The following is a 213,116-nucleotide window of genomic DNA, read 5'->3' as shown; positions in this document are numbered from 1 at the left end:
TGAATGATCAGTTAGGAAAGGAAAACTAAAGCAAGGGTTTCCTTACAAGTCTTCTAATTTCTCTAATAATTATAGAAAACATGCTCAAGATTTTTAGAAAAACACTTTTTTCTACATGTGATATCGTATTAATAAACAAACTATGTTTACTTCAGTAAATTGGAAAGACTTCCTCAATATTAAGGATAGTCTAATAGGCTAATGCAATTATCATTTGGATATAATATAAGCATCAAAAAAATAAAGGGGTGGCATAGTTTAACATTTTCCAAAGTGTTAATACTCTTTTTTTTTTTTTTTGCGGTACACAGGCCTCTCACTGTTGCAGCCTCTCCCATTGCGGAGCACAGGCTCCGGACGCGCAGGCTCAGCGGCCATGGCTCACGGGCCCGGCCGCTCCGCGGCATGTGAGATCTTCCCGGACCAGGGCACAAACCCGTGTCCCCTGCATCGGCAGGCGGACTCTCAACCACCGTGCCACCAGGAAAGCCCCACAGTGTTAATACTCTTAATGCTGAGTTTCTAGTTCCAGAATTGTCCATTCCCCTTGGGGTGAACAATCCTCAGAGGAAAAACTAGCCATGGTGATGCTTGCTGAGGAATCATCGAATGGAGATGTTAGTTCACTCCATCTGTTTAAAGTGTCAACATGTGCTTTACCCTGAGGTTTTGAGCTGTCTCGTGCTAAAAGTAGTGTCTGATTGATTAGATACTGTGCTAAATTTAAGTCTTCAGGAATAGAATTTGTAATATTTAAGTTTGAATCCTCTTCAGAGAGCAGTTGCTTTAATAGCGTCCAATCTTGTTTTGCAAAGTGTTGCTCATCTTCAAAATCCATGTCTGTAACATGTGTTTCTGATTCCATTTTCTGCTCAAATGCTTCTGTTACATCCATCTCATATATTGGAGAGAGGGTTTTTGAAGGCCGATGGTCATACATGTAGATTTGTGTCACTGTGTCACAATCATCTATGTCTCCTGAAATAATTCATAATACTACACAATGTAAAAACTGCACATGTTGGTACCCCTCAGAGTTCTGTAGAACAATATTAACACAATATAACAGTTATTGTCCAAAAAAAAACAGAGAATGGGAAAAATAACATTTATACAAAATTGACAAGATTTCTGAGGCATTTCTTTTTCTATGTTTGAAAAAAAACCCTCAAAGGTAATGTTTAGCAGCAAAGTCAACATAGGCAACTAACAATAATTCTCCAGTTTAATTTGAAAACTTGTGATACAGAAAACAAAAATTATTTAAACATAAACAGAACGCGCACATGTATCTAATTCACTACAATAGAAACTTAAAGAGAAAATAAGAGGCCGTTATTTGATGGTGACTTTTAAGGTAAAGTCAGTTTCAAAGGGAGAATAAATACATTTTATCTAAAGACTTATATATTGTACATGCAAAGGAGGATGCAAGCAAGGACAAAAAAAAGTACAACTTTAAAGAGTTCCCTATTCTTGTGATTTTGCTGAACAGGGACTACTGGTAAGTATTTTTCTTAGTTCTGGTATACAGTAGCTACTCAGTCAGCCACTATTGCATATTTTAAATGTGGGTCATGGTTCAAATTACTATAATAAGGAAGACAAACACACAAAACAATTAGACAGGAAACCATCTATACATATGAAATAAGCCTGGGATTTGTTCACATATTATCATTGCTTCTAAATATAATCTCTTTTAGGAAATTTATCTTTTTACTTGAAAATTTTAGAATAGAATTATAGTGATCCTGAAAGTCTTAATCTCTGTAAAATGTATATAAATTTTTTTTTTTTTTTTTGTGGTACGCGGGCCTCTCACTGTTGTGGCCTCTCCCGTTGCGGAGCACAGGCTCCGGATGCGCAGGCTCAGCAGCCATGGCTCACGGGCCCAGCCGCTCCGCGGCATATGGGATCCTCCCAGACCGGGGCACGAACCCGTATCCCCTGCATCGGCAGGCGGACTCTCAACCACTGCGCCACCAGGGAGGCCCGTATAAATTTTAATAATTAATCTAGTTAAAATAGTTCAATGCTTTTAGTTACATATTACTATACTTATTGCACAGCCCTCTTAGATATATATTAGCATAGTTCATAAATCATATCCAATGTATAATAAAATTTCTAATAGTCAATAATTCCTATGTTAAATTAGACATAAATAACTAAATAATAGCAAACTAAGTTTTTCTCTTTATTCTTTCATGTAAAATCTCTTAGTAGGTTAGCTCTAATAAACCACCAAAATTTTTACTAGATATTAATTTTTCACTAAGATTTTAAGTGAACAATAAAGAGTAACTAGCTATATTCATTCTATTAAGAAATTTCAGTTTTCATTTAAAATTTGAATCTGTTGCTTAAGTAATTATTCTATCTAACTAAAATGTAACATTCAGGGCTACCTACAACTTTAAAATTCTATAAACTCATTTTCTTATGGATTTAGCATTTCTATATCTGTACATTACCTGCAGATAAAGCAATATTAGCTTTCTCGGTAGCTGCAGAATGGCTCTCTTTCACTTGACCTTCTGGAGGCAGAACTTGACTCCAATAAGAGTCCAGAGATTTTGTAGAGCTGTTCTTTGGTATGTCAGAATTGGGGTCTCTTTGATGAAGTTCCAAATGACATGGTCTTTCTTGAGATTTTATATCACTATCTGAAAGTTTGCTGTGTGGCTGAAAGTCATTAACCACATTGCTTCCACTGTTTACTTTTTTATCTTCTGGAGGAAGCTGTCTGCCTCCTCTGGACAGGACATCTGTTGTGCTCTTTTTTTCTGTGGCTGAAGCACTCTGTTTATCTTTTCTTGAAGAGTCAATGCTACTAAGACCCAAGGGAGAGCTTTTGTTTTGATATACACTATTGCCTTTCTCTTGTCTACATTCTAAAATACTACCTTTACTTCCTTGTGAGTATCTGGAGTAGCAGACCCTCCCGTGATGTTCATGAGAAAGGCCATCAAAAACATCAGAAGGTGAAGGAGAATCTACAGAAGGCTGAAAGGGAGCATGGACTTCCCCTTCATCAGATCCTAGTTCTTCACATTCATCTACCGAAAGTAAAACTGACCTTTTAAAATTTTTGGTTGCACGAAACTCGTGACTTTCATTTTCAGTTGCATCTTCAAAAGCTAAATTAATTATTCCCTGAAACTGCTGAAGAGCTCGGTTAGATGTAGAGAAATTTTCTGCAACATTTTCAGCTTCAGACCTTTCATCTTCTGTTTCATCTGCTGAGGAAGAAACCTGATCTACTTCCTGAGCAAACTGGATACTGCCTCGTGGAATATTTTCTTTTTCCCTAGAGTGGGCTCTTGTAGATCGAGACCAAATTTCTGGCCTTTTCCTAGGAATCTCATCATCACTTGTCGAATTAACTTGGAAAAGATCATTACTACTTTGTTTTTTCATTTTCACTTCAATTCTTAAGTTACTATCATATATTTTTAATTCTTCAGGAGTACTGGTGTCACTGCTACTTCTTCCAAGAAAATCATGGCACAGCATAGTGCCACATTTAGAAATACCCCTGTCATTTGACCCATCATCATCCTGAGACCCTCCAGCATCATAGTCTTCAGATCTAGGCTTTATGTCATCAGAGGATGTTGTAGCACTGCCACTGTCAGATTCAGGACTCTCTCTCTGATGCAGAACACTGGTACTCAAATTCCAGTGACTCATGAATGGAGCTTCTGGAGTTTCATGGCTCTCTGGAGTTTCTGTTTTTTCCATATCTTTAGGAGAATTTTTCCCTGGTATTTGTTCCAAAAAACACTTGGAGGAAGTATTTGAGTCTACTGTACCATGTTTGTCTCCATTCATGGCAGAGTCATCAGAAAGCTGATTGGTAATTGTCTGTTCTTCTACATGAATTCTAGATTTTCTGTCATCTTGACCAGAATTTAAGGTACCATTTGTCTGTTCAGGAACACAAGGTAAAACATCTTTCACACATTTAATGTTTAATTTTTTGTTTGTATCTTTTCTTCCTGCTTGCTTCTCCCTATCTGACACTGAATGGACTTGCTCTACATTTGTTGAGTCTAGGTCACAAACTGGATTAGAGTTCAAAGAGTTTTCATTTGGATTTGAAATCATGGATTTTAGAGCAGTGGTGCTATAAAATTTTGGATCTACATTATCACTCTCATCAGAATGACAATGTATTTTAGCTGTGTTGCGTTGATCTGTTTTTTTGTGACCAGAAAAATTTGTTTCACTTTTATCTGAACAAATCTGTTTTGATTCCAGTTCATGTTTTATTAGTTTATCCAGATTTGAAATATTTTGACATTCTAACACCAACTTTTCTTTTTCTTGATTGTTTAATGGCTTTTGTGGGTCAAGTATGCATGGTGACTGAAATGCTTCTGTATCACTGATTTTGGCTATGAGATTAATTAGAGGTTCATGAGGCTTCTGTTCAGAAACATTGCCTTTGTTGTTATTATCACATACATCACAAAGCACACTTTTTTGGACAACAGATGGTTCACTTTTTAAAGGTCTCAGAGAAGAAGGCTGAGTCTTCAATATAACCTGTCCAGGAAGTGTTTTCTGTTTTGAATCTTTATTATTCAAAGTTTCACCTTTTTTAGATTGATTTAGGTTTTTAGGCATTGCTACTATTTTTGCACTAATCTTAGGCAATGTTGTTTGTCCTTGCTTGACAATTTTTCTCTTAGGTGTTTGTTTATCTGTAGTTACACCATGGTCCAATTTTGTCACATTTTCATCAGACTGCCTTGAAGACACTGAAGATTTTACTGAATCTGGTGACTCTCCTTGGGATCCTAAGTAAAGAAAATTCAAAAATATACCTTCCAGTTTGTGAGTGAAATTCAATATTTGTTTTTAAATCCCTTTAGAAGAAATAAAATAGATAACAATGAAATGGCAACATAATGATCAAATGGACAATTACAAATTAGGCGTTAGTGATGTGATAAAATAAAACAAATTTATTACAAATATAGAGGAAGTATTCCAGCATCTTAAGTAAAATTATTAAAATATGATCTCTCCTCCTCAAGTAAACAGCATTGATCCTTATGCCAGAATTGGATTTGCATAAATATATGGGGGTAGAAAAATCTGATTTTCTTATGCCAAAAGAGCAGTAAGGGTCTTTCTTCCCTTTGAAGTTCTAGGGGGAAAAACAGACTGTTCCACATAGCTGAAAAGCAGAATCAAGCTAAAACACAAAATAGAAATGTTGAAATTGTTGCAATTTTTTTTCCTCAAACAGTAACAAAGCTAATTTATTTCTCATAACCAGATCACTATTATTGTAGCTCATTAGGGTTAACAACTTAGATCTGCAGTTGAAACTAAAGCTGGTAACTGGAAAGAAAGAGGATTAATTTTGGGAATTCATTTGTTTATAATGGTTGAAGTCCTAGAGATGATATTTTGAGCATTTAAACCTGTCAAACAGAATTATCAAATCTTTTAAAATGTTTAATTTTTAGCTGTCACTAGAACATGAATAACTTTTCTCTGGCTTACTTTTAAATTTACTTTCAGTATTAATTCATTACCTACCTCAAAATTGGTTTTAGTATTTTACAAACTGCTCTTACATATGTGAATGCTTAATGCATAAAGCAAATTAATTTTTAAAATCAGTTATTATATTAGCAAATTATGCAATCTGATCAGTATTCTTCTCTTTCTTAGAATATGGAAAAACAACAGGCATAGCACAGAGTCCAGAGGGAAAATTCTTCCTCCCTATGTATTACAGCTTTCTAGATTGTACCATTACTTTTTAAAGAGCTCTTTAGTGTTGGTTTTGCAGATGGAATTCTTATAATTATCAATGAAACTTTGAAGAAGCACAGGTATAATATACAGAAGGACCAGAAATGCAGATAACCTAGTGACTCCCTTAATTATTTTTTTCACAAAAGAAAATAAAAATTAAACTCACACCCAAAATACCAAAATACTTGTCTGAAAAGTGGAAGAATAAAATCTCATCTCTAAAATATGAAATGAATGTAAAATGAGTGAAACCACGTTATACTTTACTTATTTGCTGCTAAAGTTCCAGAATCAGAGTTCTGCTTATTCAATTTAAACAAGGAAGCAATACCTGAGAGTATTTCAACTTTACCTTGAGTTTTAGCAAGATTAACTGTGGCATTCTTTGTTCTCTGCTGAGCTGTAGCGCATCCATTGCCATTTCCTCTTTTCTTTAAAATTGCCTGTGGTACTGGATCACTGTATCCTTTGCTGGTGACCTTCTTTAGCACACTAAGGAAAATTATTTGCGTTCAGTATTACACTGAGATTCCAAAACCTAATTTTTTAAAAGACCCATACATGAAATATATTTTTCACAACACTGTAAAGCAACTATACTTCAATTAAAAAAAAAACAAAAAAAATGAAAAATACTTTTTCTCAAAGAAATAAAAAATATATCTCTTTTCTGAAAATAGAAAAAACCATAGGTTCTTAAGTGTTTAAGTTTATAAAACTGTATATCAACTATGGTAAAGCAATGCATAATAAGGTGCCACAAGTATAAATTATTCTTCTATCATTTTGTATCAATCATCATTTTGCATAATAAATAAGAAAAGTTTTAAAATATCATTATGTAAATATACTAAATTTTCTAACAAAGGAAAGATATTTTAACAATATTTAGCTAGAAGTTATTATATAATTAACTTCCAGAGAAAGCTAATGTCTAGGTAAAACAATGAATGCTTACCTGTTATTTATATTAGTTTCTTGTTTATGAATGCTTTTTTTATTGGAAGTTCCATTGGTAACTTTTGAAACAGGTCGAGATTTTACTGCTATAAATTAAGAAGAGTGAGCCATGAGATTGAGGAATAAATATGTAATAAGTATGTATAAATTCACTGGTCATACACTATATACAAAATTAAATGTTACGGTGAGAAAAACTGTTTTCTCTCAGTTTGCATGAATATATGTTACTAAAATCTTTTTGCATTTGAAACTAAATAAAAGTCCAAACATAGGTTCATTTTTTTCTAGGAACTTTAACTGTTCCTAAAAAGCTCCTCAAGAGCTATTAAAAATTAGAGTGTTAAAACCCACCTACAGTGGAAGTTTTGATACTTTCTACACTGTTTTTCACAGTCTGTCCTGGAGAGTCACAAAGGGAAAGTTTATGACCAGAAGGCTTCTCTTTTATTGACCCATTTTCTTTTGGTTCATCCAGACAGTCAGTGGAAGTCAGTAATTCCATACTTGAATTTGTAGATCTGCTGGAGGGCCCTGAAATCCCGAGGCATGGAGAATCTTTGCCTGTCACTTTCTTCGAAGGCTTTGCTTTGGCATGCACGTTTAAGTTCCCAGTGAGTACCTTGGGTCTGGCACCTGTAATTTGACCTTCCTGATTTCTCACTCTTTTTCCATTTACTGAATTTTTCTGTCCATTTGCTGCTGCTGTTGCTGATCTTTCCGCAACTTGTCTAGGTGACATGTTTCCTGACTTTGCATTATCACCGTTTTCTGTTTTGGGCTTTATTATAGGTTTGGGCTTTCCAGAAACATTTTTTCCCACAGTTTTTAATTCTTTTGTACTCTTGGATGCGGTTTTTGTACCATCCTTTTCCTTTAAATTATCATGCTTCAAAGTTTTATTTATAGAATTTCTATTAGTACTTGATGAATGTCCAGATGCTCCTAATCCATCAGATTTCATCTTTTGATTAGTAGAGGGATAACTCCAATACTCTTTCTTGTTACTTTCTCTCCAAGATTTGTTTTTTATAGCATCAGGGTCAGAAACTTGTCTCCTTTGCTACAAAGAAGAAAAAAATACTCTGTAACTTGACTGAAGTCTTGGACACATAATACTTTATGTTTCAATAGCTAGTTTTTCAAAGAGGAAAAAGCAGCAAAATTCAGATTATGATTTAGGGCCACTTAAAAGTTGAATGATCTGGGATCATTTGAATGTGTCTTTGATCACATTACCTTAATCAAATCTGAAATAAAACATACAAAATTAACAGGAAATTCTACTTTAAAAGGCATACTATTCAACTTTATGAAGTTATGGTAGAGATGAATACTTAATGGTGTCAGAACGCCTTGGGTGAATGATAGCAATATCCTACATTTTTCGAGGGCCCACTCCCAGGTTCTGTGCTAAAATGCTTTTCATGTATCATCTCACTTAATCCTCACAACAATTCTATGAGATAGCTCCTGTTGTTATCTCCATTTCTTCAACAAGAAACTGGGGATTAAAGCAGGTATGTAATTTACCCAAGGCCACATGCTGATAAGGGATTGAACTAGGACTTGAGCTCAGGATTTACTGCTTTAAGCAGGTAATAATCTGTATGTTAATGATTTTCACCAAAAAGTCTCTCTTCAATCCTATCCCAAATTCCAGAAATTTTATCACTAAATATTTAATCCTCTGGAGGCAAGGGCTGGGGGTGGGGGCGAGCCCCTGGGAAAGAACACATTACACCTGAAAAGTTTTCTTTTTTTCTTTTTTTGGCTGTGCAGTGTGGCACGTGAGATCTTATTCCCTGACCAGGGATTGACCCCATGCCCCCTACATACATGCCCCCTACACGGAGTCTTAACCACTGGACCACCAGGGAAGTCCCTGAAAAGTTTAGTTTTTGAGAAAAAAAAAAACAAAACCACAACATAGTAATACACTATTGGTTATCTGGAGAAAGGAAAAGGGGTCCTAAAAACAGGTGAAATAGATAAAAAGGGGAAAGTAGAAGGGCACTAAAGACAATGCACCTACTTTATCATTTTTCTTAGAACAACGTTGTATGGAAGGGAATAACAAAATTTTAAAAACTGGTAGGAATTACAGAATAAAATTTTAAGAATATATTGCCATTTGTTATGTAAATACTCCCTCCCTTTTGGAAGCTGTATGAGACTGTAGAGGTATGAGGCAGAGCCTGTGTTGTCTTCATCTTTGTATCCCTTAGCACCATGCCCATCACATACAGGGTACTCAAGAACATGTGATGATGGCTATCAAACCTGAGCACATATTGATATACAGTTCAAGGTCTAGTTATTTCTAAATATGAAAGCTTCTAATTACATTTAAAATTTGTCTAAGATAAAAATAACATAAATATGTGTGTCTATATTCACACATACATATGTATATACATAAATAATAAATAATAACCTAGTTAAGTTTAGCAAAAAGCAAGGTATAATAATAAAGGAATCATTAGATTCTTGTTCTAGCTTTGCTTTTAACTGAAGAATAGAATATAGGATATTTTTTTTTTTTTTTTTTTTGCGGTACGCAGGCCTCTCACTGTTGTGGCCTCTCCCGTTGCGGAGCACAGGCTCTGGATGCGCAGGCTCAGCGGCCATGGCTCACGGGCCCAGCCGCTCCGCGGCATATGGGATCCTCCCAGACCGGGGCACGAACCCGTATCCCCTGCATCAGCAGGCGGACTCTCAACCACTGCGCCACCAGGGAGGCCCGAATATAGGATATTTAAGAAATCATTACTAATATCTCTGGGCCTCAGATTATTCATGTCTAGGGGTGGAGACTGATCCCATTCAGTGCTGTGTACTAGGATTCTCTGTAATGCTTATGAAGTTCAAATAGGCTAGGTCCAAATAGGCTAGATCAAATCTTAGCTCAAAAAAATAACATTTCTTGGGCTTCCCTGGTGGCGCAGTGGTTGAGAGTCCGCCTGCCGATGCAGGGGATACGGGTTTGTGCCCTGGTCCGGGAAGATCCCACATGCCACAGAGCAGCTGGGCCCGTGAGCCATGGCCGCTGAGCCTGCACGTCCGGAGCCTGTGCTCCGCAACGGGAGAGGCCACAACAGTGAGAGGCCCACATACTGCAAAAAAAAAAAAAAAAAAAAAATTTCTCTATTTTTAATACCTAAAACCAGGAAGACTCTGATGTTAGACCTCTTTCCACCCTTAAAACTAATCCTTCTTAATTCACTCTATCCTTGAATCTATCTACTTTAAAGCATCATGCTACGGGTGAGATCTATGTAGTATATGGGGTGCTCTACCCCTCTAGAAATTTCACATTAACATAGTATACCATGGTGAGGATTCAACGTATATGCATTTTTAGGCAATCTATGACTTACAACTAAAAAGTTTATGTATGTTTCTTATATACAACTGACCAGTTGGGAACGGTCACCACATGCTATTGACAAAGATAAAGAAAAAAGAGTAACACTCTAAAGCCCTCCTCTTGGGACTTCCCTGGTGGCACAGTGGTTAAGAATCTGCCTGCTAATGTAGGGGACACGGGTTTGATCCCTGGTCCGGTAAGATCCCACATGGCGTGGAGCAACTAAGCCCGTGCACCACAGCTACTGAGCCTGTGCTCTAGAGCCCATAAGCCACAACTACTGAAGCCCGTGAGCCCTAGAGCCCACTAGCCACAGCTACTGAGTCCATGTGTTGCAACTACTGAAGCGTGTGCACCTAGAGCCCATGCTCTGCAACAAGAGAAGCCAACGCAATGAGAAGCCCGCACACCACAACAAACAGTAGCCCCTGCTCACCGCAACTAGAGAAAGCCTGTGCGCAGCAACAAAGATCCAACTCAGACAAAAATAAAAAATAAAATAAAAAAATAAAGCGTTCCTCTTAGACACACTTTCAGGTCTAGTACTATTCCTTTTTGTTGGTATTATTTTGTTTTACTTTTTATTATAGAAAAATTTAAACATAATCAAAGAAGACAGAACAGTATCATGAATCTCCACATACCTACTACCCAGTTTTAACAACTAACACCTCTTGGCCAATTCTGTTTCATATATAACTACCACCATTTTATTTTGAAGCAAATCGCAGACATTGTATAATTTTAATCTTAAGCATTTTGGTACCAGCACTGTTCTTAAACGTTTCTATTTTATCTCATCAACTTTCTCCCACCTCCAAAAGATCTCATCTCATTTTGGAAGACACACTTATTCATACCACACTTATTGAGGACTTACTACATACTAGACAATTGCACATAAATTATCTCACTTAATTTTCACAATAATCCCGGCTAGGTTTTATTACTCCATTCTACAGATAAGCAAACTAATACTCACAGATGCCAAAGATAATAAAGTCAAGATCTGAAATCTTATGATTTTATGTCCAGCACCAATTTCAGTACAATGCTGCCTTTCTGAGGAAAACATATTAGCCTGTTTCCTTCCCATTGTGGTTAACAGTATAAACCCTTGGACAACCTGAAAGTCAGGAACTGAGGAAGGGAAATGAGATTTTGTTCTGTTTTGCTGTAAGGCAAGCAAGGAGGAAAAGCCTGGTTGATAGCAGTTAGTAGATAGAACAGGGGAAAGAAAGGCAGGTAGGCTAAATCCTGTTGGCCTTAAAACACACACACACATACACACACAAAAACACATAGAGTGAAAGGGAACATAGTACATAGAAAAAATGTTCTAAGGTGCCATTTCCTAACATATGTTCTGTGGAACTGTACAACATGCTTAAAAGGGGTCAAGAGGGAGTCTAGTGGTATTCCATGGTTATAAAATTTGAGGAAATCTTGGGGAAAACAAAATTCAAAAGTGTTCTTTACTGTAGTGTTTCTCAGAGCTTTTAGGTGCTGGTGTGCATTGTTAGTGTCTAAGAGGAGCTATGGTGTGTAGCAATTCTCAACCTTAGTTGATGCTAGATGTTCTTAGGTATAACATATGATGGAGCTAGTATATTATGGAACACACTTAGAGAAATAGTCCTAGGAGGTTTACTAGCAAAAAGCTCCAGCATCTCACAGTTTCTCACCCAAGACATTTAGAGCTTGACCTCTGCCTCAAGCCATCAGAGCTCTTGGTTGTGGCTTGAAGTTGTGTGAGTTCCTATCTACTGGCTGATAAGGAAGATTCCCAATTCCACTCTTGCAAGGGCAATATATTCTTTGCATTCCAAACTGGAACTCTCAGTGTATGTCTCCATATCATTGTAATGAGTGTCTAGGTTAGTGTAATTTTATGCTTCAAATATATTATTAAGTGACCATTTGTAAGTTAGCTAGATTGGAAGTCTAACCATCATTAATAACATTTTAGGGGAAGAAAAATGTATTTGTTATAATGAATATACCAACTAACGTGTGTGTTGTGTGTGTGTGTATGCACGCTAAAAAACAAATAACATAAAATTTACCATCTTAACCATTTTTAAGTGGGCAGTACAGTCAGGTTGACTATATGCGCCTTGTTGTGCAACAGGTATCTAGAACGTCTCATCTTGCAAAACTGAAACTCTATCCCCATTGAACAATTATTCCCCTTTTCCTTATCTCCCCAGCCCCTGGCAGCCACCACTCTATTTAGTTTTTAAGAGTTTGACTATTTTTAGTTAACTCATATAAGTACACCAAGTAACTTTTAAAGTGAACACAACTGTACTCTTGGTATTAACTGCCTTTTTCACACCAAAAATATATTATGTGGATTAAAATCTTAGTATAGAGAAAACTGGGACAACTAAAATCTTCTTTAGTAAAAAGTAGGTTAATTAGAAAAACAGACATGGAACTAGATCTGGAATTCTAGACAATTTCTGATCTGGAATAGTTCCAACATGCTAGTTGCCAAAAAGGTTTTCAAGGAAATAAAAATGGTAGACAATATTTCACTTCCCATACCAGCTGGATATAAAAAGTGCATATTATTTAAAAATTTAAAAAATGTTCACCTGATTAAAAATGAGACTCAAAATTATTTCCATCCAGAAACAGCTTTAGTTAATGAAAGAATAGATTTTAAAAAATTATTCTGAAATATAAAATGATAAAATTTAAATTACATGGTATCTTGTTTCATCTGGGCCTGTAAAATTGTAAAAGTTTACCTGAGAGCTGCTGAATATAGGCTTTTTGCCAAGTCTTCGGTCATCACCTTTGTCAAATGCAGCTGTAGGAAAAAAAAAGCAATTTAATTTTACAGGAAGCACTATTATTACCATAGAAGTAGAGGGAAAATAGTATATTAGCAGAAAAAGGTTACATTTTGATGGAAATAACTTTTAAAAAGTTGAAACCAATCTAGTACACATAAATAATTCCCTATTTTAGCATTTTTCTTAAAGAACTTCATTTTGAATCTTATTTTCTTGTCCCTATGGATTTTATGCTATTAAAATTAATAAATGAGAAATGTACAGTCTCACAGAGAAGATTTATACATTTTCAAAAACCTAGAATTTTCTCAAGCTTGAAATTTTAGAGATAACTTCTTTTTAGCTAGTTTTCCAAGTTTCAAAAAATTACAGATTTTTTGAAATGAAATATTGAGATATTTTGAGATGTAATATTTTATAAACTATTCAATGTGAGAAAATTTCTATCCTAAAAAATATTAAAATACTCTGTTAAAAATTTTCTGATTTTGCAGGTATGTCCTGAGGAAGGAGTAAAGAGAAAAAAGATAAGGTTTTGTTGAAAATAAAACAAGAGACAATCCTTAAACCTATATCATTCTTTTTAGAATTACATAAAAAATTCATTCTATAGATTAGGTTTATATGGGAATTATTGGGGAACTCAGTTTATGTTCTTCAAATAAGAATTTAAATAACGTCAGGGAAATATATAGGAATAATGGTATGAGAGCCATAAATATAGTTTAGCTAATGTATTTGTTCCCTTTGAAGGTTATGTAGCTTTAAAATATATTTTGAAGAAATACATACATATATTTTCCAAAATTTATTTTATTTTTATTAAAACAGCTGATGAAAAATACATCAAATTATCTGTAACCCTACCATGCACCTTCTACTATTTCTATTCTATAGGAACTATGTTATAAGACAAAGCAGGATCCTAGAAATAGCATTACAAGGATTGGTTTGTGGTTAGCAAATGACTGCACAAAAACATACAGGTGGAAATTAATACAAGATTTCTCCCAAAGATCAGTAACTCAAACTAGAACGTAAGAAATGTTATAACAAAGACAACCTAGAATTACTCCTTTATCTGGGATTTCCCAATGCAATAATTATGCATGTCAGGACTCATTATAATTCAACATATTTAAGATTTTAAAAATTATTTTTACACTGATAGAATGTAATAGATTGAAAAGTTCTTTTTGACAATTAGTTGGATTACCAATAATATTTTGTTTTAGATATGTGTATATATATGTATGTATTTACATGTATTTTAAATTAGCACTTTGAAGAATTAAGATACAGAACATTGTTCGGGACCCAACTTAACTATGAAATCCTCTAAAAATGAAGAAAAGCAAAGTTTACTCCCAATCAGAAGAGAGCTGAATGACACCTACTCATGGAATGCTGATCTTAGTTTTTTACACTGTATAGTACAGATGAACTGTCATCTAAAAATCAGTACAGAAATAGTCACAAGGAAAAAAAATCCAATTTCTAAAGACCTTCTCATGACTTTTGTTTCATGGATTTTGTTGTTTTATTATTTTGTTGGAATTTCTTTGAAAAGTGCTCTTGAGATCACATCTGGCTACACCATCGTGTTATGCTCTTAATGCAAGACAGAGCAAATCATATTTTGATTAAATCATTAAAGAATTTAACATATCCATGTACTATCAAGAATATATTATATCACATATGGTCTCCATGTTTTATAGGACAGAAATATTTGCTTCATAAAATACAGTCTCTTAATTTAAAATGTTTTTAAAAGTATACTTACTGAATCTGTCCATATTTTTCCTAAGGTACCTGCTTTAACCCAAAAATAGTCATGAAGCCATTTTTAGTTCCACACCCTCAATTTTTTATTTTAACATTTTTGAAACAAACACACATTCTGAGCAGTATAAATCTTTTGTTTAATGCTAATACTTCAAATGGTACCTATTAAATGTCAAAGAGCACTGTGCGGCTCCTGAGGGACACTCCGCAATAGCACACATCGTTATCACTGAACCAATCGATCATGGAATAAAGCCACCTAATCTAGGCAAAACCACAAGAAAGGGTATCTTATGCAAACGATGGGAAAGCTTTATGGAAAAATATATTTTAAAAGGGAGAGAAAGTATGTTTGGTAATCTGTTCTATATGGGTTACATTTTCCTATACTTCTAAATCTCTCTAAAAGAATGCTTTTAAGCAAATTTGGCTAGAATATAAAGTTGCTAAGATAAAGTAGAATTATATATGTATATATAAGGAAATGAGTTTCATTTTCTAAGGACAGAAAAAAAGCATGATTAAAACTGCCTGAACATACCAGCACCAGTTTCAATTAGCAAGCTATTATTGAACAGAAGCAAACAAACGTTAATCCTATCACTTATTAGAATCCCTTTAAAATATCTGTCACAAATATAAAAATAAAAAAATCTCAAGGCTAATATACCTGCTTGGATTTTCTGTTGATCATCTGCGCTCATCAGCTTCCAGCTTTCTGTGTGACGAACAGCATAGAAAGACTGAACCAGGAAGATCCACAGCTTATCACGCAGAGCCTGGATCTTGCACGTAAAACCCTGTGTTCAAGCAACAAATCAGCAGCTGGTCAGAGCCACATTGTCATAGCAACCAGACATTATTCCCTTCCGAATCTACTTACTCCTAAGCTAGATCAATGATGTCATCACTTAGATTTTTAAGATCGCCGGGTACAAGTTATTTATGAAGCCTTGCTCTTTAAGAACAGAATTTTATAGTGAACATGAACCTTATCCTTTCAGCATTATCCTTTTAACCAAACACTGTTTTAAACCACCAATGGCCTTTATGTAAATACCTTCCACAGTCTTTTCAAATCAGCTATGACATTAGAAGGTCAAATACTCTATGCAGTAATAATAAATATGATGAAATTTTTTGTCATTCTTGTTGAACAAATAAAAAATGTCAATAATTTGCAATTAGCTGATTAATTACCATTGATTAATTGTATTTAAAAATAAGATTTTAATTTTGCTTTTTCTCAGTCAATCCAATTTTAAATGATTTTTTTCTTAAGACAAAAATTAAGAATATATTATAAAATTAAAAGACACTGATGATTAAAACTGTAAAACATTCTTTAAAATTCTTTAAGTTTTATACTAGGAAATTTAACTGTAGTGACTGGACGAATCTAAACTATATGCTAGTACCAATAATATTTAGAATTAGCCAACCAGTAGACTTCAGCAACTTCTAAATTTAATTTATAATAAGTCTATTTGGAGGTAAATCAAATTTTTAAAATTTTGTATTATGAAAAATTCCAAATATACACAGAAGTAGAGACTGTAACCAACCCCCAGGTATCAAACACTTAGTTTCAATGAACCATGCAACATTTAAAACGTGTATATATTTAAAAATCTTAAAACAGTTTAAATATTCTATCATTTGTGTATATATTTAAAAATCTTAAAACAGTTTAAATATTCTATCATTTTAATGAATTTTATTACATCAAATACCATTTCCTTTGTACTGTCAGAGTTCAGTAACGTGTCCAGAGCCGTAAGAAGAGAGCAACTATTCTCAGTGGTAATGTTTTCTTCAATTGCTTTTAAAATTTTGTCCAGCAGATCAGATGTGCTACTCATTGCTTGTGACTATAAAACACAGAAATTGATATTTAATAGGAATATATGTAAATGTGTAAGAAATGTGAAAGTCTGGCGTAACAGCAGACCATTCATCATAATTGGCTATATGAAGTCAATCAGAAGTCTTATTTCCTCTGTTAATAATAATAATTATTATCATTCTAATAATAAATATTATTCTAATCCCTTTCCTCTGTTAAAAATATCGGCACATACACACAGTTCTTAAGAGCCAAAATAGTCCTAAAACAGAGCCTAGAAATAAGTTATAAAAGTTCTTTATTAAGTAACTAAATTTAGAGAAAATGGGTCCCAGTAAGACAGAGAATTCTGCATGAACCATAATTGTATTACTGACCAAAACAATGTCTTTATGACTTCAATTTCTAAAATATGGCTTATGCCGATTGAGGGCTGGAGTTGCCAGAGTTACACTGTGCCTTGCCAGGGCACTCAACCTGTCCCCTCCTCCCTTCATTATTTTATGAGCCAAAAATCCTGTCCATCACTGCCCTAAATGCTATGCAAACATGCCATCTGCTATGGAATTTATTTAAGTCATACTAATTTAATCAAAGGCAACCTGAATTTGAAAACTTACATAATTATAATCAGAACACAAAGATGGGACTAAATATAGGGTATAATTTTAGATGCAGTACCTGTAAGAGGAGAGCAAAATTTTCGCTTTGAATGATCTTGGAGAAGTTTTCTATAATAAATGCAATACATTCTTCTTGGAGCTGAGATGCCATCGTCAGTGCTGCTTCTGTCCACTTCACTCTGGGTAAACTGATGATTAGCCTGTCACTTTCCATCAGAAGAAAAGCAGCATTCTTATCATTCTTATAATTTTGAAAATATTGGGGAAAAAAGTTAGATTACTGCTCATAAAAATAACTTTCCAAGCAAATTAAATACTTTTGTTTTCTTGTGACACTGCCTGCAAAAACCAAAATTCCAGGTAGCTAATATCTTTGTCATTAGCTTTACATATTTATTACTTCATTCAAAATTATCCAGAAGGGCAAACTTTGAGCTGGAAGCAAATCACCTTTAAAAGACAGCTAAAACAAACATGAGAGCAAAGTTATAACTACAAAGAAAAGCTTGACTTCCCTGAGATTTTTCACTACTGAATTAATTCTTGTGCTTATAGATATCATTCATAACTGCATGGCTACACTGACATAGCCTTAATTCTTTTCTGACTATAAAATACATGTTATTACAAATTTAGAAAGGCTAAAAATTACTTATAAACCCCAGTGACTTTTTCTTCCTTTCTAATTAGGTAAGACTCTTCTTTTTATATTATATTATTTATTTAATAACAATTCATTTTTATACCATAGGAAAAAATGTTCATGAATACTGATCTCTATAAAAAATGAAATGACAATTCACAAATACCATGTGCTCTAAGGAAAAGGAAAAAATGGCAACTTAAAATTACTATATTTTATTCATGTTTGATTTCTAATTCTTAAAACGATCCTTAGGAAATAATGATTTATTGAATAAATAGTTATCTGATCGATTGTAGTAGATTGAAAAAAATGGCCACAAATTCTGTGTAGCTCAATTCATCAAGAGGTGGACTCTATTTCCTCATCCCTTGAATCTAAACTGGCCTGTTCACTTGCTTGCACAAGCAGTGGTATTGTGCAAGTTTCAGAGCGTAGGCCTCAAGTAGCCTTGCAGCCTCTATCTTTACCCTCTTGGTTCTGGGACCATGAAGCCATGAAGAAGCCTGGTAAGAAAGACCACAGGGAGTGGGAGGCCCAGCCTCCAACTTAGCCCCCAGCTGAAAGCAGCTGCAGGACTGAGCTCAGGCAAGATAAGCAGAAAAATCACCCAGTCAATCCACAGAGAATAAATTTTAGTTTAAAGCAACTTAGTTTTGGGGTGGTTTGTTACACAGCAATAAATAACTAGTAAATCTGGAAATGACAGTGCTTGAAATCCTCAAGCAGAGTCTTCCCTGATCTCTATACCTACTTCAGATTCCTTTTACACATGCCATCAGAGAACCTGTCCCTTCTTTTTAGAGCACTTACTTCATTTGTAATTATTCAATCATGAAATAACTACTTGATTAATACCCATCTCTCTCACTAGGCTGTATGTTTACTGCATGTGAAACTATGTTTGTTTTGGCTCACCGTTGTAACCACAGGTCCTAGTACAGAACTGAGTCACAGTAGACACAAACATCTGTTGATCTCTGAGCATCAACAGAGACTGAGAGTTTGTAAGTGAATTCGTAAGCTAAATTAAGTTTAATCCTTGAACATCAAAACTTTAAAAATTTTACCCATTTACCAAGAATTCTTCTGAAATGTATTCTATACTTCCCTTGCTTTGAGTAAAAAAATCATACTTTGCTATAATTTGAGTCTTTAAAAAGTTTTTTTTACATTTTTACTATAATTTACCATTATCCTTTCCTCCTCTGGTAACTTCCTGAGTAACTGTGCAGTTACTAAGAGTTTTAGGCAATAAGCCCAATTTGCTCTACTATAGGCATTGTTCTGATATTAGAGACAAATGTAGAGTATTCAAATAAACTTGGCAGGTATCTACAAAGTGCTTACTATATACATAATGTTATGTGCTCTGACAGCAATATCTTTTTCTTTTTTGGGGATTATTAACTTTATTTAAGCTCAGGAAGAAAATCATAAAAGCAATAACTCAGTAGAATTGCCAATCAACCTGTCTCTCCTCAAACAGCAAATGGCCAGCTTACAAGCAATATCTTTTTAAAAATACAGATGTATAGTTGTCATAATTTAGCTTGAAATCTATTGGAAAACTAAAACATGGACATAAATGATAACAGATGGTATGTGATCTTATTCCATACTGATCTGAATATATGATAACATTAAATGTTAAGAGTAGCTTAAGGTTCAAAGAAGGAAGAAAATGTAATATACTTCTAGACCAAACATATAAAATTTTATTTTATTTTTTTAACATCTTTACTGGAGTATAATTGCTTTACAATGGTGTGTTAGTTTCTGCTGTATAACAAAGTGAATCAGCTATACGTATACATATATTCCCATATCTTCTCCTTCTTGCGTCTCCCTCCCACCCTCCCTATTCCACCCCTCTAGGTGGACACAAAGCACTGAGCTGATCTCCCTGTGGTATACGGCTGCTTCCCACTAGCTATCTATTTTACATTTGGTAGTGTATATATGTCCATGCCACTCTCTCACTTTGTCCCAGCTTACCCTTCCCCCTCCCCGTGTCCTCAAGTCCATTCTCTATGTCTGCGTCTTTATTCCTGTCCTGCCCCTAGGTTCTTCAGAACCATTAAAATTTTTTTCTTTTAGATTCCATATATAAAAACACATAAAATTTTAAATTCAATAGTTAACACATGGTTCAAATTTCAAAACTATATAAAAGGCATTACTAAGAAAAGTCACCCACTCCTTCCTGTCCCCGGCCACCTATTTTCCCTTGTCCCAATCAATATTATTTATTTTCTGTATTCCAGAGTTATTTTATGCATATACAAACAAAAAAAGTAATTTTTCCCTTATTTTACTCAAATGGAGGCATTAATATGCACAGTACTCTGTACTTTACCTTTTATACTTAGCATATACCTTGAATATTTTTCTTATCACAATATAAAGAGCCTTATTATTGTTTTAATAGCTATGGAATAGCCCATAATATGGATATATCAGAAGTCATACAACCAGTCCTCTACTTGTAGATATTTCTTTCCAGTTTTTGTTATTACAGTGTTGTAATGAATGACCTTGTAGATAACATTATTTCACACATATGTGAATATATCTATAGGATAAATTCCTAGAAATAAAATTGCTGGGTTAATACTACTTGTCTTATCCTGGGTTCTGCCTAATAACTGAGCCTGAGAAATAGGCCTGTACGCAAGTGATCCCAAGATGACCCAAGAGTGAAACAGGGAAGGAGGGAAAGCCAGTGGAAGGGTATGTTTTCCAGCTCCTTGCTACTCAAAGTGTTATCCACAGCAACCATTACCTAGAGCTTGTTAGAAATGTAGAATCTCAGGCTCCGCCTCTGATTTACTGAATTAGAACCCACATTCAACCAAGATCCTGAAGTGTTTTTTTTTTTTTGCCATACCACACGGCATGCGGGATCTTAGTTCCCCAACCGAGGATTGAACCCTGTGCCCCCTGCAGTGGAAGCACTGAGTCCTAACTGCTGGACCACCACCAGGGAATACCCAGTCCTGAAGTGTTGTGTATATACATTTAAGTTTGAGAAACAGTGATATAGCATTTGCTATTGTAGGCAACTGGGGATCAATCTTGTTGGGGGCCCTCTGAAGAGCCACAGAGAATACAATTTGAATTATTCATCCAAGGGATAGATCAGGGAAACATTTAATCACTGGTTAATCACTGACCAATCTCCCATTGGTCAAGGTTTGTCCCCTGGGATATTAATTCCCTTTCACTTCCAGGTTTGAAGAGCTGTAGGTACCCTGGGTAGAACAGCAGTGAAGCCTCAGGACAGAAAGTGAGAAATACGTGTGATATGGCTGAGGGAAAGTGCTGTCAGATTATACCTGTGTGCAGCTGGATGCTGCAGCAATGGTTGGAGTACATACATGGGTCAACAGGATATGAGGTGGGGCACGAGGAGGATACAAAACATTGCCAACATATATTCAACGGAGCAATGTTTTCCAAACTGTAGTTTTCTCCCCTAGCAACCTAGAGAAATATATTCAGTGGCTTTCAATCAGCATGAGAAGACAAAACAAGAAAGAAGAAAGAAAGAGATAGAAAAGAGAAAAACAGAAAATATCAGAACATCATATGGAATATGGTAAGTATTCTTTTCTGAAACTTGTTTCAGTTCCACATGTGTGAGTTAACTGGGTTATAACATAAAAAGAACTTGCTCTGGGTCAGTAAAAGAAGTTTGAAAAACACAGCAAAAGTTGTGCTAATTTATACCCTTCCCAGGAATGAATAGGAGTACTTATTCCCTACATCCTTGTTAAAAGAGTACAAATTTCCTTTTTTCCCCCATACTAAAAGGTAGAAAACAGTCTGACATGGTAATTTTAATGTCCATTTCTCTTAAATAAATGAAGTTGAAGATTTGTTCATCAAATTAAGAGGCATCTGTATTTTCTAAGTGAACTATCTAGTCTTACCCTACATTTAGCTATTTTAAAAAAATCAACTGGTAGGAACTCTCTATATTAGAAAAGTTAGAATAAGAGTATGATATGAACTGTCATTTGTTTTTTGACTGTGCTTATGGTAATTTTTACTATATAGAAAGTTTCCATTTTTATGTAACCAAATTCTTTTATGGTTTCTATATTTTGTATCCCCACTCCACTGATGAGGTTATAAACTAATTCTCCCAGGACTTAACTGTAGTGTTTTAGGTTTCATTTTCTTTACTTGTAAATCTTTGATCCATTTGGAATGTATATTGGCATACCAGGATGTAATGTATAGATCCAACTTAAATTTTTTCCAGCAAGCTTCCTGTCGTTGTCCTAACACCATATACTGAACAAACACGATATGATTCATACTATTTAATTCTTTTGATATTGTGTTAATTAAATAGGCCTTCAATTATCTTTTGGCCTTAGGACTAAAAGCATAATATATACACAACTTTAGTTTTATCCTAGTGACTATCCCCCATGCCTATTTTTGTTTCAATTTTCCTATATTTAAAAACTATTCATAATTTGCTTTTTTTAAAAAAAAGGCTTAAACAAAACTTTTTTTTAAAACATTTTTATTGGAGTATAATTGCTTTACATTATTGTGTTAGTTTCTGCTGTATAACAAAGTGAATCAGCTATACGTATACCTATATCCCCATATCCCCTTCTTCTTGCATCTCCCTCCTACCCTCCTTATCCCACCCCTCTATGCGGTCACAAAGCACCTAGCTGATCTCCCTGTGCTATGCGGCTGCTTCCATTAGCTATCAATTTTACATTTGGTAGTGTATATACATCAATGCCACTCTCTCACTTCGTCCCAGCTTACCCTTCCCCCTCCCCGTGTCCTTAAGTCCATTCTCTACGTCTGCATCTTTATTCCTGTCCTGCTCTTAGGTTCTTCAGAACCTTTTTTTTTTTTTTTTAGATTCCATATATATGTGTTAGCATACGGTATCTGTTTTTCTCTTTCTGACTTATTTCATTCTGTATGACAGATTCTAGGTCCACCTACCTCACTACAAATAACTCAATTTCATTTCTTTTTATGGCTGAGTAATATTCCACTGTATATATGTGCCACATCTTCTTTATCCATTCATCTGTTGATGGACACTTAGGTTGCTTCCATGTCCTGGCTATCGTAAATAGTGCTGCAGTGAACATTGTGGTACATGACTCTTTCTGAATTATGGTTTTCTCGGGGTATATGCCCAGTAGTGGGATTGCTGGGTCATATGGTAGTTCTATTTTTAGTTTTTAAAGGAACCTCCATACTGTTCTCCGTAATGGCTGTATCAATTTACATTCCCACCAACAGTGTAGGAGGGTTCCCTTTTCTCCACACCCTCTTCAGCATTTATTGTTTGTAGATTTTTTGATGGTGGCCATTCTGACCCGTGTGAGGCGATACCTCATTGTAGTTTTGATTTGCATTTCTCTAATGATTAGTGATGTTGAGCATCCTTTCATGTGTTTGTTGGCAATCTGTATATCTTCTTTGGAGAAATGTCTATTTAGGTCTTCTGCCCATTTCTAGATTGGGTTGTTCGTTTTTTTGATATTGAGCTGCATGAACAGTTTGTATATTTTTGGAGATTAATCCTTTGTCAGTTGCTTCATTTGCAAATATTTTCTCCCATTCTGAGGGTTGTGTTTTGGAAGTTTTAGCCACAGCAATCAGAGAAGAAAAAGAAATAAAAGGAATCCAAATTGGAAAAGAAGTAAAACTGTCACTGTTTGCAGATGACATGATACTATACACAGAGAATCCTAAAGATGCTACCAGAAAACTACTAGAGATAATCAATGAATTTGGTAAAGTAGAAGGATACAAAATTAATGCACAGAAATCTCTTGCATTCCTATACACTAATGATGAATAATCTGAAAGAGAAATTAAGGAAATACTCCCATTTACCACTGCAACAAAAAGAATAAAATACCTAGGAATAAACTTACCCAAGGAGAGAAAACACCTGTATGCAGAAAACTATAAGACACTGATGAAAGAAATTAAAGATGACACAAACAGATGGAGAGATATACCATGTTCTTGGATTGGAAGAATCAACATTGTGAAAATGACTATATTACCCGAAGCAATCTACAGATTCAATGCAGTCCCTATCAAACTACCAATGGCATTTTTCACAGAACTAGAACAAAAAATTTCACAATTTGTATGGAAACACAAAAAACCCCAAAGAGCCAAAGCAATCTTGAAAAAGAAAAATGGAGCTGGAGGAGCAGGCTCCCTGACTTCAGACTATACTGCAAAGCTACAGTAATCAAGACAGTATGGTACTGGCACAACAACAGAAATATAGATCAATGGAACAGGATAGAAAGCCCAGAGATAAACTCACGTACATATGGTCACCTTATCTTTGATAAAGGAGGCAAGGATATACAATGGAGAAAAGACAGTCTCTTCAATAAGTGGTTCTGGGAAAACTGGACAGCTACATGTAAAAGGATGAAATTAGAACACTCCCTAATACCATACACAAAAATAAACTCAAAATGGATTAAAGACCTAAATGTAAGTCTAGACACTATAAAACTCTTAGAGGAAAACATAGGCAGAACACTCTATTACATAAATCACAGCAAGATCCTTTTTGACCCACCTCCTAGAGAAATGGAAATAAAAACAAAAATAAACAAATGGGACCTAATGAAACTTAAAAGCTTTTGCACAGCAAAGGAAACCATAAACAAAACAAAACATTTTGAAACAGAAAAATTTAATCTTGTTTTGAAATAGTTCAAGTAATTAGAAGCCCTAACTTTTCTAAAAACTTTCTCTCTTCTACTAACTCCTCTACCCTGCTCTCTCTTCCTCCCAGAAGCAACGGTTTGTACTTGGTAGGAGGGAGTAGCCACTTCTTACTGAACTGCTGCATAGTGAGCAAGAAGGAGAAAAAGCTCAAAGTCCCTCATATTAAAATTAAAAAAAATTCTCCATATACAGTCCAATGCAGCACTTTCTTATCTCCCTTTGTATATGACAGTGTTAGGCATATTACTGATAGAGTAAAGTGCCTGCCATGAAACATGTGGTTTAACTGAATTAGAGCCAAAGAAGACTTAAGAAGATTGCTCAATCTTTCTTTCATTTGTTTTGGATAACATATTTCATATTTTAATTAAAAAAATTTAAAATATTGTATTTTTATTAATAAAGCAAAATATATTTTATTTCTATAGTAAAATATGAAGAATATATTAAATTAAGGTTTCCTAAAATTTGAATATCCACAAAGAAAGACAAAATTTCAAATTTTCATTATAATCACCACAATGCCAAAAGGCTTGTAAGTTTGGTTGTTCTGATGTACATCTTTATATTTGTCTTGAAAGGAAAAACCAAGCATTCACAAAGCTTACAAGGAACTGATTAGAGCTATAAAATCAAAATAAAATATTGTAGGAGAGGGAGAGGCATAGTATGAAGAGCTTATTCCTCAGTTATACTCACTTACCACTTGTTAAAAAAAAATCAAACTTCTTGAGACAGTCAGTTAAGATCCCTCCCAATCTGGCTTTAGCCTCTCCCCAGACTTACCTTCTCTCATCATTCCAGTTACAAGAGAATATTGGCACTGCCCAGACTCCAGGTCCCTGGTCACATTTAAAAGTCACTTTTTTATTTTGAAATTGTCCTCTATTTTCAGGTTCATCTCACATCACTTCTCTTATCCTTCCAATCAGAATCAATTGTTTTCACTTCTGTGAATCCACGTATAAACCTGAATTATAAATTACACTTATTCACTCCTTTATTTACCTATCAATATCTACTGAGTGCCTAATGTCTGCTAGGCACTGCCCTAAGGCTGGTGCTGCAAAGGTAAATAAGACTGACATGGAACTTAATGCTAGTATTCATCATAGTCTAACTTGTATTTTGCATAGTTGTTTAAGTGCCTATCCTTCCATCAATTTGTGAGTTCCTTGAAGTCAAGGCCCATACTTCCTAAAAATAATCTTTGCCCATGCTGAGCATCTATTATATTACCTTTAGAATGGCAGCAATTGGTTTTAAGACCTGGTTTTATAATTTATTGACATTGTGAACTTGAATAAAGCATTTACCTCTCTGATTCTTTTTTCTTATATATAAAGTGGAAATAAGAGTACCTATGATATACGTAATTTCAAAATATAAAAAGTATATTTTGAACCAAAAGGTCTTTTAAAAATCCACTAGATAATAATTCACTTCTATTGAACTGAATTACAGCTGGGCCATTTGCTTGCCTCATGAACAGAGTAACCATTCAATGACCAAAGAAACTAATGCAAAATAGTAAGCAACAAAACAACAAAGTCCTTCATTAGCATAAACACAGATTTAGATTTATTTTTTGCAGTGGTATATCACCAGCTGATGGCCTAAACTTATTTTCCCAGTTAGATTTAGATATTATCTTCTATGTAACCCAGTCTAAAATACCATTCATGGTTCAATCAGAGAAACGGGACCACTAGGAGGTATTTATATACATAAAGGAGTCTGTTAAAGGGATTTGACCTTATGCAATTATGGGAGCTGGTTAAGCACTCTTTGTATATGATGATGTATTGTAGTATGAAGTCCACAGGGAAAGCAGTTGAGAGAGGATGATGGATGTAAAGTGTGAGGGGTAAGGACAAGCTGACACTGAAGAGCACAAGCTATAACCCACAAGGATGGGCTCATTTTAGGTCTCACTGCCTCCAACATGGATGAAATGAGTGTCCTTCAGGAGATGCTAGCACCCATCATCATGGAGCTAAACACATCCCTGGCCCAGGGGTAAGAGAAACCAAAGAGGATACAGGGCAAGGTGAAGCAGTGCAAAGAAGGAAATTCTGGGAAGCATAGTTCATCCTCATCAAGCTAACACATTGCAGAGACACTACAGTCCAACCTTTGTCAACTTGGCATGCATGCACATTTCTTTAAATCATAGTTAATTCCTATGGAGACAAAGTAAAGTCATGCTAATGCCTAACATATACAACCATCCCCTATAAAACAAACATGCTAACCCTCTCCCTAAAATAGGATACAAAGTCTCTCTTCAAACTGATTCAGACTACCCCTTAGTATCCTGTAACTTAAATACAGAGATATAGTTAACATGTCTTATACTAAATGGTAGGGGAAGGAGACAGTGCGAAAAAAAATACTTGGTTAATATATACATAAACATTCATATAAAAAGGGGAAATGAATATGTTTACATCATAACTACTACAGTGCTAATTTCTATAACTGGTCACGTGGTCATACCTAGTATTTATAACTACCTTTTCCTGTAACCATTACATGTTCCCTTTGTCCTCAGCAAGTACCCCTGCTGTTTATAGTTCTTTATCTGGTAAGGTGGCCCAAACTTTCATTCCTGAAGAATCTGGGCCAGTATCAGTGCTGCTTAAATTGAGTTTTTCCATTGATTTTAACCATAGGACATGGGAGTACTGCATTCCAGATATACTTCTCCTTCCCCACATTATATAGCACCAACCCAATTTCTCCTTATAGTTAGCTGGTGGGAAGCAGCTGCATAGCACAGGGAGATCAGCTTGGTGCTTTGTGACCACGTAGAGGGGTGGGATAGGGAGGGTGGGAGGGAGACGCAAGAGGGAGGAGATATGGGGATATATATATATACATATAGCTGATTCACTTTGTTGTACAGCAGAAACTAACATAGCATTGTAAAGCAATTATACTCCAATAAAGATGTTAAAAAAAAACAGTCAGGCTCAATCTAATAATAATTCCCCTTCTCTGCCTATTGATTTACAAAGTGGCCAGAAGGAGGTGGTCCCAACTTCCAGTTCAATGGAATCACTGTGTTCATAGGTGAAAACATTCTTCTCTTTGGAACTAAGACCTCTAGATCAGCAGATCCTAAAGTTATAGGGACAAGAAGCAAAAATTTTGCTAGTGGATCGCTAGGAGTAATTATACGTGGAGCCACTCTCATTTCCACACCTTGATTTCTGTACCCATGAATCCTAGTTATGTTAAGAAATAGCATCATAAATCAAAAACTGATTTAGAGCATACACAGCCTCCTGGAGGACACTGCCCCAATCCCACAAGGCACTGCCACGTAGCTGCACTGTAAACAAGTCTTCAAAAGGCCATTCCTCCATTCTATCAAGCCAGCTGCTTCAGGATGATAGGGAGCACAGTAGGACAGGTGAAATCAGTAAGCATGGGCCCACTGCCATACTTCATTTGCTATAAAGTGAGTTCTTTAGTCAGAAGTGATGCTGTGTGGAATACTATGGTGGTGAAAAAGGCAGTAAGTCCACGGATAGTGGTTTTACTAGAAACACTGGAAGTAAGGAAGGCAAATCCATATCCAGAGCAAATGTTTATTACACTGCGAACAAAGCACTGCCTTTTCCATGATGAAGTGGTGCAATGTAATTAACCTGCCAGCAGGTAGATGGCTGGTCCTCTTAGAGAATGGTGCCACTGTTTCAGTGTTGTACCCAAATCCACCTTAATGAGTCGAGGTCCCTGCTACTGAGCCAATGCATAACCGACCCTGGCACCATGCCCCTTTTGTTCATGATCCAACGTGTACTTTCTAGTGATTGTGATTCTCTGACTGAATTCTAATGCATTTGGTACAGAGGAACAGAGTCTTAAAGACAGATTCTCTGAATTGGTTCTGGGTTATCTGGAATTGGTCCTTTCATCTTGCTTTTATAATATAATTCTACATTTGTATTTAAAACACAGAAAGTACCTATATAAAATTTAATAAATGACAAACACAAAGTATTCAGGTTATACTTACTAAAGACTGAATCAACAAATTAAGACAACTTTTCTGAATCTCAGGAGGTACATTTGCAAAGCTTCTCTCAGACCAAAACCTTGCAAAATGCTTTACAATCCACCTGTTAAAAATCAAAGAATCTCAAGTTAAAGAAATGAAAATATTTTTCATTATAATATTCAGTAACATTTTGGTTTTCAATAATATAAGTTTTACATATATTATGTTTTGACTAACCCTAACAGTTAATTTTGTGAGTGCTATAATGGACTTAACTAAGCTCCCTTTTCTGTAAACATTTATTTCAAATCCACTCTGGGTTATGTGCATGGATTTTAGTAACCATGGTTCAGCTAAAATAACATTGATTCCAAGTATCTTGAGTAATATCTACATCAATACTTCTCCTCAATTGTTGTAACCAGTTAAGCATTAAGCTATTTACATTGTGCCCAAGAAAATAGGCCAAGTCTAAAATTTCCCAGAAAATTAGGAGAATGGAAGAACAGAATCCCTAAATTAATAGTATCAGCACTACTTCAGTTCACTTACTTCATGCAGTCAGCAAAAAGACTTTCCACTCCAACTGAATGAGCAATAATCAGGCATTCTAATATAGATGCCAACCTTCTGGGAACAGGCTAAAATTGACAGAAAACACTACATTTATTCTTTTTCAACTTACAGAGGCTAAAAGTATTTGGTTCATAAAAATGATCTGATTTACATACCTAAACTGGAGAATAAATATATGTAATTCAAAAGTCTGTTATTCTTTTAAAATCAAGTATCACTGATAAACTTTAGTTTTTATAGCATAGCATTTGAGTTCTTTTAGCTGCCAGAACGCACACAGTTTATATTCTAATTTCTTTTAGCGTAAATATTTTCTAGAGTACAAGTGGTATAATAATTTCTAGCACATCACATTGCAACACAACCATATGGTCTAATCTGCTTCCTAAAGTATAAATATAACTTTAAGTACATGTGCAATGGGAGGTCCTACACTGACCTCAAACAAAATGACAGAATTTAATTAGATCATGATTATATAAACATATTTTTAAAAAGCACATATACAGAAGTAATGAACTAAAACAATAAATAAATAAAACGTAGATACAAGTAGTGAAGAACTCACTGCTCTTGGTGTTAAGCCTCAATATGTGCTACATATTACCTGTGCCATGTATTTTCAGTTTTTTAGACTATGTTCCTAAGCACATCTATTGCCCTATTAGGGTGAATAGAGTTCAGCTTCTCTTTGTACACATTCATTAGTTGTTATTTGAGTTTATACACTTAATAAAGACCAGCAATCAACCAATATGTATATATAGTCTCTAAATGTGTATCTGAAGATACCCTGCACTCAGAGAAGAGCAAAAGCTTCTTCAGAAATGCCTCCAGCATAGTCCTTCAAATAAGGTCACTGATTTCCAATTTTTTTAATAGATTTTTTTTTCCATTTCATTATTAATTTATTTATTTTTGGCTGCGTTGGGTCTTCGTTGCCATGCGCGGGCTTTCTCTAGTTGTGGCAAGCAGGGGCTACGTTTCATTGCGGTGCGTGGGCTTCTCATTACGGTGGCTTCTCTTGTTGTGGAGCACGGGCTCTAGGCGTGCAGGCTCAGTAGTTGTGGCTCACAGGCTCTAGAGCACAGGCTCAGTAGTTGTGGTGCACAGGCTTAGTTGCTCCATGGCACGTGGGATCTTCCTGGACCAGGGATCAAACCCATGTCCCCTGCATTGGCAGGCGAATTCTTAACCACTATGGAAGTCCCCCAACTTTTAAAATTACAAATTGCTATTAATTTGATTTCCTAATACCCTTCTCCTAAAGGTGTTACATACTACTTAGGAAATTAACTGTAAATACCTTTTTTTGCACATCAACAATTTAGTTATTCCCTTTGAGATAACTGAAGGTACTCTAAATTGTCCTAAAATCAGAAATGGCTATTGCTATATAAATTATACAGTAATTCTACTTAGTTAAATAATTTGGTTTTCTGACCCACTTCAGATAAGATAAAAGTAGTATGAGGGAAGAGACTACTGGTATAGACATAATTGACAACCTAAAAGCATCCAGAAGCATAAAAAATTATAAAAGTAAGCACAAGAATTAATGTCCATGTGGTGGACCCTTGGAAACATGCTCAGCAAAGGAAACTAGACAGATATGAAAAATCCAAAAAAAAAAAAAAAAGTAAGCACAAGAGTTAAGAAGTCTAGCAATCTAATTTTATTTAGGAATAACCAGCCCTCCACAACACAAAGTCCACTACTTGATGTATAACTTAAGAATAATTTCCATACAAAATATTAAAATGCAAAATAATTTGCTGCTTAAAGGCAAAGGCTAGCAAACCAGCTTGTGGGCCAAAACTAGCCCACCACTGTTTTGTGAATAAAGTTTTATTGGAACATTTCCATGCTGTTCCATCTACATATTGTCCATAGCTGTTTTTGGTCTACAACAGCAAAGCTGAGTAGTTGTGATGGAGACTGTATGGCCCACAAAGCCTAGAATATTAACTATCTAGCCTTTTATAGAAAAAGTATACTTACCCCTGGCTTAAAGGGATAACTTTAGCTTTCTAAGAATTTTACTTATATGGAAATGCTGATATCCTAAGTGTCTTTGTAATAGGATGACTGACCTTTAGTCATCTTCAAAACCTGCTTGTAAAATTTGGGAAGACATATATTTAAATTATAACCTAAGATATATTTTTAAATCAGTGGCAAAAAACATAATGTAAAACCCACTATAATCCTACAAACGAAGTTCTAAAATTTACTTTTAAAAAAGGCAAGATTGTGAAGTTAATGAAATGACTGAAGCTAGCTTGCCAAGAGTTCTGGGGCCAGTTAACCACCATATTATATCTCATCATATATTACTGTGGCATGTGCTATTATAGATTTACTATATTTAAGTCACTGCCAAGAAACTGCATAATTGAGATCTAGAAGTTAAAAATTATACATTCAAAAATATATCAAAATATATATTGTTAAAATATGTAAAGCAAATAATTTAAAGATCAAGTCAATAAAAACAAAAATTGCTCTCAAATATCTGTTACCACAGTAATACAGACTTCATCAAAATAAAGTAAAATTTTCAACAAAATGCCATATTGATAATTTAAAAGCATTTCATCTTCTGTTGTTTTAATGGCAACAAATATGCCTTTTGTATTTTTAAAATTAAGTGAATTATTGAAAGTAAAATATAAGAAGCTGCATGTAACCTGTGTATACTCATGAACATACTAAAAAGTAGAGGCAATGGTCCAAAGACAATACATATAAGAGATTATTTTTTAAATGTTTCATGCAATTGGTTTATTGAGGAGTCTCAGTTTAAAGGAGATACTAACAAAACTTTCTTTCCCCAATTAGTGCTATCAACCATGCTGTGTCAAATTCCCTCTTTTCCCATATTTTAATGATTATAGGCAAATTCCAGTACCTTCTGGTTACTTTTGGTATTGAAATTCAGTATAGTACTATTTAAACACCTATCTCATACTCGATTTAAATCTTTCACTCCCCATCACTGACTACACTTTTACTTGGGGAGATCTGGAATGGAGAATAGAACATGGTCTCTTGCTCCTCCGTTTTGTGGGTCTAACTCCTGTGGAAGAGGGTTATGGATGGCTATGGTCACCTTATGTAACTAACCAGTGACCAACATGGTAATAGGAAGATGTCCTTGACTACTACTCTAATCCAGATGTTGGTGGCCTTTGCTAATGTGGTGGCTTGTTAAGAGAGAGACTGGACTTCACCCTAACCTCTCAGTGGTAAAGGTTCTTCTAGGGTTCATGATGCTTGATGCCTCCTTATGTGGGACACTGTCATTTGACCCTGTATCAGTCTCTTCTAATCTTCATTGAACCACTAAGGTCCCTTTCCTTCCCTGCATACCATGTATAATTGGGGTGTGGAATGGACTCTCCATTATTTTTTTCTATCTATGACAATAACTATTGCTTCTAGTCACCAGGCTAGTACTGGCTTCTCCAGCAAGCCTCCTCCTCCCTTAAGAAATCTCCATATTCAAGTATATTCTCACTGGTTCCTGAGACATATTCCAGGCTCTTCCAAGAAATCTCTTAGTACTTTCTTTTCTTCTTTGATGGAAGTTCCAGAGTGGACTGGTTATACAGATATGATAGATGTCCATCTCGGGGCTGAGAAGACATTATCTCCTCACTGCAGATACCCCTAACTTTAATCTTTATTTGGAACAGGCTCTTAACTTTCTCTTGGCTGGGAAGATGGGGGGAAGATGAAAGAGAAGGAAAAGTCTTTCACCAGGATTCTCCACTTTCTGCAATGCTGAGGACACCACAGACTGTGCTCCTTCTTCTAGCTCCCTTACTTATAGAGGCTGGAATGAATGGTTGATTAAAGGTAGCTAAGGAGTTTAACTGTTTCTCTGTGAACCTTGAAGGGTTGGTAGGGGTGGTAGACCCAGTTCATGACTCTGTTTTAGCACATGGGGTAATTCCTCAGCTACAACTTATAGACAGATAAGAAAAGTCCTATCCAACAAAAAAATCTAAATTTAAATGTGATTAAAATTATTAAAATCACATAATTACAATGCATATTGTTGGCTCAAATAGCCAATAAGAGGGGACTATTGATGTAAAAAATTCTTTTAAGATTTGTTTTTTGTTGATTATAATAGTAATACATGACCATGGTAGAAAATTTAGAAAATGTAGAAAAGCGTAAATAAGAAAATTAAAAATAGCAGAGAAAATTAGAACAATGGTGAATCTAAGAATAATGTACAAAATGGCTTTGAAATGCATAGTATAGTATCTTTTTTTAGACAATAAATTTACATTTGCATAAACTAAAATTAAAAAGTCACTATTCATATAGCACCTGTGGGAGAGAAGTAGAAGAGAACTATATCACACCCCAAGTACATGCTATAAAGAGAAGTGGTAGGAAGGAGGAATGTCCTTTCAGGGAAAAGAACCAATGAAGCACTGTGTAGCCCTTTGATAAACGGAGAAAGTAGTTCCCAAACTTCCTTTCTCTTAGTTCCAAACCCTAACTGCGAGTCCCAACCATACACTCCACCTTTGAATTATATAGAATATTTCCATATCATTTCAGGAAACCCCCACCTCAACTTTATCTTACTTAAAATGATCTGAATTAATTTCTGTTTTCTGCAAGCACATCCTAAGAGTTATTTCTCAGTTAGGGTTCTCATTAGTTAAAACGACAATACTAACAGAGTTAAAAAGCTAGTAGGTAATAATGGGTGACTTTAAGCACTAGGTAAAAGATTTCTAAGACTCAATAATTACCTTCTGAAAGAAATTACAGTAATCTCTTCTTAAAATATAGATTGCTACTTCTTTTAATCCTTCTAGTCCATACATATCAGCCATATTGAGTATCTGCCTAAAATAAAAATAGATGCATTGTTAATTCTTCAATTTAAAAACCAAGGCATAATACACAATAATTTTTTGATAATATATAGTTTAGAAAAAAGAATAATCTTAATTTTTTCTTTTCGCGGTACACGGGCCTCCCACTGTTGTGGCCTCTCCCGTTGCGGAGCAAGGCTCCGGACGCGCAGGCCCAGCAGCCATGGCTCACAGGCCCAGCCGCTCCGCGGCATGTGGGATCCTCCCGGACCGGGGCACGAACCCGTGTCCCCTGCATCGGCAGTCACACTCTCAACCACTGCACCACCAGGGAAGCCCAATCTTAATTATTTTAATTCTAACTTTATACTCTACATAATAGATACTCTTTATAGATTATAAAAAGGACATAGGTCAAAAGTTGAAAGCCCATAACTTGATTTGATTTGTGGGGAATAACACGAAGTAAATTTGGAGATGTTTCAATCGAACTCCCCTCATATTCTTAGTCATATGCAACAAAGCCCAGGAAACTGCTTCAAAGGCTGTAGAAGTTACAACTCTTCACAACAAATACGAATAATAAAAATTTAGGGGGAGGGCAACTAATTGATGCTTATCATATTGAAAATGCCTACAAATGACCATAAGATTGGAGATGGCATCCAATGATTCAGAGGGTTTCCGTTGCTTCTTTCAATTGGCAAGTATTTCTGAGTACCCACACATACTTTAGGTACTTAGGAAAGCTACAAGCCTTGATACCATGATAAAATTTCTTATAGGTTTCCAGGGGCAAAACTTCAGTACTTAATCCCTTTGACTCATGATACCTTCTCCCCCAAATCATATTTATTCAGTTTATAACTAAAGGAACTAATGAATATTTAAAATTAAAAGAGCAGCCTTCATTTGTCTGATGTTAGAATAGCAATAAAAGGAGAGAACATTCAGAAAATTAGAAGAGCAAGATAGATTTCACTCTCCAGTAGGATTTCAGCAGCTTAGACGGCATTTCACCAGAGTACTAAAGAATCATACTACTTTTTTTTTTGGCCACATCACCCGGCATGCAGGATCTTAGCTCCCTGACCAGGGATCGGACCCACTCCCCCTGCAGTGGAAGTGTGGAACCTTAACCGCTGGACTGCCAGGGAAGTCCCGTTAATCTTTAGGATGCCTATATTCTCAGATTAATTTTAGGGTTTTTTTCCTTTTCTTTTGACACCCTAAAATTAAAAAATAAAGTAGTAAAAAAATTATTCCAAATTTGATAAAAGTTCAGTTAATTTTATAAAAACCTGTCATCTATTTTCCAAAACAAATATTAAGTTTTTCTAACATAATTTAAGTGTAATAGACTTTTCTTAACCTTATTACTGTGAGTTGCTAGATCATCTTTTCTTCTAAATAAGGTGACTTACTATTTTTAGATATTCCCAAAATACACATAAGATAGGCAAAATAGACAATAAAATTGAAGCTTCTACTTCATTGACACTTTTAAACAAAGCTCAACAAAGCAGAAGCCACAAAATATTAATACTTTTATATTTAAAATCATTAAAAAATCATACATACCCAACATTAGCTTTGTCTGGAAAGTCCAAAGTTCCGCCATATATAAAATGTATCAAAACATTCATTTCTACATGGTTTATCCTGAAAAGTAAAAGAAAGCTATACTCAAATCCAGAAATAATTAAGATTTAACTGATAGCAATGATACATTCTATTTTCCCATAAACTTTAGCCAAGATAAAGTTCTAATCTCATTTTTATCTGAAGAATATATTCTTCGAATAACATCCATGAGGTATGCCATTAATTTAAAAATGAAGCATAACTGCAGCTATGGGTTTTTATATGCTATAAAATGTTATTAGTATATTATAAAATAACGGATTATTTTTTGGGCATCTTCCATGATAGACAAAGTTAGAAAGGACTTTAGAGGTCATAGTTCAACCTCTGGCTCATTATGAAATCCTTCTCAGCATCTTTGACAAATGGCCTCTGGTCTTGCTTAAAGCCTGGGATGGACAACTCTACTCACTAGAAAGAGTCTTATTATGCTGTATAGATTTCTTAATTTGTAATACCTATCCAGTGGCTCTAGCTCCGCCAAGATCCTCATTTTACAGATTTAAAAGTAAAAACATGACTTAAGAAGTAGTCTGAAGTGATAATCTTTATGTCCCACTGACTACTAGATCTCAAACTCTAAATTCATGACTTCCTCTCCCAACACCCCAAATTCAGTCTTCTTTCTGTTTTTCTTATTTTGTTCATAGCACTGTTACAGGACTTCTTGCATCTTGTCCCACCCTCTATTCCTCTGTATCAAGGGAGGTTAATTATCTGGTTGGTAGACAACAACCACTGGCTGTTGATCAAGAGGAACTTGAGATGAGAGGTAATTTGATTCCTTTTCTCCTTTCTTCTCTGCTGAACCAGTGGTAAGAGGTGATGAGGAAGAAGTGCATCCGCTGTCCAGATTCAGACTTCCTCTCAGGTGGGCTGTCTTAGAGTAGACATAGCAAGCAAATCAACTTTGGCTCTTGCGTTAAAGCACATTTTACTGCTTTAACAGTTTTTATCAAAAATCAACAAAATGTTTTCTAACTTCATCTGCTGAGTCTTTTGTCTCATTTTGAGCAGGAAGAAAGTATACCATTTATTGAGGCCCCCTCAAAACTCCAACAGATAGCAAAGATGGATAGCAGATGCCCCTCTTCCCCATCACCTCTTTACACGGGTTCAGCAGAGAAGAAAGGAGAAAAGAAATCAAATTACCTCTCATCTAGAGTTCGTCCTGACCAATGCCCAATGGTTGTTGGATAATTCACTCTCCTTGGTACCGAGGAAAAGGAGGTGGGACAAGATGCAAGAAGTCCTGCAACAGTGCTATGAACAAAACAGGAATAACAAAAAGAAGACTGAACAATAACCTAAATGCCTAAGTCAGAGCTGGAGGTTCATCTTAATTCTCTCCCTCATTATATTCTGTCATTTTATACCTTGAAAATTTTCTTGAATTCAGCCTCTGCTGTCTAATTCCCCCTTTCACTGCCCTGGTTTAGCCTCTCAGTTTCTCTCCTCTGTACTATGATAATGTATCCTCTCGTGTGGGCTTCTTGCCTGAAATTATCTCCTTGCATCCCATTTCCCACATTGTTATTAGAGTGACTTTACTAAAATGTAAATCTGATATAGCCCCTGACTTTAAAAACTCTTCAACAATTCTCCATAGCACCTTGGAAAAAAGCCTAAATTCTTTAGCTTGGTGTACAATGTTCTTTATCATCTGATCTCTAGTTCTCCCTCTCTAGCAGCTGTTCCAAGATAAGTAAACTGCCATTTCTTATACCTGAACTACTTATAATTCTTTATACATCCATGCCTTAGCAGATACTGTTCACTCTGCTTAAAATTCTCTCCCTCGGGCCTCCCTGGTGGCGCAGTGGTTGAGAGTCCGCCTGCCGATGCAGGGGATACGGGTTCGTGCCCCGGTCCGGGAGGATCCCATATGCCGCGGAGCGGCTGGGCCCGTGAGCCATGGCCGCTGGGCCTGCGCGTCCGGAGCCTGTGCTCCGCAACGGGAGAGGCCACGGCAGTGAGAGGCCCACGTACTGCAAAAAAAAAAAAAAAAAAAAAATTCTCTCCCTCTCTTGGGGCTTCCCTGGTGGCACAGTGGTTAAGAGTCTGCCTGCCGATGCAGGGGACACGGGTTCGTACCCCAGTCCGGGAAGATCCCACATGCCACAGAGCAGCTGGGCCCATGAGCCATGGCTGCTGGGCCTGCACGTCTGGAGCCTGTGCTCCGCAACGGGAGAGGCCACAACAGTGAGAGGCCCGCGTACCGCAAAAAAAAAAAAAAAAAAAAAAAAAAAAAAAAAAAAAAGACTGATTCTAAAAATTAAAGGGCACCATAAGTGTGGAAGAAACCTAGAAAATATATGATGTTATTGTAAGGTATTATCACTACTGAGGACAGAATCTATTTGGAGAGAGGAACAAAGGTATATATATGTTAATAGGTATCAGATAGTAAAAATTGTCACTAAACATATAAGCAACTAAGATTTCTTCTACAAAATTAGACAAGTGTTCTCTGTAAATTACTTTCCCCTGCTGTCATGTAAGGTCCAATAATCATACACTTCTTTTGACCTTTATCTCACTACATAGAATCGCATGATTTTTAATAAATGCCAAAAAAGTTGCATTCTGAGTCAAACTAGGTTATCTCTTCATTTAAATTTTATTGAATTCAGTTCTAATGAGAGAAGATCGACAGTTTTAAAAAATGATATCTAAAACATCTGAAACACAGTCCCTGGACATGTTTCCAAAATTACACTAGAGTGAATATCCCTAGGATTGACACACTTAGAGAAATTCTGGCCTCTGTTAGCATTATCCCTCTTCCTATATTCAGCAGATATTTTAAATCCCACCATAAAGGAAGAGGACTTCTTGGTAGGATATATATATCTTTCAGGTTGTTTTTCAACAGTGAATGATAAGATTTCACCAGCTGATTCAACTACACATTCCTTTTACCCATAGGCTAATAAACTCTTTGCTTGGAGTACAAAATCTTCCATAATCAGAAACTACCTGGTGATTGCCAGATTGTGATATGTGTATCAAAACTGTGATAGGTAATATAATTAAAACACAACTCTCTAAAACCCTGGTAAAAAAGAAAGGAGGTTTAGGTTCTTCTGCATATGTGTTTCATTTCTATTAAATGAATGAAATACAAAAAATAAATAAAAACACATAATATATTCTTACAAATAATGTTTCAATTTTCCATATTTTATAGACTGAGAAATTAAAAATGAGAGCCATTTGGGGATCAATTTTAGTTAGTAAGCAAACCAGACAGCTGTAACCTAGAAGGCTCAAGATTATAGGCCAGTGTAAAAAATAGTGAGAATTTATCAATACTTTCCATGCATCCACTGTTATGGAATCACCACTACCACCATTCCACACCCAACCCTCTAGCCATGATTGACCCAGTCGAGGAAACATCAGCAGTGTAAATGATGCAGGGCTGACAGGCTCCCTCAGGACGCCCAGGCAGTTTTCCTACTGACAGAGCCCTCTCCCATATTGTACCCTCCAGATTCTCACAGTGATCATCTGTGACCAAAAAAATATTCTATTTCACCATTTAAGGAAGTAGTTCATCTCTTAATAACTGTCTCAGCAGTTTAAACTGCCACCAACTGTGTAGATTCACCATTGCACTATCACAGGTCAGTGAAATCCACACCTATCCAAATTATTCTTTAAGAAACTACCTATTACAGACTGAATATTTGTGTTCCCCCACCCACTCAAATTCATATATTGAAGCCCTAACTCCTGTGTACCTATATGGACATGGGGCTTCTAAGGAAATAATTAAGGTTAAATGAGGTAGTAAGGGTGGGGCCCAGCCCTGATGTGATAGGATTAGTGTCCTTATAAGAACATCAGAGAGTGAGCTCTCTCCTTCTACCTTCCTTTTACCTCCCTGCCCCCCAGCCCCATGCACTTAAAAAGAACATCCTTGGAGCACACAGTGGAAAAGTGCCTATCTACAACCCAAGGACCCAAGGTAAGAGCTCTCACCAGACACCAACCTTGCTGGCATCTTGATCTTGCAGAACTGTGAGAAAACAAATCTTTGCTGTTTAAACCACCCAGTTTGTGGTATCTTGTTATGGTAGTCTGAGAAGACTAACACACTATCTCTATTACTAAATGTTCCCAACTACCTCTCATTTTCAGAAAGTGTACTTTGCTGAATTGTACCACATGAGAAACATTTCATTGAACATACAGGGAAATCAGATTCATGAAAAGTGCTTTGTATTACAAGCATTATTTATAATCATTTGCAGTCAAGCTGCCTTGTAAAAATTCTGCTTACCCTTGAAGAGTAATGTACTCTTGGGAGCTTTCAGCCCAACAGCCACTCAGCATTGCAGCAAAATAACTAGATCTCGCACTTAAAATGGCCCTAAAGGGAAGAGGGGGAAAAAACACAGGCAAACATTTATGCACAATGCAAAATGTAATTTTTTATGGAACTCTTCATCTTTACCTCTTAAAACATGATAACAATTTATTCGTCTTAATTGTATTCACTGGTAGATTTTAATAATACAAATTATAAGCCTATACTTATACCAAAGAATTTTGATTGCTTGATTAAAACATTAATTCCAATGTCCTTTTCATCTTTTTAATTTTTTTTCTCTCTCTTTTTTTTTTGGCTGCACCATGCACTTGAGGGATCTCAGTTCCCTGACCTGGGACTCAATCTGGGGCACAGCAGTGAAAACCCAGAATCCTAACCACTAAGCTACCAGGGAACTCCCACTTACTTTTTTTCTCTTGAAAGCTCTTAAATTTTAGTAACAATTTCCATGAGTAAGAGAGTAATAAATCATTTACAAATGGAGAAATAAAGACCAAACGATGTCACATAACATGTTGAGGAAACATCAATAAGAGACTAGAACTCCTCTAAAGGTCCTGAGCTCCAGTTCAAAACTCACCATAATTATGCTCAAGAATAGCTACTTAGCTATCTCTTAAGTTTGAGAAAATGATAGTAAAGATATTTTCTTTTGAATGTCCATTCTATCTTCCCAGATAGAATGTTAATTCATCCATTCTTTCACTCAACAAATACCTACTGACTTCTATTCTGTGCTAGGCACTATTCTAGGGAATATAACAGTAAATGAGATACAGAGAAAATGTGAATATTCTAGTGGAGGTTGGGAGGGAAAAGTAGAGGGGGAGAGGAATAAGAGAAAGACACTTCTGGCAATGGCTTACTAGGTTGTCTCAGACCAACCCTCCTGCTGAATAGCTTGGAAATATATATACATATATAACATATATATATATATTACATTATATATGTATTATTTTTTTTTAAAAGAAAGAAAGAAATCATGATTTGAAGGCATCAGAAAGCTACCGTGGTGGTAGCTTTTGAGACAAGTTATAAGAGAGAAGACAAAAGAAGTGATCCAAGTATATTTTAGGTAACTTTTCCCATTGAGGCAACTGCCAAATATGAAAGCAAAAGCAATGGTTGAGAGGCTAAGAAGCTAAACATAGCTTCTGGCAATCTTCACAGGCTTGAAGGCACACAAATTGGAATTTGGGATCCAGCAATGAGGAGAGACATTTTTCTTTTCTTTTTTTTTTTTTTTGTGTGGTACGTGGGCCTCTCACTGTTGTGGCCTCTCCCATTGTGGAGCACAGGCTCCGGACACGCAGGCTCAGCAGCCATGGCTCACGGGCCCAGCTGCTCCACGGCACGTGGGATCTTCCCGGACCGGGGCACGAACCCGTGTCCCCTGCATCAGCAGGCGGACTCTCAACCACTGCCCCACCAGGGAAGCCCAGGAGAGACTTTGGTGGATGCCCCAGGATTCCAGTTGGACTCTGAAAGGTCTACACCTTAGGAAGAAGAATGAACAGGAAATAGACAAGCCCTTATTAGAACTGAAGTCCAGCTTTTAATGAGCTCAATCCCTTACTGGATTAAAGTGATCTCCACCTAGCCTAAATGCTTTCCAGAAGCAAAAGGAAATCTTGTCTTCATTAAAATTACATCACCCAGACTATTAAATTATATCTATAAATTTTCAATAAAATGTCCAAAGATAATCAGGCATAATAATGAATAACTAGAAAATGAAGGAAAAGAATTTCATTTACACTATTAGCGAACAAGGTCAAATACACAGGAACAAATATAACAAAACAGTACAAGACCTCTACATTAAAAGCTATAAAACATTGCTGAGATAATTTACAAATACCTAAGAGAGAGCTAAACTGTGCTCATGGATTTGCAGACCCAAAACTGTTAACATGTCCATTCTGCCTAAATTAATTTCTAGATTCAACACAGTCTTAATCAAGTTTTTTTTAGTGGTACTGGAACTGGAGGTTTGGAGGGGAAAAAATGAATGTTGACGGTTAACCTCACACCATAACACAAAAATTAACTCAAAATGGACCAAAACCTAAACATAAAAGCTAATACTATAATATCTCTAGGAAAAAAACAGGTGAAAATCTTTGCAACTCTGAGTAGGCAAAGATTTCTTGGGAACCAAAAAGCATGAACCAATTTTTTAAAAAACAAAAATTTAAATGTTAACAAAATTTAAAACTTCAGTCCTTTTAAAGCCACTTTTAAGAAAATGGAACGATGAGCAAAATGTTGGGAAAAAATATTTGCAGAACATATATCTGCCAAACAACTGAATCCGTAATATATAAAGAACTATACAACTCAATACAAGAACATAAGCAATCCTACTAAAAAATGGGCACACTCACACAAAAAATTATCAGATAAGAGCCAAATTAATTTAAACAGTTTTACTACAAAACTAATGTTTATGGCTTGTTATAAAGCATAACATCACATCAAGTTTTGAGCATTAGATTAAAATTAGAAAAAGCTATGGTCAGAACAGTACATGATTCATTTTAAGGGGGAAAAAAGGTACATGTCTGTTTCTCAATAGTTTCTGTATATTAAAATTTGTAACAAATCACTCTCTTTAAGAGTACTTTAAAAAATGGGTAAAAGATTTGAACAGAAACATCGTAAGATATGCAAATGGCCAATAAGCACATAATATGATGCTCAAAATTGCTAGTGATCAGGGTAATGCAAATTAAAACCACAATGTGATACCACTACACACCTACTAGAGTGGCAAATATTTAAAAGACCGACAACATTAAGTGGTGAGGAAAATATGGAAAAACTGGAACTCTTCACAGCATGCAGGTGGGAGTGTAAAATGGTATAACTTCTTTGGAGAAATGTTTCTCAATTTCATAAAAAGTTAACATACACTTACCATATGACCGAGCAATTCTACTCGTAGGAATTTACCCAACAGAAATGAAAATATATATTCACACAAATACTTGCACAAAAATGTTAATACCAGCTTTATTAATAATAGCTAAACACTGAAAACAACCAACATGTCCAACAGGAGAATGGTTAAATAAATTGTGGTGTATGCATACAATGCAATATTACTCAGCAATAAAAACTGAATGAAACACTGATATACATAATACCCAAGGATGAAGCTCAAAAACATTATGCTGAGCAAAACAAGCTCAATAATATGTCTGAGTTCATTTATATGAAATTCTAGGACAGGTAAAATAAACTATAATTTAGAAAGTACAGCAATAAGAAAACAAACAGCCCAATTAAAAAATGGGCAAAAGATATGAACAGAAAACTCACCAAAGAAATACAGATGACAAATAAGCATGTGAAACTCAGTTTTTGCCTGGGGCTAGAGAGAGGGAAGGTACTAATGGTAAGTGGGCACAAGGGAGCTTTTTAGGTGATGAAACTTCTCTGTATCTTGATTGTGGTGGGAGTTACCCAGGTTTATACATTAGTCAAAACTCATTAAATTGAACTTTCAAATGTGTGTATTTGATTGTATATGAATTCTAATTCAATAAATTTAACTTTAAAAAAGGATGAAAATAAAACTTAATAAAGAAAAGTGGCCTGTTATTACAGGCCAAGATGACTTCCTCAGTGAATTCAAATAAATATTTTAAAAACATATAAAATCAATCTTACTCATACACATTAAAAAATGAATAAAATAGAAAGAAATGCCTCCCAACTCATTTTATGAAGTCAACATAAATTTAAGACCTCAACCTGACAAAGACATTATAAAAAAAGGAAAGTTATAGGCCAACCTATCTCATGAATATACATAAAAAAAACTTAAACAAAATATTAGCAAACTGAATCCAGCAATAGATAGAATATATAAAACATCACAACCAAGTTGAAATTATTCCAGGAATGCAGGATTGCTTTAACATTTCAAAATCAAGCAACATAATTTACCACATTAACAAAATAAAGGAACAACACAAAAAAAGGATCATACACCATGATCAAGTTGTATTAATTCCAGGGTCACAAGGATAGTTCCACATACACAAATCAATCAATGTGATACACCACATCAACAAAAGAAAAGAAATAAACCACATAATTATCTCAATAGATGCAGAAAAAGCATCTGATAAAATTCAACATCCATTCATGATAAAAAAAAAAACTCTTGCCAAAATGGGTATAGAGGGAACATACCTCAACATAATAGAAGTCATTTATGACAAACCCACAGGCAAAATAATACTAAAGGGTGAAAAGCTGAAAGCCTTCCTGCTAAATTCTGGAACAAAACAACGATGCCCAATTCTATTCAACATAGTATTGGGAGCCCTAGTAACAGCAATCAGACAAGAAAAAGAAATAAAAGGTATCCAAATCAGAAAAGGAAGAGGTAAAATTCTCATTATATGCAAATGAATGATACTCTATATAAGAAACTGTAAAGACTCCATACAAAAACTACTAGAACTGATAAATGAATTCAGCAAGGTAGCAAGACACAATATTAATATACAGAAGTCTGCTGCATTTCTTTACACTAACAATGAAATATCAGAATGGGAAAGTAAAAAAAAAAAAATCCTGTTTAAAACCACACTAAAAAACAAAAACCCTAGGATTAAACCTAACCAAGAAGGTGAAAGTCTTACACACTGAGAACTATAGAACACTGAAAAAGGAATTTGAAGAGGATTGAAGGAAATGGAAAGATAACCATGCTCTTGGATTGGAAAAATTAATATTGTTAAAATGGCCATATTACCCAAAGAAATCTACAGATTTAATGTGATCCCTATCAAATTACCCATGACATTTTTCACAAAACTAGAACAAATAATCCTAAAATTTATATGGAACCACAAAAGACTCAGAATTGCCAAAGCAATCCTGAGGAAAAAGAACAAAGCTGGAGGCACAACCCTTTCAGACTTCAGACAATACTACAAAACTACAGTAATCGGAACAGCATGGTACTGGCACAAAAAGAAACATATAGATCAATGGAACAGAACAGAGAGCCCAGGAATAAACTCATACCTATGGTCAATTAATCTATGACAAAGGAGGCAAGAATAAACAATGGAGAAAAGACAGTCTCTTCAGCAAGTGGTGTTTGTTGGGAAAGATGGACACCCGTATGTAAATCAATGAAGTTAGAACACTCCCTCACACCATACATAAAAATAAACTCAAGATGGCATAAAGACTTAAATATAAGACATGACACCATAAAACTCCTAGAAGAGAATATAGGCAAAACATTCTCTGATATAAATCATAGCAATGTTTTCTTTGGTCAGTCTCCCCAGGCAAAAGAAATAAAAGCAAAAATAAACAAATGGGACCTAATCACACATCAGTTTTGCACAGCAAAGGAAACCATAAACAAAATGAAAAGACAACCTATGGACTGGGAGAAAATATTTGCAAATGATACAACTGACAGGGGTTTAATTTCCAAAATATATAAACAGCTCATACAACTCAGTAACAAAAAAACAAATAACCCAATCAAAAAAAAAGGGCAGAGTACCTAAATAGACATTTCTCCAAAGAAGACATACAGAAGGCCAACAGGCACATGAAAAGATGCTCAACATTGCTAATTATCAGAGAAATGAAAATCAAAACTACAATGAGGTATCACCTCACACCTGTCAGAAATGGTTATCATCAAAAAATCTACAAATAATAAATGCTGGAGAGGTTGTGGAGAAAAGAAAACCCTTCTACACTGGCAGTGGGGATGTAAATTGGTGCAGCTACTATGGAAAACAGTAGGGAGGTTCTTTAAAAAAGTAAAAATATGATCCAGCAATCTCACTCCTAGGCAACTATCTGGAAAACAAAAGTGCTAATTCAAAAAGATACATGCACCCCAATGTTCATAGTGGCACTATTTACAATAGCCAAGACATGGAAGCAACCTAAGTGTCCATCAACAGATAAACAGATAAAGAAGATGTGTTATCTATACACACACACACACACACACACACAATGGAATATTACTCAGCCATAAAAAAGAATGAAATAATGCCATTTGCAGCAACATGGATGGACCTAGAGATTATCATACTCAGTGAAGTAAGTCAGACAAAGACAAATATTATATGAGACCACTTATATGTGGAATCTAAAAAGAGTACAAATGAACTCATTTACAAAACAGAAACAGACTCACAGACATAAAAAACAAACTTATGGTTACCAAAGGGGAAAGGAGGGGGAGGTAAGCTGGGAGTATGGGATTAAAAAAATAATAAAATAAAGGAAAAAGCCATGTGATCATCAAAACAGATACAGAAAAGCATTTGCAATTCTTATGATTTATAAAATTTAGGCAATTTCAATCAAAGTCCTAGAAAGCTATTTTGTAGATATTGACAAAGTGATTCTCAAATTTATATGGAAAGGCAAAGAACCTAAAATAGCCAACACAATATTGAAAAAGAAGAACAGAGTTGGATGATTCACACCACTTGATTCCCAGAATTACTATACAGTTAAAGTACTCAAAACAGTATGCAGGGCTTCCCTGGTGGCGCAGTGGTTGAGAGTCTGCCTGCTGATGCAGGGGACACGGGTTCGTGCCCCGGTTCGAGAAGATCCCACATGCCGTGGAGCAGCTGGGCCCGTGAGCCATGGCCGCTGAGCCTGCGTGTCCGGAGCCTGTGCTCCGCAACGGGAGAGGCCACAACAGTGAGAGGCCCGCGTACAGCAAAAAAAAAAACAAAAAAAAAAAACAGTATGCACTAGTGAAAGTAGAGCCTCATCGATCGATGGAATAGAGAGGTCAGAAATAGACCTACACAAATACAATCAACTCAGTTTTGACAAAAGCACAATGGCAATTCAGTGGAGAAAGGATAATCTTCTCAACAGTGGTCCTGGAGCAACTGGACATCCACATGCAAAAAAAATAAACGTAGATACAAACCTTATACCTCACATAAAAATTAACTAATTACCTCAAAATGGATCGTAGATATAAATATAAAATATAAAACCATAAACTTCTAGAAGAAAACATAGGATCTTGGGTTTGATGATGAATTTAGATATAACATCAAACGTATGATCCAAAAAAGAAAAAACTGATAAGCTGGATTCTATTAAAATTTTAAAATTTTGCTCTATAAAAGGCACTGTTAAGAGAATGAAAATCAAGGCACCAATTGGGAGAAAGTATCTGCAAAGCACATATCATATAAAGGACTTCTATGCAAAATATCCAAAGAATTCTTAAAATTCAATAGTAAGACAACAAACAACCTAACCTGACAATAAACAAAAGATCTGAACCAAAAACTCTCAATAATATACAGATGGCAAATAAGCGTATGAAAAGATCTTCAACATCACTTGTCATTAGGTAAATAAAAAGTGAAACAACAATAAGATACCAGTACATACCTATCTGAAAGACTAAAATCCAAAAAAAAAAATAAATAAATAAGAACAGTATCAACTGCTGATGAGGATGAGGACCAGAAAGAACTCTCATTCATTGCTGGTGGAAATGCAAGTGATAGAGCCATGTTGAAAGACAGTTTCAGTAAGACCTGAAAACTCATGTCCACACAAAAACTTGTACACAAATGTTTACAGCAGCTTTATTTATAATCACCAAACTAAGGCAACCATAATGTCCTTCAATAGGTGAACAGATAAACAGTGTTATATTCATTACAACTGAATATTAGTGATTAAAAAAAGGAATTAGCTATAAAGTCACACAAAAACATGAATGGACTGTAAATGCATATTGCTAAATGAAAGAAATCAGTCCGGAAACGCTACATGTTATATGGTTCTATTTAAATGACATTCTAGAAAAGGCAAAAAAAAAAAAAAAAATTGCCAGAGGGTTGGGGAGGGGGAAAAGCTGAAGAGACTGATCAAAGGGGGTTTTTAGTTGAAACTGTCTGTATGATACTGTAATGGTAGATGTAGGGCAATATCCATTTATAAAAACCCACAGAGGTTTCTCGTGCGTCAGTGCGGCCCGCGCTTTTCACATGTCGCCTCAGGGAGTGCTAGCCTCGTTAAGAAGCTTAGGGTAAAGGCACAGCCACCAAAGCAGAAGTGAGAGTGACTTGACACCGGGAGGGAGACCCCAAAGAGGCTGCGGCCACAGGAGGCCGGAGGCCAGCGGCTGTCACCCTTCCCCGAGGGCTTTGACTGGGCCCCTCAGTCCACGCAGCAGCTGAGCGCTGCCCGCTTAATGGACCCCATCCTGCCTCGTGTGGCCAACCCAGTTGTCCTGCTGCCAGAATGAGGTGAAGTCTGAAAACTGCTCAGCAGGACCAGGCATAGCACGGGTCTCTTCCCTTGTGGTTTCACTTGCCAATGACCACTACCTTGATAATTCCCTGTGGCTGACAGGGTCTTGGTGCTCCAGCCTGGTGTCAGGACTGAGCCTCTAAGGTGAGAGAGCCGAGTTCAGGACACTGGACCACCAGAGACCTCCCGGCCCCACATAATACCAATCCGTGAGAGCTCTCCCAGAAACCTCCGTCTCAACCCTAAGACCCATCTCCACCCAACGGCCAGCAAGCTACAGTGCTGGACACCCTATGCCAAACAACTAGCAAGGCAGGAACACAACCCCACCCATTAGCAGAGAGGCTGCCTAAAATCATACTAAGTTCACAGACATCCCAAAACACACCACCGGACACGGCCCTGCCTAGCAGAAAGACAAGATCCAGCTCCACACACGAGACCACAGGCACCAGTCCCCTCCAACAGGAAGCCTACACAAGCCAATGAAACAACCTCACCCACTGGGGGCAGACACTAAAAACAATGGGAACTATGAACGTGCAGCCTGCGAAAACAAGACCCCAAACACAATAAGTTAAGCAAAATGAGAAAACAGAGAAATATACAGCAGATGAAGGAGCAAGGTAAAAACCCACCAGAAAAAACACGTGAAGAGGGAATAGGCAGTCTACCTGAAAAAGAATTCAGACTAATGACAGTAAAATGATCCAAAATCTTGGAAACAGAATGGAGAAAATACAAGAAATGTTTAAAAAGGACCTAGAAGAACTAAAGAGCAAACAAACAATGATGAACAACACAATAAATGAAATTAAAAATTCTCTAGAAGGAACCAATAGCAGAATAACTGCAAAGGAAGAACGGATAAGTGACTTGAAAGATAAAATAGTGGAAATAACTATCACAGAGCAGAATAAAGAAAAAAGAATGAAAAGAATTGAGGACAGTCTCAGAGACCTCTGGGACAACATTACGTGTAACAACATTTGAATTATAGGTGTCCCAAAATAAGAAGAGAAAAAGAAAGGGACTGAGAAGATATTTGAAGAGATTATATTTGAAAACTTCCCTAACATGGGAAAGGATAGAGTCAATCAAGTCCAGGAAACACAGACAGTCCCATACAGGATAAATCCAAGGAGAAACACGTCAAGACACATATTAATCAAACTATCAAAAATTAAATACAAAGAAAAAATATTAAAAGGGAAAAGCAACAAATAACATACAAGGGAATTCCTATAAGGTTAACAGCTGAGCTTTAAGCAGAAACGCTGCAAGCCAGAAGGGAGTGGCAGGATATATTTAAAGTGATGAAAGGGAAAAACCTCCAACCAAGATTACACTACCGAGCAAGGATCTCATTCAGATTTGATGGAGAAATTAAAACCTTTACAGACAAGCAAAAGCTAAGAGAATTCAGCACCACCAAACCACCTTTACAACAAATGCTAAAGGAACTTGTCTAGGCAGGAAACACAACAGAAGGAAAAGACCTACAAAAACAAACCCAAAACAATTAAGAAAATGGTAATAGGAACATACATATTGATAATAACTTTGAATGTAAATGGATTAAATGCCACAACCAAAAGACACAGACGGGCTGAATAGATACAAAAACAAGAGCCGTATATATGCTGTCTACAAGAGACCCACTTCAGACCTAGGGACACATACAGACTGAAAGTGAGGGGATGGAAAAAGATATTCCATGCAAATGGAAATCAAAAGAAAGCTGGAGTAGCAACTCTCATATCAGACAAAATAGACTTTAAAATAAAGACTATTAAAAGAGACAAACAAGGACACTACATAATGATCAAGGGATCAATCCAAGAAGATACATAACAATTGTAAATATTTATGCACCCAACAAAGGAGCATCTCAATACATAAGGCAAATGATAACAGCCACAAAGGGGGAAATCAACAGTAACACAATCATAGTAGGGGACTTTAACACCCCACTTTCACCAGTGGACAGATCATCCAAAATGAAAATAAATAAGGAAACACAAGCTTTAAATGATACATTAAACAAGATAGACTTGATATTTATAGGACATTCCATATGAAAACAGCAGAATACACTTTCTTCTCAAGTGCTCATGATACATTCTCCAGGATGGATCATATCTTGGGTCACAAATCAAGCCTTGGTAAATTTAAGAAAACTGAAATTGTATCATGTATCTTTTCCGGTCACAATGCTGTAATACTAGATATCAATCACAGGAAAAAAATTGTAAAAAATACAAACACATGGAGGCTAAACAATACGGTACTAAATAACCAAGAGATCAATGAAGAAGTCAAAGAGGAAATCAAAAAATACCTAGAGACAAATGACAATGAAAACATGATGACCCAAAACCTATGGGATGCAGCAAAAGCAGTTCTAAAGAGGGAAGTTTATAGCAATACAATCCTACCTCAAGAAAGAAGAAAAATCTCAAATAAACAACCTAACTTTACACATAAAGCAATTAGAGAAAGAAGAACAAAAAACCCCGAAGTTAGCAGAAGGAAAGAAATCATAAAGATCAGATGAAAAATAAATGGAAAAGAAATGAAGGAAACAATAGCAAAGATCAACAAAATTAAAAGTTGGTTCTTTAAGAAGATAAACAAAATTGGTAAACCATCAGCCAGACTCATCAAGAAAAAAAGGGAGGAGACTCAAATCAATAGAATTAGAAATGAAAAAGGAGAAGTAACAACTGACACTGCAGAAATACAAAGGATCATGAGAGATTACTACAAGCAACTATATGCCAATAAAATGGACAACCTGGAAGAAATGGACAAATTCTTAGAAAAGCACAACCTTCCAAGACTGAATCAGGAAGAAAGAAAAAATATAAACAGACCAATCAAAGCACTGAAATTGAAACTGTGATTTAAAATCTTCCAACAAATAAAAGCCCAGGACCAGATGGCTTCACAGGCAAATTCTATCAAACATTTAGAGAAGAGCTAACACCTATCCTTCAAAAACTCTTCCAAAATATAGCAGAGGGAGGAACACTCCCAAACTCATTCTATGAGGCCTCCATCACCCTGATACCAAAACTAGACATGTCACAAAGAAAGAAAACTATAGGCCAATATCAGTGATGAACATAGATGCAAAAATCCTCAACAAAATACTAGCAAACAGAATCCAACAGCACATTAAAAGGATCATACACCATGATCAGGCAGGGTTTATCTCAGGAATGCAAGGATTCTTCAGTATATGCAAATCAATGTGATACACCATATTAACAAGTTGAAGGCTAAAAACCATATGATGATCTCAATAGATGCACAAAAAGCTTTCGACAAAATTCAACACCAATTTATGATAAAAGCTCTCCAGAAAGTAGGCATAGAGGGAACTTACCTCAACATAATTAAGGCCATATATGATAAACCCACAGCCAACATCGTTCTCAATGGTGAAAAACTGAAACCATTTCCTCTAAGAACAGGAAGAAGATAAGGTTGCCCACTCTCACCACTATTATTCAACACAGTTTTGGAAGCTTCAGCCACAGCAATCAGAAAAGAAAAAGGGAATAAAAGAATAAAAAAATAAATAAAAGGAATCCAAATTGGAGAAGCAGTGAAAAGCTGTCACTGTTTGCAGATGACATGATACTACACATAGAGAATCCTAAAAATGTTACCAGAAAACTACTAGAGCTAATCAATGAATTTGGTAAAGTAGCAGGATACAAAATTAATGCACAGCATTTCTTGCATTTTTGTTGTTGCATGAACAACGTAAAATCTGAAAGAGAAATTAGGGAACACTCCCATTTACCAATGCAACAAAAAGAATAAAATACCTAGGAATAAATCTACCCAAGCAGACAAAAGACCTGTATGCAGAAGACTATAAGACAATGATGAAAGAAATTAAAGATGATACAAACAGATGGAGAGATATACCATGTTCTTGGATTGAAAAAATCAACATTGTAAAAATGACTATACTACCCAAAGCAATCTACAGGTTCAGTACAATCCCTGTCAAACTACCAATGGCATTTTTCACAGAACTAGAATAAAAAATTTCACAATTTGTATGGAAACACAAAAGACCCCAAATAGCCAAAGTAATCTTGAGAAAAAAAAAGGAATCAGGCTCCCTGACATCAGACTATATACTATAAGGCTAAAGTAATCAAGACAGTATGGTACTGGCACAAAACTAGAAATATAGGTCAGTGGAACAGGATAGAAAGCCCAGAGATAAACCCACGTACATATGGTCACCTTATCTTTGATAAAGGAGGCAAGAATATACAATGGAGAAAAGACAGCCTCTTCAACAAGTGGTGCAGGGAAAACTGGACAGCTACATGTAAAAGAATGAAATTAGAACACTTCCTAACACCATACACAAAAATAAACTCAAAATGGATTAAAGACCTAAATATAAGGCCAGACACTATAAAACTCTTAGAGGAAAACATAGGCAGAATACTCATGATCTAAATCACAGCAAGATCCTTTTTGACCCACCTCCTAGAGAAATGGAAATAAAAACAAAAATAAACAAATGGGACCTAATGAAACTTAAAAGCTTTTGCACAGCAAAGGAAATCATAAAGAAGACGAAAAGACAACCCTCAGAATGGGAGAAAATATTTGCAAATGAAGCAACTGACAAAGAATTAATCTCCAAAATATACAAGCCGCTCATGCAGCTCAATATCAAAAAAACAACCAACCCAATCCAGAAATGGGCAGAAGACCTAAATAGACATTTCTCCCAAGAAGATATACAGATTGCCAACAAACACATGAAAGGATGGTCCACATCAGTAATCATTAGAGAAATGCAAATCAAAATGACAATGAGGTATTACCTCACACCAGTCAGAATGGCCATCATCAAAAAATCTACAAACAGGGCTTCCCCGGTGGCGCAGTGGTTGAGAGTCTGCCTGCCGATGCAGGGGACACGGGTTGGTTCCCCAGTCCGGGAAGATCCCACATGCCGCAGAGTGGCTGGGCCCGTGAGCCATGGCCGCTGAGCCTGCACGTCCGGAGCCTGTGCTCCACAACGGGAGAGGCCACGACAGTGAGAGGCCCACGTACTGCAAAAAAAAAAAAAAAAAAAAAAAAAAAAAATCTACAAACAGTAGATGCTGGAGAGAGTGTGGAGAAAAGGGAACCCTCTTGCACTGTTGGTGAGAATGTAAATTGGTACAGCCACTATGGAGAACAGTGTGGAGGTTCCTTAAAAAAGTAAAAATAGAACTACCATGTGACCCAGCAATCCCACTACTGGACATATACCCTGAGAAAACCATAATTCAAAAAGAGTCATGTACCACAATGTTCACTGCAGGTCTATTTACAATAGCCAGGACATGGAAGCAGCCTCAGTGTCCACTGACAGATGAATGGAGAAAGAATATGTGGCACGTATATATAATGGAATATTACTCAGCCATAAAAGGAAACAAAATTGAGTTATTTGTAGTGAGGTGGATGGACCTAGAGTCTGTCATACAGAGTGAATAAGTCAGAAAGAAAAAACAAATTCTGTATGCTAACACATATATACGGAATCTAAAAAAAAATGGTTCTGATGAACCTAGGGGCAGGATAGGAATAAAGATGCAGAGGCAGAGAATGGACCTGAGGACACAGGGAAGGGGAAGTGCAAGCTGGGACGAAGTGACAGAGCAGCACTGACATATATACACTACCAAATGTAAAATAGATAGCTAGTAGGAAGCAGCTGCATAGCACAGGGAGATCAGCTCGGTGTTTTGTGACCACCTAGAGGGCTGGGATAGGGAGGGTGGGAGGGAAACGCAAGAGGGAGGAGATATGGGGATATATGTATACATATAGCTGATTCACTTAGTTATATAGCAGAAACTAACACAACATTGTAAAGCAATTATACTCCAATAAAGATGTTAAAAAAAAAACCCCACAGAACTTTATAGTACAAGTGAACCTTAATGTATGCTAATTAAAACAAGAATACTTAGGAGGAGGTCAGGAGATCCCAGGATGCAGACTGTGAGAAAATTACCTAACTGTATTACAAATGTATGAAATAACCTCATTGAAGTGGGAGATGAAGGTACTGACCTAAATAACTTTGGAAATGAGTATAGACTGTACAAATAAAGGCAAAGGAACTGTGTAGTACAAGCAGTGTACTCTAGTTCAGGAGTCCACAACCCTTCTGGCACCAGGGACTGGTTTCATGGAAGGCAATTTTTCCACGGACTGGGGGTCGGGGGGGATGGTTTCGGGATGATTCAAGCGCATTACATTTATTGTGTACTTTATTTCTATTATTATTACCTTGTAATATATAATGAAATAATTATAGAACTCACCATAATGCAGAATCACTGGGAGCCCTGAGCTTGTTTTCCTGCAACTGGATGGTCCCATCTGGGAGTTATGGGAGACAGTGACACCCAAAGTGCGTTGCTTATGTCCAGTCTACTCCATAAGATGCAGCTTAATTGTCACTTGCCACTCACTGATAGGGTTTTGATATGAGTCTGCAAGCAATTGATTTATTATGGTCTCTGTGCAGTCTAACCTCTCTGCTAATGATAATCTGTATTCGCAGCTGCTCCCCAGTGCTGGCATCACTGCCTCAGCTGCACCTCAGATCATCAGACATTAGATTCTCATAAGGTGTGTGCAACCTAGATCCCTCACATGTGCAGTTCACAGTAGGGTTCGTGCTCCTATGAGAATCTAATGCTGCTGCTGATCTGACAGGAGGCAGAACTCAGGCAGTAATGTGAGCGATGGGGAGCGGTTGTAAATACAGATGAAGGTTCACTCGTTCACTTGCCCCCCGCTCACCTCCTGCTGTGTGGCCCAGTTCCTAATGGGCCATGGACCAGTAACAGTCTGTGGCTCAGGGGTTGGGGACCCTTGCTCTAGTTGGTAAAGTTGTTTCCCATGCAGGTATGGATTAACAATTCTGAAACCACTATACATGAATACTGGAATTGAATGATTAAGTATTAGATGTTGGATGATGAAAGCCAGTTTCTCACTGCTATACTGGAAGATTACAGACAAGCAAGGAGGTAAGAGTAGGATGATCAGTGTGTTAGTGTGATTAGTGTTGGAGATCTCACGATGAATTCATTTTTAGCTTAATACAAATAAAGATGGATTCATACAGAAACATTTATAGATATGTGCATATCTGCAGATTTATATATACACATCTATTTCCTTGCTCTGTCAGCTGAGAGGATCTAAAAGAACTAGCAACAAGCACACCCAGTGTCCAAACAGTAGTTTCTAATACCATTAGAATAAAAGGAATCAGGGTTCATTAGAGAAATGTTTGATTCTAGGACAGATGAGTCTAGAGTATTTTTTAGTGTCAGTAAGTAAAGAAATGCTACACACACACACACACACACACACACACACACACACACACACACTGATGGGGGGGTTGTATGTCAAGAACCAATTGAAGGAGCTCCCATAACTAAAACTGGAACAATTTCAGCAAAAAATAAATAGGCCAAAATGCAAGATAAACCAAATTACAAACCAAATTACCAAAATGAGCTGAAGTACAAAATAAATATCCATGAGTACATGCTGACATATAGAAATGATTGAATAAATAAAGAGGGGAGAAAAGACAAATTTCTTGTATAGAAGAATGTCAAATAATTTAAGTAGATACTATCCCCTCAAGAAGGTGGACCATAACTCCCCATCCTTTAAGTGTAGGCTATACACGGTGACTTACTTCTAGAGAGTACAGTATAGAAATGGGAGATAGGGGAGAGGGGAGTAACTTTACAGTGAAGAAACCAGACAAAAACTAGTGTAGCCAAGTGATCAAGGTTAACATAAACAGTGATAAGTCATGCTGATTACAGGTACCCTTGAAATGATGTAATAAGAATGGCAGTTTACCTTTGTGAACTTCCTCCCCAAAATTCATAACTCATTTAATCATATGAAAAACATTAAGTAAACTACAACTGAGGGACATTCTACAAAATACTTGCCCAGGACTCCTCAAACTGTCAAGGTCATCAAAGACAAGGAAAGTTTGAGAAACTATCACAGCCAAGAGAAGCCTAAGGAAACATGACCACTACATGTAATGTGGTATCCTGGATGGGATCCTAGAATATAAAAAAGACATTAGTCAAAAACTAATGAATTCTGAATAAACTATGGACTTTAGTGGACTTTAGTGAATAACAATGTCTCAATATTGGTTCTTTCATTGTAACAAATGTACTATACTAAGATGCACACATAAGATGCTGATAATAAGGGAACTGGGTGTGGGGGCATATGGGAATTCTCTGTACTCAGTTTTTCTGTAAATTTAAAACTGTTCTAAAAATAAAGTATATTAAGAAAAAATTAGGGTTTCTGCTTCCACCCATGAAAGATAACAAGTATGGGATTTGCCTCACCTTGATTAACAAGTAGGAAAGTGAATAAAATATGACACTGAAAAAAAAGGCAGTACAAAACTCTGATCCTTAAGAGAAAGAAAACAAATGAGGCAAGCCCTACAATCATACTTTTCTTCCCGGAAACAATTAGATCATTGCACAGGGAAGGTAAACAGAAGCAGAGCCTAGTTGTCTTGCTGAGCTGAGAAGACAAATATGGGAGCTCGGGAAAATGAGTCAGCTGGAATTTATGGGGCACAGTACAACAGAAGAGGAACTTAAGAAAAAGAGCTCCAAAAATTAGAGGAGGGATCCCATTGAGCCTTCATCTGAACACAATCTGAGCACACATAGGGTAAAACTTCATGAAGTCCAGCAAAGAATAAAGGTCAGGGAGCTATAAGCCTGTTCATACAGGCCAGGCAGATCAAGTTCCTTCTGGCAAGGACTGAATACTGATCCTAAGTCCCAGAAGGGTCATACCTCAGTAGAAGAGCTATCCACCCTTCAGAGTAAAGGCTACTCTAGAGCCACCCTAAGTTTAAAAACAAATCTCAAAAAGATGAAGATGATCCACAATAACTTAATTGCCTGCTAAAACAAACTTCAACACTTTTAAAAGAGAGACAACAAAATTCAAACACTCAACAGCATACTATTCATAATGTTCCAAATCTAATAAAAAATTATCAGGTATGTGAAGAAGGAGCAAAATATGAACTATAATCAGGAGAAAAATCAGTCAATAGAAATAGACCCAGAAATGAAAGAAATGATGGAGTTAGCAGAAAAAGCATTTAAAAATGCTATTATAGGGGGCTTCCCTGGTGGCGCAGTGGTTGGGAGTCCGCCTGCTGATGCAGGGGACATGGGTTCGTGCCCTGGTCCGGGAAGATCCCACATGCCGCGGAGCAGCTGGGCCCGTGAGCCATGGCCGCTGAGCCTGCGCGTCTGGAACCTGTGCTCCGCAATAGGAGAGGCCACAACAGTGAGAGGCCCGTGTACTGCAAAATTAAAAAAAAAAAAAAGAAGCTATTATAGGGACTTCACTGGTGGCACTGTGGTTAAGAATCTGCCTGCCAATGCAGGGGACACAGGTTTGAGCCCTGGTCCGGAAGATCCCACATGCCGCAGAGCAACTAAGCCTGTGCACCACAACTACTGAGCCTGCACTCTAGAGCCCGCGAGCCACAACTACTGAGCTCGTGTGCCACAACTACAGAAGCTCGCGTGCCTAGAGCCAGTGCTCTGCCACAAAAGAAGCCTGTGCTCCACAAGGAAGAGTAGCCCCCGCTCCTGCAACTAGAGAAAGCCCACGTGTAGCAATGAAAACCCAACACAGCCCAAAATAAATAAATAAAAAATAAATAAATAAAATAAGATCTTATTATAGGTACACTCAAGGATTTTTAAATAAGGAACATAATGAAGAGATTTTTTTTTAAAACCTGACAAAACTTTTATTTATTTATTTTTTTGCGGTACGTGGGCCTCTCACTGTTGTGGCCTCTCCTGTTGCGGAGCACAGGCTCCAGATGCGCAGGCTCAGTGGCCATGGCTCACGGGCCCAGCCACTCCACGGCATGTGGGATCCTCCCGGCCCGGGGCACGAACCCGTGTCCCCTGCATTGGCAGGCGGACTCTCAACCACTGCGCCACCACAGAAGCCCCTGACAAAACTTTTAGAGTGAAATATGCAATATCTGAAATGAAAAGAAAATTCATGAATGGAGTAAAAAGATTAGATACTGAAGAAGAAAAGATCGGTGTACCTGTGTATATAGCAATACAAATTATCCAAATAAGACATAGGGAGAAAAAATAAACTGGTTAAAAAAAAAGAAGCTTAAGCGAGCTTGGGACTAACATAACATAATTGGAGTCCCATGTGGAAAGGAGAAAAAGAAGAGGATGGTAAGAAAACTTGAAAAAAATAACAGTTGTAGAATTTCCAAATTTCATAAAAACTACAAACCCACAGGTCCAAGAAGCTCAATAAATCATAAGCAGAATAAACAAAAGCACAAGATATAACCAAATTGCTAAAAACTAATTATAGAGAAAAAAAACTGTAAAGCAGCCAAAGAAAAAGGTACATCAAATACTGACATGCAAAGCTAGACATGATCACAGGCTTCTTGTTAGAGACAACACAGCCAAAAAAACAATGAAATTACATGGTTAAAGCACTGAAAGAAATACAAATCACAAATTTATAATTTTGTATTTAGCAAAAATATCTTTCAATAATGGAGGCTAAATGAAGACTTTTCTAGACAAACAAAAGCTGAGAAAAGTCATTGTCAGCTGAACTCTATTACAAGAAATTTAAAGAAAGTTCTTTAGGCTGAAGGAAAATTATAACAGATAGAAACCTGGACCTACACAAAAGATTGAAAGTGTCAGAATTGGTAATATAACTAAAGTATAACTTTTTCCCTAATTTTTAAAATTACTTAAAAGATAATTGTTTAAAAAAATAATTACAATTTATAGTGGGGTTTTGAGTATATATAGAAGTGAAATGTATGGCAGCAATAACACAAGGGACAGAAGGGGGAAAATGTCCTAACATCATACATAAAGGTGTATAATATTAATTGAAGGTAAATGGTAATAACAATGCATATTGAAAATCCTAAAGTAACTACTAAAAAAACAAAAACAACACACACACACAATATAGCCAATATGCCAATAGTGGAAATAAACTGCATTAAAAATTTTTTTTTCTCAATTAATACAAAGAAAAGAAGAAAAGAGAAAAAAGAAAACAAAGAAAAAATGAAAACAAATAGTAAATAGTAGCCTTAAATTCCAACACATTAATACCTATATTACCATAAATAATCTAGATTCTCCAATTAAAAGGAGAGATTATGAGACCAGATAATAAAAGAGCAAGACATAACTATAGCTGTCTACAAAAAATTAATTTTAAACCCATTTAAAATACAAAGACACAGAGAGGCTAAAGGTAAAAGGATGAAAAAACATATACCATCTAAATGCTAATCATAAGAAAGCTGAAGTGGGATGCTAACTAGACTTATTGTGATGATCAGTTCATTATGTTAAACACCTGAAACTAATACAATGCTATATATCAATTATACCTCAACTGTTAAAAAAGAAAGCAAGCTGGCACAGCCCTATTAACATCAGACAAAAGACTCACAACAGGAATATTACTTGGGGTAAAGACTAAAATTTCATAAGGAAAAAGGGGTCAATTCATCAAGAGAAAATAACAGTCCTAAATGTGTGTGTACCAAATAACAAACCTTCAAAATATATGAAGCAAAACTGATAGAACTGAACGGGGAAGTAGATAAATTTACAATTATATTAGAGACATCAACATTCTTCTCAGTAATTAACAGAACAAGTAGACAAAAAGTCAGTTAAGGATATGGAAGACTTGAACTAAACATGCTAAACAGCATGTTTAAACTAAGCAGCATGCTAGCCATTCCCATCTAAATAAGACCAAAAGCATCTGAGGCTTAAACAATTACCCTGCCCTTAAGACAGAAACTTAGGAAACATTCCTGTTTAATTCAGATACAAGCCTCAGTTTAAAAAATTATGCTGTAGATAGCATGGTGTATTAAAAATCTTCACCAGATTTTTCATTTTCCAACACATCAAAAATTTTTTCTCTTTTTGACTAAATTTAATCTCAGCTGACAAGGCTGCTTGACTCTGTAGAGATGCCCTAATTTCCCCCTTGCTCTTGCTTTATAGTACATTGCTATTCAATACGTCCTGATTTTAGCTGAACTGGATTCACCTCTCCAGGAAGAATAATGGCCTGGATTACTCAGAGAAACTCTAAAGAATTTTTCACTAGGACTATTTTTTTAAGTACTCTTGCTCCAAGAATATATTTTTTTCCTTTTAGTTCAACATAACTGAATAAGGGTTAAACGCAGAGCAGTGAATCCAGACTTTCTGTTGCTGTCACCATTACCCATTACACTTTGCAAATATTTTAGAGAACATAAACTTTAAAAATGGTAAGTTAGCTTTCTCCTGAGACATTCATTTTGACATACATTGACTACAGCTTTCATAGGATTAGCCTTTCCTAAATTAAAAAATGATTTGTGAAGTGTAATAGATGCCCTGTTATCCAGTACAATGAGGACTGATAGTTGTTTGGTTAATCTAAAAATTAGGAGAGAATTTTAAAAATGATTTGTCTATATCATAATCATTTTATTCTAACTTAAAAAATAAATATGTATTCATTCACAAATCTTTGACCATACAAGGCCAATCTTTATTTTTTTATTGTGGGTTTGCTGATTGGAGCCTCCTATTTCTTGCAAAAACTATATATACCCATATACCCTGTCTATGATTTTTAGTTCTAACTTCTCTGAAGTGAAGAAAGTTAAAAATTTTTATGAAGCAATCTGAAGTATAGAATAATTTTAGACTTTTATAATTTCCCCTCAAACTTTTATATTGTTTCATCTAAACTGAACTCAATAGCAGTTTTACTTTATTTTTTAATTTATCTTTTATTTTTTGGTCATGCCACGTGGCATGTGGCATCCCAGCTGCCCAACCAGGGATCGAGCCCGTGCCCCCTGCATTGGAACTGTGGAGTCTTAACCACTGGACTTCCAGGGAAGTCCCTGAATTCAACAGCAATTTTAAAAGTGCCTCTCCCCGAGAGGAGTCTGGGGGAGAATGGATACATGTATATGTATGGCTGAGTTGCTTTGTTGTGCACCTGAAACTATCACAATATTGTTTATCGGCTATACTCCAATATAAAATAAAAAGTTAAAAAAAAAATGCTCAGGGCTTCCCTAGTGGCGCAGTGGTTGAGAGTCTGCCTGCCGATGCAGGGGACACAGGTTCGTGCCCCGGTCCGGGAAGATCCCACATGCCATGGAGCGGCTGGGCCCATGAGCCATGGCCGCTGAGCCTGCGCGTCCATGAGCCATGGCCACTGAGCCTGCACGTCCGGAGCCTGTGCTCCGCAACGGGAGAGGCCACAGCAGTGAGAGGCCCGCGTACCGCAAAAAAAAAAAAAAAAAAGCTCAAAAAGAAAGTGCCCCTCCCTTATTAATATTTCTAAAACATTCACTTTGGTTTTCATTGTAACAACAAATTCTTTTCATACTTCATGTATCATTGGTTTGTATGATATGTCATTAAGTCATGCTATCAAAACAAGAAATTCAAATGGCATCAAACAGGTTTGGGAATAACCCCTAGTGACTCAGGAGACACAAACTCAATGAAAGGAATGGAAATGTTATAGGTATACTAGAGAATGACATCCTAGCCTTGAGAGTTCTGCCTAACATGTCAGCATGCTCTACAGAGAACAGCTGAAGAGTACATTTAGTCGCGTTCAGTTAAGGAGTTTCTACTCTAGGTGACTTGTTTCCTTTTAGGCGCCCAGTGCCTTTGGCTTTGGTTCCCCATTGCAACCTCCCTCAAAGGCCCATGGTACCAAAGAATCTCACCTCTTTTCTCTCTATTGTTCCCACATCTAATTTATTATTTTAAACCTTTTAAGTGGACAGGGTTGACCATCTATCATTAATAAAGTAATTAGTATTAAGACTTTCATAACCCACTTTATTGTATGGGAATCTGGAATTTTATTACAATTACTTCATAAAGCTTCTTGGCAATCCTAGTAAGATAGGGAACAGCAAACTTTTTCTGCAAAGGGCCAGATAGTAAACATCAATATAAATATAAATATAAATATATTTGGGCTTTTCAGGTTCCTGTTGCATATTGTTTTTTGTTGTTGTTGTTGTTTTATACAAAAAGAAGCCACTGACCAGCTTTGGGTTGTGTCATAGTTTGCCAACCTCCACTCTAAGATAAGGTAGAAAAGGCAACAATGTGCCTCCCTCCCAGATATCTAATATATACTTATAGCAACTAATATTTACTGAATGCTTCCAATGTGCCATAGAACCATGCTAAGTGCTTTATGTACGTTATCGGATTCAATCCTCACAGCCATCCTATGCTACAATTACTATCATTATTTCTTTTACAGATAAAGAATTTGAGACTTGGAGAGATTAAGTAACTTCTCAATAATTATTAAATGGTACAATCAGAATCTAAACCCAGAAAGACTGACTTCTGGATTACTAAACTGTATACTTCTGAAAAAGTTTTCAGCTGATGGACTCAAGAATATATAGCTAATTAGTCATATGGCACAGACTAGGACATTGATCTCCTGACTCAGTGCTGATTTACTAAATATTCAGAGAAATCTACATTTTAAAGGAAGATTTGACAGCATTTTAACCCCATGAATGAATGTCTGATGTTATAATATCAGGCACTGAAAAAAAAGGTATTCTGGAAGGGATACAGGATCTTAAGCGTTACAAAGCTAAAATTAGGAATCACTGCCCTGCTTTTTCAATAAAGCAGCACAAGAGAATCTTAATTATGGAATACTGAAGTGCAACAAATAAATTATTTTTAAAATACAGTGGATTCAATTTCACTCAGAAAACATCAGAATAATAATTAACACTATAAAATGGGAGATCAGCAGTGGAGTGGATAAGTTAGGTACTTAGAGGTATGCTAAAGATGACAGGAAGAAATAAAAGTAGAGAGAAATGCCCAATATATGGATGGTATTCATCTGGTGATTGACAGTAATTCAGGAAAGAACGTAATGTTACAGAGATCCATAACAGGAGTAATGTGTTGTAGTACTCCAGGAAGCAACACTCAGAAAAGTAGCAACATAATTAACAAATGGGATCCATGAACTCTAATGGGTCCTTTTATTATAACCTCTCTCCCGCCAAATAAAAAAAAGCTCTCTTTGTTTCTCCTTTGAGCAGAAGTATTGGAGATAAGCAAGGACAAAGATGTGGGAAGGGTGGAGAAGTTATGCTTTGGAGAGGGAAAGGCCTGTGTAGAGGCAGAACAGTGTAGTAAATGTGACTTTCCCTGGAGGCCTACTGCTATCCCTTTCCTCCTTGGACTGGGGGGAAATGCAAGTGATTCAAATCACCTTTCTCTCCTTGTCCCACGTAAGCAAAGGACATACAGACTGTTGCTACCATCTACACAAAACCTTGTATCAAAGGCCTATTACCTGGATGATGATAGCAAACACTCACATGGTACTTACTATGTGCCAGGCACGTTCAAAGTACTTTAAATGCTTTTAGTAATTTAATACTCATAATAACCCTATAAGATGAGTATTATTATAATCTCCATTGTTGATGAGGATGCTGAAACACAGAATGGTTAAATGACTTCTCCAAATTCTTACAGCTAAAGATGGTAGAGCTGGAATTCAAACCCAGGCAGACAGGCTCCATACATAGTCCACATACTCTTAACTACTCATTTATAAATGACTTCTTTGGCTTAGTTGTACCACCACAAGCAAGTGATTGTCATCAGATCGTCTTGCAGCACATAAAGGGCTCCAGGTATTGGGCTGCAGATCAAGGGAAAGGCTGGACAGAGCAACTAGCAACTGGAGACATAATCTTGGAAGAACTGGGATACCAGGGATGTTTTTGAAGAAGGAGCTTGAGCATAAGAGAAAGACAGTGACTCAATAAAAGAAACTATCTCTTTACCATACCAGTTTGGACATTAAACTAGCAAACTAAACTGTTCTAAAATTTGAGACCTAAATTGAATGTAATTCTGCCCATAAATCCTGGTCTTTGTGAGTACTTGCATTGATCATTAAATATGAGAACATATAATTAAAGCAGTCATTTTACAAACGGATTTTTAGCCATACCACTAAGATAAATGCTGACATTGATTATCTAGAACAAGAAATAATTCAGAAAGTTCTGTTGCTGGGCTTTAGGTTATATTACATGATACAAGCATACATTGGAGATATTGAGGGTTCAGTTCCAGACCACCACAATAAAGCAGGTCACACGAATCTTTTGGTTTCCTAGTGCATATAAAAGTCACGTTTACACTATACTGTAGTCTAATAAGTGTGCAACAGCATTATGTATATACCTTAATTTAAAAATATTTTATTGCTAAAAAATGTTAACCATCATCTGAACCTTCAGTGAGTTGTAGTAGTAACATCAAAGATCACTGATCACAGAACACCATAACAAATATAATAATGAAAAAGTCTGCAATATTGTGAGAACTGCTAAACTGTGACACGGAGACATGAAGTGAGCCAATGCTTTTGGGAAAAAAATGGTGTTGACAGACTTGCTCGATGCAGAATTGCCACAAACTTTCAATTTGTAAAAAATGCAATTATCTGCGAAGTGCAATAAAGGAAAACGAGGTATGCCTGTGTTTTCTGAACTACTGACATAATATTCTTTGAACTGAATAATAAAGTAAATATGTACAAACAAAGAGATGTTTAAGTTTGGAATAGGAAGGTAATCGTGGGATTTAGAATTTGCCATTTTAACTCACATAAGGGCACTAACAACAAAGCAAGAATACTTAAGCCAGATCTTCCTGAAACACATTCTCAGGAAATTGCCTTTCTAGTTAATATAAATTTATTTTTTATTGCTAGGTGAACAAAATAAGCCAGAAATGTGGGCAAGAGCTGTCCTAAAATACAAACCTAATATTCTAGATCCAGCTCTTAAACAGTCCACTGTCAGGCAGTACACAGGGAGAAGCCAAATACAGACACTGTTTGAGGACATACTGCAAATCGTCACAGCGTCCTGCTTTCCCTGTATGACAACAATAGCCTTAGGGCTCCATAGGTAGAATTTTGCTAGGATGCTCATATGGTTTCAAGAAAAATCTGGCACAAAATAAAATCAAAGTAAATTAATTCTAAAAATAAAATTGTGCTGTCCCCCTACCCCAACCAAAAAGAAAGGCACGTGCATGCACACACACACCACTTGGGAATTTGTATATTCCCAAATATGAGAAATACATATCCACGATATGGAAAATATATGAATAAATCTGTATCACACTCTGTATTTTACTATACCTAATGCAGATTTCATAAAAAATAGGAAAATGTGTATATATATATTTACAAAACATATGTTCCCAGAAAGAAAAGTTCAAATTCTGAATGGTAGTCTAATGGAAACTGGCAATCCTAGAGTTTAGCAGTGTACTACAGTCAGTTAACTGGCAAAACCAGTATGATTTCTGAGAGTACAAACATCACTACTATTTGGCTTGGTGGATTTCTGTAATCTAAACTCACTGCTAATTTCAGTAAGGGCTGTGTACCCTTGAACCTACAAGACTGCTTCTTGCATCTGCAAAAATAGTCTGGTTCTTCCTCTTCTGCAGCACCAGAATAACTTAACATTCTATTTGAAACACAAAGAGATAGGGAGGAGAACTCTGGGGTCCTCAGCTTTCTGGTTCCAATTCTAGTCTGTTATGAGGCCAGCTGTACCTCTTTCCCTTGAGTTCCAAGAAAAAAACCCTGTATTTTTATTAACATCTTTTCTTTCTTTAAGCAGATTTTAGTTACTTACCAAAAATAGAGTCTAACCAAAACAGGCAGCAGGCTTTCATTTAAACTCTAAAAGCCTGGAATGTCTAAGCAACCCAACTCTACAGCAGAAAAATGATTTTTAAAAAGTACACTGAAATATTAAACCTCCTAATCCATGCTATTCAGGAGAATCGGCTATTTTGAATCAAAGACTTTGAGCCAGAATGAATTCAGAGAAAATACATGTCATTCATGTAGAAATAATCATTTTCAATACCATAATGCCTGTGAAATTAAAAATTGCATTTAATTACATTTTCTGTGACAGTGGCTTTCAAACCTATTTTAGGCAACAGTATATTTTCTTCTAATAAAATCTTCGGTTCATGCCCAATGCACAGCACAGATCTTCTCTAGCTGAGCATGTGCACATGTCTGGGTAGGGTCACCTGTGCATGTGTGAATGTGCAGATAGAAAATCCTGCCTAATGTCCAAACTCCTCCCCTGTCAGAGACCTCCTGAGGCATCACCATGGAACCCCTGTAGCCTATGTGAATCAGCTTGAAAACCACCGTGCTAGAAAAAGACAGCTACCCTTTTACACTTTACTGTCACAACCAAGACACCAAATTAATCACATGCCTATTTACCTGTGAGCTTTAAAACTTTTTCCATCAACATAAATATCAATATCTGGGCAACACTGTTTCACATAAAGCTTCAATAAATCTTCTCCTAATTCAGATGCAGGTTCCAAGTCATAAATATCTTTAAAAGAGAAAAACAAGACTAAAAAAAGTTTCTTTAATAGTATATATATTCCAAAATTGTGTATTCTAATACTAGCAAAATGTTTTTCCACAGTTATCTCAATTAGCTACTGAAAGAGAGTAACAGTGACTGAAACATTTAAGTGGTAAATTCAAAGTAAAATGAAACTTTAAAATCATCTATCCTTTCTGCTCTGAAATATATATTTCTATTTATATTTAAATATAGATATACCTTTAAATATAGATACACATTTAAACATAGGTAATATTGTTACAAAATTATATACCAAAACTGAAGCCACTTCATGAACATCTATCTGACTTAGAAAATTTTCCAATTTTGATATTCTTTTTCACCACTTAATTTTTTCCTGTTCCTGTTCATGGACTTATGGCTAGGATAATCTGTGAACCAATAGAATTTCAACTAAAATCAATGGGATTTATAGGACACTTACTATGAGTTTAGTACTGTACATAGTATGGAGAGGTATAGAAAATAAATACTTTAAGAACTATCTCTACTTCAAAAGATTCACACTTTAGGCAATGGGAAGTGAAATATAAAACATGTACATATATATAAAAAAAGAAAAATACTAAATTATATACTATAGCTTTGTCAGTTCAGAAATTTTTGTTAGTACACCTGGTGAGGATGCATCACCAGAACATATTCCCACTAACCAATTTACAAATGTATACATTTATAAACCAGAATGCCAATACTGACTCTACTATCAAAAGAAATCCAGAATCCAACCACTACTCAATATCTCCACTGCTACCACTGTAAACAGATAAGTTAGGGGGTCCCCAGAAAGAGAACCATGAATGGCTTTCTTGACATAAGAGAACCCATTTTGGCCTAAGCCATTTTGTGATCTAGGCCTAGCTGCAATGCTTGCCCTTGAACAGGTCTCAATAATTAATGATCTTAAGGGAGGGGATGCAGAGACAAGGGCCGAGAAGCCAAGAAAAAATGGTGCAGCCTTGGAGCAGGAACAATATCTTTTGAGCTCCTTATAGAACTAAAACTCCCAATAAATGGAAGATGAAGCAATCCTCATTCCAGAGAGAAGGTCACGGTTTGATAGCCTCGAGAACCAGAGAAGCTTATATGGAGACCACCTGAAGCCAGATTAAAGGAGTGCAGGCCCTGCACACACCCTAATCTTATGAGCAACCTCACCCTTGAACCGTTGCTATAAAACTCTCATCAAATCTTCCCAGGTTGGGACACACAGTTTTCGAGGGGCAGGAGCCCGCTGTGTCCCCCTTTGCCTGGCAAAGTAATAAAGCTATTCTTTTCTACTTCACCCAAAACTCTGTCTCCAAGATTTGATTTGGCACTGGTGCAGAGAGGCCAAGTTTTCAGCATCACCATCCCAGTTCAAAACGATATGGTTCTCTCCATTTTTTTTAGAGTAAAAGCCAAAGTCTTACAATGGCTTATCAAGCCTCACGTCTGGCTCCTCACTACCTCTCTCATCTCATTGTCTACTCTTTTGCTTATTTCCATACTGAACTCTCTCTCATTCCTCCAAATGGCAAGTTATGTTCCCATGTTAGGATATTTCTACTGCCATTTCTTTTGCCTTGAACTCTCATCTCCCAGATATCCACTTGGCTAACTTCCTTACTAGATTCAAATCTTTGTTTAAACATCACCTTTTAATCAAGGCTGACTCTGACCACCCATTTAAAATTGCAACTCCCATCACTAGCACTCACAATCCTCCTTCCTCTGTGCTATTTTTTCTATAGCATGTCACCTTCTAACTTCTTTACTACATTATTGTCTATCTCCACCCCCACCATACCTTCTCCAACTGGAATCTAAGTTCCAAAAGAGCTGGAAGTCCACTTTAGTCATTGAAGTATCCCTTAGACCTAGAATAGTCCTAACACATAGATCCTCAATAAATATTTGTTGAATAAATTAATATATCAAATACTACATAAAAAGATTTTTGAAGAAAAAACATAAAACTCCAACCAGAATAAAGCAGGGGAAGGAGGCAGATCCTACCACTTCCAGATATTCCTATAGAAGACTTAAAGCACATAAATTAGTGGGAGATGTTGAAGGAATAGTTTTCATTTCGATGATTCAAAGATCAGAGTATAATTTTTGACACAAAGGGAAAATCTAGAAACTTTTCAAAAGAAAACCAAGTTAATTTGATAGATGATTACCTATCTCAACTCCCAATTATGTACTCAAATAGCCTCCTGAACCTGATATATCACAGTGTGGTATAATAAAAATATATACTTGGTCTTTCTCCCCCATTCCTGGCACAGAGCTTAAAACTCTTGAAATTTCCTAAATTATAGGAATGTCTTACTTGAGTTTATGTTAATGACGTGATTCAGGGTAGGGTTCCTAAATAGCTTCAGGATGGGGGCTGGTCACCAGAAAGGACAAATATGTGATTAAACAGTGGGAACTTTCAGTGCTCCCCCCCATCTCTAGGGAGGGAAAGGGGGCTATAGATTGAATTATAAAAATTCTTGAACAATAAGATTCAGGGAGCTACTGGGTTGGTAAACACACTGACTTGTTGGAAATATAACAGGGAAGAACCAAATCTGACTACATATTGGATGTTTCTTTTACTTTAACCCTTGCTTCCCACTGCTTTTGTTCATTAAAAGGATACTGTCTATACATAATGGCCTGCCTCAGGGAACCCTGCCCCTCTGCCAGAATGTTAAACCAAAGTGCCTTTGATCAGAGAAACATCCGGACCCTGTCCACCTGTAGATGGCTGCAAGAAAGAAGAAATTAACACATCCCCTCCCTGAGGTTGGCCATTCCAGGGGATATTTGCAAAACTTATGGGCTTTTTACTTTACTTCCTCATCTCCTCCCCCTCTCTGTGCTATAAAAGAAACTGGCATCCAAACCCCGATAAGATGGTTATTTTGAGACTTTAGTCTGCCATCTTCCCGGTCTGCCAGCTTACCAAATAAAGTCATATTCCTTGCCTCAACACCTCGTCTCTGATTTATTGGCCTGTCGTGCGGCGAGCAGAGCGAGCTTGGACTTGGTAACAGAAAGATGGCGCACCCTGAGGGGGCATGGAATTTGTTCTGTATGCTGTCCTTGCCCACCCCACCCCATACCTCGCCCTATGCATCTTTTCCATTTGGCTGTTCCTAAATTATATCTTTTATGAAAAACAGGTAAACATAAGAGAAATGTGTTCCTGAGTTCTGTGAGTCATTCTAGCAAATTATTGAACCTTGGAGGAGGATGGTCATGGGAACTCCTGAATTTGTAGTCACTGGGCACAAGCCTGGGTAGTAAAAAGCACCAGAATATGTCACCCCAAAACATGCCACTTTGGCATGAGGATTATTTTGAGCTAAAGGTACTTGAGAAGGAGCAGATGCAGGAAAAGCTATTTACATCCCCCTAACTGCCTAAAAATAAAAGTACAAATTCTCCCTTTTGTAAAGGAAATTTCCATTTGTAAAGATATCTCCTTACTATTCTCATCACTTGACTCTTATTTGCATAACAAGACAATCCTTATTCACCATACATTTTCTCTCCTCACCTTCCCATAACTTGCCTCCAACACCTAGTAGCCCAAAAGTCCTTTCTTTCGTTTAGCCTAAGATGATATATAAGCCTCAATCATCCGGCCACCTTCTTGAATCTCCTTTCTTTGTGAAACTCCTGGTACAAAAGAAAGTAATGAAAACCATTTTCCCCCTTCTGTTAATCTGTCTTATTTCAGTTTAATTCGTAGGCCAGTCACAGAACCTAAGAGGGTAGAAGGAACTCTTTTCTCCTCTACAGTAGCCTAAGCACTCCACTTGTGTTGAAGTGGGGACAATATTGTAGGACTAAGTCCTTAACCTGTGCTAACTCTGGATAGTTAACTGTCAGAATTGAACTGTTGGATGCCCATTTGGTGCTAGGAGAATTGGTTGGCGTGTGGAAAAAACCACACACATTTGGTGTCAGAAGTGGTACCCAGAAAAACAAAAACAAAAACACATTCACAGAAACCCAAAACTGTTCCACAACCTGAAGTCATCATTCCACTCTACCTTAAATTTGCTCTGTTCATACTCCTTAAGCCTGCAAAACAGTACCACCTAAACTCCTTAAAATAGCTTATGAGTAAGGTGACCACATCTTTTGGTTTGCCTGGGGCAGTCCAGTTAATGCCTCTTGCCCCAGAATAATTATCAACAGCAATAATAATTTTTCATCTTTCACTCTCTCAAAAGAATCCTAGTTTGGACCATAGACTATAAAGTCATCCTTTATAGAAGGCTTTCATTATCTGGCTTTTGCTTATATATCCAGGTTCATCCCTTACTTTGACCATTCCTGTCCCCTACTCTACCCTACACCCACAACAAACCATTTCTGGCTTTCCAAATTTGCTATGTGCCTGGTTCTCTTTGCCTCCAGGCATGTTGTTTCCTTTGCCTGGAACACTTCTCCCCTAAACTCTTTATGCCTGGTTAACTTCTGCTTTTTCCTTCAGGATTCAATTCAGATATCACTCCCTCCATGTAGCTTTCTCTGAAGGCCTAAGCCTAGGTTACATGTGCCCTATCTGTGTCCTTATCACACTTGGTACGTAACTTACCTGACTGTACTTCCTACTAAACTGCAAAATAGGAACACTATCTGTTTTGTTCACTATCAAATCTTCAAAACTAGCACAAAGTTGATACTCAACGTAATGATTAGAATAGCATTTCAGGAATAAACAGCAAGAGCAAAAGAACAGAAGTGGCAAAATATACTTCCTTAGGAGGAAATGCCAAGTAAGTCAGTAAGAATAGACTTCACGGGGTATGAGGGGTTGTGAAGACAGGAGGCAGCAGCGTTCTAGGCAGGAGTCAGTTCCCAACATCCCCTTACACCATGGGAAAGAAGCTAGGATTTATATTAAGGCTGTGTGAGACTACTGCAGGATTTTAATAAGGGAAGTGCCATGACCACACTTGCAATTGATGGACGTTGTTCAGTACAATAGAGATGGAGGGTGGTACAACGAGAGGCCTGGTGACCAGCTGGGATTCAAATTCTCAAGGAAAATAGCAAATTCCTGAAATAAAGAAATGGCAGGAGGGTAAAGAAGAGAAGTATTTAAGAATATTTAGGAGACAAATCAACAGACATGATCATGAATCAAATGAAGGGTAAAAGAGTAACTGAGGAGAAAGATGGTAATATAATTCACACTGATACAGTATTTAAGAAAAGAGCAGGTTGAGAAAGCGGATGATTAGGTCAGTTTGACACAAGTTAAATTTTGAGATATTTAAGGTATATTTAGACAGATATTTCTAGTCAGTGGTTAGATACGAAGCTAAAAAAAAAAAAAATTGGAGAATACCAATTATTTAAGGGGCAGAAAGAGGAAGTTCCAGTGAAGGAGACTAAGGAGTGGCCAAGAGGGAAGGAAAGGAAAAAGCCCCCTTATGCCCAAATTGTTCCCTAATATGTCAATTGTGTTCGATCAAACTCATGTTTTGAAAACAAGTGTTATAGTAGAATTGGATGTATTTGAAAGTATCTGTTAACTAAAGAGTTTTATTACTGGTGTTTAGTGCAACAGCAGTAAAAACAAACTGATTTAAGCTTAGTTAGATTGCTTTTATATATGTTCACCGTATCTCATTATGGTGAATGAATGAATACATGCATACATGCCTGTGCTAGGCTTGAGGTAGATCTATTCATATTTTTTAATTATCTCATTTAGTCTCAGTCCTAAAAAGTAAGGGTTACAGACTGATTTTATAGATGAGGACTCTAAGACTCAGAGAGTGTAAGGGACTTTCCCAAGGCCACATAGTTAGAGCAGTTGGCAGAGCTGGTATTTGATACCCATTTTTCCTGCCTATAGTCTAGAGCTCTGCATGGTCCCACAGCAGCCTATTAAAGTGGCCAAAGAAGTTTTGAGTATAAGTGAATAGAGCTCATTTACCCCTCAAACCCTTGCCTTCATCTACTTTCTCCATCACTCCATGGAAACCTCCGTGTTGACTGGTTTACCAGACACTTGCTTGTCCACATCTTACACTTGCTTGTCCACATCTTATTAACTCCTTTGCAGTATTGCATACTGTCAATGCCACCCTCCTTGAAATTTCCTTTGTCTTCTCTGACACTATGCTCTTGATTTTTCCCTCTTAGGTGCAAGCTAATCCACGAGAAACACTAGGTCAATGCAAAGAACTGCACCAAGCTGAACTCAGCCCTGTAAGAATACACAAAACATAACACAAACACCTAAAACATCTACCAGATACTTCAGTTCACCCACACCTACCCATTTCTGGTGTTACAAACTTCTATCTGATTTCAGATAGCAACTTCTGGGAGACCATTTTCTATGAATATTTTTGTGCTCCTGTATGGTCTGGCCTTTCTGAGCAGAGCACTGGCAAATTTGGATAAAGGATGGTTCAATAACAAACATGTCTTAGGAGTCAGAGATAATGTGATGCTCCAGAAAGATTCAGACTACCATCCCCTCAAAACCATTTCCTTACATTCTAGGGTACTGAAGCTACCTTATCCTAACCAGAGAAGATTTATTTACCTTCCAAAGTAAAGGTGTCTCTCTCTCTGCAGAGGAGGATGGGCAGACCTGCCAGCAGCCTATAAAAGTCTCATAATGTTGGTGTTCCCCTCCTATGGTGCAATCCCACTGCACGTGCAGGACAGGTAACATCAGGCCCTTACCACATAGCCTCGTGGGGACTGAGGGTTGGGAAGTTGTGCTGAGATGCTCTGTAAGTAACAAACAGTCTGTTTTCTGATCCAGGGGTCTCGAGTTTCCTGTTAGAATATCTACTATATATATATATATATATATATATATATATATATATATATCTGTATTCTTAACATCCTCCTTCCACCAATTCACAATAATTCACAAGCTGCAACCCTTCTGACACCCACTTATACAAACAAACTAGAGGTCTTTTTCAAGGTCAAATGCCACATTTATTGTAGTACTTATGCATTTCTGAACCATTTAACATGGGTAAAACTATGCTAACCATTTTTATTAGGTTCCTATCTTTTAAAAATGTGTCACGACAAAAGTTTCAGTGATTTTGTGTCATGACAAAATGTATTGGTGATTTTTGTGTTGCATGGTGTTTTTTAAGGAACGCATATATTGTGTTATAACAGAATTGATTCTATAGTCTGCTAAAGCTTTTATTGGTGTAGGTTAGAATAAGGATGACAATATATGGAGGCTTAAAAGGAGAATTATGAATTATGTGTGTATTTTTTAATAATAACTCCATCTCTAATTACTTAGGAAAACTGGGAGTTGACCATATTATTATTTCTATTTACCCATAAATTATTTACTTTCATTTATTTTTATTATATTGACTTTCATTTACTTTTATTTCATTTACTTATAAAAAGTGATCAGTAGAGCTGACTTTTGAAGTATATTTTTCTCTAATTGTATCAGAATATAATTACTTTCATGGCTATAAAATTTTATAAAAATCCACAAAAAATACCTCACCAGTGGAAATTAAATTGTTCTCTTTGTTGTTATCTTCTGGAATGTCCTCTTTGCTGTTATCTTCTGGAATTTCATACTTCAGAAAAGAATGGTCAGATGACCTTTTACCTACAGATGACCTTCCATCATTGTCAGTACACTTTCCAGCACTGAAGTCACATTTCTTTTGTGGTACTCCACTCTCCATTATCTTTTTCCTGAGAATTTCCTCTTCATCGTTTTTTATGTTTCTGTTTGATGAGTACACAAGCCTAAAAGATAAAATGTAAAATGTTAATAAAAATAATATCAGTGATTCTTAAAAGCTAGTTTTCCAGCATGCTGCTTTCATAGATAACGGCTATATAGTTTTAAAACCTTTTTAATCTGGACTAACTAGAGGAAAGATCAATCTAAAATAACAGAAAGTTTGAAAAGTAGTCTATAAAAAATTTTAATGTTAAAAAGGAATATATAATGCCAACAAATTATATAACCTAAATGAAATGGACAATTCCTAGGAAGGATACACATTACCAAACTTGATTTAAGAAGAAACAGAGTATCTGAATAGACAAATAACAAGAGATTGAATTAGTAATCTAAAACTTCTCACAAAGAAAAACGCAGGACCAGGTGGCTTCACTGCTGAACTCTACCAAATGTTTAAAGAAGAATTAATGCCAATCCTTCACAAACTTTTCCAAAAATTATAAGACGGAACACTTCCCAATTCATTATGTAAAGCCAGTATTATCCTGACACAAAAGCAGACAAAGACAAGGCTTCCCTGGTGGCGCAGTGGTTGAGAGTCCGCCTGCCGATGCAGGGGACACGGGTTCGTGCCCCGGTCCGGGAAGATCCCACATGCTGCGGAGCGGCTGGGCCCGTGAGCCATGGCCGCTGAGCCTGCGCGTCCGGAGCCTGTGCTCCGCGGCAGGAGAGGCCACAACAGTGAGAGGCCCGCGTATCGCAAAAAAAAAAGAAGACAAAGACATCACAAGAAGAGAAAACTACAGACCAATATTCCTTACTAATACAGAGAAAAAATCTTCAACAAAATCATAGCAAAGTGAATCCAGCAACATATAAAAAGAATTATACATCATGACCAACTGGGCTTTATTTCAGGAATTCTAGGGCAGTTAAACAGATGAAAATCAATATTATATACCATATGCTATAGCCTGAATGTTTGTGTCCCCTAAAATCATATGTTGAAAGCTAATTCCCAATGTGATGATATTAGCAGGTGGGGCCTTTGGGAGATGATTAGGTGGAACTCTCATGAATGGGATTAGTGCCCTTATTAAAAGCGGCTCCAAAGAGATCCCTCGCCTTCTTCCGCCATGTGAAGGAACAATGAGAAGTCAGCAGTCTGCAACCTAAAATAGGGCCTTCACCAGAACCCTACCATGCTGGCACTCTGATCTTGGATTTCCAGCATCCAGAACTACTAGAAATAGATTTCTGTGGTTTATAAGCCACCCAGTCTGCAGTGTCTTGTTATAGCAGCCCAAATGGACTAAGACACCATATCAATAGGACAAAAACTACATGATCATCTTAGTTGATGCAAAAAAAAAAAAAGCATTTGACAAAATCCAACACCCTATCATAATAAAACGGTCAGCAAACCAGCAATACAGTAGAGGGAAACATCCTCAACCTGATAAAGGAGATCTATGAAAAACTCAGAGCTAACATCAGACTTAACGGTAAAAGACTGAAAGCTTTCTTTCTAAGATCAGTAAGGATGTCTGTCTGCTCTTACCACTTCTATTCAACATTTAACTGGAGATTCTAGCCAGGGCAATTAAGCAAGAAAAAGAAATAAGCTGGATTGGAAAGGAATAAGTAAAGCTATCTTCATTTACAAATGGCAAACATGTGTATAGAAAATCCTTGGAAATTCACCCAAAAACTATTTGTTAAACAAGTTCTGCAAGGTTGCAAAGTACAAGATCCATATGCAAAAATCACTAGCAATGAACAATCCAAAATGAAATTAGAAAATAATTCAAGTTACAACAGCATCAAGAAAATAAAATACTTAGGAATGTATTTCACAAAAAGTACAAGACATATCCTGAAAGCTACAAAACAATGCTGAAAGCAATTAAATAAATGGAAACACATTCCAGATGATTTAATATTGTAAAAATGACAATACTCTCTGAATTGATCTGCAGATTCAGTGCAACACCTATCAAAATTCAGCTAGTTTCCTGCAGAAATTGACAAGCCAACCCTCAAAGTCAAATAAAAATGCCAGAATAGCCAAAACAATCTTTACACAGAACCAAGTTGGAAGATTCACACTTTCTGAATTCTAAGCTTCCTACAAAGCTATAGCCATCAATACTGTGTGGTACTGGTATAAGGATAGACATATAGATCAGTGGAATAGAACTGAGTGTCTAGAATATAGATTTATAGGCAATTGATTTTCAACAGGGGGTTGTGATATATAATATGAACTATATATTTGGTCTTTGTCCACCATTCCCAGCACGTAGCTTCTAAAACCCTTCTAATTTCCTATGTAAAAGCCACAGAACATCTTTTATTATAGTACTTAGGTTTTGTTCCCAGGTCCTGAAATAGCTCCAGAAGGATAAAGGTGAAATGAATGTCTTTTGTTATTCACAGCAAGCCCCTTTCAACCACACCAGAGTTTATATCAGTGAAGTTGGTGACTTTTAGAAAGCTCCTAAAAATGGGGGCTGGTTGCCTGGAGAACCACCAAGTGCTTTGAAGGTTGGAACTTTCAGCTCTCCCCTCCACCTCTGGAGAGGGGAGAGGTTGAATTAATCACCAACAGTCAATGATTTAAACAATCATGCCTATGTAATGAAGCCTGCATGAAAACCCTAAAGGATGGGTTTGAGTGAGCCTCTGGGTTGGTGGACACATGGAGGTGCTGGAAGAGTAGTGAACCCAGAGAGGGCTTGGAAGCTCCTTCCCACATCCCTTGCTCTATGCATCACTTCTGTCTGGCTGCTCCTGAATTTTTTCCTTTTATAATAAACCAGTAATATGGTAAGTAAAATGCTTTCCTAAGTCCTGTGAGCTGCTCTAGCAGATTAACTGAACCTGAGGAAAGGGTCATAGGAATCTACATTTATAGCCAGTTAATCAGAAGCACAACAATCTCCAGGTAAATAGTGTCAGAACTGAGTTAAATTTGTAGGACACCCAGCTGGCATCTGGAGAACCTCAGAATTGCTCGGTGTGGGGAAAAACTCCTGCGAATTTGGTGACCACAAGTGTCAGAAGTAAAGTACTCAATGAGCAGAGTGTTAAGAGTAAAGGAGACACACAGGAGGGTGTTTTTCCTTTACAGGTATTTAGACAATCCAATGGGAAGAGAAAAGTCTCTTCAAAAAACAGTGCTAGGCCTCTCGCCTTCTGAGACAGCCCACACTTTGTCTGTGGAGTGTGTTCCTCCCAGGGCCACTCTCGCCTTTTGAGACAGATCACATTCTGTATACGGAATGTATCTGTGTACCTCTCTAAATAAATCCACTTCTTACCTATCCAAAAAAAAAAAAAAAAAAATGGTACTACTGGGACAACTAGGTATCCAAATGTGAAAGAACAATGTTGGACCCTAGCCACACACTATATACAAAAATTAACTCAAAATAGGTCAAAGCTCTAAATGTAAGAACTAAAAAGGTATACACAGGATAAGTAATTGTGACCTTGGATTAGGCAATGGTTTCTTAGATATGACACTAAAAGCACAAGTTATAGAAGAAAAAATAAAATGGAAGTGATAGAGATTAAAAACTTTTGTGCTTCCAAGGATACCATCAAGAAAGTTAAAAGACACCCACAAAATGGGATAAATGTCTGCAAATCATATATCTGATAAGAGACTCGTATCTAGAATATATAAAGAATTTCCAGGGGCTTCCCTGGTGGCGCAGTGGTTGAGAATCTGCCAGCCAATGCAGGGGACACAGGTTTGAGCCCTGGTTTGGGAAGATCCCACATGCTGTGGAGCAACTAGGTCCATGAGCCACAACTACTGAGCCTGCGCGTCTGGAGCCTGTGCTCCGCAACAAGAGAGGCCGCAACAGTGAGAGGCCCATGCACCGCGATGAAGAGCGGCCCCCGCTCGCTGCAACTAGAGAAAGCCCTCGCAAGAAACGAAGACCCAACACACCCAAAAGTAAATAAATAAATTTATTTAAAAAAAAAGAATTTACAAAACTCAATAGTGTAAAGACAAATAACCCTATTTCAAAAGTGGGCAAAGAATGCGAACAGATAGTTCTCCAAAGAAGATATACAAACAACCAATATGCACATGAAAAGATATTCGACATCACTGTCCATCAGAAGAATGCAAATCAAAACCACAATGAGTTACTGCTTCACACCCACTAGGGTACCTATAATCAAAAAGACATAATAACAAGTGTTGTCAAGAACACAGAGAAACTGGAATCCTCATACATGCTGGTAGGAATGTAAAATGGTGTAGCCAGTTTGGAAGAGTCTGGCAGTTCCTCAAAACGTTTAACATATGACCCAGCAATTCGACTCCTAGGTACATAATACAAGAGAACTGAAAGCATATGTTCACACAAAAACTTGTACATGAATGTTTGTAGTAGAATTATTTATAACAGCCAAAAAGTCAGAACAACTGAAATGTATATCAACTGATGAATGCATAAACACAATTTATATCCATATGTACAGAAAAGAGTTAACACAGGTGGGACTGCTATCTTTTGAAAGACTTGATTGTAAGAGTTGTCCTTGGCTGGTATCTGGGAACATTATTTCAACAGTGTTCCTAGCATTCTCTAAATGACAAGGGTGGCTCAGCTGTTGTTAGCTTGTGCATTGTTTATACAAATAATATGGTTTATGCTGAACACATGCTTTCCTTCTAGGAGTCTGGAATATGGGTACACATCAGGCAGGAGACCAACTCCCGGTAAAAACTCTGGGCATTGAACCTGTTAATGAGCCCCCCTGGTTGGCAACATTACAGAGTTGCTGTCATAACTCACTGTAGGAAAATTAAACATGGCCTGTGTGGCTCCACTAGGAGAGGACCCTTGGAAGCTTGTGTCTTGTTTCCTGTGGATTTCACCCCATGTACCTTTTCCCTTTGTTTCCTTTGTAATAAATCAGAGGCTAGAGTATAACTATATGCCGAGTCCTATGAGTCCTCCTAGTGAATCATCAAACCTGGGAATGGTCTTGGCAACCCTTGATCCATCACACAATGAAATATTCAGCCATAAAAAGGAACGAAGTATTGATAAACAACACAACATGGATGAACCTTGAAAACATCACACCCAGTTTAAAAACCCACACATAAAAGGCCATATACTATAAAAATCCATTTACATGAAATGCCCAGAATAGGCAAAACCATAATGACAGAAAGTAGATTATTGGTTGCCAGGAAGTGGGGGGAGGAGAGAGTGGAAAGTGACTTCTAATGGGTATGGCAATTGCAATTACCAAGAATTAAGTTATTAGAGAAACTGACAATAGTCAATTTCTTTGAGGAATGAAGAGGACTGACCTGGAGGGGTCTATGGATGACTGACCAGTGGTACAGATTGGTAAGATGAGATTCAAAGATAGGGGGTTTAGGAAGAAGGGAGGGAGAAAGGTCTAGAGGCAGTAATGAAGTTCACAAGTGTGTTAAAATGTACCTGGGGGGAGTTCCCTGGTGGCCTACTGGTTAGGATTCTGGGCTTTCACTGCTGCAGCCTAGGTTCAATCCCTGGTTGGGGAACTAAGATCCTGCAAGCCACGTGGCAACAACAAAAAAGTTACCTGGGAATTTAGGTTTATTCAGGTATGGTGAGGCCAACTGATCAGGAGATGATTACCAGATGTAAACTGTAGTTTACAACTTACAGTTCACAAGAGGAACGGGGAATACCACGCCAGGTAGGGTCACATGGGGAAGCAACAGGGTCTATTTAGAGACAAAACAGGGAGGGCAAAGCATAGGCAAAAGTGGTTTTTGTGGGAAGGAATGGGTGAGGCAAGGTAAGCAGCTGAGCAAGTTTAGGATTAAATAGTTTGAGTAATTTGGGGGAGAGGGGGCTCTGGGCTATAAGGGTGGTCTTTAATTGTCTGGTACCTGGCTCTGGGATGGTTAGGGAAGAAGAGTGTTGCCTTCTAGAGTATAAGAAACAGACAGAAGAGGTGGGTGTAGGAATGGATTCAGGATTACTTGGTTTCCATATCAAAGGCATGCTCAGGGAATTAGCTAAATCTGGAAGGGGCAGTCTCTCCCCAGTTAGTGAGGCCCCAGATGCCAAGTTACAAATATATATAGTTAATATTACAAGACACCTATTCCACCCACTTCAGCTGTACTAGTGTAAGGGATGTGGGAGAGAAAATAGTCACCACCTGAGAAAGCTGTAGGGGAGACGGAATCTTTTATACTGTGCTGCTGTTCTATGTGTTTACTTGAGTAACATTTTATACTAGCAGTTCCCAGTTATTGATGTTAAATTGAAAATTTAAAGGTCTTCCCTTTTTTCTTTCCTTTACACACACATGTGCACACATACACACAAACATGCACACACAACTATAATGTGGTAAGTCTTAGGAAATCAAAGATTTTTATTGAATTTTAATCATGAGGTCATAAAGCAGGAACTACTTTCCAGTGCCAATCATTTGAGCCATATCTGAAGACACGGTACATAAAAAATTTCTTCGAAGACTGTACTTACTACGCTAACTTAAGTGCATAGCAAAGGACCCTACAATAAGTAGCAATATGACAGAATACTTCAAAATCTTTATTGGTTATTTAAAGAGAAGGATGTGTATTGAAGATACTAATAAGGACTGCATTTCACACAATAAAAATTTAAAAATCTATGTTATCAGAATTTTTACTAAAAAATGTTATCTCAATACTCCACATTATAATCCTCTCCTTATGCTTTATATTAACAGAGAAATTTCAATACAATCTGCCTTTTAAAAAAGGGGGAGGTATATCACAAGCACTTTCTATACACAAGGCACTGATGAGATACCACTGGGAATGCTCACATCGATGAGATGATCTAATCTCAAGGAGTTTACATAACCACAGACATACTTCACTAACCTAACACAAAACAGAATGTGATTAAGTGCTTAAAACAGAGGATTGTGAAGTGCTAGGAAGCACAAAGCCATTTACTCCAATGTCCTTGCTCTAAACATGAGAAAATTGAGGCTCAAAGAAATCATAAAACAAGGTAATGCACAGCCAGAAGGCATATCTCTGTCTTGTTGCCAAGTCCAGTGCTTCCTCCACTCTACCATACTGTCCCTCATTCAATCTTTTTTTCTAACACTTTTTTTTTTTTTTTTGCGGTACGCGGGCTTCTCACTGCTGTGGCCTCTCCCGTTGCGGAGCACAGGCTCCGGATGCGCAGGTTCAGCGGCCATGGCTCACGGGCCCAGCCGCTCCGCGGCATGTGGGATCTTCCCAGACCGGGGCACGAACCCACGTCCCCTGCATCGGCAGGCGGACTCGCAACCACTGCGCCACCAGGGAAGCCCTCTAACACTTTTAAAGACAACAAATAAAGGATAACATTAATGTAATTTCTCTTTCTCTAATATATAAAAATTTGACTTTTCCCAAGCATCTTTTTCTAAACATACACTCAATAGCTGGAGAAATGTATAATATCAAAGGGCTACTACTATGAATAATACTTATAATGTATTCAGTACTTACTATATCTCAGGTCACTGTGCTAAGTGCTTCATAAGCATCTAATTTAACCCTCACAACAACGCTATGAGGTAGGTATTATGTCCATTTTTCAGGTGAGGAAACTAATGTAAGTGATCAGTCCAAGTTCACTCAGTTAGAAATGGTAGACCTGGCTTGACCACAGAGCCTACTCTACAACAAAGCCACTATACCACCTACTAGAAAAACAAAAGTGTATATTTTAAAATTGATGGTTGGAACTCAGTGATGAACCTATTATGATCTATACTGGAAAATGATAATGATTTTCTAAATTGCACTTTAATTTGTTTAAATTATAGTATGTCATACTGTTCTTACAAACAGAGGAAGCCAAGGTTACCCATTTTTCTGTTTATGCTTATTGGAGCTTCATATAAGAAACTCTGAAATAATAAAAACAGATCATTCAAGCAACTGTCAGAGCATAAAATGAAGAAAAATACACCAAATCACATACATATACTTAAAGTTTAATTATCCAAAAAGAATTTTCAACATTAAAGTCAACATGATTTTGATTATAGGCAAAAAGTATGTCAGCAAATAACTAAAAGACTAGCATCTAAAAAATACCTAGGATTCAGGACATAAAAACACAAAAATCCAACTCTGATTTCTCATAAAAGTTAAAATGATAATTGGCACTGGCATTAAGGACAGACATACAGACCAATGGAAAAGAATTTAGAGACTGGAAATAAACCCTAACGTTTATGTGTGTATTAGTCAGCTTGGGCTACCACAACAAAAATCATAGACTGGTGGCTTAAACAACGGAATATTATTTCTTACAGTTCTGGAGGCTGGACGTCAAGATCAGATGCCACCATGGTGGAGTTCTGGTGAGAACTCTCTTCGTGGCTTGCAGTCAGTCACCTTCTCACTGTACCCTCACATGGCAGAGAAAGAGAGAGAACGAGCTCTCTGGTGTCTCTTCTTATAAGGGCACTATTCCTATCATGAGGTCCCATCTAAAGCTAATTTACTTCCCAAAGGCACAATCTCCAAATACCATCACATTAGGGAGCAGAGCTTCAACATATGAATTTTCAAGGGAAACAATTCAGTCCATAGCAATGGGCAACTGATTTTCAACAAGGCTGTACAGACAATCCAATGGAGAAAGAATAGTCTCTCCAAAAATAGTACTGGGACAACTAGATATTCACACACAAAAGAATAAAGTTGGTACCCTTCCTTACATTATACACAAAAACTAACTCAAAATGGATCACAGACCTAAATGTAAGAGTTAAAAGCATAAACCCAAAAAATTCATAGAAGAAAGTATAAGAATAACTCTTTGTGACCCTAGAATAGGCAATGGTTTCTTATCTACAATAGCAGGAGTACAAGTGACAAAAGAAAGTTAGATAAACTAGGCTACATTAAAAATCTAAAACTTTTGTGTTATAAGTGACACCATCAAGAAAGTGAAGACAACCCACTGATTGGGAGAAACTGTTTGCAGATCATATGTCTGATAAGAGCCTAATATCCAGAATACATAAAGATCTCCTCTAACTCAATGATATAAAGACAAATAATCCAATTGAAAAATGGACAAAGGACGTGAATAGACAGTTCTCTAAAGCAGATATATTTCTCCTCTCTCCGGATCAATCTCAAGCAGAAATTAGCCTCTCCTAATACTAAGCCTCAAAGACTCTAATACTAATACTTAGCCTCTACTAACACTAATTACTAAGATAATATGGAATTTAAGTTAGAAGGTTATAAAATAAATATGAAAATACATGAAATAAAAACACACACATATGTTTAAAAAATAAGCAATTACATATTAGATTTAAATATAAGAGAAAAAAAGATAAAGAAAGCACTTACTGTAAAAATATTCTAAATTCTGAAGCTTCAAAGTTCTCCACAGCAACAGGTTCATGATTTGTTAAGTTATTTGTATGCCCAACAGTATGAAAATAGAAATCAGGAACCCTTGCTAAAAGGACTGCTTTGTGTGCTTTGAACAAAGTACAACCTATTAAGAAAGTGACATCTGTATGGACTTCTTCTCTTAGAAGCCTATAAGGAATAAAAAGGAACCACAGTTTAATTAGTGATGCTTAGAAATATATAATATGCCCATTTTTATAAAATAAGCTTTAAAAATAACACATAGGGCTTCCCTGGTGGCACAGTGGTTGAGAGTCCGCCTGCCGATGCAGGGGACACGGGTTCGTGCCCTGGTCCGGGAAGATCCCACATGCCGCAGAGCGGTTGGGCCCGTGAGCCATGGCCACTGAGCCTGCACATCCGGAGCCTGTGCTCCGCAATGGGAGAGACCACAACAGTGAGAGGCCCGCGTACCACAAAAAATAATAATAATAATTTAAAAAACACATAAACTAAAAATACAGAGATAACAAAATAAAGTTAGTATGAAAATGAGTTTATTCTCAGTTCATCCAAAGAACCTTGTCTAACATTGGTTTAGAAGGCAATTTACTAAAATTTATAATGAAAACAAAGGTAATTACACTAAAAGAGTAAGACTATTTTTTCAAAAAATATCTTTTCCTTTTAATTCCTTCTACCAATAAAATTTATCTTCTGCTACTTATGTTGATTTTCCTTTATAATGTATGTACTTTATTTAGATTTATTTTGGAAAGAGAACACAAAGTAATGTGATTGTTGACTATTGAATCAATTTTTTAAAATCTTACTAAAACTGAAGCAAAAAAAGTAAACAGTCAACACCACCAGCAAACCACGCGCAATAATAGACAATCCAGTCTAAAAACTGGTACACTGCACTTTGACTATTGTTAAATACCAAGTCTGAAATGCAGGCTTGGCTGTCAAGAATGTGACATTTAAGCCCTTTTCCATTGCCCACCCCACAAAAAAACAGAACTATGCTCTAATCTATTATTAAAACGATGGACTCGAGGAAAGCCCATTCAAATCCCTTTACTAATGTGCAGACATAGTTATGGTAAAGCTCACATGTAAAGTGATAGAAGAACAGAAATCAGCATCATAATAGAAACTGTCACAATGTTTTTTCTGTGTGGTAACTATATATTTCTGCTGTGTAAATATTAAATAATACTTCATATAGTATAACATTATCATCAGCAAGTTATGTATTCTCAGAGGACTTCTATATTGCAGGATATAACTGGCAATCACACTAGTACACTATAGGAGGTCCAAGTATGGATAAAGATATCCATTACAGTGAAAGCTTAGAATGTTGCCACTGACACTCACTCCCCCAAGACCCAGTTAATGGCTCCTTCCTCTGATCCCTCGGTACATACCTCTATCACAGCACTTCTGTCACTGTATCATTATTATTTTTATAATAATAAAATTATATTATTTTCATATAACTAAAATATATTATACTCAGACAATGAACTCTCCAAAGGCAAAAAGTGTACCTTCATTAGATAGCAAGAGCTCAATATCTGCTTTTTTGGATTTGGCTGTATTTTACCCTAAACAAAACAAATGCTTCAGAGCACAAAGCTTTCAGAACCTTGGAAACAATGAGCAAATAGAGGCATTTTAGTCAATATTTTAATCAATAAATTATTTTCATAAGCGATTGTTAAAGTTATGCAAGAATGTATTGGTCTCCCAAACATTAATAAAAACTCAAATTGTACAATACAAATACACCATTTATTCCTCCTTCCCACCCACCTTCTACCCATCCCCCACTTCTCCCCAAGTGAATAAACAAGCATTGCAGCTGGTAGCCATACAACTGTCACTAGGGAATCTGCGTTGTTCATAATAGATGCTCATGAGTATTCGTCAAATAAAAAAAAGTTAATGTTTTAAAAAATGTTAATGTGAAAATACAGTGCTTTTTATTTTATAAAACTACCTGTATCAGTTATAAGCATATCTTGTTATCTGTTACAAGTAACAATATCTGACTCGGACCTGCTTAAACATTAAGGAGGGTTTTATTGGCTCATCTAATAATAAACTCTAGAGGAAGGATAGGCTGGAGCAAAGGCTCAGTGGTGTCAAGGCCCAGCTTCTTTCCATCTTATTTCTCTGTCACCTACAGTATTCACCTATCTAAAGCATTTTAGACTACTGATTAAACCCAATTCTCACTAAAAATTTATTGAGCATGTACCATGTACGAAGCACTGGGGACATAAAGGGGACTAAAGCATAGTATCTGCCCTCAAGGAGTTTGTAGAAGAGTATGGAGACCAGGTCTAAAAATTAAGGCGTGTGATATATTCAATAGGACAAACTAGTAAATTTTTTCAGGGACAGACATAAGAGAAGATCTTATAGAGAAAAGGAAAACCAAAAGGAATTTTAAAGATTGAGTAAGAGTTGGTCAAGGAAGCAAGGCAAGGTATGGGGGAGCTCCTGCCTCCATGCTCCTTACAGAGGTTTGTGTTGAGTGTGGAGCTACAAACTGGTCAGCAGAGTATTGAGGGGATAAGAAGTGGCAGATGAAGCTGCACGGATAAAGATGAATAAGAGACAAAGAGCTTAACTGTATCTTACAGTTGAAGGGGAATGATCAAATAGTTCAAAACATGGGCAATTTTATTTTTCAGAACATCTCCTGTTAGTTGTGTAGAAGGGGAATTACGGGAAAATGAGAATGAAGGGGAAAAAAACTACTGCGCAACACAAATGAATGATGTAGAGGGTGTGAGCCAGGAGAGAATCAATGGTGATAGAAAATAAGGGATTAACTTAAAATATATTTAGGTAATAGACTGGCAGGAGTTGGTGACTGGAAGTAGAAGGTGAAGGGAAGGGACTAACCTAGGATGTCTCTCATATTTAGCTTAGACAACTGGGTGCTGGTGATGCCACCAGCCATTGAACTACATCTGCTATGCCAACTTCCCTCTTAAACTCCAGACATATCTTCATTTCTCCTGGATATGGCTTCCTGAACATTCACTATACTCCTCCCTTTCAAATGTCCTAAGAATTAGCACCATCTTTTATGCTTCTCTTTCCCTGTGTTTCCACATGTAATCGGTCACCAAGCCTGTGAATTGCACACAGGAATCCGTTTCACCTTGTCCGTTTTCACTGCCATTATGTATCCCTTGACTATTACAAAATCTCCCAGTTGGTTTCCTTTTTTTTCCAATTTCTTTCCTCGATTCAAGATCTAATTATGTTCATCCTCTATTTAAAAAACATCAATGATTCTCCACTGCCTCCAGAATACATTCCAAATTCTTCACTGAATAGTCTCTACGGTCTAGTCTTAGTTTACCCATTCACCCTCATCTACTTTGCCTGCCATACCCACAATCCCCTTCCAAATAAACCTACCAAATTGTACCACATGTCCCTGATGCTCTTAGTCACATCTGAATGGACAACAGACTGAGGCAAGGTTAACCATTGGCCAATGTGGTAGTTAAACAAGTGAACTCTAGCAGAGATGTTCTATAATAATCAAGAGCCAACTGATCACACTCTTAAGAGACTTTCAAAGAAAATCCAAGGTAGGGTAAGAAAAAGGAATGGGTAAGGAGAGAAGCAGAAATGAAGGAACAAAGTTACTGGAAGATCATTTTGCATAACTACAGAACTTTAGAGAAGGTAGACTGACTGGGTCCATATTCTGGTCATGAGACCTTGGGCAAGTCACTTTAATGTCCCTGAAGCCAGACTGCCAAGGTTCTTACTCTGACTTCACCACCTCTTCTCTAAGGCTCAGTTTCCTTATTTGTTAAATGGGAATAACAGCAAGATTTACCTCACAGGGGAGTAAATAAAACCCTGCATGTCAGCCCAGTGTCTAGCTAATAATAGGATGGCAATAAGAATTTTTATTACAATTGTCTTGAACAATGGTCCATATCTCAATGAGGTCTTATTGTACAATTGCTGTCATATCCCAAGCAACTTTCCAATTCTACACCAGAGCTGGCTTTTTGACTATTGAAGCTGTTTCCTATTTTTTCTCACTTCTCCATATATCCTATTGCCTCAGGTAACGCAGAGGAGTCTCTGTTCCTTGCTGTTTGAAGCAATTCAATACAACTTGCTTTCCCAAAATAAATGAAGCTCTTCCAAATCTCTATGCCTTTGTAAAAGCCATTCCCCTTGTTTAGATACCCTCTGACTTCTCCCTTCCTAATCTCTATCTAATCAATTTGTAATCAATCCCCAAGAGATCACTCAAACATCACCTATAAAACCTCCCCCAAATCACCTCAGTCCCCATTATCTCTGTTTGGCTATTACCTTTCTCAGTAGAGTGCAAGCACAACACCAAAGTCATGTCTTATTAATCTTTGATTTTCAGAACCTAGTACAGTACTAGGTATATAGTGGGTGCTAGCTACTTTATTAATATTTGTAGAATAAAACAATGATATTGCTGTGCTTAAAGAAGATTACTTTGGCATAGCATTCAAGGTGGCTGGGTAAGTATATGAGATTTTTTAGTTGTTTAAAAAAAAACACACAAAAACACTTTTGCTTCTAACAAGAACTTGGGACTTCAGGATCCTATCCTTTAATTGCTGCTAGGATGAGGATAAACTGTTCACCTGCTATACTTATGACCTCATTTTCTTTATATAAATTAGATGTATTATCTTCTTTAAATTCATGACACTTCAAGGCTCACAATACAGCCAGAAGAATAGAGCCACTGAAGAGGAGTACCTCATCCTTAGAGATTCATCCTAGAAACAGAACAACTTCACTCTCATTTTTTTTAATGTTGTACATCAATTCCCCCAGTGGTGGAGACAAGGCAGAATCTCTCATAGACAGGCCCAAATTAAAAGGAAATTTATTTGCTTTATAAAGTTCAGTTTATAACTGGTGGAGCCTTAAGTGTGGGCAACAGTAAGCACTTTTTAAATGTAGAATGCTGCACAACTGTTATTAATAGTAATTATGTTTACACTAGTTCAACAGTTCTCAAAGTATGACCCAGGGCAGCAGCATCACCTGGGACCTTGCTAGAAATGAAAAAATCTCACGCTCCATCCCAGACCAACTGTATCAGAATTAAGGTCTGGGTCTCAGTAAATCTAAGCTCTCCAGGTGATTCTAATGCACACTAAAGTTCAAGAATCAATGTTTTGGTGGAAATGGAAACTAGCTAGGGAATATTTCCAAGCTTCATTTCCTTTATAAACTGAGATGGCGTTCCTGGATTCACTACAGCCTCTCCATTTGCTAGAGTCCTCATGGGAACTGGGAATTGCTGGGAGTTGCTGCGGGCTGTAGAGTATTCTAGGAGGAGAGGGGAAGCCAGGTTGCGATCAGGAAGTATTTCTACGACAGCATTTCTGCTAAATCGTTTAAAGAGAGCTCAGAAGAAAGAGACCTCCAACGCTCCAGTAATCTGATCCATTTTTACTCATTCTAAATAGATACTCAAAAAAAATTTTTTTTAATATATACTCTTCTACCTAATTGTATCATTTTTCTTAGAATTGTTTGAGCTTACAAAAAGTTGTGTAAGTTTCAGGACCACGAAACCTGTATCCACCCCGACATTAGCGAGTCTTTCAAGACTTAAGCCTACCCGTGTTATTTTGGCATAAACTGGTGCTGCACAGAACTATGATGGTAATTTTGGTTTTCTTCTTGAATCTGGTACGTGGTCTCCGAGGTGCTCTGGATTGGTTATATAGGGCGAAAGAACCCGCTTTGTAGTGAGGAGACAGGTGAGCGTCCTGCAGTGGCCTGAGGTGAGGAGGACAAAGCAGGGAGGGATGGAGAAACCGAGGAGCCAGTTTCTGGTACGGAGGTGGGCGCCTTAAGAACTGAAGCAGCCTGAGTTCCCGCCTCCTCCTACCTGAGCAGATCCTGGCTGAGCTGCTCCGACACCATCGCCTTCAGCCGGCGCCGCTCACCGGGCCCCTTCCTTTGCAAGCCCTTACTGCAAACTCCAGGGGACTCCAGAAGTACCACGGGGGCCACGCTATCCTCCCCACAGCGGGCCATGTTCCACAAAGGTACGGCGGCGCCCCGCAGGCCCAGTACAGGGTCTCACTTCCCCACCTCTGGAAGAAACGGGCGTTTCATACCGAAAGCTCTGCTCCTACCCGAATCCGCCCCCTAAAGGAAAAGGCTGACGCCTCTCGTCTGTTTGTTGACGGTCCCTTATGGCTGCCGAACCTCAGTCCCGGAGAATCTCGGAGACACGGCCCGCGCCTGCACGTGACCCAGGAGGGTGTGCGCAGGCGTAGTAGCTCTGTTTTAACTCCGCCAGCAGGCGCTCCGCGCAGCCCTGCCCGGGAAGCCAACTGTTATGCGCAGCTAACTAGGTCTGCGCTGCTAACCAGGTCTGCGCTGCTAACCAGGTCTGCGCTGCTAACCAGGTCTGCGCTTTATCCCTGTCCCTCTGCTTTCCAGTTGGTGCTAACCAGTCATTTAAATAAATGTTTTATCGAGAACTGAGTTCAAATCAACCAGTGCAGCCTTTCAGCACTTTGTCTTCCTAGGGTGTCAGCGCTTTTTTCCCCAGGAAAGACAAGTTCACTAGACCTTTACTGCGGCGAGTCACACTCCTTCACTTACTGCTTTGGGCAAGAAAAATTGGGGGTGGTGAGGGGCGCGGGAAGAACTTTGTAAAATCAGCAGGAGCTACAACACTCCAGAGCCCCCTGCAAAGGGTATGGTGTAATGTCTAGAAGACTCCTTCCCCTTCTAATCCAGGGAGTGGCTCATATAACTGCTCTTGGACTTAAGCAGAGAAATGTCAGTTATATTCCCCCACTTTGCATATAAAGCTATAAAAGTTATGAGGTGGAAGAAAGGAAGTAATGTTGTAGGGGTAGAGTCTTTAATTGAGCAAGGAATTGGGTGGATTGATGAGCTATAGAATTTTGAAAATTTGGTGTGGAGAAAAGAGCTGGAGCGAAATTACTTTAAAAATCTTTTGTTTTTTTATTTGATTACTTCTTCCAAAGGAGGAAAATTCAATCCTTCTGCATCATTTATAAGCTCTGCACAAGGTAACAAGTACATACTAATTGCTTGGAAAATATATGGATATTGTACCAGAAGATTGGCCAAGAAGTAGCCATTTCTCCAAATAACGACCTTCTCAATTGTTCAGACACCTTAATTATGAATACAGTGGATAACTGATTTTTAATCATTCTTATAGAAAAGAGGAGTGTCAAAGATAATATGATAGTTAATATTTATTAAGTGCTTTTTAGGCGAGAAAACTGCTCTACCTGCTTTCTATGTATTAACTCAGTTAATCCTCACAACCACCATTTAGGTTGGTACTGCTATGAGCCCAATTACAGGTGAGGCAGCTGAGGCATGAGAGGCTAGATAACTTGGTCAGGGTCACACAGACAGTAAGTGGTGGTCTAGGTATTAAAACCCAGACAGTTCAGTACAAGATTCTTTCCCTCCAAAGTCCTGTAATACTTCTACCATGCCCCTTTAGCAGCTGATGAAGCAAAAATTAGGCTACTCTCTGGTTGGGAATGGATGACAGATGGTTTCTGGTCCATGTAAATTTAATTCTCTTAAACTACCTTAGGCAGCTTAGTCAGCTTTGTGAAGTAATTAAAGAAAAAGTACCCTCTTAAAAAAACAAAACAAAAAAATAGTTTTAATGATGCTTCACATTCCACCATTAGAGATTTTTTACTTAAAGCATTATTTCTATTTTAATTAATTTATATCTGTAATCATTTACACCTTAATGTGAGTGAAATTATCAAAAATTTTTTCCTCAAAGGCTTTATGATCAGGAACACTAGAAAGTCCTGGGAAACTAGCAACAGGAGCTCTGAAGGTAAACACTGCTAAACCCATAATTTTATTTAGGGTTGGCCTTAACTGTGATCCTTATGTGTGAAAATTAAGTTTAAGTAAAATTGCCTTGGAAGGCAAAAAACTCATCTAAGTACTACAATTTCATGAAAAAAAGTGATTCTCTTAGATGTATTTTTTCTTTCTTTAAAAATGTTTTCAAATGAAGCATTTCAAACGTACAAAGAAATAAAGAGAGAGGTACAGTGAACCCTGATATACCCATTACCAAAATTCAACAATTATCAAGATTTGGGCATATATGTTGTATCAGTTTTTCTTTCCTTCCTCATCTTTTCTTCCTTTCTTTTTTCCCTCCTTCTTTCCTCCTTCCTTCCTCCCTTCCTCCCTCCCTCCCTCCATTCTATCTCCCTTCCTTTTTCTTTCTTTCTTTCTTTTCTTTTCTTTCTTCCCTTCCTTCTAAAAATTTTAAAAGTAAAGCCCCAGACATCATTTCATTGTCTCCTATATACTTCAGTTTGCATCACTAAAAACTGTACATTTTCTTACATAACATTACAAAACCATTAATGGTATTCCTTATAAAGCAACAATAATTCCATTTACTATGTAGCCCATTGTAAAATTTTCCCAACTGTCCTAAAAAATATGTTTTACAGTTCGTTTGTTTGAATCAGTTTTCAAACAAGATACAAGGTTACATTTGGTTCTTACATCTCCTGAGTTTCTTCTAATCTCCTGTATTTTCCCTCATGACACTGACATTGTGGCAGAAGCCTGAGCAATTTGAGCTGTAGCGTATGCCACATTTTAAATTTGACTGCCTCTTTGTAGCATCACGCACTGTGCTCATCTATCCCATATATTTTCTGTAAATGGAAGCTGTTTTTAGAGTCTTGATTATATTCAGTTTCAATTTTTTAGCAAAAAAAATTTTTATAAGTGGTATATTAGTTTTCTATTGCTCTTTAACAAATTACCACAAACTTAGTGGCTTAAAAACAACACACTTTTTTTTACTTTCAATTCTATAGGTTGGAAGTCCCACATAGATCTCACTGGGCTAAAATTCAGCTTTGGGCCAGGCTGCTTCCCCTTCTGAAGGCTTGAGGGGAGAGCTTCCTTGCCTTTTCCAGCTTCTCAAGGCTGCCCATATTCCTCAGTTCTCGCCTCCGCTTCTCCAACTTCAAAGTTAACAGGTTGAATCCTCCTCACATTGCATCATTCTGAACTCTTCTTCTCCTTCCTTCTTCCCTCTTTTAAGGACTGTTGTGATTACTGGGGACCAAGTGGATAATCCAGGATAATCTCCTTTTTTTTAAGGTCAGCTAATTAACAACCTTAATTCCATCTGCAACCTTAATTCCCCTGCCATGTAACCTAACATATTCATAGATTCTGGAATTAGGACATAGACATCTTTGGGGGCAGGGGGAGCAAGCATTATTCTGCCTCCCACAAGCAGTAATTCATTTTGAATCCTGTCAGAAGGCACATAATCTTTGGTTATCCCCATTTTAATGTTGCTAAAATGTATCACTGATTTTCATCTGATAGTTTTGTCTGTTGATGACTCTTACTTTAATCAGTTAACTAGGGATTGCAAAATGATTTTATAATGCTATCATTCTTTCTACATTTATTTGCTAGAAATTTGCTGGAAATCTTCTGTAAAGAAGAATTTTCCCTCATCAATTAGAAATACTGGATATCCAGAAATACATTTCACACTGCAAAGGCAGGATAAATGCTTAATTCTCTTATTTAAATTATCCTTTTTTCAAAGGCCCACTCATATTATGGAAGGTAATCTGCTTTACTCAAAGTCTACTCATTTAAATGTTAATCTCATCCAAAAAATACCTTCGCATCTAGAATAATGACTGACCAAATATCTGGGTACCATGCCCTAGCCAAGTTGGCGTAAGTTTAGAAAATACTTACTCTTCTCTTGTGTGTCTCCTTTACTCTCACACCACTATCACACTCACAGTATTTCTGACACCAAATGTGTGTGGGGGGTTACACACACCTAGCAATTCTGTGACACCAGCTAGATGTCAGGCAATTTAACTCAATTCTGACACTATGTATGTGGAGACAGCATCCAATCCAACAGGTTTAAGGCTCAGTCCCACAAGACTGCTCCCCTCCTTCAGTTGCCAATTGCAACGCCAGGTTGTTACTATGGTTCTAACCAATCAGCTATAAATATAAGGTTCCCACAATCCTATCCTTGGGTTCAATTAATTTGCTAGAGCAGCTCACAGAACTCAGGGGAACTGACTTACTTACTGTTTGCCTGTTTATTATAAAAGGATACGATAAAGGGTACAAGTAAACATCTAGTCGAGAGAGGAAAAGTATTGGGTGGGCCAAAAGGTTTGTTCATTTTTTCCTATAAGATGGCTCTAGTAGCACTTAGTTGTCTTTATCATTTGAAACAATTTTGTTAGATTGTATGTGACAGCTGTCATATCAGCGTGCATTTAAAAAAAGACTTATCAAAATTGGTGAATTTTTGTGTAGCCATTTTAATATTGGAGATGGAAGAAAAAAAGCAACATTTTCAGCATATTATGCTTTATTATTTCAAGAAAGGTAAAAATGCAACTGAAACACACAAAAAATTTGTGCAGTGTATGGAGAAGGTACTGTGACTGATCGAACATGTCAAAAGTGGTTTGTGGGGACTTCCCTGGTGGCACAGTGGTAAAGAATCCACCTGCCAATGCAGGGGACATGGGTATGAGCCCTGGTCTGGGAGGATCCCACATGCCGTGGAGCAACTAACCCGGTGCACCACAACTACTGAGCCTGTGCTCTAGAACCCACGAGCCACAACTACTGAGCCCCCATGCCACAACTACTGAAGCTCGTGTGCCTAGAGCCTGTGCTCCGAAACAAGAGAAGCTACTGCAATGAGAAGCCCACGCACCGCGATGAAGAGTAGCTCCCGCTGGACACAACTAGAGAAAGCCTACGCACAGCAATGAAGAACCAATGCAGCCAAAAATAAATAAATTAATTAATTTAAAAAAAAAAAGTGGTTTGTGAAGTTTTGTGCTGGAGATTTCTTGCTGGACGATGCTCCATGGTCAGATAGACCAGTTGAAGTTGATAGTGATCAAATCGAGACATTAATTGAAAACAATCAACATTATACCACGCAGGAGATAGTCAACATACTCAAAATATCCAATTCAAGCACTGAGAATCATTTGCACCACATTGGTTATGTTCACTGCTTTGATGTTTGGTTTCCACATAAGTTAAGCGAATAAACCCTTCTTGACCATATTTCCACACGTGACTCTCTACTGAAACATAACAAAAACGTTCTGTTTTTAAAACAAATTGTGATGGGCGATGAAAAGTGGATACTGTACAATAATGTGGAAAGGAAGAGATCGTGGGGCAAGTGAAATGAACCACCACCAACCACACTAAAGGCTGGTCTTCATCCAAAGAAGGTGATGTGTATATGGTGGGATTGAAAGGGAGTCCTCTATTATGAGCTCCTTCTGGAAAACCAAACGATTAATTCCAACAAGTACTGATCCCAGTTAGACCAACTGAAAGCAGCACTCGACAAAAACATCCAGAATTAGTCAACAGAAAACGCATAATCTTCCATCAGGATAACCAAGATCGCATGTTTCTCTGATGATCAGGCAAAAACTGTTACAGCTTGGCTGGGAAGTTCCGATCCATCTGCCGTATTCACCAGACATTGCACCTTCAGATTCCCATTTATTTCGGGCTTTACAAAATTCTCTTAATGGAAAAAATTTCAATTCCCTGGAAGACTGTAAAAGGCACCTGGAACAGTTCTTTGCTCAAAAAGATAAAAAGTTTTGCGAAGATGGAATTATGAAGTTGCCAGAAAACTGGCAGAAGGTAGTGGAACAAAAGGGTGAATATGTTGTTCAATAAAGTTCTTGGTAAAAATGAAAAATGTGTCTTTTATTTTTACTTAAAAACCGAAGGTACTTTTTGGCCAACCCAATATATAGGAAGGGACATGGAGTTTCCATGTCCTCTCCAGGGGTGCCACTCTCCCAGAACCTCCATGTGTTCACCAACCCAGAAGCTCTCCAAAATCCATAGTTTGAAGATTTTTATGGAGGCTTCATCCTATAAGCATGACTTGATCATTAACTCTATTTCCAGCCCCTCTAGCCCTCTAGAGAATGGAAGGGTGAAGATTCCAAGCTTCTAATCATGAGTTGGTCTTTCTGGTGACCAGCCCCAATCCAGGAGCCCACCAAGAATCATCTCATTAGAACAAAAGATGCTCCTATCACCCAGGAAATCCCAAGGGATTTAGAAACTTAGGAACGGGGATCAAAGACCAAATATTAGAACTAAGGATGATCCTAATGCTCTTATCACTTAGAAAATTACAAGGGTTTTAGGAACTCTGTGCCAGGAACTGGGGAAAAGGCCAATATATATTTTCTATTATTTCACAGCATATATAAGGAACCATCACAGTGTCAAAGTATGCATATTTAGATAACAAAAATGTAAAGAAACACAAGAAGTGAAACTATAAAATTCAGGAAAGCAGTTTAAATTTGGGAGGAAGAAAGAGGTTGTAATTATGATTGGGGGCATAGAGGAACTTATAGGGTGGCTGGAAAAGTTTTAATGTCTTGAGCTGAGTTAGTTGCAACAGTGTTTATCTTAAAACAGATTATATTCATAATATATAATATGTAATAATTATTATTAGCTACATATTTGTTTGGTATAGTTTTTAACTGTAAGTACTTTACAATAAAAAGGTTATTTTAAGTGTTACCTGTTACAGATAGAGAACTAATGGTTACCATAGGGGAGAGGGAAGGGGGTTGCAGTTAGGGGTAGGGGATTAAGAGGTACACTATTATGTATAAAATAAGCTACAAGGATATACTGTACAACACAGGGAATATAGCCAATATTTTATAATAACTGTAAATGGAGGATAACCTTTAAAAATTGTGAATCACTATATTGTACACTTGTAACTTATATAATATTGTACATCAACTATACTTCAATAAAAAAGTGTTATATATTAAAGAGGGTTTAAATAAAGCAGTGTTTAACATTTTGAGGTTAAAAGGTAGAGTATAATGAAGTAATGACCCTGACATTTTGTATAGCTCACTATCTAATTAGAGATAATTTCAAACTTCATTGAATATTTGAGTAATAGTACCCTTGTTTGAGTAAAGATATATCTTGGTAACTATTTTTAAGTGAAAATCTCTTATTTAAATGAATAATTTCCATTACCTTTAAAAGATCATTGTATTTGAATTACATATGCATGCATTATTATCATGGGACTATCAAGCTGGGGGGTTGTTACAGAATGAATTATTTGTGTCCTCCCAAAATTCATATGTGGAAACCTAATCCCCAATGTGATGGTATTTGGAGGTGGGGCCTTTAGGAGATGACCAGGTCTCAAGGGTGGAGTCCTCATAAAAGGGATTAGTGCCCTTATAAATTAGACCCCAGGGAATTCCCTGGTGGTCCAGTGGTTAGGACTCTGTGCTTTCACTGCTAAGGGCGCAGGTTCGATCCCTGGTCAGGGAACTAAGATTCCACAAGCAGCACTGAGCAGCCAAAAATAAAAAATAAAAAATACATAAATAAATAGAGACCCCAGAGAATTCCCTCTGCCCCTCCTGCAAGGTAAGCCCACAGTGAGAAGACATCTATGAATTAGGAAGCAGGGTCTCACCAGACACTGAATCTGCCAGTGCATTGATCTTAGACCTTGCAGCCTCCAGAACTGTGAGAAACAAATTTTGGTTGTTTAAGCCACCCAATCTATGGTATTTTTGTTATTGCAGCCTGAATGGACTAAAACAATGGGGATTATGAAATATCACTTATCCATCTCCTTTTCTCAGATCAGAACTGCATGGAAATTATTTCAAAATAATATTTGATTTTTTTCTTTCCCTTTCCTTAAGGTTTTTCCATCTGTTCACCTTTCTCCCACTCTTATCTCTTCTTCCTTTCTACTCTTTCAAAATACCAGGAAGCTAACTAATGACCTTTAAGCTTTAGGGGCCCCACTTGCACAAGCCCTTGCAAAGGTCTAGTAGGGTCCCTAGGAATGTGTCTACTTGGGTATGTTTTTGTAAGGTCTGCATAAGTAAGAGATTTTGACTACAAGTGATCAAGACTTTTCCCCCTTAGTCATATATCCCCTCATATCTGGTGGCATTGAGTGGCTGTAGGCATTTTGAGGATTCAGCCACAATGAAACTGAGTTGGGGATACAGTAGTTTGGGTTAGCAAGGCATATTTATTGGTTCAAAATCACTTCCACATCTAGATAAGTTGTTGCTCCCTGTCCTGGTGTAGGAATGGCTTCTAGGAATACTTCACTGATTCATCCTACAAGGTGACATGAAGGGGTAGGGCTCAAGGTCACATCACTATGTGAAGATGTCTTACAGCAAATGATGCTGGAAGTACATGGATAGTGAAGGAGGTACACAACAGTAAGCAGAAGTTTCATGGGTGCCTAGTCAGAACAAAAGAAATATTCTCAGTAATGCAAAACATTCGACTATAAATACAAACTTTTCCTTTTTGGTGAGAATCATACATAACAGAATTTATCAGAACTCCTGTATTTATAACCTATGTTTATTATATTAGCTTTTCTTTTTTCATTTCTTTTCTCATGATTTCCCATTTTAAATAATCACTTTTATACCTTAAAAATAAATAAATAAAGGGTAGCTATGCCATATATAAGTGTTTCAATGGTATTCCCAATACTAGATCTTCCTGATGTTTATTTTTATTTTGTCTTGTACAATAAGAACATTTGGGCTACTTTGAGAAAGAACAAGGAAGCATTGATGCAGCAGATCCTTTTTGGAGAGAATAATGGTAACAAAGTATTTATTTATTGCTAGTAGAGCTCTTAATGAGGTATTTTCTCTGCAAAAATGAGGGAGAGGTGGTGGGCTGTAATATTCCTCTGGCCTTAATTTAGCAAAAAGGAGGCCCTTTATTTTACTTCTTTATTTTTCTTACTTTAAGCAGAATAAAGGCACTAACTAGAACCATGCTGGGTGAACAAAGTTATAAGCAGATGTCTTATTTTTCTATCTTTAGGCCACATTGAAACAAACATACTATCTGAAGAAGAAAATTAGGTACTATAAAATCAAATTGAAATATATATTCCTTAAGCACATTTTAAATATCATAATTAAGTGCCCAGGCCACTTAGAGTAAAAACTATTGTGTCTTTCCTCAAAGGATAATTTTTATTTCAATCATAGTTTCAACTTGGATGTTAACTTTCACCATTTTCAGGGCTGACTTTAACATCTGAATACAACCATCAAACCTGTACTTGTTGTGGTAATGAATATATATAGGCTGCCTGGAGGTCTAAGTATGAACTAAATAACTTGGCATATTCTGGATGCTTCAGGGCAAAGTTCTTAAAGGTCCTGTATGAAATGTACTCTGAGTTCTGTCCAGCTATCTCCCGAAGAGTCTGGAAACATCAAGATTTGGCACTCCAAAAGCTGCCCGAAGTATAGCAGCTAACTCCTGTTCGGTTATGAAACCATCATTTTCAAGATCAAAAAGCTTAAATGACATTTGCAGAATCATTTCAGTGTTGGCAGGATTGCATAGGACAGTCAGACCTATCACATACTCTCTGAAGTCTATGCTGCCATCATTATTCCTGTCAAAGAAGGCAAAAAGTTGACTCAAGGGCTCTGAAATTGGGAGTTTCAAATAATTCGCCAACTCTGTAATTCCTATCTTCCCTCCTTTTGAGGCAACTGCAATTGCAGCATATTCATCCAAACACTGATGAATATTATCCCAATCTAACTTTAATTTCTGGCTAATTTTTGTAAATTCAACCAAACCGGCTTCCATGGGTAGTCAAAGGTTACCTGCAGAAATCATCAGTCTGCAATCTTCATAAGTGTGATCTGTCACAGGCACCCCAAGAGCATTGGCCATGATGATCCTCACTATATTGGCAAAAAGGACGGGGTCTTTTTTTTCTCGGTCATTTGGGATATAAACGGGCATAAACTCAACTTCTACCCTGGTGAAGAGTTGACTCAGGGTCAATATACAGGTCTGGAAGCCTGTAAACCCCTGCCAGGTCCAGGTCACGGTGTCCAGGGTGTTTGGGTACCTGAGCAGCACTGGCTGCACAGGAACACCTGGAGAGAAGGCCCCTAGTTTAAAGGTGACCAGACAGCTGCGGTTGGTACACACTCCTTCTAGGAAAATCAGGATCTGTGGCCACTTCCTATCAGATGTCACTCGCCTCAGGATTTCCTCCCGGGTATTCTTCCTCGAATTGGGGTCATCTCAGGTCACAAGCACCGGCTGCGTTGACAGTAAGAATTTCCCAGCCACGGGGATACGCACATTTTGACTCGCGGAGACCACCGAGGGAAACCTGCCACGACACAGGCGACTGCGTCAAAGAAACTGGAGTGCGGTGCTGCAACGAAGATGCGGGCCTCGTCTCAGGTTGCCTTTTTCCCTTTCACTTTAACCAGGAACCCTGCTGAAAAAAAAGTCACCTGAAACAAGAACTTGAGAGTGGGTTGCACCAGTCTTCTTCTCCAACTCCTGGCGGGCTTGGTTGTTCTAGCACGACGACCTATGGTGGAAAGCGCAGCCACCGGCCAGAGGAAGATGAGGAGGACGGCGATGCAGGACACGCGCACCGGCACCGGCGCAGCCCCCATGAGGACGATGTAGGCCCAGCGCCACGCGCTGATGTGCGTCTGCTGCATGAAGGGGTTGTCCACTGCTGGCGGGTACAGGAACTTGCTTGTGTCTTGGCTGAGGATGGATTCCAACACCGCAGCTTCGGAGTCCGAGGCGGGCTGTGCCATGAAGCCCACTATTCCTTAGTCTCAGGACGCCTGGATCTGGGGGCGGCCCCCGGAGTGTACCCCTGCCCCATATTTAAGTGCTCTTTCCGTTCGCACATAATTAGAACTCTTTGAGGCAATTGTGGGTTAATAGAAAATGATATATTACCTTTAAAATCAAAATTTTTAAAATCAAAAATGCTAAATGATGTAACAGGAGAATTAGAATCATATCAACAGCACAATCATTTTTGCTTTTTGTAAATGGCCTCCTTTTGAAATATATGCTTAATAAATTATTTTCACATGATTTCTGAAATTTACATTAAGCATATTTATATACCTACTAAGGATGAATTAAATAGATGAATATTTATTAATCACAATTTTTTAATTTAAATGCCATTACCAGTCAAGTTTACTTACAGTGAGATGCTTTGGCAGTTGGTAAGTCAAATTCATTTACTCTTCCTACAAATGGATCTCTTTATGCTAAGAGGTCTAACTGATGGCAACCTTGAGCCTTTATATCTGTTACAAGTACTCTTCTACATCCACTGAAAATTAGAATACATCCATTATCATAGGCCAGGATTACCCGTGGCACGTTTTGACGTGTATTGTTAATATTAGTCCAGATGAACTGGTCAGCATTCCAAACAGACATAAATAACAACAACGAGAAACCTTCACCTTTGTCAGAAACACGTTTTCTTTAAAATAAGTCAGAATTACTTCATTGCGTCACCACACACGGTCAATAAAGTCTTGTTCCTTCCTTTGTTGCTGCCCTTTGAAAATGATCAAGAGGGAAGCATAATTAAAGTTGGTGTGAATCAGGCTCTCTGCTAAACCTTGTAGCATTTGCTGTATCAAATACTCCTGTTTGCTAATTGCTAATTTAAATTCCTCCAGAATTAAAAGTCAAATTTTAAGTTTCTGAAAGATGTTTCTAATTATTGGAACACAACAGGTTACCCATAAAACAGAAAGAGCAGTGTGGATACCACAGCTGGTTAAACAGAATGTGATCTAAGTGGAAAGATTATGGGCTTTACAACCAGATGGATCTAGGTCAGATCCTGGTTCCAATCCTTGTACTGTGGGCATTGGCCAATCTCATTTTCACATCTGTAAAGTGGTGATACTCCCTACCTTGCGATGTTATAAGGCACAAGTACTCCCTACCTTGAGATGTTATGAGGCACAAGCACAATGTACATAGAAAACTGGGCTTTTATTGGTAAATACACGTTGCTAGGATACAATGATGAGAATTCTTAGGGACATTCCACTTTCTTCTGTCACTATCAGAACTATGATTAGTGAGGGAAACATTCCTTTCACCAGCTTAGTCTTATTTGGGAACACAGTTGTAGTCTCTAAGGAGCCATGATTTGGCAATGTTACTGGTTGTCTTCCATGCCATACGAGAGCAACCCAAGAGAATGAGTAGTAATCCCTTGAGTTGGTCTCATCCTCTATTCTGTAATTCTTCCTGCCATTTTTTTTTTTTTTTTTTTGGCCACGCCATGCAGCTTGTGGGATCTTAGTTCCCTGACCAGGGATTGAACCCGGGCCCAGGAGTGAAAGGGCTGAGTCCTAACCACTGGACTGCCAGGGAGTTCACTTCCCACTCTTATCTGTAAGGCTCATTAATACTTTTGAACCCTTGTTTGATTTAACTGCATTCTGTATATGGTTCTTAAGGGAAAGATCAACATTACCATGTCATCTTTCTTTCATACTTCCCGCACAGTGCCTAGCAGTGTATCAAATATATTATTTATTCATTTAGCAAATATTTGAGTTCCCACAATGAGTCAGGCTCTTACTCTAGATGCTGGATATATGTCAGTTAATAAAGCAAAAATCTCTGCCCTGTGGAGCTTAGATTCTAGTGCACATAGGAAGTACAGTATTCAATCCTTGTTGCATTAAATGGGGCAAAAGCACATTTTGATCTCTTTTCTAAATCTCTCACCAATTTAGCTGAAGAATTAAGGCAAGTAATTTAATGGATGTGCTACCCTACAATGTTTAATAAATATATATGTATATATAGAATCTTCATATCCTCTTTTGTTACTCTTCCCAGTGTAAGTAGTATTTATGGCCTATTTTAAGATGCACATTCATCTTGTCATATCTGCCTTCAAACTAATAAACATACTATAAATCCAAGAGATTTGATAATAGAGTTTTTTAACGGTTAAAAAATAGTAAAAAGAACTTTGGAACAATAAAATAAAAATTTATACCATTGCAGTTTTGCCTTTTAATATGGCACAGCTAATCTTTAATATACATTTGTAAAAGGCACCATATATTAACAGGGTAAATAACGCGAAAAACCAAAACTGAGCCACTTTCTCCAACTTCCTTTTTGCACAAGTGTGTACATTTTAAGGCAGATGCTTTTCTGTGCAAAATACAACAAGAAAAAAACCAACATTATGTTACAAGTTCACACATCCTCAGATTTTTTTCGATGTCATTTGTCAGGATATTTATTTATGATAAAGCATATTAAAACAATTTTTCCTAATGAAGCTTAAAGAAGTTGATGAACAATTTAAAAAAATTATTTAGAGATTTCATTACAGACTCGTCAGAGAAAAAGCCAGTCTTTTCGCCTTGTTTCTTCTTTTAGAAATGTCCATATCAATTTGTTCACTATGTCAGGTTGTTCTTGCTGGAGCCCGTGACTGGCTTCTGACAAAATAGTTAGCCTGAAATAGTTCTTAACGTAAATCTTTGTGCCTTCAGCCATCTCAGCCTCCATAAATGCGTCTTTCTCTCCCCACAGTAGTAGTGTTGGAGTGATCACCATGTGATGTTTTAGAGGCAGGCAGCTATAAAAACAAAACACATGGGTTTGAGACTCACTGTAAACATTAAAATAACATTCCCCCAAAATGTTTCTTCAGGCCACAAATTTTTAAGGAGGGCAATATCACCACCAAAGGGATGAAAATTTGTTCTTGGGAGAGTGAAAAAAAAATTATGCTTTTTATATATAAACCATGAATATACACACAGTACATAAACAGATACTAAAATTTCATGGGGTGGGGGGCAATTAGGAAAAAAAATGCCTACAAAGTCTCTGAAGGGAGGTGATGACGAAAAAAATGGTTGAGAAACACTGCATTAGGCAATCAATCTGTACAATAAAAAATTTAATGGTCTATTTAAGAAAGGGCCAGATAAAAGTTTTAATTGGATCAGCCCTGCAAAACTTATAATGCAGGCTATAAATTAAGTATGAAATTCATCACTATGAAGAATAATTTGCTTCAAAAAGATAACAGAATTTTTGAATACTGTGATAAAAGGGAGCTTTAAACAGTGTTACTGTTTAAATGTATTTCAGTTGTTTGTTGGATAATCTAATGCATTTTATGTGAAAATTGGAACTGAGAAGCCAGAAAATATATATGGAATGAGCCTTAATACTACATGATACTATATTTATTTTGCAAGAAGATTCTTTTTAAAATATAAAGTTTTTATTGTATATTTTTTAAATATAGAAAAGTATAAAGAATAAAATCATGCATAATTCCATCATTAAAAAATGGTCATTTTCTATGCATATCGTTGAAACCATAAGTACAATGCAGTAAATATACACAGTTTATACACAGTATACACATGCAAATTTCATATTAAATTATAATAACTTTCTTGTTTCATATAGTTTTTCAGAAATAATTGTAAAACATACTATTTTATGGCATAATAACCCATAAATGACTCTTCCTGTATAACTGAATATTTAGATTATAGCATCACTTAAAAGAAGGGGATGTTTTAAGTGATGCTACAATGAGCATTTTGTGCCCAAATCTTCATTAGCATTTCAGATAACTTCTTTGGGCTATAGCCCTGGGAGTGGAATTCCTGAGCTGAAGAGGATACATATTTTTAAAGCTTTTGACATCTTCTGCTAAGCTGTTTTTCAGAAAGGTGGGATGGTATTAATTACACCCCTGTTAACTAAGAATGAGAAGGAACATCTAACTAGATACTCTCCAGCACTGAATTACATTTTCGCTAGTTACAAAAAAGCTTGACTTGTGGCTACTTGGGGTTGATAAGATGCTGCTGGAATGTGAAGGATATCACATATGTCCACCAAGGTCTTAACTTTTGATTCCCATGCAAGTGCCCATCATTTGGTTGTAATGCTCCTAAAAATTAAGTTCTTGTTGAATGGGTAAACTGATATAAAACTATAGCTATACTTAATTATTGATACATGGATTGCTACACAAACTTGCAAGTCACTTAAATTCTGGAGCTCATAAAGTGTTCCAAAACAAAACATTTTCTAATAGTTACCTGCATATTTAACAACATGTGAGCATGTAATAGTTGAATCAGTAAGGAAAGGGGACTATTAGTCCCTATTAAAAGGACTATTAGTGAAAAAGTAAAGAGGAATATAAATTCTTCACCAGATCGAATTGTGGGTAAAAGGGAGGAGTTTTCAGAAAATTAAAAGAAAAGCATATTTTCTGGTCCTGAGGTTTCAAATTGTTAAATTTCACATGAAACCTAAGTTACAGATAAAACAAAGTATGTACAGATAGGTGACTGTAGTTAATACTGTATTACATGTTTGAAAGTTGCTAAGAGAGTAGATCTTAAAAGTTCTCATCCCAAGAAAAAAAAATATAACTATGTATGGTGACAGATGATTAACTAGACTTACTGTGGTGATTATTTTGCAATACATACAAATATCAAATCATTATGTTGTACACCTGAAACCAATATAATGTTATACGTCAATTATACTACAGTATAAATAAATAAATAAACAAAACAAAGAAAAACATTAAATGTTTTAAGAGAGTAGGTTTTAGTATATTAAGCTAAAGAACTTAATGGAAAATACTTGATAAAATAATTCTCATTAAAAAATTATCAGTAAATATAGTTCTGAAGAACCTAAGGGCAGGACAGGAATAAAGACGGAGATGTAGAGAATGGACTTGAGGACACGGGGAGGGGGAAGGGTAAGCTGGGACAAAGTGCGAGAGTGGCATGGACATATATACACTACCAAATGTAAAATAGATAGCTAGTGGGAAGCAGCCGCATAGCACAGGGAGATCAGCTCGGTGCTTTGTGAGCACCTAGAGGGGTGGGATAGGGAGGGTGGGAGGGAGACGCAAGAGGCAGGAGATATGGGGATATATGTATAGGTATAGCTGATTCACTTTGTTATAAAGCAGAAACTAACACACCATTGTAAAGCAATTATACTTCAATAAAGATGTTAAAAAAATCAAATATTGACTCGGTATGGAATGAATATTTTGTTTAGTTAAAAAGAACAAATTATACTGACCTGAAGATATTTCGGTAATGGTTAATTGGACCACTTAATGCTCCAGGCTGAGAAAAAACATAAATATAAGCTTCAAGATCTTCTGCTGTTAATCGACATCCTTTCCTTCCAATGCCAGTGCTGTGACTAGTAAACAGATGTTTCAAAGCCTGATAAGTGAGAAGAGGAATAATTAAAACTTTTCAGTTACCTAATAGTAACTAAATATTTGGCTTTTGAAAGAGAATGATGGTCAGTGTGCAGTGATAGCTCCCAGTTTCTGCTCTAGCCAAGTTGGAGACCTCATTGTTTACAAGCACATTTTATATATTTCTGCTTTCCTGGCTTTATTTTTGATATTATTCCATTTTAATCCCCCATGGACACTTCACCCTTATGAAAAGTATCCTGTCTTCTTGGTGTCTCTTCACATTCTACAAGGCTGAGCTCAAGTACTATCCGTGCTCTAAAGCCTGATATTCCAGTTAACAGTTTATCTATTTACTGACAACCAATCCACCCCCCCCTAAATTGTTTGAACTTCTTTTGATCACAACCTAGAATAATAAATACATTTTACATCATGATCCAGTTCATATCTCTACATATATATTTCTGAAACAAAAGTTTAAACAAATAGCCCTTACACTTATTACAGCATGTAATGATATTTTCAATTCTGTTCTACTTTATTTTTAAAAACTCAAATTGCAAGCCACTTTACTGAATTGCAAAACTTATTTCATGACTCACTAATGGGTCTCCACCTACAATTTGAAAAATACTGCTCTATACCAACATTTCTCAAAGTGTGTCTCTAAACAACCTGAATCAGAATTATTGGGATTCTTGTTTAAAATTAGTTCCCTCAACCCCAAAACACCCTTGCAAAAATATGAAATGACATGTGCAGGAGGTGATTCATTGAAACATTATTTGTAATAGAAAAAGAATGGAGGACTTCCCTGGCAGTCCAGTGGTTGAGACTCTGTGCTTCCACTGCAGGGAGCACAGGTTCGATACCTGGTTGGGGAACTAGGATCCCTCATGCCCCGTGGTGCAGCACAGCCAAAAAAAAATTTTTAAGAAAAAAAAAGAATGGAAACAAATGTCTATGGGGGGTTGGATGAATAAACTATGGTATAGTTACACGATGGTGAATTATGTGTTCTTAGTACTCTAAGAGAAGATGGAGATAATCTCTATGATGATGATGGAGTCATCTGCAGGGTATATTGTTAAGTAGAAAAAAAGCAAGGGTAGAAATAGTGTTTATGGTATGTTATCTTTTGTGTGAGAAGGAAAAGATAAATATATACATGTTTGCTTATATTTTTAAAAAGAAACAATAAAAAGAGGAAACAAAACTAACCAAAATGGTTTTCAATGGGAGACAGAAGAAATAGGATGGAGACAGAGAAACAGAGGAAACAGAGACAAGTGAGACTTCTCTGAATGTACCTTGTTTTAGAGTTTTGACTTAGAACCATATAATGTTTTATATAAAGTCATAGAAGTTAAGTGTAAACCTGTCGTCTTAAATTTGCTTTGGAAGTGTGAATAAGAACTCATAATTTTTTTCTAAAAAATATGTATGTCTATATTCTGTCCAATGGAAAGATCTAGAAGCAATGAAAACTCAGTAACAATGATCACCTTGACACCCAAACTGTGGTCTCTAAATACCACTTCCTACTAATAGGAGCCAGAGTTCCTTCAATAAATGACTGATTCCAGATCTGGAACAGGAAAAAAATGATGAACTTAGGACCTTAAGGAAGCAAGCTGTCACTGACTAAAGGGCTCCTGTGTCAAGAGGACATAGGAGCCAACCTGAAGGAGTTCACACTTGCAACAAGGGCATCAAAGAGAATAATGACTGTAATCAATTGATAAATATCAAATATATTTTTAAAAATCATGAGCTCATAATGATATGATTTAAAAAAACCCTCATTGGTTATCAATGGAGGTTTCTAGGGCACCAATTCATTACTCTGGAAGTTGTTTATAAACGGAAATAATGAAGCATTTGTCCTGCCATTCTTGTGGGAACTGTATTTCAGAATAACCAAATATAGATGTGGAAACTCTTCTTTATACATGAATTCCAGTTAATAAAAGCAGAAAGAATAATATTGGGTTGGCCAAAAAGTTCGTTCAGTTTTTTCCATAAGATGGCTCTAGTAGCACTTAGTTGTCTTTAACTTTATTCAAAACAATTTTGTTGTATTGTGACTGCTGTCATACTAGCATGCATTAAAAAAAAAAAACTGGTGAATTTTTGTGTAGCCATTTTAATATTGAAGATGGAGAAAAAAAGCAACATTTTCGGCATATTATGTTTTATTATTCCAAGAAAGGTAAAAACGCAACTGAAACTCAAAAAAAGATTTGTGTAGTGTATGGAGAAGGTGCTGTGACTGAGCGAATGTGTCAAAAGTGGTTTGAGAAGTTTCTTGCTGGAGATTTCTCGCTGGACGATGCTCCATGGTCGGGTAGACCAGTTGAAGTTGATAGTGATCAAATCGAGAAATTAATTGAGAACAATAAACGTTATACCACGCAGGAGATAGCCGACATACTCTAAATATCCAAATCAAGCGTTGAAAATCATTTGCACCACCTTGGTTATGTGAATCGCTTTGATGTTTGGGTTCCACATAAGTTAGGCGAAGAAAAACCTTCTTGATCGTATTGCTGCATGCGATTCTCTACAGAAACGTAACAAAAATGTTCCGTTTTTAAAACAAATTGTGACGGGCGATGAAAAGTGGATACTGTACAATAATGTGGAATGGAAGAGACCAAAGGCTGGTCTTCATCCAAAGAAGGTGATGTTGTGTATACGGTGGGATTGAAAGGGAATCCTCTATTATGAGCTCCTTCTGGAAAACCAAACGATTAATTCCAACAAGTACCGATCCCAATTAGACCAACTGAAAGTGGCACTCAACAAAAAGCATCCGGAATTACTCAACAGAAAACACATAATCTTCCATCAGGATAACCAAGGCTGCATGTTTCTTTGATGACCAGGCAAAAACTGTTACAGCTTGGCTGGGAAGTTCTGATTCATCCCCATATTCACCAGACACTGCACCTTCAGATTTCCATTTATTTCGGTCTTTACAAAGTTCTCTTAAAGGAAAAAAATTCAATACCCCGGAAGACTGTAAAAGGCACCTGGAACAGTTCTTTGCTCAAAAGGATAAAAAGTTTGGGGAAGATGGAATTTAGAAGTTGCCTGAAAAATGGCAGAAGGTGGTGGAACCAAAGGGTTCAATAAAGCTCTTGGTGAAAATGAAAAACGTGTCTTTGATTTTTACTTAAAAACTGAAGGAACTTTTTAGCCATCCCAATAGAACTAAAAAATCACTGTTTTCTAAAGAAATAATGAACGTAGGCAGTGACGATCAAGGTATGCTAAAATTATTTGGTGAAAGGTTGGTTGCTAGGCAATTTGGATAGGCTGACAATTTGTGAGCCCACTGGTTAGTGTTAGCATTACTAAAACTGGGACAACTAGGCATTATGTGCTTCCCTGATGTGATGCATTAGGAAATACACAGAACCACCTATAAAATATTCTTGTCAAATTAAACTTCAGTCTAATCAAACCTCTAGATCAGTAGCACCTATGAAGTAGGAAAGACAAGGGTTAGCAGAACTAGTTAAATAACACCATGATGAAGCCGTCAGTCAAATCCAAAATGTGGACCATTCCTCAGGGCAAATGAACAAATTTCTTCTTAAAAAAGTGATGGTAAAAAACAAAAGGAAAGAACCGTTAAAGATTTTAAAAGGCATAACAAGCAAATACAATATGTAGACCTTGTTTGGTTCCTGATTCAAACAAATAAAGTGTATAAAGACAGTTGAGACAATTAAGAGAATTTGAATGGGCATTAAATGATTTTAACAAGTTGTTCATTTTGTTAGGTTTGATAATGGCATTGGAGTTATGTTCTTTTTTTTTTTAAAAAGTCCTTATTGTCAGAGGTACATGCAGAAGTATTTCCAGGTAAAATAATATTATGTCTTTTTTTAACCTCCCTAAATATTTAACACCATGCTGGACAAACAAGAAGCAACTAATTAACTTCGAAGAAATAGATACTACATATGACTTCTGATGTCAGTGTATATGGTACACCAATACCTGAAGGCTTAATTTTGTTTTGGGGTTTTGTTTACTCCCCAGGGCTTCCACTTCTGCTGTTGTCAAATTCTCTTACCTGGCATTCATATTCTTTCATCTCCCCATGGAATGTTCTCTAGAAAGAGGCATGCCTGTAGGGGAACAGGCTCTCAGAAAAAATTGAATTAACAGCCAGGCACTCAAACATACGAATAGAGACTGTAAAAATAAGTAAGCCTATAGATGAAGCCTTAGAAACATTTATTAAGTTTTAGCATTTTTCTGTTTTTCTTTTCCCTTTTTTTTTGTTTTTGGCAGCACTGAAAGCCTTTGGGGATCTTAGTTCCCCAACCAAGGATTGAACCCGTACCCCCTGCAGTGGAAGGGTGGAGTCCTAACCACCTGGACCACCAGGGAATTCCCTGTTTTTCTTTATTAAAGATGGATTTTAATTTAAAATGTTTCTCATTAACATTATTTGTTTGACTTATATTTTTGCATAGGAGGAAATGCCTAACAGTGCATAACACATAACAGATGTACAATAAATGATTATTTAAAATAAATCAGAACAACATAGGCAGAACCGGTTTTCCTGGGTTTTTTGTTTGTTTTTAGTGTTTCAGTCCATGTTTTATTTTTTTAAATATTTTCTTTTTTTTTTTTTGACAGTTTTGCTTTATTTATTTATTTATTTATGGCTGTGTTGGGTCTTCGTTTCTGTGCGAGGGCTTTCTCTAGTTGTGGCAAGCGGGGGCCACTCTTCATCGCGGTGCGCGGGCCTCTCACTGTCGCGGCCTGTCTTGTTGCGGAGCACAGGCTCCAGACGCGCAGGCTCAGTAGCCGTGGCTCACGGGCCCAGTTGCTCTGCGGCATGTGGGATCTTCCCGGACCAGGGCTCAAACCCGTGTCCCCTGCATTGGCAGGCGGACTCTCAACCACTGCGCCACCAGGGAAGCCCTATGTTTTATTTTTGACCTCCTAATTTTGTCATCCTCTTGGGCACCAGTCTTTTTTAATTGAGGTATAATTGACATATAACGTTATATTGGTTTCAAGTATACAACATACTGATTCAATATTTGTATACACTGCAAAATGATCAGACAATAAGTCTGTAACATCCATCACCATGCTTGACTTACCTTGAAATCATTTATGGAAAACATAAATTCTGGGAACCATGGTATTTGGAAGAAATAATAATAGCTGGATTTGAACAGCTGGGCAGGGTGTCGTAAAATATATTCTGAAATTAAAATACCATGTTAGACCTTATCCAAGGGGTATGAATTACTTACTATTGAAATAACTTCTTTTTAAGGCAATTTCACCTTTGAGATGATCCCATAAAAGAATCTACAAATAAGGCTTCTGTATATTTCTCTTTGGAACAATTTCTATGTTCTTATATTTTATTTTGGATATTTTTTGGTATTTTCAATACTTAAAGCACTTTAAATAAAAAGAAAGTTCCACTTTATGAAGTGTTGACTCAGAAAGGAACAGGAAACCCAAAACAACACTCCCTTTTCTTCAAGGTCATTATCAGTGACCAAACACTTTTCCTAAGGATACATGGGGAAGTAATTTTCCCTTGTTGAAAAGATTTTCCTTACAGGCTGATTTGAATATCTTATTCATTTGGCCTCAACAGAAACTAAAGCCTTTCCTTTAAATACATTCATGTATTGAGAAAATTCATCCATTCAATGAATCTTTGAATATCTACTGTGTGTGAGGGGATTTAGCAGTGAACAAGAGAAAAGAGGTTCCCATTCATAAGGAACATACATAATAAATAAGTAATGAATACTTAAAAGATCATTTTAGTTAGCAAAAATACCATAAAGAAAATAAAACAAGGTAATCTGATTGAAAGTAATGGTTGGGTGGTGTGGAGGGTCTATCCTTTAGTAAAGGTGGTGGAACAGGTTTCTCTGGGGATGTGGGATGAGCCTTTGAACGCAAAGATCTAGGAAGAGCATCAAGAACAGAAAGTAGGTACTGGGCTTGGCACATTCAAGAAGCAGAAAGAAGGCCAGTGTGGCTGATGTGTAGTGAATGAGGAGGGGGAGATGGTATGAGATGAGTTTTAGAAAGAAAAGCAGAAACCCAGTCAGGTAAGGCCAGAATGATGAAGATTTTAAGTGTTTTGGGAAGACACAAGTTTTAAACTAGGGAGTAATGTGATCATACATATTAAATGTACATATTTGTTGTGTATTGTGTACTATACTTTTATTTTCCTTGCTATAGAGGTGTTTTTTTTTCTTATTTCTAATTGTGTAACTGTACTCAACATGGTTGGAGTTTTTAGAATTATAATTCTCAGGTAAGTGGAGCACTGTTATGCTATACTTTTTGTAAAGTCGTCATCGAATAAGATTTATTCAGCTCTGCATTAAGAGATATCAATACAGTTAAGGGAAAATATAGTCATATTACTTGAAGACTTCATATTGACCTGACCAGGGTTGAACCTATTATTGATAAGATAGTTCCAGAAATATCCAAGTATTTCCTTACTGAAATGACCAATTACAGTTTGTCAGTGTAGCAGTACCAACAAAATAACATTTACTCTAGGGTCCTGATCAATTGAACAAGCATGTAGCACAACTTCTATTGACTAATGCAACTGAGAGAAATATGATGAACCTCAGTTTGATATTTGATTCCTAAGCAACCATGCTATTGCCTCAGCTGAGATAGGACAATTGAATATGTATCTGAAATTTAACTTTTATGCTTATACAGTATTTATGTAGTCATGTTCCCTTTCTCCCTCACCTACTTTAATTCTGAGGAAGAAATAAAAATATGTTTTTCTGAATTTTTTGTTCTCTGGAGTGCTACTGTGGGTCATGACAGTACTGAACCTCAGAAAATTTGACAAGGGTAGTTAAAGAGGACAAAATTATACTTTTTGTCAAAACCAAATAAAAATGTGCCTAGCCATTGTTCACAGGTTTTTTTGTTTGTTTATTTGTTTTTAATCACTCTTAAGATTAAGGGTTCTCTTTATAGCAGAGGTTCTCAAAACATAGTCCATGTGGACCCCTGGGGATCCTTAAGACCCTCTTAAAGGATACAGATGGTCAAATTATTTCAAAACAATACAATTAGCTTTTCTCATTTTGCCGACATTTGCACAGATGGTACAAAGGCAATAGTAGATAAAGCCATTGCTGCCTGAGCACAAATCAAGGCAGTGACACTAAACAATACCAGCAGTCATTGTATTCTTCACCACCACACACTTACTGTAAACAAACAAGTACATAAATACATAAAATTAAGTGGAGGTTTCACTTAAGAATGTCTTTGATGAAATAGCAAAACTTATTAATTTTATTAAATTTCTACCTTTTTGTATACGTCTTTTTAACATTGTGATGAAATAGAAAATAAGGCAGTTCTGTTGAACACCCAAATACAATGATTGTCTTGAGGAAAAGCACCTCTGCAATCGTCTGATAAGTTGAATTAGCTGCATTTTTAATGGAACACCATTTTTACTTGAGAGAACGACTAACAAACTATCATCAGTCAGATTGGGTATTTAACAGATAGTCTCTTGAAAATGAACAAAGTGAGCCTGTCACTTGAGGGAAAACAATCAACAGTGTTTGTTGTCAATGATGAAGTTCAAGCTTTCAAATGAAAATTAGAATTTTGGAAACTTGTGTCTGCTACTGTGAGCTTGACAGCTTTGCAAAGGCTTTTTTGATGAAACTGGGGTGATATTAATGAACATGATTTGATAGCATATAATGAAAAGTGTCAACTTATGGAAGATCTACATAACTCAATGAACCAGTATCTTCCAATGCGTGATGATTGCAAAATCATGCATAGGTAGAAAAAATCCATTCAAAGTGCTAGAGAGACCAATGGATTTTAATGTGACAGAGTACAAAAAGTTCATTAATATGACATCAGATTCCACACTGTTACTAACCTTTCAGAAATAACTAATTTTTGAGTTTGGTGTAGTATTAAAGGAGAACATACACAGTTATTTGAAAAGACTATTAAAATTCTCCTTTTTCTAATTACAAATCTGTGTGAGGCCAGATTTCTTCATATACTTCAATTCAAACGTTTGCAACAGGTTGAATACAGAAGCAGATATGAGAATCCAGCTGTCTTCTATTAAGCCAAAAATTAAAGAGGTTTGCAAAAATGTAAAACAATGACACTCCTCTCACTAAAATTTTGTTTTGGAAGATATAGTTAGTTTTCAGTAAAATGTTTATGCTAATATGTACTGGATTAATTATTTTTTAAAAATGAATTAATACATAAACATTTTTTAAATTCTCATTTTTAAATTTCCAATACAGTGAATGTTTATGGATATAACCCATATAAACAAATGCTCAATGGAGTCTTCAATAATTTTTAAGAGTATAAAGGAGACCAAAAATTTGAGAACTGCTGCTTTAAAGAATGCTGCCATTCCTGACAGCCAAAGGAGTCAGGCAAGAGGAAAATTTATTTCTAGGCTGTCAAGATTCATTACTGTCAAAGTAATGTTACTGCATTTTCCCTTTAACTCTTTAACTCTCCCTAAGGTAGCAGTAAAATGTTTTCTAAAAAGAAATAAAATTATGCAAGCAAATATAAAGCAACACTTCCTGTGACTCTTCAGGAATATTTAAAGCTGAGATAGCTGACATTATCATGTGATAATATCATATTTTAGTCATTTAATTTAAAAAATATTATGTTAATCAACTTTTGCTGTTTTTAATCCGTGTCAGTGACAATAGTGAGTTGTCACGCTATCAAAGATGTCTTAAAGGAAATTTAAACTCACCTGTAAATACATTTGGATGAGGGAAGTTAATAACAATAAGCTTCATCACCATTTCAGGATAACAGATGGCAATTAGCCAAGCAATCATGCCTCCCCAGTCATGGCCAATCAGAACACATTTGCTATACCCTGTAATTGAGAAATGAATGTTGGCATCATTGGAAAGAAACCGGTGGGTGCATCATTACCGCTCATAAAATAGGTATGTTTCTAAAACTAATCTTTCTACTCTCCTACCCTAATTATGCACTTTGTGCAGACATTGAGTTTGGTGTTTCCAAAACCCTGTATGTCTGAATCACCTGGGGTAGCTTTTTAGAAAATTTAAATGCCCAGGGTCCATTATAGACCTCAGAATCTCTCTTGGGAATTTATACTTAAAAACAAATTGGAAATAGTTCAGCTCTGGTCACATAAACCTGAGTTTGGAAAACCATGGTAAAGACTACACATAATTAGGTCATAAGCAAGATTACATTATTGATTTAACTGGAAAATTTCATGATGACAAATTTAGGCCAAGTTTGACTGAATTACCACAAAATGTGAATGAAATATGGCTGTCGGAAATCAGTGTCTCTGAGTCTATTTTACTGTAATCACAGTAAATCACAACACTGCACTGATACCCCCAGACCTCATCCATTTTTTCCCCTCTAAGAACATTGACCTGATCTACATTCTCATTAGATTGTTGTAGGAAAGGGTCTTTAATTTGATTTCATGGGTTTCTCACTAACTGGCTCTGTTAACATATCGATGGTAGCAGCTGGGTTTTAGTCAAAAGGGATGTAGTGTATTAGGTTATTGTTAAAAAATATTTACTCCTCCCCTCTCCCCACTGCCATAGAGGTAGTATACTTCACTGCTCCCCCACTTTTATTAAAAAATTTATTTATTTATTTTTTATTTTTGGCTGTGTTGGGTCTTCGTTGCTGTGCGCGGGCTTTCTGTAGTTGCGGTGAGCAGAAACTACTCTTTGTTGCGGTGTGTGGGCTTCTCATTGCGGTGGCTTCTCTTGTTGCGGAGCACGGGCTCTAGGTGCTCAGGTTTCAGTAGTTGTGGCATGTGGGCTCAGTGGTTGTGGCACTCAGGCTCAGTAGTTGTGGCTCATGGGCTCTAGAGCACAGGCTCAGTAGTTGTGGTGCATGGGCTTAATTGCTCTGCAGCATGTGGGATCTTCCCGGGTCAGGGCTTGAACCCATGTCCCCTGCATTGGCAGGTGGATTCTTAACCACGGTGCCACCAGGGAGTCCCCCCACCCCACCTTTTTTCTGGCCATGCTGAAAGACAAGAGGGATCTTAGTTCCCGGATCAGGGATCAAACTGTGCCCCCTGCAGTGGAAGCACAGAGCCTTAACCACTGGACCACCAGGGAAGTTCCTTCACCACCCCTTTGATGTTTTGATGTTAGACTTGGCAGTGTGATTTGCTTTGGTTTTGTGGGGGGTGTTAGACTTGATTTGGGGCTCAGCCATATGACTTGCTTTGACCAATGAGCTGCAACCAGAAACTTGAAATATGCTTTTGCAACTGGGCTCATCCTCTTGCCACTTCAACCATAGCCAGGAGAAGAGCTTTCCGCAGAGAGCTACTCCGCTTTAGCTGGGGATCCAGCCCCATTCTCAGAGAGAGGCCAATCCCAGCTGGACCTGTAGCCTGAGGCAAAGACCCAGAGGTCTCCAGCCTACAGTTGACCTGAAGATCCAGAAGCACAGGGATGAATGCCTGTGGCTGTATGCCACTGAGTTTGGGGTGGTCTGTTACACAATATTATTGTGGCACTAGCTGATCAATACAAGAAAGATAATGCAAGTGTTTCTGCATCTTACAACATGTTTAAATAAATATTTAGGTTTTGGTTCTGAAGAAATAAGTTTTCTGAGAACAAGAATCAAATTTCTAATAATTAGTTCTGAAAATAATAGATAGTATATATTAAGTCAATTTTTAAAAACAAATTTTGAGAGTCAATTTTGGCTGGTAGACAGAATAGTTATTCTGGTTGTGTTATTTTAAATTGCCTCTATAAATATTTTGAGCTGTATGCACCAAGGTGACAGGATCTAGATAACAGCTCAGGTAGATGGAAGAAATGAGGTAATCAGTTTACAATTTGTTGAATGTTAGTCCCTTAAAAAGAATTAACACTGTTTTTTAAAACCTACCTAAAGAGTCTAAAATATCCTTTATATCTGTAATTAGACAGTCCAATTTATAATTCTCTCGATGAATGGGAGCATCTGTTTCTCCATAGCCTCTCAAGTCCAACGCTACAACTCTATATTCACTTTTAAATTCCCTTAGTTGGTGACGCCAAGAATACCTGCAGGAAATAAGAAACGTTAAAAATACCACAGTAACTAATACAAAGAATAACATTACAGATTTTCTAAGTGGAAAGCTGTAAGAAACTCCTCGTTTTTGAGAAAGGTTATATAGCTGTGTGTGGGAAGGAAAGAAAAGAACTGTTTGAGAAATAAGCACTGACGTTCATTATTAAAATTACATTATTTTTTTTTACCAGGTCCAGTGGGGTGTAACAAAGGGCCAGGGTTTATAGAAACTACAAAATATCAGATACTAAAACCTTAAGAAATATATTTAAGAAGTCAATTTTCTAAGCTTTTCTTAAATAATGCTCACCACTATCACTGAGTCTGTACCTATAAATGCTTCCACACATTGCACCATTTGATTCTCTCAAAAAATTTGTGAGATGAAAATATATTTTCCTAGAAGGGAGATTTTACTTACCTTAGTCCACTGTCAAATAGGACTCAATGTTTTTAGTAATAACAATGGGTTACTCATGGATGAAAATGTCTGACGATTTAAAAAAATATTTTCACGGAAAGAATCCAATAAAACAACTACTTAAGATAAACCTCTGGGCTTCCCTGGTGGCGCAGTGGTTAAGAATCCACCTGCCAATGCAGGGGGCACAGGTTCGATCCCTGGCCTGGGAAGATCCCACATGCCACGGAGCAGCTAAGCCCAGGCGCCACAACTACTGAGTCTGCGCTCTAGAGCCCGTGCTCCACAACAAGAGAAGCCACGACAATGAGAAGTCCGCGCACTGCAATGAAGAGTGGTCCCTGCTCGCCACAACTAGAGAAAGCCCGCACACAGCAATGAAGACCCAACACAGCCAAAAATAAAAACCAACAAAAAAGATAAACCTCCACTTGCTAAAACAAAATCTTGGGGGCAAGATCCTGAACCATCAGCATAAGCTAGTGTGATATTTAAAACATTTAACAACCAAAATGGCACAGGAACTGACTAATTAGAATGGTGACAGCCAAGTCCTAGTAGTTTCTGCTGGGCCAGGTGTTCCCCCTCTGCTTGATAATAAAACTGCAGAATTAATTGAAATACAGAGATCCATGAGATTATCTTCTTCTAATAAGCAAAATCATTATGGATAACAAACAGAAAAAGAGACATGGATTTTTCAAAGTGACTCACTATGTTATGGAACTCAAAATATGCATTTATCAAAAAGCATCTGCATGCAAATCTGTCCATGAAAACACAGTGCAAAATTATCTGACACAAGCCAAATGGGAGATTGTTGTCTGGAAAGATTTTTGGAGCACAATAGGAAAGTGAACAGAGTGATCTGAGATTATAAACCAATAGTGGAAGGGGACTGCAGTGTGAAGTGACACAAAGCTATGAGAACAACGAAGCAAATCAACCACCTTACATCAGCAGGTAGATTATCAAGAAGGGTGTCAGACACATATTTGGAATTATGAATGGATAGAGTCTTCGATCTATTACTAGGATATCTATAATTTGTAAAAATCTGCAAAAGCATTGCCAATTAATATGGATTTGAAAATGTTAACAAAAAGTGTCTTTCTTAGCAAGGCCATAGCAATATTGATAATCTTGTCTCTGGTTTGTAATAAACAAATGAAGCAGTTTTCATTCCTTAAAGATACTCATCTGTCAACACATATGATTTTATTATTTTCTCATAGCCTTACTTAACATTGTGAATTGAGTTTTTTATGTCTTCATAACTGAAGCCCAACTCTTCACTCTTTATAATCCCTCATACTCAATCAATAAAGTTCAGTAGATTTAACCTGTTAAATATTTATTTAATCACTTTTCCTGTCCATCCCTGCTATCATTACCTTCATTCAGGCCTCCATTAACACAGCAGCCTATCGACTGGTCTGTGTCCATTTCATTCCCCTTGGCTCTGTCTTCTACAAACCAGAGTGGTTTAGCAAAAACACAAACTCTCTCAGGTCATTTCCCAGCTTAACAGCTTTTCTTGACTCTCTGTTACTCATAATGTGAAGCCCAAGCATGTTATTCTGGCAGACAAAACCTCCAAGATTTGACTTGCCCGATCTTCCAGCCTGACTACTTTATACTCTGTCATTTGCTATATAATAAAAAGAACTAACATCTATATCAGTTTTACTACATGCCAGGCACAATTCTAGGTGCTTCACACATAGTGATGTTGATCTTCAAGGTAGTACTATGAAGTAGGTACTATTATTATCCCCATTTTACAGATGAAGAAACAGAGGCACAGATTGGTTCCTGGATGTGCTGAAGGTCACAGATTTAGCAAACAGCAGAGCCAGGATTCAAACCCAGGTGGTCTGGCCTGAGAGCCCATGCTATGCTGCCTCTGCGGCACTAATCTACTTGCAGTGAATAAACATGGGTATTGTCTTTGTGACTTTGTTTATATAATCTCCTTGTCTGAAACATCATCCCTCCCCATCATTCCCCTACTCCCCACAATCCCTGTTCTTCACCCCTCATTGAACTCCTCATGCTGGGCACCTCCTCTTCCAGGAGACTTCCCAGTCTCCCTCCTTCACAGGTGGGTTGGGTGGCCCCTTCCATACTCTCCCACTTGTCTGTACACTCTTCAGTGCACTGGGAAGAGTCTACAGACAAGTGTACTAGACACTAATCTGTTGGTGCCTGGCACTTCCACTTGATGGTGAGCTCCCTGAATTATCTGATAGACATGTAGGTGCTCAATAGAGATTTGTTGACTGAGTAAAACAATGAACAAATGAAAGCACTGAATTATGATAGTGCTAGAAATACCAGTTGTTCCATAAAACTCTGTCTCAGTTCAAACCTTGAGACAACCTTGAACTAAAGTTCCCATATTCCTGTTGGGGAATTTATACTCAATTTCTATTAAAATGTGCATTGTTTTAATATCTTAAATACTTGTGTCTTCACTTAGAATTCATTTAATTAGAGATTTCAAGGTAGAAATTTGACTCAAAAAACGTGTACAATCCTGTAACATTTTACATTTAATGTATTAGAGATTATGCAAACATAATACCTGCATGTCATTATCTTATTAATAATTTAAATTGCCTTCCAAATAAATTCAACTATTGCTATTGTCAATGAGTGGAGCCAAACAATATCTTAAACATTTCTAAGAATATTTAAGGATTGCAACTGCTATCTTAATAAAGTACAAAATAAATTTTAAATGCAATCTTCCTAGAGTTCATAAATAAATCATATTTGATTTACACATTAACTGTAAACTGAAGAAGAAATCACCCCAGCGATAGACTGATGGGTATGTCATTCACATGAATAGAACAAAACAACCCCCTTGATAGAGGAATGAAACATACTGCAAAATCAGTAACTCCTGACAATATTATAAATAAACAAATCTAGCTATTTTCATCCACATTGTTTTTTCCCCCTCTGGTAGCTTCAGGTAATAGCAGAGGACACTTCAAAAAAAAGCAACCTCTTTCTTAGTTATTATTCTTAACATAAGGAGGACCCCGGGTTTACCAGGCTAGCCTCTTTGAAATGTAGAATACCCTCTTCCCCTTCACAAGAGAGAAAAAGTTGCAGTCATCAGATTCTGTTCGGCTGTATGGATGACGAGACCTCACTTGCCTCAGCACTTGAGTAATGACGAATGCATCCCATACAGCTGGTGTATTGCCAGAAATTGCCTGCATCAGCTCAAAATATTTTTAAAAGCAATGCAAATTGAGGTGGAGATAGAGGGGGAGAAAAATCATCTTTGACAAACAGCCTTATTTTGGGCTAATTTAGCTAAAGTTCTCATAAATGTGTATATTGTTTGATGTTTCCTTTATATTTTAAGAAAGAAGACAGAATTTTATTGTTTCTGTGTAACACCTAATAGTATACATTAAATGTCACCAATTCTCAACAATTATTCTTAGTTAATGATGATAAATGCAAATAATACATTACATTTGTATAGTGCTTTTCTGTTTAAAAAGCACTTTTACACATGTTGCCAATTTATGATTATTTTGTTTTCACTGTACCAAATAATCTGACCTATCTGATCTACAAAGAAGCTTATAAATTCATGTGTATTTAGGCAAAACTTGATTGATAGAGGAATAATATTTATATTTATAATGTAAATTGAAATCGGTTTGAAGTGCCAGATAAAGGTTTTTTTGGCTCTTAAAAAGGGGAGAAGTGCAAGAGAAGGGGTTTTTGGAAAAAGAAAAGGGAAAGTTCAAGAGAGAGAGACTTGAAGTGGCTTAATCAAAACAGCTTTATCCTAAATTCTGATTCAAATTGACTTTTTCCTGAATGGAGCACATGAATGGAATTGACTAGACTGTATAGTGGGGAATAGTGGTAATTTGGAAGGAAAGACAGAGTAAGTGTCAACATAGAGGTCTTGGTTTAGGGTAGGACACACTCAAATAGAAGTTTTTGATTAACAGCAATCTCCATGTAGTTGCTCTAGGAATCTCCCTGAACAACCAGGTAGCTTTCAGATTAATGGCTAGCAAAGTTCAGTGAATTCAATATGGTCTATTTGAGTAACTCAGTTTTCAGGGTTTGCTGTTATTGTTGTTTTAAATTATAGCAAGCCTCTTGCTGGAGTAACAAATAGTACATTTGGTGAACAGAAGGGGACTCATTCCCATGATCTGCATATATTTCCTAACATATGCTCTTCAAAGTAAAAATATCTCTAGGAGTTTTTTCAAAACTAAACCATTCCTCTCAATAACCCTTTTGGACAAAGCCAAGACTTGATTTTGCTGGAGAAAATGGGTCTGATGTCCAGTGACTGGTGTTGGGCCCCCTCCTAGGCTGTCCTATCCACTGAAGATTCTAGGACATGGACAAGAATCACCAGACATTTCTGTTTTGCAAAAGGGGTCTCATGAAGAGTAAATAATGGGACAATGCTGTGAAAAATGTGCAAAAGTATCATTTCTTAAAATATGACACAGAGCATCTACTGTCCTATATTAAATGGGTATCACTGCTATTTTCTGGGGCTCCTCAAAACAATTACCAAGTGGCTGAAGTGGTTGCAGGTTCATCTTTATCTTCCACATATAAAGAAGTGACGTTCCAGGAGGAAAAAGAGCACGGACAAGTATCGGGGTTGGTATGAGGTACAGAAAGAGAAGAGCCTTTAAATCTTTTCTTTCTAAAAAGTTAACTCTTCCCACTCAGATCATGAATTTTATATAGAATGATGATTTAAAATGTTAAAGTAAGGTATACTTACATTGTTGGTTAACTTTTGAATTTTTCTATAAGGTGTGAAATTTGAAAGGTAAAAATCCATGTATGTTATTAGATCATTATCATTCCTATATACCAAGGATATATTAGCAGAGGTCAGCTCTGAAGTTTAAGAAGGTATACCTTACTTTCTGGCACTGCCAATTTCAGAAGGGTAGCTGTGACACTCAGAAGAGTGCCAGGCACATAGTAAATGCTCAGGAAGTATTAACTATCATCAGCAGCACCAGAATCAGGAAATTATTTTTTAAAGGTCTGGGACAATGCTCTGTCCCCAGATTTCTCCCTTACTTTCACTCTTAACAACCTGCAGTTCCATCATTACATATTCCTCACATACTTCAGAGTTTTAAAGATTTTGTGTCATCCAAAGCCCTGATTTAAAAAGCCTCTAGCTCTGAAAGAGGTATTACCTTAATACACTTTAGAAATACTTTATGAGTGAAAGGGACTTTATTAATAAATGCATTGAGGATGCTAGTGGTGGCACATGGATCTCCACACTGAGTGAATGGGAATGAAGGAAGAAAATGAACATTTAGGGCTTCCCTGGTGGCGCAGTGGTTGAGAGTCCGCCTGCCGATGCAGGGGACACGGGTTCATGCCCCGGTCTGGGAAGATCCCACATGCCGCAGGGCGGCTGGGCCCGTGAGCCATGGCCGCTGAGCCTGTGCGTCCGGAGCCTGTGCTCCGCAATGGGAGAGGCCACAACAGTGAGAGGCCCGCGTACCACAAAAAAAAAAAAAAAAAAAAAAAAAAAAAAAAAAAGAAAATGAACATTTATTGAGTATTCACTGGGGCCATGGGAACAGCCTTTCACATATTTTGACTCCCTGTATCCCCACAACTCTGCAAGATTCTTGTAGATTGTGCAGGGTCCTGCAGCAATTAAGTGGCTGAGCCAGAATTCACTGCCCGTGTTACTTTATGCAGATTTGACTAACGCTTCAGACTAACATTTTACTTGTGAGCCAGTCATGTCATAGACTTTTTGCTCTGGGAAAATGATTAGCTAGATGGGTGTTTGCCATTCTCCATTCTTTTATTCGATGCCTAATACTTCCTAGTGTGCTAGCAATCTCAATGCATTTATTAATAAAGTCCCTTTCATTTGAAAAGTATTAACTAAAGTGTATTAAGGTAATATCTCTTTCACAGTTAGATGTATTTTAAATTAGGACTTTGGATGACCCAAAATCTTTAAAACTCTAAAGGAAGTGAGGAATATGTAATGGTGGAATTCTAGGTGTTAAGAGCAAAAGTAAGGGAGACATTTAGGGACAGTGCATTGTCCCAGAGCTTTAAAAACATACCATATATTCTACATTTGAGTCAGTTCAGAGAATATGAATTTTTTTGGTCCATTTAGCCATCTCAAGATCATAGCCTTGAGCTACCAAAAATATGATTTTCTTTTTACCACATTGATATGTACCATCTTTTAAAAAGATATTCATTTTTTAAAAGTTTAATCATGTGATGTTTCATCTGTACTTACTTGGCTCTGTGGAGTTCAAAGGAGAACAGAACATTTTCTTCTAGGTAACTAGCAACTGTGTATTTTTGGCTATAGGTTTTCTTCTCAACGTGAAATATTCCAGTCCTTAATTTGTCCTGCATTCATCTGAGCCTGTTACTATGTGCATAGGAAAGAGTTCCTTTCCAGATTCCATGAGCCCTCTTCTCCCTCTGCCTTTCCCTCACCCCAGGTCTCACCAAAAGCTGCCAGGTAACAGGCACTCTAATTCTTTGGTTTCTTGCAAATCTCCTTTTCCATCCAATGTTGTATTTTGTCCACAGTAGGTACTATAAAAACTGTTTTGTAATTGACTATTCAGAAATTTGAAACATTAAATGATACTTCTTTTAATTATCAAAAAAAAATTTAGGATGATAATATGCACGTTTCTTTAAAACAGGAGGAACACCATTCCTGTGATTGAGGAACATTTAGGAATAATAACTCTAGGCCAGTACTTGATTATAGCATGGGGTCTATTAAAAGTCATTATAAGAAAATGACTCTATGATAAGCCGAGTCTTTAGTGCAAAAGAAAAAGTTAGTTGGTAAGTTTACCAGAATTCTGGAAATCCATGAAGCAGCAGCATAAGTGGTTTGCCTCTTTCTCCAGCGGCAACATAATGAAATCTTAACCCCGAATCCTGCAGTACGAAATAGAGGTCATGAAATTTCAGCGATGTTTTGTGTTGACTGTAAAAAGTAGTACATTTAGTATTTCCATGCCGTTAAAAAAATTTAACTTGCATTATTTTTAATATAAAGAAATAGAATAAGTATATTAATTTTCAAAAAGAAAAAATAACCATGATTTATTAACAGGGTAAATTGAAAGATTCACTTTTGTCAACATTCCCTTCTCCTTCTATTTACAAGGTCAATTTATATATTATGAGCTTCTGAAACAGTCACAATTTTCTTACTGATGTGTCACATTTCATCGCACTCAAATTCTGCAGGACATGTAAATAATTCTGATCTGCATTTATATTCCTGCCATATTTACCTCCTACTCATGTACTTTTGTCAGCTTGCCCATCAAGAGCTGTGCCATCAGTTACATAATTCACACCACCTTTCCTTATTTTTAGTTCTCTCCTTCCCACATTAGTATTTTCTGTTGAGGTTGCACGTACAGTTCCCCTGGCTGCCTGCTCCTCATGTCACATCAGTGTATTTCTTTTTTTAAAAAATTTATTTATTTTATTTATTTATTTTTGGCTGTGTTGGGTCTTCGTTGCTGTGCACTGGCTTCTCATTGTGGTGGCTTCTCTTGTTTCGGAGCATGAGCTCTAGGCGCACAGGCTTCAGGAGTTGCGACATGCAGGCTCAGTAGTTGTGGCGCACGGGCTTAGCTGCTCGGTGGTTGTGGGATCTTCCCGGACCAGGGATGGAACCCGTGTGCCCTGCAATGGCAGGCGGATTCTCAACCACTGCGACACCAGGGAAGCCCCCATATCAGTGTATTTCTAATAGCCGAATGATCTGAGTGCTCAAGCCTTCACTCTGCATATGGGAGACAAAACTGCCCAAGGAAAACAAAAATCATGGGAATGAGACAGGAATACAGCAAATACAAAGCAAACAGAAAAGAGGAAAGTGGAGGAAAAAGCAAGAAAGAAAAACAAAAACTCAGAAGGAAGTGAGGAAAGAAACCAAGACCCAAAACCCAGAGACTGGGTTTGTTTTATCAGATAACCCAAGCAATTGGGTTTCCAGATGTGAAAAAACTCTTAAAGGTCATATAGTTCAACCCTATCATTTTTGCAGAGTTAGAAACTGAGGTCCAAAGATGTTAGCACAGGTCGTAAAGGTGGTTGGGGGCAGGGCTATGACTAGAGCCTCCGTCTTGTCCTGCCACCCAGGGCAATGCTCTTTCCACTCCTTGGTTCTATGGTCTCTGGTGAAACTCTTTAGGTGGCCAGAGTCAGAACAAGTGCATTACGAGGAATTCCGGATGATTCTTAAACTGCTTTTCCCCTTCAGGTAGGATGAAGATAACAACTCTGACTTTGCCCGCAACTGCTTTTCCTTTTTTTTTTTTTTTTTTTTTTTTGCGGTATGCGGGCCTCTCACTGTTGTGGCCTCTCCCATTGTGGAGCACAGGCTCCGGACGCGCAGGCTCAGCGGCCGTGGCTCACGGGCCCAGCCGCTCCGCGGCATGTGGGATCCTCCCGGACCGGGGCACGAACCCGTGTCCCCTGCATCGGCAGGCGGACTCTCAACCACTGCGCCACCAGGGAAGCCCCTGCTTTTCCTTTTTTAAAAAAAATTATTTTATTTGTTTATTTATTTTTGGTTGTGTTGGGTCTTTATTGCTGCGCACGGGCTTTCTCTGGTTGCGGTAAGCAGGGGCTACTCTTCTGTGCAGTGTGTGGGCTTTCTCTGGTTGCGGTGCGCGGGCTTCCCATTGTGGTGGCTTCTCTTGTTGCGGAGCACGGGCTCTAGGTGCCGGGGCTTCAGTAGTTGTAGCTCAGGGGTTTTAGAGCGCAGGCTCAGTAGTTGTGGCGCACGGGCTTAGTTGCTCCGTGGCATGTGGGACCTTTCCAGACCAGGGATTGAACCCGTGTCCCCTGCATTGGCAGGTGGGTTCTTAACCACTGTGCTACCAGGGAAGCCCTGCTCTCCACTGCTGAATGCCTTCCCAGAAGTTCAATAACTTCTTTTATTGGTGGTGAGTCTTGGAAGCTGAAAGGCTGTGGGCGCTTGACTGGATTTAGTGAATAAATACTTCATTTCACTTACTATGTGCGAGGCACTGTTCTAAGTTTTTTGGTTTCGTTTATTTGTTTTTACACATATTAACTCATTTAAATTCTCATATCGACTCCAGGCTGAATAAGTGTAAGAAGGACATGCCCCTTGGTTTTCTGAACTTCAGCTGCTGGGCAATCTAGTTCCTAATAGGAATCCCAGACCTGGTGACAAAAATATCCTTTCACGTAGGCTATTTTTGAAAGGCCTGCAAGTCAGACTGCAGGGTGCATTTCAAGAAGCCATCTCCCTTCACCACCTGGAGCCTCAGGAACTAGAATATCCGAGGGCTGTAAGAAAGCTTGGGACAAGCACGGACAATTAGAGTCTGCATGCATAGTTGACATTTACTTTTTGTGCCATTCCTTTGGTCTCTGGCATCATAAGTCTGCCTCCTTCCCCACAAACGTACACAATTTATTTATTGTTTCATGTTGCTTAGGTCATCTGTGAATGCTCCATTCTGCTGATCTGAATAAACTCCTGATTTCCAATGACTTATTCTGTTTACTCTTTCAATCTCTAAAATTTGGACGAGGACAGCCTTCTGAGACAGTAGGGCGCCACCAGTAACAATTCCCTACAGCTTAACTGAGCTCTAAAGGGCAAAGAGGTGACAGACGACAGCTTCCCCTTACAGGAGGAGAGGGAGCAGAATTATTCTGGGTTGTTGTTGTGGAGGAGGAGGGGACAGTAATATAATAGGACCCAGATTATTAGAGAAATTCCACATAACCTTCTCTCTCTGTCTGTCTTACACACACACACACACACACGCACGCACGCACGCAACAAACAGGGACCGTAAAGACACACAATCCCGACCCTCTCCCGCGACACCTCGCCCCTCTTGCATCCCCTTGGCACCTTCCCCGTCCCCGCCGCACGCCCTGCGAGCCCCGAGAACACTAGGGGACGCTGGGCCTGGAGTCATGCAAGGATCAGCCCGGCGCCCTCTGCTCTCACAGTCGTCACGTTCCCTCGCGATAGCGCCGGGCCCGCGCCGGCCTTCACCTTGATCCGCACGTAGCAGTGGGTACCCAAAGAGGGGTCGTTCAAACACGCTGGAGGGTGTTCCCGGGCGACCCTCCGGAAGGTCTGCGTGGGTCCCTTGCCGATGCTCCACAAAAGTTTGAGCAGGTAGACGGAAGCGCAGAGCCCGCAGTAGCAGTAGACCAGGGACCAGAAGAGCAGGGACCGGATCGTGACCATCAGGCGGGGGAGGCAATCCCGCAGCCTCGCCATCGGGCGGCGGCAACGGCGGGGTCCGCTGCACTTCCGAGGCGCGGGGAGCAGCGGCGCGCACTCCGGCTACGGAGCGACACTGCAAGCGCGGCGGCGCGTCAGCCTCGCCAGCCGGTTCGCGGTCGCCGGCTCCGCGCGCGCCTCCCCGCGGGCCCGGCGCGGATCCTGTGTCACAGCCCCGGGCTCCCGCACTCACGGTGAGCTCTTGCGGCCACTGCGCCCAGCCCCGGAGCGCCGCGCCGCAGACCCACTGCGCTGCGACGTCCGCCCCGGGCTAGGTAGGCTAGGGTGGAGGCCCGGCCTTCCTCCGCAGAGTAAAATCCCATTTCAGAATTGCTAAAATGTGGGGAAAATGAAGGTGAGACTTTCCCAAATCATCCTAGGTACTGTGGACGGAAGAGCCACTCATTTTGACCAGTGTTCAAATCCTCCCATTGTCCTCAATTAGGCCTTTTTCTGGATCATGGAATTATGGGGCGCGTGGAGGAGGAGCAGTAAACGATTTTCATACTACCTGACAGACATTATTTCTTTATTCATTCCAAACAATCATCTGAAGGTGCTGATATTCTCCAACTAGATTCAGAGTCGTTATCTGCCCAGCCAGGTGTTTGGTTCTAAAGTCAAGCCTCCGGAAATCCCTGGTCTTTTTTCTGTTCCTCTGAGTTTTTCCTTTACAAGAATACTGTATAAATAGAATCATGTAGTATGCAACCTCTTGTTTCTGGCTTCTGTCGCTTAGCATAATGCATCTGAGATTCAACTACACTGTTACATATATTGTTTCTTTTTTATTGCTTATAAGTGTTTTGTTGGATGGATGTACCATAATTGTTTATGGAACGGTCCCCAGTTGAGGGACATTTCAGTTTTTTCCAGTTTTTGGTAGTTATGAATAAAGTGACTCGTAAAGTTTTTGGTTCGAACTTAAGTTTTCATTTCACTTGGGTCAACACTTAGAAGTGGGATTGCTGGGTCAGGTCATTAAGTGTGCATTTAGTTTTATAGGAAACTGCCAAACTGCTTTCCAAAATGGCTGTAATTTTAATTCACACTAGCAATGTGTGAGAGTTATGGTTAGGTCATATTCTTGAAAGCACTTAGTTTGTCAAAAAAAAAAATCCCGATTTTAGCCATTCTAAGAGTTGTGTAGTGTGGTATCTCATTGAAATTTAAATTTGCATTTCTCTAATGATAATAATGTTGGGCATCTTTATGTACTTGTGTGCCACTTGAATATATTCTTCTTTGACAAAGCAGCTGTCCAAATCTTTTACAGATTTTTTAAAAAATTGGGTTGCTTGTTTTCTTACTATTGAGTTTGAAAGTTCTTTATATATTTTGTATATGAATCCTTTATCACACACCATGTGGTTTGCAAATATTTTCCCAGTCTGTCTTTTCTTTTCATTTTTAGGGACTTCTGAAGAGCAGAATTCCTTAATTTTGATGTTATCCAATTTATCACTTTTCTTTTATATGTGGTACTTTTGGTCTTGCATGTAAGAAATCTTTACCTAACTTCAGGTCAACAAGGTTTTTTTTCCCCATATGTTTTCTTCTAGAAGTTTTATCATTTCATGTTTTATATTTAGGTCTTCGAGTTAATTTTTGCATAAGATGCAAAGTATGGGTTGACATTTATGTTTTCCATGTGGATATCCAATTATTTTGGTATCATTTGTTGAAAAGAATATTCTTCCTCTATTGAACTGCCTTTGCACCTTCACTGAAAGTCGCTTGACATGTGGGACTATTTTTGGACCCTCTAGTCTGTTTCATTGATCTATACGTCTATCTTTTCTTCAATACACACTTTTTTTTTTTTTCTGCTGCACTGTGCAGCATGCGGATCTTAGTTCCCCAACATGTGCCCCCTGCGTTGGGAGTGTGGAGTCTTTTTTTTTTTTTTAAAGGTTTTTTTTTTTTTTGGCTGGGTTGGGTCTTCCTTGCTGTGCGGGGGCTTTCTCTAGTTGCTGAGAGCAGGGGCTACTCTTTGTAGCGGTGCACGTGCTTCTCATTGCGGTGGCTTCTCTTGTTGGGGAGCTCAGGCTCCAGGTGCGCCAGCTTCAGTAGTTCTGTTACACAGGCTTAGCTGCTCAGCAGCCTGTGGGATCTTTCTGGACCAGTGATCGAACCCGTGTCCTCTGCATTGGCAGGCGGATTCTTAACCACTGAGCTGCACCACAGGGAAGTCTGAGTTCGGAGTCTTAACCACTGTGCCAGCAGGGAAGTTCTAGTACACACTTGTCATGACTGTTGAAAGTATAGTCAGTCTAGAACTCAGGTGGTATGAGTCCTTCAAATTTGTTCTTCTTTATCAAAATTGTTTTGGCTATTCTGGTTAATTTTCCATACAGATTTTAGTATTAGCTTGTCAATTTTGGCAAAAATTGTTGATTGGAATGAATTGAATCTATTAATCAGTTTTGAGAGAACTGATATTTTAACAATATTGAGTTGTTCAATCCATGAACATATCTATCTATTTATTTAGATCTTCTTTGATTTATCAGTTTTTCATACTTTTAAACATACGGATGTTGCATGTATTTTGTAAGATTTATACCTAAGTATTTCTTTTAAAAATATTATTGTAAATGCTATTTTTCAGTTTCCAGTTGCTTGCTGATTCTAGTGCTTACATGATTTTTTTGTTTTATGTCTCAAATCCTGAGACCTTGCTAAACTCACTTTTTAGTGCTGGTAGCTTTTTGAAAAATTCTTTGGGATTTTCTGTGTAGACCATCGTGGTACCTGTGAATAGAGGCAGTTTTATTTCTTCCTTTCCAATATGTTTGCCCTTTATTTCTTTTGCTTCCCTTATAGCACTGACTAGGACCTCCAGTTCAACACTGAGTAGGAGTTAGAATGGGCATCTTTACCTTGTTCCCAATCATAGGGGAAAATCATTTAGTCTTTTACTATTAAGCATAATATTAGCTGAAGATTCTTTTCTTCTGAGCCACGCAGCTTGCAGGATCTTAGTTCCCTGACCAGGGATTGAGCCTGCGTGCTCGGCAGTGAAAGCAAGGAGTCCTAACCATTGGACCACCAGGGAATTCCCTGAAGTTTTTTTTAGATGTCATTTATCTTATTGAGGAAGTTCCTTTTTATTTCTAGCTTCTGAGAGGTTTTTTTTTTTTTTTCACAAATGGGGGTTGAATTTTCTAAAAGGGCTTTCTGCTTCCCTTGAGATAATCACAGTTTTTCCTTTTTAACCTACTGATATGGTTAATTACATATAAATTTTTTGAATGTTGAACCAGCCTTTCATTCCCAGAATAAACCCCAATTGATCATGAAGTAGTGTATTTATTTATTTATTTATTTTTAATTTTTTTGCGGTACCGGGTCTCTCACTGCTGTGGCCTCTCCCGTTGTGGAGCACAGGCTCCAGACGCGCAGGCTCAGCAGCCATGGCTCACGGGCCTAGCCGCTCCACGGCATGTGGGATCTTCCCGGACCGGGGCACGACCCCGTGTCCCCTGCATCGGCAGGCAGACTCAACCACTGCGCCACCAGGGAAGCCCGTGTATTTTTAATATATTGCTGAAATCAATTTGCTAATATTTGGTTGATGATTTTTGCATTTATATTTGTTCTTCTTATATATTATGGAATAATTTATATAGAATCGGTATAATTTGTTTCTTAAATGTTAGGTAGAATTCTCAAAAAAAGCCATGTATGCCTGGGGTTTTTTTTTTGTTTTTGCTTTTGTTTTTTTTTTAAATGGTTCTAAAATACAATTCAATTTACTTAATATTTGTAGGATTATTCAGGTGATCTGTTTCCTCTTTAGCAGTTTGTATTTTTTAAGAATTTTATTCATTTCATATAAGTTGTTGAATCTATGGCCATAGAATTTTTCATAACATGCCCTTATTATCTCTTGAATGTCTGTGGATCTGTAATATTCTCCCTTTCACACTTGACATTTGTAATTTGTGTCTTCTCTTTTTTCTTGGTAGGTCTGTCTAGAGGGCTTATCAATTTTATTGTCTTTTTAAAAAAAGAAACAGGTTTTGGTTTTATTTTTTTTCTCTATTTTTAATTTTGTTTTAATGAAACGTAATTTCATTTAAATTTAAATGATATCTGTTCTTTAGTATGTCCTGTCTTCTGCTTGATTTAGATTTAATTTGCTTTTTCTACTGCTTGATTTAGATTTAATTTGCTTTTTCTAGTTTCTTAAGGTAGAAGCTTAAATGACTGATTTGAGATCTTCCTTCTGTTTTAATATAAACACTGAGTGCTAAAAATTTTCCTCTAAATATTATCACTTCACTGCATCCCACAAATTTTAATGTGTTGCATTTTCGTTTTCATACAATTCAAAATATTTTCTAATTTTTATTGTGATTTCCTCTTTTACCATGGGTTATTTAGAAGTGCTTAATTTCCAAATATTTTGCAGATATATTTTTATTATTAATTTCCACTTTAAATCTGTTATGGAATCTTATAAACTACCTATTCTTTTCAATTTGTCAAGGTTTGCTTTATGTCCCTAAATACTGTCTATTTGGTGAATGTTGCAGCTGCATTTGAAAAGTGTATTCTGCTGTTGTTAGCTAGAGTGTGGCATTAATGTCAATTAGGTAAAGATGGTTAGCAATGTTGTTCAGGACTATTAGATCTTTACTTTCTGCCGAATGATTCTATCAATTGCTGAAAGAAGAATGGTGAAATCTGTCTGTAATGGTGGATTTGCCTATTTCTCTTTTTAAATCTATCAGTGCTACTGTTTTTGCTTCAGCCAGTTATCTTTCCCCCCCCCCCCCTTTGGCCACACCGCGTGGCTTGTGGGATCTTAGTTACCCAACCAGGGATTGAACCCAGGCCCTTGGCATTGAGAGCGCAGAGTCCTAATCACTGGACTGCCAGGGAATTCCCCTTTAGCCAGTTATCTTTTGGAGCATTTATAAATAATAAAAAATGAGTTTTATAATTACCTCCATTTATGCCATATCTAGTGGTTTTTTTTTAATTATTATTATTTTTTGCTTTATAACAAATTTAATCAGTTACACATATACATAAGTTCCCATATCCCCTCCCTTTTGCGTCTCCCTCCCACCCTCCCTATCCCACCCCTCCAGGCAGTCACAAAGCACCGAGCTGATCTCCCTGTGCTATGCGGCTGCTTCCCACTAGCTATCTACCTTACGTTTGGTAGTGTATATATGTCCATGCCTCTCTTTCACTTTGTCACAGCTTACCCTTCCCCCTCCCCATATCCTCAAGTCCATTCTCTGGTAGGTCTGTGTCTTTATTCCTGTCTTACCCCTATGTTCTTCATGACATTTTTTTCCTTAAATTCCATATATATGTGTCAGCATACAGTATTTGTCTTTCTCTTTCTGACTTACTTCACTCTGTATGACAGACTCTAGGTCCATCCACCTCATTACAAATAACTCAATTTCATTTCTTTTTATGGCTGAGTAATATTCCATTGTATATATGTGCCACATCTTCTTTACCCATTCATCCGATGATGGACACATAGGTTGTTTCCATCTCCGGGCTATTGTAAATAGGGCTGCTATGAACATTTTGGTACATATCTCTTTTTGAATTATGGTTTTCTCAGGGTATATGCCCAGTAGTGGGATTGCTGGGTCATATGGTAGTTCTATTTGTAGTTTTTTAAGGAACCTCCATACCGTTCTCCATAGTGGCTGTACCAATTCACATTCCCACCAGCAGTGCAAGAGTGTTCCCTTTTTTCCACACCCTCTCCAGCATTTATTGTTTCTAGATTTTTTGATGATGGCCATTCTGACTGGTGTGAGATGATATCTCATTGTAGTTTTGATTTGCATTTCTCTAATGAGTAAAGATGTTGAGCATCCTTTCATGTGTTTGTTGGCAGTCTGTATATCTTCTGTGGAGAAATGTCTATTTAGGTCTTCTGCCCATTTTGGGATTGGGTTGTTTGTTTTTTTGTTATTGAGCTGCATGAGCTGCTTATAAATTTTGGAGATTAATCCTTTGTCAGTTGCTTCATTTGCAAATATTTTCTCCCATTCTGAGGGTTGTCTTTTGGTCTTGTTTATGGTTTCCTTTGCTGTGCAAAAGCTTTTAAGTTTCATTAGGTCCCATGTGTTTATTTTTGTCTTTATTTCCATTTCTCTAGGAGGTGGGTCAAAAAGGATCTTGCTGTGATTGATGTCATAGAGTGTTCTGCCTATGTTTTCCTCTAAGAGTTTGATAGTTTCTGGCCTTCCATTTAGGTCTTTAATCCATTTTGAGCTTATTTTTGTGTATGGTGTTAGGGAGTGATCTAATCTCATACTTTTACATGTCCCTATCCAGTTTTCCCAGCACCACTTATTGAAGAGACTGTCCTTTCTCCACTGTACATTCCTGCCTCCTTTATCAAAGATAAGGTGACCATATGTCCGTGGTTTTATCTCTGGGCTTTCTATCCTGTTCCATTGATCTATCTTTCTGTTTTTGTGCCAGTACCATACTGTCTTGATTACTGTAGCTTTGTAGTATAGTCTGAGGTCAGGGAGCCTGATTCCTCCAGCTCCATTTTTCGTTCTCAAGATTGCTTTGGCTATTTGCGGTCTTTTGTGTTTCCATACAAATTGTGAAATTTTTTGGTCTAGTTCTGTGAAAAATGCCAGTGGTAGTTTGATAGGGATTGCATTGAATCTGTAGATTGCTTTGGGTAGTAGAGTCATTTTCACAATGTTGATTCTTCCAATCCAAGGACATGGTACATCTCTCCATCTATTTGTATTATCTTTAATTTCTTTCATCAGTGTCTTATAATTTTCTGCATACAGGTCTTTTGTCTCCTTAGGTAGGTTTATTCCTAGATATTTTATTCTTTTTGTTGCAATGGTAAATGGGAGTGTTTCCTTGATTTCACTTTCAGATTTTTCATCATTAGTATATAGGAATGCCAGAGATTTCTGTGCATTAATTTTGTATCCTGCAACTTTACCAAATTCATTGATTAGCTCTAGTAGTTTTCTGGTAGCATCTTTAGGATTCTCTATGTATAGTATCATGTCATCTGCAAACACTGACAGCTTTACTTCTTCTTTTCCGATTTGGATTCCTTTTATTTCCTTTTCTTCTCTGATTGCTGTGGCTAAAACTTCCAAAACTATGTTGAATAAGAGTGGTGAGAGTGGGCAACCTTGTCTTGTTCCTGATCTTAGTGGAAATGGTTTCAGTTTTTCACCATTGAGGACGATGCTGGCTGTGGGCTTGTCATATATGGCCTTTATTATGTTGAGGAAAGTTCCCTCTATGCCTACTTTCTGCAGGGTTTTTATCATAAATGGGTGTTGAATTTTGTCGAAAGCTTTCTCTGCATCTATTGAGATGATCATATGGTTTTTCTCCTTCAATTTGTTAATATGGTGTATCACGTTGATTGATTTGCGTATATTGAAGAATCCTTGCATTCCTGGAATAAACCCCACTTGATCACGGTGTATGATCCTTTTAATGTGCTGTTGGATTCTGTTTGCTAGTATTTTGTTGAGGATTTTTGCATCTATGTTCATCAGTGATATTGGCCTGTAGTTTTCTTTCTTTGTGACATCCTTGTCTGGTTTTGGTATCAAGGTGATGGTGGCCTCGTAGAATGAGTTTGGGAGTGTTCCTCCCTCTGCTATATTTTGGAAGAGTTTGAGAAGGATAGGTATTAGCTGTTCTCTAAATGCTTGATAGAACTCGCCTGTGAAGCCATCTGGTCCTGGGCTTTTGTTTGTTGGAAGATTTTTTATCACAGTTTCAATTTCAGTGCTTGCGATTGGTCTGTTCATATTTTCTATTTCTTCCTGATTCAGTCTTGGCAGGTTGTGCATTTCTAAGAATTTGTCCATTTCTTCCAGGTTGTCCATTTTATTGGCATAGAGTTGCTTGTAGTAATCTCTCATGATCTTTTGTATTTCTGCAGTGTCAGTTGTTACTTCTCCTTTTTCATTTCTAATTCTATTGATTTGAGTCTTCTCCCTTTTTTTCTTGATGAGTCTGGCTCATGGTTTCTCAATTTTGTTTATCTTCTCAAAGAACCAGCTTTTAGTTTTATTGATCTTTGCTATCGTTTCCTGCATTTCTTTTTCATTTATTTCTGATCTGATTTTTATGATTTCTTTCCTTCTGCTAACTTTGGGATGTTTTTGTTCTTCTTTCTCTAATTGCTTTAGGTGCAAGGTTAGGTTGTTTATTCGAGATGTTTCCTGTTTCTTAAGGTGGGATTGTATTGCTATAAACTTCCCTCTTAGAACTGCTTTTGCTGCATCCCATAGGTTTTGGGTCGTCGTGTCTCCATTGTCATTTGTTTCTAGGTATTCTTTAATTTCCTCTTTGATTTCTTCAGTGATCACTTCGTTATTAAGTAGTGTATTGTTTAGCCTCCATGTGTTTGTATTTTTTACAGCTCTTTTCCTGTAATTGATATCTAGTCTCATAGCATTGTGGTCGGAAAAGATACTTGATACAATTTCAATTTTCTTAAATTTACCAAGGCTTGATTTGTGACCCAAGATATGATCTATCCTGGAGAATGTTCCATGAGCACTTGAGAAAAATGTGTATTCTGTTGTTTTTGGATGGAATGTCCTATAAATATCAATTAAGTCCATCTTGTTTAATGTATCATTTAAAGCTTGTGTTTCCTTATTTATTTTCATTTTGGATGATCTGTCCATTGGTGAAAGTGGGGTGTTAAAGTCCCCTACTATGATTGTGTTACTGTCAATTTCTCCTTTTATGGCTGTTAGTATTTGCCTTATGTATTGAGGTGCTCCTACGTTGGGTGCATAAATATTTACAATTGTTATATCTTCTTCTTGGATCAATCCCTTGATCATTATGTAGTGTCCTTCTTTGTCTCTTCTAGTAGTCTTTATTTTAAAGTCTATTTTGTCTGATATGAGAATTGCTACTCCAGCTTTCTTTTGGTTTCCATTTGCATGGAATATCTTTTTCCATCCCCTTACTTTCAGTCTGTATGTGTCTCTAGGTCTGAAGTGGGTCTCTTGTAGACAGCATATATATGGGTCTTGTTTTTGTATCCATTCAGCCACTCTGTGTCTTTTGGTGGGAGCATTTAGTCCATTTACATTTAAGGTAATTATCGATATGTATGTTCCTATTCCCATTTTCTTAATTGTTTTGGGTTCGTTATTGTAGGTCTTTTCCTTCTGTTGTGTTTCTTGCCTAGAGAAGTTCCTTTAGCATTTGTTGTAAACCTGGTTTGGTGGTGCTGAACTCTCTCAGCTTTTGCTTGTCTGTAAACGTTTTAATTTCTCCATCAAATCTGAATGAGATCCTTGCTGGGTAGAGTAATCTTGGTTGCAGGTTTTTCTCCTTCATCACTTTAATTATGTCCTGCCACTCCCTTCTGGCTTGTAGAGTTTCTGCTGAGAGATCAGCTGTTATCCTGATGGGGATTCCCTTCTGTGTTATTTGTTGTTTTTGCCTTGCTGCTTTTAATATGATTTCTTTGTGTTTAATTTTTGACAGTTTGATTAATATGTGTCTTGGCGTATTTCTCCTTGGATTTATTCTGTATGGGACTCTCTGTGCCTCCTGGACTTGATTAACTATTTCCTTTCCCATATTAGGGAAGTTTTCAACTATAATCTCTTCAAATATTTTCTCAGTCCCTTTCTTTTTCTCTTCTTCTTCTGGAACCCCTATAATTCGAATGTTGGTGCGTTTAATGTTGTCCCAGAGGTCTCTGAGACTGTCCTCTGTTCTTTTCATTCTTTTTTCTTTATTTTGCTCTGCAGCAGTTATTTCCACTATTTTATCTTCCACCTCACTTATCCGTTCTTCTGCCTCAGTTATCCTGCTATTGATCCCATCTAGAGTATTTTTTATTTCATTTATTGTGTTTTTAATCGATGCTTGATTCATCTTTAGTTCTTCTAGGTCCTTGTTAACTGTTTCTTGCATTTTGTCTATTCTATTTCCAAGATTTTGGATCTTGGAAATAGAATCTTGGATCATCTTTACCATCATTATTCTGAATTCTTTTTCAGGTAGACTGCCTATTACCTCTTCATTTGTTAGGTCTGGTGGGTTTTTATCTTGCTCCTTCTCCTGCTGTGTGTTTTTCTGTCTTCTCATTTTGCTTATGTTACTGTGTTTGGGGTCTCCTTTTTGCAGGCTGCAGGTTCGTAGTTCCTGTTGTTTTTGGTGTCTGTCCCCAGTGGCTAAGGTTGGTTTAGTGGGTTGTGTAGGCTTCCTGGTGGAGGGGACTAGTGCCTGTGTTCTGGTGGATGAGGCTGGATCTTGTCTTTCTGGTGGGCAGGTCCACGTCTGGTCGTGTGTTTTGGGGTGTCTGCGGACTTTTTATGATTTTAGGCCACCTCTCTGCTAATGGGTGGCGTTGTGTTCCTGTCTTGCTAGTTGTTTGGCATAGGGTGTCCAGCACTGTAGCTTGCTGGTCGTTGAGTGAAGCTGGGTGCTGGTGTTGAGATGGAGATCTCTGGAAGATTTTCGCCGTTTGATATTATGTGGAGCTGAGAGGTCTCTTGTGGACCAGTGTCCTGAAGTTGGCTCTCCCACCTCAGAGGCACAGCACTGACTCCTGGCTCCTTAATTTGGGATGATTTGTTGTCTATTCATGTATTCCACAGATGCAGGGTACATCAAGTTGATTGTGGAGCTTTAATCCGCTGCTTCTGAGGCTGCTGGGAGAGGTTTCCCTTTCTCTTCTTTGTTCTCACAGCTCCTGGGTCTCAGCTTTGGATTTGGCCCCGCCTCTGCGTGTAGGTCGCCGGAGGGCGTCTGTTCTTCGCTCAGACAGGACAGGGTTAAAGGAGCAGCCTCTTCGGGGACTCTGGCTCACTCAGGCCGGGCGGGAGGGAGGGGCACGGAGTGCGGGGCGAGCCTGCAGCGGCAGAGGTCGGCGTGACGTTGCACCAGCCCGAGGCGCGCCGTGCGTTCTCCCAGGGAAGCCGCCCCTGGATCCCGGGACCCTGGCAGTGGCGGGCTGCACAGGCTCCCGGAAGGGCGGTGTGGACAGTGACCTGCGCTCGCACACAGGCTTCTTGGCGGCGGCAGCAGCAGCCCCAGCGTCCCACGCCCGTCACTGGGCTCCGCGCTTTCAGTCGCGACTCGCGCCCGTCTGTGGAGCCCCTTTAAGCAGCGCTCTTAATCCCCTCTCCTCGCGCACCAGGAAACCAAGAGGGAAGAAAAAGTCTCTTGCCTCTTCGGCAGCTCCAGAGTTTTCCCGGACTCCCTCCCGGCTAGCTGTGGCACATTAGCCCCCTTCAGGCTGAGTTCTCGCCGCCAGCCCCAGTCCTCTCCCTGCGCTCTGACCGAAGCCCGAGCCTCAGCTTCCAGCGCCGCCCGCCCGGGCGGGCGAGCAGACAAGCCTCTCGGGCTGGTGAGTGCCGCTCGGCACCGATCCTCTGTGCGGGAATCTCTCCGCTTTGCCCTACCCAGGTATGTGGGGAGTTTCTTGCCTTTTGGGAGGTCTGGGGTCTTCTGCCAGCGTTCAGTAGGTGTTCTGTAGGAGTTGTTCCACGTGTAGCTGTATTTCTGGTGTATCCGTGGGGAGGAAGGTGATCTCCGCGTCTTACTCTTCCGCCATCTTACCCGGAAGTCTCTAGTGTTCTTTATTCATTTTACAGATACAAGTTTCTCACTGGAATCACATCCCTTCTACCAGAAGAACTTCCTTTAACATGTCTTGTAATACAGGTCTGCTGGCAATAAATACTTTGTTTTTGTTTGTTTGAAGAAGTATTTATTTCTCTTTCAATTTTGAAAATGTTTCCAGTGGATATAGAATTCTAGGTTGACAAGATTTTCATTTTAGAACTTTAAAGATGCCATTCCACTGTCTTATGACTTTTACAGTTTCCTATGAGAAGTTTGCCATATTCTTTTCTTTGTTCCTCTGTATTTATTGTGTCATGTTTGTCTTTGGTTTCAGCAGTTTAAATATGATATATCTAAGTGTGTGGGATTTTTTTTTTTTTTTTTTTGTATTTATCTTGCTTACCATTTTCTGAGCTTCTTGAATTTGTGGTTTTGGATCTGTCACTATGTTAGATAACAGAAAATATATATTGGTCTCTGCTCTGCTTCCTGACAGATAGATCCTGAAACCATTGTAATTTTCTAAGAGATAAGAGAACTAGGAGCATCTGTTATTCTAATATTTGGTCTCTGACCCATATCTGATACAGGGCTCTTAAAACCCTTGTAAATTCCTGGTGATAAGAGCCCCAGGAGGATCTTTTTTTTTTTTTTTTTTTTTTTTTTTTTTTTTTTTTTTTTGTGGTATGCGGGCCTCTCACTGTTGTGGCCTCTCCCGTTGCGGAGCACAGGCTCCGGATGCGCAGGCTCAGCAGCCATGGCTCACGGGCCCAGCCGCTCCGCGGCATATGGGATCCTCCCAGACCGGGGCACGAACCCGTATCCCCTGCATCGGCAGGCGGACTCTCAACCACTGCGCCACCAGGGAGGCCCAGGAGGATCTTTTGTTCTAATGAGTTCACTCTGGGTGAGCTCCTGAATGGCTCCAGATGGGGGCTGGTCACCAGGAAGACCAAGATGTGTTTAGAAGCTTGGAATCTTCAGCTCCACCTCCCTCCTCCAGAGGGGAGAGGGGCTGGAAATGGAGCTAATAATTGATCATGCCTCTGTGATGAAACCTCTGAAAAATCCCAGTAGTATGGGGTTTGGGGAGCTTCCAGGTTGGTGAACATATCCACATACAGGAGGGTGACACACTCCCAACTCCACACGGACAGAAGCTCCTGTGCTTGGGACCTTGCCAGACCTCATGCCCTATGTTCTCTCTTCATCTGGCTCTTCATCTGTATTCTTTACTACATCCTTTAATACACTGATAAACATAAGTGTGTCCTTCAGTTCTGTAAGCTGCTCTAGCAAATAATTGAATCTAAGGGGGAAAATGTCATGGGAACCTCTGATTTGTCTAAGTCAGACAGAAGTTGTGGATAATCTGGGGATCTACTACTTGTGATGGGTGTCTGAAAAGTTCATCAGTCTTGTGGGACTGAGCACTTAACCTGTGGGATCTGATACTATCTCCAGGTAGATACTTTCAGAATTGAGTTAAATTGTAGGACACCTAGATGATGTCACAGAGAATTGTTTGGTTGGGGGAAATCCCCCACACATTTGGTGACCAGAAGTGAAGCGTTCTGTGTGAATAACAAAGGAAACACACAGGAGGAAGAACTGAGGGTTTTTCCCTACTCAGGAGAGGGAAAAACTGGAGGTTTTTTTTTCTCCAATACAAATTAATTTTGGAGAATTCTTAGCTAGTGTCCCTTCAAATATTTCTCCAGTCCCATTCTCTCTCTCTTTTCTCTTTCTGAGATTCCAATTAGACATATGTTAGATTATAATGCTGCCTTACAGCTTTTGGATGTTCTGTTCTGTTGGTCCCACCACACCCCACTTTTTGTGTTCTTTGCTTTTTTGTGTGGGTAATTTCTTTTGATCTATACTTAGTTTCACTGATTCTTTCCTTGGCTGTGTTGATTCTATTGACGAGGCCATCAAAGTCATTCTTGATTTGTTACCATGTTTTTCATTTTCTAGCACTTCCATTTTATTTTTTCCTATAGTTACTATCTCTCTGTTGAAATTATCCATCTGATCACACATTGTGCATTTTTCCTTTCCAGCTTTTAATACATTAATCATAGTAATTAAAAATTCTCTGATAGCTGCAACTGTGTGTAATCTTTAAGTCCATTTTTGTTGATTGCTTTGTCTCTTGACAGTGTGATTTTTTTTTTTCCTTGCTCCTTTGTATGCCTCATAGTTTTTTTCTTAAAAGACATTTTGTGTAAGACAATAGAGACAAAAGTATATACTCTTTTTTTTTTTTTCCAGAATATTGAGAGAGTTCCCTGTGCTATACTGTAGGTCTTTGTTGGTTATCTATTTTATTTATTTATTTATTTATTTATTGGGAAGATGTTGGAGGTAGGAGTTTAGTAATTTATTTTTGCCGTGTTGGGTCTTCGTTTCTGTGTGAGGGCTTTTTCTAGTTTTGCCAAGCGGGGGCCACTCTTCATTGCAGTGCACGGGCCTCTGAGTATCGCGTCCTCTCTTGTTGCGGAGCACAGGCTCCAGACGCGCTGGCTCAGTAGTTGTGGCTCACGGGCCTAGTTGCTCCGCGGCATGTGGGATCCTCCCAGACCAGGGCTCAAACCCGTGTCCCCTGCATTGGCAGGCAGATTCTCAACCACTGCACCACGAGGGAAGCCCAAAAGTATATACTTTTTATGCCTGGAAATTGACACATTTTTTCTTTTGCTAGGCCTTTAGTCTGGAGATTGAGTCAATCTAGTCAGAAGTTGAGCTGGATTTGGATTTTATTGTTGCTACGGTTATCCTCTGTACACCACAGATTCTCAAATTTCTCTGGTGTGAATCATGAGGGTGGATCCTGGTTTGCCAGTGAATTTTTCTCAATAGTTGCTACATGCTCATCTTTAAGTCCTTCTTTATGCTTAGTGTTAGTTACAGTCTCTTTCCATGCTCTTGCACCTCTGATTGCAGTAGACTGCTTTTACTTGTCATTGACTGCATTTTACCCTGGTGGTAAGAAGGGCAGGGCAGAGAGGAGCATTCTCTGCTGTCCTAATTCAGCCTCATCAGCAGGCAGTATGTCCTTGGATATCAGAGTGGGACCTTCTCAATGATCCTTACCTGCCCCCAGTGACACGGTATCTCTAATGGTCTGGACCCACAATGTATTTCCTGACCCTCTCCCAGGATTAGAAGTTTTATTTCTATTTCCTTCCCCCAGTTGCAGTGGGTCTTCATTTATGCCCTAAAGTTGATAGATTTTGCTGTTCTTCCTCCGGAAGCTTAAGGCTTATATTTTTTAGGGAAGATGGGGGAGAAGGATCTGGGGGGCCTTTGTGCTTTTCCTGTATCTGCTGCTCTTCTCTTCTAGGCCTGCATCAAGAGGATGGCTTTCTCAGAACGCTCATGCTGCCCCACCCCCACCCCCAAATCTTTCTTTTAATTACTGATGAGGTCTGTGGAGAAGAGCCTGACAGTGATGGCAGATTTCTCTTGTGCTCCCAAGGGTTCTATATTCTCAAGCTAGCCCACACCAGCCTTTAGCAATTTGTTAGAACTTTTAGATAATTTGTTATTGTTGTTGTTGCCAGATTATATAGCATTTGGTGGTACCTACCTCAGGTAAGCCAGTGCTTATGTCATGTCTCTCCTTTGATGCATTTGTGTTTCCTTAGATTTTGGGTTACCCTGCAATGTCAGCCCTCAGATCAATCTAAGTTGTGAATTTAAAGATTTTCTGGCTTTTTAATTCATTGTAATGATGGGAGAAATGCTTCTTCCAGTTTTCTAGATCCTAAGTGGAAGCCCGATTCCCTAATTTTTAAAAATTGAGATATAATTGCCTTATAACATTGTATTAGTTTTAAGTGTACAACATAATGATTTGATATCTGTATATATTGTGAAATGATTACCACTATAAGTTTAGTACTTATTTTTTAGTTTTGAGTATTACCATTTTTAAGTTGACATTTCAAGTGACACAATCACAAAGTTATAAGAGAAATAATAGAACCTGTGTATACTTTATCCAGTGTACTTTACGCTTTCTAATTGTATCATATATGTGGCTTTGTGTACCCACCACCAAAATCAAGAATACGGAACAGTTCCATTACCACAAGTATCCCTCATGTTGCCCTGTAATAACCATACTTACACCTCACTCCTAACCTTTGGTGACTGCTAATCTGTCCTCTGTTTCCAAAATTTTGTCATTTTAAAAATGTTATATAAGTGAAATCATATAGTATATGATCTTTGGGGATTTTTTCCTACTCAGCATAATAATTCCCTATAAATTCAAGTTATTGTATATATCAATAGTTCATTCCTCTTTACTGCTGAGTAGTATTCCACAGTATGTATATATTACAAATTGTTTAACCATTTACCTATTATATGCCATCTGGATGTTTTCCAGTTTTTGACTATTATGAAAAAAGCTGCTAGGAACATTTGTGTACAGGTTTTTGTGTGATCATAAGTTATCATTTATCTTAGATAAATGCCCAAGAGTACAATTGCTGTGTCACATGGCTTTGTATGTTTTGTTTGTAAGAAACTGAAAATTGGTTTCTAGAGTGGCTCTACCGTTATGTTCCCACCAGCAATATATGAGTGACCCAGTTTTTCTCCATCCTTGCCAGCATTTTGTGTTGTCACTATTTTTATTTATTTTAACCTTTCTGATAGATGTACAGTGATATCTCATTGCAGTTCAAATTTACATGTCACTGATGGCTAATGATGGTGAACATGCTTTCATGTGTATATGCCATAGGTATATTCTCTTTGAGGAAATTTTGTTCATGTCTTTTGCCCATTTCTTAATTAATTTTTTTACAGTTGTTTTGAGAATTCTTTATTGTGTATGATATTTCTTTGTCAGGTATGTGGTTTGCAAATACTTTCTCCTAATCTGTAGTTTATCTTTTCATAGAACAAAAGTTTTAATTTGAAGAGATCCAATTTATCAATTTCTCATTTATGGATCATGCTTTTGGTATCAAGTCTAAAATCTTTTTGCTTAACACACAGAGCCTAAAGATTTTTCTTGTTTTTTTTCCTAAAATTTTATGGTTTTACATTTTACATTTAAAAGTCCAAGATGCATTTTTGAGTTAATTTTTGCATAAGATGTGAGACTTAGGTTGAGATTCTTTTTCTTTTTTTGGCTATGGATATCCAGTTGTCCCAGTACCATTTGTTGTAAAGACTATCCTTCCAGGACTTCCCTGGTGGCGCAGTGGTTAAGAATCCACCTGCCAATGCAGGGGACACAGGTTCAATCTCTGGTCCGGGAAGATCCCACATGCCACAGAGCAACTAAGCCCGTGCACCACAACTACTGAGCCTGTGCTCTAGAGCCCATGAGCCACAACTACTGAGCCCATGTGCCACAACTACTGAAGCCTGTGCGCCTAGAGCCTGTGCTCCACAACAGAAGCCACCACAATGAGAAGCATACACACCACAACGAACAGTAGCCCCCGCTCGCCGCAACTAGAGAAAGCCCTTGCACAGCAATGAAGACCCAACACAGTCAAAAATAAACTAAAAAAAACCCCACAAAGACTATCCTTCCACCCTTCCTCCACTGAATTGCACTTTTGTCAAAAATCAATTGAGCATATTTTTATGGTTCTACTTCTGGGTTCCCTATTCTGTTCTAGTCCACTGATCTCTGGGTCTACCTCTTCACTAATACATTTCTTGATTACTGTAGTTTTTAAAAGTATTTATTTTATTTTGGCTGTACAGGGACTTAGTTGTGGCAAGCAGGATCTTTGTTGCTGCATGTGGGTTTCTTAGTTGTGGCATGCGGACTCTTAGCTGCAGCATGCATACGGAATCTAGTCCCCCCACCAGGGATCAAACCTGGGTCCCCTGCATTGGGAGCTTGGAGTCATACCCACTGGACCACCAGGGAAGTCCCCACTATAGCTTTTTAGTAAGCCTTAATGTCACACAGAATGATTCCTCATGTTATTCTTTTTTGTCAATATTATTTAATTATTCTAGTGCTTTTCCCATTCCACATACATTTTAGAATAAGCTTGCTTATGTCTATGAAAAACTGCTGGGGTTTTGATAGGATGTGATTTTGAGGAGAACTGACATCTTTACTATGTTGTCTTCCAATTAATGAACACAGTATGTCTCTTCATTTATTTAGGTCTTTCTATTTTGATTTTTTCCATAAGCATTTTGTACTTTTCAGTATACAGATCCTATACACGTTTTGTTAAGTGTATACCTAAATATTCCATATTCTTTCGAGTGATTATAAACGTTACTGTGTTTAAGTTTTCACATGCTCATTAGCCTGCAGAGATCAGATTTTTGTATGTTGATTTTGTATCCTGTGACCCTACTTAAATCACTTATTAGCTGTAGTTTTTTTTAGATTTCTTGGATTTTCTGTGTAGAAAATCATGTGCAAAAATTCAGCAGCTGTTCCTTAAAGCAAGATTAATTTAGAAACTGTTTAAACATTATAGTTACCCACCCAAAATAGCCTATGGTGAAATCCTGCAGCCACTTACTTTAAAATTGGAAATATAAATGACTTCTATTGCTTCTATTATTTAACATTTTGGGAAATTATAGCTAAAGAAATTTAAAAAAAACACTAAAAACAGTTTTATTCATTTCCAATTTGTATAACTTGGGGTTTTTTTGCATAGCTCAAATAAATCACACTTGGAGTAGCATTCTTTTCATACATTATGGGATTTGGTCTGCTAGTATTTTGTTGAAGATTGTTGTTTCTAAGTTCATTAGCGATAATGGTCTGCAGCTTTTTTGTTTTGTTTTTTTTGGTACTGTCTTTGATTTTAGTATCAGGATATTACTGGCCTTATGAGTTGGGAAGTATTCCCTGTTCCTGTTGATAAAATTTGTCCTGTTGACAAAAATTACAGAATAGGCCAATTTCTGGAAGAGGCATTTTCTAGAATAGATTTTTTTCTTGCAAGAGATTGTTTTACAGTGGTATTAATCCTTCTTTAAATGTTTGGTATAATTTTTCAGTGAAATCATATGGACTTGGAGATCTTTTTCAGAAGCCATTAAATTATGAATTTAAAAAATTTTTAATGGTACAGGGCTATTTAGATTATTTCACGTTGATTGAGTTTTGATGGTTTATGTTTTTTGAGGAATTGGTCCATTTCTTCAAATTTATGAATGTAAAGTTATTTGTAGTATTTCCCTTTTATCTTTTGTTTTTTTGTTTTTTTTTTTTGCAGTATGCGGGCCTTTCACTGTTGTGGCCTCTCCCGTTGCAGAGCACAGGCTCTGGACACGCAGGCCCAGTGGCCATGGCTCACGGGCCCAGCTGCTCCGCGGCATATGGGATCTTCCCAGACCGGGGCATGAACCCGCGTCCCCCGCATCAGCAGGCAGACCCTGAACCACTGTGCCACCAGGGAAGCCCCCCTTTTATCTTTTTAATGATTATAGGATCTGTAGTGATTTGTGTCTTTTTCTTTTTGTTATTCTTGCTAGAGGTGTATGTCTTTCTCTAACCAATTTCATGGGTGCCAAGTAGGCAGTCAGATTAATAAAGACTGGAGTTTTGCCAAGTGAATTCAATAAAGAAAGAAACAATGGAGTTGAGAGTGTATGCAAGGGAGCGATTATAAATGATAATGTACTACAGACTCTGGATGAGGAGAGATGTGAGGGTGTGAGGGGAGAGGTACTGTGAAAAGGCACTAGGGTTAAAGGATCGTAGGTCCTAGTGAGGTCTAATGATTGCTGGAGTCAGGGCCTTTCCAGATTAAGCTAGAAAAAGACAGGAGTAAATAGTGGGAGACTAGGATGCTTGAAACTGAGATTAAGGAAGAGTTATAATTGTTGGCAATGACAAAGGAGTGTCTAAAGTTGATTAGATATTAAGGTCATTAGCAGAGAAGTCAAGGGACTGAGAAGCATCAATTAGAGAGTGACAGTGAAACAGAGACTAAAATCTCTGGGGAACGAGGAGGCGTGAACCAGGGATGCTAAATGACTATGGGTGGTATAGTCTGATGATCATGAAAAACTTAAAGCTGAGATATTTAGGGAAGGAGAGAATGGTCTGCAAGTAGCACTCCCAAGATAAGAAAACCATTAGTGGAAAAACAAGTACTAAATGACAGCCTGCAGGAGAGAGCCAAGGTTCAGTTAGAGCAGTGATTCTCAAACTTTAGTGTATATTAGAATCACCTGGAGGGTCAACTATAGGTTTCTGGACCCCACACCAAGAGGTTCTGATTTAGTAAGTCTGAAGTCTGAGAATCTGCATGTTCCCAGATGATGCTGATGCAGCTGGTCCATGGACCACACTTCCAGAACAACTCAAGAACAAAAAGGAAAAAAAAGCAAAAAAGGTTGATTATATAGAGAATGTTGTTAACACAAGTAAACTCCATGCAAGAAGTTAAGAGAAGCCAAACAATTTTGTACTAAAAAATAATGCGTAACATAGGAAGGATCAGTCATACATCAATATTTTCTCTGCAGAACTGCCTTCAACCAACCTACCAAAATTTTGTTGAGTATCTGCAATGTGCCAGGCCCCTTACAGACTGAGCAAAGGTTCAAGCGTTAAATTGGTTAAACTAAACACTGATCACCATAACATAGCTCTCTATAAGGACTGCTGCAAATGTTTACAGGAAAACCTCAAGTAAGCCATTTAATGTAAAAGGATATGTTAATGAAGCTGAACTTTCTTTTTAGATATAGACAAAGATCATTCATTGAGCAGTTTTATTAGTTATTGAAAGGCAGTTGTTGAAAGATTTGATGTGTATTTGACAGAAGTAAATTCTTATTTACTATTTTTATTCTCTTCAAAATGGAAAATTTCCCACAGATCATAAAAGCATTACATAATCAATATTTAAATGAACCAGAAAATACTGAAAAGTCTACAGAAAATGGAAAAAAAGCAAAAAAAATCCTGTAATCCCATCACCTAGAGGTAACCACTATGCATTTCTGAAGTATCTAAGACTATATATATAAATATAGATTAGAATATATATCTATATGATCTTTTAGGAAAAACAATGCATGCTGTTTAGTATATGCATACTAATTTCTTGGTTAAAAATATAGTTTAATAGGTATAGGTATGATTTTCACTTTAATTCTGCCTATGTTTCATGAAGGTATCATCATTTTAGCTACTAGTTAATCATGTTTTTAAAATGGTCAATAGTTTAAAGATATTTCAAAAAATTATCATATTGATTATAAAAATAAATGAAGCCAAGAAAACTTTCTCTTTCTATAATACACATACACTTTGAATTTTCACTTTAGATGATATTGGAATAATGCCTGAATGTTACACTTCAAGAGTCCAAAATTTTAAAATACATGAAGCTGATATACATGATTTATACATAATTCCAACTTGAGAATGATGAAACAAAAATATTTTACAGACTTAAATACTTAGTAAAGTAAAAATTTAGATTTCCATTGCTATCACATATGCATATTAAGAAATGTATAGATTCTTATAAAAACTTGCATACATAATTAATATCTACTGCTATTTTGCCTCAAATTCAACATCTTTCTAACCGTAGGTAATATAAATTTTGAATATAGAACCAATAGAGAATCTTATGTAACCTGACACTCAAAGAAACCAAGTATTGTTTGTTAGAGGTTCTAAATATTTTTGAAGGCAGACAAATATTTGTTTTAAAAGTTAAAAACTCATGGTGATCATTTTGTAATGTATAGACGTATTGAATCACTATGTTGTACACCTGGAACTAACAGTGTTGTAGGTTAATTATACTTCAATTTTAAAAAATAAATAAAATACTGAAACATATGCATTACAAAAGGGCCCATCACTCCATAAAATAAGGTTTGAACTCCATTAAATGACAACTCCATCTAAAAAGCAAAATTAGAAACTCAACAAGAACTATATTTTTGATACCCTTGTATAGTCTTCATTTTTTAAACAGGAAGACACCATCTCTTTTGGATTTTCATTGCTTAGACAGGGCCTATAATATATAGTAGACTATTTGTAAAATGAATAACATTTGGGAATTTATTCAATTTTTAGGGATCCAGAACTGTAAAATTTCCTGTAAATTATGTCATTAAAAAATGAACATATAGCTATTAAAAAACGTTAAGTGAAAATTGTTTAATCTTAGAGCAGTCAAAATACAGTATAAGATTGGTATCTTGGTGTCTGAAAGCAATCATTTTACCATTTGCATTTTAATCTTTTGTATTATTCATTTAAGTTGATGGTTAATTAAAAAACCTAGTTTTAATCAAAGTCGTTTTCAAACATTGTCATAATGTCACTTTGAAGAGTCATATCAATGGTACCAGCCATCTGTAGAAAAGAAGAGAAAACGTAAATGTTACTTAAAAAGTTTATGCCTTCATTATGTTACATCTATATGAAAAAATGATAATGCAACATTTGGAACATACAAAATGAATGCAATTTATTTAACATAATGAGTTTGTACATAACTTTTAATATCTGTTCAAATACTATCTGATTTTTGTTAAAATACTGTTCATGTAATAAATAAAAATAAGTTTAAAACTTACAAGAACACAAAGAACAAGTTTAACCTATCTCTCCAAGTAAGAAAGTTCTCAGTGTTAATATATAAACATGAACTGAGATTACATGGTTTCATGTATCTCTCCAGCTAACACAGTGCTGGACACATAAAATTATTTTCTGAATGAACTAGTATCTTACCTATGTGAGAGAACTATACTATGTTTAAAGCCAAGGGCTTTCCATGATTTTGCCAATTACTGTGTAACCTAAGGCAAATGATCTAACCAAGTTTATTTTATATACAGATATTTATGAAGAGCAACCAGATTGCATGTATAACACTCAGTACAATGTTGTTTATTAAATGCTAAAAAGCTAAATAAAATAAGCTAAAGTATAGGAAAAGCTAATTAAGACAAAAGAAACAAATGTTTCTTACTATACTCTGAAGCCTTCTCTAAAAGTCCTTGTGATACAAGTTAGATAGTATTTGCCACATCTGAAATGACACCAACTAGGAAAGTTCAAAAAATGTTTTGTTTTGTTTTGTTTTTTTTTAAATCAATGAAGAGTAGCAGCCCAGAGTAGTAGGTAAAAGCACCAGTTTGCAACCAGTTGGCTGACTTCCTGGATGGGAATCAGTGTTCTCTGGCTATATGGAAGAAGACTTGGAATTATGACTTAGCTACCAAAAAGATATTAAGAAGCTATGTGTGACTCTTAAAAACTATGAAAATTTCTTTAAACATGCCTTAGAGACAAAAGGGTAAATTCTTAGATCTTAGCCCAGGTGATTTTCCGAATGCCAGCTCTTAGGATACCAAATATCTAGCCCAAATAGTTCCTTAAGAGCTCTATTTTGGGCTTCCCTGGTGGCGCAGTGGTTGAGAGTCTGCCTGCTGATGCAGGGGACGCGGTTTGTGCCCCGGACCGGGAGGATCCCACATGCCGCAGAGCGGCTGGGCCCGTGAGCCATGGCCGCTGAGCCTGCGCGTCTGGAGCCTGTGCTCTGCAACAGGAGATGCCACAACAGTGAGAGGCCCGTGTACCGCAAAAAAAAAAAAAAAAAAAGTTCTATTTAACCCTCCAATGAGAGTTGGATACACTGTCCTAGTTTAAATAGCACGGATACTCCTAGAAGTATCCAGACATACTGCAAAATTCCAAAAATATGTAATGAAACTTGTTTTGTTAAAAGTACTTTGGGAAATTTGGAGTCAAGATGGCAGAGTAGGAGGACATGGAGTTCATGTCTCCCCACAACTAGGGCACCTACCAGACACTGGTGGGGGACCTTGACACCCAAGGGCCTGAGTGACCGGGTAGGACGTGGAGGAGAGTGAGTGGGGAGGAGTGGAGGCTGGATGGGACTGGTGCTCCTGAAGGGTGGCTGGGAGAGGGGAGGGGCTCCCACGCCTGGAGGGACCCTCAGGAGTTTGGAGGATCAGACTGTACTACAAAGCTACAGTAATCAAGATAATATGGTACTGGCACAAAAACAGAAATATAGATCAATGGTACAGGATAGAGAGCAGAGATAAACCCATGTTCATATGGTCACCGAATTTATGACAAAGCAGGCAAGAACATATAACGGAGAAAAGACAGCCTCTTCAATAAGTGGTGCTGGGAAAAGTGGACAGCTACATGTAAAAGAATGAAATTAGAAGACTCCCTAACACCATACACAAAAATAAACTCCAAATGGATTAAAGACCTAAATGTAAGACCAAACACTGTAAAACTCTTAGAGGAAAACACAGGAAGAACACTCTTTGACATAAACCACAGCAAGATCTTTTTTGACCAACCTCCTAGAGTAATGAAAATAAAAAAAACAAAAATAAACAAATGGGACCTAATTAAACTTAAAAGCTTTTTCACAGCAAAGGAAACCATAAACAAGATGAAAAGACAACACTCAGAATGGGAGAAAATATTTGCAAATGAAACAACAGACAAAGGATTAATCTCCAAAATACAGAAACAGCTCATGGAGCTCAATATCAAAAAAACAAACAACCCAATCAAAAAATGGGCAGAAGACCTAAATAGATAACTCTCCAAGGAGGATATACAGATGGCCAAGGGGCACATGAAAGGATGCTCAACATCACTAATTATTAGAGAAATGCAAATCAAAACTACAATGAGGTATCACCTCACACCAGTCAGAATGGCCATCATCAAAAGATCTACAAACAATAAATGCTGCAGAGGGTGTGGAGAAAAGGGAAAGTAAATTGATACAGTCACTGTGGAGAACAGTATGGAGGTTCCTTAAAACACCAAAAATAGAACTACCATATGACACATCAATCCCACTACTGGGCATATACCCTGAGAAAACCATAATTCAAAAGGTTTTGACACATGTACCCCAATGTGCATTGCAGCACTATTTACAATAGCCAGGACATGGAAGCAACCTAAATGTCCAAAAACAGATTAATGGATAAAGAAGATGTGGTGTACATATATACAATGGAGTATTGCTCAGCTGTAAAAAAGAATGAAATTGGATCATTTGTAGAGATGTGGACGGACCTAGAGACTGTCATACAGAGTGAAGTAAGCCAGAAAGAGAAAAACAAATATTGTATATTAATGCATATATGTGGAATCTAGAAAAATGGTACAGATGAACCTATCTGAGGACAGGAATAGAGACGCAGACACAGAGACTGGATTTGTGGACGTGGGGCGGGGGCCGGGGAGGGGGGACTAACTGGGAGATTAGGATTGACATATATACACTACCATGTGTAAAATAGATAGCTAGTGGGAACCTGCTATAAAGCACAGGAAGCTCAGCTCGGTGCTCTGTGACTTCCTAGATGGGTGGGATGGGGGGGGGATGGGAGAGAGGTCCAAGAGGGAGGGGATATAAGTATACATATAGCTGATTCACTTCATTGTACAGCAGAAACTAACAACACTGTAAAGCAATTGTACTCCAATAAAAAAATTTTTTTAAATAAAAAGTAAAAGTACTTTGGGAGCTCCCTGGTGGTCACTGGTTAAGACTCTATGCTCCCAATGCAGGGGGCCCAGGTTCGATCCCTGGTCAGGGAACTAAGATCCCACCTACTGCAACTAAGACTGCGAGCTGCAACTACTGAGCCCGCGTGCCGCAACAAAGAGCCCATGTGCCGCAACGAAGACCCAGCACAGCCAAAAATGCATAAATGAATTAATTTAAAAAATAAACTAACTTTAAAAAAATGAATAAATAAAAGTACTTTATTTTAGATTCTCTTCCATCTTGACTAAATCTGAACTAGTGGAATACTTATTGATATCGAACTGGTTACTGCCTATACCAATTAACCTTAGATACCACGATTTAAATACTAAGGCTCTCTGCAGCTGACACCATAACCTGGATATTCCTTTTTTCAGTGGTCCTAATATACACCTCAGCCATTCAAATTTAAGATCAAAAACTGGGTCAAAGGAACTGGCATAAGCTCTGGTAGGGAGCTTATGCTAGATGTCAAATTTTTGCAGCTGTTTACAATACGGATCTGTCAAGTAGCAGCAGCATAAGAGTTTGGGTTGTCAAGAATGATAGTAGGTAGCTCCAAAGTCAGGTTTTCAAATGTCAAGCTGCTAGAGGTGGCATTTTTAGTCACATTTCAGTGGGTTCCAGAAAAATGCTTGGGGTTTAGAAATTATATCAGGTTACCTAGTTGGGTTGGTAGGTGGCAGGGAGGTTGCTGAGATATCACTTGTGGGTGACTGAAGTCAGGCCCTTGTGAGTACCAAAAGGAAAAATTCCTAGGTCACTAGAGAAATACTTCTATTAAAATACTAATTAAACTTTAATAAAGAACTCCTAAAAAACAAACAAAAAAATAAAACAATATAAAAAATTTGCTGTTTAAATTAATTAAAATTAAATAAAATGAAAAATTTAGTTCCTTAGTTGCATTAGCCACATTTCAAGTGCTCAATGCCATATGTGACTAGCAGCTATTATATTTGATTGTATAAAGCACATTCCTATAATTGTAGAAAGTTCTATAAGACCATGTTGCTCTAAAGTAAACTCCACCATAAGTTACAACACTGCTAAATGCAATTTGTTTCTGCCTTCATACTATAGATAAGAGGCTGACAAAACTTTTGTATATTATTTCCTAGGAAATTTACTTGTATCATAATCAATACCACAGCCAAAGCCAGTGGATTTTTTCTTCTGGAACTAATGTTCTGTATGTCCTATGAATTCACATGAGTTTTCCAGGATTACAAAAATATACAGCACCCAATAAGGTAAAATTTACATCTGGCATCAATGGTTACCAGGTAAGCAAAGAAGCAGAAAAACACTATCTGTAAAGGAGATCAATCAATCAATCGAAACCAACCTGGAAGTGACATAAATGTCAGAATTAGCAGAGAACCCATTAAACAGTTATGATAACTGTATTCCATTTGTTCAAAAGTTTAATAGAGATACTAAAAACATTAAAAAGACCCAAATCAACTTCTAGATATGACAACTATAATGTCTGAGATGAGACAACTTCAAGTGGCCTAATACAAAAGTAACTGGAGTCACTAAAAGGAGAAAAGGGAGGGGGTTCCCTGGTGGTGCAGTGGTTGAGAATCTGCCTGCCAATGCAGGGGACACAGGTTCGAGCCCTGGTCTGGGAAGATCCCACATGCCGCGGAGCAACTGGGCCCGTGAGCCACAATTACTGAGCCTGCACGTCTGGAGCCTGTGCTCCGCAATAAGAGAGGCTGCGACAGTGAGATGCCCGTGCACCGCGATGAAGAGTGGCCCCCGCTTGCCACAACTAGAGAAAGCCCTCGCACAGAAATGAAGACCCAACACAGCCATAAATACATAAAAAGAAAAAAAGGAGAAAAGGGGGAAACAGAAAAAATATGAAGAAATAATGCCCCAAATTTTTCCAAGCTTGATCAAAACTATAAACACATCACTCCAATAAGTTCAACAAAGCACAAGAAACATGAAGAAAACAATTAATGAAAACCCAGTGATTAACTTGGAAGCAACCAAGATGTCTGTCAATGGATAAACTGTGGTACATTTATACAATGGGATATTACTCAGCACTAAAAAGATATGAGCTAGCAACCTACAAAGACATAGAGGAAACTTAAATGTACATAACTAAGTTAAAGAAGCCAATCTGAAAAAGGTATATATACTGTATGATTCCAACTATACAACATTGTGGAAGTGGCTAAACTATGGTAGTAAAAAGATCAGTGGTTGGCAGGGGTTCAGGAGGGAGGGGTGAACAGGAGGAGCACAGCAGACTTTCAGGAAAGGGAGAGTATTCTGATGGTACCATAATGGTTGGTGTATGTCATTATACATTTGTCAAAACCCATAAGAAGCACAACACAAAGAGTGAACCCTGATGTAAACTATGGACTTTCCTTGATAAAATAAGATTGATAATGGTGTGGCAATGTTGGTTCACAGATTGTGTAACAAATGTACTGCACTAATGTGGGATGTTAATGGTGGGGGAGGTTGTGAATTGGTGGGGGAAAGGGGAGAATATGTGGGAACTCTTTATACTTTCAATTTTGCTGTGAATCTAAAACACTTTAAAAATAAAGTCTATTAATGAAAAACAAAGGCCAAATAAAGGTATTTTCATGCACACAACAGCTGAAAGATTTCATCACCAGCTGACCCACACCACAAGAAATGTTAGAAGGAAGTCCTTTTAGGGAAAAGGAAAATCATACCATTTGGAAATCTGGATCTAGACAAATCAATAAAGAGCACTAGAAATGGTAACTACGTAGGTAAATACAAGGTTTTTTTTTTTTTTAATGTCATTTAAAACTTTTAGAGACAATTTGACTGCTTAAACAATGGCCTAATGGCTAGGAGGGGGCAAATGGAAGTACACTATTGCAAGGCTATTACACTAAATGTGAAGTGGTGTGATATAACTTAAGAGAAGACTGTGACAAGCTAAAGTATATATTGTAAACGCTAAAGCAACCACTAAAGTAACAAAACAAAGAGTTACTGATAATAAGCCAATAAAGGAAATAAAATGGAATCATAAAAAATACTATTAATCTAAAAGAATGCAGGGAAAAAAATAACAAGAACAGAGGACACACATCAAAAAATAGCAAGATGATGGACTCAAATGTAACCATATCAATAATCATATTGAATGTAATTGGTTAAACACTCCTATAAAAAACAGAGATTGGATTTTTTTTTTACATCAAGACTACACTATATATTGCCTGCAAGAAAATCAATTTAAATATAAAGCACAGATAAGTTAAAAGTAAAAGGATGGAAAAAATTTTTTCGCCATGCCAACACTAGTCATAAAAAAGGAGAAGTGGTTATATTTCACAGGAAATAATATTACCAGGAGTAAAAAAGATCATTTTGTAATGAAAAGGGGGCCAGGGCTTCCCTGGTGGCACAGTGGTTGAGAGTCCGCCTGCGGATGCAGGGGACATGGGTTCGTGCCCCGGTCCGGGAAGATGCCACATGCCACGGAGCAGCTAGGCCCGTGAGCCATGGCCGCTGAGCCTGCGCGTCCGGAGCCTGTGCTCCGCAACGGGAGAGGGCACAACAGTGAGAGGCCCACATACCACAAAAAAAAAAAAAAGAAAAGGGGGTCAATTAATCATGAGGACGTAACAATTCTAAATGTCTATGCACCTAATAACAGCTTCAAAATAACATGAAATAAAACTGATAGAATTACAAGGGTAAAAAGACAAACCTATAATTATACCATCGTAGGTGCCAATGCCCTTTCTCAGTATTTGATAGTGCAAACAGGCAGAAAATCAGCAAGAATTTAGTAGACTTGAAAACCATTACCAATCAACTTGTCCTGTTTAATAAATACTCTACCCAGTAGCAGCAGAATACACATTCTTCTCAAGTGCACACAGAGTATTTACCAAGTTAGATCATAATCTGGGCCATAAAACAAGTCTTAGTGAATTCAGAAGAATTCAAGACATTGTATGTTCTCTGACCACAATGGAGTTCAATTAGAAATCACTAACTTTCTATTATTTTCACTAGCCATAAAATTTCCAAATATTTGGAAACTAAATAACACACTTGTAAATAGTCCACAGATAAAAGAATAATCCACCTCAATAAAAAAGAAGGAATTAATTCTACTTTTTAAAACATCAGTTTTTAAATATTAAGGACTCCTTAAACACAAGTCTTTTTTTTTTTTTGGTTTCCAGTTTTGTTAAGATATAATTGACATACAACTTCTTCATCTAGTGTTCAACTAAATAAACACTGACTAGGGACAGATGGCATATCTTTTAGCCACAATTCATAGGCAGTTTATGGATTTTTCAAGAGTAATAACAGTAAGTAATTTTACCTCTGTGCCGGGCATTTTCAGATGTGCTTAATACATGTAAATTCATTTCACCTTTTACCTTTATTATCCATACTTTACAAATAAGGAAACTGAGGCACAGGGAGGTTAAATAAATAGCCCACGCTCCAACATCTAGTTAATGGAAGAACCAGGATTTGAACTCAAAGTCTAGTAGCCTCCAGGATTGAGACTCTATTATTACACTATGCTTGTGTCTTTTGACTATGAAATTTTAATTTTACTCTCTGATTTTAGAACCTGATCCTCACCAAAGAGGTAACTGTCACTGAAGAACCACCCAGAATACACCTTTGAACATGTAAAGACACTGCTCTGTTAAATCTTTCCTTTGTTCATTAGATTTAGTAAACTAAAATTCACTTACTACTTCTCTTCTCCTCCGCTCTTGCTCTTTCTCCCTTGCTAAATTACGGTCTTTGAGAAGCCAGAGGTTGCCTCCATCTTGAGCTTCCAGTGACTGCTGATGTTCTTTCTGCTCTTCTCCAAGACACTTGTTTTGCATTTTATTTGGAGAAGATTCTAGAGTGAAGCCATGGTCCCTTGAAGAAACAGTGAAGTTCAAAGTAGGTTTCAAGCCCCTTAAAAGTTTTTATTATGAAGATATGTTGTTAAATGACAAATATAAAGCAATGTTCTAGATACCCTTTTTTGTATGTCATGACATTATTTTTAGTATTTTTGATGTCAAATTTTACATCGGACAATCTATGTTAATGAAGAGAAGGTTTTAGAAAACTATGTCCAAGGTTTACCATCATCTTCTTACACATAGAATGGAAATATTAAGACATTTCTGGAAAATAATGATGTCTTTATAATTTAGCAATATTGGTATCTTTAATAGCTTTTTCAATCACTTGATTATTTGTATCCCCTTCAAAATAGATACTATTACTTACTGATTTTTTAAAAAATCAATAAAAATTTACTTTTTCTATATATAATTTGCTTTGTGGTCTACTAAATAGCTGAATTATAGCCACTTACAAAAAAGAAATTTATTTTAAATACATATCTGTATCTCTCAAAGCCTCCATTAATCTAGTAAATTACAGACCTTTGATTTTCTTGAAATAGTTTTGGTTCCTTTGTATTCTGTTCCAGATGTTTCTGTATTAGTTCCTGTGTTCGAGCTCTCACTTCCTTTTCTATCGCTGCTTTTCTAAATTGGTTGAAGAGCTCATCTGATGATTTCACTACCCCTGATGTTTTGACTGGTTTGCCTAAACTTTTCCAAGAATCTGCATTCTTGATCTTTATATCCTAAAACAAATATTTGATTCAGTATATGTCTACAGATGTCAACTAAATTTTGGAAGAAAAGCAATATTTTTTGATATGGTAATAGATTAAAAATAAAGATTCTGAAGGCTTCAGGTAACTTTGTAAACTTAAGTTAAAGGTTACTAAAGTAGAAAAAATAGGATAACAGATTAACTAAATTCAACTATTCATCTAAGACCAAATTAAAATAGCATGCTTGACAATTATTTCAATTTAATATGAAACATATATGTTAAGGGTATGACAATCTGTTAAGAATATAAAAATCCCCTGGTCACTGTAATCAAGATATTTATGAACAACAAGGTCCTACTGTATAGCAAAGAGAACTATATTCAATATCCTATGATAAACCATAATGGAAAAGAATTTTAAAAAGTGTATATATATATATGTATATGTATATGTATATGTATATATATATATATATAAAACCAAATCACTTTGCTGTGCAGAATAATTAACATTGTAAATCAACTACACCTCAATAAAAAAAATTAAGTTACAAAACTTAAAAAAAATAAGACATTTATGATCTTATGAGAAAAATAAAGCAAATATACAAGTGATTAATCAGAGGGAAAGTAAGACGATGCCAGAAGAACAGCACAGTGTTTGTTGAGAACCCTCTGACATAGCTATGTTTTCCTTTCTTCGGTATGAAGAAAAAAATTAACTGACTGTGATCACTGTTCTTAACTGTGATATGCCAAGGTCTAGATCAGTGCTGCCCAATAGAAATATATATAGTTTAAAATCTTCCAGTACCACAATTTTTTTTAAACTAAAACTTTTAATAATATATTTTATTTCACCAAATATACCCAAAGCATTATTATTTCAACATGCAGTCAATATAAAAGACTGAAGATAATTTTATTTATTTATTTATTTATTTACTTACTTATGTATGGCTGTGCTGTGCGGCTTGTGGGATCTTAGTTCCCTGCCCAGGGATTGAACCCAGGCCCTTGGCAGTGAAAGCGTGGAGTCCTAACCACTGGACCACCAAGGAATTCCCTATATTTTTGTAATGTCTTCTAAATTGGTGTTTTACATTTATAGCACATCTCAATTCAAACGCTTAACTTTGATTAGAAATCATTGATCTGTAATTAGACTTCATAAAACTTACAGTTGAAAAAGTAGATATGCATAATCAAACTGTTCCAAACATCCTTATGTTCTCCAATAACTGAACTGAGTATAAGTTTTTAAATTTAAGTTAATTGTAAGTTCTAAAACTGAGTTTCTCAGTTGCACTAGACATTTCAAGGGCTCAATAACTATATGTGGCTAGTGGCTACCATACTGGACACTGGATATTACATGTCTAGATGGCCCTTCTAATAGTTGTTATATTCTCCAGGATAGTTAATGTTATACCACAAAGCAAGTCTTATAAATTTAAGAAGACTGAAATCATATCAAGTATCTTTCCTGACCACAATGATATGAAACTAGAAATCAATTACAAGAAGAAAACTGGTAAGTTCAAAAATATGGAGATTAAACAACATGCTACTGAACAACCAATGCATCAAAGAAGAAATCAAAAGAAGTTAAAAAAAACACCTTGAGACAAATGAAAATGGAAATACAACATACCAAAAGGTATGGGATACAGCAATAGCAGTCCTAAGAGGGAAGTTCATAGTGATAAATGCGTACATCAAAAAACAAGAACTATCTCACGTAAACCTAATTTACACCTCAAGGAACTAGAAGAAGAACAAATGAAGTCCAGAATTAGAAGAAGGAAGGAAACAATAAAGATCAGAGTAGAAATAAATGAAATAGAGACTATAAAAAGACCACAGAAAAGATCAATGAAAATAAGAACTGGTGTTCTGAAAAGATAAGCAAAACAGACAAACCTTCAGCTAGACTCACCAAGAAAAAAAAAAGAGGACTCAAATCAGTAATACCAGAAATGAAAGAGAAGGGACTTCCCTGGTGGTGCAGTGGTTAAGAATCCGCCTGCCAATGCAGGGGACACGGGTTCAAGCCCTGGTCTGGGAAGATCCCACATGCCATGGAACAACTAAGCTGGTGCACCACAACTACTGAGCCTGTGCTCTAGAGCCCACGAGCTGCAACTACTGAGCCTGTGTGCCACAACTACTGAAGCCTGTGTGCCTAGAGCCCATGCTCCACAACAAGAGAAGCCACCACAATAAGAAGCCCACACACTGCAACGAAGAGTAGCCCCCACTCACCGCAACTAAGAAAGCCTGAGTGCAATGAAGACCCAACTCAGCCAAAATCAATCAATCAATCTAAGAAAAAAAGCAAAAAAATAAGAAATGAAAGAGGAGATATTACAACTGATACCGCAGAAATATAAAGGATTGTAAGAGACTACTATGAACAATTACATGGCAACAAACTGGACAACCTAGAAGAAACTGATAAATTACTAAAAACATACAACTTACTGAAAGTGACTCATGGAGAAATTGAAAATGTGGACAAATCAATTACTAGTAAGGAGACTGAATCAGTAATCAAAAAGTTTCCAAAAAGTCTAGGACCAGATGGCTTCAGTGGTAAATTCTACCAAACATTTAACGAAGAATTAATACCAATCCTTCTCAAACTCTTCCAAAAAATAGAAGAGGAGGGAACATTTCCAAACTTATTTAACTAGGCCAGCATTACCCTGATACCAAAATGAGATAAGGACATCACAAGAAAAGAAAATTACACACTAATATCCTTGATGAACACAGGTGCAAGAATCCCCAACAACATATTAGCAAACCAAATTCAACAATACAGTAAAAGGATGATACACTATGATCAAGTAGGATTTATTCCAGGGATGCAAGGATAGTTTAACACCTGCAAGTCAAACAACATGGTACACCACATTAACAAAATGAAGGATAAAAATATGATCTTAATAGATGCAGAAAAAGCATTTGACAGAATTCAACAGCCATTTATGATAAAAAACTCTCAGCAAAGTAGGTATAGAGGGACTATATCCTATCATATAAAGGCTATATATGACAAGCCCACATCTCATATCATACTCAGTGATGAAAGGCTGAAAGCTCTTCCTCTGAGATCAGGAATAAGACAAGGATGCTCACTCTCACCATTTCTAGTCAACATAGTACTGGAAGTCCCAGCCAGAGCAATCACGCAAGATAAAGAAATAAAAGCACTCAAATCAGAAAGAAGTAAAACTGTCACTATTTGCAGATGACATGATATTATATATAGAAAACCCTAAAGACTCCATCAAAAACATTAGAATATAGAAATTCAGTAAAGTTGTGGGATGCAAAATCAATATACAAAAATCCACTGTGGGGGCTTCCCTGGTGGCACAGTGGTTGAGAGTCCACCTGCCAATGCAGGGGACGCGGGTTCGTGCCCCGGTCCGGCAAGATCCCATATGCCGCGGAGCTGCTGGGCCCATGAGCCATGGCCGCTGAGCCTGCGCGTCCGGAGCCTGTGCTCCGCAACGGGAGAGGCCACAACAGTAAGAGGCCCACGTACCACAAAAAAAAAAAAGAAAAGAAAAGAAAAGAAAAAATCCACTGTGTTTCTATACACTAACAAACTATCAGAAAGACAAATTAAGAAAAAAAATCACATTTACAATTGCATCAAAAAGAATAAAATACCTAGGAATAAACTTAAGCAAGGTGAAAGTCCTGTACACTGAAAACTATAACAGTGATGAAAGTAATGGAAGAAGATACAGAGAAATGGAAAGATATTCCACGTTCATGGACTGAAAGAATTACTATTGTTAAAACATCCATATTACCCAAAGCAATCTACAGATTCAATGCAATCTCTATCAGAATTCTAATGACATTTTTCACAGAAATAGAACAAACAATCCTAGAATATGTATGGAACCACAAAAGACCCTAACTAGTCAAAGCAATTCTGAGAAAGAACAACAAAGCTGGAGGTATCATGCTCTCTGATTTCAAGCTATATTACAAACTTACAGTAATCAAAACAGTACGGTACTGGTATAAAAACAGACACACAGCACAATGGAAGAGAATAGAGAGCCCAGAAATAAACAAATGCACTTATGGTCAATTAATTTACAATAAAGGAGTGAAGGACTCATTTCATACTTGGGCATGTGTTCTGGTGAGTGAGTAGTCCCTGTGCTGCTGCAGAAGAAGATGGGGAAGGAGGAAATTAAAAGAGCAGTGAAGGAAAATAGTGTGGCTAGGCTAGCCTTCATATAATGTGGCTTGGCCTCAGAGTCTTGTGGGAGAGAGCCAGTAGCCTCATTATTATTTCATTGGAAAATTTAACTTTCTGTTACATTTAAAATAAAGGAAAATGACCTACAAAAACAAACAAACAAAAAGGAGTGAAGGATGTAAAATGGGTAATGGACAGTGTCTTTAACAAATGGTATTGGGAAAACTGACCAGCCAATTAAACTAGACTACTATCTCATACCATATGTAAAAATCAACTCAAAATGGATTAAAGACTTGAATATAAGACCTGAAACCATAATTGTAACTCCTAGAAGAAAACATAGGTGGTAAGCTGCTTGACATCCATCTTGGTGATAATTTTTTGGATCTGACACCAAAAGCAAAGGCAACAAAAGCAAAAATGAACAAGCGGAACAACATCAAACTAAAAAACCTTCTGCTTAGCAAAGGCAACCAAAAACAAAATGAAAAGGCAACCTACTGAATGGCAGGAAATATTTGAAAATCATATGTCTGATAAGAGATATATATAAAGAACTTAGAAAACTCAAGAGCAGGAAAACAAACAAGCTAAAAAAAATGGGCAGAGGACCTGAATAGGCATTTTTCCAAAGAGAACAAACAGATGGGCAACAGGTCCATGAAAAGGTACTCAGCATCACTAATCATATGGGAATATTAATCACAAGGGAAGTGCAAATCAAAACCACAATGAGATATCACCCTCACACCTATAAGAATGGCAATTATCAACTGTTGGCAAGGACATGGAGAAAAGGAAATCCTTGTACAGTGTTGGTGGGGATTTAAATTGGTATGGCCATTATGGAAAACAGCATAGAGATACCCGAAAAAAAAAAAAGTAGAACTACCATATTATGCAGCAATCCTACTTCTGAGTATATAGCCAAAGGAAATGAAATCAGGATCTTGAAGAATATCTGCACTCCCACGTTCATTGCAGCATTATTCATAATAGCCAAGATTTGGAAGTAACACCACGTGTCCATCAATGGATAAACAGAAAAAGAAAATGTGGCATATATACATGATGGAATATTATTCAGCCACAAAAAAACCAAGGAAATTGTGGATGGAACTTGAGGGCATTTATTATGCTAAGTGAAATAAGTAGACAGAGAAAGACAAATACCATATGATCTCACTTATATGTGGAATCTAAAAAACCCCCAAGAAACACCACTCCCCCAAAAGACCCCCAAATTTATAGATACAGAGAACAAAGTGGTGGCTGCCAGAGGAGGGGGAGTGGGGAGTGGGCGTAATGAGTGAAGAAGGTCAAAAGGTACAACCTTCTAGCTGTAAAATAAGTAAGTCCTGGGGATGCAATGTACAGCATGGTGACTATAGTCAATAATACTCCATTGTACATTTGAAATGTGCTTAGAGTAGATCTTAAAAATTCTCATCACAAGAAAAAAATTTTTAACTATGTTGGGAGATGGAGAGAATAGACTTCCTGTGGTGATCATTTCTCAATATATTAAGTTGTATACCTGAAACTAATAATATTATATATCAGTTATACCTCAATTTAAAAAAAAGAACTAGCCTACTTATCTGGGGTAAGGAAAGACGACAATGCAATACCTGAACATCCTCTGTTTAAATTTTTTTTGATAATTGTCTCCTTAATAATTATGCTTGATTCCTCTTTTCATATTATTTCCATGAAATATTAGGGAGAAATTTGTCCAGGGTCCCAGGTAAAGCAAAAGAAAATTTATAATAAGACTTTTCCATAAGCCTTTTAAATTTCCATCCTGAAGTAATCTCACCCCTACTGTACACAAAAGACCTTCACCATTGGTCACCCAGTTGTGTTTATGAAGTCTTTCCTGTATGTTGCCAAAAAAACCTGTTTTCGTTCTTACCCATGGAATGGGCTAAATACTAGTTCCACACTTCATTTTTCTACTGAGTTAGTTAAAAAATCTTGCCTTCAGATAGAGATTTGAAACAGAACAGGTAATACCTGGTAGTATACTTAATAGGAAATAAAGGGAGGATGAAACCCTGGTCTCTGGCTTGATCCCGGAAATGTCTATCTAATTGCAATAAAATTTTGGCAGATCCTAAAACAAGAAAGTTCATAGTTGGGTTTGGAGTACAGTACAGTTTTTCAGACATCACAGAGAAGAATAAGAAGACTTTTTTGACAGGCAGAGATGAGGATGGAAAGCATTCCTCACTGAAGAAAGAACATAATAATTAAAGATATTACTAGACACATATGGGGAGAAATGAAGAGTTCAATTTCAATGAATTACAAGGCATATAGTTAAGACTGAAAGGCTAGGTTGGAGTCATAAGGTAAAGGTGTTTAATCTTCACTCTTGAGTCAAAGTTAGAAACTACTGAAAGTTTCATACATATTAGTAATATGATCAGAGCAATACATCAGGAGGAACAGTATAAGAATGTTAAAAGCAGAATGGATTAGAACAAGGAAGGTTTCAAGTTAGTCTGACCAGATATAAATATTACAAAGAGCTCAAACTGAAAGCAATGAGGTCTGATCTCTGAGGCAGAAGTGGAAAAGGAAACATCTTGAAAGTAAAACCTGAAGAATTTAGCAATTCCTTGGCTGTAGGGGACTGAGAAATCAAAAATGATTAAAACTCACAGGATGTCAGGTCTAGAACTATATATTTGAGTCATCTGCAGAGAGACTGTAACTGAAATCACCACAGTGGGTTTTCAACCAGAGAGAGAAGTAGTAGAAGACCCTGGACTCCTTACACTATCAAGACTTTGGGAGGGATGCAGCAATTTTAGACATCATTGGTTCATCTGATAGGGCAAATTACAGGAATAGGGGAACAGCTGGATTCTAGGTAAAATTAAGGCACTGCTTCACAACTGGGGTGATTCTCCTTTGCCCAGGGAAGACCTATGGCAATGTCAGCAAAGTTTTTGGTTTTCACGTAGTGGTAGGGGAAAGGGTGTTGCTAGCATCTAGTAGATAGAGGTTAGGGTTCCTGTTAAGCAGCCTACAATGTACAGGCCTACTCCCAACAAAAACTTATCCAGCCCAAAATGTCAATAGTGCTATAGTTGAGAAAGCCTGGTTTGAAATGTAAACAGGTAGTGGAGAAATAAGACAAAAGGAATAATAGAGACTATAGAGATGGCAGGAGAGCTCCACAAAAATCTGTCAAATGAAAGAAAATGAAGAACAGAGATAGAGAAGTCTTGGCAAGAAGGGATACCTTTTCTTGAGGCAGAGGTAAGTAAGAGATGAACAGCAAAGCTAGAGCTCTGAGTAAAACAACAGAGTTTGGGAGCTTGTTGAAATGTTTTATTTTAGTATCAGCTCTTCTTTGGGCAAGATGCTTGAACTGTATGGGCCACAGTTTGTTCATAAAGACTAATTCTCAAAGATCTGTTCTAGCACCAAAATTCTGTAGCCTTTTTTTTTTTTTTTTCAGTAAGTGGTAATAACACTGCTGATAGTGAGTGAGCAACAGTAGGAAATAATGTCAAGGATGGAAACAGTTTAAAATCAAGAAAAAAAAAAAAGAATGGAAACGGTTTGTTGTGAAGAGAACAAGCCACACAATCCCATCCCTCCTCAAGCTTTCAACATTTTAGTTCCTAATATATGCTAGACATTAGAAATCAACAGAGAGTAGACTTATGTCACTTTTACCTTTAGCACAAACTTCAATGGTATGACATATACTTGATGTTTTGCTGCTTATTTTTGCTGTAATCTCTTTGCCCCTTTGAAAATTTTCTTACTGTTTTCAAACTTTATTTTGGGTCAGTCAAAATTACAGTTTTGTTAAATTAGAAACAAAGATTTTAGTACACAGTAAACCAAATATTTGAGAAACTCTGCTGCATTATTCTTTGCATCCTAAAGGGGACAGATGACACTTCCAATGCTTAAACAAAAAACAGCAACAATAAAAAATTTATGCTGGATATCAGGAGAGGCACTTTTTAAAAAATTTTTTTATTGTTTTTTTATTTTCCCCCTTGGCCACACTGCTTGCAGGATCTTAGTTCCCTGACTGGGGATTGAACCCGTGCCCTCGGCAATGAGAGCAAGGAGTCCTAACCACTGGACCAGCAGGGAATTCCCAGGAAAGGTACTTTTTAAATGGTTCTTATCAATAACAAAACACCCATATTAAACTTTGCTGATAATAATTATTAGCAGAGCAGTATGTAAGAAAGTCAAAGATTCTAAGAATAAGAAAAAACAAGGGCCAAAGCAATATGCTCCTCATGGTGAAATGTCAGATATTCCTAAGTGTGCCCAAGCAGTAAGATTTGTCCTCTGAAGTACTTACAAGGAAAAAAGAAAGGAAAGAATGGAAGGAAGGGAGGGAGAGAAAAAAGAGGGGATATGTGAATATCTCATTCATAGTCCATTTCTGACAGTTACTAGATTCAAAAGTCTAGCATAGTACCTGGTGTATCTAATGTATCCCAAACATCTAGAATACTTGTTGAAAGACTGATCAATGTGTGGTTTGAGATTAAGTGCACCAAAGACTCTATGAGGAAATCACCTACAACAGATTCTAAAAGATAGTTTTATAACATGTTTTAAAATCAGGATAGCTGGCAAATACCAGCATTATAAAATTTACAATTAAACACAAATATGGGGACTGAAGGTAGAGGGTGGGGAAGAGTGTTGCTCACAGTTTAACTTTTTTTTTTAATAAGTAGGCAAAAATTAGGCTTAGAGATCCAAAATTCATTCAAATTAGGGCTTAAAATACCTCTGTGCCATTTCTATATTCAATTTTAAATCCCTTCAATATTTGTGAGAAAAAATAACTTTACTCTTACCTTTTGTACTGGAACTTGACATTCTAACACCTCTGTGTCATTATCACCGGACTGATGCATCACAGTTAGGCTATTCAAGCGTTGTTCAGGATTATCTGGATGCACACATTTTTAGAATAGTATAGTCAAGTTATTTCATCTTGATTCTCCAGAATTTGACATTTCCACCCCCACCCAGGTCAGAAACTACGAAAATAAAATAACTGGTTTTTTTATGCTTAATTTTGGAGTATTCTTAGTTGGAGAATTGTAATACTGTAAAATAAACATTTTCACTTGAAATTTTACCTCCTTTATTTTTCTTTTTCTTCTTCTTCTTTTTTTTTTTTTTTTTTTTTTGTCAGCATAAAGTATAGTTGACATTGTGGCTCACCTACCAAGACCTATTTTAGCTTGCCCCATGGTATAAGCAGTCTTCCAGCTTGTAAACTGACCTCAGCTCCAGAGATGGGTCTTCATTGGCCAAGCTAATTATGGTAATCCTACCCCCACACCAGTGAATCATTTAGAAAAGAGGAGGCCTAAGCCACTGTAGGACTTCCAAGGAAAGGTGCTTCCTGGTAGCCAAATTGAGAACAAAGAAAATACAAAGAATGGAAGAACGAAGATACCAGACACCTAAACTACCCAGGGGGTGGCTAGGAGTAAGAAATGCAAAATGTTGTTTGACTCTGAGGTGAAGAGAACAAACCACACAATCCTGTTGACTGTAAAGCCTTCATACAAATATTTCATTTATTACAGGTGAAAATAATTTCAGAAATAGAGCTTGAGCCTTTGTCAAACATGTTTAAATGACTGACCTACTTCTGGACTACAATATGTATGATAACAAAATTCCTTGTGTAAGCCAGTTTGGAGCTGAATTTTCTGCATTTGTGACCAAAAGCATCCTGGTGTATGAAATTTAATTAGGTCATTTCTGTTTCAGTTCTCTCCAGCTCTTGTCTATAGGTCCTAACTAGTAGCAAAAGGACAGAGGAGAAAAATGAAAACTTGAGTTGCTATCTTTTTGTTAATTGGCTCAAGCTCATAAAATCCTGGCCACTTAGAGTTATAGGAACTTACATTTAAGGTTCTATGACCCATCAATTCCTTTGATTCTCTGGCTAAATCACACTAGTTGAAGAAGGGAGGAACACTAAAGGATAGGAGTGAGCACAGGAGGGTGAGACAAAACAGTCAGTGGACGGATGAATCAAAGAACAAAGTTTAAATCTGTGTGTTCCTACGTGGCCCAATGCACCTGTTTTCTCAGTTCAACAGGGAATGGAAAAATAGGGAGAAAAAGTCTAAGTACAGAACTACATCCCCTCTCTGCTTGGGATCAGATATTATTTAAGAAGTAGAAAGAGTATATATATCAAGAGAAATATATTCTAAACGACTCAGTTTGTTGACTCTAAGTTAGTAAGTGGTGACAGTACCATTATCAAGAACCAAAGAGGAAAGATTTAAATGTAGGAATTAAAAGGGGGAAATTCAGTTTTGACATGCTGTATTTGACATGCCTATGTGCTGTTTAAAGTATTCAGTAGAGTTGTATAAACACGCCTGGGGCTTGGATGCTTGAGTTGTAAAAATGAGACTAGAAGTCATAGACTCCAAGATCATCCAGGAAGGATGTATAGATTGCTGCCTTCCAACCTTTTACATGCCATAATAAGCAGAAAATGATCAATGTATGGCATACCTGGGTAAATGGGAGGTCTGCTCCAAGTCTATTGCTATGAGAGCTGAGGGGGAGGTCCTAGCTTAGTAAGCCTATGCTTTGGAATACGGCTAGAAAATCCTGGAGTAAAGTAAAAAGAGGCTTAAGGATGTAACTCAGAGTATTATCAACATTAAAGGTAGGCAGATAAAGTAGGTGTCTGTAAAGAACGTTCAGAGATGGGATGATCAAGAGAAGAGTGTTACAGAAGCCAAGGGAACTGTGTCAAGGGACTGACTCTCTGAAAAACGTTTTCATATGGATGCCCTCTGGCACCTCAAAACACTACAAAACCCATCTTCCCTCAGACATCTGTTCCTCATCTGTGTTCCAGGTCTGTCAACCTGGACCAGTATCCAGCCACTATCCTCTGAGCCACCAAAGCTTATACACCCCTTTGTTACTAAAACCCAGCATATATTCATCTTTTGCAGACCTGCTCACTCCACTCTTGTGATTTCTTTCGACTATACCTTTTTCTTTCTTTCCATCACTTAGTTTTTTTGTACTACTGCAACAGCCCAGTTGGTCTTTTCCTTCTCTGGTCTCTGTTCCCCATCTCTCCAACTGACCTACACGATATTGGCAGAGTAATTACACTGAAGCACACTCTGTTCAAAAAATCTTCATTGGCTCCCCACTGACTATACTATTACAATTAAGTCCAAAAGTCTCTAGGTATCGAGGTTCTTTATGATCTGAACCTGATCTACTTTCCCAAATTTATTTCCCTGTATTCCTATTTATCCAAGCAAAGTTTTAATCACATTGAATTACTGGTCACCTAAATACCCTCATTCGTGTTGTTCCCTCCATCCAAAATGCCTTTTGATCCTACTATACATCAATACACATCTTTCAAAGAGATCAGGTAATTCCGTCTTCCTCATCTCCTTCAATTTCATTTTTGGTTCTTTTAGGGCACTTTATTTTAATTTTTAAAAAATTTTATATACACATACACACACACACACACACACACACACACACACATATCCACATATTTATTTGGTTGCACCGGGTCTTAGTTGCAGCAGGTGGGCTCCTTAGTTGTGGCATGTGAACTCTTAGTTGTGGCATGCATGTGGGATCTAGTTCCCTGACCAGGGATCGAACCCGGGCCCCCTGCATTGGGAGCGCAGAGTCTTATCCACTGCGCCACCGGGGAAGTCCCTATCTTTACTTTATATACCAGTTGTTTACTTCTCCTACTAGATGGCAAACTCCTTGATTTACCTTCTCATTTGCCATGTTAATTCACATTGATGTGACAGCATAAGTTTTTTTTAAAAAAAATTCTTAATACAACTGAGTGAAGATTTTTTAAGAGCTGTGGAAGGATAAATTATAAAGATAAGTTTAGTAATCCTTCATGACTAAAAACTTCAACTTATTTTAAGGAAAAAAAATTAGACATCTTCCAGTTCATGTGGAGATGATGGCAGAGGTTTTGAAGAAAACTGATAACACTTAAAACTTCAACTTCTTAAATATTTATGTACTCTAACATTTTTGCCAAACTACAAGAAAACTTCAGTAAAATTTTTTTTACTTTTTTGTTTAAAGATTTAACCAAAAATTTATTTCCACCAAGATTAAACTCCAGAAAAGTAAAATTCTATACACATTTTATAGCTTATATATATTTGCAGTTTCCCTTGGGCATAGTGCCACCTACAGTTGGCGAGTGCAAACCACTTTGGTTCTGAAAAATCTGCTTAAGTGCAGTAGAACAGCCATTCGGCATCATCCAAACTTTCCCTTTACACAATATTGTTACTCACAATCACGTATAAACAGAAATTGAAGGAATACAGGAAACGGATCCCGACAGAAGATTTAGATATTTAAAGCCTGACTTTTCATAGATAGGACGTTTTCTTAAAATAGGAACGAAAGACCATCTTGACTGCATTATTTCCATTATTTTTCAGTATCTTTATTCTTCTTCAAAGCTATCCCTATCATTCTCCTAGGAACTTACTATAATGAAAACAGCAACTTTTCCTAACTCTGGTTCTTTCCGATTGACCTCCAAACACGTTCAAATCTCGCCGATTTCAAAATTCAAAACAAAACCACCTCTCTCCCAGCCTTAAAAAAACAAAAACAAAATACCTATCTTCCTGTTAAAGCCACAGCTATCTTCCCATCCTCTTCAATAAAATTCTTGAAAGACTGGTTTACATTCAGATTCCATTACTTCTCAATTTACAAGAATCTGCTTCCATCTCAATTACAGTAGCCATAAAAGAAGCTTTTGTAAAAGCAAAAAAATCTCACATTGCCAATTTTAATCTTCTCTCCTCATTCCTCATGGTACTTTAAGGCTTTGTATATAGTAGGACATGATACTCATGATGATGATTTCCTTCGAAAAACGTATCTCCTGGGCTTCTATTATACCATTTTTCCTTTTCCTCTTAGCTTTGATTACCTCTTCTTTTAACTTAATTAATTTTTTCTACTTTTACTGAGGGAGTTTGGTTACCCAGAATTTTGTCCTTGACCTTTCTCCTCCTGCTCTGTACATTTTCCTTCATTCTCCTGGCTTCAAGTAGCTTCTACATATTGGTAATTCCTAACTGTAGTTCTTGTTACACCCTATTAGTTCCAGAAACCTATTTCTAGTTATATATTTCCAATTAGATATTCTGCAGCATCTTAAACATGTCCAAAATGAACAATGTCTCTTCTTTTCAAGCCAACTGTTGGATAATACTCTGGTAAGACACTTATTATAATAAAGTTTAGTAATTCTGCCACAAAAATATCTAATTTAGCCACATCCTTTGTGTACTTACTGCCTTATTTTTTGTCCTCATAATTTCTTTCCTAGACTATAGCACTCAGCTTCCTTACTTGGTCCCAATTATATCAGAGCATCTTCATCTTAGTCCATCCCTTATACAGCAAGCAGCAATCTCTTACTAATGTAAAATCTGATTTTGTTATGCTCTTGTTTGAAGCTACTTTCTGTGTGCAAAATAAAAGATCCAAATGTAGCACTGGTATTTAAGGTAATTTATGGCCTAGAACAACTACATCTTCAGTTATTCTCCTGAGTACCTTGAAAATATTTTTCCAGAAAAGAATGGCTATAAATATTTCATACTTTGGATCTTTGTTTATACTTCTTCCTGGGATGCCCCCCAGTGTTGCCTCAGATATTTTTTTTCTTGATCTCCACTCCTTCTCTAGAGTCAAGAGCTATAACTCGAGTTAAATGCAAAATGGAATACTCAAACACAGAATAGTAGGGAGCTTTTACTGGAAGCAATAAAAGGAGGATCAAAACTTCTGTGTTCCTCCTTATCTCTGCTTCAGTAAAACAGCTTAGAAATTTCTTCTGTTTTGGAGAAACCCCTGCCATTGGAAGGCCAGGGAGCAGTCTAGACAGAAGGAGACATGGATATGGAATATTCACATCTGCTTCTGTCTAGGCCTGAATACATTTGTGTCTCAAAGCTCAGGCACTCCATAAGCTGGGCTCATCACTGTCAGAGAAGTATGCTCCTGTGCCACACATCCCCAGGAGGACCAGGCTGAGAAAGGTAATATGTTCACTTCTGATAAGACTAACAGATAAGACATTTATAAAGTCCAATGAACCTAACAATATAAAAATTTCCAGTTTTAGAAGATGTTTTTGGTAAATAGGAACCACCACTAGGCAAGTATTTCTAGCTCAAGTTTCCTTAACTGTAAACTGTTTTTAATGTTTATAACTTCATTTCTCTACCTATAGAATCTCTATCTTTTCCCTATTCTAATCTACCTTTCCAACCCATGCAGACATTATGGAAATTAGAGCAACATTTCGCAAGTCTGCTCAGAGCTTGCTATGAGCTATGGCAGTGACAGGTTTTTATGTATGGCTCACATGCCAATGTATATAATCTGTATGAAAGTAAGTTGTGTGTGAACTGCACATACAATTTTCTTTCATTCAAATGTAATGAGTACCTTGGGGTATAAAGCAATATGCTTCAGGGATTATTTCTAACCTGGAATTTACTAGTTATGATTTTCAGTATTCCAGATACATAACATTTAAGATAATCTTGGCATTTTCATTTAGAAGTCAGTTGTTCAATCACAGTCATTTACTTCTTAATTTCTTACCTGAAAGAGGCAGAATTTGTAAAGGTGAAATGTTTTCCACACTCTGTAAACGTTCTGATTCTTGATAATTAAATACTAACTGGTGGTGATTTGGTGGTGTTCCACCTGAACATGTAGTCTGATGAACCAGGCTAGTTTTCCCAGAGGTTGTATCTTGCACAGAAGATTGTATCTGCTAAGACAAAGTTAAACAAAACTATCTTTCAGAGCTTAACCACACAAGAAGTATAACTAAGAAAATAGAAACACAAGAGGATAGAATATAATTTAATACTGTCTTTGAATATGATATTAAGTCACACAAATTTATAAGGTATAAATATCACTATCTTACAAATGAGAAAACTAAGGTTTAGAACGATTAAATAACTTGGCCATCATATAGCTTATAAGCAGAGTCAAAGTCTATGATCTTAGTTGCTAGTACACATAGACTTATACATATGTTATTAAACAGTGTTGCTTATTTTCAAATGCTTCCCTGTGATCTACTGAAAATAAAAACTGAGCTTTTATACCAAATCTAGAGACTAATCCACTTTCTTTATCCCCTTTTCCTCAGTGAATTACAGATATAAAAGGAGGGGGTGTTTAAAAAAGAATAACATGATGGTTGAGCCATAGACTATCAACAAATTCTGATTCCGAACTCTGTTAACTACTTATTAAGAAAAAGTGTATTATAATAGCTAATATTTAGTTAACACTTACGATGTGCAAGGCACCAGGGTAAGCCTTTTATATAGTTCTTAATTTCTCACACTAATCCTATGAGTTTGGTATAATTATTATCCCCATTTACAGCTTACAATAGGACTTAGATATAAGGAAGGTAACTTAACCTAAAATCTCACATCTATTCAGTGGCAAGCTAAGTTGCAGTACCAAAGCCCAGGTACCTTATCTACTAAGCTCTGAGTTATAGATAGTACAGAGATGAATAAGACAATCTTCCTTCTCCATCTAATAAAGGGGTTAGAGTGAGTGAGTCTTGATAAGGCAAGTGTATGAATACCTATGCTAGTTTGAATAAAACAAAGGGCATAGGAATGTTTATCCCAACAATAATACAGACCCAAGCCCAAAGCTTAAAGGCAAATGCTGAGGTTTAAATCAGCAAAACAACACTTTCTGAAACACACAAATATGTGCATTTATTCATGATCCTATAAATATATTTCCTCTGTTGTCTTAAATGAGCATTTTGTTCTTCAGTGAGTGACACTGAAAAAAACTTGGTCACAAACAGATCATAAAGATAGCATTCTATGTGCTATGTACTGAGAATTATTCCAAAGTTTGTTCATAACTTGACATAATTTTCTGATTCCACTAATACCTATGGCAGACAGATCATCTGGATCTTCCTTCCACTCAAAAACCTTTGAGAGCTCATACCTACCTAACAAATTAAATATTAACACTTTATCTAGGTGTGCAAAGCCCTCCCTATTATATCTCCAAAGCCAACTAATCCCATACAAACACCCTACTACATACTACCTACTACCTACATACTACCATATTTCCCTGAACACACCTCCTGTGCTTTTTTTCGCTCTCTTATTGCTCTGTTTAAAAAAGTAAGTCCCTAATCAGCATGTCAATATACTAACCATTTCTTCCCTTTCCCTATAATTTAAAACCCATTTTAAGCATTCCCTCCTTCAGGTACTATATATACATTCCTCCTTCATTTTCTCAATAAATTATGAATATAGATGATTATAGCACTAATCATACAATCTCTTAACTGTATGATTATATCTCTTCTCACAACTAAGAGACCCTTCAAGACAGTATTATTTATGTTGTATTTCCTCTAACCCAGAGTTAGATGTTGTTAAATAAGTTTATGATTTAATAAAAGGTATACACCTGTAATTCTATATTTGGGATGGGTACAAAGGATTAAAAGTTTTATGAGGATTAGTAGTAAAAGATAAAATTACTGAATTAGTAGTAAAAGATAAAATTACTTTTATTCTTTTCAAAGCACATCAACTACTAATCAAACATAGATGTGCTAAAAATGAATAGTTGGTAATTATAAGCTTTATCTTTAGAACTCTCACTACCATTCCCCTACTACCTTTTTTGGAGAAATTCCACCTTACTGTGCATACCCTACTGTACGCACATGGGGACACCAAGACCTTCTCTCTGTATTTAGACTCTCCAGACTAAGCTGAAATTTCTATAATTTGTTCTACTTACCTGTTTGACTAAATCATAAAAAAGTCACATCTTGTTAGGAAAATGTAACCAAATCATTTCACTATTCAATCTTCTTTACAAAGAAATCTTTGAACATTTAGGTGACAAATTAAAATGAGTGACAACTCTTCATGTAAATAAAATCAAGAACAATTTTAAAGAAAGCTACTACTATACCAGTGAGCTATAACCTACATAATTTTAAAATTCTAAGGCAAAAATGAAGAATTAACTTACCTTTACTTTCTCTTTAGAAGGAGAATCATTCTGTTTTACTCCAGTAAATTTAGGAAACATTTCTGCAAACATATATAAATATTTTAATATTTGCCAACTTAAAAAATTATCATCATCTAAATTACAAATTTTTTCACATTAGAATGAAAGTGATGGTTTTAAGAAAATGGTCAACTTCTTAACTCAATAAATTCTTTTATTTATAAATATTTTTGCCCTCTTGGAATCAGTCAAAATTTCTAAAGGGATACTTACTTTGAAAAGGGATATTTTCTTTTCCACATAATGGACTAAATATCCCCTCACAAACTTCAATTTGGATTATTAGGCAAAAAGAACAATGTGTTACTTCAGAGTAAAGAGCTTGAATAAGCGACAGTTTAAAAAGAAACAAGTTACAACAGAGATAAGGGTTTAAACAAGCAGTACCAATTATACTAAAATCATCTATATTATTTTAAGTGTTGGGGGTTAGGTGGAAAGGGGAAGGGAAGAAGACACACTGCAAAGATTGAGGGTATACATCCAGGTAGCTCTCACATTTAGGGGAGAAATTATGATTTCAGCTTTGATCAACAGCAAAAAAAACACACTTCATTAATACGATCATATAATATATGTACATCTATACATCTATCTTAATTATCCAAATATGCACCTAAACAAATTATTCAATGATATAAACTCTTAACTACAGTAAAAATACAACATACCACATTAGTGTTCTGACGAAAAATTCAAGGGCATTATCTTAGTTCTCTGACATAAAACTAAAGCTCAGGACTATTATAAAAACTAGCACCTCAAAATCTAAAAAACACTAGCAAAAGGCATCAAAGATTTTTAATTAAAAAAAAGAATCAAAAACACCAAATACAGTATATGCCTCAAAAAAGTCTTACAGACTACAGATAGATGAATAATGGTAGTCTAAAACTCAGTATTTTGCTTCTCATTCTACTCTTATGTAGCTGACTTTCCAGGAACATAGTAAAATAAAACTGCATATTTCTGTTTATTTATGAGTTCCTGGCCTTTGGAATTAAAAGGCAAACACACATTTTCACTATCAAGCTTAAGACCACATTTCAATAAATGAAGAAGCCCTACCAGGTCTTACAAACATTAATAAAACTGAGCACTATAGTGACAACATACACGCTTGTCAACTAACTTCACCAGGGATTTGTGATAATATGTATACCTACCTTGTGAGGATCCAATTGGATAAAATATGTTAACTACTAAACAAATGAATATTTTGCACATTATATAATGTGTTTTATTTTCACAGCTCCCCAAAAACCTCAATATAAAACTTTGATTGGAAAGCTTTCATTTCAAACTAAGCAAAAATTTTAATCACAGAATCAAGAAAAAGAGAGAGATCTGGCATCAAATATTTGATTGAAAGGTTTGCTAATAACCATCACCGATCAAAGCACTGAGATCAGTGCTCCAGAGACACCAAATATTATCAGCAAGCCAGTAATGACTAAAAAATTTGATAAATTGAATATGAATATAATACCATACATAATGTAAAACCAGAATGTAATGCCATTACAGCAGAAAAAATTACTGAAGATTTTTCAATTAGAAAAACAAATCACACTTCTGTTGTATAGGACAGGGTACAGAAAAGTGATTGGAAGTTATTACCTTATTTTATAGGAAAGAAAGTATGTCCAGAGAAGTTGAATGATTTGCCCAAGCTTATCGCCTAATGTTCTATTGATAAAAATCAAGTACTTTGGGGCTTCCCTGGTGGCGCAGTGGTTGAGAGTCCGCCTGCCGATGCAGGGGATGCGGGTTCGTGCCCCGGTCCGGGAGGATCCCACGTGCCGCGGAGCGGCTGGGCCCGTGGGCCATGGCCGCTGGGCCTGCGCGTCCGGAGCCTGTGCTCCGCAGCGGGAGAGGCCGCAGCGGTGAGAGGCCCGCGTACCGCAAAAAAAAAAAAAAAAATCAAGTACTTTGAACGAAAACAATCTGCTCCCTTTAAAGAATGTTTTGGTATTTTAAGTGTGTGGTGCTTATATAATATAGAAGAACAAACCGATTATAAGCTGCCTCTTCCTTTTACCAAAGTAATTTTAACTAGAGTTTAGAAAGTGGAAACAAACAAAAAAACACCTAGACTGATGATTCTCAAACACTGCAGCACATTAGTCACATGGGATACATTGTTTTGTTTTTGTTGGGTTTTTTTGGCGATGCCCCATGGGATCATAGTTCCCGGACCAGGGATCGAATGTGGGCCTCGGGCATTGGAAGCGTGGAGTCTTAACCACTGGACTGCCAGGTAAGTCCACACATGGGATACTTTGAACACTACATTTACCTGGCCCCACTCTCCATTCAATTCAGATTTGGACACTATTTTTTAAAGTTTTACAGGTGATTCTAACGTACTGCCAAGGTTGAGAAACATTATTCTAGACAGCCTGTTTATTCAGTAAGACCCAGTTTGAACAGAAAAATTTTAAATGCACATGACAAAGTTTATCCCTACTTCTAAGACTCGTGGCTCAAGTACAGACCTCAATATATGCAAGTTTTTAATCAAGCCTGAGTTCTTGAATTTATCCTTCTGGGGCTTTAAAAACACTCTAATTGATGAGAAACTAATGAAAGTTTAAAATATTTAAATGATGAGTACTAATCATTTCTCTTAAACTTTCTAGCTTGAATGATGAAAAGTACTCCAAACTGTCATTTCATACTTCCTACATTTACTAAACCATTCTCCCCCTTAAAAGGTAGAATAAAATCTAAACTTGAACAAAGTTTGTCCTTTTTCCCTTGCATGAAAAAAAAATGCATCATTGTCACTTCTACAGAAGATGTGGGTTGTAGTACTAAAGAGAAACGGTTATTTTACTCCTTCTTTTAAGTCACCACAATTAAGAAAGTTTAAAAAAAAAAAGGAACAATTGTTACTTAAAGAATTTCATAAATTTCACTTTCAGAACATTACACTGAAGCCAATAAAAGCAAAAAGTCCAAAATATGAAGTGACAAATTCACTTTGTCTTAACCAGGTAAAGAATTGATGCCATAGCCATTCAATTTCTTTGTGTATAACTGTTGTAAGAATTGAAATGATAATCATTCCTGAAAAATATTCTATTCCACACTAATCAAGTATCTGAGCTAACATTTAGACAGTTCCTGAAGTTATTTCCTACAAGGATAGAATCAAAAAAGCACTATTACCTATGAGCTGCTCCATTTGATGGTTTCTCAGTAATATTATTAAATCTGTTAATAATATTCCTCCCTATTATATCACTCAAGATAGCCAACCTTGTTGAGCATTAGAAAACTCTCAATTGCTTGTGTGTACATTCTAGCACAGCCTAGTTAACATAGGATATATGTATCTGGAATTCATTTTATTGTCAAGCCTCATTTATATCTTTGATCTGGCATTTAATGATATTTTGGGTTATGAAAAACAGTTTAGAAAGGTTTTATATTTATACCAGTGTTTAATCATTGTTCTTTTTTTTAAGATAGGATTTTATTTTATTTATTTATCTATCTATTCATTTATTTATTTGGCTGCGCCTCACGGCTTGTGGGATTTTAGTTCCCCAACCAGGGGTCGAACCCAGGCCCTTGGCAGGGAAAGCGCAGAGGCCTAACCACTGGACTGCCAGGGAATTCCCAATCATTGTTCTTGACTTCTTGGCACATGACAATTTGCATATGCCAATGTGACTCAAGAAGATAATTTAAATGGCAAAATCGATCACATTGAAATTTGCAATTAAGTACTGCTTCTAGCCCACAGATTTCTTGCTTATAGTTTTCAAAGATTTGGGATTTCATTACAAGTCTATCTTGGAACTGATTTAGTATCTTGTTTGAAATTATAACTAAAGAAATTTTAAAATAAATCTTTCCTTGGAACTTACTCCCCTGCCATTTAATTAATCCCATTTAATGAAGCAGAATTACTCCATATTTTTCAAACATGCATAAAATAAGGTTTAAGATTACATAGAACATAATAATTAATGTGTAAACAGCTCTTACACTATTTATAACATTTAAATGTTTTTCACAGATGTCACCCTTAAAACATTGCAGCATACCTAAACAGAATAATATTGCAGTAAAGAGAGCAACTCATAATACAAGAAAACTATAGAAGAACCTTAAGAGTCAATACTATTAAAGAATTTCAAAAAGTTAATTTAGAGAGCTGTCCTTGATAACAGAAATTATAAAAGATTGTGACTTGGTTAAGAAAACTGCATACAGTCTCAAGTTGCTGTAAAAATCCAGGAAGACAGGTATTAAAAAATAGATTAAGAAAAAATTACTAAAGATCAATATCCTTCTATCAGAAAAGAATTTCTCACAGGAGCTTTCAGAAAAGATTCCACTATTAAAATTTTGGGGAAATGAAATTATATGCATATGTCCCATTTTGAATAATCAAAACTCTTATTTAACCAGAGTTCTGATAATCAAGATATTCCTATTTTAAGTTTCAGCTCTTGACAAATCATAATAAATTTTAAAGTTACAAAATCTTATTTACATTTTCAGTTAATTTTTACTTATGTAACATAAAGTTTTTGCTAATATATCTAATTTTCACAAATTATATTTTCTCCACAGCCCCATTTCCCCTCACCCTGAAACTTAGACTTGGGATTTGTCATCTGCTTCTTGATAACGTCATGTGCATAATTAAGAATGGTAGATGCTTTGCTTATTTTTACAATAGGTATAGCTATTGATATAGTCTGAATTAATTATTTTTCACAATTTGCAGTCCTTTTACTTATAGTTTTTGTTGTTCTCAGGAAAGTTAAAAAATGCTGTTAGCTTACACACTAGAAGTCAAGAGCCTTACAGTATTTTAATGGGTACAACTGAAGTTAACAGGAGAAAAGGTCCTATTGCTTCATTTACTAATTTATTTTATTAAGCAAAGAGATAATTGTTCTTTCCCCGTTAAGGTAAGCATTGCATTTGCAACTTATAACCTACATATACAGTGTTTTTCCAATGAAGTATGTAGTTGGGTCATAAAACAATGAAAATTTCAAAGATAAATAATAACTCATACTATCCTATCATATTAGTAGACAAACTGACCTTAGTGTCACAAACCTATACATTATCCATAAAGTAGACTGAAATATAAAAATTTGCTACCTTGATTTTAACAGTGTTTTTAAAAACATCCCCAGTTACTTGGAAAAGACATCAAACAAGAATAAAATAAAATAAAATAAAATAGTCATAAAATAAAAATTAAATAGTATTTTAAAATCAGAATTCTGAGGCTGAGTTATTCTTCTAGAAAGTTAAGAAAACATAATATATATTACACTATTTTAAGAACACAATAGATGAAAAACATTCTTTCCTTCAAGCAACATATTGGAAGATTCTATCAGAAACTGATAATTCATATTAAAATTAAGGTACTTCATTGAAGCACTTTGAAGTACTTTTCTGCTAATACTCAAGGTATTTATTGATCAGTAGTCAATATATAATTAGATAATTTAATAAGAGTTTTATTCTACAAATAAAAGACAAAGTGCTCTAACTTATTAGGCCATAAATTCTTTATTAGATGAAATTACAAATGCTGGTCACAATTTAAAATACTAAATGCGGGGCTTCCCTGGTGGCGTAGTCGTTGAGAATCTGCCTGCCAATGCAGGGGACGCGGGTTCGAGCCCTGGTCTGGGAAGATCCCACATGCCGCGGAGCAACTAGACCCGTGAGCCGCATTTACTGAGCCTGCGCATCTGGAGCTTGTGCTCCGCAACAAGAGAGGCTGCGATAGTGAGAGGCCCGTGCACCGCGATGAAGAGTGGCCCCCGCTTGCCACAACTAGAGAAAGCCCTCGCACAGAAACTAAGACCCAACACAGCCATAAATAAATTAATTTAAAATAAATAAATAAATAAATAAAATAAAATACTAAATGCAAGTTAGAGTTTTTTCAGTACTTTTTTATGCTTAAAAAGTCAACTATAAGTAAATAATGTATAATCTGAGTCCTAAATTAATTTAAAAATTTTCTAGTGTGACAAATTTCAAGAAAAGTAAAAATTCTGTTTATTCTAACAAAAAATGTTTACCACTATATACTTCAGAAATGTAAAAAGAAAATGCAGACATCAGCACCACAAATTAAAGAGAACCAAAAGTGAAACAATGTACTGCAACACAGCAGACCCTTACTACCGGACTGAAATAAGAGGGTTATTCTTACAAATGGTAAGAATTCCTAATGTGACAATATTCTGTGTGGGATGTTTTAAAGAGGGCTGAATTTCATGACAAACAAGAAATGTCTCATTTAAAATAAAGCAAAATTTTAGGCCCGGAAGTGCCCTGTATTTGAATATGCCTTTTGGTGAACAATGATGGAATGCCCCTGCCAAGTCTGCATCCTGGGGCAGGGATTACCTGTCAACTACACAACCATCAGAGAAAGAGTACAAAGGAAACACGAATGCCTTAAGCTTGATATAGTTGATGATAAACTATATAAGGTAACATGGTACTTTAGCATAACTGAGAATCTGAATTTAAAGTACATTTTTCTATAAATGGACGATAATCGACAGTGAAGAAAACACTGAAGTGAAAAAAATCTGCTTTACACGTTTTCTGGGATGACTGGTTTCTTAATTCAAAATGATTATTCAATTCAGAATATATTGTCACAACAGAGCACACTTTGCAACATTAGAGTGATTTGATATATCAGAGAATAAAGTGAAAGATGTCCTCAAATAATCTTTTATTAAAAAGTGAAAATCAGCATTTTATTCTGTGCTGTTTTTTGGTATTAGGATCTGATATTATATATCAGACTATCCCACCTTGAGTAAATTATTTTCAACATTACAAGCCTGTAAGTCACATACGTATAATATGAAGTTTCACTTTACACAGTATCTCTTTTAAGGAAAATAGTTCAGATTGTCAACATGCAATTAAATAATAAGTGTGGCATCCAAACCATAGACTCTGGGTAAGTAACAAACATTTCTTCAAATGATAAGTCTCAATATTACAAGAAAAATATTTTCCCACAAGCAGAGGTATACTTAAGGGGACAGCTAACCTGATTCGGAATCACTGCTGTCTGAAGAACTGGAATCACTGCTGTCTGAAGAACCTGAATCACTGCTACTACTTTCAGACTCTGATGAGCTACTGCTGCTGCTACTGCTACTGCTGCTGCTACTGCTGCTGCTTTCACTCAGTCGGGAACCACTTCCAATGGCCTTGGATGATTGAGTTTTCTCAGCTACAAAATACGAAAAGACATTAAAAATGGCAGACATTATGCACTTCCTTGCTGGTGCAGTGGTTAGGAATCCACCTGCCAGTGCAGGGGACACGGGTTTGAGCCCTGGTCCAGGAAGATCCCACATGCTGTGAAGCACCTAAGCCCATGTGCCACAACTACCGAGCCTGTGCTCTAGAGCCGGCGAGTCACAACTACTGATGCCTGCGAGCCACAACTACTGAGCCAGTGTGCCACAACTTCTGAAGCCCACGCGTCTAGAGCCCATGCTCCGCAACAAGAGAAGCCACCGCAATGAGAAGCGAACGCACCGCAACGAAGAGTAGCCCCCGCTCTCCACAACTAGAGAAAGCCTGTGTGCAGCAACAAAGACCCAATGCAGCCAAAAATAAATAAATAAATGTATATATATTTTTAAATGCCAGATATTAAATAGTTACAGGAACATTTTAAAAACAGGTACCTACGTTTTGTTTGATGTTTTCTAGAATTTAACTGATTATTGACGTCCTGTAACCGCTTTTCCAATTCTTGTTTTTTCTGTGAATAAAGTTCTTCTTTGGACTTCATTATTCTCTGTCCTGTGTGATTTAGGAGAAAAAAAAAAGAGTGAGTACAACCAAAAACTAACACAAATACCAGACTGATTTCTACTAATATAAAGAAATACATACCATGAGGTTTTAGTGGTCTTTTTCTTAGACATGCAGCAACATATTTTTCCAGTTCTCTCAGTGTTGATGCTTTCAGTGTTTCGAAGTCTATATCTATCTCATCAGGGTTGGACTTTCTCAGTGAAGGCTCTCCGGACAGTATTATATGAACGACTCGCCCAAGTTTATCTCCAGGGAGTTTGTTTATATCCAAGCTTAACTGTCTTTTCTCATGATAGTTCATGGGTTTAGCATTATCTTTATCTTCAGATTTCCCAGCAAAGACCTGTTGTTTCCCCTTCTCTGGCTGACTGTAACAAAAGTTTAATTTAATCAAATGTATTTTAGATAATGTTATTTTAATAAGGCATCATTAAAGATACTTACTTGCAGGGCTTCCCTGGTGGCGCAGTGGTTGAGAGTCCGCCTGCCAATGCAGGGGACACGGGTTCGTGCCCCGGTCTGGGAAGATCCCACATGCCGCGGAGCGGCTAGGCCCGTGAGCCATGGCCGCTGAGCCTGCGCGTCCGGAGCCTGTGCTCCGCAACGGGAGAGGCCACAGCAGTGAGAGGCCCGTATACCGCAAAAAAAAAAAAAAAAAAAAGATACTTACTTGCACTTGGACTTTTCCTTTAATTTTATTTGCTTAAACTTTTTCCTTGGATTTTCATCTCTGTTATCAATCTTTTCTTTTTTCTCTTCCCATTTAGACTTCTTATTCTTTCTCTTTAGCTTATTGAAAGGTACTTGGGACAGAACCTGTAGCTGTTGATTAACAGCTTTAAGCTAATAAAGGAAAAATTCTTTAAACATTCATGGCTCTAAATAATTAAAGACAGTAAAAAAAAAAATGAAGGCACTCAAAAGTCAACATTATCCTTTGTGAAATTCATTTCCTTCAGGTTGATATTTCATTTCACAGATTCATTATTTTGAAAGGCATATGTTAAATTTCAAAGACTACCATGTACTCAACCCATAAACTTAAATATTCATCTAAAAACAGACCAAGAATCATTAATTTTTCCAGGCAGACTTAAGTCTTAAATCATTGATTTTTCAGGATTGAGCTCAAAGCAGGTTAACATTTTATCACAAAAGGTAACAAATGTTAAATAAAGATCTCATCCATAAACTATCCAGGTAATGTCATATAAATTGTTACAATGAGAATCAACTCATTGTGATTAGGAATATAAATAACAGAATTTTAAGATGTATAGATTTTTGAGTAGGAAAAGACTATTAAACATTAAAAATGTGCCAATAAGTAAATAAAGTCACAGTTAATACGTGATCTAAATATAACAGCATTTAATCTACAAATAGGATTTTATAATAGATCAGCAGCCGCAGCAGCTCATAGAAAGAATATAAAAACTTTGTATCAATATAAACAACTACCTGCTCCTGAAGCTTTTCAAGACGCTGAGCTTGTTCATCTTCAGAATCACCAGAAGAGCTATCTGCAGAGGAAGCTTCACTACTCCTTTCTCTACCAAGGGTTTCTGTGGTATCTGTTTTGATGTAACATACAGGCATACTCTCAACAGGTTCATCTGGGATCTTTGCAAAATGCATTTCGAAAACATCCTATAATGGAAAATCAGACTGTTAAGGTCTTCTGCGTTTCTGATTTAATGCAGCAATAACACCTTTTAAGAAAAGGTACATTACAGTGTCATTTTTTAAAATTTTTCTGTCTGTACCTCGCAGCTTGCTGGATCCCAGTTACCCGACCAGGACTGAACTCGGCCCCTCGGCAGTGAAAGCACAGAGTCCTAACCACTGGACCGCCAGGGAATTCCCTCAGTGTCATTTTTTTGTTTTTTTTTTTTGCGGTACACGGGCCTCTCACTGCTGTGGCCTCTCCCATTGTGGAGCACAGGCTCCGGACGCACAGGCTCAGCAGCCATGGCTCACGGGCCCAGCCGCTCCACGGCATGTGGGATCTTCCCAGACCGGGGCACGAACCCGTGTCCCCTGCATTGGCAGGCGGACTCTCAACCACTGGGCCACCAGGGAAGCCCCTCAGTGTCATATTTTGATGAGAACTCTATTTTTCCTTGTGGTACTTATTTCACAATATATACATATATCATAATGTTGTATACCTTAAACTAATACAGTGTCAATTATACCCCTATAAAACTGGAGGAAAAAAAGATTTACCAGAAATATAATAAGACTCATGCTTCCCTGCCTACCAACCTTAGCAACTTTTCTCCATTTTTTCCAGGTAAGACAGACCTCTCAGATTATATAGGGGAAGTCCTTTTAAGATCTCCTGCCCTGTGGCTGGTGCATCATTCTACTACCTCCCAATGGCTTAGCCTCAAAAGTCCTTGAGCCTTCCCTTCAGTGGGACACTGACTCCAGTCAACCCTCTCTCAGATACCTACTGTCCTCTCTTCACTACTATTTCCCCAGTACCTTCTATATGTAGGGCAGCTTCATTAACAGATTTACTACGAATGGATGCTATGCCTCAGAAAACAAACAACCCCCACAATTTTAAGAGTATAAATTATGCTTTACTACTTGGTGGGGGTGGGGGCGTATTCTTTGTCTCTTGAGTTATGGTTCTAAAATTTTTAAACTATGTTCAGAGGAAACTCACTTTCAGAGCACAAGTAAAAACTCACCTGAAGCATTCTTGCCATTGTAACTACTTCATGATCTGGAGGACTGTATTGGTAGCAATTCATGAACATTAATCTAACATCTGCAGCAAATTCATATGCATGTTTATATTCTTGGTTATCCATTTTTGCCTAAATTAAGGAAAAATTACAGGATTCATCAACAATACAGTTCAATAATTATTTGAGCACCTATGTTAAGTGTTTATATTATGAAATAATTCAAACATACAGAGGAATAATAGATAATACCAAAACCAGATACCCACCATCCAGATTTGACAAACATTAAAATTCTGCTACGCTTGTTTTGTATTTTTAGACTTTGAAAAAATCCAGTGAATTTTGACAAGTAGAGACAAAGGAGGGTGTTTCAAGTATAGAAGAGTACAGGAACAAAACCACAAAAGCAGGAAAAAAACAGTGTTTCCAGACAATCTTGGATAGACCAGTTTGATTGTAGGAAAACAATGAATAAATAAACTCCTTAAATGAGCCTTGAACATCTACATGGAAGGTTTATACTGTATTAAAATTCTCCTGGGAATGAAAAGACATTAAAAATTGAACAGAAGAGAAATATCAGGATGGGTTACATTTTTAGGTAGCTGCATATAAAGTGGATAGAAGTGAGGATACAGAGTAGCCAGTTAGGCAGCCACTATAAAAAGAAAAATGAGCAGTCAAGAAAATCCTATAGACTGCTGGGCAAAACAAGTGTATATTAACAGACAATCCATGAATAAATACAAAAGGCCAATAAATAAATACAGTATGCCAGACATCATTTGCAATTAAAGAAACACATAACTAAAACAAGAAACATAATTTTCTACCACTCAGATCACTGGCAACTGGGAACGATTTCAGAGAACTAAATTAAATAAAGTCACTATCTTCTTATCCCTGGAATTCTATAATAGCCTCCTAAATAACCCAGTCTCCACATTGCTGCTACAGAAGTTACTGTAGGAATCAAATATGAGGACCTAATCCTCATGTTTAATGCCAGCTCTAGGCCTCTACAATGAGGGTCTTTCATGTTCAAGCCCCAGTTTCCATCCAGTCTCATTTTCCCCTACTCATTGCTTCATATTGTGTCTCATGTTGGCTTAAATATTGTATTCTGGATGCTTTTATGATCTGAGGGCCTTCCAAGTTGCTCCCCCTGCCTGGAATGTCCTATAGCTCAGGGGTCCCCAACCCCCAGTCCTGTTAGGAATAGGGCCACACAGCAGGAGGTGAATGGCGGGTGAGCAAGCGAAGCTTCATCTGCTCCTCCTCGTCGCTCGCATTACCGCCTGAACCATCCCCTCACCGACCCGTCCGTGGAAAAATTGTCTTCCACGAAACCGGTCCCTGGTGCCAAAAAGGTTGGGGACCGATGCTATAACTTACTAAGTCTTACTTATCCTTTAAGACTCAGCTCAGGTTTACCTATTTCAGGTATTGTTTCATGACCTCTCATGTAAGTATTAGGGGAAAGTAGAAAAGCATATTTTGAAGAGATAATGCTTAAAAATTTTTAAGAACTTAAAACATGAGCTTCAGATTGAAAGTGCTAATTTCCAATCAAGATGAATAAAATTAAATGCACAACGAGCAAGAGGAAAGACAGACTGCCTACAAAGGGATGACAAGTAGACTGACAGCAGACTTCCTAGCAGCAACAATAAATGCCAAAGGATATTGTCCTAGTGCTGAGGGAAAATAACTGGTCATTCTAGAATTCCATAGTCAGTTAAAGAACCATTCAAGAATAAAGACAAAATACAGATACTTTCAGAGATAAGACTATTACAAGTTTACTACCTATAAGTGCTCATGGAAGAACCACTGAAGTTGGCACTTCAGCAAAAAGAAAAACAAACTAAGAGGGGAAAGAGTAAGAAGCAAGAAATGAGGGTGAGCACAAAAATTAGTAACATGTTAATAAACAATGTTGATGATGAAATAACAAAACAAAACTGTGTTTAAAAGAACCAAACTTCTAGACAATAATAAAGAACAGGGAGTACAATGAGTAGTTATTCAGGAGGAACACTGAGATAATGCATCATTTTGAAAATGCTACAGTTCTACTCTTTTAGTAGTTTCCTTTAAAATGAATATAAATAATTAAAATTTTCCAATAATTTAAAGCTTCCAAATCAGCAATAAAGAAAATTTACCAATCTGGCAGAAGACCAAAAAATGCAGAGAGGATTAGAAACCACATAAATGCCTTGCCAAAAAAACCTTTTTTGTATTATAATTATGCAAATTAAAAATACTTTTAATATATAACAAGAAAATATCTACAAAGTGAAAATTCAGGGTACAGAGTTGTATTACATACTGTAACTCAAACATTGTGGTAAATAACCATGAATGTGTTTGAACTGAAGAAAATAAAAAGATACACTTTAAAATGTTCCCATGATTAACTTCAGGTCGTATGACTACTGGTGATTTTTTCTTTTATCCTTTTCTGAATTTTAAATTTATGATGACAAGATTACTTTTATAATCAAGAAAAAAAGTTCCTCCTATTAACACAACATTTACCTTGATGGTTCCAAGATCCATTGGATTTTTCACAATATCATAGTAGTTATGGAGTCCCAAAGCATTAATGTCAACAGGATTATAAAAGGGCCATGCATATGACAAGTGTTTCTTTGCAAGCATTTCTTTAAGAATCTCATTACAGTGCCTTAATTGTTCGGTTACTTTAACATTCTTTACAACTTTATATCGTTGCTGAGAATCCGTCGAAACATTCGTCAGCACATTTTCTTTTACAAGTGGCATTTTCCTTGATTTTTTTTCTGTAAGTGTTGGGGAAGATTCACCACTTGCTTTAACTACTGAAGCTGTAGGAGTTGTATCTGGTTTCCTCTTCACACTCTTTTTAACCTAAAACAAAACAATTTAAAAACAAAAAGAAAACTATATATAAGGTGACATTCAGAGCAACAGTTTTCACACTTTGATCATGACCCTTATCAGTTAAAAAAAGGAAATGATATTTAGCACCAAGTCTTCCATGTATTAAATATTAGTAAAGGTTAATTTTTCTTTCATAGGTAAAATAAATAGTTCAGATATTTCCTTCCCACGTCCCAGAGAACTGTCTGGTACAAACCTTTGAGACCAATGAAAGATGGGGGGGAAAAGTCATGGTTATATCAAAAAAGTTTCTGAATACCTGAAACCAGCTAGGGTATACAAGTTTAAAAAAGAAAATTATCAACCCACCAAGTTGTGAGCCAATAAAAGTTATATCTCCCAAAAAAGAAAAAAAAAGTAGTTGGACAACTGATATTAATACTACAAAGATACTAAATCAGTTCAAATTTTACCTAAGGAATCTCTAAAATTTGGTTTGCCTCCCAGGTCTCTGTTCACAAAATGTACACAGACAAAAAGATTGACTGCGGTATGCTGAAGATCAATTTTCTTATCAACTTAAAAAAAGGTATAAACTAACACACCATTGTAAAGCAATTATACTCCAATAAAGATGTTTAAAAAAAAAAAGGAACAGACATCACAACAAACTTACACTGAAACATTTTAATGCTACAGTAAACTTACTTGGGAGCACTTTGTGTTCAGTGGAGCACTTTGTGCCATGTTTGAAGGAGAAAGAGATGTTTTGGGAAGTACAGAGGGAACTGCTTGCTGCTTAAGCATTTTTTCCAGTGCTTTGAGGGATTGTTTTTCTTTAACAGAAACTGCTGCATTCTGTTGAGTATCTAGTAAAGTGTGAATCAGAGTCAGTATCTGAGTAAACCATAAAACTATTTTTCTTTTAGCATTCTATTGTAATACATTTAGTTCAGCTTTTAAAAATATAAACACAGTTTACACTCTCATTGCCCTTTGAAACCCTCCCACACATACTTGCTAACAGTTAGACTGATTTAGATATAATATTGGAGACTTCAAAACCTGTTATATTAATGGTAGGTTTATCAATTTTATTCGAAAAGGCACCTGGCTTAAACTCAGACTAACAGAGCTCTGTGATTTTAGCTTCAGGTTGCTGTAAACCCGAGCAAAAATTTCAGACACCCTGGTGATAACTATATGGTACTACGTGAGGTCTTCAGAATGCTCTGCATAAATATCCTAGGACATTTGTTTCAGATAGTCCATCACTGGCTAACACAGAACAACAGATGTGAACATAATTCTCTTATCAAAGGAACATTTGTGCATGTTCTTTTGCCCTATATGTTCCCAGACAGTGCTAGGACTGGAGACATTTGGATCACATCACCTTGAAGTCTATTACAGTCAGCACTCAGTATCCATAGGTTCCACATCTGCGGATTCAACCAACCTTGGATACAACACTCAGAGGCAACCCACAGATACGGGGGACCACTGTACTATGCCATTTTATATAAAGAGCTTGAGCATCCGAAGATTTTGGTATCCACGGATGGGTCCTGGAGCCAGTCCCTTGTGGATTCTGAGGGATGACTGTATTTCAAAAGCCCATCCTTCCATCTAGGCAACTCTATTCTTCTAATTGCCCAGGCCAAAAACTTTGGAGTCATCTGTGACTCCACTCTCTCTCAAACCCAACTTCCAATCCATTAGCAAACTTTTTTGCTCTATCTTCTTATCCAGAATCCAGCTATTATTATAGGTGGTAATAACCCTGAATTACTGCAGTAGCATCCTACAAGGCCTTCTTTCCTTCTGCTTTTTTTTTTTTTTTTCCTGCGGTACGCAGGCCTCTCACTGTTGTGGCCTCCCCCGTTGCGGAGCACAGGCTCCGGACGCGCAGGCTCAGTGGCCATGGTTCACGGGCCCAGCTGGTCCGCAGCATGTGGGATCTTCCTGGACTGGGGCACGAACCCGCGTCCCCTGCATCAGCAGGCGGACTCTCAACCACTGCGCCACCATGGAAGCCCCCTTCTGCTTTTTACATCCTATAGTCTATTCTCAAAACAGCAAGCAAAGGGATCTTTTAAAATTCAAATAAGATCATGACACTTCTGCTCAATGTCCAGTGGTTTCTAATCTTCTCTCCAAGTAAAAGCCAAAGTCCTCACAATGGCTTGTAAGGAACCATAAGACCTCTCTACTTTTTCCCCCTACCTCTGCGCTGCTTCCAACCTCACTTTCTATCACCCTTCCCCTCACTTATTTCACTCCAGACTACTGGCCTGCTGTCCTCAAGTTTGGTAACCATAAGCAGACTATTTGCTCTGCCTGGCAGGAGACAGCCTCATGGCTCACTTCAACACTCCCTTCAGGCTCTACTCAAATGTCACCTTCTCAAGCCACCCTATATAAAGCAACCCTCTCTATTCCACTACTCTTTAGTTCTCTTATTTTTTCCATGTCATTATCATATTTGACATACAACATATAGTATCCCTGACTCTCCAAATTCTATAAATCTGGGAGTTAATAGAACACAGATGGACTTTACAAAAATATCTAATATCAAGCCCTGAAAAATACCTCAATATTTAGAGATTGAGTAGAAGAGGATGATAAGGCCAAGAAGATTACAGAATGGGAAGTAAACCCTCACAACTAGTGTGCACCAAGAAATAAAGGCATTTCAAGAGACAGTAGCCTTCTAAAGCAACTGATAAGGATCAAGTAAAATGACAACAGAAAAATATTACTTAAATTTAGCAACATAAAGACTACTGACAAGAACCTTTCTAGTGATGTAGTAAGGCTAGAACCTATACTGAAGTGAGTTCATGAGTATGTAAGAGGAAAGCAAAAAACAGGACAGTGGCTGGAAGGATATAGGGAAAAGGTGAGTTTTAAAGATGAGATACTAGAGCATGTTTATAGTATAATAAAACTAACCTGATAGAGAATGAAAGGTTAATGACGCATGAAACAAAGGGGATAACCAAAGGAATAAAATCCTTAAGAAGGTAAGGAGGGAAGCAAGATCCAGGTCATAAATGAAGGCAATGGCCCAAAGTGATGGAAGGGAAAAGGCCTTTGCCCTAGCTGAGCCCTCTGCCTGGAATGTTCTTTGTTCAAATCTTAACTTCTCAATGAGGCCTACTTTGAACCTATCACGTATGTCTCTCTTTCACTACTAGAATGTAAACTCCGAGATGGCAAAAGTTTTTGTTTTGTTCATTGATATATCCCAAGAATACAGAACAGTGTTCTGGTACATAAGAGGTACCCAAATATTTGTTCAATCAGTAAATCAACACCAATTCAATTCAAAGTACTAATTAAAAATTTTTTTTCTTTGCCATAAAGTATCAACATGTAACCACATTATTTAGACTAGCTACCGTCACATGGCAGTTTCCCTACCACTGTGCATAAAAAATGACATGACTAAAAAAGAAAAAAAAAAATGACATGACTTAGGCAGTAGAAAGCTCCTACTAAAAGTTACTTGGAAAGCTAGACCTTCACACCAAAGCCAAATCCTACCTATCTGTCAAGGCCAAACTCAAGTTCTATCACCTCTAAAGCCTTTCCCAGCTTTTCCAGTGCAAGTCAATTTCTCACTCTTGAACCATAGCACACACCACTTAGTAATTTCACCTGACACTTAGTGTAATGCATTGCCTTATTACTTTAAAAAGTTTTATTTCTAACTTAAATGTAAATTTAAACTAAGAGTTAGGGTGGTTATACTTTTTTGTAGTCCCAAAGCATGTGCCTTATAGGGACAAACATCCAAGTAGGTACTGACAGAAAAACAAAGTAAAAGAACTTTTGTCTAAGGGAAACCTATGCTTTTAGCAATAACCTGAGCACCTGAAATAAGCAGCTACAACTTAACCATCAAGAAACTGTTAAAGTGTTGTTTTAAAGGAAAACATTCTAAAGGTAAGTAATTTTCACCTTGCTAGAGATAATATTTTAAGTCAGCAATAATTATCACCTTGTTTTAACAATTTAAGTAACATACTGATCTATGTGTTTTTTGCCTCACAAGGGCTTATTTTAAACCTGTTGTGGAAACCTATGCTTAAATTGTCACACTTACGATCAATCTTCTCCAAAAATAATAAAATAAAAACTTTATTAAATAGTGAGTATCTCACAGGATGGATGGAAAGCAAGCTATAAGTCATGACCCATCCTAAAGATCTATTAACAACCAGCAAAAACGTACATCATACTATCAATAAAACAACCTCAACCATCACCTGAATTGGTACAAGTCTCATATGTCCCAGCCACTTAACATATACTTTACAAAAGTTTACAACCATGAAAGCTAAATATTTTCCAGATATTATAGATGAGGAAACTAACATGGAATGATTAAGGAACTTAACCAAGGTTTACAGGTTCAGTGACCCAAAAATAAACCAACATTTGACCTATGACAATCTTGATTAACCTCTACAATAAACCCATCTGAATACTTAAGATTAATTTTATAACTTCATATTTAAATATTAGGATTATTAGCTATAAAACATCTCCCCCTAAAGTTCTGAGTTAAGATCTAGAATAAGAGAATCTTCAGACCCAACAGCAACACTTCATTCTTAGCTACGGGATCTTCTGACACAGAGAAATGCTGGCAATTTTGGCCCTCTTAATTAGTATAGCACAGATACATGATCCACTAAAATAGTAATAGCAACTATAATTACTTGGTGCCTACTAAGTGAATGGCACTGTTCTATAGGAAACTTTGCTCCAAGGCCATAATCTATACAGTCCTCCCAGTCTTGTATGATAGCCATCCTTGTGCTCAAGGTTTAGCAGATTGTTTAAAGGGACATTTTAGATGTAAAAGGACTTCTAGATGTCTACCTCTTTTCAGGTATTATTTATTTATTTATTTATTTTTATTTATTAATTTTTTTGGCCATGCTGCATGGCTTGCAGGATCTTAGTTCCCTGACCAGGGATCGAACCCGGGCCCTTGTCAGTGAGAGTGCCAAGTCTTAACCACTGGACCACCAGGGAATTCCCAGGGACTTATTATTTAATTATAGTCATTATACTTACACACACATTCAAATATATATGAAAAAGAGAAAGAAAGAGAACATAAACCTTTTCTTGCTTACCTTTCTTTATTCTTTCCTTACCACCCACAACTTGCTCTTCTTGTGGCATCTGAGATAATTTCTGCCTGAACAGCTCTTCTAGAGTTTGTGCCATAAGAACAATGTCATCTCCAGGCTAGAAAATATATAAAATGTAACATAAGTTTACACAGTATGGTCACTGTATCAAATTTCTATAATTCAGGCTACCTTAGTGAAGGCAGTGCCATAGTACTCTTAGACAGTATTTACTAAACAGTATCGCTTCTAAATTAAGTATAGCAGCTCACATTTAAAATTCTAACATCCTACCCCTATAACTTCTAAAAAGGACTGAGGATGCCATTCTGAGCACTAAGGGTTAAAATCCAACCAATCCTACTAATACAAAAAGGTATTAGAAATTAGAATTTCTACCTTACAAATAGGTTAAAGCAAAACTTGTTCATGGCTGTGAAAAGTACCTCATGGTTTGACTTGATGTGATTCAATTTTCAATTAACTAAGCAATAAAGTGACACTGTAGAGCTAAGTTTTTAAATCTTAACTATCTTCTTAGAAGTCTTCATCTTGCTTTACTTGACTACTGAGAAAAAACTAAATTACAAAGCAAAGCCTAAAGGAGACACCTATTTCTAAGTTAGGTAGTTCAGGAAAATTACTGAATTTTGTTTTAAAAAATTAAATGTAAGAGGACTCTTTACAATTATTAAATTAAAATGAATTTTCCAGTGGTACTTTCAGAATACCATTAGCTCTGATTTTTAAAAAATTCATATTAGCTAATAGTCTTAAATCCATTATATATAAGGTGGCACTGATGATTACCTTGGAAACTAAACCAACATTTCTATTACATTTCAGTGTCACTAGTGATTTTGAATAAATGGAATATAAGTTTTAAAATTTTTAGATAGCATAGAACAGCTTGAAAAGGATGCAGTACTTAGGGAAACAGGAATCCTATATGGAGGAAAATTGAATACACAAATCCAATTTTATGGATGAAGACAAAAGTGAAGATTAAGTTCAAAATGTCCACATATATTATCATACAGGCTAACACATTAACACAAATGCAAAACTACTACTGAGATATAACACAATGTGTCTGATCTTTAAGTTAACTTGTACGAAGTTTATAAGTATGTAATTTGGCCTTCCCTGATGGTGCAGTGGTTACGAATCCGCCTGCCAATGCAGGGGACATGGGTTCGAACCCTGGTCTGGGAAGATCTCTCATGCCGCAGAGCAACCTAAGCCCGTGTGCCACAACTACTGAGCCCGCGCTCTAGAGCCTGTGCTCTGCAACAAGAGAAGCCACGGCAATGAGAAGCCTGCGCACCCCGCTCACCTCAACTAGAGAAAGCCCGCGCCCAGCAACAAAGACCCAACTCAACAAAAAATAAATAAATAAATAAATTTATTGAAAGAAAAAACAAGTATGTCATTTGTTTGGCTTCTTAGATTATAACTAGAGATCCATACTGTAAAAATTTAACCAAGATTTGTGTATAATAAGACTTATTCATATTTTAAGTAAAATGGCAGAAGTGTAGTAGAGAACATTTTGAGATAACACTTTATTCACAGAAACCAGCAATCATTAGTATTTTATTTTTTAAAACATAATAAGCCATTATAGCTATTCAGACAAAAATATAGCAAAAAATATGACAAAATGAACAAATATTGATACATGAAAATTAGGAAATAAAGTAAAAAACACTATCTTTAAAAATATGGAATGTACCCCGAATCAAGACTTGAAATTTGAAATCAGCACACTTGTTTATACATATCTCTTTGCTCTGTATGTAAGAGAAAAGAATTAGCAAGTATAGCATAAGGCTTACAGACCTTGTTGTATAAATAACAATTTGAAAACATTGTATTGAAGTCTTCTATACATTCCGAGGCTTTCACATAATATTTATGTTCCAAGCGCTTCCGGATTGTATTTAAATCCATTGGGTTTTTTATAATGGTATAATAATCCTATGGTGTAAGAAGAAATTCTAAATGTTAGTAGTAAGAATGAATTCACTACAACAATTGGTTCACAAAGAAATTTAAGAAGCTATACACCTGTAACTAGAGAGAGCAACTGATTAAAAGTGATAATATAGAAACCAAAACCTTCTGTGATGAGAAACAAAGTTGATTACCATGGCATTTTTCTTCAGAGAGAAGGAAAAAAAAAAGCCAATAAAGAAAGAATAACAAAATAATATAAGAGTAGAACCATCCTGGAAAATAACAAGGGCATGAAGAAAAAGAAACTAGAATTTATGGAGTCTGACAAATCCAGAGTACGATCCCAGCTCTACAGTTTACTAGTTATATTACAAATTACTTTACCATTCTGTTATCAGATGGCTAAAAATTCTTAATATAAGACCTAAAGTTGAATTCTGTATGTGAAACACCTAAGTCTGTCAGGACGTGTCAAGAGTGACTTCTTGGAGAAGGGAACACTTATGACAACCTGACACCAAAAGGTCAAGGGACATATGCTATAAACAAGAAAGCATATGTTGATACTTAAAATTTACCACAACTTGCTAAAATGAGAATTTCAATGCTCAGAAAAACCAGTTTTTTGTTTTAGGAAAAAATACTCGTTGGGATATTCTTTAGTGGTGCTGAATAATTTTTTTATTAAGTTAGATATATTTCATAATATTTCTATCAGAGGATATTTACAGGGTTTTACTTGTTTTAAACTAACATAATTATAAGACACACTCACAGGCAACTTTAGTTTGACAGCATCCACAGGCTGCTGAAAAGGCCAGGAAAAATTATGCTTCCACAAAGCCTTCAGGACAACTTTTTGTAGATACTGCAGTTGATTCGTCAATCGCCCATTTTTCTTAGTATTTATATATGCTGGTGGTGGAGGGTTAACAATAGCTGTTTGTCGACTTGGCAGAGACATTCTCAACTGCTTCAAGTCCTTATATTCTAACGTTGTCTATAGGTACATGCCCTAAAAAACAAACAAAAAAAGAAACCAGAAAACAAAAAACAAAAAAACTGAGTTATTTTCAAAGCACCTTTAAAATGGTTTTTATAGGAACAGAAAAGTTTTCTTTAAGAGTAGCAGATTTCATATTTTAAAGCATACCATGACTAGGACAGAAAAAAAAAAAAAAGAAAAAAGAAAAGCCAAATGATAAATTTATTTGTAAACAAATACGAACCTTTTTCTATGTAAGTACTAAAAGTTGTTTCATTAGTATGCCTCCATTTTGGATGATTTAAGTTATTCCAATCTTTTACAGTAATTTCTTTCTGCCTTTCTTAGACACAAATTGAGGTCTCAGCAGGAAAAGTCTATAAATTCCTGGTGAAAATGAAATAACAGGGAATGTTAAAGAGATGGTTAAAGAATAACTATCTGAGTATACAGTTATTCTACATTTTTTTTTTGCGGTACGCGGGCCTCTCACTGTTGTGGCCTCTCCCGTTGCGGAGCACAGGCTGCGGACGCGCAGGCTCAGCGGCCATGGCTCACGGGCCCAGCCGCTCCACGGCATGTGGGATCTTCCCAGACCGGGGCTCGAACCCACGTCCCCTGCATCGGCAGGCGGACTCTCAACCACTGCGCCACCAGGGAAGCCCTCTACAATTATTAATCAGTGAAGGGAGAAAGGCAAAGGAATTTTTCTGGCTAATTCAAATAAAGTGATTTATTTTAAAAGCGAAATATTAGGAAGAAAAATGACAAGTGTTAATATGCTACTCTTTAGTGAATATTTCTATACCTAAAATAAAATAGTTCAAAGCTTCATGAGTATTTCAGAAAGATGATATCTAACATTCCTAGACAACCTTATTACTTTAAGGATAAAAGAGCAAAGGTACTACCAAGTGAATCAGCAAAGTATGACTATTAAATAAATTGTCCATTTTTCAGCGTTAACATTTAGCCAATTTACCTTTTTTTTTTTCATTAAAGCAGTGTTAGTTTTCAGCTCTTGCTGCATATTAATCACTTGTGGATCCTTCGTTTAAAATTGTGGCAAACTACATACAGCATAAAATTGACCATCTTAACTATTTTAAGTGTACAGTTCAGCAGTGTTAAGTATATTCATATTTTTGAGCAACTAACCTCCCGAACTTTTTCATCACACAAAACCAGAACTCTGTACTATACCTATTAAACAACTCCTCATTCTCCCCTCTCCCCAGCCCCTGGCAACCACCATTCCATTTTCTGTTTCTATGAATGTGACCACTCCAGGAATTTCACATAAGTAGAATCATACTGTATTTGTCTTTTTGTGACTGGCTTATCTATTTTAGCATAATGTCCTCAAGGTTCATCCATATTGTAGCATATATAAGAATTTCCTTCATTTTAAGGTTTAATAATATTCCATTATATGTATACACATTTTGTCTCCCCATTCATTCATTGACAGACACTTGAGTAGCTTCCACCTCTTGGCTATTGTGAATGGTGCTGCTATAAAAATATGGATGTATAAATATCTCTTCAAGACCCTGCTTTTAATACTTAGAGATATATCCCCAGAGTGCAGAAGCGGAACTGCTAGATCATATGGTAATTTTATTTTTAATTTTTGAGGAATCCCATACTGTTTTCCACAGCAGCAACACTGTTTTACATTCCCACCATCTACAGGGTTCCAGTTTCTCCACATCCTCACAACACCTGTTACTTTGTTTAATAGTAGCCATTGTATTGGGTGTGAGGTGTTGTGGATCATTTTAAAAATACCAATGCCCTTCTGAGATGGCCCATCTCCCAAGGTCCTCTTGCCTTTTGAGACGGACCATACTCTGTCTATGGAATGTGTATCTCTAAATAAATCCACTTCTTACCTATCAAAAAAAAAAAACAAAGAAACAAAAAACCAATGCCTAGGTCCAAACCTCTGGAGATACAGCTTGAGAATCAGTTTTGTTTCTTTTTTAAGTTCCCTGGACATTCTGATGTGCAGTCAGGTTTCAAACCACTACATTAAAATGGATTAACTTGGAGATGACTTATAATTTTATCTCATTTCACTTTTCTCCTCATCTTATACAAATATGAACTAGAACTCAATAAAAAGTCATTGAGGGGGCTTCCCTGGTGGCGCAGTGGTTAAGAATTCGCCTGCAAATGCAGGGGACACGGGTTCAAGCCCTGGCCCAGGAAGATCCCACACTGCAACGAAGAGTAGCCCCCACTTACCACAACTAGAGAAAGCCCATGCACAGCAACTAAGACCCAACACAGCCAAAATAAATAAATAAATGGATAGATAGATAGATAGATAAATAAATAAAATTTAAAAAGTCATCGAGAAGAAAGAAGGTGCTATTCTAGTGTTACAACTGCAACTGGCTCTTATCCTGGCTTTGCAATTATTTAAAGCTAGGCTACCTTTTGAAAATCCCAATCACTACACCCTCCCTTCTCCACGGAGATAACCACTATGATGACTTCTATCTCCATACATTAAATTGTGACTGTTTCTGAACTTTTACATAAATTTAGTATTATTTACTATGTATTACACTGTGCCTAGCTTTCTTTCACCAATATTGTTTTTGAGATTTATCCATGTTTTTCCCTATGTTGTTTGTTCATTTTCATTACTGTATTCTATTGTAAAATTATACTGTATTCTATTGTAAAATTATACCAAAATTTATCCATTCCTATTGAGACTTTTGGGTTGTTTCCAGTTTTTGACTATGGCAAATAATACTATGAAATGCTTTAGTGTTTATGTACATGCATTATGCTGGGTATAAACCCAGAAATAAAATTGTTGGGACATAGGTTATACATATGTTCAACTTTAATAGACACCACCAGTTTTCCAAAATGTACCAACTTATATTCACAACAGCAGTCTAAGAATTCCAGTTATTCCATATCCTTGTCAATATTTGGTATTATCAGCCGCTTCCATTTTAGCTCTTCTGGTGGGTGTACGATGGGATCTCATTTGTATTTCTCTGATGAGTCCTCCTCCAAAATAAATCTCAAATTCTCACTACTTCCACCACTATGACCCTAGCCCCAGTCATTATCACCTCTAACAAAGACTAATGCCATCGCCTCCAAACTGATCTGAAACCTCCCAAGGTCTGGTTCATTGTTCCTTCCACCTCCACTCCTACTCTCCCAGCTCAATCACTTCACACCAGCCATCCTCTTCTTTGAGTTCTTTGCATCAAGCCAGTTCTGGTCTCTGGGCCTTTACACTCTGCTTGAAATGCTCGTATTCCAGACTGATTCAAAATCATCAGCTCCTGAGGGAGACTTTTCCTTCACAACCTCATTTTAAATAGGCATACTTACCCCTCCTCCCCAATTCCAATCCATCAGCCATTTCTCTGCTTCACCAATATATTTTTACCTACTTGCTTACTGTCTGTCTCCCAACCCACCCTCCCACCAACTCCCAGAATGTAAACTCTATGCTGGCCACGGACCTTGTTTGTATTGATCCAATGCATAGGACAGAGCCTACATATGCTGAATTTAAGTGTTCAGGTTCAATTTTATGTTAGAAATAGAGCAGATGTGACTTGTTTATACAGGGAGAAGTAGGGAGAGAAATCAAGGATGATTTACTCCTAAGTTAGTTCCTACTGCTCAGGAATCCGCCTTCAAAAAAATATATATGAATGAATGAATATACATCAACTATAAAATGCTTTTTCCAAACCTGTTCCACTCCTCAAAACCTCAGCCCCACTATACCAATTTGCAGAGGATCTCATCTTAGTTTACAAGAGAAACTTTTAAAAATTAATTTCTTAGCTTCTTTTATTTCCTACTCTATTACCTCTTATTTAATAAGTGCGTCACCTCTTTTCCATAAGGACCTTCTTTCCCTTTTTCCAGAAACCTATTATTTCATTAATAATTCCTTTATCTCCATTATTGTATGTTTCTTTTTTATTAGGTTTATGAAGCCTTTCCTCTATTTAAAGATTATGCAACACATAGTTCTGTTTCCTGCTTTGTCTTAAGGTTTCATTTTCTATATTTGTTTACATTATTAGCTTCTGCTGATATCTCTGCCTACAGACATGTTCTAATCAGTGTCTTAAATTTTTTTTTCTTAAAAACACCTTTCCATACGAAAATCTGCACACAGACATTTATAGCAGCTTTATTCCTAATTGCCAAAACCTGGAAGCAACAAAGATGTTCTTCAGTAGGAGAATGGATAAACTGTGAAGCAATAGCCAGACAATGGAATATTACTTAGTGCTACAAAGAAATGATTTATACAGCCACAAAAAGACATAAAGGAATATTAAATGCATAATAAGTGAAAGAAGCTAACCTGAAAAGGCTACATACTGTATGATTCCAACTATATGACATTCTGGAAAAGGCAAAACTATGGAGACAGTAAAAAGATCAGTGGTTGCCAGGAGCTGGGAAGAGGGAAGGATGAAAAGATGGAGCACGGAGGATTCTTAGGGCAGTGAAAATACTACCATTATACATTTGCCCAAACCCTTAGGAAGTACAACACCAAGAGTGAACCCTAATGCAAACAACAGACTAAGTGATAATGTTGTGTCATTGTAGGTTCATCTATTGTAACGAATGTACTCTTTTCTTGGGGGATGCTGGTAACAAGGGAGATTATGCATGTTTTGGGGCAGGAGATATACAGGAAATCTCTGTACCTTTCAATTTTGCTGTGAACCTAAAACTGCTCTTAAAACAAACAAACAAACAAACAAAACTTGGGTGCAAAAAATCTTGTAAAGGTCAAATACATCCATCTGATTTCTCCAACTCTCTTCTGAAACTGCTCTACCAAAGACCACTAATACCTTGAAATATTCCAAATCCCTCACTGGTGTTCCTCAGTTATCTTCCCAGACTCCTCTGTAGTATTTGAAATGGTTAGCAACACTCTTAAAATTGTTCTCCTTTGCATCCCATACATCCTTAGCTACTCATACCACTTCATCATATGACCGTTATATTTCAACCACACTTGTCCACATTTTCTTGCTTCTGGTACTTTGATCAGATATCTGCACCAAATTAGTCAAATCCAATACTGAAGTTTTTGTAGTATTTAGGAAAATAATACTAACTAGAAAGAACTTAAAATAGCATATATTGGGTTAAAAGCCTATATATATATATCTATCTATCTCCTGATAAGACAAAATACAATCTATATAGCATCTATAAAGGCTTTTTGCCAAAAATGTGTAACAAGCTTCTAGATTTAACTTTTCTGAAAGAGAAAATTCAAGGGCTACAGCTGCATTGTCCAATGTGACAGCCTCTAGCCACGTGTAATTTTGTTTATTTATTTATTTTGGCCAAACCACACAGCATGTGGGATCTCACTTCTATGACCAGGGATCGAACCCACACCCCCTGCACTGGAAGCATGGAGTCTTAACCACTGGTCTGCCAGGGAAATCCCTAGCCACATGTAACTCTAAATTTAAATTAACCAAAATTACCTAAATTAAAAACTCAGCAGCATTTTAAGTGCTTAATGGCCACATATGCCTACTGGCTACTGTACAGGACAGTGCAGCTATAGACCACTGCCGTCACTGCAGAAAAGTTTTTTGACAGTGTTAGAACAAATGAAACAAAAATCATAAGGAAAGAGACAAATGTAGAATATGGAATATTTTATAAGACAAATGGTCCATCTTTTTTTTTTTTTTTTTTGCAGTACGCGGGCCTCTCACTGTTGTGGCCTCTCCCGTTGCAGAGCACAGGTTCCGGATGCGCAGGCTCAGCGGCCATGGCTCATGGACTCAGCCGCTCCGCGGCATGTGGGATCTTTCTGGACTGGGTCACGAACCCGTGTCCCCTGCATCGGCTGGCAGACTCTCAACCACTGCGCCACTAGGAAAGCCCAAGAGCTTGGATTCTTTAAGAGTTCTCATCACAAGAAAAAAAAATTTTTTTTCTATTGCTTTAATTTTGTACCTATATGAGATGATGGACATTTACTAAATGTATTGTGATAATCACTTCATGATATATGTAAATCAAATCATTATGCTGTACACCTTAAACGTATACAGTTCTGTAAGTCAATTATATCTCAATAAAACTGGAAGAAAAAAGAAAACAATAAAAAAAAAAAACCACTGTCTAAGAATCTATTGGTCTCGTCTGATTTTCTAATTCAGTTTGGTTTCATATACTTAATTAACGTTTCCTGAAATTTACCTTTTTTTCCCTGTTTTAAATTATTTTTGCTTAAAAGCCTCTGGTGTTATATCCCTCAAAGCATTCTTTTTCTATTTGGGTTTTGTGTATTTATTAGGTTTGTAAAAGTCTGCTTATTCGTTTTTTTTCAAATACTACTATCTCCTGTATATACTGAATAAAAGTGGTGACAGTGAGGTGAAAAAAAAAAGTTTGGATTCTGAATATCTGATGCCTCTAGGGCTCAGAAAGATCAAAAGCAATCTGCCCTGTGATGAGCTCAAATACTGACTCCAAATCCTGCACCATCAAATTAGCCATCTCCAGTTCAAGGGAGAAAATGGTTTCTTCTTAATAAAATCAGGCTTTATTTAAGGTCAAACAGGTAATTTGTAGAAAATGTATACTCTTCACAATGGTTCAGTCTTCTCATCTGCTCCTCCCTCAATCTTCTTGTCTGAACTCTTTTCCCAGATACTCTAGATAACACCCCTGCTGAAGGTCCTTGCTCTCTTCTGCCTGTATCTTCAATACTTCTATACTAGCTTACCCTCTATATAAACTTTCTCAAGTCTACTTAATAATTCCTCTCTTGATCCTATTCTATCCTTGTAGTCTCAATCTTCTCTCTTCTGTATCTCACACCAGAGCACCCTAAAAAATGACACTGTCTTTACTCCCCACATCACACATGACTTTTTCCTGCCATTCCTCTAAAACTCCCCTTACACTAAGGTTAATACTTATGATATTTACTTGTTAAATCCAATGGATTCTTTTTGAATCTTATACTTTACTTGACCTCTCAGCTATATCTGTCACTAGACTATTGTGACTCTCTTGAAATTCTTTTCTGGTTTCCAGGATACCACTTTCCCCAGATTCTGTTTGTTCACTTACTAAACATTTACAAAGCACCTACAATGGTGGCAAGCACTGAGCTAGGAATTGGGGGATACAATAATCTCTTTACAGAGACTTATAAATAGGCAATTCCAATAGGATACATATAATTATTGCTGTGACAGAGGTTAAGAGGGTGCTAAGGGAACAAACAGGTGGGTCAGATTAGAATTCCAGAGGAATTCATAATCTCATCTTCTGCTAAACCATTAATATCCTCCACAGTTTTTCCTTTGTCTTCTTTACTACTTTTCTGCAGATCTCAGCCACTCCAAGGCATCAAATACCTCTAAACAACTGACTCTTGAATATAAATTTACATATTCTGAATAATTATGGTGTTCCTAATTTCCATCTCCCAAACCACTCCTTTTGTTTAATCACTTGTTATCTCCCACCTGAATTCATGCACTGGTGATGCTGTGATTTTTGTTCAGCAACTTAAGATCATACAGCTCAACCTATAACCCTTCATGACATACCAATAAACAAACCCTCTTATGGCCCCTTGCCTATCTCACTAGACTCATCTCTTGCTACTTTCCCAACACGGTGCCAGCCATGTTCAAAAGTCTGCCAGTTTTCCACTGTCCCACCTACTCTTGTGCTCACACGTCTGTGCTTTTGGAAAATTTCCCCTCCTCACCAGAGCTCCCCTCACTCTTTAGACTAACTTCTATTTCGTCTCGAGACCCAGCTCAGTTATTGCCTACCCAGAACCCTCCCTTGCTCCCTTCCAACCACCCGGGCCCCTCCTACAGGTCCCAAAGTACCCTGTACATACCTCATTTTAATTCTTAACACAAGCCAGCGCCTTGAGGCCTGCCCCAACTCCAGATTACGCAACACCCAACAGAGAGTTTAGTATGTTTCAAGGGCTTAATGTTAGTTGAACGAATAAATGAATCAAGGATGGGAAATTTCCTGTCCCAAATGATCACGCCCAGAATAAACACAACAAAAAAGTCAGCTACAGCTAAAGCTCCGTGCTTTCTCCTGCATTCACGAAACTACAGTACAAGCAGTGATCCATCAACCCAAGACCTAAGAGAACTACAAAGGCCATGAGTGTTTTTCAAATGGGGAGGTGGTTGGACCGCCATCCCTTGGACCAACCTTCCTCTTCTCACCCCTTCCTTGGAAAAAAAAATACCCACCACCACCACCAAGCGTTTAAAAGAAAAGCCAAAAAAATTTTAGAGGGTCCACTGGGGCAACGAGCTTGCAGCTGGTAAGGCTAAAGGAAAGCAACTGGCAGCTCACCTGGGCTGCAGCCACACGCCGGCCGGGATGGCCTCTCTAACTGCCTCTGCTGTCGTACAATGTTGATGGGGGAGGAGAGGAGAGGAAAAAACGGTTATGCCCCACCCAGGGTGACAGTGAGGGCTCGGATCCCAGAGTGGTGCTTCCCGCAAGGGCTCCCTTACCCCTGTGGAAAGGACCTTCTCTGACCGTCCCCTTTAGCTTGCAAGAGATGAAGCGCCGCAGGGAAACAACTTCCCACATACGTCGCCACCAACTCTCGCCCCAGTGGCGGCCGCTAGCAGGCAGCAACACACGCCTTTATTGCAGAGCCTCCGCGTGCAACCTGCCCATTGGCTGGAGCGTGTCACGTGGCCCGGCGTGGTGTCCGACTGCCGGGAACGTGCTTGAGGTCTGAGCTCTGCGGCCCGAGGCTTGAGCGTGGATCGGAGGTCGTTCACTCACCAAGTGCACGTTTGCTGTGTGCTTTCTGAATGCCAGGCCCCGTACAGGGAGCTGAGGATTTAGGAGTAGGAGCGCCGCCCTGAAGGCTTTTACCGTCAAAACAAGTCAGTGGATTAGCCCCCATGTCGTTTTGGGGATTCGTGAGTTTTGACTTGCGGTGTTGTCATGTTTTTCATACTTTCCTCCCGCCCTCCCCAAAGCTCCATTCTCTTGAACGTAGTGAGTGCTCAGCATGTGGTAGCAGCTGAGGTTGGAGCCAACATGGTTCATTGGGTTTAAAATAGCACTTAAGATCTGTTTCACAGCAGCTGAGTAAGGAGGCTGAGTTTGGATTTTGAGAGTCTTGACCACTACCTCATCATTATTTGTGGATGTGAATTAGAAAAATGTATTCAGCACAGTAGTTGCCTTTGGATCCAACTGCACATAATGTTTCTAAATTCTTTAATATTCATTCCTAGATGGAAGGGTGGAAGAGGGAGGGGAGGACAAAAACAGCTGACGAACTGCTTGAGAAACCCGTCAAAAACCAATCAACTTCCAGTTTCCTGAAGGGCAAATCTGAGGGTCATTAACAGCTTGGCATGGCTTGATTCAGTCGCTTTTATGTGAGAGGAAAGGTCCTCAGGACTAAGTGTTCACGAGAAAGCCACACACTACTAGAGGTCAACATAAATAACTAGATGCAGGCATTTTTACGTTAGAGAGACTCTTCTTACTCAAAAAGCTGAAAATGCTTTTCTTTGGTGAAAGAAAGGACTAAAGGTCTTTATTTCCAAGTAACCCAATGACCAAGAATTGTGTGGAAGAGTTAATACCATAGCATTTACTTTATTTAGATTTAATACTTGTGTTCTTGTTTTTGTTGTATAAAATCTCATTATGCAGGGAAAAGGTAAGGCTTAGGGTGTAACCAAGGTACAGACCTCTGGTGTGACCATCACACCATGAAAGAGCTAAGGGTTAGAGGGGTGGGATAGGGAGGGTGGGAGGGAGATGCAAGAGCGAGGAGATATGGGGTATATGTATGTGTATAGCTGATTCAGTTTGTTATAAAGCAGAAACTAACACACCATTGTAAAGCAATTATACTCCAATAAAGATTAAAAAAAAAAAAAGAGCTAAGGGAGGTCAAAGGAAATAAAACCCAGGAATGACAGTGCAAATCTTGCTCACTGTCAACTTTTTGGCTCTCCTCCTGAGAACCAGTGGAAGGGATAAAGGCACACTCCACCGAGAAGCCTGAGTAATCTTTTTAAAAAAGCTAAATCTCATCATGTTAACACTCTTAAAACCATTCAATTATTTTCCATTATTTTAAAGATAAAGATCAAAACTCTTAGGATGAGCTACAGGGTCCTACGTTATTTATCTATCTTCAGCGGCAACCACCCCTCCAGCAATGCTCCCATCTCCAGCCACTTACCTTTCAGCTCTTCCCAGTACCCTGTTTCCTCTCTCTCTCTCTCTGCTTCTGTACTGGGCTCTTCTCTCTTCTTCTTCCATCCCACACTCAGGTGTCAACCTAAAGTCATTTCCTCAAGGAGGCCTCCACTAGATTAGGTCTTCCTGTTACACTCATTACACTCTCATTACAACTTAATTACATAGCACTTATTACTAAATTGTACTTTTATAGCCAGGGTTATATTTCATGTCTTAGTTTCCCCACTAGGCAGTAAGCACCATGAGTGCAAGGTATCAAAAGCCTCTAAAGTGTATTATCATTGAGTATATTATCCTTTGATCCTGCTGGGTTTTAAGAACTGTGACAAAATCACATTTGAATTAAGTGTGGGGATGGGTGGGGAGAGGAAGTGTGACAAAACCAGATTTGAGTTTTTGAAAAACTTAAAATGGTTGCAAAATTTAAAAGATATGGAGAATGGATTTATTTGGGAGTAGACTCCCCAGGATTTGGTGTTAGATGGGATGTAAAGATGACTTGGGGTTTCTGGCTTGAAGAAGGCACCATTTACAGGGAAGAGGATTGTAGGAGGGGAAAGCAAGTTTGATGGAGCGGGGAGAGCATTAGTTCAGGGTTTTTTTTGGGGGGGCAGTTTATTTTTCTGTTCTTAGTGGAATTTCTATCATTTAGCTGATTTACTTTCAAGAGTTCTCCTTAACTTTATCTTCCCATTCATTCTACTGATTTTTTTAAATTTTATTTTTTTTAATACAGCAGGTTCTTATTAGTTATCTATTTTATACAAATTAGTGTATACATGTCAATTCCAATCCCCCAATTCATCACACCCCCCCACCCCCTACTTTACCCCCTTGGTGTCCATATGTTTGTTCTCTACGTCTGTGTCTCTATTTCTGCCTGGCAAACCGGTTCATCTGTACCATTTTTCTAGATTACACATATATGCGTTAATCTACGATATTTGTTTTTCTCTTTCTGACTTACTTCACTCTGTATGACAGTCTCTAGATCCATCCACGTCTCTACAAATGACCCAATTTCATTCCTTTTTATGGCTGAGTAATATTCCATTGTATATATGTACCACATCTTCTTTATCCATTCGTCTGTTGATGGGCATTTAGGTTGCTTCCGTGACTGGGCTATTGTAAATAGTGCTGCAATGAACATTGGGGTGCATGTGTCTTTTTGAATTATGGTTTTCTCTGGGTATATGCCCAGTGGTGGGATTGCTGGGTCATATGGTGATTCTATTTTTCGTTTTTTAAGGAAACTCCATACTGTTCTCCATAGTGGCTGTATCAATTTACATTCCCACCAACAGTGCAAGAGGGTTCCCTTTTCTCCACACCCTCTCGAGCATTTATTGTTTGTAGGTTTTCTGTTGCTGCCCATTCTAACCGGTGTGAGGTGATACCTCATTGTAGTTTCAGTTTGCGTTTCCCTAATAATTAGTGATGTTGAGCAGCTTTTCATGTGCCTCTTGGCCATCTGTATGTCTTCTTTGGAGAAATGTCTATTAAGGTCTTGTGTCCATTTTTTTGATTGGGCTGTTTGTTTTTTTAATATTGAGCTGCATGAGCTGTTTATATATTTTGGAGACTAATCCTTTGTCTGTTGATTTGTTTCCAAATATTTTCTCCCATTCTGAGGGTTGTCTTTTCATCTTGTTTATAGTTTCCTTTGCTGTGCAAAAGCTTTTAAGTTTCATTAGGTCCCATTAGTTTATTTTTGTTTTTATTTCCATTACTCTAGGAGGTGGGTCAAAAAAGATCTTACTGTGATTTATGTCAAAGAGTGTTCTTCCTGGGCTTCCCTGGTGGCGCAGTGGTTGAGAGTCTGCCTGCCGATGCAGGGGACACAGATTCGTGCCCCGGTCCGGGAGGATCCTACATGCTGCGGAGCGGCTGGGCCCGTGAGCCATGGCCGCTGAGCCTGTGCATCTGGAGCCTGTGCTCCACAATGGGAGAGGCCACAGCAGTGAGAGGCCCGCGTACTGCAAAAAAAAAAAAAAAAGAGTGTTCTTCCTATGTTTCCTCTAAGAGTTTTATAGTGGCTGGTCTTACATTTAGGTCTCTAATCCATTTTGAGTTTATTTTTGTGTATGGTGTTAAGGAGTGTTCTAATTTCATTCTTTTACATGTAGTTGTCCGGTTTTCCCAGCACCACTTTTTGAAGAGACTGTCTTTTCTCCATTGTATATCCTTGTCTCCTTTGTCATAGATTAGTTGACCATAGGTGCGTGGGTTTATCCTGTTCCATTGATCTATATTTCTGTATATAAAAATATACAGGTCTTTCTGTAAAAGACCATATTGTCTTTTTTTTTTTTTTTGCCCATCACAGAGTTTATTATTAATCCACGGTGGTTTCAGTTTGCCCATTCCATACTATATTATTTCTCAATCCAATGGTTCATCTGATTTGCATATACTCTCTTCAGTTTTGTTCCTTCAAGGCTTGTTTTTTGTTTTTGTTTTTTTTAACATCTTTATTGGAGTATAATTGCTTTACAATGGTGTGCTAGTTTCTGCCCTACAACAAAATGAATCAGCTGTACACACACATACATCCCCATATCTCCTCCCTCCTACGTCTCCCTCCCACCCTCCCCATCCCACCCCTCTAGGTGGTCACAAAGCACCGAGCCATATTGTCTTGATTACTGAAGCTTTGTAGTATAGTCTGAAGTCAGGGAGTCTGATTCCTCTAGCTTCGTTTTTTTCCCTCAAGATTGCTTTGGCTATTTGAGGTCTTTTCTGTCTCCATACAAATTTTAAGATTTTTTTGTTCTAGTTCTGTAAAAAATGCCATTGGTAATTTGACAGGGATTGCATTGAATCTGTAAATTGCTTTGGGTAGTATAGTCATTTTCATAATATTGATTCTTCCAATCCAAGAACATGGTATATCTCTCCATCTGTTTGTGTCATCTTTGATTTCTTTCATCAGTGTTTCATAGTTTTCTAAGTACAGGTCTTTTACCTCCTTAGGTAGCTTTATTCCTAGGTATTTTATTCTTTTTGTTCCAATGGTTAATGGGATTGTTTCCTTAATTTCTCCTTCTGATCTTTCAGTTTTGAACATGATGAATTCAGGGTGCCTGTAAGATATCTGGGTAGAGATTTTGAATAGGGAGTTTATTATAGAGTTCAAAATACAATCTAGGCTGAAGATGGGGGAGGAAGGCAAGAAGGAGGTTAGGAGGGTGAAAAAGGTTTAAAATAATTATAGAGAACAGGAGAAAAAGCTGACTGGGGAAAGGTGTTAGTAAGACATATCTGAGACAGTTGAGACCCAGAAATTGGTGAGTGTTCATGGAGAAGTAAGATAGTTGCTTTTATCCAAAACTGAGATTTGCCAGGGATGTGTGGCACAGACATGTAGAGAAAAGTAGCTTCTAAAATATCGAAAAGAAAGTGGCTGAAGACCAGTATAGTAAAACTAGGATATCACAGGACTATTCTATGACAAATGTAAATAGTTGTAATTACATTTTTTAAGAAAAGCATCAAATGTAGTTCCATGAGATATGCATTTTAGTTTAAATCCAGATATCACATGAACATAGCTAAAAGACATTTTAAAGTTTCCATCCTTCATTCTAGCATCAGATTCAACAAGAGGAAGCCTAGCTCTCTGGTATTCCATGGATTCACAAGTATCCCCAGAACTCAGAGTTAAAAGAATTTAAATTTACAGATGGTTTTGTATAGGAATTTGGAGGCAATAAAATACATATAGACATAGGAGTTGATTCATCACTGAAAATAAAAATATTTGTTACCTCTGTGTTGCTAAATCTAAAAGTCAGTTCTTGCTGGTTCCTTCTTCATCCTTGTTCTTAGTGTTGAAATGCTCCAATGTTCAGTCCTTGGACCTTCTCCCAATTGATACATCCTTCGGTGTATCCAGTCTCAAGGTTTATCTGCTCTTGGCTCCCAAATTTACATCTTTCTAGCCTGAACGTTTTCCTGAACTCCAGACTCATATACCCAGCTGCCTACTGGATACTTCCATGTGGAGAGTCTACAGAGCATCTTAAACGTGGTATATCCAAACCTGAGCTCTTGATATCCACCTTCGAACTCCTCCTCTCAGTCTTCCCCATCTCAGTAAATGACAACTGCAATCTTACAGTTACTCAGGCCAAAAATTTCAGTCATTCTCTCTCTCACCTCTGACAGCTAGTGAAGTCCAAAAAGAGTTGATTCATCAAGAAATCTTTATGGTTACATTTTAAAAACCTATCCAGAATCCAAACTATTCTGAGTCTATATAATTTTTCATCTAGTTTATTGCAACAGACTTCTAACTAATCTCCAATGCTTCTGCTTCTCCTTTTGGCCTTCTTCAGTTTAGACTCAACACAGCCATAGAATGATGTTGGTAATCAATTCATGTCACTCCACTTCTCAGAATGTTTTAATGGCTTCCCACTTCCCTCATAGTAAAAAACAAAGTCCTTGCAATGGTCTTCAATTCTCAACATTAACTGCTCTTTATCCTCCTCCTTCCTACCCCCCCACCTCAGCATTAATACTTGATCTTATTGCCTGCTACTCTCTCCCATGCTCACTCCACTGCAGCCAAACTTGCTGCTCCTAGAACACCCTACCCATACTCCTGCCTCAGAGCCTTTGCTCTAGGTATTCCCTTTGCCTGGGAGGCCTTTTCCCCAGAGAGCTGTATGGCTTACTCCCTCAAATTCTTCAGATCTTGTCAGCTTTTCAGTGATATCTTCCATAGCTAGCTTATCTAAATTAAAGCATTATATATGTACACATACATGTATTTCTTATTTCCATCCTGCTTTACTTTTCTCCTTAATTCTAATCACTAACATACTATATATTTGTACTTATTTATCTTATCTATTGTCTCCTTACCCTATTAGATTGTAAACACCATAAGGACAAGGAGTTGTAT

At 37.2% G+C, this 213,116-nt stretch overlaps 3 protein-coding genes and 1 pseudogene across 5 annotated transcripts; all 4 read right to left on the bottom strand.

Annotated features, from left to right (window-relative positions):
• Positions 1-331: 331 nt before the first annotated feature.
• Positions 332-90,161, bottom strand: BTBD8 (BTB domain containing 8; the record flags this gene model as incomplete). 2 transcript variants are annotated; one of them, XM_079696426.1, is made up of 18 exons in its annotated part: positions 332-978; positions 2,478-4,808; positions 6,134-6,273; positions 6,740-6,827; positions 7,096-7,804; positions 12,868-12,929; positions 15,374-15,503; positions 16,437-16,574; positions 17,231-17,413; positions 28,596-28,698; positions 29,130-29,218; positions 33,932-34,024; positions 35,575-35,659; positions 39,930-40,019; positions 66,810-66,927; positions 74,474-74,724; positions 84,066-84,260; positions 90,013-90,161. In XM_079696426.1, 18 exons carry the CDS (start codon positions 90,159-90,161, stop codon positions 509-511), a joined length of 5,424 nt encoding a protein of 1,807 aa, XP_079552552.1. In that variant the 3' UTR covers positions 332-508. The 2 variants fall into 2 exon arrangements, with proteins under 2 accessions (XP_079552552.1, XP_079552551.1); XM_079696425.1 differs by having other exon boundaries at positions 33,932-34,028; positions 35,579-35,659.
• A 9,163-nt stretch (positions 90,162-99,324) lies between these two features.
• Positions 99,325-100,861, bottom strand: LOC307064669 (lysophosphatidylcholine acyltransferase 2B-like; annotated as a pseudogene). The gene has a single exon. The product of its transcript is annotated as a lysophosphatidylcholine acyltransferase 2B-like (transcript).
• Positions 100,862-103,451: 2,590 nt separating this feature from the next.
• On the bottom strand, positions 103,452-128,231 carry EPHX4 (epoxide hydrolase 4; the record flags this gene model as incomplete). Its single annotated transcript, XM_079721322.1, has 7 exons — positions 103,452-103,695; positions 106,203-106,351; positions 111,468-111,571; positions 115,148-115,276; positions 117,316-117,473; positions 124,791-124,876; positions 128,001-128,231. 7 exons carry the CDS (start codon positions 128,229-128,231, stop codon positions 103,452-103,454), a joined length of 1,101 nt encoding a protein of 366 aa, XP_079577448.1.
• Positions 128,232-150,099: 21,868 nt separating this feature from the next.
• BRDT (bromodomain testis associated) lies at positions 150,100-197,902 on the bottom strand (the record flags this gene model as incomplete). The annotated part of the gene is made up of 17 exons (XM_079728442.1): positions 150,100-150,168; positions 158,116-158,290; positions 158,809-159,014; positions 168,074-168,168; positions 173,910-174,081; positions 176,364-176,425; positions 183,490-183,660; positions 184,128-184,241; positions 184,335-184,624; positions 184,927-185,099; positions 185,718-185,906; positions 186,959-187,087; positions 189,503-189,853; positions 190,535-190,695; positions 194,983-195,097; positions 196,822-196,959; positions 197,714-197,902. 17 exons carry the CDS (start codon positions 197,900-197,902, stop codon positions 150,100-150,102), a joined length of 2,799 nt encoding a protein of 932 aa, XP_079584568.1.
• Positions 197,903-213,116: the final 15,214 nt, after the last annotated feature.

Source organism: Hyperoodon ampullatus, assembly GCF_949752795.1.
Source record: "Hyperoodon ampullatus genome assembly, chromosome: 2".
NCBI classification, from domain to species: domain Eukaryota; kingdom Metazoa; phylum Chordata; class Mammalia; order Artiodactyla; family Ziphiidae; genus Hyperoodon; species Hyperoodon ampullatus.
The sequence above is the reverse complement of the archived record's forward strand: the minus strand, read 5'-3'. Positions and strand labels throughout refer to the sequence as shown.